Raw genomic sequence first — 288,358 nt, 5'->3', positions numbered from 1 at the left:
GGTGGAGTAGCATTGTATATTAATGATGAGGTAGACTATAAAGAAGTTAGAAGAAACAGAATCTGTTTAGGTCAAAATTACTTTGGGGAAGAAAGCTACCAGAAGCTCCCTTAGGATTGTGCATGGGGTATGCTACAGATCCCTGGATCTGATTTAGATATGGCTAGAGACCTCTTTAATAATTTTAATTAAATAAATACTATTGGGAATTGTGGGATTATGGGAGACTTCCCAAATATAGATTGGAGGACAAGTGTTACTAATAATGGTAGGGTCCAGATTTTCCTGGATGTAATAGCTAACAGATTTTTTCATGAAATAATCACCAAACCAAGAAGAGGTGATGCCATTTTAGATATAGTACTGCTGAGTAATGATGACGTCATAGAAGAACTGGTTGCAGGTTTGAATGATCATGAGCTAATTCAGTTTAAACTAAATGGAAGGTTAAACAAAAATAGATCTACAACTAGGGTCCTTAATTTCAAAAGGGCAAACTTTGAAAAAATTAAGTGAATTAGTTTGCGAAGTGAACTGGACTGAAGAACTCAAGGGTCTGAATGTGGAGAAGGCTTGGAATTACTTTAAGTCAAAGTTGCAGAAGGGTTGCATACCAAACTGGATAAGCAACATCTCAAACAGTTTATTAAGATAAAGCAGAAGGCCTACAAGGAATGGAAGATGGGATGGATCAGCAAGCAAAGCTACCTCTTGGAGGGCAGAAAGTGTAGGGAAAATGGGAGAACTTCCGAAAGCCATGCAGAGTTGGACTTTGCAAAGGAAATTAAATCTGATAGTAAAAGGTTCCATAGTCATATCAATAAAAAGAAAACAAGGAAAGAAGTAGGACTGCTAAACACTGAGGATAGAGTGGAGATTAAAGACATATTTAAATGAATATTTTGCCTCAGGGTAGTGGCAGGATGGCTAATGGAAAGGCACGGGAACTAGGGGTTTGGGGGGTGCTGCAGTATCCCCAGGTTTTACATGGGGCTCTGCTCCTGGCCCCATGCCTGGGCTCCGCTCCTGGCCCTGCACATGGGGTCCTGGCTACCGGCCCTGCACCCCAACCTCGGCCCCTTTACCCCTGTCCACTGGAGCCACGGGCCCTGCCCCAGCTCTAGGGGCTGGTGGGGGGGTGCGGAAAGGGGCAAGAGAGGGCACAGCACCCCCACTATAACAAGTGTTCCAGCACCACTATGGAAATGAGGATATGGAAGTGGAAATTATCACATCAAAGTTGGAAGTCAAACTCAAACAGTTTAATGGGACCAAATCAGGAGGCCCAGATAACCTCTATCCAAGAATACTAAAAGAACTGGCACATGAAATTGCAAGCACAATAGCAAGGATTTTTAATGAATCTGTAAACTTGGGGCTTGTACCCTAAAACTGCAGAATTGCTAATATGGTACCTATTTTTAAGGAAAGGGGAAAAAAGTAATCCAGGAAACTACAGGCCTGTTAGTTTGACCTCAGTTGTATGCAAAGTCTTGGAACAAATTTTGAGAGAAAAAGTAGTTAAGGACATAAAGGTAAATGGTAGTTGGGATAAAATACAACATGGTTTTACAAAAGGTACATCATGCCCAACTAACCTGCTCTCCTTCTTTGAGAAGATAACATATTTTTTAGACAAAAGCAATGCAGTAGATCTAATCTACCTGGATTTCAATAAGGCATTTTATACATTTCCACATGGGAAATGATTATTTAAATTGGAGAAGATGAGGTTTAATATGAGAATTGAAAGGTGGATAAGGAACTGCTTAAAGGGGAGACTACAACGGGTCATATTGAAAGGTAAACTATCAGGAGGGCGGTTACTAGTGGAGTTCCTCAGGGACTGGTCTTGGGGCCAATCTCATTTAACATTTTCATTAACGACCTTGGCACACACAGTGGGAGTATGCTAATAAAATTTATGGATGACAAAGTCGTGAGGTATTGCCAATATGGAGGAGAACTAGAATATCATCAAGAAGATTTGGAGGACCTTGAAAACTGAAGTAATAGAAATGGGATGAAATTTAATAGTGCAAAGTGCGAAGTCATGCATTTAGGGATTAACAACAAGAATTTTTGCTATAAGCTTGGAATTTATCATTTGGAAGCGACAGAGGAGGAGAAAAACCTGGGTGTATTGGTTGATCACAGAAGGGCTATGAGCACCCTATGTGATTTGGCCATGAAAAAAGCTAATGCAATCCTGGTATGCATCAGGCAAGGTATTTCTAGTAGAGATAGGAAAGTGTTAGTACCATTATACACGGCATTGGTGAGACCTCATCTGGAATACTGTGCGCAATTCTGGTCTTCCTTGTTTAAGAAAGATGAATTCAAATTCTGGTCTTCCATGTTTAAGAAAGATGAATTCAAACTGGAACAGGTGCAGAGAAGGGCTACTAGAAGGATCAGAGGAATGGAAAACCTACCTTACAAAAGGAGACACAAAGAGCTTGGCTTGCTTAGCCTAACCAAACAAAGGCTGAGAGGAGATATGATTGTTTTCTATAAATACATCAGAGGGATAAATACCAGGGAGGGAGAGGAGTTATTTAAGTTAGGCACCAATGTTGACACAAGAACAAATGGCTATAAACAGGCCATCAACAAATTTAGGCTTGAAATTAGACAAAAGTTTCTAACCATCAAAAGAGTAAAGTTCTGGAACACTCTTCCAAGAGGAACAGGCATGGCAAAAAAAAAACAACAAAAAAAACCTAACTGGCTTCAAGACTGAGCTTCATAAGTTTATGGAGGGGATGGTATGTTGAGACTGCCTACAATGGCATGTGGCCCATCTGCAACTGCTAGTAGGAAAATATCTCCAATAGCTCATGATGGGATACTAGATGGGGAGTGCTCTGAGTTATTACAGAGAATTCATTCCCAGGTGTGTGGCTGGTGGGTCTTGCCAACATGCTCAGGGTCCAAATGATTGCAAATTTGGGGTCAGATTGGCAGAGACCCTTCCTTTGCAGTATAGGGCATGAGTCACTTGCAGATTTAAACTAGAGTAAGTGGTGGATTTTCTGTCACTTGAAGTCTTAAAATCATGATTTGAGGACTTCAGTAACTCAGCCAGAGGTTATGAGTCTATAACAGGAGTGGGTGGGTGAGGTTCTGTGGCCTGCAACATGCAGGAGGTTGGACAAAGTGAGCATGATGGTCTCTTCTGGAGTTAAAGTCTGTGAGACTCATATGATGAGTAGAAAACAACAGCTTGTACCATAAATAATGAATTATCAATTTTTCAAGTAACAAATTTGTTTGTCATTGAGCACATCCGCTGCAGTATTTATACAACCTGCACAAATTTGTATTTATTCATTATAGGATCATACGAGGGGGTATAACTAATAATAATGGAAGGTCAATGTAGGCTAAATATTGGTGATAGTGAGGAAACCCCTAACAAATCAAATCCATTAAACTGTGGAGTAATCATTTAAGTGGGGCAGAAAAAACCCCATCAACCAGGACATTTAAAATTAACTAGAAAAGATACCGTAGGGAGCAAATCTGCTTTGTCAAGGAAATAGACCAGGGGTTGATCCAAGGCTCATTTAAGTCAATGGAAAGATTCCCATTGACTTTTGTTGCTTTTGTATTAAGCCCTATCTGACCAAATGAGACTTCATCCAATTCAGTAAAGCACCTAAGTACATTCTTTACTTTAAACATGAGTAATTTTCCTCCTGTTTAGCAAAACACTGAGGGTCAGATCCTCCAAAGTATGTAGGTACCTAACTGCCTTTGAAGCCCAATGGGAGTTAGGCACCTAAATACCATGGAGGATCTGGGCCTCAATCAGTGGAACTGCCGCACATTTCAATGCTGTGCTGAATCTCAGCCTAAACTTCTATGATTCCTTTTTTCTATTTTTATGGTAAATGTTCAAGTGACAAAACCAACTTTCTTTCAACTGAAATCTTGAAATACAATAAAAAGGAAACCAAGAGAAACAAGAGGATTAATTTCTAAATTGTAATCATTAATAAGAAAGGAAGGACAATCCTGTGGTTATGTCACAGGGCTGGTAATCAGGAAGGATAGATTTTATACCCCTCTCCACCAGTGACTTTCTGTATGACTTTAGGTACGTCACTTAGCCTCCTTGTGCTCAGTGTCCTCTTTTGTAGAATGGGGACATTGATTTTTATCTGTCGCCCAGAGATATTTTGGAGCTTAATTCCATAAGACATGTGAAGTGCTTTGTCAACTTTAGAAATAAAGGTGCAACAGAAATTCCGGTTATTACTGTTGAGATAAAGTGGGTGAGCTAATATTTTTTATTGGACCAACTTCTCTTGGTGTAAGAGACAAGCTTTCGAGCTCTTCTTCAGGTCTGCGTAAGCTCAAAAGCTTGTCGTCTCTCTCACCAACAGAAGTTGGTCCAAAAAAGACATTAGCTCAACCACCTTGTCTCTCTAAAGTCCTGGGACCAACATGGCTACCACAATAGGCGCTTACAATTATTACTGTTAACGAACCAGAATGCCAATGAAGGAAAGAGATTTTCAGAAGCGCAGGAGAAAGTCTTAGTGCAATTTAGGGTATGTCTACACTGCAGTCAGAGGTGTGACAGCAGCATGTGTAGACACTACTGAGCTGGCTTTAATCTAGCTATCGTGAGGACCAATAGCAGTGAAGCCGCAGCAGCACAGGCTACACAAGCCCATCCAGGACCCTGGGTACTTACTTGTGCAGCTAGCTCACACTGAAGGCTGTCTTGCCGTGTCTTCACTGCCATTGATACCTGTACTAGCTAGTCTGAAGCTAGCTCAGTAGTGTCTACACAAGCTGTAATCGCACACCCCAAATGAGGTGTAGCCAGACCCTGAAAATAATACATTTGTGCTGCCCAACTGAATGCCTAACAGTGCGTGCATACAGATGCACGTGTGCACACACACACATTTCCTCTGCAAGAAGAGACAAGAGGGGCTAAAGGGGAAAAGCCCACATCAGTAGGGGCTAACTGGGAAGAAAAGAGGACCTCTTATGCTAGCCCGTTGAAAGAGAGCCTAGCTAGAGCTAGCACCTACCCCAGGACTACCTGAAAAAAGGCCTGACTTGGTCTGAAGGATAACTAGAGACTGCGAGATGCCAGAGCCTCTCTAAGGGCAGGTAGGCCTGATATAGGACTGTTTTATGTGTGCTTGTTCCCTGGAACTATTGTGGTTTCCTTTGGGGATCTGTGGAGGAGTGCACCTGGGAAGAGGCTGGTGAATCATGGTAGAAAGTAGCCCAGGGATAAAAAATGTGTCTGAATAGCAGACCCTAGCTGTTTATTACAGGGTCCCTGTTCTGGAACCCAGAGTAGAGGGCGCCCCTACCAGCTCACTAATGAAGATGGCAGGAAGGCCCTCAAAACAAGACCTGGCAAGCACTATTAAGTCTGAAGTCAGGCTAAAGACCTGGCCTGACGCTACTGGACTACAGCCACACAGGACCACAGCCACACAGGACCTGGTTTAACCCCTGAAGGTGTGGGACCGCAGGTAACCTAAGCAGGGTGCTGAGTCATGAGAAGTAGACCACAGCAGAACTGGAACTGCTGTCAGCTGGAGTTGTGCTTGAGGAAGAGACCCTGATATGTCATGTCATGTCACACTGGCTGATGAGTTACTTTATCACAGGCTCCAATTCAACAAAGCACTTAAGCAAGTGAATATCTTTAAGCCTGCGCTTAAATGTCTTGACTTCAATGGAACTTGTGCACATGCTGAAAGTTAAGCATGTGCTTAAGTGCTTTGCTGAATCAGGACCTTACATATTGCTCATAAGAGAACATGTTAAAAGCTTCTTGCTAAAGCTGTGCAGAAATTTTCTCAAGCACAACCGAAGACTCCTAGAACATGCCTCAAAACTCATGACTTGTCTTATCCCTGGGTAAGTTGCAAGCCTCAGTTTAAACTCGTGTGCAGTTCACCCGTGCTGGGGGAGATTAAACTGATGCATCAGTACAAAAATCCCTAATGCAGACAAGCCCTCAGACCAGGGATCGGCCGCCTTTGGCACACGGCCCATCAGGGAAATCCGCTGGCGGGCTGGGACGGTTTGTTTACCTGCAGTGTCCGCAGGTTCAGCCGATCACAGCTCCCACTGGCCGCGGTTCACCATTCCAGGCCAATGGGGGCTGCGGGAAGCGGCGCGGGCCGAGGGACGTGCCTCAGATCATGTTTGAAAGTTCACCAACATTCACTGCCTTTAAGAAAAACCGGTCCCAATTCTGATCAAGATTTCCCTTTGAAATCACACTAAACTGAGTGTTACATATTAGAGCTGGTTTAAAAAATGGGAGTTGGTCAACTTTTGAACATTTTTAACAAACATGGCAAAAAAAAGGAATATTTCATCCTCTTCATTTTTGAGCAACATTTGAAAGCTTTCAACCACCTTTGTTAAATATGAAGTTGGTGTGAAACACAGATGAAATTCAATAGCTTTGATTGAATTTTACATTGAAATTTTGGAGCTGGGGGTGTCAAATGAAAGTGAAAACAAAACATAGGGACAAGGGGGCAATCAAAGAGACAGGGACTTGAGAGGAAAGGAAATATCCCTATTAGCACCTATGAAGTCAAACTGCGGAATTTTGTTTATAGTTCTGCTTCTAACAATTCCTTCCCCCTCCTCATTATGGATCTGCAAAAAAAAAAAAATTGCAATGAAATGTCAAAACCTCCAGAATTTGAGGATTTTGCATTTTGTTTTCTCTAAACTGGACCAATTCCGTGAAACAAAACGTGCAAATGTTGCCATTTTTCACACAAGTGAGTGTTTTTCAGCTAAAATGGTCGTAATTTAACAGATGCCTCAACATTTCAGAAACGTTGAATTTGGAAATTTTGTTTCAATGAAGATCTGGATATTTGAAATGCAAAATTTGGCGTACTTTGATATAAAAACTGCTAATTTCTTTCTCTCTCTTTTACACACACACACACACACACACACACACTGTTTGGCTGCATATTGGCCTGGAACAAAAAAACTCTGACAATGTTTTCACATCTCCTTTTAGGAAAATATTCACTATTTTCACACAGTCAAATTCTTCAGTGACATAATGGTCTTTGTAACCAAGAAGAAGATTAGCATCACATTTTAATGACACTAAGACCAAATTTAATCATTTAAAATGGAGGACAAATTCTCAATATCACCTTTAAGAAAATCCTCCCTTTGGCTTCAAAGCCCCTAGCACACCTAATCCATGTCTATATAGTCTATATTTGTACAGCACCTAGTACAGTGGGGTCCTGGTCCATCACCGGGGCTCATAGGTGCTACCACAATACAAATAACAGTAATGGCAAAGTCAAATGTTTTCTCATCTCCAGTTTTCTCTCCAAGCCAGATGGTGAAAATATGAGATTGTCAGGCTTTATAAAGGCAAATTTAACAGTGTTGTTTCAAATAGCTTTGACTAGGAGAAATAAATCAAATCTGCAGCTTTCTGTTCAAGAATATGTTTTTTGTTATCTGAATGAATATGTTTTAGTGAATTAGACATGGATAAGTTATTTCTATTATAAATGCTGTTGTATGATTCATATCATTCCATATTGGTTTTGTTTACTTAATTTGTTCTTTTCTATATGCAGTCACAACTGATTGTGGAGGGCTGGTAGTTTGGTTTCGTCCATCTTCTAACACTATAATACAATAGGACACAACAATGGAAACCTCTAACCCAGAGATTGGCAATCTTTGGCACGTGGCCTGCAGGGAAATCTGCTGGCGGGCCAGGGCGGTTTGTTTACCTGCAGCGTCCGCAGGTCCGGCCAATCGCAGCTCCCACAGGCCGTGGTTTGCTGTTCCAGGCCAATGGGGGCTGCGGGAAATGGCGGCCAGCACATCTCTCGGCCCATACCGCTTACCGCAGCCCACATTGGCCTGGAACTGCGAACCGCAGCCTGTGGGAGCTGTGATCGGCCAAACCTGCGGACGCTGCAGGTAAACAAACCATCCAGGGCCGCCAGCAGATTTCCCTGATGGGCCATGTGTCAAAGGTTGCCAATCCCTGTTCTAGCCTGTGAGACATAGTCTTCAAGGGAATAGACAGAAGCCTGTTGGAGGCAAATGCTTGTATTTCAAATGAAAATAATTATACTTGCATTTAACAAAGAGCAGGGTTTGGTCAAAGATTGTGATGACCCCAGGCCTATGAATACTTTTGCACATGAAGTTAAATCTCATTTAAGTCAAAGGCAAAAGTCCCATTGCTTTCATTAAGCCAGGCTTTTCACCTATGGACTTCATGCTCTGCTTAGAACTCATTTTCTGCACCATAAGCATTCACACTAAACTAGCACTTCACTAGGAGTAGCAGTAGCAGGAATTATATCCTCTGTAAAGCAGCCCCAGTTTTATCTCACATCTCCTTGATATTTCTTCTAGCATAGGGCAGTGGTCCACATGCACATCATCCCCTGAGCCACATAAATCCCAAGGCACATGGAAGTTGTTAGTGTCATTACCTCACATAAGTGCATCCTCCCATTATTCGTGACAATGTAAAAACTGTTGTATTCTTGTTTTAAATAACACATTCTGATTCTTGGAATTCCACTGTTCCCTGCAATTTGCGTATTAACCTGAAATAGGACATTTTGAATCACACATAGCTATGGATATTTATGAAATTAAATGTTTCTCTTTTTTGTTTTAAGCTTACTTTTCTGTTTAGGTGGAGATAAATTCTAATGAGCGGAGTCTCACTCCATTTTGCCTAATTGCCACATATATGGCAATAGTGTCCCTGGGCATTACATCAGAGGAACATGCCCAGGGCCTCTCCTGATTTCCTAGAGGGCACGTTCTCTTCATCTGACTGTCTCAGCCGGAGAAGTCTGAAAGGGATGTGTGGTGTAAACCACGTCTCTTGGGATGACAGAGATGGCTGGCTGGCAACAATGTAATAGCAGATTAACAGTCAACGGGGAGAGTCAGGGTTGAGCACCTTCACCTGAGCTAGAGGACTAGCCGACCCAGCCTTCAGTCAGATTAAAGAGCTCAGCTGGGTTGTACTAGGACTGCTTGATTGGCCAGCCTGTCTGCTTAACTGAGGGCAGCCGGCAGGCCTGCTATTAAGATCAGCAGCAGGGGCCTGGCTACTTAATGCTTTGGCCTGCAGCTGTGGTTGGCCTTGTGTTTTCCTTGCCCCTATCCTGCATCAGTGCCTGCCTTGCTCTAGCTTCGACCCTTGACTAAGGTTCCTAGCACCCTCACCCCAGTTCTAGCCACTGAGCTGGGCTGCTGGCCTGACAGGAAAGGGGAGTTTCAAGCTTCAAGGAGATGTGGTTGTGAACCTTGGGGATGGTCAGGTGAAGTAGGGGAGATTGGGTGAGAGGATTTAGTTGGGAGATAAAGAGGGGTTTGGTGTGGGGGATTGAGTTATATGCCCGATGGGGTTGTCTGGGAAGGTCTGAGACTGCAGGGAAAGGTTTGAGGAGAGGATGACGGGTTGGAGTAATGCATGGGGATTGGGGCATGAAGGGGTTCTGAGCCAGGGGGGGTGCATTGGTTGGACTCGGAAGGCCTCTGTGCATGAAAGGGTTAAATAAAGATGTGATGGGGAAAATGAGATTGTGAGTATGGAGAATTAATGCAATCTTAAAACCCCCCTGCCCCAAGCGGAGTTTGACCCCACAAATGAAGATATGCCAGAGACTCCACAGCCCCTTAAGACTTTGCTATTGATTTTTATGTTGAAGGGGAGCAGATACTATGATGATGGGTGGCAGTATAAAACACTAAGACAGCTACATGTGAAATGGTGTCTGTGACTGAGGGAAGACAGAAGGGTAAGAGCTAGATCCTGAGGGTAGGGAAAGGGTATGGAGGGAAGACTTGACTGGGAGTAAACATTAAAGAACTTGCAGAGGGATAACTACGCTTTCCTCCTCTCCTGCCTTTTATTGTAAAGCGTCCCAGCTTTTCATTAGGAAAAGGGGCAGGTATGGTGAGAAGGAAGGGTGGGCCTCTTTTTCTGCCCACTGCCCTACCAATCACGCTCCCCCTCCACCAAAACCCTTCCCCCCGATGCCTCTGTTCAGGGGCCAAGTGTTTAGTCAACCTGCAGGGAGAGGGCATTAGGGCAGGAAGCTGTGGGGAGCCAGGGAACCAGCAGCCCCACCATTTCTGGGTAATGGGATGGATTGAACCCTCAGCAAATTCACGGATGACACTAAGTTGGGGGAAGGGGTAGATACCCTGGAGGGTAGGGATAGGGTCCAGAGTGACCTAGACAAATTGGAAAAATCTGATGAAGTTCAACAAGGACAAGTGCAGAGTCCCGCATTTAGGACAGAAGAATCCCATGCACTGCTACAGGCTGGGGACCAACTGGCTAACCGGCAGCTCTGCAGAAAAAGACCTGGGGATTACAGTGGACGAGAAGCTGGATATGAGTCAACAGTGAGCCCTTGATTCCAAGAAGGCCAATGGCATATTGAGCTGCATTAGTAGGAGCATTACCAGCAGATCGAGGGAAGTGATTATTCCCCTCTATTTGGCATTGGTAAGGCCAAATCTGGAGTAGTGCATCCAGTTTTGGCCCCCCACTATAGAAAGGATGTGGACAAATTGGAGAGAGTCCAGCAAAGGGAAACGAAAATGATTAGGGGGTTGGGACACATGACTTACGAGGAGAGGCTGAGGGAAACGGAAATGATTAAGGGGCTGGGGAACATGACGAGAGGCTGAGGGAGCTGGGCTTATTTAGTCTGCAAAAGAGATGAATGAAGGGGGATTTGATAGCAGCCTTCAACTACCTGAAGGGGGGTTCCAAAGAGGATGGAGCTAGGCTGTTCTCAGTGGTGGTAGATGACAGAACAAGGAGCAATGGTCTAAAGTGGCAGTGGAGGAGGTCTAGGTTGGATATTAGAAAACACTATTTCACTAGGAGGGTGGTGAAGCACTGGAATGGGTTACCTGGGGAGGTGGTGGAATCTCCATCCTTATTGGTTTTTAAGGCCCGGCTTGACAAAGACCTGGCTGGGATGATTTAGTTGGGGTTGGTCCTGCTTTGAGCAGGGGGTTGGACTAGATGACCTCCTGAGGTCTCTTCCAATCCTAATCTTCTATGATTCTATGATTCTTTTGGGCACCAGTTGCCACTGCAAAAAGACTGACCAGGAAGCCTAATGGAATGCCAAACTATATTACACTGTTAAGCCACGAGGTAGTTCAGTGTGCATAATACTTTATTTGAATGAACCACAACCATACCACTCTGAGCATGAAAGGATCTTATGATGAGCACATGTGGTGTATATAAGCCACTCTGGGGCCAGTCCATCTCCGGTACAGGAGCATGACAGGGGAAATCTAGACTGCGTGGGGTTTGGCCATTACAGTCTGAACATAACCCAGAAGGGTTTGGGGTTTTTTTTGTACTTAGGTACTGATATGGAAGATGTTGGGGCCCTGGGGTGTGGCAGAGAGGAAGTTATTCTAGGTGTAGGTACAGTGCGAAATAAGGCACGGAGGGACAAAAGAAACAGAGAAATAAAACAGCCACTTTAAACATAGTGTAAGGAGCAGAAAGAGATGCAGAAAAGGAGGGTAGAGATACAGCAACCCCCCCCCCCACACACACACAACTTGTATAAACAGTATAAAGACTGCCCAGGCAAAATGGCTTATCCAGACACTCTTGAAATTTCATATCCTTTACCAATTTCAATTCCAATTTCATGTACTCTACTACAGATGTGTTCCTTTGGGCCAGACACAAAACAGGTACAAACTCTCAAAATATGATACATAAGACTGTCACTACTTCATGGCTGGAGAAAAAATGCAGTACGTTTTATAGCATAATGTCCAAAAGTACCACAATGGCAAAAGTAAAGATTTTGCAGCATGATGATGAGAGAGAAGCCCTTTTCACTAGGCTTTTAGGGAAGGAATGGTAACGCAGCTAATAAGTCAAATGTACCTGAAGCAAGTTGCTAAGAAACAGTAGCTATTAGCCATTCCGGGGCTGTTGCTGGGATTTATAGCTAATTCTTTTAACAACTGGAATTCTAAAAGTGTGAAACTGAAAGGCACAAGGGTTGGGGTGTGTGTGTGTGTGTGTCTGTGTTTTAAAATTTCAATTTAGCCCATACAATAGTACATTCCCAAACGAATGTCAGTAATACAGCGCTTACAAAGGCTACAGAATTTAAAGTTTGAATTATTTGTGCCTGTCTAGACACAGTCTGCCTCACATCATTGCCACTCAGAATTTCCTGGTCATTTCATGTGGGAATAGGGAGACTGATTTTTTAATTCCTTCCACACCTGCATAGAATAAACAATCCATTTTAGGTAGTATTGTGGTCTCCATCAACATAGCATCTGAGCACCTTTAATGGTCTGGTCCCCTCTCAAAACACCACTGGGAGGCAGAGAAGTACTATTGTCCCCATTTTACAGATGAGAAACGGAGGAATGGAAAGGCTAAGCACCAGATTTTTAGTGGGATTTTCCAAAGTGCCTAGGCACCTAACTCCCAAGAGGAGTTTAGTACCTACATACCTTTGAGGATCTGGGCCTTGGGCATTTTGAAAATCCCAGTAGGTGCCTATCTACATCTTTAGGCATCTAAATACCTTTAAAATCTTTCCCTAAATGACTTGCCCAGGGTCACATAGGAAATATGTGGTGGAACAGAGTATTGAACCCAACTCTCTCAAGTCCCAGGGTCCAGCCCTAAGTATTGGATCATCTTTCCTCTCCCTGGAAATCACTGTGGACAAAGTTGATCTACTGAGGCTTACACAAAAATTTTGTGACTACCATTGGAAGGCAGGAAAAAATGTTTGATGCCTGATGTGTCAAAACCACAAAAATTAAAGCATTTCTGAGGGAGACACTCTAATAGGAACCCTGGTGTGAATCAGCTGTAACACCTGTTTTCAATTACAACAGCTTAAATGATTGTTTAATCTTTCACCAAAAAATTAACCTATCCTTGACAAAAAGCTACATTAGAAGAGTCAACCTAAAATAATAACCCCAAGAATTCCTATACATTTTTAGAAAGAAAAGGAGGACTTGTGGCACCTTAGAGACTAACAATTTATTTGAGCATAAGTTTTTGTGAGCTACAGCTCACTTCATCATATGCATGCATCCGATGAAGTGAGCTGTAGCTCACGAAAGCTTATGCTCAAATAAATTGTTAGTCTCTAAGGTGCCACAAGTCCTCCTTTTCTTTTTGCAGATACAGACTAACGCGGCTGCTACTCTGAAACCTATACATTTTTAAAATGCAATAACGAATTGAGTCTTCCCTCTTGTCTTCAAATGTCAGGGGGAAATTGTATATGGCAACTGTAAAATGAACTATTGACTATTCACTTTCTATCAAAGACAATATTTTCTATTTGTCACAGAAGATCTAGGAACCATACCTCCAAACAGGGACTCTTGTCAAATTGTAGGGAAAGGGTCTGCATGATCTTTATTTAAAAGGTAACTGGGAGCAGAAAGAAGCTATTGATTCTTATCACACTTTGCAAATATTATCTATTATTCCAGCATACTTTAAGTTAAAGCATTTAAAGGGTTTTATATTGATTTAAGTCAGGAGGCAAAAAATGAAATTAAAAATAAGAGGTTTAGGATCAACTGTCTTTCTGAATCTAACAAGGTAGGGGTGTGTGTGTGTGTGTGTATGTGATCAAAGTCACAAGTGAACATTAAGTAAATTTCAGTTTTATATAAGTCCCTGATTCTGCACATGTACTTGTCTAATTTTTAGCATATGAATAGTTCCACTGAAGTCACTTGGACTACTCACCTGTTTAAAGCAGTGCTCAAAGCAGTCTGAAAGAAGAGTGTCAGGTGGAGGTTTTCGCAGAAATGAAAATATATCTAACTTCTCCCCATCCCCACTTGCTCACCCTCCCCAGTCTCCACATTAATTCTGCCCCAATAACTATTCTTATCCTTCCCAAGCTTATCTCTGCTTCTCCTGCAACTCCAGGGGTTCTTCATTCCCCTCTTTCAGGGCTTGGCAGGGTGGCTGCAGCAAGGTCCCCTTTGCCCTTTCCCAGGCTGGGTGTTGCAAGGAGGTGGGGGAGGACCAGAGGAGCTGTCCCCATTGCTTACAAGGAGGAGGGAATAGAGCCCCCCTCTCTGCTACACCCCAGGAGGTGGGGAAGTGTGTAAAACTGACAATCAGAGGGGGATTTCCCTCCCAGCCAGGGCTGGCATGTGAGTCCAATAGTAACCCCTCTGGAGTTGTAACAATTTGTCTGCTGGGTGAGACTCTTGCAACCAGATGCACTTTGAACCAGGACTTAAAGTTAAAGATGGGTGTAGGTGTTTACAGGACCAGAGCCTAAACTACTGACACTAAACTGGGAGGAGAGGTAGATACGCTGGAGGGGAGGGATAGGATACAGAGGGACCTAGACAAATTAGAGGATTGGGCCAAAAGAAATCTGATAAGGTTCAACAAGGACAAGTGCAGAGTCCTGCACTTAGGACGGAAGAACCCCATGCACTGCTACAGACTAGGGACCGAATGGCTCGGCAGCAGTTCTGCAGAAAAGGACCTGGTGTTACAGTGGACGAGAAGCTGGATATGAGTCAACAGTGTGCCTTTGTTGCCAAGAAGGCCAATGGCATTTTGGGCTGTATAAGTAGGGGCATTGCCAGCAGATCGAGGGATGTGATTGTTCCCCTCTATTCAACATTGGTGAGGCCTCATCTGGAGTACTGTGTCCAGTTTTGGGCCCCACACTACAAGAAGGATGTGGAAAAATTGGAAAACGTCCAGCGGAGGGCAACAAAAATGATTAGGGGACTGGAACACATGACTTATGAGGAGAGGCTGAGGGAACTGGGATTGTTTAGTCTGTGGAAGAGAAGAATGAGGGGGGATTTGATAGCTGCTTTCAACTACCTGAAAGGGGGTTCCAAAGAGGATGGATCTAGACTGTTCTCAGTGGTAGCTGATGACAGAACAAGGAGTAATGGTCTCAAGTTGCAGTGGGGGAGGTTTAGGTTGGATATTAGGAAAAACTTTTTCACTAGGAGGGTGGTGAAACACTGAAATGCGTTACCTAGGGAGGTGGTGGAATCTCCTTCCTTAGATATTTTTAAGGTCAGGTTTAACAAAGCTCTGGCTGGGATGATTTAGTTGGGGATTGGTCCTGCTTTGAGCAGGAGGTTGGACTAGATGACCTCCTGAGGTCCCTTCCAACCCTGATATTCTAAGATTCTATGATTCTACTGCACTTTAGGAAAAAGTCAGCTTGTTTATTTATTGCTTAGCATTCTAATTTGTTGTAGACAACAATCTGCCTAATTTCAAAGAACGACACAGAAGGTGAAATTCTTATAAGTGTATTCAAGTCTTGTGAAGCTAATTTATTTTTTAAGTATATTTACTTAGGAGACTTTCCTTTACTAAATTTTCCAACTTGGAAAATCATCAGCAAATTCCTGTGGAAATGATTTTTTTATTTTGATTTTTATTATAGGTTAAAAATCATTGAATCTATTACTTTAACTGAATAGAAATGTTTTCTTTATTCTAATGAGAGTGCAAGTATGAACTGAAAAGTACAGCTAAACTTTAAAAACCACATGCAGTGATTTGTAACCGGAAATTAATGAGAACATTGGCTTGAAAGTAAATTTATATAAGTTTGTGGGGATATGTTTGGTTTGGGGTTTGTTTATTTGTTTACTATTTCAGAGACATTTAAAATGTAATGAATTCAGTGGCTGAAAATGACTCTTTTATGCCAGCTAAGTATCATTCAGACTTTAATACCTAAACGTGATTGAAGAGAACTAAATAGTCACACAAGTGGGGATGACCGTAAGAAGATCCTCTTACATTATGTACATTTTAAAAAGGCCCATGGCTTAGGTTCACTTCATGGTTTCAAATCCAAGCAGGCATGTTTAATTTACTTCAGTAGGGACAGACGTTCGGCAGTTGAGCATGGCTCTGCAAACTTCACTGTGACATGAGGATGATATTTTGCATTTCTACTGAGGTTCTAAATTCCAGTTTATTCTCAATAGGTACCTGTACTGCCCTTTTCACCATAGCAGCTGAGTACCTGCCAGTAATGCATTAAGTGACATGACAAAAGTCTGTCATGTGTGGTTCATTCTCTCTCATCCACTCCCCAGGGGAAGAATTGTGTATGCAGTGAGTTTTTTAGTTTGGTAGGGGGAGGGTTGTTTATGTTAAATGTACACACAGCTGTGTGGTTATGTTAGAGAAAGCATGTTAAAGAAATGTGCCTTGCCTGTGGAGGGGAAGGTGGTGAGGTCTGTGATGGCCCTTAGATCCTAGGGAAGTTTGTTCCACAGTTTGAGACCAGCCTCCAAGAAAGTTCTGTTTCCTGCACAAATGAGTTTTATCCTTGTGGTAGAAAGTTTCATGGTTCCTGAGCAGTGGAGTTGTTAAGCTTTAGAGGATCTTTTAGATATGCTGGGCCATTGACACTGAATTAATTTAATCTCACAATAATTTCATGAGAGAGGAAAATATTATTCTCATTGTACAGACGGTAAAATGGATGTACAGAGATTAAGAGATCTGCCCAGCAAGTCTCTGGGAGGTCTGAGAATAGAGCCCTCATTACCCAACCCCCACTCCTCCTTTGCCCTAGCTATTGCACTCTTGAGAAAGTTTGCCCCATTCAGGTTGTGCATCATCTTTGAATGATTCTGTCTTGCTGACCATCACAGCCTGCGAACTGTGAGACCAGATCCCTCAGCAGCAGCTCTGCCACAGAAGAAGTCAATATGGTGAAAAGACAAGGCGCTAGCTAGTACGATAGGCTTGTTCACTAGGTTTCCAACTTGCAGTCCCAGCTAGGCAATACTATTTTTCAGAGATAAATGATTGGACGATATCCCCAGAGAGGATGGAAGAAGCCGAAGAACTTTCACTGTCAAAAATCATGGCAGGTGTAGGCATGTGCCAGCTGTTCTGGAAATGCACAACTATCTCGGTCCCCGTTCATCTGCTGGGATCACAGTGGGACACGGCTTGAAAGGCAGAAAGAAAGGTAAAATGAAGAAAGGAAGCATCTGATACACCACTTGATTTTAATTAAATCCTGCCTGCAGCCAAAAGAAAACTCTCTTCTTTTCTCACATACACCTGGGACACACGGAAGGATGACAGGGTCTCTGTTCCAACAGTTCCTGCTCCCCACCCTCACAAAGGCATGAAACTGAGTCATATACAAACCTCATACAATCCACTTTGCTCACTGTTCCGAAGGAAGTTCAGCAGCGTCTTCAAAGTCACTGCCAATATGCCCGGAGGGAAGAATCTCCTCTGCCCTCCAGTGTAGTGATCTAATAGATCTGCAAGAGGGGGAAGGCCCTTTGCTTTCTGTTTGTTGAAAACTTCCAGATACACTTAAAGAGAAATCTGTGTGCTTTTAACTTTCTCAGAGGACTGAAGAGTTTTGGGTTTCCAGTGACACCATGTAACTACCTTCCTTTGGGAACAGGGCAGAAACACAGATAGCAGGTGGCATACACAGTACACAAGGTAGCATCAGCCATGCTCTCCCGAGATTGAATGTTGGAAGAAGACAACCAAGCACCTGTCTCCAGTCCTCTGCTGCCCGGTCGCAATGGCAAATCCCCATCCACCAGCTGGGTGTAAGATGGGAACAGCTGGACTCCCCTCCACCCCCTTGCCCTTAACTAGTCAGCTTCAGCTGTCAACCTCGAAGCCGCCTCTGAAGACTGGAATTGTGGATGTGACAAGAAAGCTAAGCAGCTCAGTGCCATTGTCCTGCACAGCATGAGAGAATGCATACTTCATGAGATCTGCCAAAAGAACTTCTGCTGGATAGCTTTGGTTTTATTCTTCTCCTCATAAAAGGTATTCACTAATGACTGGTCTTTTGAGGTTTTTGGCACAGTGAGAAAGGAGGTCAGCAAGTTAACAAATTAGACATGTTCCACCTGGACAAGCCAACAAAAAGTTAATTTTAGTGGGTCACATTGTAACCAACACTCCATCTCTTGATATGTACCGAAATGATGGAAAGCGCCACTCAGATTCATAAAATATTTTACAGGAGAGTAAAACAGATGTAATAGGCCTATTTCTCATTAGAAAGGTCAATGCCATGAACATCTGATGCTGTACAACTGTCTGTTTCAATTTAGCAGGTCAAGCTTGACTAATCTAATCCCCTGATTGGTCTGAATTCACTTCTACTGAAAAAAGAAATTTTCCTACAAATTGTCAGGATTATGTGCTCTCGTCCTATATTTTTGCAAGACATCACCAGCATGGTGATCAAACCAAATTTGCCCGTTCTGCAAGACCAAGTAAAAGTTTCACATTACAAATTAATATTCAGAGTCTATAAACAATAACATCTAAATCTTATTAGGAATCAGATTATACATTTTTCTTAGCCAAAGAATAGAGGCAGACAAAAGGCTTGGGAAGAAAAGCAGATCTAAGTTCATAGATTTGGAGCACCCTTTAAAAATATACCTTGTCAGATGCAAGATCAGCATGCAACATTTGGATGGAGGGAATTTTGGTTTTTGTAATTTCTGAAATAAAACGTGGGATTTTTAAAAGATAATTCAAGCAAAAATGAAATAAAATATCAGATTGTATCTTTTTGGGTACGTTCAGCTTTTCCTTTCCTTTCAGTCCTCAGGAAGAAGTCTGCAATTTGTGAACATTATAGATTTATTACATTCTCTCTACATTAGTGGGTCCTACAGTAATTACCAGCCTGTTCCCACATCTAATGGGACCCAGCAGTGTATCCCTTTTCTTGAAAGGCTTGCCTCCTGGGGTAACAGGAGAGAAGAAAATGAGAGTGACCTTGCGGTATGTGCATGCAGCCAGCACACCAGATTGCATCAATGGCTGGTGGTGTCAAAGTATTACTACAACCAAGTGGGCACTCCTGGAAAACAGCCAAATATGGAACAGGCTAAGAGATAAAAGCAAAAATACAAGGAAAATGCATCCTTTCTTTGTGTATTGTCCAGCCAAGCTTAATTTTATGTTTGCTAACAATGCAACATTGTTAATTTTAAGGGCCTTGTGTAAACACTATTAATTTTTTGTTAATCTACCAATAGAAACACCATTCATTTCTCTGTGAAACCCAGACAGCAATATGATTTAGAAGATAATTTGCTTCTCTGTAGTTAAAACTGAAGCTCAGTGGTACATAACCAGTGCCTGGCATGTCCTCAACATCTTGTATAAACTGATGTTTGATTGTTGGGGTAATTATTAGGAAGGTGATCTTGATGATGGAACTGCGGAGCAAAGTTCCAGTGCTCTTCAAATATGAGAGGTACCCTGAAAGCATGTAACTTGGGCCTCTTTTGTGTCAGTCCACATAATCTCCCTATAGTTAGTGCAAGATCCTTCTCCTCAGTCCACTTCAGATTTCTGGTATCTCACAGTCTCATTCATTCTGACTCAATTCACATCTCAGCTGAAAATACTTTTGTCCTTGCCCAAGCCTCTACGTTTATTTTCCCCTCCGCTAGCATTCATTATTTCTCTCTTTAATCATACTAGTTATTTCTAGGAATAGTAAAGTATTGTAGGGTACAGTTTCCATCACAAAGACTCAATCCTATCCAGTTTAATTTTGTGTGTTAGGTATAATTCCAATAAAACTACCATTTTAAGAAAAAAAAACCCCTTACTATAGTGGATTACTTCGCTAGAAGTAAAAGTCTATTCTGAGAAGTCACTTGTCTGTCCCCATAGTTCTGAATGCAGCATAAGCTGCTTTTAGTAAAATGAGAGCACCCCAGAACCTTGTCGGGAGGCTCTACAGCTTCCGAGACTGTTAAGGAGGAAATGTGAAGTAATAACTTTTAAAAGTGAGTGGAAAAAGGTTAGAAAGAGACCAGTGACCAAACACTTTGCATTTCTACATTCTGTCTTGGCTCTCAATGTACTTTATAGATGCTAATTAAATTAGCATAACTGCACCAGTGTGTGACAGATTTTGCAATGAGGAAACCGAAGCACAGAGAAGTTAAATGACTTGCCTGAGGCCATACTGGAAGTTGGCTCAGAGCTGGGAATTGAGAATGCTTAAGTCCCTGGAATTTAGCCACAGTGCTTCTTTCCCCCACCTCCCTAGCCAAAGACCTATATTATATATTAATCCTTGTTATTGACATGTTACATTTTCAGATTTTCATATGTCCATTAAAGAGGTTAGGGTTAAGAACCTTTTACAAGCTACGTATTATTAAATGGGTGTCCCACTGTGTGACTTAGAATTAAAACCATGCTGTAGGAAAGAGGAGATCCAGTTCAAATTCTGCATGCATGCACATGCGCGCACACACACACAGTAACTACCCTACGATTAATGGATGATTTGCAAACAGTGGCAGTGTAGAACATTTTTCTTAATTAAAGGAAATTACTTTCCAGGCAATCCATTTTATTCACAGCTTCCAATTTTTATTCCTGTTCTCCCCCCACTGAGTCAGAGATATCGTAGCTACTTCCCTACAGTATACTTAAGAGAAAATAACTGTGATCGTGCTGAGATGCTGGTGTGGTAGCTGTTGGTAAATGCTGACGGTTATAGATGCACATCATCTATGAAATGACATTTAAATTAGATTTGCGTCAATTTCCCTTATATTTGACATATTAATTATGACTCGCATTGCGAATGGAACAATCTGCCGAGGATCCCCTATTCACAAGCAATTCTACATCGTTACAGCATCAGGTAGAGAATTTCTGAAATGCACCTTTCTCACTAATGTACAGGTGATCACAATCAAGAAAAGACCTGGCCATATGCTGGTTAATTGAAAAGGAAAGTCCATGTGGCAGACCCTCAGCTGGTGCAAATCAGCACAGCTCCACTGGCCTGATACCTGATCTGGATCAGATTTGTTGCTCTCATTTCCTTTAAGCAGAGAAGTTGATAGTCGTCTGAAGGCAGGCACTAGCATGTCTGTGTTGGTGCTCTCCCATCAGCTTAATTAGTCCCCCTCCGTGAGAGGTGGAAGCTTAGGTCGCTGTAACTAAGCTTAGGTTGCTCAAGGGTCTTTCACAAAAAGACGTGAGGCAAGTTAGATCGACCTAAGGGGTAGTGTAGACCTGCCCTAAGTATCTACATGGGAAATAAATATTAGATAATGGTCTCCTCTGCCTAGCGGAGAAAGATATAACACAACCCAAAGGCTGAAAGATGAAGCTAGACAAATTCAGGCTAGAAATAAGGTGAACTTTTAACATTGAGGGTAATTTACCATTGGAACAATTTGCCAAGAGTTGTGGTGGATTCTCCATTACTGGCAATATTTCAATCAAGATTCTACCTTTTTCTAAAAAAAGATAGACTGTAGGAATTATTTTGGGGAAGTTCTATGGCCTGTGTTACAGAGGCGGTCAACATATATGGTAAGAGTGGTCCCTTCTGGCCTTGGAATCCGTGAAATCATGGTGGCAGCTGTTCCTAATCTGTGGGGCACTCCTCCTGGGAGCCATCTCCAATTCTGCCCTCATCTGAGCTGAGAAAGGGGAGGTAAGAAGTCCCAGGTTTTTTTGTACCTCAGAAGTGGCAACCCTACTTGTAGCAGGCCAAAATTGCACCTGTACAATGAATTGTGGGCATATTTGCACAATTATCCAAGCCTGCAGTCAGGGAGAGGGGCTAGTACTCAGATTTTTGCCCACAATTCAACAGTGCCCTGCAAAAAGGGAAGATGGACTTGCAAAAATGTGGCCTGTGGCATTGTTTCTTAGTAGCTTAATAGGTTCCATTCTTGGCTCGGAGTCTGATCCTTAGCTGCTACTGGCACTTTCAAAGACATGTGTCACCTACCCACTTTGTACCAGGGTGCTGGTGGTAGCAACCTGTGCAGCTGCTGTCTAAAATGGCTTGGACCTGAAGTCCCTTCTGCCAGATCTAGTGGTGGTTCATATGGAAGTTAAAAGATCCTTAGCACAATTTGTAAAGAATGCTGGATAATCCTAGTGTAGATGGGCTGATAGTCCCTCTTTCTCTCCCTGGACCACTGCAGCCCAGCTGGCATTAATGCTCAGAGCAGTCTGGCACCTAATGGCTGCCCCAGGCTTGTGCAATCCCCTATCTATCCGTATATAATGTAATGCTCCATAAAGCACTTTGGAACATCTTTGATTCTGTGAAAAGCAGTGTGAAAACCCAAGCTGCTCTTGGTGTGCTGAGAGTCTGACTCACTTGAAGGATCTGTGTACAAACCAGTCATGCTTCCTCTCAATGGCAACTACCATTTTATCAATAATACCTGGAGGACATGGCACAGACAAGGCTGTAAACCTGGTTTTCGAGTTTATTTAACATGCAAATGGATAGTTAATCACAGAATTTGTCTTATGGAACGCTATGGAACGTTGCTTCACTAAATTGCATCTCCTGGAAGCCAGGATGCTATTCTAGGATATTTTTCTTTAAAATACAGCCCTACATTTTCCAAAGTAACTAATTTTGGATGCCTCTGTTTTGGGAGCCCAACAAGACACCTTCAGGGGTCGTGATTTTTTAGGAATTCCTGATCACACCCCCACCCCCCTGAAAACCAGGTCTCTTTCAGACCCCCAACACGGAGGCACCCAAAAATCACTCTTCTCCTCTGACCATCTGTACCACGACAGTTTGTTTTAGAAGAAAAATAGTGAACATATATAAACACACGGGTCTGAATTCAGTCCGTGCCCTCCACTATGAATTTGGCTCAGCTAAATTATTAATAATAATGTTCCTTCAATGAGTCCAGTTTGACCCTAGAAGTGAGTAGCTCCTGTGCAGCATTTTCATAACAAAACCTGAAACGCACGAGGATAGTCTAAAGATTCTGTTCAAGGAAGTCTGGGTCTGCTCGCCTCTAACTAGGGAAGCCCACCCCAAATGGAAGATAAGGGGAAGAAAGGTCTAAAGGCTTCCTTCACAGGGCTTTCTCCCCAGTAGCTTTTTCCCAGGGATGCGGGGTTTGCTCCCGCTCCCTCCCCCTCCATGGAAAAAGCCAGAGGACCGGTGCCCAAAACCTTGAAGATGCCCTGGGATCTGCATGGAGTCTGATGGGACCAATAAGAGTCCAGAGCCATCCACATGCAGATTCTGTGCTCCACCCTCTCCCTGACAGTAGCTGGCCAGGCTTTCCAGTAATAGCTGATGCCAGGACCTCCATCTAAAATGGCGGGGGAGAGGGGGGGTTCCTAAATACAGAGTATGGGTCATGTAAGTATAATAGAGCCTTGGCCTGTATTATCTTCTGGAGGACTATCTGCTGGGTGCCAGGATAGCCCTGCCCCACCCACTCTCCCTGGACCTGCAGAGAGCTCAGTCTGCAGCAAGGGGAAGGGGTTAGTGTTATGGAGGCAGCTGGCCCCCCCTCCTTCACAGAACAGGAAGCTCTCACATGGAGGTTGCCCTTCACAAATTGATTTTGGGGGATGCACTTGGGCCCTCAGCTCTCCTCTAGACACCAGGACTTCCTGTGTCACATACACTGCAGAAGGAGAAGTGACCCAGTTCAAGTCTATTTGGCCTTAACCCCCTTACAGAGGTAATGGATGACTGCTTCTCCCTCCCGCTATATCCTGTGGTTAGCTTTACAATTGCCTCATTCTTTTAACAAAGGGGGTTCCTTCCTTTACTATAGTGTTGTAGCACCTAGGAACTGCAGCCAGGGACCAGGACTCCATTGTGTTAGGCGCTGTACAAACACAGAACAAATTTTGATCAGAAAGTGGCCCTTTTCCCTGCCCCTTTCTGGTGGTCCAAACAACCCCCTTAAGTTTGTGGGCTGAAAACACAAGGAGAGCGCTCATGTCTTGCTCTTCCTCACCACTTGAATTCAGTTGGTTTGCATCTGATGTGCATTGCTGAGGCATTATACCTTGGTCAATTCGAAATGCCTTTCTTCCTAGTTCCAAATGCAGGTTTGGAGTTGCTAATATTTTTGTAATATTTCTTTTGAAAGCACAGCAAAGATTTGTCACAAAAGGAAGGGAAGGAGATGACCCCTCCGATTGTTATGCCTTGCCAGATATTGTCTAAGGTTTAGGTAAAGAATATGGAATAAAACTTCTAAAATTCTGAATTGTTCCAACACTGCAGAAAATCACTGATACAAATTCATCCCTATTATAGTTTTCCTAAATCAAATAAAAATATATGGGGAATGACCTTAGTGCATTATTTTTCCTTATACCGGTTTGAATAAATGAAGCTGTGGCATGAAAAAAAGTTGCAAAACCAGTCCTGGAAGCTATGAAACATAACTACTCTACATTCTAGAGCTGTTATTTAGGTCTGGGGGTCCTTCTATTAATGACTCATATCCCCAGGTATCTAGTTTCTGTGCAACTACCCTGAAGGGGCCCAAAATTGCATGTAAAAGCTGTGTGAAAGGGACTATTACACCGTCATCATGACATATTGCAAAAACAAACCATTATTTACTCTGTTCAAAATGGCCTAGAGTCACAGCGAACTGCATGATTGGGTATCACCACAGCAAACAGGGCTTTGCTTCGTAAATACCAAAAGAGATTGGGCTGATTTAAGGTTTTTATTGCCTGCAGGTGTGCTTCCCTGTATGGCTCATTGCTTTTGGGGTGTTTGCATCTAATTTGCGCATCACCCTTTCCACAAGGGCTCAGCTCCTCCTCTGGTTATCCCATAGTCTGAAACAACAAGTGTAACAACTAGTGCTGAATTCTGCATTGCAAGCTGTGCTCAACTGTCACTATTGTAGCTATGTCTTTTATAAAATCACTTTATTTACCCCTCCTGTGTGGTGTTTGTTTCATCCATGCACAGCTGCTTTGGAGGGGAAGTGTAGGCTAGTGGTTAGAGCCCAGCTCTCCAATTTGGAGTTCGTAGGCTCAATCCTCAGCTGCAACTACCAGCAAAGTGTTTTAGCTGAGGGGCATTGCTGCAAAAGAACTCCTTGCAGCTCCACGATCTGGTAGCATGTTCTACACCAGTCTCAACGTAATTTAGAGAAGCCTCAAAGCTACTCTAAATGAGGCTTGCAAGCTATGATCCCAGAGGGTTGATACACCAACAAGAGATTGCTGGTGAGTACAGCCATTCTGGCCACACCTCCTTCCTCCTAGTCACATGCCCTTCAGTTGGGACTGAGAGCAAGCAACATAAGAGTCAGCTACACTGGCTGTGGGCTGGCTCTGCACCACCTATAGATTCCCTTAGAGAAGCACACAGGTGCCAGCATGAGGCCAAAAGTTCTGGCCCCAAGATCCTATCCCCAGCTCTGCTACTGATTTGCTAGGCAAGTCACAATCTTTCTGTGCTTATATTTAAGCATCTATAATTATTTACCTACTTCACTGGAATGCTTCATGGCTTTATTAAGGTTTGCAGAGCTCCAGGAGACAGCCAGCTGACTTTCATTTCGAGTGGCTTGTCTTTATTTGGATGGAATTATATAAACTTTTTCTTTTGCTCAGCCAATCTGTGTTCAGGTTCGACCTGTTAACCTTTAATACTACCAAATTTCAGTCAACTGAGACTCATTAATTTTATATTTCAAGCTTGACAATAAATCTGTATAGACACTTAAAATTTAGCAGGTGTTTTTTTCCAGATAGGACAGATTTTAACTAGTCAAATCTTTATGAGATGCTGCCCTGAACCAGACAGGTAATCACAAACTGCAATAATTGTGACAGCTCTTTCGCTTCATTGTAAGTTTCTCTATTTTACCAAGCAGTTAACTAACCAGCAGTGGAATGTAACATTGCTCATGTAATCTTCCCAATGAATGGGCACAATGAAGGATTTAAATTTTCATTTCAATTAGTATTTGCCCAGTGAATTTTGAATGTCAAATATAAAATCTTTACAGTCCTTTTGTGACTGGAGTGGGGTCATTGGTGCAAGTTAAAATAATGGATCCACAATATCCAAACTGCAGTTTCAAGTTTTAGCCTCTCTCTTCCTAATGTTAGTTCAGTTCTTTCTTCCAGAAAAATAAACACCTGGTAATGTGTGGAGGTTTTGGATTTAGCAATGAGATAAGATATTGCTGGATCAGTAAACAGGAACTCAAAGGAGACAACGTGCAAGACCTGACTTATATAGCTGTTCACTCACTCTGTAACAACCACTGGACTTTCCAGAATGTTAAGTATGTTGTGTCAACCTATAAATACAGTGACGAGGCTCAGTTCCTAGATGGAAATTTTGGTGAAACACCATTATTATTAACACGTGTTAAGGTAGGGGCTGGAGGGCCGGGTCCTATTGTAGTAGGAGCTGTAAAATATTATTTTTCTGGTAGTGCCTATCTTGTGCTAAGCACTTTCTTCACAGAACAGAAGGAAGAATTCCCTGCACCACAATGCCCACAATCTAGAGATCATTACAATGTGTGGATATTCTGGTGCCTAAAATAGTGACATCGTGTATAAATAGATGGAAGAATTACACGCCATCCCCTTTCCTTTGAATATTCCAGAGACTGTCTATTTTAAGACAAAACATCTTGCACACTTGTGCCTCTAGGAATATATGAGATTGCAAGGCTCCTATACTGAAGAGGTCTATGTTTAGAAAGAAGGCAAAAAGTGTCCTGGCACCAGAAGATGGCAGTGCGAGGGGGTAGGAAAGGATGTTTGTTTTTCTTATGAGGGCAGAAGGGGCATGAAGGCAACTGGATGGATGAGGGACTGAGTTAAGAGGATCAAAGGAAGAGGAATATTGTGAGGGGTGAGGAAAGGAAACTTGCAGGGAGAGTGAGGCTGACCGTGAAGACCTGTGACTGAGGGGAATGCTGGGGGGATAGAGAACAGCCAATCAGCAGACAGAAAATATTGGGGTGCAGGCTGGGAGGGCATGAGTGGGGTGCAGAGAGTCCTGGCTGAGTCTCCCCTCTTCTCCTGCTGTTGCTCATCTCCTGTCTGGGGCCAGTCAGGTCCTGGTGACAGGGTCTGCTCCCAGCAGCTCATACTTTGCCCCCCTCAGTTCATGGAGCTGGGGAAATGGGGGAAAGTCTTGCATCCCGGTGCCTCTTCAAGGCTGGGTTGCCTCCAGAATGGGCTCCCAGATGGGAGGAATTGGGCAGGATTGCAGCTGGGCCTCAGCCCTGCCTCACTGATCCTGCTGTCCAAACTGGGGGCAGATGCCCTCGACAGTGACGGACGCTATGGCAGAGACAAGTTCTCTGGAGCTCTTCCCACCAGCATTCCCTCTGACTTTCCTGGGCTCAACTATTGCCAGCTGCTCTTGCTTGCTTGCTCTGATGGACACTGAGAGATCAGGGAGAAGGTGCCATTTGTATTTAACATAAAGGCAATGTAGAACTTAGTGTCAGCTGCGTTCTGCTGGAACTGTATCCCATGCTTCCTTATAGTCCCTTATAATGGCTTCATAGAGATATTGAATAAAATGGAGGAAAGGACTAAGCCTCGTGGAAGAGTCTGGAGGGTATTTTCCATAACAACCCTCTGGATTCAGGTATAGAGAAAGGAGTGGAGCCATTTCTAGATGTTTCCATCCACCCCTGTGTTGACCTGAATTTATTGGCTAGTTTATTATGGCTCACCACTGATCTGATCAGAAGATATTTAGGTTCTTTTCCCGATTCAGGCTACAGGGTTAGAGAACACAGAGAGTTCAAAGTCAAAGTGAGAGGACTCCCGGGTTGTGTGGCAAGGACGCCTACACAGAGGACAATACCAAATTGATAAGATCTTTATTAATATAAATGAAAGAACGATAAATGCTATTAAACACAGAGTCACAAAGAAGTAATACAATTCTATGACTCCTGGTAGTAACATCTCTATTCTAAAAGACTACTTAAGATAGCATACTCACACTCTTCCCTGAAGACCTGGTAGTAGGAGACAGAGGACCAGCCTCGTCTCGGGCAGACCTGAGGAATTGATGGTTCAGGCTTCCCAAATTGGTGTGGATTAGGTTCAAATGCTGAGTAGCTAGGCTGTGTTGAGAAGCTGAGCTGATCACTTGATAGAAGATAGGAAAAAGCGACCACGCTGCATGGCTGCTTGCCCTTTTATAGGGTCCTGACACTGCCTAAATCCAGGCCCAATCTACCATGCCCAGATCTTTTTTCCTCACCCAAATAAATCTTCGGGTGCACTTAATCTGTAGGTTAACATGTTATGACATATGTTCATATGTATTAATATCAATTATCTGATCCCCGAAACCATTACCCTTGGCCTGACTTATGATTTCCATGTTCTGCAGTATACCCTGAGGTTACCGGTCTGTTCCAGACCTATGATAAACATATTCATTTCTTTGTTCGGTTTCCCCCATTCAGTTCCCCAAAGTCGAGAGGGATAACCGGTAGGCCATTTATGCCAAAGGTTACAAACACACATACTGACTTGCCCTAGCTAATCATACAGGATACAGGCCTGTAGGTTGCTTGCGTTACAGCCAACTATCATGATTAACCATGAATAACTATTATGAATAGCATATACTGGAATTCAGCATAAACAAAACCCAAGAAAATAAGCTGATTCAATAATAATAGGATATGATAAAATAATATGAATCAAGACAATGAAGAAAACACATTATGCAACATAGCAAGCTAACAAACTGGCCTTATGGGCTACAATAGGTGAGAGAGCAGTATTTGATGATCAGCAGTAATGAATGCTTCAGAGAGATGTAGCAAAATGGATATAGATGACCCTTGTCTACAGACAGGAGCACATCATCCGTCAGTGCTGTCTCTGTACTACTGTGGCAGGAAACCTGACTGAGAGGGATCCAGGATATTGGCAGCTGGTATACAAAGGAGGAAACAGGCCTTCAATAGCTTCTTCGCTGGCTTACTCAGAAATAGGAAGATGGGCACTGGGAGGTAGTGTTCAGGATTAGCTGCATCAGTCAGTGGTTTCCATAATTCCAGTTGGACCATCTGGTAAGTGGTAGGTTTCCTTCTTCAAGTGCTGACAGTCTCTGGTAGCAGGGCTTCCAGGTGTTTGTGAGACTTCTTCACCAGCCAAGGGCACTGATCAGTGGCCTGGATTTTCTCCATATGAAAAAACTTTTTTTCATAACAGGAAATACATTTAGAACTGAATTATACTTCTGCCTAGCAGAGCTGTGGGGGAGGAAGAGCACCGCATGAAAGAGTGCACGGAGGTGCTGTGGAGATGTGATGAATGAGTCTAGCCACTCCTTAGAACAGCTCTAGATTGAGCTCCCTTGAGCATTCTCTGTTCCAGCTCACACCTGCCTTTCTGAAGACACCAACTCCCCAAGCAGGACTACTCACCTTTCTCTATGCTCTGCAGCACAGGAAGCCAAATGATGGCTACCGGCTGCATAGATTTGTTAGAAGTGGGGGGGTAGGTGCTTTCTGTGGCCCTATCCCCAATCCCCATATTAGAAGCAAGCAGAAAACTGGGCTTTTCATTTTATAACATCCTGAATATGAAAACTCAAAGTTGTCACAGCAAAAACACAATCGAACTTCTCACATCAACTAATTGGTTGGTATTAGAGGCTGTGGCATTTATTACTGTACCTGCCAAGCCTTAAAGGTCTAGTTTTGTCATACAAATCTCTAACTTTATAGCGTCTCTCAAAGTTTGTCAGGATAGAGTTTATTTGCAGTCTGCTTGCATGAATATTTAACAACATGAATTAAAATAGATCTATCCAGGAACTTGACTGCAAACCATATGGTCCTCTTTCTCAGCACCCAATGCAATGTTTGGAATGTGAGTCAATGAATATGCAATGAAAAGGGAGGGGGGTTATTTTACAGCTCATTGTCAGTTAAAGTGCTAGGTCCAGATCATTTCTCTGTCGCTTTCATTCTACTCAATTCCTTTTTATATATTAAAATAAAAAGTACAGCCTCTAATCTAGAACGTCATTAAACGCTAGCAAGAATCCATGAACTTGGGATGGGGGGGGAGGGTAAAATATGCAAAATAGATTCTAAAACAAAGTCAGTACAGTGTCTATCACTTAGCACACCCATGCCATATCCAGAAGCTCTACGTACTGTGTATGGCTTTATAGCATAGAAGTCAGGGTTACATTATACTGAATAATATTGCTCATTGTTCCATTGCCAGTATAAGAACTCTCTCTGAATCTCATGGATTACTCATGTTATCATATCTGAGTCATAGATCTGCAGGCCAGAAGGGACCATCATGATCATCCTGACTGACTTCCTGCATATCATAGACTAAAGAACCTCACCCAGTAATTTCTGCAGCATGCCCAGAACGTCTGATCAAGCTACAGCATATCTTTTAGAGAGATTTCCCCTACTAAAGCTTTCACGATAGCCATTGCTGCTTCCTCACTATTCCCGCAGCACACGTTAAAGCCTACCTGTTACCGGAGGTCTGCAGCTCCCGGTAGCTACACAGTGGTTTGTTGTATCTTCATATATGACCTGCAGCATTTTATTCTACTTGTCTATGCATCAGATCAGGCTGTTAGGGATATAAAAAGTTATTTTTTAATGTTGTGACACTAAGCAGGCTAATGAGAACATTGCAATAGGAACTTATCAGCTCTAGTGTTTGATGCGTCATGGTGAAACAGCCATCTTATCTGTCCACTGTATTATCTTACAGAGTCAGCAACTGTCACTCTGCTAAGAGTGCCAACAACATTACAACTTATTAGCATGTTTCTCCCATAATACCGTTTATGGGTGGGAAAATCCATTGTCTTATCCTCCTTCAGAACCCTCCTTTAGCCTCACCACTGTTGTGATGCCTACTCGACATTGCCATCTGACAGTCCAGGGGGGAGGGTTGTCATCTGAAACTAGTGATTATGCAAAAACTTGTTCACTTTATTTTTTCATGCTTCCTCTCCCATTTGTCCATTTCATCCACCTGTTGCATCTCATCACACATCCACCTGGTGCTCGTCCTACTATTCATAAATGACAAGGATGATAGCACTGGAGACCTTAATAGATAAGAGGCAAAGCAGGAAGAAATTTGAAGTAATTCAGAAAAAAAGAATCTGAAAGGATTAAGGGGCGGTAGGGATCAGATTTGTGATTAAAAAATTAAAGTTATAATCATATAAATAAATACACACACTTACCCAAAACAAAAACTAATAGAAAATAGAACTGCCTACAGCTACTTACTCACCCCAAACACAGAGTGATCAGAGGAATTGTTTGGGGTGCATGAAGAAGATATATCTAGGACTAAGTAGATAAAATTAACCAAGGAAAAATTAAGGAGACATTTCCTGGCAATGAGGGCTCTTAGGCTTTTGAATAATCTTTTGAAGGAAGAGGTTGTTTGACTTCCTTAAAACTTGATAGAGCAAGTCACTGGATAATGACTATGTGTTCAGGCATAGGGGACAATCCTGTGCTGGCAGAGTGATGAAGTGGTTGCCCTTCTATGTCTTTTCTGTAGCTAACTTTCTGATGAGGAACTTGGAGGAGGAGAGAGTGGGTCTTCGAGGATCAGGTCAGGACTCGGAGAGTAGGAGGAGGTAATTCCTCTTTCGGTATGCACCATCAGTATTATGGTTGTTACTTTTTAAATCCTATTGAAACAAGTATCCTATTATAACATTTTGTTCTTAGTGAGCATACCCACATCGGAATCTGCACCCCATCAAAGATTTCTTGTCAATGAAGTGTTACCTCTCATCCCAGCAACCATGAAAACCATGGTAACAAATGCTCACCAAGCTCAAGAATTCTCTGGAATCCTTTATCAGTAGGGTGAGGAATTGAGCTTCTTCTTGCAAATACCCATAAAACGATGCTGTGCATTAGTTACCAAACATTTATTTGTACCCTGAAGCCATGGCATTATCTTTCTGAGCTGCGTCTAAATAAGTACAGAGCTAAATTAACAGGAACAAGGCTGGAAACAGTTCAGAGATTGATCTCAAGGACTCAATACTTACAGTAAAACAGTGGAAGACAAGTGTCGATGCCTGAATTCTTCTTAAATAACAGCATACATAGATGTACAGACTATTTACTGATGTCCGGCTCACTGATGGGTGACCTCACAAAGGCCAAATAGAGTTTGAAACACACCTGACCGCTGGGCTTGGAATTTATAGCAGCCTCCTCTTTGCACTTTCTGCAGTTCAGCTGTATGGGGTCAATCAGTGCTGTCTGTTTCCCTCTTTATCTATAGTTTCTTTTATGAATAAGGGAGCTTATAGCAAACTCTGTAAGAAAACAGGGCGTAGCTGCATTTTAGTGAATGGAGGTTGGGGTTAAGAAAGTTTTCTTCTATTCCCAACTCTGCCACTGACTCTGTGGGAACTTGGGCAATTCACCTCACCTTTCTGGGATTCTGTTTCCCCATTTGTGCAATAGGGCTTGCCCTTTTTTATTAAAGTGACCAGAGATCTATAGGAAAGTTCACTATGAAAAGGCTGCATGTTAATGTTCTACTCACTTGTATTATGGTCCCATTATTGAAAATAATGGAAGAAATAAAATCAATTTATCTTGGTAGAGATTGAACAACAATGAGAAATATCAAGGGTTAAAGACAGAATAGAAAAAACTATACATCACATTATTTATATTAGGGATCTTTGTGGACTAGAATTCCAAGTGTCAAACTTTAGGGAACAGAATCCAGCTTTCTGAATTCCAGGATGATATATAGGATCCTTGGCAGCATCCTTGTTCCTTAATTATTGCAAATATTGTGCAGGTGGCCACATACCTTGCACCAACCTGGGAAGTTCTTGTACCACCGGCAGCACCAGAAATCAGATTTTCCCCAAGCTTACACCTTGTAGAGTCACTTATAGCTCTGCAGAGTGGGTGTAAAAGGCTACTTGATCAGAATGATGATAATAATGTCCAGCTCTTCTATGGTAATTTTCATCTGTAGGTCTCAAAGTGCTTTACAAAGGAGGGCATTCATTATCCCCATTTTACAGATGGAGAAATGAAGGCACAGAGAAGTGAAATGACTTACCCCAAGTTATCTAACAGAGCTGGGACTAGAACCCAAGTCTCCAAAGGGTATGTGTACATTGTGGGGGAGGGGGGAACCCACAACTGGCAGGGTCAGCTGACTCAGGCTCGTAGAGCTGAAAAATTGCTGTGCAGACATTTAGGCTCGGGCTGGCACCTGGGCTCTGAGGCTCTCTCCCCTCATGGGGTCCCAGAGCCCGAGCCCAGATGTCTACACAGCAATTTTTAGCCTTGCAGCCCAAGCCCTGAAGCCTGAGTCAATTGACCCTGGGCCGGCCACACATTTTTTAATTCCCTTGGAGACTTTCCTATGCTCCCAGATAGCTTTAGAAAAAGCACAAATGTACGTGGCGTGCACTTGAAAGTGAGAGCAGACTTTCCAGAACTTAGCATTTGTCTTAGTATTGCAGCAGCTATAGGAGCACAAAAATCTGGCTTCTTTATTCCAACTGCTAATCAATCAAGTAAAGCTAAGTTTCTCATCATATATATTTATGTTCATAGCAACCACAATGTGCTTGACAGCCATGTTAAGAAAAAAAAGAAAGAAAGAAAGAGAGAGAGAAAATATTTTCAAGCTGTGAAAAATCACTAACTGATCCTGCATTGTAAGCTCCTTGGGGCAGGTACTGTGTGTTTTATTTTCAACAGTTAGATGGCTACAGCTTGAAGGAATAGGGAGTATTTTTGTGGTTTAATTTGTGGACACAGATGTTTGCCTTGGAATATTTTATGAAGGGGTTGCAAAGGTGAAAGACAAAATTAAGGACAATTGCCCATGATTAATGCCTTATGGTGCTGGATAAGTGTGCTTATGGCTCTAACCTGAGTAATCTTTATGCCTGTGCACTCGTGCCTTTCATTAAAAGAACTCCACATATTCTTTTAATGAACACTGTCTCCCTGCACCCCTTGCATTATTTTTTTGCTGATGGAGAAACTAGAACACAAAGCGACAGTCACAACTGATTTATGCTGTCCTCTGCTGAACTAAATGAGGGCACAGGGCCTTTTGCCAACAGCATTCCATCAAGGAACAGCCACAATTTCTCCCTCACCCCCAAAGTGAGTGAAACCATCCGGGAGCTCAAATACCACAGATACGGGCGTGGTATAAAACAAGAGAAATAAAGTGGCCAAGTCAGCCAGGGTATGTGCTGATTTAGCACCAGCTTTGCTGACTGGCGTTTTCAGGATCCACCGTGGAACTTAATGCCGCCCATGCCGTAAACTCCAACAGGGGGCTCCAAAGGAAACACCCCTACCCCCTTCCTCAGGATGAATCCCCCTACACTGCAAAGGCCCTTAATGACGCAGTAGGTACAGTTTCTATCAAGCTATTTCTATCTAGGAGCTATTGCTAAATAAACATTGGACATGTGCATCTCCAAGCATAAATCCAACCCAGAGAAGTTATGTGATTTGTCCAAGTTCACAACCTCGTTTAGTGGCAGAGCCAGATGACCCCAAAGCTCTAGACTTGGGTTTTTACCATTAGCAGAAGTTCCCTCCTGTACTGATGCTGATATAGAACGATGTCAGGTAGTTTGTCCTGGTTCAGGATTGTTTGTTTTTTGTTTGTTTTTAACATGAAGTTGCGACGGGAGGACAAATTCTAAGTAGGGGGGTCACACAAGCAGCCATTTAAAGTCATCGCTCTGGGCAATAGGTTTGACCCTTTAAGCTGGAACATTAGAGTGAAATCGGGTTGCTCTCCAAGTTACTAGAAGTTTAGAAGCAGCTTTTAAAATAAAACCTCATTCTGAGTAGTGAACCAGGGGAAGCCAAATGTGATTAATCTCGCTTTATTTGGGGGGGCGGGTTTGGACAGGAATTGCTTTGCTGTTTGCTATAGATTTTGACACGCAGCCAAATGTAGGCTTCAAAAAAAATAGCGCTGCATCTTAAGCCCAAATAGTCCTCAGCAGCGACAATTAACCCTCAGACAGCCAGAGTCAAGCCATACTTGTAGCCCAGGGTTCTTGGCCCTCAGGGACATTGATTGCAAGAATCAATTTTGCATATAAATTACAAAAAAACGTAACCCTTAACGTAGGAGATTCGGTCATAAGGACAGAACAAAAGAACTCTGCTATGTAAAGAGATTGGAATGAGTTTCGCGAAAAGTTTAGTAACTTGGGCTGGGTTTTCAAATGGTGGAGAGGTGCCCAGCTCCCAGGGATTTTTCAGTCAGACAAAGAAGCCTTTTGGAAGAGTCTCTTTGATTTTGAAGGGAAGTCACGGGCATCTTTGAACATCTTTTGAGAATACAACTTAAAGAAATGACTATACCTCTCCATATGTGGATCCTCAATCTCTGTGTGACTCTGGGAAGAAGGATAAAGGAGTTTGAGGTGCAAGTCATGTTCTCATCCATCCTCCCTGTTGAAGGAAAAGGCGCAGGTAGGGACCGTCTAATTATTGAGGTAAATGCGTGGTTACACAGGTGGTATCGGAGAGAGGGCTTTGGATTCTTCAACCATGGGATGTTGTTCAAGGAAGAAGGATTGCTAGGAAGAGATGGGATCCACAGAAGGAAGAGCATCTTCGCAGGCAGGCTTGCTAACCTAGTGAGGAGGGCTTTAAAATAGGTTCTCTGGGGGATGGAGACCTAAACCCTGAGGTAAGTGGGGAAGCAAGATACCGGGAGTAAATACAAGGAGGAGGGTGCAACAGGGGAGGCCTCCTGATTCATACTGAGAAAGTAAGGCAATAGGCTAGTTACCCTAGGTGCCTGTACACTAATGCAAGAAGCCTGGGAAACAAGCAGGAAGAATTGGAAGCCCTGGCACAGTCAAGGAATTATGATGTGATCGGAATAACAGAGACTTGATGGGGTAACTCACATGACTGGAACACTATCATGGATGGATATAAACTGTTCAGGAAGGACAGGTGGGGGAGAAAAGGTGGAGGAGTTGCACTGTATGTAAGAGAGCAGTATGATTGCTCAGAACTCTAGTATGAAACTGGAGAAAAGCCTTTTGAGAGTCTTTGGATTAAATTTAGAGACGAGAGCAACAAGACAGATGTCATGCCGTCTCCTATAAACCACTAGACCAGGAGGATGAGGTAGACAAGGCTTTCTTCGGACAACTAACAGAAGTTTCCAGATCACAAGCTCTGGTTCTCATGGGGGCTTCAATCACCCTGACATCTGTTGGGAGAGCAATACAGCAGTGTACAGACAATTCAGGAAGTTTTTGGAGAGTGTTCGGGACAACTTCCTGGTGTAAGTGCTGGAGGAACCAACCAGGGGCCGTGTTCCTCTTGACCTGCTGCTCACAAACAGGGAAGAATTGGTAGGGGAAGTAGAAGTGGGTGACAACCTGGGCAGCAGTGACCATGAGATGGTCGAGTTCAGGATCCTGACAAAAGGAAGCAAGAAGAGCAGCAGAATACGGACCCTGGACTTCAGAAAAGCAGACTTTGACTCCCTCAGGGAACTGATGGGCAGAATCCCCTGGGAGGCTAGTATGAGGGGGAAAGGAGTCCAGGAGAGCTGGCTGTATTTTAAGGAAGCCTTACTGAAGGCGCAGGAACAAACCATCCTGATGTGCGGAAAGAATAGCAAATATAGTAGGTAACCAGCTTGGCTTAACAGAGAACTCTTCGGTGACCTTAAATACAAAAAAGAAGCTTACAAGAAGTGGAAACTTGGACAGATGACCAGGGAGGAATATAAAAATATTGCTTGAGCATGCAGGGATGTAATCAGGCAGGCCAAAGCACAATTGGTGTTGCAGCTAGAAAGGGATGTGAAGGGTAACAAGAAGGGTTTCTACTAGTATGTTAGCAACAAGAAGGTCAGGGAAAGTGTGGGACCTTTACTGAATGGGGGAGACAACCTAGTGACAGATGATGTGGAAAAAGCTGAAGTACTCAATGGTTTTTTTGCCTCGGTCTTCACAGACAAGGTGAGCTCCCAGACTGCTGCACTGGGGAGCACAGTATGGGGAGGATGTGAGCAGCCCTCAGTAGTGAAAGAACAGGTGAAGGTCTATTTAGAAAAGCTGGACATGCACAAGTCTATGGGTCCAGATGCAGTGCAGCCAAGGGTGCTAAGGGAGTTGGCTGATGTGATTGCAGAGCCATTGGCCATTATCTTTGAAAACTCGGAGTGATCGGTGGAGGTCCCAGATGATTGGAAAAAGGCATATAGTGACCATCTTTTAAAAAGGGAGGAAGGAGAATCTGGACTTTGCAGGTTTCATCTGGCCCTGAGGTCACATTTTGGCTAATGGCTACACCGGGCACAGTCAGTGAAGATGGAGAAACTGAGTTTGTCTTTATCCCCGTAATCATAATCAGGTCGGATGAGCAGAGCTGTACAAGCCATGGCAATGACAGAGCCCAGTTCTGCAAGGTGCAGAGTGTCTCCTGGGAAATGCTGCTCAGCACTCGCAACTCCCACTGAAGGAGGCCCTTGGCAACTTGCACAATTGAGGACACAAATTGCTTCCTGATGGCTGATATTGTATCACATGGTGTTGCACTCCTGCACCCACCAAGTCACTGCATTTGTAACACTGACAGACCCCAGTCGTCGGCAGGCGGGATCAAACCTGGGACCTTTGAAGTTTAGTGCACGAGCGAAAAGTCACATGGCCCTTAGCTAAGGCTGTAGAGCAGACTCATTAATCTCTCTCTAAGTGGTCTTGGTGCCACTAGAGAGGGCAGAGCACCACACCCAGGAAGTGTGTGGGTTACATACTTCCCCTAATTGAGGAAGCATGTGCTGAGCTTCAGAGACTTCCCAGTTGGTATCCCAGATGAGCCCCCATTTGTAATACTGACAGAGCCCAGTTGTCAGCAGGTGGGATCGAACCTGGGACCTTTGGAGCTAACTGCATGAGCCTCTACTGCATGAGCTAAAAGCCATGTGCCTGTTAGCCGGGGCGGCTCTACCAACTTTGCTGCCCCAAGTAGTCGCCACCAAATTGCCACCACCAAAAGAGCGGCGGAGCTGCCGCCGAATTGCCATGGCAGGGCACAGACTGCTGCCCCATTCTCAATGCTGCCCCAAGCACCTGCTTGGAAAGCTAGTGCCTGGAGCCGGCCCTGCTGTTTGCTAACGCTGTAGCAGACTCATTAATCTCTAAGTGGTCTTAGTGCCACTAGTGGGGACAGAACACCACACCCAGGAGGTGTATGGGTTACACATTCTTCTGTGACATGCACTTGAGAGAGGTACTTTTCATTTCACACAGACATAATCAGATGGCACAGGTGTCACTGATCTCCCGATCGATACCTCTCAATCTATGGCTGACAGCTGACTTGGGCTGAGTGTAATGATACATTTGGGCCCAATACATTCCTGGTGCAATTCCACTGGAGGCAAGGTATCCATTTGGCCCTGTGTCCTCATATAATCAAAGGACACCAGCAATTTGTTCACCTGTCACATGCAAAAGCAGCAGCTTTTCCACAATTAATTTGCAGTTTTCATACTGGTAGTAAGATTGGTGGGAAATCAGCTCATATTCAGCCTTCTTCCCCACTAAATGCCCTCCTTTTCATGTACATGCCAGTGTTTCTTAGCCCAAAGAAAGAATTGCCATCAGAACTACAAAACAGCAATCTGACTGCTCCTTCCCAAACTGGTGCTGCCACTAAGCCTTGCTAGGTTTCCCTCTGCTTCTCCCAAAACCTCTTCTTCCCTCTGACAAGACCTTTGGCCAAGCTCCAATTGTTTCTCACCACAGCAGCTATAGCCTCCTCTGAATTCTCCACCTATCTCCTCACCCTCATCAATCCTCCCAAAATACCTACAACTAAAATCCTCTTATTGACCCCCTACTCTGTCCATATCCAGCTCTCTTCAGGATCCTTTATTGGCTGCCCTTTACTGCATCAAATTAACTATCTTCATCTCTTCCTTCAAGAACCTGCATGATTTTGCACCTACCTGCTACCCTGTTCTTGGGTCCTACTCATACACTTAGAGGTCAAAAGGAACCATTGTGGTCATCTAGTCTGACCTCCTGTACGTTGCAGGCCACAGCATTTTGCCCACCCACTCCTGTAATCCCCCTCCTTACCCATTTCACTGTGCCCAAGCTGCTTGACTTGACACCCCTGGATATAATTTCCCCACTTTCCTCTCTACGGCTTCTTCCATGCTAGGCTTATTCCTGGAACTCACTCCTAGACTCAGTCCTCCAAGCTTCCACCTTCTCTGTTAAAGGCCTTCTTACACGCTTCTTCAGACAAGCTGACAGACATTGGTCCCTGACCTTAGGCAAGAGCTCATAACTCCCTTCTAAACAATTATGAGATATACTTAATTATAAGAGGTAATGGGCAGGGCAGGGGAGGAGAAGGACTCAAAAGATCTCTGCTGTATTTCATACCACTATTCCCCGTCCCCATTTTGTGTGTTGTCTAACTACTTACATCCAAATCCTACATCTTTCAAACAAAGAATCAAAATCACAAGTTTGCCTGTGTATGGACCTTCTCTCACTAGGATAGTATGAGGCCTTGCTCTTAGACTAAGGCCTTTGGCTAAGCAGCAGGGGCAGCCATAAACTGGGAAGCGTATGGTCACATCCTCACATCCCAAACCAGTCACACTGAAATAAGGTGGTATTGGGCTGTTGGGCACTATCAGGACATGATCATCTTCCTATCACCACCAGATAAAGAAACAGTAAAATGATTGGTTAAGGTATAGCTGAGAATATTACTGGGGTCAAACAGGAAGTGGGGGGAAGGGGAAATTGGAATCATGCTTGCTAAGCGGGGGAACGGGAATGGGGAACAGGGACACAGACAGGGCTCCGTGGTGTCAGAGCTGGGAAGGGAACACTGGGGAACAGACTATCAGCGTATAGAGATAAGCCCGACTGGTGTGAAGGGCTTCGGAATATGCTTGCTTGGAAACTAACCCCAATAAACATCACATTGTCTGTGCTTCGGACTTCTGGTCTTTTGCTGCTTGCTGTCTGCGTGACAAGAACCAGGGAAGTGGGAGGGTTGAGGGAAAGCCCTATAACATACACTAGAAGGGCTACAACAGTGCTGTTGCATCGGTGTAACTGCGCCGCTGTAGCCCGTCTGGTGAAGATACGCTCTGCCGACAGGCGAGACCCCCTCCCCTAGTTCTTGTTACACAGACAGAAAGCAGAAGACCAGAAGTCCAAAATGCAGGCAATGCAATGTTTGTTGGGGTTAGTTTCAAGCAAGCATGTCCATAACTCTGACGCTGCAGAGCTTTGTTTCCCGGTGTCCCATCTGCCCCCCTCCTTAGCAGCCATAATTATACCTGAAATGCACGCCCCCAGTCCTACCACAGACATTTTTTTGTTTCTGTTTTTGGGGGTTGTGAGTCTGGGGTCTTCGTCCCACCTCTTTTGTATCCCATGGGAGGGGTAAGGAGTGAGGTTGTGCTACGGTCAGGGACAGGCATTTCTTTGGCCTTCTAGTGTTTTAAACCTTTTCCCCAATCCCTCCTTGCCGCTACCGACTGATTGCTTGATCTTGCCTTGAGATAGGAGTGGAGGCCGTCTTAACATGTGCACTCATATATTACACTCCCATCATGCCCAGTAACACTTGAACTGTTCTTATCTGTTCCCATTATACTAACAAACCCATCTGGCTAGGCAGAAGCAACATATACAATGTCTTTGTCCTGTGTTCACACGTATGAATAAGGATCCCTTTGTTCACACATACTAGTCAGAATATAAGTATGTCAAGAATCAAACGGGCAAACAAGACCCAAAACTCTATCTCAGGCGAAAGTAAAGGCCTGAATCCTACATTGTCACTAGCACTCCTAACAAGCGCTCTCCTGTCAGCATAATTACTCCACCTCCATGAGAGGCAAGAAGCTATGTTGGCAGGAGAGCGTGTCCCTCTGACATAGGGCCAGTGTGGACAGTGCTTAGGTCACTGTAACTTGCGTTGCTCGGGGCGGGGGATGTCTTTTTCAGATCCCTGAGTGACGTAAGTTAGATCGACTTAAAGCAGTAGTGTAGACCTGCCCTAACACTTAGGTTTGCTATATTTGAAACATTGGCGTTAGTCCCACTTTTGCCTGAAGTGATCTTGTACAGATGTATTTGTAAAATGTGGGTCAGAGCAGATATTTGACTTTTTTGTTGGGTTTGGCTATGGGTATGAGGCCTTGGTCAGAAATAGGGGCTATGAAAAGCACACGCGTATGAATGGCAGTCAGTAGAGGCCAGACCAGAAATCATGGGCTCCTACCTCACTGTATGCTTGGAAGGTCCTCAGGATGGGGATCATGATGGTAAAGCCCCTAAGCCATGATGGGTTTTATACAAATAACAATTCCTAAATGTAGAAGATATCAATGGTGAGTCAAGACAACTGAAAGGATTGTAGAGATTGGTCACAGTTTCAGCATTGTACAATCAACCCTCTCTAGCACACAGCATAACGAACAACCACTTTATTAAAAATTAAATAGAAACAGTAAGTGATTTCTATGCCATTTTACAAACACGCATTAAACACACTGACAAACTGTACAGTGATATAACTCTCCAGCTGTCTGCGTACTAAGTGAAAATAGTGTTAATAGCAAAAATAAGTTCTCTTCTCTGGAACGAGAAGACAGTGATGCAAAAGAAATGGAGCAAATGAGTGAAAATGCAAGATAGGAAGATGACTTCAGCTTCCAAGTTTTTGGGCACAGGAAAGGTGTCATCTTCTGAACCTTAATATGTTGTGGCTGCCAATGCTGCTAATAACTCGAGTCCCCTGTATAAGCTCAGGGTGGACATTTTTAGGGTCAAAAAGTCTCTCAGGTGTCCCTGGTTGTGACAGCTCTTAATTATCCAACATGAGCATAATTGTAATACAGGTACTCTCAAGCTCCCATGAGTAAATTCCAAAAGACAGGACAAAAGTTTAACAGAAGCTGGATCATTTATACCACTGTTATGTCATTTCCCAGTAATTGTAATAATTCTGGGCAGGGGTAAAAGGTGGGAATTAACACACACATACGAAAATAGTGACAAGATGCATCTGAAAAGGAATGAAATAGGATGGAAATAACAGTTAATTAGTCTTAGCTAAGAGAGTTGCCCACTAGTACCTTCTAAAATAAAGCAATCTATTTATGAGTGTCATGACTGGGGCTTGGGTGGTCATGACTAGGGGTCAGGGGCAGCATTGGCAGACTAGCTCTGGGGTCAGAACCAGAGTTATAGTCTAAGAGCAATAGACTGGCTTTACGACTGGGCTCAGGATCGTAGTACCAAGGTCAGGGGGCAGGAATGGAGCAGGGCTCCAGGGGCAAAGCCAGGGTCCATAGCCACGCTCAGAGTTCAAACACCGAAGCCTAGGATCAAAACTGATGTCAGAGCTCAAGTACCAAAACCAGGGGTCAAAATCTAGAGTTAGCATCCCAGTATCAGGGCCGGGGTCAAAGCTGGTGTCAGAGTCCAAGTGCTGAACCCAAGGGCCAAAGCCAGAGTCTAAGTCAAGCCAAGGGTTGGGATCAGGTTGGAGTTAAAGGGCAGAAGGTGGGGGTCCGAGCCAAAGTCAGCAGCCTAAGGGCAAGCCAAGCAGCAGATCCATCACTACAGCTGGCAGGAGAGTCCACTTCATTGCATGTGCACTTCCTGGAACTCCTCCTGGTCTTAATAGGGCACCTGGACCAATCAGCAGCCACAGTGGATGATGTCAATCTGGCCTTCCAAGAGGATACTTTCTGTGATGTTTAGCTCCACAGGGGCTACATGGTAATGAGTGCAGCCTTACTATGGCAGCTGGGTAGCAGTGTGGAGGTCTCAGCTGTCCCGCAAACCCAAGTTCTCATCCTGTGCCAACGGAACCTCACAATGAGAAGCAACTGTGGACCAGTAGGTAAAGCACTAGAGAACAACAATTATGTTTTCCAATAACGTTCAAGGTTTTGTTCCACATTTTTGAAAATGGAATTATGTTGAAACATCCATTTGCATTGAAAGGGATCAGAGACTCCACCTTGAAATTCAGATAACTTCATCAAACTCTATCTGTAGCCATGAAACATTTCAGCTTTGAAAAAAAAGCACATTAGATTAAAAACGTTTCAACCAGCTCTCTAAGGCACAAGATTGGGAAGCAGGAAGCCTAAATTTTATTCCCACCTCTTCTTTGAACTTGTGTGAACCTGGGCAAGTCACTTTACTTCAGTGGGCTGCAGTCTCTTTGTTTGTAAGATTGGGATGATGACACTCATCTACTTCAGTGAAGCATCTTCAGATCTATAGAAAAAAGTGCCACCTATCTGGGAAGTATGTGATTGCAGAGCCACTGGCCATTATTTCTGAAAATTCGTGGAGATTGGGAGAGGTACCGGATATTTGGAAAAAGGCAAATATAGTGCCAATCTTTAAAAAAGGGAAGAGAGAATCTGGGGAACTACAGACCGGTTAGCCTCACTTCAGTCCCTGGAAAAATCATGGAGCAGGTCCTCGAGGAATCCATTTTGAAGCACTTGGAGGAGAGAAACGGGATCAGGAACACTCAACATGGATTCACCAAGGGCAAGTCATGCCTGACCAACCTGATTGACTTCTATGATGAGATAACTGGCTCTGTGGATATAGGGAAAGCAGTGGATGTGATATTTCGTGACTTTAGCAAAGCTTTTGATACCGTCTCCCACAGTATTCTTGCCAGCAAGTTAAAGAAGTATGGATTGGATGAATGGACTATAAGGTGGATAGAAAGCTGCCAAGATTGTTGGGCTCAATAGGTAGTGATCAACAGCTTGATATCTAGTTGGCAGCCGATATCAAACAGAGTGCCCCAGGGGTCGGTCCTGGGACCAGTTTTATTCAACATCTTTATTAAAGATCTGGATGATGGGATGAATTGCACCCTTGGCAAGTTCGCAGATGACACTAAGCAGGGGGGAGAGGTAGATACATTGGAGGGTAGGCATAGAGTCCAGAGTGACCTAGACAAATTGGAGGATTGGGCCAAAAGAAATCTGGTGAGGTTCAACAAGGACAAGTGCAGAGTTCTGCACTTAGGAAGGAAGAATCCCATGCACCGCTACAGGCTGGGGACCAACTGGCTAAGCAGCAGTTCTGCAGAAAAGGACCTGGGGATTACAGTGGATGAGAAGCTGGATATGAGTCAGCAGTGTTCCCTTGTTGCCAAGAAGGCTAACGACATACTGGGCTGTATTAGCAGGAGCATGGCCAGCAGATTGAGGGAAGCGATTATTGCCCTCTATTCAGCACTGGTGAGGTCACACCTGGAGTATTGTTTCCAGTTTTGGTCCCCCCACTACAGAAGGGATGTGGACAAATTGGAGAGAGGCCAGCAGAGGGCAATGAAAATGATTAGGGGGATGGGGCACATGACTTATGAGGAGAGGCTGAGGGAGCTGGGCTTATTTAGTCTGCAGAAGAAAAGAGTGAGGGGGGATTTGATAGCTGTTTTCAACTACCTACAGGGGGGTTCCAAAGAGGATGGAGCTAGGCTGTTCTCAGTGGTAGCAGATGACAGAACAAGCAGCAATGGTCTCAAGTTGCATTGGTTGGATATTAGGAAACACTATTTCACTAGGAGGGTGGTGAAGCATTGGAATGGGTTATCTAGGGAGGTGGCGGAATCTCCATCCTTAGAGGTTTTTAAGGCTCGGCTTGACAAAGCCTTGGCTGGGATGATTTAGTTGGGGATTGGTCCTGCTTTGAGCAGGGGGTTGGACTAGATGACCTCCTGAGGTCTCTTCCAACCCTAATCTTCTATGATTCTATGTTTCTATTGTATGTTCCTCTATTGCCCACAGCTAATTCCTGTTACTGTTGTACCCATCCATTCATATTATGGCGAAGATAAGCCCCTCAATCTAGTATTGGTATTACAGTCACAAATCCCCATTTTCTTCTCAAAGGCACAGTTCTGTGTGGCAGTATGTCAATGTGCTGGAAGTCAGTATTCAAGCAACCTTTCACAGAAGAAAGCTAGTGGAAGTGAAGGAAGTTTCTCATGCCAGATCATTTTTAATAATGGAAGATAATTATCTTAATCTTGCCTAAAAGCTCCAGTGGCAGGGAGGTCTCTTGTCAGAACTAGACTTTAACAGAATTACAGTAGAACCTCAGAGTTACGAACAGCTGGGGAATGGAGGTTTTTCGTAACTCTGAAATGTTTGTAACTCTGAACAAAACGTATGGTGGGTCTTTCAAAAGTTAACAACTGAACATTGACTTAATAGAGCTTTGAAACTTTACTATGCAGAAGAAAAATGCTACTTTTATCATTTAATTTAAATGAAACAAGCACAGAAACAGTTTCCTTACTTTGTCAAATCTTTTTTTAAACTTTCCCTTCTTTTTTTTAGTAGTTTACGTTTAACACAGAACTGTATTTGCTTTTTTTTTTTTTATCTGCTGCTGCCTGATTGCATACTTCTGGTTCCAAATGAGGTGTGTGGCTCACCAGTCAGTTCATACCTCTGGTGTTGTTACCCTGAGGTTCTACTGTAAATTGACTGGTTGAGGAAAAGGTTGTCTTGATTCTCTGGTTCCACAGAATAAACCTGTAAAGATGCTTTTTTTATCTTCTGTCTTCATGGGTATATTACCTGCCAATAAAAAGCTTTCGAGGCATGAATCAACACATGCCTTTTTCCGCATTAAGAAGGCTGCTAATCAGAGAATTATATATGCGCTCTCGCTCGCTCTCTAACATCTGTGCTCTCCATCAGTTTCCTTGAACATCAAAACTTTGAAAGGGACCTTATTCAAGTGAGGCTTATCAACAATAGCTAGTTTAATTCTAGGCTGCTACTCTGAAACCATGTTAGTTTGTATCCGCAAAAAGAAAAGGAGTACTTGTGGCACCTTAGAGACTAACAAATTTATTTGAGCATAAGCTACAGCTCACTTTAATTCTGACAGTCATATAAAGGAAAACCACATTGTTTAACCTATAAATATTTCAAAGCGTTGTTTAAAGTGATCAAGTACATTATGGCATGAAGAATCATTGCTTTGTATAAAACGGGTTTATCTAAAGTGTTGCCCTAATAATTTGTAGATAATTTCTTTCTTTTGTAAAAGTAAAGGAGAGGGAGAAAAAAATAAGACCTGATCCTGTGGAAGAACTGACACCTCTAATTATATTATCAGGAAAGAAATCTATGGTTGGTGTTTAAATTCTCCCCCCCCCCCCCCCGCCCCACCCAAGACTAACATCTTATATGCATTGTTGAAGACATCAGAGAACATGTAGTACAAGTCAAAATGTTGCATATAGGACATGTGCAATCAAAGAATCCTCCTTCAGACAATGATTATCCTCAGTCCTGGGATGCCTTTCAATGCATTTTAGAGACACCCATTAAGACATCAAAGAATGAGACGGAATAAGGCTTGACAGCCCTAAGAAAGCATTAGTGGGTTTTTTTTTAGTGTTTCTGTCAACAGTTGAGAAATATCACATACATTATTAAAAAATGAGAAAATTTTGCAGGGTATACAAAGAAGATTTAAGTCTCTTTAATTTGTCTGGAATGGAGCTCTTACATCCTCCAGATGTCTATTCAGCAGTGAATCTCTTACTATCATCTGATATCTAAATAACATATTTCAGACAGTCTGAATAAAACAGATAAGTTTAAATAGTGCCAATTCCTTGGGTTTGCACCCTGCCTACATAATAAATTTTTCTCCTCAGGACACAGGGCCTGATTTGCAAAGTCGGCCATGCCCAATTGCAAGCATATATTAGCATGTGCGTGGGTTGCACCTGCAAAAACCCAAAGTGCTCATACAAATCAGTCATAGATATTAAGGTCAGAAGGGACCATTATGATCATCTAGTCTGACCTCCTGCACAATGCAGGCCACAGAATCTCACTCACCCAGTCCTGCGATAAACCTCCCACCTATGTCTGAGCCATTGAAGTCCTCAAATCATGGTTTAAAGACTTCAAGGTGCAGAGAATCCTCCAGCAAGTGACCCATGCCCCATGCTACAGAGGAAGGCAAAAAACCTCCAGGGCCTCTTCCAATCTGCCCTGGAGGAAAATTCCTTCCTGACCCCAAATATGGTGATCAGCTGAACCCTGAGCATATGGGCAAGATTCACCAGCCAGATACCCAGGAAAGAATTCTCTGTAGTAACTCAGATCTCACCCCATCTAACATTCCATCACAGGCCATTGGGCCTATTTACCATGAATATTTAAAGATCAATTAATTGCCAAAATCATATTATCCCATCATACCATCTCCTCCATAAACTTATTGAGTTTAATCTTAAAGCCAGATAGGTCTTTTGCCCCCACTGCTTCCCTTGGAAGGCTATTCCAAAATTTCACTCCTCTGATCCGAGGAATGGAAAATCTGTCTAATTTCAAGTCTAAACTTCCCAATGACCAGTTTATATCCATTTGTTCTTGTTTCTACATTGGTATTTATCCCTCTGATATATTTATAGAGGGCAATCATATCTCCCCTCAACCTTCTTTTGGTTAGGCTAAACAAGCCAAGCTCCTTGAGTCTCCTTTCATAAGACAGATTTTCCATTCCTTGGATCATGCTAGTAGCCCTTCTCTGTACCTGTTCCAGTTTGAATTCATCCTTCTTAAACATGGGAGACCAGAACTGCACACAGTATTCCAGGTGAGGTCTCACCAGTGCCTTGTATAACGGTACTAACACCTCCTTATCTCTACTGGAAATACATCGCCTAATGCATCCCAAGACCACATTAGCTTTTTTCATGGCCATATCACATTGGTGGCTCATAGTCATCCTGTGATCAACCAATACTCCAAGGTCCTTCTCCTCCTCCGTTACTTCTAATGGATGCGTCCCCAGCTTATAACTAAAATTCTTGTTATTAATCCCTAAATGCATGACCTTACACTTCTCACTATTAAATTTCATCCTATTACTATTACTCCAGTTTACAAGGTCATCCAGATCTTCCTGTATGATATCCTGGTCTTTCTCTAAATTGGTAATACCTCCCAGCTTTGTATTATCCGCAAACTTTATTAGAACACTCCCACTTTTTGTGCCGAGGTCAGTAATAAAAAGATTAAATAAGGTTGGTCCCCAAACTGATCCCTGAGGAACTCCACTGGTAACCTCCCTCCAGCTTGACAGTTCACCTTTCAGTATGACCCACTGTAGTCTCCCTGTTAACCAATTCCTTATCCACCTTTCAATTTTCATCTTGATCCCCATCTTTTCCAATTTAACTAATAATTCCCCATGTGGCAAGTATCAAACACCATACTGAAATCTAGGTAAATTAGATCCACTGCGTTTCCTTTGTCTAAAAAATCTGATACTTTCTCAAAGAAGGAGATCAGGTTGGTTTGGCACGATCTACCTTTTGTAAAACCATGTTGTATTTTGTCCCATTTACCATTGACCTCAATGTCCTTAGCTACTTTTTCCTTCAAAATTTTTTCCAAGACCTTGCATACTACAGATGTCAAACTAACGGGCCTTTAGTTACCCGGATCACTTTTTTTCCTTTCTTAAAAATAGGAACTATGTTAGCAATTCTCCAATCATATGGTACAACCCCTGAATTTACAGATTCATTAAAAATTCTTGCTAATGGGCTTGCAATTTCATGTGCCAATTCATTTAATATTCTTGGATGAAGATTATCTGGGCCCCCGCGATTTAGTCCCATTAAGCTGTTCGAGTTTCGCTTCTACCTCAGATATGGTAATATCTACCTCCATATCTTCATTCCCATTTGTCATGCTACCATTATCCCTAAGATCCTCATTAGCCTTATTAAAGACTGAGGCAAAGTATTTGTTTAGATTTTGGGCCATGCCTAGATTATCCTTGACCTCCACTCCATCCTCAGTGTTTAGCGGTCCCACTTCTTCTTTCTTTGTTTTCTTCTTCTTTATATGGCTATAGAACCTTTTACTATTGGTTTCAATTCCCTTTGCAAGGTCCAAGTCTACTTGACTTTTAGCCTGTCTCACTTTATCCCTACATGTTCTGACCGCAATAAGGTAGCTTTCCTTGCTGATCCCTCCCATCTTCCACTCCCTGTATGCTTTCTGCTTTTTCTTAATCACCTCTCTGAGATGCTTACTCATCCAGCTTGGTCTACAACTCCTGCCTATGAATTTTTTCCCTTTTCTTGGGATGCAGGTTTCCGATAGCTTCTGCGGCTTTGACTTAAAGTAATCCCAGGCCTCTTCTGCCTTCAGATCCATAAATTCTTCAGTCCAGTCCACTTCCCTAACTAACTTCCTTAATTTCTGAAAGTCAGCCCTTTTGAAATCAAAAACCCTAGTCACAGATTTATTTTTGTTTGTCCTTCTGTTCAGTTTGAACTGAATTAGCTCAGGATCACTTGAACCAAGATTGTCCCCTACAACCATTTCTTCTATGAGGTCCTCACTACTCACCAAAACCAAATCTAAAATGGCATCCCCTCTAGTCGGTTCAGCAACTACTTGATGAAGGAATCCATCAGCTGTCACATCTAGGAAAATCTGAGCCCTATTATTATTATTACTAGCACTCGTCCTCCAGTCTATATCTGAGAAGTTAAAGTCTCCCATGATCATGCAGTTTCCATTAGTATTTACTTCATTAAAAACATTAAAGAGGGCTCTATCCATATCCAGATTAGATCCCGGCGGTCTATAGCACACACCAAGCACTATCACAGGGGAGGCTCTAGTAGTTTTCTTCCCCAGTGTGATTTTTGCCCAGACGGACTCTGTCTTATCCATTCCACCGCTTCTTATTTCTTTACATTCTACCTCATCATTGATATACAATGCTACTCCACCACCTTTACCTTTATTTCTGTCTTTCCTAAACAGCACATACCCTTCAATACCTGTAGTCCAGTCATGACTACTATTCCACCATGTTTCTGTTATCCCTATAATATCTGGTTTCACTTCCTGCACCAGTAGCTCTAGTTCCTCCATTTTGTTACCTGGGCTCCTCACATTGGTGTACAGACATCTTCGTTTTTGCTGTTTGGCCTCGCTCACATTCTGTACCCGATTGGGCACAGACACTCTACCGCCAGTATCTCCTATTAGACTGGTACCCACACTGCCCTTCCTCCTCATGTCCATTCTCCTACCCACGGCTGTCTCCTTTCTTACTTCGTTTTCTTCCCTCTCAAGGCTAAAATCCGGCGTGGAGATTACCTGGACATCTCCCAACCATCTCCCCCAAATTCCTAGTTTAAAGCTCTCAATCAGTTGTGCCAGCCTCCATCCTAGAAGTCTATTTCCTTCCCTGCTGAGATGAAGTCCAGCCCGAGAGAATGGTCCTCTGTCCATGAACGCCTCCCAGTGGCCATACATCCCAAAGCCCTCCTTATAGCAGTCATTTGCATATGCATAGTTAAATGCCTAACAGGCAATGTCCATGTGCCAGTTCCTGCTCTGAGTGCACGTGGGTGGATATTGTCCCACATAACTCCAAGCAATGCACTGGACATGGAGCCCAATTCTCATTTACACTAAGTCCACTTCACATTTCATTACTGAGGTAAAGCGACCTTAAAGCGAATGTAATTATCATTTATGCCCATTTTAAGGCCTCTTTAAATAGCCACAGAGATATAAAGTGGCCTGGGGTGTCAATAAAAATCAGGCACCTATTCTGTCATTAGTCCTCTTTGTTTGCAGTGTTTCTATAGCTATCTTGGTCCCAGGGTGCTAGAAACAAGGTGTGTGAGGTAATATCTCTTATGGGACCAACTTCTGTTGGAGAAAGAGACAAGCTTTCTCCCTACACAGAGCTCTTCTTCAGGTCTGGGAAAGTTGTCCCTTCCACTAATGGAAGTTGGCCCAATAAAAGACCTAACCTCTCCCACCTTGTCTCTCTATACATAGATATATAGAGAAAGCATATAGCAATAAAACTGCTCTGTCCAAATCAAGCCGAAGAACAAAAACTATCTCTAAGATCTATCCCTTTTTCTCCCTACTGGCTTCCAAAGTCTTGGACTCCTCTCATCCTAACATCTGCAATGTCCTCTTCTCTGGTCTCCCCATTTCTCATATTGCACCCCTGAAATCTATCCAAAATAGTCTCACTAGAGCAATCTTCCTCACCCACTGTTCTGACCTTATCACCCCTCCTACAGACCTTGCCTTGGCCGCCTGTCTCCTTGCACAGCACTATCAAGTTCTGCATCCTCACCTTCAAGACTCTCCAAAGCAGTGTACATCAGGGTACATCTCGTCTCTAGGTGCCCCTCCGGAGACCAGTTCAGCACATGCCCTCCACATGAGCCCTACCATTTCAGCTCACTCTGATGCTCCCCTTGCTACCTTAACCTTCCCTACTTTTTCCTCATGATGCCCTATATACCTACAGCACCATCTATGACCATGTGCATTATGTAAACTCTGAGGAGTTTACATAATGCTCCATTCTGTACACAGATTTTCATATTATAACTTTCAAAACAGGACACAAAGAGGAACTAGCAAGATACTTTTATGCAACTAATTTCACTTCATGATGTTTCATTGCTGTAACACTCACCCAACCTACCTCTTCATCCCCGCTGATTATCTGCCATCCCTTGCTGTGCTGTCTGCCTCACAGTGAAAGTACCTTAGGGCATAAATTTGATTTTTTTTTGTTCATCAAGCACGTGCAGACCTGTGACATTATATGAAGGGCATATATACTGTTTTAAGTGACCACCCAAGGGACTGACAAATCACTTGCTTAAGTGAAGTAATTTTAGTAATGGTGGAGCGGAAGTCTGCTCAAAATATTTGAGCATATGTTGGGTGCCCTCTTAAGACAGTGAGATGACTAATATAGCTTGTTTCTTATACAGATTTCAGTGTAGTATATTAATAAAAGAGTTAATATTGAGGCTTCCCCTTTTGTACCAAGATAATTTGTTACACTAGAGAATAATCTCTGATTGGAACCATAGTGATTGACAAGAGTCTAATTTTGCTGACTTCTTACAGTACACATGCAGTTCTGAACCTGACAAATATTAATAACATTCACCCATCTCGTCCTCTGCTGGATACTGCTAACCAAATAAATCCTACTTCTTGATTCATGTGAATGATGCCCATGGTACCTGTTCATTAATTATAGTAACCGCTTCTGTATGGCTGCCAATTACAGTGGAGTAGTCCAGTTTCCTGACAGACAAATACTCTTCAGAAAGTTCCCAAGGAGTGGTATTTGATATAGTTCATTTGCTTATTCAGGTATCTCCAAGGTGGAGAAAGTCGAAATATATTTGAAGTGATATACTCTTCTGCTAACAATTTTATGATCTCCTAAAAATGGAGGAAAATGAATTGCAAAAATCACAGATAAAACCCAAGTGGAAATCATTGAAGACATTCAGTCTAGCTATGATATTTTCCTTTCAGCATAGCTTGGCTCTTGTTGCCTGAGGCTGTCCTGGAATGATATGTTACAGATGTGTGAATCTACTGAGCTGTACGGGAGCCTGACTCTCTGCAGTGAGTTCGTTTTCATAAGGCTGCTGGGATAGCAGCAATTTTCACTTCCCTGTTATTTACTGTAAGATTGTGGAGACTAAGCCAAAAAAGAGTTGCCCATAATAGGAAGGGAATAGGGAAGTCAAGGAAATCCAGTGAACATCAGACCTTTAGGGTTTGAGACAACTTAATATGCCACAGATTAGATCTTATTAGCTATGACGTTCTGTCAAATGAAAAAATCAATAAGTCACTAGCTGCCTTTTTCAATCTGTCAGCATTTCATTTCACATTAAGCGTTCATCCTTGGTTGTAGAACACTTGTTCCCAAACCAAACACAGGTTTCTTAAGGAAGTGACAAAAATCAGAAGTGTAGAGAAAGACACTCGCAGACCTTTTCGTTAGCTCTCATCAGCTCTGCATATCGGTCTCCGAAAAGGAGATACCACCCCACTAAACCTTGCATATGAACATACAAGAGACAAAATGTACTACACAGCCACCCAAAATTATGTAAATGATCAGATTTCTTTTTAAAATAATGAATGATGTTTTTCCCTCTATTTTCTCTTCTAAACATCCAAAACACAATGCTGCTAAATCCATTCCTGTTTCTACTCAGTTTCTATTTCAGCTGGGCAAGGCAGATGACATAGGAACATTAACCAAAGGACAGGATAAAGGGAGCAGAGTTTATTCTGAAAACAGCTTAGAATTAGTGTGGGCACAGAAAGACTTGCTGGAGCAAACTATCTGAATAGCAATATTCAAAAATATTTGTGGCTTGTAATAGATAATTGATCTACTAATGTTTGCAGTTTTCCAGATCCACTGTAATAGAGATCTGATCTGAATATTTCTAAGGGGTAAATTCTCCCACAGATCTACCATACAACGCCCAGAGAAGCAGGTTAAATGAAATATTATCTTTGCTGCAATATGTAAATAGCAATCCTCAAGGGTTTTCCATACTTCAAATGACTTTCAGTTCCATGCTACCTTTGTATTGAGCCTACAGGATCTCCAAAGGACAAAGATGGGAGGCATAGCTTCTGGTTTGGCTAACACATGCATTTTGAAGACAAAGCATCATTAATTGAATTTTCTGCCCTGAGAATTAATTGAATGAAAATCCATCTAGATGAAATTAAGTTATTCCTGCCTTTGGGTTGAGTAATTGATGCTCAGCAGCTTCCCTAGATGTGAAACCACTAGAGAGATAGATTGATAATAGACATCTTTTCCAAAGCTAGTAATATAAAAGTCCCAGTGCAAATGTTAGTGCTTAAGAATATGATTTAGAAGAGGGGCATTCTTTGGTGGATTTAAGTTACCTACTAAACACGGGGGGGGAAAAACAAATCTGTGGTCACATCAGGCATCACAGCTGCCATTATGCTGCAAGCCAGTGCCACTCAGAAGCCACAGCAACAGCATCAACAGACCTCCAAGCTGTTGAATGTCCATTAGCGACATGTCTGCAGTATGAGATCTATGACACATAGTTGAGAAGTTGGATTCTACCCAGTAGGGAGGGCTGTTGTAGACATACACTCTAGTCAGATCATTACATTATAGACAAACTAGATTGGAGCTCATTCTTCTGTACCACAGGCCACAAGACAGTTGTAAAGTCATGAGCCTGAGAAAGGAGCATATGTCATTGTTTCTGTGTTCCTTGCCAGCCCAGTGCTTTTTGGCTGGTTTAACGGCTGCTGCCCGACTTGCCTCTTGAAGCTCTATTGTTAATTGAAATGAAGCAGGTACTACAGCTTAAAGACTTAGGCTAGAGCCACAAAGCAATTTAGGCACCTAACTTTCACTTTAGGTGCCTAAGTCCAAAATTTAGATCCTCAAAACCCTCGCTCAGCCACCACCTAGCCCTCTAGATGCCTAAAGTCCCTATGTTCCTGCATTTCTGCCAGTAGCAAAACCACCTAAATCTTGACAGGTTTCAGAGTAGCAGCCGTGTTAGTCTGTATCTGCAAAAAGAAAAGGAGGACTTGTGGCACCTTAGAGACTAACCAATTTATTTGAGTATAAGCTTTCGTGAGCTACAGCTCACTTCATCAGATGCATGCAGTGGAAAATACAGGGGGGAGATTTTATATACAGAGAGAACATGAAACAATGGGTGTTACCGTACACACTGTAACGAGAGTGATCAGATAAGGTGAGCTATTACCAGCAGGAGAGAAAAAAAACCTTTTGTAGTGATAATCAAGGTGGGCCATTTCCAGGAGTTGTCAAGAACGTGTGAGGAACAGTGGGGGACGGGGGGAGGGAAATAGTTTTACTTTGTGTAATGACACATCCACTCCCAGTCTTTATTCAAGCCTAATTTAATGGTGTCCAGTTTGCAAATTAATTCCAATTCAGCAGTCCCTCGTTGGAGTCTGTTTCTGAACCTTTTTTGTTGTAATATTGCCACTTTTAGGTCTGTAATTGAGTGACCAGAGAGATTGAAGTGTTCTCCAGCTGGTTTTTGAATGTTATAATTCTTGACGTATGATTTGTGTCCATTTATTCTTTTATGTTGAGACTGTCCGGTTTGGCCAATGTACATGGCAGAGGGGCATTGCTGGCACATATCACATTGGTAGATGTGCAGGTGAACGAGCCTCTGATAGTGTGGCTGATGTGATTAGGCCCTATGATGGTGTCCCCTGAATAGATATGTGGACAGAGTTGGAAATGGGCTTTGTTGCTAGGATAGGTTCCTGGGTTAGTGTTTTTGTTGTGTGGTGTGTGGTTGCTGGTGAGTATTTGCTCCAGGTTGCGGGGCTGTCTGTACGCAAGGACTGGCCTGTCTCCCAAGATCTGTGAGAGTGATGGGTCGTCCCTCAGGATAGGTTGTAGATCCTTGATGATGCGCTGGAGAGGTTTTAGTTGGGGGCTGAAGGTGATGGCTAGTGGCTTTCTGTTATTTTCTTTGTTGGGCCTGTCCTGTAGTAGGTAACTTCTGGGTACTCTTCTGGCTCTGTCAAACTGTTTCTTCACTTCAGCAGGTGGGTATTGTAGTTGTAAGAATGCTTGATAGAGATCTTGTAGGTGTTTGTCTCTGTCTGAGAGGTTGGAGCAAATGCGGTTGTATCATAGAGCTTGGCTGTAGACAATGGATCGTGTGGTGTGGTCTGGATGAAAGCTGGAGGCATGTAGGTAAGTATAGCGGTCAGTAGGTTTCTGGTATAGGGTGGTGTTTATGTGGCCATTGCTTATTAGCACTGTAGTGTCCAGGAAGTGGATCTCTTGTGTGCACTAGTTCAGGCTGAGGTTGATGGTGGGATGGAAATTGTTGAAATCATGGTGGAATTCCTCAAGGGCTTCTTTTCCATGGGTCCAGATGATGAAGAGGTCATCAATGTAGCACAAGTAGAGTAGGGGCATTAGGAGATGAGAGCTGAGGAAGCGTTGTTCTAAGTCAGCCATAAAAATGTTGGCATACTGTGGGGCCATGCGGGTACCCATAGCAGTGCCACTGATTTGAAGGTATACATTGTCCCCAAATGTGAAATAGTTATGGGTGAGGACAAAGTCACAAAGTTCAGCAACCAGGTTTGCCGTGACATTATTGGGGATATTGTTCCTGACGGCTTGTAGTCCATCTTGCAGCCATACGCAGGTTATGCACAGTGTGTACCATTGGCAGTGCCAAGGGGGAGTGGCACTGACCACCCTACTGCCCACTCAAGTTTGACTCCATGGTACCTCTGTCATGATGGAAGGGCCACAGAGACAGACCTGAGTGGGCAGTGAAGCAGCCAGCACTGCTCCTCCTGGCCACCTGCCATGGGCCATTTCCTGTACCAAGGCTCGCCTCCGGGGGCCTACCCGGCTTTGCCCCACATCCTGCAGCCCACATCTCCTCTCACAGTTGAGGAGAGACCTTGCAGAGGGAGGACACAGGCCAGGCTGGAAAGCAGGAACTCAGCATGTCACAAGCTCAGTGCTGGGGCCAGCAGCTGCAGCGGGGTTGGCTTCAGAGGATAGATGGTGCGAACCACTGGAAAAAATTCTGGCCTTGTTCTCAGAGGCCACCTTAGTCTCCTCCTGCATGAAAACACAACACACAAGTCATTTTGGAAAACCCTGTTCTCTGCATTTAAATTCCTGGGACTGCTTTGAAAGTCTCAACCAAGGTTTTCATCTAAGCATCCTTAGCAGTGCAGGGGACACACACACAATTAAAGGAACTGTGCTACATAGGCTGCATTTGTTCATCAGTGCTGGCCATGGCACATCAGCTGCTCCTTTATGTTTTTGTTTTCCTGTCTGCGTATTATTTATTAGCTATGTTGTGTATTTATTAGAATGTGTTGCTTTGTCACTCATGCTAGCGCCCTCGATTATTTAATTCAAACAGCAGTTTCCTCTCATACACAGCCACTTCCATTGACCACTCCAGTTCAGCTTGATTGGAATAGAAAGATAAGCATGAGCAGATTAGTCCAGCTGTACCTGGCATTGAAAGGGAAAGGGGGACTTGCTTGGTCTGTTTTTTTACCTTTTAAAAAATAGTTCATTAGTCTTATCTGTGCCGCACGATGTCATAATCTCACAAGATGACTCAGTTCAAAACGTTTCGAATCCAGCCACTTTTCCCCGGAGTCACAGTGACAATGCATTAAAAATTCAGCTACCTCCTCTTTAGTGAGCAATTATCTCATTCATTGGGTTGATTCACTGATATCTTAATGGCAGCATCCCCCGTTGTGTTTTTTTAATGTTTAAAATATGAAATAAATGAACCCTGTCAGGCTGAAAATTCTGGGTAGGTTTTAGCTGCTGTTTTCAATAAATAATGATGAGATGTTTCAATTTACCCATCAGCTGGTGTCTCACGTGAGGAGATTGTCATCTCTCTTCAGGCTTAAAAACCCATTTCTAACCAGCTTGGTAATGCCACTAAATATTGTTTTGTAGATTTTGAAACCACTCTTATTTTTCAACTAACTTCAGCAAACAAGGTAGCTGTTTATGTGCCAATGAACTCTCACCTAGAAAACAGAGATGGAGGGCCAGATCCTCAACAGTGTGAATCAGCACAGCTCCCCCAAAGTGAACATAGCTAAATCCATTTACACCAGTTGAGGATCAGCCCAGTCATATGTGTTCTTAAAAATTGCAAAAACCCACTACCTTTGCTGCTGCTGGAACTAGGGTGGAAGAGGGGGGGAATAAGGAGGAAACGCCCATCTTTCTATGTGATTTTTTTCCCCATAAACAGAGACCACTGCATGCTCATTATGGACTAGATGCCAGCACCCTTAATTCATGCGAGGTGGCACCTTACTTCAGGCATAGTTCCATTGACTTCTTTGGGACTATTTGTGAAATAATGTAGAAAGAGTGTCAGAATCTGGCTCTGTGAAAGGAGAGTGAGCCTATAAAAATCAATCTCGCAGTAGTGAAGCACTGAAATTCTATAATTTGTGTTGTTTTTTCTATCCCCAGCTTCAGCAAGGAACTTACAATCTTTAGTACCAGGCCAACCCCATAGGACCACCAGGCTTACAGCCGTGAGAGTGGGCCCTTTCTCAGGCAAGTATTTTTATACAGAATCAGATCTGTTGAGTAGAAATGTAGTTTAATAGAGTGTGTCCCTTTTTAAAGGCAAACTGTTCCGCGGAGGGGGGAAGAGAGAGAGAGAAGCATACATTTGTGGAAGCAATATAAATCCTTACAGATAAATGGCTGCACATATTCGTACTCACTGATCTGAACAGTAATTGCTCTTCCAGAACATTACGTTTCAATTTTGCAACAACCCATTCAGTTGGCTTTTATAATTTTATGAAAATAAATAAGATTCTAGCTTCCAATTCAGCAAAAGAGAATTTTTTTCCAGAGTACCTTTTCCTCAATGAAATTGTTCTGTACAATGACTTACCCCTAAAAGCAGGATCAGGTGTGTCTACATTTCAATCTGGAGATGCAATTCCCAGCTCGAGGAAAAGTATATTTAGAATTTTTAAAAGCTTCCTTGAGTACCTGCACATCCAAGACTCTGGGCATGTACTCGGGGGGGCTAACCCCTCCCACCACTCATGCTGCAACAGCTATATTATAACTTAGTGCACTAGCTCCATCAGAGTATGTCTCCTTCAGTTAGTACTCACACCCCCAGCTCGAAAAGCTGACACACCCTTAGATACATGGGCATTTTAATATGGCTAAATGTAAATGTATACAGCTTGGAACAAAGAATATAGGCCATACTTGCACAATGGAGGACTCCATCTTGGGAAGCAGTGACTCTGAGGCCATGTCTACACTAGTGAGCGTACAGCGGCACAGCTGTACCGATGCAGCTGCGCCACTGTAAGGTCGCTTGTGTAGTCACTCTATGCTGACTGGAGAGAGCTCTTCCATTGACATAATAAAACCACCTCCACGAGAGACGGTAGCTATGTCAGTGAGAGAAGCCCTCCCGCCAACATAGCGCTGTCCACACTGGCGTGTCTGTCGGTGTAACTTATGTCGCTCGGGCATGTTCTTTCCACACCCGTGAACAAGATAAATTATACTGACAAAAGTGGTAATGTAGACAAGCCCTGAAAAAGTGGATAGTCAGCTGAACATGAGTTCTCAGTGTGATGCTCTGGCCAAAAGGGCTAATGTTATTCTTGGATGCACGAACAGGGGATTCTCAAGTAAGAATATAGAGGTTATTTTACCTCAGAATTTGGCACTGGTGAGACTGCTGCTTAAATACTGTGTCCAGTTCTGGTGTCCACAATTCAAGAAGGATGTTGAGAAAGTGGACAGGGTTCAGAGAAGAGCCACAAGAATGATTAAGGGATTAGAAAACATACCTTACAGGATAGAGTCAAGGAGTTCGATCTATTTAGCATAACAAAGGAAAAGGTTAAGGCGTGACTTGATTATAGTCTATAAGTACCTGCATGGGGAACAAATATTTAATAATGGGCTCTTCAATCTAGCAGAGAAAGGTAGAGCATGATCCAATAGCTGGAAGTTGAAGCTAGACAAATTCAGACTAGAAATAAGACATACATTTTTAACAGAGAAAGTAATTAAACATTGGAACAAATTACCCAGGGGTGGTTGTGGATTCGCAATCACTGACAATTTGTAAATCAAGTTTGGATGGGTTTTTTTAAATGATCTACTCTGGGAATTGTTTTAGGGAAGTTCTATGTCCTGTGTTATAGAACAGGTCAGACTAGATGATCACCGTGGTACCGTGGAATGTATGACTGTATCACAGTCTATTAAGCAATGTGGTTGATCATATTCCAGTCAGGCATCTGTCAATTAAAAGACTGTGAGCAAAGGGTAGTGATGATCAGATGAACTAAGTCAAGGGAGGTCTCTAGTGGGGTTCCCAAAGGATCAAGGTTGAGTGTTATGTTTATTTACTAATGATCTGGAAGAATGGAGGTGAATGGCATGTTGTTTCTATTTACAGAGGTTGCAAACCAATCAGTATAGATGCTAGAAATACAGGCAACCTGAAAAAGGCAACCTGGAAAAAATTCAGACTAATAGTATATCTAGGAGGAAATAATGTGAAACACAGAGAGTCACTGAAAGGGAAAGCAGGAATGAGAGAAACTTGATGTGATGTGGCAAATTAAATATGACCTTGCAATGCAACACAGCACAAGAGAAGCCAATATGGTTTGGGGCAGCATTCAAAGAAGTAATCTCTTCCTACACCATGAAGTTGATTGTTTCAGAGCCATATACGTGAAGAGAGACAATCTCTAGAATAGTGTATATTCAGTTCTGGGTACTAGAAAGGTGTCAACAAATTCGAGAGAATAGCAACAAAAATGAGGGTCTGCAGTGCTTTAAAGATTAATGGAGTTAAATCGCTTGGCTACCTACACCACCACCTACAAGTATTTGTACAGTGTAAGCATCAGAGAGGGATTTATTACAGTGGTCTTAGGCAAAATACAGGGGACTGACAGGATAAAATTAAGCAAAGGAAAATGTAGCAGAATATAAGGAAAAATCTTCTGAAAACGAGAGCTATTCGAAGGAGGAAGTGGTGAAAGCTCCTCTGTTAATCACTAAAAATTAGACTTGGTCTGGAGCAGAGAGAGGGGACAAATTAGATGACTTAATGTCTTTCCAGCCAATAACAGGGGGATTGTACAACCCCAATAGCCATATACAATTTTTATACATAGACAAGGCCTTAGAGTAGGGTGACCAGACGTCCATTTTTAAAGGGACAGTCCCATATTTAAGCCCTCCTGCAGGTGTCCCGACTTTTTTTTAAAAATGGGCAAATTGTCCCGTATTTTCTGTCCCCTCTCTCCATTAGTACTGGCAGGTCCTGCTGCTGGCCAGATCCCTGCTCACCAGCCGACCTGCCCACCAGTGGCGAGTGGGAGGGTCCAGTGGCCGATGATGGGGGTGGGTATGCAAAGCTGGTGGCGGGGCAAAGTGGCAGCACACAGGGCTGGCCGTTTCCCCTGCTGGTCAGTCAGCACAGCCCCTGCTGCATGCCAGCTCTCAGCCAGCAGGGCCTCACCCTCTGTCCTGTTTCCAGCCAGCACCGGCTGTGCGCTATGAGCTGCGGCAAATGGTGAGTGCGGGCAGGTGCCAGGCAGCGGCCGGTTATGTGTTGCCTCTGCTGCCCACCCGTCAGCCCTTGACGTGCTCCCCCTCTCACTGTCCTCTCCCTGCTTTGCCCCTTCCCCCCCCCCCCAGCCCCACTGCTCCCCCATATCCTCCCCAGCAGGGCTCATCCCACTCCCAGCATTGTGCAGAGAACCAGCCCCTGGTCGGAGCGCTCATCTCACCAACACTCTGGCCAGCAGGCTCCTTCCTTCCCTCACTGCCTCTGGCTGGGCTGGCACCGCAGGAAAGCCCAAGACCCTCTGGCCTAGGTCACTGACCAGGAGGAGCCAAGCCTTTCGTCTGCCAAAGACCTGTACAGCGCTGGCACAGGGAAGCCTCTCCACCCCTCAGCTAAGCTCTGGAGTGGTAGGAGGGAGGAAGGGAGTTCTAGCTTGTTCGCATCCCCCCCCAATATCAGAGGGATAAATACTGGAATTATTTAAGCTCAGTACCAATGTGGACACAAGAACAAATGGATATAAACTGGCCACCAGGAAGTTTACACTTGAAATTAGACGAAGGTTTCTAACCATCAGAGGAGTGAAGTTTTGGAATAGCCTTCCAAGGGAAGCAGTGGGGGCAAAAGATTTATCTGGCTTTAAGATTAAACTCGATAAGTTTATGGAGGAGATGGTATGATGGGATAACATGATTCTGGTAATTAAATATTCATGGTAAATAGGCCCAATGGCCTGTGATGGGATATTAGATGGGGTGGGATCTGAGTTAACCGGGAAAGAATTTTCTGTAGTATCTGGCTAGTGAATCTTGCCCATATGCTCAGGGTTTAGCTGATCACCATATTTGGGGTCGGGAAGGAATTTTCCTCCAGGGCAGATTGGAAGAGGCCCTGGAGTTTTTTTGCCTTCCTCTGTAGCATGGGGCACAGGTCACTTGCTGGAGGATTCTCTGCTCCTTGAAGTCTTTAAACCACGACTTGAGGACTTCAATAGCTCAGACATAGGTGAGGTTTTTTTGCAGGCATGGTGGGTGAAATTCTGTGGCCTGCATTGTGCAGGAGGTCAGACTAGATGATCATAATGGTCCCTTCTGACCTAAATATCTATGAATCTGTAGGCTCCATACCAGCCCCCCGGGCAGGAGCTTAGCACCCTGTTCACCCCCCTAACCCCACACTCTGGGTCCTGCCCCCAGGGACAGGTTCCCTCTCTGGCCAGGTTTGCTGAAGCCCCTGGAGTCAGGTTCCCTGGGCTCGGGTGCACAATGCATCCTTAGGGCTTAACCCCCTCCTGCCCGTGCTGTAGCTGGGGGACAGGAGGCAGCTGGGTTACTTCGGTGGCCAGAAGCAGCCTGGAGGTGTTAGCTGCCTTTCGACACTGTGCGGGCAGGAATGTACAAGCTGCTTCCAGTCACAGGGGGGTGGGGGTGGGGGTGGGGGAAGATATGAGCTCTGCAAAGGCACGGGCCAGGTTATCCCTTCTCCCACCTCCCCTGTAGCTGGAAGCAGCTCCCATCCCTTCCCTCCCACATAGTGCAGAAAGGCTGCTGTTGGCCACATTCTGGTGTGAACCCTGGCAGAAATCTGGGGAGGGGGTGTCCTGTGACCCTGTGTGGCCCCCCCACCCCCCGTGTTGCCTCAGGAAGACGCAGCACCAGGTACCAGGAGAGGTGGGTCCGTCCTAGGGGCCCAGCCAGGCATAGAGGGTGGAAAGCACCGGACAGTGAGGGTCCGGTCATCCCTCCGTGTGACAGAGGTGTATAGGAGTGTTTATCACCTCTCCCCGTGTTAACCCTAAAGCCTTAAAGTTAAATAAAAAGAATCCAACTATGCAGTATTTCTTTTTAACAGGGGCTCAGTCAACTTGATGTTAATTTGAACGTTTATACTGCATCGTTCTGATTGATTGCCATTGAACTTGCTTGAATACGAGTTATTTTACCAGGTGTCCCATATTCAGCATAGGGACATATGGTCACCCTACCTTACAGAAAGTAATGTAGGGAAGGAAGAGAAATAAAGGTCAGAAAGCAGTGGCCCTTGAATGATCAGCATATCTTTCCCAGTGAGTGATGCTGAATAGTAAATAATTTATAATAACTGAGGCCCTGATCCTGTAAGATATTTAGGCATCTCCCATTGATTTAGGCATCTAAATACTTTTGAGGATCTGGGTCTGAAAGTCCAGTAACTACCTAAAGGCCAGATTCTACTTTTGATCTTTGGGCATGCTTCTCATTGACATCAATGGGAGACCACTTGTGGATTGAGGGGAGTATGGAATACTAAATTTGTACACTAGGCTGTACTTCAGAATGGAATAAGTTTGACACTCCTGTTTTAGAACTATTTCTGTGCAAGGCCTTTGACCTCTCCAGGGCAGGGAACCAGCTTTAAGGACTGCAGGAAAGTCTCATTCATCCTTTTATTCTGAACTGCCCATCTTCACAAAGGTTCAGTCTCCAATGATTCACCCCTTTTGCCTCTGCTCTTCCTCATGCACTCAGCCCAACGAACCTTTGAATCAGTTAGCATAACCTCCATGCCTCGCATTAGCTAAGCCTCCCCAGAGGACAGGGAGAGAATCACTTTGGCAATGATCCCAGTTCCTGGGGGGTCCATAGAATCAGGCCTCTCTCAAGCTAGCATTTCCCCCATTGTCTTCCCCAGATGAAGAGATGCAGGTTAACTTAGCATTCAAAAGCACTGCATCTTAGCATCTTAACTCTTGTCAGGTGACATTTCCATTCTTCGCTGTCTCTGATCCATAGACTCTGCTAATGTTATATTATGGTAATTTCCCTCATTTATGTCCATTCTGTTCCATTAACAATATATCATATTGCATCATGTTATATTTCTGCCATTCTGCATTCTGATCGAGGCCAGCAAGCATAAGTAGCTGTTTGTAAGAGTGCAAAGAATGGATTGCATGGGTATCTTTCATACAAATCTCCTCAGGTCTCTGTTTCATCCATGTGGTTTTTAAAAAAATCTTAGATTATATCAAAGGCTTCATCAGGTTTCTATTGTCCTGTATATACTAGATAATCTGAATGGTTTCAAAAGAAACCTGCTACCTGCTGATAGTCATGGTAGCTGCCAGTTACCAGATGTCTGGCTTTTGTTGTCTATAACTTGTATTATTTTTGCACAAAAATGAAAATGGTTTTGATCCTGCAGAACAGAATGATTCCTGCACCAATTTGTCCCAACTGGCGTCTTTTTAGATTGAAATTTTATTTTGTTTGACTGACTGGCTCCATTTAATTTAAATGTGTATTTATACCAGAAATTCGAATACTACTCCCTGCTTTGCATTTCAAAAGGAATCTTAGTGTTTATGAAATTGCTTTTGAGTTGCAATTACAGTTATTTATCTCTGGGATACACAACATGTAATTGGGTCAACATGGTTAATGAGCTAGTTAGTGTTATTGTTAATGAGGTACTAGTGTTAGTTTCAATGTTTTATCCCCAGCAGGTGGCAAACACAATATGTTAAAATAGATAATTATGTTAACGTTACAAATATCCACAGACCTTACAAATATTAAGCAAGGAGGTTAACAACGATGTGTAGTGAACTTTGTGTACTTAAGGGTTCTAGGTTTAATTTTAAAAGATCAGCATGGGATTTACTATTTCATTATTAATTTAAAATGTTTCCAAACACAAGAGGAGTTTCCCCCAACCCCATCTTCCTAGGCTTGTTTGCTCTCTCTCTTTTTCATGCCTGCCATCTGCAGAGCAACATTCTGTAGATGCAGCTGTAGGTCCACAAGCTGTTTCAAGGCCTCCTTTATGACATTGTGGCTATCCTCCATTTCACCTTTAAAATCCATATTTAGGGCACTGTGTTATGATGTGTTCAGTGATTTGGATGTGCTCACCACAGTTACACGAAGGGGAGTCATTGATTTTCCACTTGTGCATCAAATAACTGCATCTTCCATGGTTTGTTCAGATGTGGTTCAGTGTGGTCCAAAGCCCGTGTGGCCAGTCAAAATCTGGAGGACAGCTAGTTGGGTCCATGATAACATGCTTGTTTGGAATGGTGGATGAGGTCCAGACACTTTGCCATTGCCTGGCTAGATCCAGAGACATTAGGTTGGTTGCAGATGGTCCATAGTGGTTTTTGTGATTTCAGGTGCTATTGGGAAATATTGTCCGTAACCTGCCAGGTGGGATGTTCCGGGTAGTCTTCAGCATGTTTAAGTTCTTGTGCTGTGGTGTGATGGGGCGAGATATGTTCTTTGCTGGAGCTGGAGGAGTGTGGGTGGTGTGCCTGGCTGGCTGAGGGACCTACAGGATCTCAGACAGAGCAGTGCTGGCAGATCCTGAGGGGAACACAAAGGAGCTCCGGGATGGCTGTTGGGACTCAACCAAGACAAGGCACTGAGGGAAGGGCAAAGAATGAGCTGGGCCTGCAGGGAAGTAGCCCAGGGAATTGTAGCAGCAACGCAGCTTACAGGGACCGGGAGGACAGCTGCTATTTTTAGGGTCCCTGGGCTGAGACCTGGAGTAAAGGGCGGGCCTGGGTCCCCCCCACCAGCCATGGGGAAAGTGTCTTGGCCTTTCATATACCCCAGAGGGGGAACTGAACACTTAGTGGCCCTGCTGAAGATTTGGGGCCAGAAAGACCCAGAGAGTCTCCAGTCACCAGAGCCAGGACTGCTTGAAGAGCAGGGATAATTCAAGGGAGCCCAGAAGGGGCTGAGACAGTTCGAACCAGGGTACTGTGATAGGCCCTGCTGGACTCATTGAGGAGTGAGCCCGGGGATAGGGCTGCAGATAAAGGGACCTTACAGAGGGTGCTGAGATAGGCCCCCTGTTGGGCTTATATCCCAGAAGGGGGTTGATTTTTATCTCACAAACACACTGAGTGGGACTTGACAGGAGGACTAACTGAAGACCCACCACAAACTTAGAGAGTGCAATGCCTTAACCGATACCTAATACAGAAAGCTGGGCAGCGATTTTTAGAGTTCCCAGGCTGATTTGCATGGTCTGATTGAGCTACATATCCACAAGTTGGGTATGGCAGCTTCTTGTCCTCACTGGTGCATGGTACTGTGCAACTGAGTACACAAGGGCCAAGGCCGACGTTCGTAGCACCGGCACAGTTTATCCCCAGCTTGTTCCCACTCACTTGTGGAAAAGGTTGCAGCAAGTCTTCGCTTTGAAGTCTACTTTCTTGAAATGGCTGTAAAAGGGGAGTGTACTGTCGTGAATGACACAGAGATACGTTAGCTTGGCACCGCAAATATGGAAATAAACTATTGGGTTTGAGTTGCCATGTTTTAGCAACATTCCAGCAGCCCAAACCCCTCTGTTTCCATGGGGGTAAAACTGGCATTGCAAGGGAAAAACTCTGTGTGTGGTCAGTGTTCAAAGTCCTGAATTCTGGTTGACACAAAGTCCTCTGACACCGTAATGGCAGTGCCTTAAAGAGAGTGTAAATGAGATAAGGGGCCTTCGTGTCAATGAGAACCAGGGCCAATATGCCTTATCCTTCAAAGTGATGAATGCCTCCGGCAAGGTGGCAAATGCCAAGGAGAGATTAATGTGTTCATCCCCTTGATGGTAGCCCCTCTAGGTCAGCATCAGTGGGTGCAGCATGGGAGAAGCTGCACTGTCTGGGCTGTATTTAATCTGTGGATAAACAGAAGGCTTCAGTCTGAGGCTGTCAATCTGTCACCTTTCATGAGCACTAAATTCACTGGAAAAGAAAAGGAAATAAACTGTAATACCCTGCAAGATTGCAGCCCCTGTCCATTTTCCTACTGTCCTTTCTCTTGCACTAACTCCATTCTTTTGCATTTCCTCATTCACAGGGTTAGCACTGATTTACCAATACTCATGCCAGCTACAGTCCCTGCACTTCTTCTCAGCAGCCACATCAAAGCCACTGTATTATCTTCCACTTTCCTCTTCTCCTGAAGCATTAGCACCTGGCAAAAAAAGCCATTTCAAATGTGACCTCTCTGCCTAGATACAATTTAAAATTAAATTACTACCCTTAAAATCAGTAGTGTTTGTGTGGTGTAAGTGCTGAATCAAGTTTGCAGCACTGTATTTTTCATCAGCAATGAAGACAGAGCAGTTTCACCATCATTTTGTTTTTTAATTACTTGCCTCTGGAAACTATTTGTCACTAAAATAATGAGTGATCTGAGAAAACAAACTGAGATCTGCATAATCATTTCTATAATATGAGAACTAGAGAAATTCTAAATGAAATTAAAAAGGCAGCAAGAGTTAAAAGAACACTTTTACCCAACATACAGTTAACCTGTGGACCACACAGCCACAGCATAGGTGTGGCAGGCCTGGCACTGCACCACCCCTTTGGCGTGGTGGGTGATGGGGTGTCAGAACCTCACCACTCCCAAGTTCACATGCTCACCTCTGTGGGCAGCCCTATGCAACTTAATAGCCTACCTCCACGCAATCACCCCTTGGTCAGGGTAGTGTGTCCTAATGTCTAGAGTCCCCACATCAGAGCAGTGCAGCCCAATGGCCAGAGTCCATACAATCCCCCTTGCAAGCAGGGTAGTTCAGCCTAGCAGCCAGAGTCTGGGTAACTCACCCCAAATGTCCAGGGTCCATATGATTTCCATGCCTGGGGTAGAGGGACCCAGGCCCGCCTTCTTCACCAGGTCCCAACCCAGGGTCCTGGTAGTAGCAAGTTCCCCTTGCCACCAGCTCAGCAGGGATCTGCCTGAAACACAGCAAGCCTCTGTGCAGCTTTAACACCATTTTCCTTTAAAGTTCCCCTGGGTTGCTTCCTACCATAACCTCCAGATCCTCTGGTCTGTTCCCCTTCTGTGATTTATCCCATCTGAGCATCAGAGCACATCCAGGCTTGGCTGGCCTCCAGATCCTGGAGCACAGCCTGTCCCTCCTCAGGAGCTGATAGCATGCCTCCTTCCCCTCTGGTGGTCAGCCCAGACTGAGCAGCTCTGCAGGCTTTTATACCTGTTCTCCAGTTGGAGCATGCCCAGCAGAGCCCCAGGAGCCTGGCTTCCTCTGCTAGGAAGGAAGGGTTATCCCCTGCAGTAGCAGTGCGGAGCCGCTCTGCCCCGTCACAGTAGTATTGAAGGATGCATCTTTACATTTGGAAAAAATTATTTGGCCCTACTTATTTATATGGAAATAAATAATATGTGGAATTATTAATGAAGGATATGGAATATAAAGATCTTTCAAGTTACATATTGCAGGCCATAGGATAATCACAGCCATGTTCTGGAAGAAATTTCCTCCATTGTAGAGTATTGCATTATGGGTGTATTATAATATCCTTTGAAGCCTCCAGTATTGGAAACAAAATCATCCGATGAAGTGAGCTGTAGCTCACGAAAGCTCATGCTCAAATAAACTGGTTAGTCTCTAAGGTGCCACAAGTACTCCTTTTCTTTTTACGAATACAGACTAACACGGCTGTTACTCTGAAACCTGATCTCTTCCAGTATGCTATTCCTGTGTGCTGGCTCTGCTTGGCATGTTTTCATTAGAGATGCACCTAAAACAAAACATTATCGTTCACCGATACTGAACTTTGGGGAACTTCATATTCAGGCCTGAACTTTGTCTCTCAGACCATTAGCTACACTGTCATTTCAATCCACTTTACTTTTGGATCTGCTTGCATATAAAGTATTCTATATAGCTCAATGCATCCTTTCAAACACAAGGTTCAATTCCCCACAAGGCACACATGTGATTCCTATTATTATTGCTAATGAGACTTGCAGTCATTGACAGGAGAATAACTCCATGGGAATAGTGCATATTTTCTTATGATTTCATGCTCATTTCCTGCAAAATGTAGATATCAAACATTCAACACAAAGTTGTCCATGTGCAGTATACGTTTGTTAGTTTTAGTCCAAAAAAAGGAAAAGTCAATATTGAGTTTTTTCATACCTTGCAGGTGGCTGGATACACTGGGACATACCTTTCTATAAAAGTCCCTAATTTTGTCTGCAAAGCTTGCATGCCCAACCATTGTATCTACACACAAAAATACCCCAGAGATGTACACACAATTGCACATGCAAGTGAGTACTTAGGAACTAAATTACCCATTTTGGCTCATTCCAATGTCCCTTTGTGCGGTCAAAGGTGGGATTTTGTGGTGCATCAGGTATATGCACAAAAATGAGTCCTAGCCTCTGAACATTTAGTACGCTCTTTGTTGGTTTGTTTAGCAATAAGTGTCAGAATGGCGTTCCAGACATACATCGACTGCTGCATTCCCACAGAAAGTCAGTGCGACTACTTTGTAAAGGCATGGCTGTTGGGACACATTGAGAGTATCATCATGAGGCTCACAGAAACAGCTAGGTTGAGTAGCAAAATATAAACCCTGCTAGGTAACAAGAGGTAAAATTCCAAATCTGCAGTGAGTAATTTGCAGTGAGCTTATGGGGGACTGAGGAATGGAACAGTCAAGTTCTAGCATAGTTCTGACACTTCCTTATTACCTCCCTGGCTTTGTTCTCATGCCTTTTTAATGTGGAAGTCAATGTGTGGATTCTATGAATACTTCATCTCGAAAAACTGACGAATCGCATGGGACCTTATCAGTGGGTAGGCAGAATTTTACATAAACTCATGTGGCAGTAATTACACACAGAACTCAAACACAAGCATAGAGATTAATAGGCTTTTCAGACTTACAAAACCTTTAAGTGAAGGTTGTTTATTATGAGTAGTAATTTTGTATAGGGCCATAAAATGCACGGTGCTTCATTGACAGAGAGTAAGGGCTTTTTAGCGTATGATAGATAACATAAACAAAGACAAGATGTGACAATAATTCAGGTTATAAAATGTCAGGTTAAATGCATATTTAGGAACCTTAATATAAAGTGTTACCAGAAAGACAGAACCCAAAGTCAATGGCTAGAATTTTTCTATATTTTTTATTCAGAAAAGATAGTTGTCATTATTATTCTCTATGTATTTATTATGAGAGCTGGTCAGAAAATAGGAAGGTGGGAGTTCTGTGAATAATTTCAATTTTGTTGGCAAAAAATCAGTACCAATTTTTTTTTTTACCACAACAGCAAAAAAACCCAAAATATTTCAATTCAGAAATGTTGTTAAGGTGCCTCTTTGGATTTGGAGTTCAGTTACTTCCTGTCTCCTTTCTTTTCTATGGGTCACTCTCCCTGATGGGATTATATTTTCCATGATGCATAGAGATGGTCCGTCTTGGAGAGTGGAAACCAGGGTGCATCATGGGAGATGTAGTCCTGCCAGGGAGCACAGGCCATAGAGGAGAATGGGGACATGAGGCAACTGAACTACAACTCCAATGAGGCATTGCAGCAGCATGATAAATCAAAATATTTTCATTTTATGGTATTTTTCAATGAAAAAAACAATTTTTCTTACAGAAAGTAGATACTTTTTGTGGGGGAAAAATAATTTTGTCAAAAATCCAATTGTCCATCAAAACAAGTTTTGATGCAACATTTTCACCCAGCCCCAATAATTTATCTTAAACATTTATTTTACAGTAACTCCTCAAAGCCCTAGTAAGGATCAGGATCCCATTGTGCTGGGCCCTGTACACACTCAGAGACAATACTCCTCTGAAGCACTTACAATCCAAAAAACAGATGAACAGAGGAAGGATTGAGAAGTATAACATAAGCAAATGAACCAGGTGATGGCAGACACAGTTTTGTTTGTTGCATGTTTTATTGTTGTTGGGTTCTTTTTGTTAATGTGCTTTTTGGTATGTTACCAAGAATAGCAATTTAAAAAGTGGCACAGGCAAGAGAGAAGCACTGCTATGTAGTAACCCCTCTCACGTTGCGTAGTTTCATGAACATTTAATACTTTAAAAGTTAAGGAAAGTTTAAAAAATGAGTTAATGGATCCCCATCTGCAAATCTTACTCAGCAGGGCACTGAAGTAAATGAGCCTGAGTCTGATTTCTTCTGCACTGGTTTAAATCAGAAGTAGCTCCACTGAAGTCAATAGACTTTCACTGGTATAAAACTGATGTGAGTGAGATCAGAATCAGGCCCAGTGACTTCACTGGAGCAGCTACTCACCTGGTGTAGTTCCTATGTAGAATTTTTTAATGCATTTAAATACAAATACTTACTTAAATACTTACAAAGAGCTAAATTCTGTCCATACTGGCTGAAGCACAGTGTGGCAATGGAGTGGTGCTAACTACACAGTAGGTACCAGACTGTTCTTGCCAGTACAGGGTAGCATGGCTCGGGGAAATCTAAGAGAAACGCTGGCAGGGCACACACTAAGGGAAGCACCGCATGTGAGCTGGGGGCCTGACCATGGCCTATTCCACATCCACAGTTGAGTACGAGGGGTGCAGTCGCTGAGCTAGTTTTCTCGTGCTACCGAGTGTCAGCTGGGTATCCCACACTGCTGCTAGGTGGATGCATTACGGAAAGAGGAGAGACTCCCTAGCCCAGGCAGCACCACAGGAGCTGGAATGAAACAAGCAAGCACTGCAACAGGTGGTATCACAATCTGCTGGCAGATGTTCCTTGGCGAACATGTCTGGCTTTTTCTCAGAAAGCAGCACGAAAGTTCTACCCAGCGGGAGAATAAATAGCCACCATAGCTAACAAAAAAACTGATTGTATGCGCTTACTCCATTTTAAACATGCCCTAAGCCTCTTTAAAATTCACCATAATTTCAAAGCATGCAATGTCAATGGGATAGAGAATTCTTCCTCACTCCCTGTCCTAAACTGCCGTGTGCTGTTGAACAGCTATTGTATTGCAACCCCAGAGGTAGGTGCATTTCAGTGACAGGTGGAGCAATTCCTACAAGGATAGAGCAAAGGGCCAGTTCTGCCCTCGCATATGCATGACTTCAATGACGGTTGTGCGGTTGTGTCTTTGGTCATAGCTGGGCTTATGTCAGCACTATTTGAAACTGAGCCTCACACAAGCAAATTTTGCAATGATGCGTTTTTATTAGTTTTATCCTTTGAGGTACAGCTCAGTTTATGAATATTTGATAAAACTTGGTCTCTATCCCAATACAAGAGTTGTATGAAGTGGTTATCCACTAAAGCACATTATTTCCTTATATTTAAAATCTAAGCAAACAAGGTGGGGAGAGACTTGAGATGCAGAGCTGGTGGCTGGGGTGGCTACTCTTCATTTTATAACAATACTTTCAAATGATTTGGAACCATCAAGTTGTGTGCACGGGAAGTCTTTGTAAGCATGGCACTGTTACAACTGTTCCCTCATCCTTCCCTTCTACTGACTGGTACCCTCATTTGTCTTGTCTTTTAAATTAGGTTGCAAGCTCCTCAGGCCAAAGATTGTCTGACCCTAGATATTTACACACTGCCCAGCACAAAGGAGTCTTCAATCCTCATTAAGTCTTTTGGGTGCTATTGGAATACAAATCCTAAATAACAGTTGGAGTAGGAAGAGAACCTGAGACATAAGCCTTTGTATCAAAGGCCTGGGCTGAGGTAGTGGTCAAAGCTTTGCTAATATAAAACAAAGCCAGCAAGAGACAGGCTGTAAGCAGGAGTCAAGCTCTACCTGCATACACACTCACAGAACCTGGCAAGAACAGGGCTGGTATTGCAAAAAACCCACACATTCCTGAGAAGTACTAAGCACAGGACACTCGTGTAAACATATTCCAAAAGGGTGGTACCAGAGCACCCCAACACCAAGTATGGTATAAGCACCCCCCCACACACACAAAGATAACAGGAACACACTGACCCATCTTAAAGATAAGGTCAGGATGACAGCATGATGGATAGAGATGTTTTGATCGAACCAACATGTAGAAGGTGATGGTGGCACCTAGACACATCAGAGGGGCAACACATAACTTTTCTGGATCTGTGTATAAAGATGTATCTCAAAGGGAGTGTCTTTGGTCAGCCGAGGGGGGAATGGAAAGTCCTGCCATTCACTGAGGTGCATCCATTGTCACGGGCATACATGTGTAAGTGTAACTGTAGACATTGATCCTGGGAGCTAGGACCACGCTTCATCGACAATAAACATGACCAAGTGCCTTTGTACCTTACCAGATCTTGTGGTCTTTGGGTGGTTCATTTGAGGTCTGCTGTGCCGGCTGTCTGCACACACACATGCAGCCAAACATCTGACAACAACAGTAATAAAAATAAGAATAGATTAGAGACAAGAAACACGGAGGGGGGGGGTAAGAAGAGATGGGAGCAGAATTGGGAAAGCAAGGGATAGATGAGTAAAGGAAGAGAGAGATAAGGAGGATGGAGAGGAAAAGAGTGGTGGGAGAAGACAAGCAGAGAAAAAAAACTAGTGGAAGGTGAAAGGAGATAAAAGGGATTATGAAATGGAATAATGAATAAAGAATGAGCAAAGATTCTGCTTTAAGGTTAGTAATATATATGTTTCTGATTCTTAAATATATCAGCTATTCTAAGTACCTCGCTGGAGGTGGGGGGAAGCAAATGGGCTTCAATGTTTATGAAAATTAGCTGTAATCCTTATGCTCCTGGCAAGCTGCCAATGTGGCCCTCAGGACTGCAGAGGCTATGCACCACTTAAATGAGACACATACATTGAAGTGCTTAGCTACCAAGGTGATAGGTGCTTTAGCTCTTGCAGTGACAGAGCAAGTTTTCCTAGGCATTTTTATGCCAAGGCAGGCCAGTCATAAATAATTGACTCTAATTAGCGCTCCCTCAAACCGTAATGCTCTTTACCTGCATCTGAGTGGCATTAAAAAATGTGTGACATTTTTTACTACCTTTGAAAAGCATAGACAGAGACATTAAGCGGATTCTAACACCCAAGTGACCTACTGCTCAGTATAAGTAATGGGCAAATACATCAGCACCCATAGCAAATGGAAAGTAATTTTTTTTTTATCCTGATGGCCGGATTATCATTAAAGCTCTGTGGTGGTCAATGACATACTTCACTGTAGCAAAGAGTTTTCAGAAGTAATTGTGTGTAACATAAATGACCTGCTTCCCACAGGCACCTGGGTATGCTAAATTACTGTTATGACAAAGGTGTTTAGGAGATTACACTTATTATTTATTGTCTTAGAATAGTGTAGAAGGGGCCCCCATTGGGGAGCAATGGCCCCATTATGCTAGGCACAGACAAGTAATAAGAAGATAGTCCCTGCTTCAGAGAACTCAGTCTAGAGCAGACCCAAGAGATGGATAAAGTGGATTGGGGGTGTAACGATGCTGGTTCTGGCGGGACCCAACTGAGATTGCCAATTCAGGACAAATTGCTTAAAGCAGGGCAGTTACAGCCCAAGGCTGGGATTTCTGTGCACACCAAGGCAAACCAAACCAGCCAGACAGAGAGGACTTTAGTTTTACCCCACTGGTTAACCACAAGTCAAACAAGCAATTCCCTTAGACACCCCAATTTCCCAGTATCACCACCAGTGCCACTCGTTATGGGGACAAATGGTTATGAAAACCAATACCCTAGTGAAAGAAAAAAAAGGTTCTCCCAATCCCAAAGGACCAAGCCCCAGACCAAGGTCAATATACAAGTTAGATCTTCCCACAAATCACACTGTTGCCAACCCTTTAGAATCTAAAATCTAAAGGTTTATTCATAAAAAAGATATAGATGAGACCTAGAATTGGTTAAATAGAATCAATTACATACCATTATGGCAAAGTTCTTGGTTCAGACTTGTAGCAGTGATGGAATAAACTGCAGGTTCAAATCAAATCTCTGGAGTACATCCACACCTGGGATCGGTCATCAGTCCTTTGTTAGAGCTTCCTTTTGTAGCAAAGTCCCTCCAGAGGTAAGAAGCAGGAATGAAGACAAGATGGAGGAGCTGCAGCAGCTTTTTATATTCTCTTGCCATGTGGTCTTTCTTTCTTTGTTCCAAAGACAAGCTGTCCATCACATGGCATGGAAAAACCGCAGAGTTCTGTCCATAGGCATGTCCCTGCATGCCTTGCTGAGTCACAAACCGTGTCTTCCTTCTCTCAACGGGTCAACTGTATATCTGATGGTCCTTAATGGGCCATCCAGCAGCCTAGGCAGAGCTGACACCAATTTGTCTGGAGTGTCACCCAGAAGCATAGTATAAGTTTGAAGTACAGACAGTATAGAGCCAATATTCATAACTTTAACTACAAAAATGATACACACATATAGACAGCATAATCATAACCAGCAAACCATAACGTTGTCTGAGACACCTTATTTGACCCCCTTTATACAAGATTTAGTGCCATTACAGGACCTTGGTTGCAACCATGTTCTATATGGTCCCAGTTCAAGTCAATAACATGACAGGGGGTAGAGGGGAAAGGAGCACAAGCTGTTTTGTTCAATATCTTCATTAATGATCTGGATGATGGGATGGACTGTACCCTCAGCAACTTTGCAGATGACACTAAACTGGGATGAGTGATAGATACACTGCAGGGTAGGGATAGGATACAGAGGGACCTAGACAAATTAGGGGATTGGGCCAAATGAAATCTGATGAGGTTCAACAAGGACAAGTGCAGAGTCCTGCACTTAGGACGGAAGAATCCCATGCACTAGGGACTGAGCGGCTAGGCAGCAGTTCTACAGAAAAGGACCTGGGGTTACAGTGGACGAGAAGCTGGATATGAGTCAACAGTGTGCCCTTGTTGCCAAGAAGGCTAACGGCATTTTGGGCTGTATAAGTAGAGGCATTGTCAGCAGATCGAGGGACGTGATCATTCCCCTCTATTCGGCCTCATCTGTACCTCCTCTTAGCTGAGACAACAGTGACTGAACCAGGGACCTCCAGAGGGAAAAGCCGGAGCTGCTACAGCTTGAGCTGAAGGTCTCTAAGTCCCTCTGTAATAGTCTCACATCCCCTGTGGACTGGACACAGAGGGACCTGTTACATAAACTTACTAGTGGATTACACAACTTGAGGAGAACACTCGTTACCACACTTTAAACGATGGGGTAGGTTTGGCTTTTATTCCCTTCCGCTTGACAATATTGTAATTGCTTCCTTTCTCCCCCACCTCCAGGAAGGGAGATCCAAGATTTCAGATGTGGCTGTTGTTTTGGTTTTCTCCTCAGTAGTTTCCCCAGAGCTTGCCTGGTTTCTCTGGGTTCCTACACTTGCATCATTAATATCTTCAGAAAAGAAGAAAAAAACATCTCCTTTTTAAGCCATTTTTGCATAGTGGGGTAAATATAACTAGAATATAGAGAAACAACAAACTGCTGTGAGAAAGAGAGCTGCAGTAGCAGTAAGTCAACACTGCATCAAAATGCCACCCGAATGGGAGTGAGTTGTTTGTGCTATGAATTTTCTCGCTATCAGAATGCGAGTCCTTTGTGCCAGTAACTCCTGATTCACTGTGGAAAGTTCATGTTTGACATCTTTAGAATTTTTCACATTTGTACTGAGTATACTCAATATGAGGGTCTAGACGGCTCAGGGAACTTTGGTGAAAAGAGCTCACGTTGATTGATTTATCTAGTTTTAACTACAATTATTTAAAACAACAATGCAGGAAATAGCCACCCAAAATAAAGTGATTTCCTCCCCAAAGAATATAATAGAATGGTTTCAATCGCGCTCATGTTGGTAGTCACCCAAAATTGTTCCCATCTGATACTTATCTGCTTACATGTGTTGGTGGGATTTCAGTCCAAGTGCCGGAGGGCATGTGCTCACATCATAAGCCTACCACTACAATTAGCACTAACTGGCTGTCTCATGGAAATGCCAAAGATTTGAATGCACCATAGGAAAAAAAATATTCTCTCCTTCTGAGAGGTGGTCCATCCAGGTCAGGGTTCAGCCATATTGTTGGGGCAGGGTGGAGAAATTTACACTAACCATACTGTACCTGTTCCTGAGGATGCTGGAAAACTGCCAGTCTGACTCCTTCGGTGAGGGCCAAATCCACAAAAATGTAAAACCAAACCAACAAATGAAGCCTTCACGAACCTCTTTATTTGCTGGACTTTCACAGATCAGCTGTGCCTCCTAACGTCTTATCCTATTCCCAACAAAGTCAGTGGCAAAACTTCAGTTGACTTCAATGGGAGCAGCACCAAGCCCTTGTTTTTCAACATCTGCCTCACCTCCTCTATTAGTTTTAGCTCATTGAAGATCACAGCGACGATCACAGCACCCCGCATCTCAGCATAGCTATTTCACCACCATTTGGGAACGTATTCTCTAGGAACAAACAGGAAGCTTTGGGCTGTGCCTACGGGCCCATTGAGGCCGTGTCTGTAAAGAGTGCATTGAAATAATTAGATAATCAAAAGACATGTAAAGCAGTGGGGGACGGGCACCTGGGGGAATCGCGCTGGAGAATGAAGATGAAAGATTTTGAACTTATGAGTCTCCCAGGCTGCAACAACAACAACAAAAACCCTCACTGCCAAAAAAGCCACAGCTGTGCACGACATGGACAGATAAACAAATGTGATTGTGATGAGTGGAATGACAGTTCTCTGTCCAGAATGCATTATCCCAAGGTGCTCCTGGGCATCTGTTACATAATTTAGCTATTTTTTAATTAGTTCTTTTGCAGCAGTTGACAGTAATAATTCCAAGCAAACTGAAACTTGGCATCATACAAGCCAAGCCAAAGAGTAAATTCTGGGCCCGATGCTGATCATAAGTTATGTAGCTCTCTGTGCACTGGGCTGATGAATTTAAATCCAGTCTTTCCTAAGACTAAATTGTGGGGAGAAAGGGGAATCAGAGCTGTTTGAAAATAGTTTTGGTTTTCTTTCCACATGGAAAAAATGTAAACTTTTCAGCAAAATATTTTGACTGTACTCTGAAATATTTTGATTCACGCTGGTTCCATGTTTCCTGATGGGAGTTTCAGAGTAACAGCCGTGTTAGTCTGTATTCGCAAAAAGAAAAGGAGTACTTGTGGCACCTTAGAGACTAACCAATTTATTTGAGCATAAGCTTTCGTGAGCTACAGCTCACTTCATCGGATGCATACTGTGGAAAGTGTAGAAGATCTTTTTATACACACAAAGCATGAAAAAATACCACCCCCCACCCCACTCTCCTGCTGGTAATAGCTTATCTAAAGTGATCACTCTCCTTACAATGTGTATGATAATCAAGTTGGGCCATTTCCAGCACAAATCCAGGTTTTCTCCCCCCCTGGAGAAAACCTGGATTTGTGCTGGAAATGGCCCAACTTGATTATCATACACATTGTAAGGAGAGTGATCACTTTAGATAAGCTATTACCAGCAGGAGAGTGGGGTGGGGGGTGGTATTTTTTCATGCTTTGTGTGTATAAAAAGATCTTCTACACTTTCCACAGTATGCATCCGATGAAGTGAGCTGTAGCTCACGAAAGCTTATGCTCAAATAAATTGGTTAGTCTCTAAGGTGCCACAAGTACTTCTTTTCTTTTTGCTGATGGGAGTTGTAGCTCTCCTCTATCGGCTAAGTTTTCTGGCCAGATTTTACCTCCCCTGATGCATTGCTTCCCCCTCTTGGTAAGGGGAAGGATTGTATCATAGGAGTCCCTGACCTTGATGTATCATGGGAGATGTAGTTTTGCAAGAAAGACCAGCCTATGTGGAGAAAACTACAACTACCATGAGGCATAGTGGCTCCACTTTTAATCAAAATATTTTGGTTTTCAGCCAAAAGATTTAGTTTTTTTGATGAAATATCAAAATTTTCTGCAGAAGGCCAACACTTTTCATGCATATATTTGTTTAACTGAAAATCCACTTTCCATCAAAAACCAGTTTCAATGGAAAACTTTCCACCAGCCCTAGGGGAAATGCATCCATTGTGTAGGGGAGGTTTGTGGAGATGCTGAGACAGCAAAGAACTCAGGTAAACAAGATCCATCCTTATCTTCTGACAATTGTCCTCATATCCTTCCTTCATCTGTTCTCTTCCCTTCACTGGATAACAGTAACTATCTTACATGGTTGCAGGTGGGAGCAAGGCAAGAAGAAATTTAGGTGCCACAGTAATGCAAATAATTCATAATTTAAAATAAAAACAGTGTGGGTATTCTACAGTGCCCATCATGTCTTATTAGTTAAGCTCTATTTTGGAGTTTTCAAGCGGCATGATAGATAGACAGATAAGTAAGGCTAAAATTTTGTAATGGTAATTTTTAGTAAAAATCACAGTCGGGTCACGGGCAATAAATAAAATTCACGGAAGCCTGTGACCTGTAGTAATTTTTACTAAAAATAGCCCTGGCAAAATGGGGAGGTCCAGCATCCACCTGTTGCCTCTCACAGTGGCTGGGAGCTGCGGGATCCTCTGCCACAGCGGCTGGGAGCTGTGGGGCCCCCCTGCCTGTGGAGCTCCAGGGGCCCCCACCACCAGTGCCCAGGGTCCAAGCCCAAGTTAAGCTGTCACCTAGAGTTCGAGCCCAATTGCTTTGCAAGGTAGACACAGCCCTATTTGACTTGTGTCCTGGGAGTCAGCCAGAAGTATCCCACAATCCCATGGGCTGACTTCCTTTGTCCTCTATCCCAACAATCTCCAATCAACTTAACTGAAAACGGAAGCCGCCCCTACCCCGCTGGTGTACAGCAGCTGCTCTGTGAATCAGTGTTAACCCATTGTCTTCTGATCACCAAGCTGCAAACTCCCCATCAGAGAGCCTCCTGAGTTTGCAATGGAGACTGAACAGAGCAAGCTTTTTGCAAAGCGTGCTGCTTCATGGTCACGGGAGCATAGTCAAATTTTAATGAATCTCTGATGTGAGGCCAGTAAAACTGTGGACTTTAACAAAAGTACCAGGAATGACTACAGGTGCCAGCAGACATCTGAAAAGCTGGCAGCTTTGCAAATTTTCCAGACCAGTGACCAGTGCAGAGAGCATATTAAGAAAATGAAGAGTGAGTACTGGAAAACCAGGGACTAAAACCACACCTCAGGCAACTCTCCAACCTCATTCTCATTTTATGAGTTTGACCGGGTGCTGGGCACTGCACCCAGCACGGAGCCAACTATGGTGCATGATGACCTGGTCAGCCAAGACGGTGTGCTGCTGGCCCCTGAATCCAGCCTGGGGGCTGATGTGAGCCAGAGCAGGAGCTGAGTAGGGAGCATAAAGTGACTCTGTTTTTGACACCAGTCCCAGAGCAGGCTATGGAACAGGAGCAACCGCAAATTCTAGCTCCCTACCTGGAAAAGCTGTTTGATCCCTGCCCTGAGGAACACCCCACTGCCAAGCCTGCAGCAAACCCGGTGGAGACAGAAGCCGCCCCAGAGCCCAGTAAGTTTCTGACTCCAATTTAAAAATTTATTACTACAGTAATAGTAGGGATTTCCGCTCAAAGAACCAGTGCAAAAGTTATGAGAAGCCCCAGCTACCAGCGTGTGTGTATCTGCTAATGGCAGATTGCATTACGGCACTTTGGCATCCCCTGCTTCTCACCACCACGTGGTGTACAAAATGCTGACTGAGAACTGCAAACAGTAAGAAACAGCTTTGAAGAGTATTTTTACTGTAATGTCACAGATGTTTGCGATTGTCATTCATGTTGTCCTTTAAGTAATAATGGCTTAAATTGTGCTGCTCTGTAACCACTCAATAGGCTATGGAGCCGCCTGGAAACAGGGAAGTCAGTGTGAGTGTTTGGGAAACTGTGTTCTATTTCCAAATCTAGTCCATTTCAGTTAGAGACAGTCCATAGGTGACAACATCATTTCTCCCAAGTACGAATGGGGGGTCAGCATTTGTCCAGAAATGTGCCGGGGGACAGGAGAGAGGCAAGAGGCTGAGTGTTTGCATGCCGCAATAACAGGGTAAGCCATGTGTGAGCTAGTGCAGCATCCTGTTAATTCTCTCACGGATTCTGACCCAGTCTTGGTTGCTGATGGCTGCAAACTTTTTCCTGAATAACGAACTCCACATAGCTAGTCACACTGTGTGGAAGGGCATATTTTCCAGGGCAAGCTTGGTAGTTGACGAGGCCACTCCACTCACAGATGTGCTGTTCAGGCACTGCCTACACGGCAGGTATCCTACCAGCAGCTTGGAATAACATCTCCCTTTGTCAGTAGGGCGCTGTGACGGGTGTACTGGCCCCACACTGGACAAGGAGGGGTTAACACCACACTGTGGGCTGAGGAAGCCACACCCCCTCGCCTCTGCTGGGCATGCTCCAGTTGGAACAGCAGTATAAAAGGGAGTAGCACAGCTCCATCTGGGCTGATGGCCCAAGAGGGAGGATGTATGCTGCAGGCTCCTGCCTGGGAGTGTGAGACCGAGCCCACTAGGATCTAGATAGACAGTCAGCTACCTGTGGACACCCAGAAGACAGTGAACTGCTGGGAGCTTCACTGGACAGATCCAGAGACCCAGGAGACTCAGACTGTGCCACTGGAAGACATGGTAGGAAGTGGCCTGGGGGAACTAGACATTGATCTGGGTGTAGAACTGAGCAGTAAGTCAGTGTGTTTCCATTGGATCCCTGCTGACCTAGTGGCAAATGCCCTTGCACCTGACTGGGCCCTGGGCTGGGACCCAGTGAAGTAGGGAGGGCCATAGTCTCCCTATGCTGGTCACACACACACCCTGGGTGGTGACCCACCACCTCTGGCCACTAGGCTGCACTGCCCTGCTAAGGAGGGCAGCCATATTGACTTGTGTCACCTAATGGCCAAGCCCTGCAAGAGAGGGCAGTTATATTGACCTTGGCCACTGGGCCATACCACCCTGTGAGAAAGGGCAACTATATTGTCTCAGATCACTAGGCCAGACCACCCTGAGGCCAGGAGGACTGAGCCATGAGTCTACAATGCCCTTGCCTGGCCCCAAAAGAGGAATGGGTGTTAGGATATAGATATTCAGGCCTGTCTGTAAAGGCCTATACTCTAAGAATTTAGGTGTATTCTTATCACTTGGCTAGTTATAGAGGTATAAAAGAGAGAATCAAAATCACTGTCTGCTGGTGTAAGGGCCTTCTCTTACTGTGACAGTCTGAGGCCCTGTTCTTTGGCTAAGGCCTTTGGCTAAGCAGCAGAGGCAGCCATAAGCTGGGAAGTGACCGGTCACATCCTCACATTCCAAACTAGTCACATTGAAAGAAAGTGCTATTGGGCTGTTAGGAATACAATCCTGTCCTGAATACAATCCTGTCCTGATAATGCCTATCACCTCCAGAGAAAGGGAAGTGCCTAGAAAATGTAAAAGGAAACAGCATCCTGTCTGGCAAGAACTCACTTATCAATACTGGGATGTGAAATCCTCACTTCTGTATTGTTTTGTCATTATAGTTCCCACTTTGCTATTGTTTGTCTGTATAATCTCTGTCTGGTTCTGTGATTGTTCCTGTCTGCTGTATAATTAATTTTGCTGGGTGTAAACTAATTAAGGTGGTGGGATATAATTGGTTACATAATCATGTTACAATATGTTAGGATTGGTTAGTTAAATTTCAGGAAAATGATTGGTTAAGGTATAGCTAAGCAGAACTCAAGTTTTACTATATAATCTGTAGTCAATGAGGAAGTGGGTGGGCGTGGGTGGGAGGGGGTGGCTGTGGGTGGGAGATGGGAACAGGGGTAAGGAAATTGGAATCATGTTTTGCTAAAGGGGGAGATGGGAACAGGGAATGGGAGTGGGGAAACTGGAATCCTGTTTTGCTAAGGGCAGGAATGGGAACAGGGACACAGGTGTAAGGCTCTGTGGTGTCAGAGCTGGGAAGGAGGATACTAAGGAAGGAAACTGGAATCATGCTTGCTGGAAGTTCACCCCAATAAACATCGAATTGTTTGCACCTTTGGACTTCGGGTATTGTTGCTCTCTGTTCATGCGAGAAGGACCAGGGAAGTGAGTGGGTGAAGGAATAAGCCCCCTAACAGGTGTACTTGCCCTGTGACACACACCACAAGAACAGTTCTGTCCTCCAAAATGTGAAAGGCCTGAAATGATGGAAAAAACCTTATGTAGCACCAGCGCTAGCCACCCTCCCCACATAACAAATAGTTACACAATTTTCATAAAACAGAAAAAGCTTGAAAATGTAACTACCATTGTCTCTGTACTTCTGTGACCACCATTAACCAGGCTGTGTCCAGACAGAGTACGTGGCCTGAAGCATCCTCTTCACCATATATATTTCAGTATTGAAATGTTATATACAAATGTTACCTTTCAATACTGAACCAATATATATGGTGAAGAGGATGCTTCAGTCCACATGCTCTGTCTGGACACAGCCTGGTTAATGGTGGTCACAGAAGTACAGAGACAATGGTACAGTTACATTTTCAAGCTTTTTCTGTGTCCTCGAGATTCCAGAACTAATTCTGTGCTCCATGCCTGAGCAGCTTTAGACAATAACCCTCTGTTTCTTAGCCTAATTTCAGGCTCCTCCATCTTTGCTGTCTGCTGTACATCAAGAATTCGATCCCTGGTCCAATGTACCTTTACGGACCATTCCAAAGGAAGCATTTCTGTGATGAAGTTATGGCCTGAGCTCATGAGAGGGTAGACCAGCAGGTCCAAGAGCTGGGGGTTGCAAGACTGGAACAATGGCATGCTGTGAGTCAGGAGGAAAAGGTGGGGCTCACAGAACAGCTGCAAGGCAGAGTTTCAGTGAGGGAGCAGGCTCTTGCAAAGCAGTTTTTGGAACAGGAACTGCAGCTAAAGGAGGAGGACAGAGAACTGTTTGAGCACCTCATCTCCACCTGGAAAAACACCGGCTCCTGCTGCCTCCCCCTCCCACACCCCAGCCTGATCCCCCTGCAACATACCCTCAGTTCAGAAGTAGCTTAGACAGCTCCATGTTGGGGCAGCCCATGCATTCTGGCCCCATGAGCAGCTTGGCAGGGCAACTAAACCCCTTCCTTCAGCAGCCTTCCTTCTTGAACCGCCTCCTGGGGATACTTCCCTCCCTGGCACCAAGTGTGCTCAAAATTAGGAAAGAGGGGTAAGGAGAACATGGGGACATATAGCTTTGGGGGGATGGGCCAGGTTTGCCATATTTCCTGTGGTTTTTTGGGGGTTTTTTTTGGTAAATATTCTTCTATTACCCATGTTGGGGTTCTATAACGGCAGCTGGCCCGCCCAACACTGGGTGACTGTTGCACTGTTTTAATACATTTTTACAAATAAAGCCTGTCATGTCATCAAGAAAGTTTATTGCTATCACTCTATTACATGGTACAATCATGCTTTGAGATAATAAAGCTGAAACCATAATCAGGAACAATTGTGCATTACTAAGCAAACACTATTCTGCTATTTCCTTAGGTACAGAAATTCACACTTCAATGAATTCCATATATAAATCACCCCCGATTAATTATTCATCATGTCATTCATAAGTATATTGCATGGCAGTCAAGCCTACATCCCTCCTAAGCATTGAACTTCCCCCCTGAGAATTAACTAGCCCCTTTTTCCCCCCGCAACTACATTCTTAGTGGTATTATTCCCCCTCTTCCATTGGACCATGAAGTCCATAATGAAAGAACACAAAGCATTCCTGACTTCTGTTGCCTGGCTGCATCCACTCCAGCAGTGTTAGCTGCATTTTCCTGCTGAGGGCACTGATTCAGTGGTCCCTGGGTGCCGTAGGTCCATTCAGGGGGAAGTGGCTCGCCTCTGGCTTCACAGAGATTGTGAAGAGCACAGCAAGCCACAGTAATGCGGCCAGCATGGATGGCCCTGGCATCTAAATGGGTCTGTAGACATCTCCAATGGGATTTCAGTCTGCCAAAAGCACATTCAACAACCATTCTACACCTCCTGGGAGTGTAATTAAACCGTCTTTTGCCAGGGCCTTTGAAATCAGGGTCTGGTTTCATAAGCCAAGGCGAAAGGGGACATGTAGGGTCCCCCAGAATAACGTTGGGGACAATAACACCGTTTATGAAAATGTCATTTAGTGGGAATAGTTTCCAGCCTGTCCACGAATATAGATGCCTGAGAGATGAAAAACTCTGGCATCATGAACTTTCCCAGTGCAGCCGCCACTGACATTCATAAATTGGCTTCTGTGGTCCACAAGGGCCTGCATAACAATGGAGTAGTACCCTTTGCAGATTATGTACTCATGGTCCTTGAGGAGGACAACCTAGGGGCACATGAGCCCCATCAATAGCCCCAATGCAATGTGGAAACCCCAGCCTCTCAAATCTAGCAATTACCTCCATTATATCTTTAATGGGCACCACACACCCAATTGCCTCAGCAACCTCTGCCACCACTTTTCTCACACTCAGTCTTCCAACACTGAAGATTAGCAACTACCTGTAGTAGTCTGGGGTAGCCAGCTTCTAGACAGTAGAGTAACTTTCTTCTGGACCAGCGAGGGTGCCCTCATGCATGTTTTTATGCTGGAGGGTCAGAGCAAGGTACGCACAAAGCTCCAGATATGGAGCTTTCTTCATGCAAAAGTTCTGGACCTTCTGCTGGGCATCCCAGGTCTGCATGGTGACGTGGTCCCACCCAGTCTCATGGCCCTGCACCAGCAACACCAGCCTACATCAGGGGCATCAGCAGCTATGCCAGTTGTACTGAGCAGTATCTGTCAGTGCGAGTCTGCCATGCCAGGGTACTCCTCCGCCTCCTCCTCTATGAAATCTATGGGTCAGAAAACGCTGCCAAAATGTCCACCAACACCTACCACATGCATTACCCATTTCCTGATACAGGAGTGAAAGCACAAGCAAGAGAACTACTTCAAAAGGTGCCTCCTCCATGTTGCTGGCTCTAGCAGCTGGGCTCACAAAGACCAAATTGTCTCCACAGCAGGCTGCATGGGCGGGTTGCTCTAATTTCCTATAATGCGCAGGGAGGGCAGTAAAGTTTTCCCACAGTGCACCATGGACAAAGGGCTACAGCAGCCCCTTTTCATGAGGACACTAGGGACTGTGTTTATGGTTGCTTTGACTCAGGTCTGTGTGCTGCAGTGTGGATGCCAGAGCCCCAGGTTCAAGCCCAAGTTAAAAACATCCTAACTTGGCATTAAGAAACAGTGTAGACACTCAATCCCAGGGTTCTCTAACATGGATCATCTGATTCAAGTCCCATGAACCCCCTGGACTTACAGTGCCATGTAGACATACCATAAAAGACCAGGAAATAGTGTGTGTTTTTCATGTGCTACATAATTAAAAACAAAGGAGGAGGAGAGAGGAAGAGAAGTCAGTGTTTTAAAATGGAGGAACTGATGGAATTGTTGTCAGGGGAAATTTTCAAGCCAGAGTTCAATGCTAAATGGAAGGATGTAACCCTTTATGCATCTCTTTTGCATTGGCAAAATCCTACAAATTGGTATTTGCATGTTCTGACTGAGAATGGCATAACTGGAGGCCTCTATGTGAAAAAGTAGACTTTGCTCCATGCCATGGGTCTATATGGGGATTGCACATGGCGTAGCAGCTGTACAGGGCTGTGAAAATGTGGCTGTGTATTTTTAAGGTCCTAAATATTACAAATGAAGAGCACAATGACAATAAAAGTAACTAGAGCTAGAGCTTATTTCAGTGTGGATTCAATGAGTTTCTGCTTCAGGGACACTAAGTTATATGTTCCCTGCCTGCCACAGAAGTAGATTTCACGGGCGTTCTCCAGGGGACATATAGGAAGATGGTGTGGGGAATGAGCGTATCACCCACAAATGGTAACATGGAACACAGCATGGCCAACTGGCCTGGCCGTGCATTGCCAAGACCATGTGTGAGATACAGGGAGAGGGAAGCAGCAAGCCAGGTCTGCTCTTCATCTCTAATTCAAAAGAACAGGAGTACTTATTTTGTTGTATAAGGATGTTGATCAGGTGGTTTCACAGTTTCTTTGAGAGTGTGTGGCACAATCTCTCAGCATAGTCTGTGTGATATGTAGATTGTAATGGATTTTTTACCTTTAGTCCTTTTGGTATGATGTCCATCTGTTTGCAATTTTGTTGTATAGGATGTTGATCAGGTGGTTTCACAGGGTTTTTTTTGCTTTTTGCGGATACAGACTAACACGGCTGCTACTCTGAAACATCTCTACAACTGGCAGTCCAGGGTGTTGGTAAGTTGCCATCATGACCTGGTGCTAAACCGCAGATAGGTGCTAAGGATTTTTTCACTGAGCCATGCTAAGCTTCCGTGCTTGGCCTGTTCATGCACTGTATGAAGACTGGGCCCCAAGATGAAGTCCTTGACCATATCCCTGTCAGTTGTACAAGAGTAAAAAAACCACAGGACTGCACTGGTAGCCACCCTGAATGTATGTTTTTCATCTTGAAAGGCACTTGATTGCCTGATAATCTGGGATGTGCTATCATTATGAACCATGGGGTTTTCATTAGTCTTGGAGGAATGAACCCAAAATTGAGATGACCCATTTCTCTCATTCGTATTTTAAAAAGCTACCCTGAATAATTTAAGCATTGGTCTTAAAAAATCTGAAGTACTTTTGGAAAGAAAGCAGAAATGTTCCCCCATACACTTCCTGCAAATACAGGTATATAGTTCGTATTTGAATCTAAATACGTACAGTTGCTTCATATGACATAAGGGCATTTTACAGTCAAAAACAAGGATGACAATTGGAAAGAAGTTGCAGATAGTCAGTAGGATGAGGTGTAGATGTTTCCCTACCAGCTTCACTGGCTTGATAGGTGTCTTGATACGTTATTAATATTAGAGCTGGGCAGAAAAATTCAAAGAAAACATTTTTCATTTCACTGGAATTTGCCAGTTTGCCAAAATTGAAACTTTGCACAAAAAGGGGTTTTCTTCAGTGGTGTTCCAATGGAACCGAGCTTTTGCAATTTGCCAGTTTACCTGCCCAGCTCCTTGGGAGCCCACTTACTGCTGGAGAGCCCAGGTGTCCAGAGACCACAGCTCTAGGGTAGTCCTCCAGATGGACTGCTTGAGAATGGGCATCCTCAAGACTTCTGGACCAGCTGGCTCCCCAGGCTGCCTGACTCCTGGGAGTCAGCTTCTCAGGGACTCAGCAACACACAGAGACAGCTGGCCTGGCAGTCAAAGTCCTGTGGAATATCCAGCTCCCAAAGTCCCAGGCTTTAGGCTGCTGTAGAACCAGGATTTTCAGGCCCCCATCAGCCCACCAGGCAGAATTCTGTTTCAAAATGAAAGATTTCAATTTTGGAAAATTTAATTTTTTTAGATTTCTGTTACATGGAGAATTTTGATTTTTTTTTCATTCCAAATCAGAATAAAACCAAATTTTGAATCTCAAAATCTTTCACAAAATGGAATTACTGTTGTCTGCCCTGCCTCAGTTAATATGTAACATGCAATAACATGTATTTTAAAAAAAACTACAAGCTTAATGCACACAGTAGTCCAAAGGGTCCAATTCTACTTGCCTTGCATAAATGAACTGCCCCACTGAGTTGTTTCAATGTTAACCACCTGGTATTTCCTTATTAAAATGTACTAAGGAATAGTCTTCCTAAGAAATTATTAATTATTATTATTTAGTAGTTATACTATGGGAGTGCCCAGCGGCCCCAGTCAGGATTAGGATCCCCATTTGCTTTGTGCCATATAAATACATAGATAGGCAGTCCCTGCCATGAAAAGCTTACAGCATAAGAAAGCAAGCAAAATAAGATGGGTGGGTGAAGATGGGGGAGGATCAATTATACATAATTTGTTCATACATTGTCAATATTGCATACATATATTATCACCAGTGGAGAAAGCCAAAAAGTGAATGGTATGGTCAGAGCAACAGGAGGATGATCTCAATGGCTACATTGTAGGGAGGGGGAGGTGCAAGTGGGTGTCAGGCAAGCCAGAGAGGAGGAGGTTGCAGGGTTCTCACCTGTTTGGTTTTTAACCTGCCTGGCCAGTTTTTGTATGGCCCTGCTGGTTGCCAGTAAATAGATTTAATGTGCCTCCTTTTTCTGACTGGGAACCAATGTTCCCTGTGGCCATGCAGCAATCTTTTAACTTCCATGCACATCATATGGCTGGGAGCACAGCCGGCACGCAGGTCCTGCTCTGCATGCGGGGCCTCCAATCTGCTGAAACTGCAGCAGTTCCTCTCAGCCCCAGGCACCGGGAAGTGGGACATACCCTAGGCTCTCCAGCAGGGAGAGGTAAGGAGAGAGATGGGGGAAGCAGGGGATCCTGGGAGGGGACAGTAGGGGGCTTCCTCAAGGGCTGAGATGTGGGATGCAGGCCGTTGGGGTTGTGGCAATCCTAGGATGTTGTGGTAAATGAGACAGGAGGTGATGGCGAGAGAGTTTGAGCTGTTTGGACAGAAAGAAAACGTCTGATTTTTTTTTAATTTGTTAGAAATGTAATGGAGGAAGAAGCTGGAGGAGCTGGATGCCAGATGCTCTCTGAGGTCACAGCAAGGAGGAGTCAAAGATGATTCCCAGTTAGGCAGGCCACTCGTCCAGTTTTAAGCCGGACAGTCCTGCTTTTCTAAGGTGTTGGATGGGGGATGCCATTTTGAAAAGCACACCACCGTGCCCCCCATGGCATGATCTCACACTCATGCTAGTGGGAGATGGGGTGAGATGGGATGGTCTTCAAAACAGTGTCCCCTGTGCAGCATGACCTTACACATTCATGCCAGCAGGGGCAGGCTCACATAGATATGGATGGGCCCATACCATTCCCAGAAGTACTAGAATGTCCAATATTTTGGGAATGCATGAATGGCCACTGTACTCCCAGTTTACAGGCCTGAGAATGGTGGTGTGTCAACAGGGACCGAGAATGTGGGAGGGTTTCAGGAGTAAGATTAGAGGTTCCTTTTTCTCCATGTTATGTTTCAGATGAGTGTGAGCTACCCAGGAGAGATCATCGAGACAGGCTGAAATGTGGGATTTGGGGCACAAAAGATCTTGGGTAAAATTAATCCCAGGTGAAATTCACCAGTTCTGCCAGTCCATTAGAATATGATATCTCCATTTTCCAGTCCTGTTCTGTAAGATCATCTTGGTTTTAATTAAAAATGCCTGTAGCACACCTTTCATCTCTGTAGCCGGAGAGATATTCTTAATGGACAAACTTTAAGCTTCAAAATAGCCTCTCCTATTAAATCTAATTTAAATGCATAAGTTAAAATTCCTAAATAGACATATTACTGAGATTTAAAAAGACACTTAATGTGTGTTAAATACAATAAATTCCAGGGGATGAATAGTAATATATGTTTTAGGAATCATGGTGTAATAGATGATGATACAAAACCTATTACTGATCTAATAATTAGCAGGCAATTACTGTTGCTGAATGTTAATGAAATATGTCAGGAAGCAAGGTTTATAGTATACATTTAGACATAAGCAGCCAGTGATTTTTTTCATGTGCGCCCAACTTGAGACATCTTAACAGAGCCAGATTTTGAGAAAATGCAGAGCACGTGCTCTCACCAAATCATGCCCATTGGAGGCATCTCAAGAATGGAAAAACCCAATGTCACTAGTCATTTTTTTTAAAATGTAGGTCAATAGAACAATAAGTGTGTGTGTTGAATAGGAAGTGGAGCTTTTTTGTACCAGAATACTAGTTATTGTATATTGAGTAACTGGTGGTCAATCATGCTATCTTGTAAGGTGAATGATTTAGATAAATATTTGTCAGCATTTCATAGAATCATAAAATATCAGGGTTGGAAGGGACCTCAGAAGGTCATCTAGTCCAACCCCCTGCTCAAAGCAGGACCAATCCCCAACTAAATCATCCCAGCCAGGGCTTTGTCAAGCCTGACCTTAAAAACTTCAAAGGAAGGAGATTCCACCACCTCCCTAGGTAACACATTCCAGTGCTTCATCACCCTCCTAGTGAAAAAGTTTTTCCTAATATCCAACCTAAACCTCCCTCACTGCAACTTGAGACCATTACTCCTTGTTCTGTCATCTGCTACTACTGAGAACGGTCTAGATCCATCGTCTTTGGAACCCCCTTTCAGGTAGTTGAAAGCAGCTATCAAATCCCCCCTCATTCTTCTCTTCCGCAGGCTAAACAATCCCAGTTCCCTCAGCCTCTCTTCATAAGTCATGTGTTCCAGTCCCCTAATCATTGTTGTTGCCCTCCGCTGGATGCTTTCCAATTTTTTCACATCCTTCTTGTAGTGTGGGGCTCAAAACTGGACACAGAACTCCAGTTTGATTGGAGACAACCAAACTTGCTTGGTAGAGATCAGTCTAAACTAAATCTCCAATACCAAATGTTACCCAACTGTGCCACCTAGCCTTTCAGTTGTATATTTCTTTTAATAAACTAGATTATTTCTTTGTGTGTCAATTTGCTGACTGTGAGGCCCAAATCCTTAAAGATATTTAGACACCTATGGGAGTTATGCACCTGAATACCCATGTGGATCTGGGACTACATTACTAAACTGTTTTCTTCACCTATTGCAACACAATTGGACTGAAGTGCAACTGCTGAGATACAAGGTGCTAAAATGTCCAAGCGCATACAGATAATTTGAGGGGTTAGAAACAAATGAAAGCTAACACTAACATAAGAACAGCCATACTGGCTCAGACAAAAGGTCCATCTAGCTCAGTATCCTGTCTTCCAATAATGGCCAATACCAGGTGCTCCAAAGGGAATGAACAAAACAGGTAATCATCAAGTGATCCATCCCCTGTCACCCATTCCCAGCTTCTGGCAAATAGAGGCTAGGGACACCATCCCTGTCCATGCTGGCTCATAGCCATTGATGGACCTATCCTCCATGAATTTATCTAGTTCTTTTTTGAGCCCTGTTATAGTCTTGGCCTTCACAACATCCACTGGCAAGGTGTTCCACAGGTTGACTGTGCATTGTGAAAAAATACTTCCTTTTGTTTCTTTTAAACCTGCTGTCTATTAATTTCATTTGGTGGCCCCTAGTTCTTGTGTTAGGAGGAGGAGTAAATAACATTTCCTTATTTATTTTCTCCACACCAATCATGATTTTATAGACCTCTATTATATCCCCCCTTAGTTGTCTCTTTTCCAAGCTGAAAAGTCCCAGTCTTTTAGTCTCTCCTCATATGGCAGCCATTCCATACCCCTAATCATTTGTATGCCCTTTTCTGAACCTTTTCCAAGTCCAATACATCTTTTTTGAGATGGGGTGACCACATCTGCACCCAGTATTCAAGATGTGGGCATACCATGGATTTATATAGAGGCAATATGATATTTTCTGTCTTATTATCTATCCCTTTCTTAATGATTCCCAACATTCTGTTCGCTTTTTTGACTGCCGCTGCACACTGAGTGGATGTTTTCAGAGACCATCCCCAATGACTCCAACATCTCTTTCTTCAGTGGTAACAGCTAATTTAGACCCCCATCATTTTATATGTATAGTTGGGATTATGTTTTCCAGTGTGCATTACTTTTCATTTATCAACAATGAATTTCATTTGCCACTTTGTTGCCCAGTTACCTAGTTTTGAGAGATCCTTTTGTAGCTCTTCGAAGTCTGCCAGGAACTTAACTATCTTGAGTAGTTTTGTATCATCTGCAAATTTTGCTACCTCACTGTTTATGAATGTTAAATAACAAAATACTCCACCATCTTTTTAAAGTCTTCCCTATGTTAGAAAGAGTATTCATATTCTAACAATGGGTGTCAACAACAGGTGAACACAGTGTAACTATAAACATAGACAGTGACAAACCACATTCAGCATTGGTGCAGACACAAGGATTAAAAACCTGCTAAAACAGATTGGTATTATTGCAACTGGGGTCCTTTTTGGCCATGGAGGAGGAGCCAGAATTTACCCCCTAAATCAAGTATATGAACAAAACGAGCTTAAAGGGCACCTGAGAGATCTCCAAAGATATTGAGCATTAGTATTATTAACAGGTAGATAGCTGATGATAGGCCTTGGATCAATGCCAGTTCAAACTGTCACTTTTTGGTAATGTGATGGCTACATCGTAAGGTGACTGCTCTGTATTAAATTATTTCATTTGCAGGTTCAAGCTGATGATTGTGCAACATCTTGTATTCCTGGAACTTTACAGATCCGTTCCTCATTACCAGCTTTTCTTTTTAAAAAAAGAACAGCATGTTGTACTTTGGAGAAGATGTATTACAAGTAAAGATCGTTAATAATTAATTTTGCTTTGCTGTCCAATGTTCTTGTGGGCGCATCCCAACAATGTAGCCAAGGGAGTACTAAATAGGAAGTCTTTAGTCAAGATTTGCTGCAAGTGTAAGTGAACTAGTTGCCAGAACTTTTATTTTTAATTTCAGGACAAAATGAAGATGTAGCAGTGAGTCCATTTGTATCAGCAACCTTCCCACCAGATTGGAGAGTAGGTTGTTCCATTTTGCACTGGGTATGGAGCCTCCTAGAACTTTTCCACTGGATCTTCCTCCAGGGAGGTAGGGGGCCCTTTGTGAGCATTAATACAAATCAACTCCCCTTTAAAAGTCATGAGGTCCACATTTGTGTAAAACATAATGTGCTGACTTTGTATCTCTCACTATGGTGTATATTTTAGAAATAAAACCTTTGATTTCTGTGTCTTTTTATAATTTTGAAAATATTTTTTCTCCTGTGGTCTCCGTCACAGAGATTCCTAGTTTCTATGCAAAACCACACCCTGCCTAATGTGCAGAGGGTGAGTACAACATGGAGCTCATTGCAAAATAAAGGCTAATGATATTGTAGCATTGGGACTATTGGAAACCCAGAAGACATACAACTCTGTGCAAGCAATCCATACTGATGAGAATGTTCACCCAAAATTTGTCAAATGCTTTCATATAATAATTGAAGGAAGCTGCAATCTGCTTGGTAAAATTCAATAAGCAGAAGAAGGGGTCCGATGAATTATTCGTTGTGATTTATTCACTATGCGCTTGGTAAGAGGGTGCTTGTTTTCACAGTTTGCATTGGGTTACTTCCCTACATATTTCGTGTATTTGGATGCCCTTTGATTGGCAGGGGGATGTGGATCATTGTCAGAGAGATTGTGAAAGGAAGAAGGTTTTATAGATTCTGTATTTAATCTTTGAGTGGCTACTATTCCACAAGAAGGATCTGTCGTATGTCAGACAAAGGAAGTAATTGCCCCCACTCTACTCAGCATTGGTGAGGACTCAGCCAGAGTATTCTTTCTGGTTTGGGGCACCACACACTTTAGGTAGACAAATTGGAGAAAGTCAAAAGGAAAAAAACAAAAATGAAAAAAGGTTTGGAAAACCTGACGTATGTGGAAAGGTTAAAAAAACCTGCATATGTTTAGTCTTTAGAAAAGAAGACTGAGGGGGGACCAGTAACAGTCTTCAAGTATGTTAAGGGCTGTTATAAAGAGGATGGAGATCAATTGTTCTCCATGGCTACTGAAGGTAGAACAAAAAGTAGATGAAATAATCTGCAGCAAGGGAAATGTATAACTATAAGGATGGTTGTAGTGGAATAGATTATCAAGAGAGATTGTGGAATCCCTGTCATTGGAGGTTTTAAGAATAGGTTAGACAAACACCTGTCATGGATGGTCTGGGTATACCGGGTCCTGCCTCAGCACAGGAAGATGGACTAGACGACCTCTTGAGGTCCCTTCCACCCTACATTTCTATGATTCTATTATACAATCTGTGAAAGCCACCCTGAACCTGGGCAGAGCAAGGGAAGTGGGATACTTTTTCAGACAGAAACAATAATTCCGAAGCACTTTCATTTTCATCATCTTATTGGATATTAGTAAGCAGAGAGGTCCAGTTTAATAGTAGAAATTGTCCACATTTACGGGAATGTTAACATCACAATATCAAAAAGCACTGGTATATAGTTAATGAAATGGTGGGTGCACTAAAATTTACTTAGATACTAAAGGCTTGTGATCCTAGTAAAAGGTTTGCTGCCTTGCAAACAATTATGGAAGGAAACCTTTAAGTATTGTTGCCTCTGATTTTGTTTAATTTATTTTATAATCAGTTATTTCTCCAGAATAGGAAGGTGTTTTCAAAAGTTAGGAGGGTGGAAGATGACAATAGTGACTGAGAAACGTAGACAGAACATGGTAGTATCTTAACTACAAGATTATCCTTCATCTATGAATAGTATGGAAATATGTATTAACTGCTGGTGACTGAGGGTTTCTTCAGTGTCATCTCACTACCCAGCTATGCTGCTTCCTGTTCGTTTTTGTTTTTAAAGGCTCCAACTATTCCTCACCTTCCCATTCTCAAAAAACTATTTCCTGAAATTCAATAGTTCCACCATCCTCACGGTGATTAATTTGCATAGGGGGAAAGTCAGGGAAATCACTCCCTCCCTCAAAATTATAAGTTTCCCTGGCTCTGAATCTTCAGGCAGGGAATACATTTTCATCCTCCACTATATATTTTCTGTGGTGTCCATGATCATTTGATAAATATACTGCACACACATTACTTACCTTGGTCTGTAGTTTTGAGAGCTTTGTAAAGTTTCCCTTCTTGCTGGGAATTTCAGAAAGAATTCAGTGCTCACAATGGATGTCAATTTCAAATATATTTGTATATTTATATATATCTATAAACATATTTGCTAAACAGCTTGTCCAAAAATGAAGACATTGGAATTTGCTCTCAGGGCTTGTCTTCACCGCGGGGGATATTGACGCAGCTCCAGTCAATGCAGCAGGTGTCAATTTAGTGGGCCTAGTGAAGACCCGCTAAATCAATGGCAGAGCTCTCTCTGGTCAATCCCAGAACTCCACCTCTCTGAGAAGAGTAAGGGAAGTCGACCGGAGAGTGTCTCCCATCGATGCAGTGCAGTGAAGACGCCAGGGTAAGTTGACCTAAGCTACATCAACTCCAGCTACGTTCTTCACGTAGCTGCAGTAGCGTAATTTAGGGCGACTTCCCCGGTAGTGAAGACACGCCCTCAGTGTGTGGCTGCTTACATAGTTTAGACATGGCACTGGAATTCCTCAAGTACTTTTCCTTGCCATTTAATGTCATTGAAATTTCAAACCCAAACAGTTGTATGTAACTTTTTATGATTACTTAGTCATTTCACCCACGCAACTGAGCCTTTAGGACTATTTCAGTTGTGACGCTGGAGCCCAGGTGCCAACTCATGCCAAGGCCCAGGGCCTCACTGAACACTGACAGATGCGTAATTGGAAACCAGTCTGGCTTACTTATGGGTTAGTATAGTTAAAATAGATATTAGGATCATAAGAATGTGTTTAGACTTTATGGAATCCATGTATTAATCTTACTTATAATATCTGTATCCCATGACACCAGTTATACTGAGTGTTTAACTGAGGTAAAGTGCTCATGCTGCACAGAAGACGGCCCATTAAAAGCATTGTGTAGCATCCGAGGATGTTACAAGGAGGGAGACCTTGTTGATTGCATTCCTAACTCCCTCTATGAAGGGGAAACCCACACATGAACTCATCCCATCATCCTGCAATCTGTGTGAAGGGGATAAACAATCCCTGACAAGGTCTACGCTGTTTGCACTCTGAGGGGCAAAGATTCCTAAACATAAGCAAGAGATCGCCACGCTGCTTGGCATGGGTCAGCCCTAAAGGATTATAGAGCTGCTTATTATAGAAGTTTATATTATCTTTTTAAATCTAAGATTGTAACTCTGTGTGTGTGTGTATGTTTCCTGTTTTAACCTTCTAAGTAACTCTTATTTCTTTTCTTTGTTAATAAATCTGGAGTTAGTTTATTACAGTATTGGCTACGGGCATTGTCTTTGGGGTTTGAGATCTGAGTACAACTGACCTGGGGTAAGTGACTGGTCCTTTGGGACTGGGAGTTACCTGAATATTGTTGTGATTTTTGGTGTAAAGTGACCATCTATCACATAGTCCAGCTTGCCTGGGTGACAAGACAGATGGGAATGCACAAGGGGACTATCTGTGACTCCAGGGTAAGACTGTAATAGTGCTTTAGGAGTTCACACCTGTTACTGGGCTGGTGAATGATGACTATAGAACATATCTCCAGTTGTGGGTGTCTGCCCTGCTTTTTGACAGTCTGCCATGAGGTTGGCACTCACGGTCGTGAGCCATTCCAGACAGCATGACAACAATATTCACTGGAGAGTCAGAGAAAGTTTTCAAGTGGCTACCATCCTCAGTGCTGACCCTCTCCACTGATTCCTGCTGTTGCAGTTTCTCTCAGAAAATAATGAATTCACAACCTGCTGCTCTCATTTCCTTTAGGTGGGGAGGAAAGGAATTACATGTAACTCACTGCCAGGAGAAACACGTGGTGATAGTAAAGTCAATGTTATATAAGGAGACCTGATATGAAGCTGTTCTAGTCTGTGGCTAATCTTGCTATAAATATCCCCTTTAAATTACACATTTCAGGCTAATAGCTCAAATGCTTGATTGCTCAGGTTAGCTGGCTGATGACAGTGTTGCTCCTAAGTAGCTAGAAAAGTTAGCTCTTGAGGAAATGACAGCTGCTCTTCTGGAAATAATCAGGTTTACTGTACACGTGTCCCAAATGCTAAATTCGTCAAGAAGCCTGTAGCAATATTTAAAATGTCCTACTTTCGCAATCCTAAGTTTCTCCTTACTATTAACTAATGAACCCAGGCGGCGCAAAAAGGGAGTGGGAGTGTCATGATAGTTAGTTCTCTTTTCAGGTCATCTGAGAGAGAGAAAAGGTCTTAGGGTAAAGGCATACAACTAGCTCACAGGATATGTGGGTTCACTTTCCAGCTCTATCACCAACTTCTTGTGTATCACCGCACAAGTCCCCTCGTCTCTCTGTATCTGACTTCCCCACCTGTGAAACAGAGGTATTTTCTTCTCCCACGCCCTTGTCTGTCCTGTTTGTCTAGAATGTAAGTTCTGTGCAGCAGGGACAGTCTCTTAGTATGTGCTTGTAGAAAACCAGCCCAGTGGAACCTTGAACTCGGTGGGGATCTCAGGGTGCTATATACAATAGCTGTCCTGTTGCCTGACTGAATGTATTGATTTAATGCCATGACTGCAAATCATGTAACTTTTGGGCTATCTCCATTGCAGGTCCTTTAAAGGGAATTTCCCTCTGTTGGAGGACAACTAGTCCTAGGTATATATTATCTCTTAAACACATTCCATCCTCAGTTACTCCTGTGCCATTCCACATTGACATGAGTGGGATAGCACGGGTGTTGCTGAGGGCAGAGTTTGTGTGGCCATAGCCCTAAATCAAGATGCCATTACATCAGTGGTGGATTAAAGATTTTGCCGTCCTTAGGCCCTGAAATAATTGCTGCCCCGCCCTAGCCCCAGCTCACCTTACCTCACCTCTGCTCCGCCTCTGCCTCCTCCCCTGAGCGCGCCGCCGGGTCCTGCTTCTCCCCGCTCCCTGCCAGTGCTTGTGCGCGAAACAGCTTCGCGAAGGAGGGGGGAAGTGGGGGTAATGCGGCGCACTCAGGAGAGGAGGCGGGGCTGGGGCAGGGATTTGGAGAAGGGGACCAATAGGGGCAGGGAGGGGGCAGGGAATGGGGGTGGGGAAGGGGTGGGGCCGGGGGCGGAGGGCATGAACTGGCGCCGGGGGAAGCAGCCTCTGGCTGCTATTATAAATTTGCCGCCCCTGCAAATTTGCAGCCCTACGCCTAGGCCTTGTCGGCCTAGGCGTTAATACGCCACTGCATTACATAGAATAAGCTAAATTTACCCTTACATGTGCATCCACAGTTCCTGTTGACTTCAGTGAGATCCGTGTGTGTGTGTGTACACCTTGGGACAGAATTTAGCCCAATCTCATCACTAACACAGCAGGTTACAGATAGCTACAGATACCTAGTGATGTGTTAACGACCTAGTAAACAACAAACCTGCCAACTATAACAAATCCAGGGCTGCACACGTACAGATTTCTAATTAGAGCAGGGACTTTGCCTTTATATGTGTCTGTAGAACATCACACACACCTTTGCTGCTAACCATTATAAATTATAATAAAGGAAACTTCAGAGCCCTCATTTAAGCTGCGCATACACACCATCCCAGAGGAAACCAGGGAAACATTCAGCTCCAGAAACTCTGTCCATCATCTGCCAAGGCAAGTTAGTCTCCAGAGAGAGGGGACCAAAAACAAACAAACAGATCCTTGTTTTTAAAGGACTTTGCTTCTTTTCTACTGCTGCAGGTGGGTTCTTCCATATTGCCTCCTTGATGCTTTACAGATACATACTCTCCTTGGTAACTAAAAAGCACTGAAAAGCTCAGCATTATGTAAGGCTCCTCCTTGACATCTTATCACCTCTGGGCTTTGAGATACTGTCTTCTCTGTTCTCCTCCGACATCATTGATGGTTCCCTCGCCATCTTTCTTGATGTGTCTTCCTTTCTTACTGTCTACGGCTGGTTCCTCAGGCTTCTGTCCTTGGCCCTTTGCTCTTCTCAATGTACACCCTGACTCTGGGCAGTTTCATCTGCTTATGCAGCTCTGGCTATCATCTCTATGCTGATAAATCTCACAAATCTGTCTCTCTATCATTGACTTGTCTCCTTCCATCCAATCCCACATCTCCACCTGTCTCTCTGACGTCTCCTCTTGGATGTCTCATCATCAGCTTACATTAATACAGCCAAAATTGTATTCTTATCTTCCCTTCCAAATCTTTTCCACACCCCACATCTTCTTTATCACTGTCAAAAACACCAGCACCGTCCCTATCTCTTGGGACCCAACAATAGACTTGGAATATAAAAGTGCCAGATCTTATTATTATTTCTCATCATTGCAGTAATCAGAGGTAGAATAACAGGAGGTGGGGTTGTGGGTTAGAAGTGATTTACTTCCACAAAATCATTTAGGAAAACATATGCAGCAATTACCCTCACTATGCCAGGTGCTCGCCCTGGCATTCTGTTCCTCTCTATCATCTGCGTTAAACTTTCTGTGCTCAGTCCCCATATTAAAAAAGATAATAATTCAAAACACAGCCAGCATCTGCTAATATTAACCCACAATGCACCACTTTGAAAAAGTGGGCCAGATCCTCGGCTGGTATCAATTTTCATAGCTCCATTGACTTCAGTGAAGCTTTGACAATTTACATAATCTGAAGATCTCCTCCTTGGAGTTTATAGTCTTCCTAAACCATTGGTTTAAATCCCACCAGGGTGAGCTCCAGCCTCCATCCTTCCAAAGAAGCATGAACTGAACTCCATATATTTTACTGTGTGATTGTTCTTTTAGATACAAATAAATAATGAGAACTTAGAAAGCAAGGTCCTTTCTGCTATGTGCGAGCATTAAAGATATTACAAATCTTTTGCAAAAGTAGGAGTTTGCCCCAATTCCCGAGACCAAAATTTCCCCTCTGCTTCACTTTTGTGCAATCTGCCACTTAGCTATACACCCAGAGGTAGCTGCATTTCATTGGTACTTTCTATATCTATATCTATATATATATAGCATGGGAATTGCTTGGGGATCCATCTAAAAGAAAAGAGTTCAGTAAATACCAAACAACGGTAAATTGACTCCCATGAAATCATTCCAGTTTTAAATTGCAGACTCTGGCCAATGATATTTAAGTAAGAGAGAAGAAGAGTTTTACCTCAAAGATCTCCCATGTCACTCTTTAAATTTGACTAAAAAAATATTTTAATGACTGCACAACAGAATTAGTTTCTTCTCCAAATCTCCTGACATTCCCTCAGCTCTTTCTTTTTCTTGTGGCTCTAATTCTGCAAGATTTAAAATTCTGCTTGTCTGTGAAAGTGAGCTGTGTCAACCATTTGAGACCATATACATTGTTTCCACTTGTTAGTGATGCTCCCTGTTTCACTGGCTAATTTGGGATTAGATTTGGCCCACGTCAGATTATGGTTTTGGCTAGTTGTAGGGAAAGCTGGCAGCAGATAGGCTTTGAGCTTTTTCAGCTCTCTATCATTTCTGGAGTAGAATATTTTCTTCAGGCTTTGGCTGATACTGTGGGCATTAATTGAATAATTGTTAATTCTCCACTGAGGGCCATCTGCTGAAGACTAGGCTAGCTAATTCCTAACTGTAAACCCTGTGCAACAGCTCCATCTAGCAGTACAGTTAGTAAATGCTACATGGCTGGATTTATTGTTTGTAAGAACCAAGAAGAGTCTAGTATGAAGACAGCAGGATACTTTCTAGGTGCTGTTGACAAGACATTACACACCACAGTATTTCATTTACAGTTGTACAAAGCTTCCATGCAATGTGTCATAATATAACAGCATGTCTCAATTTTCAAACTGAAACCATCCAATCTGTAAATTCAAAACTTGCCCAAGCATTTGCCATTTGGTTTATTTGCGTATGGTTCTTCAAAGCCTACTAGATTCAAATAAAATACCTTAACCTCTAACATTTCACCATACCTCAGCAACATGCAAGCAGCCTCCATCAGACACAAATTGTATCAGTCACACCAGGTAAAATAGTACAAGAGATACTGTTGTTGTAGAACCACAGTAAGTATTTGCCTGTGGCATAAACTTGTTCTCAAATACAAACTTTCTACAGCTGGAATGTTAAAAAAAAACCTCCTCACAGATCTGGCTTTTTTGGATAAGTGAAAGAGCAAATGTGAGGAGGGAGTAATCTTGAGAATTACAGATAAGCTAAAGAGAGGAGAAAAGGAGACCATTTTCTTGGAGGGTGGGGGCAGTGGAGGTATTTTTAGCAGATTTATGCTGGGTATTTCAACAGGAGTTAGGTGCCTAACTCGTTTGGGCTCCTCTGAAAGTCCCTCCCTTAGAGAGTGCTTTGAAAAGTATGTACAGTTCTCTGGAGAACCCCTTCCCCTCTTGAAGGGTGCAGGTGCTGCTGTGCGAATCCTCGTCAGGCTAAGGCCAGGAGAAAGGCATAGTGCCAGGAGGCTGTGAAGAATCTCAGAGACCCTCCCAAAGGCATCCCTTACTTCAGTGGATCCTCATGGCTTGGGGGGCTCAATCTTCTGCTTTTTCCAAGGGCAGTGGAGGGGCAAACCTGCCCCGACAAAGAATTTGGAGGGAATTCCATGAAAGGCCCCTCACGGACTTCCCTTCCCCTTGGCTTCCTCCCATGGGTTCTGGCCCAATATCTTACATTCATACAGTGCCTTTATATAACACAGCACATAGGTCTGTATCAGCAGAGGTCATTTTTGGGGGTGTTTATTTGTCTCTGTTCTTTGCACTTTCCATAAGTTGCTTTCTAACAACACCTCGCCCAAGAGGTGGCATAAACAGGACTAAACACTTTCAGTGAAAATCCAGCCTTCATCCCTTTAAACAGCTGTATGAAAAGCTTGGCTGGGGGCTGCCTTTGCTCCTTGGGAACAGGAGAGATGTACAGGACAACACGTCAAGCTGAACAACGTTTTTAATTTGCTAACCTTATCCATTATAAATAAAACATTTCTGAGAAGCCTGCCGGCTGTCAGACACCGCTCCATTAAATATGGGAAGAAATGCCGCAGGCGGTCATGGAGCCAAATATTATGACTGGATTTTAAAAATTGAGCTACCTAATTTCATGACCACTAACAAGGTTTGCAGCTCTGCAAGATCACTTAATAAAGCTAATCCAATCTCATGTCTGAGTGTGTAAATCAATCACCTACAATCAGGAAGGAATCTATCCCTATACCCCCTCCCTCCTCCGATACAACAGTGCAGTTGGCTAGATGCATTCTGAGTGGGAGGGGTTATATTTCTCTAAATCATCAGGAATTGCCTTCTCCTGGAAGGCAGATGGGCTAAAGATTTGGTATGCAAAATCTTGCAGTTGATATTTTCAAAGTAGGGCAGGGGATGTAGCCACATGTCTTCTGTTCGGGCTAATGTGTAATGTTTGGCTACACACCCTGCACTGCTTTGAAAACCACAGCCCGTGCTCCTAAATCCTTAGAGTGTGGCAAGTAACATGGAGAGCAATGCAAGCTACTTCTGTCCACTCTCCAACTTTCTTTAAGAGAAGAAAACATGTTTGGAGAGAGGCTGAGGACGCTTGTTTCTGGTTTTGTGAAACATCAGCAGTTGTGGTTTGTTTTGCAGAATCAAACCTGAGGTCTCCCACTGCTTCTTGTCTTTCTGTTCTAACTGGTTGGAAAAAAATTATGGATTCTTCAAAATAAATTATTTAGCAAAAAATGGCAAAATGAATCAAATAATTTAATTTAACATATAATATTCTACCAGCTCTTGGGGCCAGATTGTAACCTTACCATCAGCCTGAGGAAGAGGCAGCATATTGCCACTGCATTGTCGCACAAGCAAGACAAGAAGCAGAGTCACATTTTGGAAATTGCTTCTCCCGTGCGCCAGGCAGGAATTAAACATCTCCAAGGATGAAGTAGCTATTTAGTTACATGAATAGCACTCTTATTTCAGTGCTGCTACAGAGACTTTCAGGGCAGGGTTTGTCTTAATGCCAAACTTAATGCTTAATGTTGTTGGCATTACCAGAATAGAAATAATAGTAATAATTAATAGTAATGTTCAATACAAAGTGTCTATCAATTTGCCACAAAGAACATACAGGTGATTAAGCACTGGAAGGCAATGAGCATGGCAACAGATTCAGATTATGGCCTGATCTACCCCTAAATCACAGATCAACCTAACTATATCGCTCAGGGCTGTGAAAAATTTTGCGCCATAGCTGTGCTGCTGTAGCCACTGTAGTGTCAACATGTCCTCAGATAACAGCAATTAAGGGTTTTGCAGAGGTATAACCCAGAGAGGATTTTTAAATTCTATTCTCCTTGCTCTGCACAGTCTCCCTCATGGGCGGCGGGTATAATAGGCCAGGGAGTGAAGGCTCTGCCTTCCCTGGCTGGAGCTGCTGCCGCAGGATGCTGGGCTGGGGCTGCTCAGGCCAGCCAGCCTGGGGCTGGAGTCAGCCAGCCCACCCAGCTGGGGTTGATGAGGCTGTCCAGCCCGGGGCTGGAGTTGGCCAGCCGGAATGGCTGGGGCTGCTCAGGCCAGAGCTTAGGTTGGTCGGCCGGCGGGGGCCAGCGTGGGACTGGCGCTAGTCCGGGGCTTCTCTGGTCGTGGGGTTGTAGAGTGGGGCAAGAGGGCTCAGGGCTTCTGCCATGGAGGGCCTCCCTCCTTTTAGTTGCCCTCTGCTCTCCAACTCTCCTTCTGTTTTATTCCTTCCCTCTTCCCCCTTGTAGACTATGGGACATGAGGATCCACCCTGCTGTGTCCTCTGCTGCCCTCCATTGTCCTACCTCATTCTGTTCTCTCTTGTCTCTTGAGATTCTCAGCTCCTCAAGGTTCTATCAGCCAGATTTTAAAGGAGACATCACCCTACAAGGTGACTGGAGGAAAGAGGCTGTATGAGTACTGGGAGGAAGGATGGTCCAGTGATTAGGGCAGGATGTGGGAGACCCAGATTCAACTCCTTGCTCCCCTGCAGACACACTATGTGACCATGGACAAGTCACTTCAGCACAAATCCTTAAAGGTACTTCGATGCCTAGCTCCCACTGAGTTAGGTACCTAAATACCTTTGAGGATCTGGGCCTCCGTTTCTCATGGTGGGGTTTTCAAAAATGCCTAGGCACCTAACTCCTATTTCAGTGCCAATGGGAATTGAGCATCTAAGCACTTCTGAAAATCTCACTATCTGTGCCTCAGTTCCCCTCACTGAAAATAGAGATAATACATCCCTACCTCATTGTAGGGTGTTATGAGGATAATCACATTAATGACTGAGAGGCACTCGGAGACTATGATAATGGGCGGGGCATACAAGTACCTTAGATAGATATGAAGTGCCTATACCCTCCTCCACTCTGTGCTGCAGCTCCAGAAGGATCCCTAGAAAGGAATGAGGAGGTTTGGTGCAGTAGGAATATTGCTCTGGATCAAACATAGGTCTTCAAAAGAAATGGGTAGGGATCAACCAACCTTCCCCTTTCTTCTGTCAGAAACGGCTCATACATCACACTGGGGCTTGTGTTGACAATTCCTCCTGCTTGTTGCTCATGTTACAGTGGCACACTCACAATGCTGGAGATAAGGTTGCGTTAGCGTATCCATTAAAAACTCTTCCTGTCTTCTCCCTCTTTGTGTGTGAAAGGTTTAACAGCTGGATGTGAAATGTTTGCTCTGGGCTGATGACGTCTACGTTGGGACCCAGGTCTTTATTTTTACAAGTATTTTTGAAAATATCTATTTGGCCATATTCTCCACGTTCATTTTTTAAAAAAAAAAACACCCATAGAAGCTTCCCACGTAGCTTTTGCATTTTGTTTTATTTTTGGCACTGGGGCAACTCAAAATCTGATTATTTAAATCCAGCAATCAATTTGGGGATTTTTTTGAGGGTTGATGTCTTGGTGTGGAGGGTATGGGGAGAAATTGGATAGTTGAGATAATGAGCTCTAAACAGAAAAATGGCAAAAACTAGATAAGATTAATGGTCCAGTGCCCTGCCTCTGACCGTGGTCAGTACTAGATATTTCAGACGAAGTTGCAAGAAAACCCATAATGCACAATTATGAAATAAACTGCTCCTAGGTGAAGTTTCTTACTAACCCCAAGCAGTAAGTGATTGACTCTATCCCCTGAAGAAAGGGGGTTTAGATCCTTTATACATTAATATTTAGCCTGTCTAATATAACTCTGGGTGTTCTCATTATCTGTGTAAATGCTTGACCCTTGTTTCCAACCTTCTGAGCTCTTAGATACAATGTGAGTTGTAGTACGAATATCCTGTCCATTTGGGGCACATCCTCTGCCTAGTCCCTGTGCCAGCTAACCAGGCCAACATACTCAGGAGCGATGTGGGAAGGCAGGAAGTAGGAATCTTCTTCCCCAGCTGCAAAATTGCAGCAGGATCCACTCCCACTGAGATTACTCCAACCCTGTGAAAGTGAAATCACACTCTGACTTTAGGCATAATCATAGGAAGTTCCCAGAAGGTCACTTCCATTCAGCTGACCACTCCAAAGTCTAGAAGCTTAATTGAAATTTATCTCCACAGTTTGGGTTTGCCAGACTGTTCTGGAAATCTCATAAGAACAGACTTTCTTCCTCAGGAAATCTACAGTATTTCTTGCTTTCAGCTGGGCTGGAGATACCAGGAGAACAACCTCTCTGATTGGGCATAAGGCTAACCATGTGAACTACAAATAACCATTTTTGGGGAACCCACCATCCTATGTCAGGGTCCCTTTCCATGGCCGTTGAAGTCAATGGGAGTCTTTCCACAGGCTTGTTCGGGAGTTGGATTATACCATAATTTAGCAATCCACTGACTAGTCTGTTGGCTGTGGAACCAGGAGAGGAATAAGTAGCTCACTGTTCAATCTGCCCCGCCTATCTTCACACTCCCTCTGATTAATGACAGCACTAGTGTGGACAGTACAAAACTCGTGTCTCTTGGGGGGGGGCTTTTTCACACCCCTGCGTGGTGTAAGTTATATCGACTTAGGCTATAGTGTAGACCTGTCCTAAATTTGCTATGCCTGGATATTAACGCTCCCATGGACCTGTTCTCTAGCAACATGATGTGTGCTACGTGGATACTGCTCTCTCTTCGATGGTGCTGTATGTGTATGTTTTAAGTCCTTTAGGATAAAAGAAACTATATTCACAACAATTATATTGTTATTATTAATTACTACATGAAAAATATCATGGAATCAGCTGTGAATTGCCTTGGACTCTTGCTGAGGAAGAAAAAATCTTCCTTTTCCTAGGCAGAAAAAGTGTCTTTCCCAAAAGATATTAGCCTCGCTGTACTAAATTATATGGGCCAGAACCTCAACACTTCAATGTACCTACACTGATTTACCCCAGGTGAGGCTCTGACCCCTACATTCCCATTCCCCTGAGTGAGTAATTTTTTGTGACAAGGGCTATAAAATATGATTAGTCTTTACATCATCATCTTCATTATCAATCATCTTTATAGGAAGGGTGAGCAAATGGATTTTTGTGCCTGGGCTGGTAAATTTCTAGGAAGAGTTTGCAATGGCTCATTAGCCATGACAAGAGGCATGATTCTTCTCTCTCTACACTGGCTTCAATCAGGAGTAACTCCCCTGAACTCAGTAGAGACACCCTGGTGTAAAACCAATATAAGAGGAGATCCAGGCCTAAAGATATCATGTTATTGGATCACAAAAGTCAATAGGTATTTGTTATGATCGCATTTGCACCAGCATAAATCTGAAACAGCTCCAATAAAATCAATGGGCCTGATTCTTCACTGCCTAGCACTTTGTGTATTAATTTATACCAGGGCAAAGCGGGTGTAAAATGATACCACTGACTTGCACCGCTGTAAATGATGCCCCAAGACAGTAGAGAACACGCTCAAATGAAAATTGCAATTGGTATGAGCTCAGAATCAGTTCTGCTGCTTACATCTCTTCAATGGCGAGACACTACCTGTTATAAACAAGGGCAATGGCTTAACAAATTATACAGGTTATCAAAACGCTGGAGTATAATGAAAACTGTACAAGACAATGTGCTTAATAAGTAACCTCCTGACTTAAATAGCCCTAAATACGTTGAGCTCAGTTCTGATCTCATTCAAACCCATGTAAAATCAGGAGCAACTCATTTGAAGATAATGAGGTTACACTGGTGTAAAACCAACTTAATTGAAATCACAATTGGACCTATTCAACACAATCCTGCTTCACCCTTATTAGAAACCACTTTCCTGAAACATCTGATTGTTGCTGCTCCTCTGAGTGGTTGCTTACAACCTGCTTTGCTCTGATATGATGTGACAACAATGCCGTTTCCCAGAGTAAAATAAAAATCCATAGTGTCAAGTTTGCAGACATTTTGTTTCACTGTAACAGTCTGAAGTCATTTTACCAGCTAGAAAAATATGCCTTATATTTTGGCAAAGTGACAAATATACAATATGTTGTTGCAGGTAATCATCTATTAGAATTTGACTGCAGAACTTTCCCTTTGGAATGATTTGCAGGCAGTTGGATGGACGTTACTAAAGTTTGAATGCAAAAATGAATGAGACTGGCTAGGAACAGAGAAATTAAGTAACCGTTCCTGGTGTGCAGATAAACTTTAGATTTAATTTTCAGAGGTACCAATCTTACAGTGCCTACAGACTTCACCTGGCCCTCTGGGGTCAGCACCTCTTGAAATCAGGCCCTCAGGACAGAAATCATGAGTGGGCCTTAGGCACTGCAGAGGTCACCCAGAGGAAGGCGTCTACCTCCATTCCAGCTTCACAGCCATGAACCCTCTCCTGGAGTTAGGCACCTAATCAGGTCAGTCCTTTTATAAGAAGAACAAGGAGGAGGGAAGGTATAAATAATGAAATATTCATTCGAGCAGGGAGGTTGGAAGCTGTGTCTTCTGCATCCCTGTTGAGTGCTCTGACCCCTAGACTAGAGAGTCAGTATAGCTCATGCTAGTTGGCCCAAAGACTATTTAAGTATTTATACAACGTGGAACAGTCTCAACAGGAGAAATTCTTGCCCTGTAATGCCCCACAGGTGAAGGGTGAGGGCACTTTCTTGGGAGATAGGAGACTTAAGTTCAAATCCCAGCCCCACATCAGGTAGAATGAGGGATTTGAACCTAGGGCTTCTACCGGCTGGGTAAGGTCTCTAACCAGTGGGCAAAAGAGAATACGTCTGCCATCACTTTGTGTAGGTTTAGATGTGCTCTGATCGTGTCTACTGGATCAGGGTGAAGAATGCCTAGTTTGTGAATCCCACTGGGGCTTAGTTGTGAATCAGGCACAGAGCTGCTGGGTGGTATAGGACTTAAGCAGCTTATGCCCAGCTGCTGAAATTTAGGCACCTTGGGGACTTTAACAGTAGAAATGTAGCCACCTGCAGACTTAGGCGGCAGCTGAACAGGGGTTTTGCAAATGTCAGTGGTGTCTAAATGTTGGACATAGGCACCCAACTGCCACTATAAGCACCAAAGTCCCCCATAGAAATCTCGCCCTAAATGTCTCAGATACAATTAACAAGACAATAAAAAGTGTGCAAAATTATTACAGTACTCATATTTAAATCAGGTGATCTGCATAAAAGCTGGCTGATTGTGAATGTGTGAACATCTGTTCAGGAAAACATATTGTTCTGAATTAAGATTTTTTATGGAAAATGTTCATTCACTCAGTTTAATTGATTTCTCCTCCTGAGAACACCACTTCCTTTTCTTACCTCTACAGATCAACTGTAGTGCCGTTTAGTGGCTACTACATGGTGGGAAAGGGTGGGGGACCCAGATCATATTGCAGGGGAGACAAGATAACAAAGAGCACTAGGAGGGGGAACTCAGTGCCGAGGAATGGACAAAAATTCTGAGTCCCCCCCATCATGTGATTAGTTTTAAAAGCACAAGTTTGTTTAAAAAATACTTTGGGGTCTTTCTATTTGCTTCATATTTTTGAACCTTTAGGGTGCCCCAGGTTCACATTTTTATGCTTTCCTCTGCAACCATGAGGGTTATAAACTTAATTTAAAAAAAACCCCAAAGCTGAGATTCTCACATATTCACATGGCTCCTAGAGCTGGGGCTTGAAGGAAAACACCAATCATCACAAGACTCATGATAAAACCATGAGAATGGGCCCCCTTCTTGCTCCCTCTTAACTTCTGGTTCCACTGTCCAGTCCCAATTTTATTTTATTTTTTTGGTGTTGCGTCTATAACACAAACCTAGATGAATATAGAAAAATCTGATGTCTCCATAGTAAACCTGTCCAGATGGCAAACAAAGGTATGTTTCAGTTTAGACCGGTGGAAATAATATTACCTGAAGTTTGAAAGGTGCTGGTGAGGTGAGAACAAAATAAATGGAGCTTCATAAACTCATTAGACAGGAGAGTGCTGTCAATTTCAACTAGCCACTTTAAAACAATACATATTTGTATTGTATTTGTATTTATTAAATTCTCCCTCACCCTCCCTAAAAAATAGTATCCGGTCTACAAACTACTAGCAATGTAATACACATTTATGTGCTGAGCAGTCTCTCACATTCATTTTGTACTTCACTCTCACCGAACCAAAGACGCTATCTAAATCATTCCACCAGACTTGCCTACTACTGGCTAGTTTCTTACACAGTTGTGTTGTGTACTTGCAGCTATAAATGAAGCTTTTCCAGTTAGACTCAAGTAATATGCTCCTCAAACCCAAGACAAATCGATTACATCTGTGGTGCTGGGGTTTGTCACCGTGCTCTAAAGCAATTCCAAACAGTTCTGTTTTACTGTAACGCTTGCTGAGGAAAGGCTTTGAAGAGAGGTTTAGGTTACTGAGCGTACTCAATGAAACACTATTACAGTCACCACAGAAGCTTAAAACCTCCTTTTCCAGTTTCCTTTTCAACCACAGCAGCAGCAGCAATCATATTTCAGTCATAAAGATTCAGCTGGCGATCCTGCCCTTCTCTTCACCCTGCTGCTCCAAGGGCCATCACTCAAGAGGACAGGCTTTCAATCCTTCACCTACTGTACATTTTCAGAGAGTAAGAGTTACAACAGTTACTGACAGGGAAAACATCCTGTTATACAGATTGCTTTAATTTTATCTCGTGCTCCCCTCACCTCCGCGTGTCTCTTCCCTGGTATCAGAGGGCCCTACTCTGATCTGTTTTGAAACAGTTATGGTTGATACACACATAACATACCTGGCACAAAGCCACAAAGCAAGGCAATGAAAAGTAAACCACCTAAAAATAACAGGAGTACTTGTGGTACCTTACCGACTAACACATTTATTAGAGCATAAGCTTTCATGGGCTACAGCCCACTTCATCGGATGCATAGAATGGAACATAGAGTAAGAAGATACATACATACATACAAAGAATATGAAAAGGTGGAGTAAGAGGCTAATTAATTAAGTGCACCTAAAAATGCACTTCTTCCATCCAAATACTGCTCCAACTAAAATAGACTATCGGCAGAGAGCAGGAGCAGTGGGGCAGTAGAGCAGCGAGGGGGAGGGGCACCTAAATTCAAGTCGCGGGATGTGCGCGGCTCTGCTAATCAACTGCACTGCACTTGATTGGCTCTTGTGCGGCTGTGCAGCTTAGAGGGAACACTGGTCGCAACCCCATTTTAATGGAGTTGCCAGGGCTGGCTTAGACTTGCTGGGGCCTGCGGCCAAAGCCTGAGCCCCACTGTCCAGGACTGAAGCCGAAGCCTGAAGGATTCAACCCTGGGCAGTGGGGCTCAGGTTACAAGCCCCCTGCCTGGGGCTGAAGCCCTTGGGCTTTGGCTTTGCCCCCACACACACACACCTGGAACGGTGGGGTTCAGGGTTTGGCTTTGTCTCCCTCACCTGGGATGGTGGGGCTCAGGCTTCGCTCCCCCATCCTGGGGTCATGTAGTGATTTTTGTTCTCAGAAGGGGGTCATGGTGCAATGAAGTTTGAGACCCCTTGATCTAAGGTACCTATATGTCGCCCCTACCCATTGCAGTATTCAAGCACATCACAGTCTTTAATGGAGTTATCTTCACAACCACCCTGTAAGGCAAGGAGGTGTCATTATCCATATATATAGATGGAGAATTGAGGCAGAGAGGCGCTAAGTGATTTGTCCAAGGGCATACAGGAAGTCTGTAGCAAATCGGGGAACTGAACCCAACTGTCTAAAGTCAGCGGCTAAGACCCTTACCACTAAACCAATCATCCTTTAGTGGAGCTTTCAGACACCCTTTTAATAAACTGCCTAATACTATGCCAAACATTCCTACCCAAAAGTGTTGGGAAGGGATGGTGTGGTAAAGGGCAAGTTTGGGGTGTTTGGGAATGAACTTGGTAAAGAGGATGCTGGGAAGCTGGTGTCCCTAGGGGGCAGGCAACAGTTATGGTATTTGGCCGCTGGCACTGTGTAGAGGATACCCTGTTAGCTGGCTCCGTTTCCTTGTTTTTGTGTCAAGTGTGTGTTATGTGTGAAACAATCTTTACCTGTTTCACATCAGCCTTTTTTGTGTATGAATTTATCCCGCAACTCGCTGTCGCAGCCAGGCATTCTGCACCAGCGGAGGCTGGGTTGTACAGTGTTTTGAATTTATAATTTAATGGGGGTTTGGCTGTTTGTAGTGCACACAAAAAAACCTGTTGATTTCCCCAGCACCGCAAGGAAGTGGGGACGCCACTCTCTACAACACCTACCCTCTTCTGGATATCGTAAATCACCCTCTCTTTGTTTATGACGTGTCTGAGGAGAAAAAAAATTTCCTGGAGAGGCCTAGCTTTAGTTCTACAGCCCCCACGAGGCAGTCAACATTTAACTTGGGACAAAGTCTGATATCATTGCTCACAGAGAATAGCACCTTACTCTTCAAGACATCTCAGACTTCAGGGGACCCCCTTGCAGATAAAGGTAGTATTCAGTATGAGTACGGGTATATAGGGCCCAGTTCAGCAAAGCACTTATGCACATAGTTAACTTTAAGGTCATGCTTCAGTCCCATTGACTTAAGCATGTGCTTACCTCCCATAGTGCTTTGATGAATATGAATGGTGGGAGGGGGTGAGCTTAGCCTGGCTGGTCAGGTGACTACTGCCTCAGTTTCTGCTTCTCAGCTCCTCAGAGAATGCACATAGACTCACATAGTTAAAGTACGTTCCCTTCTTGGGGTCTGGTTTATTAACAAAACAGAACAGTTCAGCTCAGTACAAATCTTCCCACACACTTTTCAGTTCCTTCTCAAACCCAAGTCCCACAGCCTGGCCTTTTCTAAAGCTGCTTCCTACTGAGGTGGCTACTCCTGCTCTGTGAATGTATTTTCCACCTGGCTAGTACAAACAGTCCCATTCAAGGTCCTTCCCCTGAACCTGGCTCTTCCCTCTCCAGATCAGCTGCCTTCAGGTTGCTGTCATGTGACACTTGGTCATCTGACATAGGAGCTGACCCGAGCTTTGCAACCGTACAGTGGCACACCCCCAAGACCAGCACAGTGGTATGGTTGGACTGAAGGATTTTGCTAGCCTTTATAATTTTTTTCAATTTTCCTGTGGAATGAAATGTTATAGGGCTGTTCTGTGTAAACATTAACACTTTTTTCACAAAGTGGTATTCGTTAAAGAATTCTGCATAAGCAATGGTCTTTTAAAATCTATGTCTCAAACGTTGTTCATTACATAGGAACTTGAGGGGGATGAGACAGAAAAGATTTATATTTTTATATAAACTAGTAAATAGCTCTGTGTGTGTACAATACATTTCCATTAAAGAGTTCTGCGATGGAGAAACAGTTATTTAAATGAAACAGTGAATAGTTCTGTGTATAATACACATTTCCATTAAAGATTTCTGCATCACAGAAGCAGGATTTTTTTAAACTCAAAGAGTAAACATTTTGATGTACATATTACATTTCCATTATGGATTTCTGGAAGGTACAGATTTTTTGAAGACTCTAGTGATTTTTTTCCTGTATAAAAGCTGCATCAACATTGATGAATTTTGTCTAAAGTATAGTTTATTTGTGACAGTCCATATTTGCTACAGCTTTAGTAAAGCTGAATTCTATGGTGTCTGAGTTACTGAGTTTTGTCAGTGTGTGAGATACCGGGCCAAATTACCTATTGGTATAAAGAGGCAAAATGCGTTGAAGTCAACATAGCTGTACCAATCTGGCCTGCTATTTGAATTACTGATTCAAATTCTGCTTCAGGTTATGCTGATGTAAACCCAGAGCAACTGCATTGTTGTCACTGGAGTTACTATCAATCTACACTGGTGCTTGTGAGAATATGGCCCATTCTATCCTGCAGTGCAGTATTTCTGGGAGACTTGGGAATATTTTTAAGATAGGAGCTGGTCTGGTGGCTTTCCACCGAAGAGGGAGTTGCCATATTGCTATTTATAAGTGGTGGTCTCTTCAGTTTAGAGACAGTGCTTAGAGAACATAGCAGTTTTCAGATGTGGTGGCAGAGGTGAGCCCATATGGAGTCCCATTAACTTTATGGGCACAGGGATGATCTTGTGCATAATTAATTACAGGATCAAGGCCTTTGCTTAAAATACATGAAACCTCGTGTCCTGTTAGTGTCACCATTGTTTTTCCCCTCTTCCCCTTTGTACTTGTCACATCTTGTCTCTATCTAGTGCCTGAACTAAGGGTCTTTCCAGTGGTTTGAATGAGTTTTGGATCTAACTATAGGGCCCCGATCCTGCAACCACTTACGTATATGCTTAGTATTACTGCCATGGGGTTCTGACGCGGATTGGGACCTTGGAATGCCATTGTAATACAAATAGTGTATAATAGCTATTATTACTGTGTATGAGAAATATAGTCAGTGAAATGTTTAAAGGGTTGTACAGTTGTTGTATTTGCTTTACTTCAGTTTTTTTATACCTTGTGCAGCTGATGCAGGCTCTCTTCTGCTTATGCAAATTGTATTTGTTTAACTAACTGTCAGTGGTACCTAGAGCATAAGATGGGTGCCCTTGGAGGTTTTACAACCTTAAATATATTCTCTGTCTCCAAGGTGGACTCACAGCTGGACTCATGATACTAAGGCATCTGGCTGTATAAGGTCAAGCTAGATTTTCAGAACTCTCTAACACACTTCTAAATAGAAACCCCTTGGGCTAGGTGTGGTACAGAAAAATGGCCACTGCCCCAGAGAGTTTACAATTAAAGCAGCTCACTTGTAGGGGCGCCCCACAGGATTGTGGGTACAGAATGTCAGGTACATGAGTACAGAATTTCAGCAAATTTTGTAATTCCTCTCCTGCCAAATGCATTAATTGAAGCCCTGCTAACTCTTGTAGCAGGGCTTGTCTGTTGAGAAGAGAAGCAGTCTGGTTTTGCTCAGTGTCACTTTTTCACATTAAATGAATAATTGAACATAGCACAATGGTGACTGACTAATGCATTTGCATGCACCGCTCTAACAATGGCCTGGTTCTTAGAGGCACAGTGTGGGAACAAGAGCAAGCGGAAAGAACAGGAGCATAGGTGTCAGACGGGTAGTGATAGATTCATTACTGTGCTGTCTTGCCTGGCTTCCTTTACCGAGACTGAGGAATTTAACTTCATATGTTCTTGATTTGAATCAGTCATAGACTGTAGCTTCATATTACAATGGAACAAAATTCCCACCAATTGAGTTTGTAATGATGATCGAAGGGGAAATATAGTAGGGAGACTGTTAGATCATTTTTGTTCATATCAATCTAAATACTTCCTTTAAAAAGCCACAATCCTCGAATGACAAAAAATATATACTGAAAATGAAGGGTATGTCTACACTGCAGCATAAGCCCAGAGTTCAAACTCAAGCTTAAGCCTAAACCTCCTTTCATCTACACACAAATTGGGCTAACCCAGAGCTTAGACCCAGGATCCCAGGACTCCATGGGGTGGAGGCTCGAGCCTGAGTCAAGCTGAGACCCAGAGTTCAATCCCAATTGCTTTGCAATATAGATGGAGCCCCACTTGACTCATACTCTGAAAGGCCACAATCCCACTGGCCGACTTTCTTTGTCTTCTGGACACTCAAGTTTGGTGGAGAGTCAAGTTTTCCAAGCCTGCAGCATGAACAAAGGGCTAGAACAGCCATATTTTGGGAGGGCACTTGGAAGTCTAGGATATAGAGGTTGGGTTCAGGCCCATATAATGCAGTGTAGATGCTGGAGCCCAAACTGAGACCCAGGGTTCAACACTTCCTAACCTAGGTTACAAATGAGTGTACATGCTCAGGCTTTAGGTTAAAAATTCCAGAGTCTTCTAATTTGAGTTCTACTAACCCAGGGATTACATTTCAGTGTAGATTAAATGAGAGTAAATTCATCCTCATCATCATATCCACTCATTCTACTCCACACCTGAACATAGGCATTATATGAACAACACACCCTCATATCTCAATGTCTGTACTTTGACCCGTTAACCTTTTTCCCCCAATCGGGGATATTGCGGATTATGTATTCCTTACGCCATCCGATCCTAAACATAACTTTGCACCTCTTAATAATCTGTACCTTATTCTGTGATAACCAGAAATTTCTACGCTTAAACGCTGTATCATTTTTTTATTTTAACATCATCTTAATAAAATTATTAAATATGAACAGATTAAACAGAAAATTAAGGTTTTTTGAGATGCAGTGATCAGTACTGTACTCAGTACTCAAGGTGTGGGAGTACCATGGATTTATATCGCGGCATTATGATATTTTCTGTTTTATTATCTATCCCTTTCCTATTGGTTTCTAACATTTCGTTAGCAGGGTTTTTTTGGCTGCCACTTCACACTGAGCAGAAGTTTCAGAGGACCATCCATGGTGACTCCAAGATCTCCTTCTTGAGTGGTAACACTTGATCTAGACTCCATCATTTTGTATGTATAGTTGGGATTATTTTTTCCAATGTGCATAAATTGGCACTTGGCAGATGAAATTCAACATTGATATTTTGTTGCCCAGTCACCAAGTTTTGTGCGATCCCTCTGTAAATCCAAAGCAGACTGCAAGGAGTTAACTATTTTGAATAATTTTGTATCATCAACATGCTTTGCCACCTCAGTGTTCACCCTCTTTTCCAGATTACTAATGAATATGTTGAATAACACATGTCACAGCACAGACCTTTGGGGCACCCCACTATTTACCTCTCTCCATTGTGAAATATGACCATTTATTCCTACCCTTTCTTTCCTACCTTTTAACCAGTTACTGATCCAGGAGAGGACCTTCCCTCTTATCCCATGACTGCTTACTTTGCTTACGAGTCTTTTGTGAGGGACCTATTCAAAGGCTTTCTGAAAATCCAAATACACTATATCAACTGGATCATCCTTGTCCACATGCTTGTTGACTCCCTCAAAGAATAGACCGATGAGACAAGCTTTCCCTTTACAAAAGCCATGTTGACTCTTCATCACATATCAATGCATCTGATAATTCTGTTCTTTACTACAGTTTCAAGCAATTTGCCTGATGCTGAAGTTAGGCTTACAGCCTATAATTGCCAGGATCAGCTCTGGAGCTTTTTTTAAGAATCAGCATTAATCTCCAGTCTGGTTCAGAGTCTGATTTAAGGAATAGATGACATACCACAGTTAGTAGTTCTGCAATTTCATATTTGAGTTCCTTCAGGACTCTTGGGTGAATACCATCTGGTCCTGGTGAGTTAGTATTGTTTAATTAATCAGTTTGTTCCAAAGTCTCCTCTATTGACACCTCAATCTGGGACAGGTCCTCAGATTTGTCACCTAAAAAGAACAGCTCAGATGTGGAGATCTCCCCCATATCCTCCACAGTGAAGAGCGATGCTAAGGCCTCTCTGCACCTACAGTTTACGTGGACCTAATTATGGCAGTGTACACACTATAGTTTTGTGTACTATAGCCAGTGTACTTTAGCCTTGTCCCGCCCATTTAAATGACCTGCTACACCAACAAAATAACTACACCTCCACGAGTGGCCTAGGGCTTGTGTCAGTGTAGTTAGGGCAACACAGTGTCTGTGTAGACACTGAGTTATTTACATCAGCTGTTGGCATTGAAATTGACAAGAAAGCCGGGCAGCTAGAGCCTGGCTGCCCTGGCTTCCTGCTCCCAGCCGGGCTGCACCCGCCTGGCTCCCAGCTTAGGGAACCCAGAAGCCTGGGTGGCTGCCTCCCGCACCACTCCTGGCTCAAACTCCTTTTGCTGCCAGTACTCAGAGCCGCAGGAATCTAGGTAAGCTCCTTGGGGGGTTACACATGATTACTGGAAACTAACACTGCAAGCCTTAGATGCGATACATTTTCACTGTTGTACTATGGAGAATCAAAGGTAAAAGAACAAAACCTTTGTATCACAACTTCCTCAGTTGTGCAAATGAGACTGACATTCAGATTCATTTTCTGATGTATGTGCAAAAGGTAGCAGGAGCAGGTTGTCAGTGTTTTATTAGAAAATTTATTTTCTCCGTTTTTTTAATCTCTCTGTAAAAGAATTTCTCTGGGCTGAAATTCAGACTATGAGCCTAGGATTAGTTTCATTAGTATACACAATAAAATGTTGTGTGTTAGCCTTTGGAAAAGTGCAAGATGATGACAATGAAAACAGAAGCAACACAAAACATACATGGTTTCAAGTTAGTTATAATCGCTGCTTAATTTGTAATGAAAGAGGTGCCGGGGCTCAAGCAAGTTTTTTACTTTCATAACTGGCGTGGCAAGCCCAGCAGTACCAAGCTAAGGAAGTGGAAATATGTTCCATTTGCAAATCTAGTCCATTTCAGTTAGATCTAGTCCATGCAGTCCATAGGTGACAAAACCATTTGTGCCAAATTCAAGTGGGGTTTGAAATTTTGTCCAGAAATGTACCGAAGGGGAAAGCGGTAAGGAGGATGGCTGTGAAGTTCTGTGTGTTTGCATGAAGCCATAATAGCTAAGCCATGTGAAAGCTAACACATCATTCTATTGATTCCCTCATGAATTCTGACCAATCCTGGGTGCCAATAGCTGCAAAATTTTCCTAAAGCAGGAACCACAGATAGGTGGTCACCTTTCAAGGGTGTATTTTCCAGTGCCACCTAGGTAACTGACCAGCCCATGCCACTCATAGATGTGCTGTTCGGTCATTGTACAGTTGGTTACTTTGGCTGCATACACTGCAGGTTTCCTACTTGCAGCTTGGAACAACATCTCCCTTTTCCAGTTGGGCACGACCAGGACTGTTATGTCTTCCAAAATGTGGAAGGCCTGAAATGATAGAGAAACTTTTGTAGCATGGCCATGAGCTGTTCCTTTTCCCCCAACCCAAGTAGTTCGGCAATTTTTAGAAAAAATACAGCTTTGAATTTTTAACTTACCATTCATTTTCTCTGCACTTTTCGTTGCGATTAACCAGGCTGTGTCCAGGGAGCTTCTGGGGTCTGAAGCATCCCTCCCACAGTAGACTGCAGTTCATTTTGGAAAAGTAACATTTTATGTCCTTGAAATTCTACAAGGCTTTTTTCTGCGCTCCTGCTCTGAGCTATTTGAGACAATAACCTTCCAGCCTCTACAGGCTGCAGTACGTCCACAGCTCACCCACAAACAGTCAGACCACCAGACTGTCCCAGACTGTTCCAGAGGAAGTGTTTCCATGATGAAGGTATGGTTGACATTGTGGGCAGGACCAACCATAAGCATCAACTTCTCCTGGCACCAGTGGGTGCTCAAACCCCTCCGGCCCCGGCCCCACCCCGACTCCACCCTTGCCCCACCCCCTCTCGCCCCTGCCCCACCCCCATTCCAACCCCTTCTCCAATGTCCCCGCCCCAACTCCACCCCCTCCCTGGCCCTATTGGACTCCTTCCCCAAATCCCCGCCCCGCCTCTTCCCCACCTCCACCCCTGAGCGCACCACGTTCCCACTCCTCCCCCCACCCTCCCACAGCTTGTAACGCTGCGAAACAGCTGTTTCATGGTGGCAAGCCCTGGGAGGAGAAGCGGGGACGCGGCGCACTCAGGGGAGGAGGCAGAGGGGAACTGAGGAGGGAGGGAAGGGGCGGGGAGCTTGGCTGCCGGTGGGTGCAGAGCACCCACCAATTTTTCCCAGTGGATGCTCCAGCCCCGGAGCACCCACGGAGTCAGTGCCTATGGGGCCAACCAGCAGGTCTAGTAGCAAAAACAGAGAGCCTTATGGCGAGAGAAAAGGTATGGCGAGAGGCAAGAGGAAAGGCGTAGGCCGGTTGTCCTCGAACTGTGCAGGATTTCAGTATGAGAGCAGGCACTTTCTCAGGAACTGCAGCTAAGGGAGGAGGACAGAGCTCAGCAAAAAACAACTGTTGGAGCATCTTATATCACTAATGGCCACAAAAGAACCAGCTTCTGCAGCATCACCCACATCACAGCCTGAGTTCCCTCCACTGTGCTGCAGTCCAGAAACAGCCTGGAAAACTCCATGCCTGGGGAGTCCACGCAATTGGGCCCGATGAGCAGCTGGGGAAGGCAACTTTGCCCCATAGAGCCCTCCTATTGACCCTCCTCCCCTGTGGATGCCTCCAGCCCCCTCCCCCAGCGCCAAGTGCACAGCATATAGGGAAAGAAGGGAAAGGACAACGGGGGAGTGGGGAGGGGTGTCAGGGGCCATGCAATGGTAGGGGATTCTGTCGTATTCATGGTTTCACTGTTTGCAGCACTTTGGTTTTGTTGTTGTTGTTAAGGTTCTGTTGTTCCTGGTGTGTGGGTGTGATAATGGCAGCTGGCGTGGCAGGCAAAAGTTTAATGTTTATAAAATAATGCTTTTTTTTTTTAATCAAGGAAGTTTATTGCTATCACTGCATCACATCATCGAATATCTATTTAAAATAATGAAGGTGAACACATGATCAGGGACAATTAGGAATTAGTATGCAAACGCTATTCCTCAATACAGGTATCTACATCAAGCCACACTTCAGTCACTTCTTTACCTCAATCCACACTGTGCATCAACCCCCACACTATTTGATCAGTGGTTGTGTCCTTCATAAGAACATTGCATGGCAATCAACCCTTCATTTCTGCCCCAAGCAGTGAAACACCCCACCATCAATGAGCCTCCTCCCCGCCCCCCACACGAGCATATTCATAAAAGATACTATTCTCCCTCTTCCATGGGAGTATGCAAGTATGTTATGTGGGAGCAAAAAGCAGCCCTGACTTCTGTTGCCTGGTGCATCCAGCTCCAGCCATGGTAGGTGCACTTTCTGGCTGAGTGTACCGATTCAGTGGTACCTCGCTGCCATGGGTTCATTCAGGGGGAAATGGCTCACCTCTGGCTTCACAAAGATTGTGAAGAGCACAGGAATGCAGACAGCATTGATGTCACTGGCATTCCAACGAGTCTGTGAGCATCTCCAACAGGTTTCAATTGCCCAAAGCACATTCAGCAACCATTCTACACCTGCTGAGAATCTAATTCAGGGGTCTCAAACTCAAATGACCACGAGGGCCACATGAGGACTAGTACTTTGGCCCGAGAGCCGCACCACTGACCACACACCCCCGCTGCCCTGGCCCCGGCCCCACTCCACCCCTTCCGTGAGGCCCCGCCCCTGCCCCGCCTCTTCCACCCCTTCTCTGCCCCCATTCCAACCCCTTCCCTGAAATCCCCACCCCAACTCTGCCCCCTCCCTGCCCCCAGGGGGTGCAGGAGGGATGCGTGGTGCATCAGGGGGCTCAGGGCAGGGGGTCGGGGTGCAGGGTGGGGCAGCGGGTCGGGGTGCGGCAGGCGGCTCAGGGCAGGGGGGTTGGGGTGCAGGAGGGCTGTGGGGTGCAGCAGGGGGCTCATGGCAGGGGGTCAGGTGTGGGGTGTGGCAGGGGGCTCAGGGCAGGGGGTTGGGATGCAGGAGGAGTGCATCAGGGGGCTTAGGGCAGGGGGTCAGGATGCAGGAGGGGTGTGGGGTGCAGCAGGGGGCTCAGGGCAGGGGGTTCGGCTGCAGGAGGGGTTCGGAGGGTGGGTCTGGCCCGGCGTCTGGCTCCAGGAAGTGGCCAGGACCTGAGGGAGAGGGGGGCCAGGGCAACACACAGACCCCTATGTTCCCCCTCCCCCAGGTCCCGGCCACTTCCCGGAGCGGCGCAGGGGCAGGGCAGGCAGGCAGGGAGCCTGCCCTGCCCCCGGTGCATGCCGGGCTGGAGCTTCTCTCAGTAAATGCTCAGGGGGTCGGGTTGCTGCGGGGAGCTGGCGGCCTGCGGGCCGCGTGTTTGAGACCCCTGATCTAATTAAACTGCCTTTTGCCAGGGCCTTTGAAATCAGGGTACAGTTTCATAAGCCAAGGCAAAAGGGGTTATGCAGGGTCCCCCAGAATAACAGGGGGGACAGTAATGCCATTTAACTGTCATTTGGTGGGAATAGCGTCCCAGTCTGTCCACTAATATAGACTCCCTAGTGGTGGAAAACCCTGGCTTCATGAACTTCCCCCACTTCATGAACTTAACCCACACTGACGTTCATAAATTGCCCTCTCTGGTCCACAAGGGCCTGCATAACAAAGGAGTAGTACCCTTTGCAGATTATGTTCTCATGTGGTCCTTGAGGAGGGCATCCTAGGGGCACATGAGTCCCATCAACAGCCCAGGTGCAGTTAGGAAACTGCATTCTCTCAAATCCAGCAATTACCTCCAGAATATCTTTTATGCCCACCACCGTGAAATAAACTACACACCTGCTTGCCTCAGACCTCCACCACCATTTTACCCACAATTGACTTTTCAGCACCAAACTAGTTGGCAATGGACCTGTAGCAGTCTGGGATAGCCAGCTGCCAGACTGATATAGCAACCCGCTTCTAGACCAGCAGGGGTGACCTCCTATATGTGTGTCTTTATGCTGGAGTGTTGGGACAAGCTACTCAGAAAGCTTCAGAAATGTAGCTTTCTTCATACGAAAGTTCTGGTCACACTGCTAGTCATCGCAGGTCTGCATGACAAAGTGGCCCCACCAGTGGCCCTGCGCCAGAAGTGTCAATCTATTTAGGGGGCATCCGCAGCTGTACTGGGTGTCATGAGCAGCATCAGCCCATTCACGTCTGGCATGTCTGTGTCCTCCTCCTCCTGCTCCATCATAAGCTCTGTCAGGTGCCTGAAGTGGGTCAGAAAACAAGGCTGAAATGTCCACCAGCGTTTCACGGAAGCTCTGTCCATTTCCTGAGACAGGAGCGAAAGCAACAAGAGAAGTTCTTGAAAAGATGCCTCCTCCATGTTGCTGGCTTCTGTAGCTGGGAGCGCACAGATCAAAATGAGTGCTCAGCCGGCTCTGTTGGCAGGCTGTTCACGCTCCCTGTAATGTGTAGGGTGGACAGTCAAGTTTTCCCACAGTGCACCATGGTCAAAGCACCGGACTGGCCATATTCTGGAAGGGTGCTAAGGAGTCTGGGATATGGTTGGTTTGACTTGGGTCTCCATGCTTCAGTGTGGATGCCAGAGCCCTAGGTTCTGGCCTGGGTTAGAAAATTCTTAACGTGGGGTTAACAATCAGTGTAGATGCTCAAAGACTTCAGTTCTCTAATCTAGGGTCAGCTGACTTGAGTTCCACCAATCCTAGGCTTACATTGCAGTGTAGACACACCCTGTATGTCTTGCTTGGCCTGGGGCCTAATGTAATCTAAAGCCAGTTACACACTTCAGCTAAACAAATTTTTAGAGACAAACATTTGACTCTGAAAAGTTTAAATGGCACCTTCTTCGTCAACATAGCGGCTCTTTGTGTGTTTCAGAATCCTTTCTGCTGACATTAGTGGCAAAAATTAGCTGAATTCTGTTCTCTCTCATGCATCATCAGCAGAATTGTTTACTAAATTCCAATAACAGCGACAATCAGAAAGAGACCTGCCCCTACACAAGGCCCGTTAGCCTAGGGGAAGGTACACTTAACTACAACCCAAGAGTTCTAACCCCAGCTCTTCTTAATCTTTCTGGGTACTTCACAATCATGATTAATTCAAGCTCTTACCCCTACCGTAGACAAGGCAACTATTGTTTAACAGAGAAGGTCATTTAGGTCACATCTACACTACAGCAGCACACCTACGGCACCATAGTTCTGCTGCATAGCCCTATAGTGTAAATGCATCCTACAGTGACAGGGAGGGGGTTGTCTGTCTCCGTGGGTAAGTGGCGGTAGCTAGGTTGACAGAAACATTCTTCCATCAGACTAGCCACGTCTACACTGGGGGTTAGGTTGGCATAGCTACAGCACTCGGGGTGTGAATCTTTAACACCCCTGAGCATTGTAGCTATGTCAATCAAACTTTTAAGCATAGACCAGGCCTGGGAGGTTGGACAAGTTAACTGTAGGCAGAGTTGGGAATAGAACTGAAGTTGCTAATACAATAGACCCAGGTCTCATCCACATCGCCAAATGGACTTTTAGACGAAAAAGGCCAAATTAAGGTTTTGTCTAACCCATGCTGAACCCTGTGTCTTTGTCTGCTTCTAATGGCTAAGGCCCAAATTTTCAAAGGCATGTGGGTGCCTAAAGATGCAGATGGGGGCTAGGATTTACAAAAGCACCTAAACAGGTTAGGTGCCTAACTCCCACTGTATGCTCTAGGAATTATTTTGGGGAAGTTCTATGGCCTGTGTTATGCAGGAGGTCGGACTAGATGATCATAATGATCTCTTCTGGCCTGTGAATCTATGAAAATATACACCACATATAGAGGTTTAGAAATATGCTACTATCTCCATGCAATGTGCCTTGGGCCAGATTTTAAAGTTATTTAGGTGCCTAGTGGGATTTTCAAAAGCACCTAAAGATCTAGCCTCACTGAAATCAATGGGAGTTAGGCTCCTAATGGAATTTTCAGAAGCACCATCTGCATCTTTAAGTGCCTACATACCTTTACAAATCTGGCCCCTTGTCCTTTAGCTCAAGTGGTAAAAATTCATGCTTTTGGCTCCAGAGACCCCAGGTTTTATCCCTGTAGATAACCCAAATAGGGTTGTGGTTATCCTTGGCTATGACTGTCTCTAACCAGGAGACCATAGTCTGCTCTAAGAGCCAAGAATCCAGGAATCCATCATTCCAGTGCTTGTTCACAAATAGCTCTGTCAGCCAGTGGCAATGTATAGGCTTTGCCTGACTGTGTGAACTCCCTCTGGGAAGCTCTCCCACAGACCAGGGTTCAGTGTGTGATGCTTGCCCTACTGCACCTCTGTAGATTAAAAAAACCTCATTAGCCAATGCTGCATGAGGACTAAATTTACCCAATTTGTTTAAAGCCAGTTATGTGGGGGTGGGATAGCTCAGTGGTTTGAGCTATTGGCCTGCTGAAACCCAGGGTTGAGAGTTCAGTCCTTGAGGGGGCCATTTAGGGATCTGGGGCAAAAATTAGGGATTGGTCCTGCTTTGAGCAGGGGGTTAGACTAGATGACCTCCTGAGGTCCCTTCCAACCCTGATATTCTATGATATGCAGATCATGAAAATTAGTATATTGAATAATTTGCATAAAATGTCATACATACAGCTGCACCAAACTGGTTAGTTACATTGATAATTGTAATATTGGAACTGCTGCTAGCCTGTTTACAAATAATTTAAGGATCCAGTAGAAACAGAGCTGTCTAGAGAATTAGATGTTACTCCATAGGCTAAAAGACTGAACATCTCAAAGTGTAGCACCTAGGCGAGGCTGAAGTTCTGTGGGAGCTAGTGTGTTCCTGCTGTCTGGAAGTGCGTTTGGCAGAAAAAGAAAACACTTGTTCAGCTGGGTCTGCAGGTGGGTCTGATTAAATCTGGGAGTGGTCTGAAATATGGCTTTGTCTGAAAATAACAGAAGCCTGGCATGCAATAGGGCAGTGGATCTCAACCTTTTGCCTACCACGACCTCACGTTACAGTAGCAAAAGGGTTCAAGAGACTCCTCCCATCTAGCCATTGAGAAAGGGAGGATGGTCGTCATCCCCTGGATCTCAGCCCTTAGGTAACTCCAACTAGTACAGAACACCATAATGCGTCCTCTCAGCAACAGGGCCCACTGCGAGCACATTGTCTTTGTCACTGTTCCGGGCAACTGCACTTGTATTCCCCAACCGTGGAGGAGGTGGTGATGGCTTGCTTATAAGGTTTAGCCCCATGGTTAGGGTATTCAGCTGGGAAGTGGGAGACCCCAGTCCAATTCTCCCCTCCTTCCCTTCCCCCACCCTACCCCATCTGATGTGGAGAAGCGACTCTCACTTTGATCTCCCACATTGCAGGAGACTGCCCTACCCACGGCATGGAACATTCCAATAAGGGTCTCTCTCAGTCTCTCCTTTTGCAGCTGTTCCACTGTGTATAAATAATTAAATAGGATGAGAGGAAAAAGAAACCACACATGGCAGGTGTCAGTCACATTGCTTAAAGCACTACTGGAAGGTGCTCAGATACTACAGTGATGAAGAGGGGACACGATCCCACATAGAGTAGAAAAGCCTTTTTCTTCTCTCTTGCTAGCCAAGTTTATAACAATTTCTGTAATTTCCTAATTCCTGCTGGTCTAGAAATACTATTGGAACATAGAGCTTTGTGCAGTATTTCAGTTTATGTTTTTCTGCTAAAATCTTGAAATGTAGAGAGTTGGGTAAATGATGATAGGAAGAAACCTGATAATCAAACTTTTTCTAGGTCCCCTGACCGCTTCTAAAAAAAAAAGTTTGCTTTGATTATGGACAGACATTCAGCTTGGCTCATATGTTGTCCTGGTTTGTTCATTTCTACCAACTTTTCAGTGAGCCCCTGTCGAAGAAAAGTAAGCAGGATTTCTTGTGTCTTTTTATAACCTGGGAAGGCATCCTTAGGAGACCCATTTGTCAGCATTTGATTAATGATGTGGATTGGAACTGAAAGCTCATACCACTAATTTCACAATAATTTCATACAGAAAGACACTGTGGGGAGCTATGAATTCACTTTCTAAAAGCTGTTTTTACATAAATACAATCCATTCCAAATTGATTATATCATAACAGTGATATAATTTTCTAATAAAAAGGTGAATGATTTAAAATGATTACTGATCTGCTATAAAGAAGACTGGAAGTTTTAATGAGTTGCTTCTGTAAAATAGTTTACCATTTCCCCACTTGTATATTTGTGAATAAAGCACTGTTGCAATGTCTCCTGACTGTACTGTCAAAATCTGATCAATGTCATATATTTTTAGCTGTTGTTTTACTTGCATTCAAAGATGCTGTTCTTTCTAGATAAATCAATAAATAGGGCATGTTCTACTGATCTCTAAGTAATTTTTCATCAAAGAAAAGCAGGAGGAGAAATGCACAAATATTTGTTTTCTGCCTTTAGCAACACTGCAAAGACAAGTTAAGCAGAGGGATCTGCAATGTAGACAAGGCCTGAACTGCCCTTACAACTCTAATGCAGCTCCCTCCAGCCCTAAACTGATCGGGTTGAGGAGGAGTCATTGGAAAATAATAGCTAAGCCATTAAAAAAAAACGGAGGAGACCATAGAGTGATACCAGAAGGAGAATAGGAAGCTTGTCAGTGATGGGGAGCCAAGAAGAGGGGGAATTAAGGGAGCGAGGAAGAAAGAGGGTAGTATTTAGAGGAGAGAAGGGCAGAAAAGAAAAGTTAATGAGGGCTGCAATTCACACTGAAAAAGATGGCGGGGAAAGGTACGGGCACTGTTCATATAGAAGCAAGAAAAAATGTCAACCAAACAAAGAGAAAGGAACAATCACATAGAACACTGAATAAGATTTGTCCCAAAGAACAAAAAAAATGCACAACACATACAATATCCCTGTGATAGGGTCTTCAGGTGGCCAGGCAGCCTAGTGGCTAGATCACTGGTCTTTGAGTCTGTAAGGCCAGAAGTGCTGGTAGTGGGACCTAGACCCTCCCTCTCTACCAGGTCCCAACCCAGGGCACTGTGTATATCAACCCCTAAACAGGGGAGATGGGGTCTCCCTCCTGGCAGGGAGTCAAGATCCACTTCCCTGGGCTGCTTCCTACCAGGCTCTTCAATTTGGGGTATGAATACTTGCCCGTGGGACTCTATGTTTCACTGATACAAATGTTCACAGAGAGCAAATTTCGATCACTTGAATATTTGCAGAAAGCACACACAAAATAGGTGGAAATGTGGCTGAAATAAATTCATTTCAAAATTTCTATCAATGTTATCAGAATTTTGTTTGCATTATTTTGCCAGTTCTGTCTTATGCAGATGGGAGACATTAGAATTCAGTAACAGATAATGAAATAACAGATTGGTGTTGATTTTGGAAAAAAAAAAGTCAGTGGATTGCAACTTTCATCTCTTGGTTTTAAGAGCCACTCTGCCATCTTCTGTTTGATTCCTTTTGTTCTTGTGCTTGGTCATGGTTTTTCTTATTACTTTTCTTCACTGCATATGAACAAGTTCAGTTTTCTTCAATGCCTATCATGGCAATGTCTTCAAAGGTAGTTTGTGTTTAAGACTGTGACATTTTCTGCCGTAAAAAATCTCCAGTTCTGGTACTAGCCTTAAGAACATGTCAGAATTCAGGAGAGTCAAGTAAATTAAACATATCATCAATCTTTCTATCTTGCTTATGTGTTTCTAGCCATCTACTTGCCTTGGCCCATAGCTCTCAACCTGCCAAGCCCTGAGGGACATAAAAATGTATTCATGCAAAAAAACTTGAAACGTTGTGGGATTCATTCTTTTCATGTTAATCATTCTTTTTATAGCCTCAGTGTCATTATTCTTTTTTTCTCATGTAGGTAATTTTCAACAGTAAGAGAGGAAGACACCAAATTTGTGTGGGACATAAGTAGCTTTGGGATTAAAAAACTGGCACGCCACAAAATGCAGGGTGCTTTTGAATTATGCTTTGGTATCTTCTTGTTTAGAAGTAACACATCTAATACATCTAATTAGGCTCCCTATAGCAGCCATATTGTATACAGTTCAATTCTGTAACCAATACAGCCACTCCACAGTTGGAACTCTACTGATGTCAATAAGATTGACAGGTTAAAGAATATTTAGATAAGTTCGATGAATTCAAGTTGGCAGGGCCTGATGAAATTCATCCTAGAGTACTTCAGGAATTAGCTGGAGCAAACTTGGAACCACTAACAATTATCTTGCAGAATATGTGGAGGACAGGAGGTCCCAGAGGACTGGAGAAGGGAAAACATAGTACCTGTCTTTGAAAAAGGGAACAAAGAGGACCTGGCGAATTATAGCCCTGTCAGTCTAACTTCGATACCTGGAAAGATACTGGAACAAATTATTAAACGATCAATTTATAAGTACCTAGCGGATAATAGGGTTATAATGAATAGCCAGCTGGAATTTGTCAAGAATAAATTGTGCCAGACCAACCAAATTTCCTTCATTGACAGGATTACTGGCCTAATGGATTGGGGGGTAAGAAGTAGAGGATATATCTTTGTTTTTAGTAAGACTTTTGACACAGTCCCACATGACGTTCTCATAAGCAAACTAGGGAAATGTGGTCTAGATTAAATTACTTTGAGGTGTGTTCATAACTGGTTGAAAGACCGCACTCAAAGGGCAGTTATCAATAGTACCCTGTGAAACTGGGAGGGCATATCTGGTGGGGCCCAACAGGGGTCAGTCCTGGGTCCAGTACTATTCAATATTTTCACTAATGACTTGGACAATGGAGTGAAGAGTATGCTTTTAAAATATGCAGGTGACACCAAGCTTCGAAGGGTTGCAAGGACAGAATTAGAATTCAAAATGACCTTGACAAGTTGGAGAATTGGTCTGAAATAAAAAAGATGAATTTCAGTAAAGACAAGTGCAAAGTACTTCACTTAGGAAGGAAAACTCAAATGCACAACTACAAAATGGAAAATAATTAGCTAGGTGGTAGTACTGCTGAAAAGGATCGGGGGTTATAACAGATCACAAATTGAATAATGTGATGCAGTTGTGAAAAAGGCTAATACCATTCTGGGGTGTATTAACAAGAGTGGTGTACGTAGGATGTCCTGTATACATGGGAAGTAATTGTCCCACTCAACTTTGCATTAGTGAGGCCTCAGCTGGAGTACTGTGTCCAGTTCTTGGTGTCACATTTTAAGGAAAATGTGGACACATTGGAAATAATCCAGAGGAAAGCAACAAAAACAATAACAGGTTTAGAAAACATGACCTATAAGGAAAGGTTAAAAAAACTGGATATGTTTACTCTGTGAAAAGAAGACTGATGGGGGACCTGATGGCAGTCTTCAAATACGTTAAGGACTGTTATAAAGAGGCAGGTGATCAATTGTTCTCCTTGTCCACTGAAGATAGGACAAGAAGTAATCGGCTTAGTCTGCAGCAAGGGAGATTTAGGTCAGATATTAGGAAAACTTTTCTAACTATAAAGGTAGTTAAACACTGGAATAGGCTTCCAAGGGAGGTTGTGGAATCTCCATCATTGGAGGTTTTTAAGAACAGATTGGACAAACACCTGTCAGGGATGGGCTAGGTTTACTTGGTCCAGTCTCAGCACAGGGAGCTGGACCTGATGACTTCTTGAGGTCCCTCCGATCCCTACCTTTCTATGATTCTAAGATTTCTGCACATGGAGCAGCTAAATCTTGTTGATGCAGCTACTTCATGAAGCTAGATGGTATTTGGTATTGTTATATTTCCATCCTAATGTTGGTGCTTTACTTCATTCATTGCATTCTTTATAAACAATATAGCATGACCTTACTATCGCACCAGCCTTTGATTACACATTTGTTTGCTACGTAGCCAAATGTAGGTTATGTCAAAGGTGCTTATAGTGTGATATTTGGTGGAAATAACAGCAAGAATGCAAAACTCAAACTGGTCTATTTGCACTGAAGGATCATTATAAAAACATAACCTAGACTTTTACTGTTTTGTTAGGCTATTTGTCTCTTGTATGTGGTGGTATGTCTTACATACCAACAGTGGGGCACTGGTAATTAGCGGAAAATGAGTCTGTATTAATTTAGATTGCATTGAAATGTAATTGGGGTTATTTAGATGAAAGAAATGAGATACTAGTGACTCATTATGAAATATACATGAAGGGTCTGATTCCTTTAAAAAATAGTTACATATTTATAATTCCTTTTTGCGAAAGGATTTTCATGCTGGGGTCACGCTGGGTTTGATAGTCCCAATGCACAAGATGGGAAGTATGAAAGTCCAGCACAGTGGAGTATCTGGGGAGATCATGTACTGCACTTTTTGATCCGGCAAAGAGGAGCTACCATCCTTATTATTCATAAAACCAGAAGAGCGACATGGTTTGAATCTTCCATATTTCAATCTTTAGCCTGATTATTCTCCCTGTCCCTGATTTTATACAGTAGCTAATGGGTTGGAGAAATGGCTCGAGCACAGGTTACCCATCTCCATATAAAGATTACAATGACTCTTTCCAAAGGCAGCAATCAAAACATACTTGCAGTAATCCTTATAATAATATGCTGTGTTTGTGTATCTGGATAACACTGCCCTCTAAGGAATGAAACATCAGAGATCCTTCCAGTATGTTATATTGCCCTCTACCAAATGCAGCCTGATGACGTTAATAACACCTGGCAATTGGAGAGAGCTTTATATTGCCAAAGCTCTGTGCCTACATTAACTAATTGCCACAACACATCTGGAGGGTAGATAACTATTACCCCCATTTTACATGAAAGGGAAACTGAAGCAGGAAATGATCTGCTTTCACTGTTCTCCCTGCTAGTTGCAGACCCTGCCTTGGCCATTTTTGCAAAGGCCTTTTTTGCAGGCCCTCCTCCAAGCATGACCACTGTGCGCAGACCACTATGCACATGGGTGAACCAGATGATTCCATAGGACATACTGCAAATTAACAGATTCATTTATATAAAAAGTGTGTGCTCCCACAAGCCCCTTGTGCCCAGGTCCATGCATGGCTGCCAACATATTTTTTTTAATATTTTGCATGGGACAATTATTCAGATAAGTGGGGGGCCTACACATCTCCATCCTAGGAGGCTTGTGCATGTATTCTGGTGCATTTGGAGACTCATTGCAGATGTGTCTACCCTGCCATCCGAGGTGCAATTGCAGCTCGGGTAAACAAACCCATTCTAGCTTCACCTGCATTAGCACATCTAAAAACAGCAGTGTAGCTGCAGTGGCAGAGGCTTCAGTAGGTAGCCAGGGTCCCGGCAACCTTGACCAGCCTGTGCTAAGACCCTTGTCACCACATCTCCACCACTGTTTTTAGCCATGCTAACACAGGTATGTCTACCCAAGCTGCAATCACACCTTGGATTATAGTGTATACATAGCCTTAGATGCCAACACTTTATTGCATTAACTATTTTAATTACAATCCCTTTAATTACAATTTAATTACTTTAATTAACAACATTTCAAGATCTCTGGAACAGGGGCTGTCTTCTTTGTTATTTATCTGATAACAATGGGGAACTGAACTTTGTTTAAGGTTCCTAGGCACTACAATAGTTATATATATAAAACTAGTCATCCCCATACCCTGTGTGGTACTATGTAGACCTATGGAATAAGCAGTACATGACTTGATTAATGCCAGAGAAGGCATCAGCATAAATCTGGGATTGGAATGCTGGGATCCCTTTCTCTTGGGTCAGTACTTAAACCACTAGACTATGCTCCATCTCATACTATTCATGGCTAGAGTTTGCAATCATTGCTCAGTAGAGGGGCAAGCAGTTGGCTTGGAGTGAGTTTGAAGTGGCTTTAGTGCTGTTAGTGGTAGCCACTACTTTCACCTGGAGCTCCAAACTGCTTTTGGATCCTCCTTCAATCTGAAGGTCCTTTTGCCCTGTGTTTCATGGATGCCAAAGGCCCATCCTGGGTGGTTGAGATGGAGGCATGGAAAAATCAAGGACAAACTTTCAACCCTAGCACTACCCTTGAACATGTAAGTCAGTCTTTACAAAAAGAAAGGTGACATCAGTCCTAACATTTCGAGCTCTCCCAAACAAAAGTTCTTAGCGGCGGTCTTCGTGGATCCCAACACACAGGTAAGGCCCTTCAGTGTTATCAGATGGAGTGGCAGGAGATTCCTTTGCTCTAAAACTTGTTCCTTGTTAGAAGGAATTTTTTCACTGAATGTCATATGCCAAGAGCTACCTGACCCACAACTCATCTGTGGTAAGCTGAGCTGTGCGAAGCTCAGCAATTTTTCTTGTCGGGGGCTGCTGCAAACAGTTCCCTACGTTTCATTCAGGAAAGGTTCACTCATATCCCCAGAACTTTCCTTCAAGATTTGGGTAGGAAGGAACCTAAAATCTCAAAGCAAAAAGTAATGAAAACCAACAAACTGATCAAACGGATTGTTTTAATGTTGCTGAGGTTTAATGGTGTTGTAAATGGTGTGATAGGGTGTCTAGAGCCTTCAATAGATGTCTGTTTAGTTACTGAAATCAAATAAATAAAATAAATATCTAACCAGAAGCCAGGTATAGCATGGACATCAGTAGTGCCAGCTTCCCCCCAAACTGTCCTGCCAATGCACTTACACCTACAGGAACCACCTCTCAGGTGAGTTTCACTCTCGTTCCTGCTGAACCCCTACACAATTATGAATTTTACATAAATAATGGGAAAATACAAAACGGAGCCAGTTGGCTGGAAAAATTTGCGCAAACTGGCAAACTCTGAGGTGAGTTTTGAGTTCCTAATAAGAGCTGAAATCAGGTGAGTTTGGTGTGGGTTTGGAGTTTTTGTTATTGTTTTCCCACCATCTTGGTAACAAGTAAAACTTTGAGTTGTTATCTACTAAGTGAGTATCTCTTGTGTAAGTTTGAAGTTATTCCAGAAGCTACGTGCCCAATATGGAGTTTTTATCAGATTGAACTCATTAGAGTGTAGCCAAATTGTCACGACAATCACTAAGACGCAATTTCCAATCCTGAGACTCAATTGCACATCACTTTTAATCCATCAGTATGACAAGCCTGTTACAGCCTGAGTTACAGCAATGCCAAGGTCTGGCTGCTGCCTAGCTCCTTTGACAACCCTTTGAAAATTTTCTTCATCTCTCTATGTAATTTTGTTAAATACAAACTTCCAGTGTTGTCTTTACTCAGTACTTTAACAACATCCTGATTTTGCTGTAGGTTTTCCTGGTAAGGAACCAATATGCAGATGTCATACATGTAGCATTCTGCCACAGGCTAACAAAGGAATAAAGAACAAGGAGAAGTAAACACATTTGTGGTGGTGATTACCTTTAAAAATGTTTTTCATGTTCATCAGGGTGCCAGACTAACATCTAGAAGCCTGGAGCCTTCTATGTATATGATCGGTCAATGGTACTGCGCTCAACATGAGGCTACCCCTTAAAACCATTTAGGGTATGTCTACACTACAATTAAACACCTGCAGCTGGCCCATGTCAGCTGACTTGAGCTTGCAGGGCTCAGGCTGCAGGATGGTAAAATTGCAGTGTAGACATTTGGGCACGGGCTGACACCCAGGCTTTGGGACCCTCCCACCCCATGGGGGCGCAGAGCTCGAGCTCCAGCCTGAGCCCAAATGCCTACACTGCAAATTTACAGGCCCGAGCCCCACCAGCCCAGAGACAGAAGCCATTACAGCCTGCAGTGTTAGGGCGCCTAGAACCTTGGAGAGGTGTCTTTTTAGTTATTATTTAAATCAAAATAAATATCTGTCCAGAAATCAGCCACTGCATGGACATCAGCATAGACATAAGCTTCCCCCAAACCTGCCCTGCCAATACGCTTAAACCTACAGGAACCACTCCTAGGTCTCCATGCCCCTCCCATCCTTTTCTTCTGAGCTGGGGCTTCCAACAAGGGTTGCAATTAGTGCCAGTAGTGATGGTGGTTCTGAGATGTGGGCACTTGCCCACTGAAAAGCAGACAGAGATTGCTGACGATACTGTATGTAATTCCTGAGCGTTCTGTCCTGTATTTAGTCAACTTGCCAAAGTAAAAAATTTATTTATTTTATTCAAATTGAAAATAATCATATGACACCTATCTAAGGCTCTAGCCTCATTAACAGCATAATAGAGCCATGGTGGCAATAAGTAATCATTTCAGCAAGAACTCTTTTCTACCCCTTTGTTATTATGAGACACGGACCCTCAGCCCTCTCCAATCTCCCTATCATGAAATAACTGTTTCTCAAAAGAAGGAGATTGTTAATGTGAAGAGCTGGCACTATCCCTAAAGTGTGTTTGTGTGCCTATGTGCAGAACACTTGTTAAAACACTAGGGGAAGGTCTGATAGATAATGGAGTTGGAAATGATCATGCTACCCATAGTTTCATTTTTAAGATTGTGCAGCTTTTCTTTTTGCTGCAGTCTGAAAAAGGAAGAAGGGACGGGGTGGAGTGACACGACTAGCCAAATTTTTGCTTCCCTTTCTCTTTATTTTAGATCTCAAATGATCATATTTTAACTCTATAATTTTTTCTACATAAAATTAACACAATTCAAAACAAAAAAAAAACCCATGGACATCTGTAATCTCTGGCTCTTGCTCTCACCAGCAGCTAGAAGGGCATGTCTATGCATCAAAAAGAAAAAACTCCCAGTTCTAGCAGGAATGAACTTTACACAGCTTTCTAATAACCAACATCAACAGCACTCCATTAGGAATGGTCTCAGCAAGCACCAAAACTTAGAAGTACATTTAGTAAGGGTTGATGAATAAATAAATAAACATGTTGATCTTAGATTCCATTAATGGCTGTACTATCATCTCAGCAGGGGACGAATCACTCACAGTTTTATCAGATTCTTAGGCTGTATAAAGTCCACCAGCTGGTCTGGATTGGAAAACAAATCCGAGTTAGGCTAATTACCCCTTGCATGGCAGAGGGAGAGGAGTCTGAAATTTGCCCGAAGGTGTTAAAAGTCAAGAAGTGTAGTTATTGTAACTATTATAATTTGTATTAATATAGCCTGGCACACCCCAACTGAGCGCAGAGTCCCATTGTGCTTGGTGCTGTGCATATACATAAAAAGAGTCAGTCCTTGCTCCAAAGAGTTTACAGCCCAAATAGGCAAGACAGACACAGGAAGGATTGATGTTTCTGTCCACAAAGACGGGGAACTGAAGCACAGAGAGATTAGGTGACTTATCCAAGGTCTCACAGGAAGTCTGTGGTAAGGTCTGGAAATGAACCTAGATTTCTGAGTAGAGCTGGGGAAATAATGGATTTTTCAGTTTTCTACCAAGTTGAAAAAATAGGGAGGAAAATTGTTTCAGGTCAAATAGAATATGGGGTTGGGGCTTTTTTTCAAAATTATAAACAAATCAAAAAGTCAAAAAGTGTTTCAGGCTGAACGAAACGTTTTGTTTTGATTCACCCAAGAATTCTGAAGGAACTCAAATATGAAATTGCAGAAATAGATCCAGCCACTGAAATCAACTTCTGTATCAGATTACTGGAAAGTAGTTAATATAACACCAATTTTTCGAAAGGGCTCCAAAGGCGATTCTGTCAATTACAGGCTGGTAAGCCTAACTTCAGTACCAGGCAAGTTGGTGGAACCTATTGAATGTGAAGAATGGAATTAGCAGACACATAGATAAACATGGTTTGTTGGGAAAGAGTCAACATGGCTTTGTAAAGGGAAGTCATGCCTCACCAATCTACTAGAATTCTTTGAGGAAGTCAACAAGCATGTAGATGAGGGCGCTCCAATCGATATAGGGTACTAGGATTTTTCAGAAAGCCTTGACAAGGTTCCTCACCAAAGGTGCTTAAGGAAACTAAGTAGCCAAGCAATAAGAGGGAAGGTCCTCTCATGGATCAGTAACTGGTTAAAAGACAGGAAACAAAGGGTAGGAATAAATGGTCAGTTTTCACAATGGAGATAAGTACAGTGGAATCTCTCAAGGATCACTCAACATATTAATTAATGATCTGGAAAAGGGGATGAACAGTGAAATGACAAAGCTTGCAGATGATAGAAAATTATTCAAGAAAGTTAAGTCAAAAGCTGACTGTGAAAAGTTACAAAGGGATCTAAACTGGGTGACTGGGCAACAAATGGCAGATGAAATTCAACATTAATAAATGCAAAATAATGCACATTCGAAAAAATAATCCCAACTGTACTTATACAATGACAGTTCTAAATTACCTCCCAAGAAAGAGATCTTGGAATCACTGTGGATAGTTCTCTGAAAACTTCCACTTAATGCACACCAGCAGCTAACAGAATGCTAGGAACTATTGGGAAAGGGATAGAAAATAAGACAGAAAATATTGTAATGCCACTATGTAAATCCATGGTGCGCCCACATCTTGAATACTGTGTCCAGTTCCGGTCACCCCATCTCAAAAAGAATATAGTGTAACGGGAAAAGCTTCAGAGAAGGGCAACAAAGATGATCAAGGGTATGGAATGGCTTCCATATGAGGAGAGACTAAAAAGATTAGGGCTGTTCTGCTTAGAAAAGAGACAGCTAAGTGGGGGATATGACAGAGGTCTATAAAATCATGAATTGGTGGAAAAAGTGAATAAACACAAGACAAAAACCAGGAGTCACCCAATGAAATTAATAGACTGCAAGTTTTCTGATAAAAAAAATTCGGCAAAACCTACACAAATTCACAAAATATTGCAGTGTACCCAAATTTGCATTTTTTTGCCAAAAAAAGTTTCAGCCAAAATACTTTGTCTGGCTCCCCTCCTAAGTCCCAACTCAGGGCCATACCCATAATATCAGCCTTCCTTGAGTGTAAAATGGATTAAGGAATGTCCTGGAAAACAGCAACACTCTTCTCCCAGTAAAGAGCATGTAGGTGCATCTAGCTTGTGTGGTCAAGGCCAAACACTTCACTACCTAGCTTTGAAGTGTTTCTTACAAGTGCTTTTCAGAGTTTTGTCCCAACTACACAAGCCCCACAGCCTTGTTCCTGGGATCAGTTTTCAACAACTGATCCTGAAAAGAATTTCTTCACATGCCTCGAATCGTAGCCTTGGACAGGGACTTGTTTTCCTCGTCTGTAAAATGTAACAATTGCCTTCAGCAGTGTAAGGACTATTGTTTGTAACACAGGCCAAGGGAATACATGATGGTGTGGCAGAGACATGGGAGATGTGTCAATCACAGACACATCTGAGAGTAGCCAAGCTACCCTTGTAAAGCTAGCTTGGCTCTCATTATTTTAAGTGCCAGCATGGGGAGGGGAAGAGCCCTCATGACCTCTAGGAATGATTACCTCTCTTGCTGAGAAGCCACTGCTGTAGTCCCTTTGATGTGTTGTTGCAACAATGCTGCTAAGATCCTCTTCTCTATTATCCTTTTATGGAGCCCACGGTTGGGCTCTTCAGCTCTCAGCAATTGTGAAATATTTGTCAGATGAGCACCAGGCTGCCCAATGTCACCAGTATATTTTAGGGATACAAATCTGGAGCTACAGGATCCAGGAGGTTTTGGTGATCTTCCTCCTACCTCCATTGCCATTCAGCAACATGCACACACTCTCTCTCACACACACACACACACACACACATGCTGTGCTGGGGTTCTCGGACTCTAAGGAAGCTGCTGTGATAGATGAATTCACCTATACTTATGCAAATCTAAAGAATTACCATTTGATAGCACTTGCCAGCCAATGTGTTTATGTAGCACACTTTGTGATGAGTTCATATTAACTCTTAGCTCTCCTGGTAACACCATGCACACTAGAGAGACAGAACACACTGAATATATTCATTTTCAATACATCAACTAGACTCTGGCGCCCAACACAGCTTCCACCTTCATCCTACAACCAAAAGGACATTTCTCCCACCTCCATCACGCCCTTACTGAGTCCTGGAACCTCACCTCTTCTCTCTGCCCAGCTGCCCTTCTCTGTCTCCATGCAATGAGTTGCTCTGGGCTGTTTTTTCCCCTGTCACTGCAATCCACCTCCCGCTACTGGGCCTTGTACTGAGGTAAATGTCATGCCAGAGTGCAGGCTCTGAAAGCAAGGAAAGTTCTTCGCGAGCAGGGGCCACTTGCTCCATCCTAGAGACCTAGTTTGCCCCTGTCTCCCAGAAGACAGAAGCCTCCCTGCTCCTCAGTACCCCCCCCCCAAACATCTAGGAAAATAGCCAGTCTCCTGATGGCTTACCTAGGGCTAGTTAGGGTGTGTTGACACAGGGAAATCGGCCAGCAGAACACATAACATGTCCACAATTTGCATGAACACAATTCCACTCTAACTGGGCTGATAAAAGTGACTTTTACTCCAGAACAGTGCATCCACACAGGGAGATATTCTGGAAATGACTATTCTGGTCAATTTCCACATGTAGATGAGCCCCAACAATGCTTTTTTCCAGTACAAAGAAGGAGGACCTTCTTTGTGGCACCTTAGAGACTAACAAATTTATTTGAGCGTAAACTTTTGTTAGTCTCTAAGGTGCCACAAGTCCTCCTTTTCTTTTTGAGGATGCAGACTAACACGGCTGCTACTCTGAAACCTTTTTTCCAGTGTAGATTATATTGCTTTGAAAGCAGGATAAACTACACCAGGAAAGGGCACTCTTATTCCAGAATAAGACTATCCACATGGGGAGGTGTAACAGTACAACCACAGTGGTATAAATATCCTGGTCTTGCTCTGCTGGTAAACTTGTGTAGACAAGCCCTTAGCTCTCTAAGGGTTAAATGCTTCAGACCTGATTCTCCCTCACCCTGCTCTTTATTATGTCATGTGCACTGGTCGTGTTTCACACCCACTTGGCAGTAGTGTAAATGACTGCATGGGGTGCAGGCTTCCTGTTTCCCTTTAAAAGAAAAACAGGCCTGAACTCAGTCCTTCGTTCCCATGGCTGGCAGGGCAGAGTGTAAGCACAGGCAGATGGTTACAACAGCAATGGATAGTGAGATGTTTCAGTTACATGCACATCTCCTTGGTTCCTTGCAGCAGGGCAATACAGTATGTTGGCTTGGAGGAGTGAAGTCCAGCCAAAGGCAAGTAGTCAAGTGTGGAGGTTGGTGCTGAAAGCAAAATGGTTCTTGAGAAGAGAGAGCAAGGCTGTGCAGTGCATATGGTCACAGGGAGATATTGCCAGCGTAGGGGCATGGGAAAAGCTGCAGGATCACTTGTGGAAGAGAGTAACCAGGGGTGAGCTGAGTTGGTGTTTCAGTTTCTTCTGGACTTGCTTGAGCATCCTGATAGGAGATTACATGCTTTGCAGCAGGAGAGTCTCCCAATATGAGGTACACTGTTCTCCTGAACTAAACTCTTTTCTGCTCAAGGTGGTGGGTAATGAACCCCCTAGTGGCTATAGAAGGGGTTGGTATAACCATAGGTAGAAGTGGTCAAAAATATTTTGTGCAATCTGGAATTTAGGACGAGAGGTGCTGTCTGTGTCAGTCTGAGCCCAGGAGGAGCTCCTGAGTTGTGATCCTGGGCTCTAGTACTGAATCAGTGTGTGGCCTGGGACAAATCATATAACTTCCCTGTTTCCTCCTTCTCGTCTGTAGCATGGGAATAATACTTAGCTAATTTACGGAGGTTGGAAGAATTGTAAAATGATTAGAAGAGGAAAATTGCTATATGTAACTGCTAAGTCTTGCTAATATTGTTGCCTGTTCTGGCCAAAGCAGTGAGCCAAAATGTGGGCTTTGCACCCCATTAGGATGAGAAATTGGTGACATGAGCCAGGTTTGTTCCTGTAATCTTGTTTATTTACAAAAAAATGTACAAAAACTACCGCTTCCCTGAATATCAGAGAAACAAACAGCAGCAGGCAAAAAGAAAAGGAGGACTTGTGGCACCTTAGAGACTAACCAATTTATTTGAGCATAAGCTTTCGTGAGCTACAGCTCACTTCATCGGATGCATCAGGCAGTTTCCTCACTCAAGACATCCCCACATCTGAGCTCTGTGCCCCAGAAGCCCGGTCCCTCTCCTTCCTCTCAGGGTCACAACAGCTATTTCTCCTGGCTTTTCAGCCTCCAACACATAGAGTCTGTCTGCAACTGTTACCTTCGCCCCTATGTTTGTAACCAGGGAAACTCCCTTGTCAGCATGGCCTCGCTCTGACCTGCCATGTGGCCTGTTGCTTTGGGCAGTCCCTGCCCTTCATTGTCTGCAATTGCTTTCACTACATAAACAGGTTGGATTTCTCCTTCGGTTGAACCTTAAACGGAGTGACTGTAATGCAGTCTCTGATTGTCTTTGGAACTAAGACCACCCCCGCACTGGCAGCCATTAGCACCTTTCAGCATAACCGTATTAAGGGTCTCAAAATACATGGGCAGCAGAGGTTCTTAAATATTGCAGTGGGGACACTGAGGCACTGAGGTTGACTGACTTTCCCAGTGAGTTAGTGGCAGAGTCCACAATAGAATCTAGAAGCCCTAAACTCCAGTCATCTGCTTTCACCACTAGCCCACACAACAAATTGTGTGGGGTGCTTAAAAATAGGTATTAACATGGGTTCCCTCTGAAATATGAAGTATGTGCCTTTTTTTTCTTTTCTGGAGCCATTGAACAGAAGTGAGGCCTCCTGTTACCCTAGGACTGAGCCATATCGTGCCTTAGCTTTTGCAGCTGCCCTCAGTTTCAATATAACTAAAATGAGAAGTGACAAGGATTCAGTTTCTCTCTTGCTATTTGGCTCTAATGTAGTCAATCTAATTCTCATGTGCACTCAAACAAGCCTGAAACTAACTTTCTGACTCTCTGTAAGCCTCATTTAATTACGTTATCTAAATATAATTAATAGGCACCTTTTAATACCACAATGTACTTGGGCATAGTGGAGCAGAAATATTTTTGTGAGAGAGGAGTGAGAGCATATTGTAATATCTGATTTCTGAAAGGATTTTATTGACTTGGAGGTGGCCTGTGTCATGTGGTTTGCTACCCCTAACCACCTTGTAATTGAAGCAATATATCTGAATGTCTTTAATTCACACTGTTTAAACCAGTACATGAACAAATGAATTTGAAACCTAATATAGCAGAATTGTCTTTAATGAAGGGGAGCAGCAGACAGCCTATTAAAGGATGGATAGTCTTGTGGTCTTGCTGGACTGAGACTCAGAATATCTGGGTCAGCCACTGACTTCCTGTGGGACACTGGGCATGTCATTTAATCTCTCTGTGCATCTGTAAAATGTTTTGCCCGTCTGGATTAAAAGGTGATCAGGGCAGGGACTGTTTCTTAGGCTACATCTAGACTAGCACTTTTGTTGGTATAACTTATGTTGCTCAGGGGTGTGAAAAAACACACCCCTAAGCGACATAAGTTACACTGACAGAAGTGTCAATGTGGACGGCGGTATGTCAACAAGAAATGCTCTCACACCAACAGAGCTACCGCTGCTTGTTGGAGGTGGTTTAATTATGTCAACGGGAAAGCTCTGTAGAGTGTCTACACAGGAGATCTTACAGTGTCGCAGCTGCATCAGTACAGCTGTGCCACTGTAAGGGCTCTAGTGTAGACATGATCTAAGTATGTGCACTTATAACTCCTACCACACTGCGACCCTGATCATTCCTCTAGGTGCTATGTGTATACAAATAAATACTAATAATACCTAATAAATACTAATAACAAATAATAAACTAGAATAAAACAATAATTAATTCTACCATTAATAATGATTATGATTACTAATAAATTAATATAATAACTAAACAAAGTGTCTGTCCCAATTAGGGAAATGTCTAATAAAAAACAACCAGAGATTGGTCCAGGTCATGATTCCAATAATTCCCCCCTTCTCCAAACTTGTCTTTACAAAAAAAAATAAAAACCAAATAACCACCTTCTGTTCCTTTCTGAGATCTTCCATTCATCTCTCTAGCTCAGGGGTGGGCAAAGTTTTTGGCCTGAGGGCCACATCTGGGAATAGAAATTGTATGGTGGGCCATGAATGCTCACAAAATTGGCGTTGAGGTGCAGGCTCTGGTTGGGGGTGTGGCTGGAGATGAGAGGTCTGGGATGCAGGAGGGTGCTCTGGGCTGGGATTGAGCAGTTTGGAGAGCAGGAGGGGGATCAGGGCTAGGGCAGGGGCAAGGCTCAGAGCAGCGCTTACCCCAAGTGGCTCCCAGAAGCAGCAGCATGTCCCTTAGAATCACAGAATATCAGGGTTGGAAGGGACTTCAGGACATCATCTAGTCCAACCCCCTGCTCAAAGCAGGACCAATCCCCAGTTTTTGCCCCAGATCCCTAAATGGCCCCCTCAAGGATTGAACTCACAACCCTGGGTTTAGCAGGCCAATGCTCAAACCACTGAGCTATCCCAATCCCCTTCTGTGCTCAGTGTAGGGGTCCCACTATGTTTTCTTAGCTATAATATCTGTTTATTACCAACAAAAATCCAGCTAATCCCAGCCCCTATTGCAGTGGTGCCCAAGGCCCTGTGAGAGCCCAAGAGTGCCCCACACACACACCTGTCGGCCCCAGAGCCCCCAAGCCTGCCAACTCCTTCTCTCGCTAGCCCCTTGCTCCCTCCTTCCATGGTGGCGCAGCCCCCAGTGCGGCTCCCTGCTTGAAAGACGGCACCGCTGGCTCCCTAGGCCATACTTTGGCACCACCACACCAAGTCCCTTCTCAGGGTCCTATGCGGAGGTGCGGCCAGCTGGCTCTGCACGCTGCCACATCCGCAGGCACCGCCCCTGCAGCTCCCATTGGTGCACCAGAGGGGGCCACTGAGCGCGTAGGAGCCGGAGCTGGGTTCCGGAAGCTGCATGGAGCCCCCAACTCAGCACCCCGGAAGCACCCTCCGGCTCCTACGTGCTCCAATGGCCCCCTCTGGTGCTCCAATGCTGGCCGTAGTTTGCCAACCTCTGCTCTAGATCCTCCTGCCAAGCTCCTTCAATTTCCCCTCTATCTACGTCTTATCTACACTGAAAGACTTCAGTTACTGGTGGCCAGCCACCAACCTAGCTGACTTGGGGTAAACCCCTAGTGTAGATAGCTAGGGCAGCTGTAACCCACAATGTGCACCAGCGTAGCTAATGCGAGCCTCAAGTATGGTTACGTTTAACTGGTGCAAATCCTGGCTTACAGTGACTTTGCTGGTCCACAAACAGCAGTTTGTACTGGTGCAGTTACACTGGCAGCTAGGCACCAAACTGGGGCAAATCCCCAGAGTAGACAAGACCCTGGATCTTCCAGTCCTCCCAGATGTCATCTCTTCTGCTCCTACCTAGACTTCTATATTGGGGTTGGGAGGAAATCACCAGAACTCTTCAAATATTTGCTGAACATACACTTAATTACACCTTCACATTTCTCATGAGTCAAGGTTGCAACATCGGGCCCTTCTTTCATAGCCATTCACCTGCTTCAAGTTTATTGAAATTGTGTCAAGGCAACAGACACTTTTTTAATTAAAAAAGGCTCTTGCACATTTTAATTTCATCATTATTTATTTGCTAAGTGAGAATTTGCAGTAATTAACATGCTACTTCTGCACAGCGGCTGGGGGCTGGTAAAGCATTCCCTTTATTCTTGGCTCTAATAAATCTTCCAAAAAATACATTGATTGCGTTAGCCACCAAATTGCAGAGCCAGGCTATTACAATAAGAATGAGTGCAATTATGCTCTTTAAACATTGCCTCCTAGCTCACTCAGCAGAACTGTCCTGAATGTAGCCGCTTGCTTTCTTCCCTTTATTAATACTCGGAATTTATTATTTATGTGTGAAGCGATAAGCGTCCTCTCCCTACAAGAGCAGCAGAAATGTATTCTATATTTGGCCAGCAGAATACGATAGTTTGACGTTCTATTGGCACTGGACCCAGTTCAGAACAAGTTGTAATAATAAAATATTTGAGGGGACAATGCAAATATTTTCCCACTGAGTGGAGCACTGAATGCATTGAGCTCCTGATTCACAAGGAGATTGTGGCTGAATTTCACCACGGGTGAGCTAGCTGGAAGCTGCCGGGCAGATTCATGAGAAAACCTTTGTTAGCCAGGGTCCAAGCCTTTCTACAGAGGAGGTAGAGCACACAATTGGTAGGCAAGATGTTGTGATATTTTCCTTACAGAGTCCAGACTGTATGAGCCTCATGACCCCACGTGCCCTAAAGAGCAAGAGAGTGCAGAGAGCTACCCAGGGATCTTTGCTATGAACAAGGGGACACAAAACTCTCTTAAAGGGGCCATAGCTCCTTGGGAGCTCCTGCTTCTTTTCCAATGACGAATCACAGGCCCTGCTGCTCCAGGAGTAAAATCCTGGCCCTTTGGAAATCAGTGGGAGTTTTGCTGTTAATTTCAATAGCTGCAGGATTTCACCTTGGGTTTTTCTAACTCCTGCCCTGGGCTAAGCAGTTAGGGTCAGATTTTCCAAAGTGCTCTCAGCACTCAGCAATTTCTATTGCTCTCAAGGGGAGATGGGTCAGGGATGCTCCACTCTTCTCAAGGGGAACTGTATTCTTGCCAGCAAGTTAAAGAAGTATGGACTGGATGAATGGACTATAAGGTGGATAGAAAGCTGGCTAGATCATTGGGCTCAACAGGTAGTGATCAACAGCTCGATGTCTAGTTGGCAGCCGGTATCAAGCGGAGTGCCCCAGGGGTCGGTTTTGTTCAACATCTTTATTAACGATCTGGATGATGGGCTGGATTGCACCCTCAGCAAGTTCGCAGATGACACGAAGCTGGGTGGAGAGGTAGATACGCAGGAGGGTAGGGATAGGGTCCAGAGTGACCTAGACAAATTGAAGGATTGGGCCAAAAGAAATCTGATGAGGTTCAACAAGGTCAAGTGTAGAGTCCTGCACTTAGGAAGGAAGAATCCCATGCACTGCTACAGGCTGGGGACCGACTGGCTAAGCAGCAGTTCTGCAGAAAAGGACCTGGGGATTACAGTGGACGAGAAGCTTGATATGAGTCAACAGTATGCCTTTGTTGCCAAGAAGGCTAACGGCATATTGGGCTGCATTAGTAGGAGCATTGCCAGCAGATTGAGGGAAGTGATTATTCCTCTCTATTCGGCACTGGTGAGGCCACATCTGGAGTATTGTGTCCAGTTTGGGGCCCCCTCACTACAGAAAGGATGTGGACAAATTGGAGAGAGTCCAGCAGAGGGTGATGAAAATTATTAGGCGAGTGGGGCACATGACTTATGAGGAGAGGCTGAGGGAACTGGGCTTGTTTAGTCTGAGGAAGAGAAGGGTGAGGGGAGATTTGACAGCAGCCTTCAACTACCTGATGGTGGATTCCAAAGAGGATGGAGCTAGGCTGTTCTCAGTGGTGGCAGATGACAGAACAAGGAGCAATGGTCTCAGGTTGCAGTGGGGGAGGTTTAGGTTGGATATTAGGAAAAACTTTTTCACCAGGAGGGTGATGAAGCACTGGAATGGGTTACCTAGGGAGGTGGTGGAAACTCCATCCTTAGAGGTTTTTAAGGCCCGGCTTCACAAAGCCCTGGCTGGGATGATTTAGTTGGGATTGGTCCTGTTTTGAGCAGGAGTTGGACTAGATGACCCCGTGAGGTCTCTTCCAACCATAATCTTCTATGATTCTATGCTGGATGCTGAGAACCTTTGAGAATCTGGCCCTTATGGAAGAGAACGCCGACCACACTACAGCTCCCAAGCTCACAAGTGCTTTGATAAAGCCCACAGGAAAAATAGCTTTTACTTGTGTCCTTTCCTGCAGGAAGTCATCTGCTTCTTTTGGGGAAGCTTTCACTGTGAAGAGCACTGTATTGTGTCCTATGACACAGGAGAACTGTAGGTGAGACAAGAGAGAAAACTAAAGACTGAATTTCAGTGGAGTGACTCGGTAACATCAAGTGGGAGGAAGCAGTGGAAGGAGAGCATCCTAGGAAGACTTGCAAAGGGCAGGCAGAGGAGGCTTGGGCGTGACTGAATTGATGAATTGCCATCCAGTCAAAAATGCCCTAAAACAGACATGAGCCAGCAGCCAGCAAACTAGGCCCTAAAAGTGAATCAGTATTAAGACAGGAGGAGGAAACAGGATAAAGTTGCAGAAGTGGATCCTTTTTTGATTTTCCAAAAGAGAAAAGAAAAATTTCCAGCACTTTAAAACAAAAGATCAGTGAAGAAACCAGTGTTAACTTCATAGAGATGCTCGGGGTAATTTACTGACATTATAAAGCACTGAAACAAATGCAACCAATTGCGGCAAAGTTAAAACAGTCATCTAAACACCTCTTTTTATCTGAAAGAGATTGCTTTGTGCTGTAGGATTTACATAGTCCAATAGTTTGCAGGAAATACACAACTTGTGTGTGTATAAAATTAAGCCTTACATTAAGGCTGAAGAATCAAAAATCACAATAAGTCAGGAAATGTAAAAGTTACGGTTCTAACAACATTACCTCCACAGTAATAAACACAGCCCTACAATGAACCGATGTCCCCACACAACGTAGCCAGTTGGAACCATAACTTTTTGCCTAATTTGTTTGCAATTTTAACTTTGAAAACTGAAATGCATTAAAACGGGGTGCAGTTGGAGGGGTGTTTACTAATGTTTTTCCAACACAGCAGACACATGTCCTGAATGAATACTACAAACATCAAGTTGACAAGCTCATGCATCTTTGCTGTTGTCCTGTTTAGGGGGCTGGCAGTGAGACTGTGATTAGAATTGTTTTCAAAATGGGAAACTTTTTTTTTTTTCACTTTTCCCAGGAATTTTTCTCAAACTTGTGGCTCTCCCCCTTCCCTGAACAAAAAAACCCCCAAAACATCACCTGAAGGCAGAGACCAAACACGTTATAATTGTATATTTCCCAAGCTTCAGCTTGACGCTCATTCCGCTGAAAATTGGGGAGGGAAAAGGAGAAGTTCATTAGAAAGTCTGAATATCCGTAACTCCAAGGGAGCTCACAGGCTCTGCTATAATTAAACAATGTACTGAGTAGCTGTGTGGGCTTTAATCAGGTTTGTGACGAACTCAGGGTGAGTTTGCCACAGTAAAAGGTTATGTTTGCATCATTAAAAATCTGGATTCGGGCTTTGTCCTTGATGTGTTCTTGCTCCAGTTTCTTTCATCAGTTCCCGCTTCAAGATAGTAACAGAACATTGCCCATAAAGGATGCCAAGAACTTAGGTACTTTTTAAAAAGTTGCCAATTAACTATCCATGTCATGCCCCGCTCTCTTTTGATATGTTAAGTGTAAAACGTAAAAAAAGTACCAACCTGCCAACAGTGTTTCAGCCAGTTTCATTCAGTTCCTGAGAGAGAATCTCATAATGTTATGACTCTCTCCAGCGCTATAATCTAAAAAGACACCAAGTAGAGATTGATGTGTCTGTGGGGCAGCAATCATATGGCTCTGTGTGTGGAAAACACACAAGCCTCTGTACTGCAGACTTCCTGGCTTATGAGCCCTTTTGCTGTTTTAAGCAGATTAGTGGGAATGAGAAGAGCCTCAGCCATCAAGACCACAAGCCCGAGAGATAAAGGAGCCCTGTTACCTTTCTCATAGAGGAAACTGGGAAGCTCATGGTTTGATCCACAGTTGGGGTAAATTATGATAGCGTATTTGAAGTCATATGGAGCTATCATAATTTATCCCACCTGAAGATCTGCCCCATAGTCCTTGTGCAGGTGATGCCGTGGATTGAAGTTCTTGGCATTTTTCTGGGTGACAAAGACAAGAGTACCTCTATGGGACATATTCTTGCTAACTGGATACTGGGAGCAAGCCTTTTTAGGCCTCTCCTTGGTCCTGTAAGGAAGCACGTTGAGGTTGAAGTTCCATGTAAAAAGTAGTCCTATTATAGTGGGACAAAATAGTTATCCAGTTGGTCTTAGTTGATCCTCTTTTCCTTTGGTTTTCTTGTTGGAGTTTGTGTATACATCTGGTACCTGTAGTCAGTCTGTGCACATCGCTTCGACCGCAGAGTAACTCCTTATCTGAGTGATGAACACACCCAAATGCTGCTCCAGCCTGGGCATTTTTAGGAAGGGAAATATTTTTTAATCCATAACAATGCATCATATGCAAAGGAGAAGCAAACGTCCCTATTGAAAATAATCACTTTGAATCCTATCATGAATTTCTTATGTACCCATGATTCCTACTGCGTTTGATGGGACTTTTCCAAGATTCGTGTCCCCTTTTAATTACAAAATTATCATTTCTATTTAATAATAATCATTTGTGTTGTCATAGCACCAAGACCCCATTGTGCTAGGCACTGTGCAAACAGAACATAAACATGGCCCCTGCCCCCAAAGAGCTTACAGTCTCAGTACAAGACAAGAGACAGCAGGTGAATACAGACAGGGGAGCAATGAGACAATGATAGTCAGCATGAGAGGCAGCTGCCTAACTGTTGTCAAGTTTTTTGTAGGCATCACAGCAAAAGAGGGTTATAAGGGGAGATTTGAAGGACAACGAGGTAGTTTTGCAAACATTTATCCCCCAGGTTTTGTGGGGGTTCCCAAGGAAAGCCTCTTACACCAGCCATAATTCATTTCTATACAAATAATACACTACAGGACAAACCCTCTGAAACTGCAGGCGACACTGAGCTGCCACAATATCTGCTCACTTTTACACTGACAAGGTTTCCTATAACAAAGGGATTATAAAAGCCTTAGACCCAGGCAATATGGGTGCTTGTCTGGAGATGCCAGGTATCTGCTTAACACACATAGTATTGTAAGTGTGCTGTATGCAGTGCTGTGTAGTGGAATATCAGTGCCAAATATAATACAGGTCTCACCCCCAAAGGGCTTGCAGTTGAATGACCAACACTTTGGAGCTACAAACTTTAAAGTCTCCCTCCCGGACTCAGTTTTATCTCTCTCAGCATGCGGAATGAATTGATCTAAAGTGCTGTCACACATTCCTGTGTGTATGTAGTCTTTGCCTTCAATATTCTTCCTTTATCATACACCACTTAAGGCATAAAATGCAATATTAATGCCAAGTAATCTTACATAGCTGTCTGGCATTTCTTTCAGAGTACAATCAAGAAGCAGAGAATTTTAGAAGATCACTAGCTCCAGCGTTCAAAGCACCCAGCACCCAGTGAATACTTTGGTCCAAGTTTCGGAATGAAAAACAGACTAGAGTTGAGACATCAGTGAAAGCAGGTGAAAGTGTACCAGGTACCACAAAGGACTCCAGTGTTCCTGAAGCACAGACAGCGGTGCTGCAGAATTAAAGGAAAAGGATGGCTCAGCTTTCCATGGGTAACGGTAAAGAAGGTTATGGGGATGGAACAAAATTTGTCAATGACAGAGTCAGCACGGATGGAAAAAAATAAAAGCAGAAAGCTTTGAGGCACTGAAAAAGAGCTGTAGTGTGTCTGAACAGTGACTCAAAGGCAGAATGTTCCTGGAGCGAAGACGCTCTGGCAGCTTTTGGGCTAGACGGGAGTTGAAAGCTGTACATGGAAACTGAATGCGCTGACCTTGGCTTACTGTACTTCCATTGGCAAATAGGGACGTCTCCTTTCCTACGGAGTGATCATGTAATTGAAGGTGCTAAAAGGAACACAGGTGGGAAACAGCTAAGAATTCAGTCTTTGAGAAATGGAAAATAATGTAGCTGCTTTTTAAAAAACTCTCGTATAGGCAATAGGCACCATAGAATAACCTGAGCAACATTTCAGAGTGCATTACAAACACTGAGTGAGCCCTACAGCAGTTAACAATCCATACATTCGTACAGTGTAAGGCCAGAAGGGACCATTAGATTGTCTAGTCTGATCTCTTGTTTATTATAGGCTGTTCCATTTCATCCAGCTACCCCCGTATACAGTCCAATAACTTGTGTGGGACAAAAGCCTAGGTTCCAGGAAGGCATCCACTCTTGATTTGAACATGGAGATTAGATCGCTTCCCTTACTAGTTTGTTCCAATGATTAATCATCCTCTCTGTTAAACATTTGTGCCTTATTTCTAATTTGAATTCATCCAGCATCAGCTTCCAGCCATTGTTTGTTGCATGCCATTCTCTGCTAGATTAAAGAGTCTTTTAGCACTCAGTATCTTCTCCTCAGGAAGGTATTTATACACCCCAAACAAGTCATCTCGCAATCCTTTTGATAAGATAAACAGATCAGGCTCCTTAAGTCTCACTGTCTGGCATTTTCTCTGCCCTCCAATCATTCTTCTGGCTCTTTTCTGCTCCTTCTCCAATTTTTCAACATCCGTTTAAAAATATGGGCACCAGAACTGTACATGGTATTCCATTATCCATCTCCCCAAATAGTGGACAATGGTAAAATCACCTCTCTGCTCCTACTCACTATTCCCGTTTATAGATTCAAGGTTCGCAATTAGCCCTTTTTTGCCACAGCATCACACTGGGAGCTCAGGTTGAGTTGTTTGTCCACGGTGAGCTCTAGATTCTTTTCAGAGTTACTGTTTTCTACAATACAGTTCCCCCATTCTGTAGGTATGGTCTGCATTCCTGGGTCCCAGGTGTACAACTTTGCATTTGGCTGTATTAAATGCATTTTGGTTGGCTGAGCCCAGCTTACTAAGTGATTGAGTTAGCTGTGTATGACTACCCCCAGCCTCATCTTTATTTACCATTTTGCCAATCTTTGAGTCATCCTCAACTTTTATCAGCAGTGATTTTATGTTTACTTCCACGACATGGGTGACAATGTTGAATAGCATTAGGCCGAGTACCAATCCCTGTGGAATCCCACCCCCATTTGATGATGGTTCCCCATTGGCCACTACTTTTTGTGTTAGCCAGTTCTTAATCCATTTAATGTATTCTTTATTGAGAGTGGTAGTTATTTTTTTAATTAGAACGTCATGTGGCACTTGCAAAATCTAAGTATATTACAGCTACACAATTAGCTTTATCAACCAAATTTATAATTTCAAAGAATGAAATCAAGTTTATTTGATAAGACCTATTTTCCATAAAACTATGTTGGTGGACATTAATTGTATCCCTGTCCTTTAATTCTTTATCAACTGAAGCTTATGTCAGCTTTTGCATTATTTTCCCTGGGACTGATGTCAGGTTAACCAGCCTATATTTAACCAGGTCATCTCACTTGCCCTTTTAAAATAATGGCACAACATTAGCACCCTTCCAGTCTTCAGGAATTTTCCTGGCACTCCAAGTTTTAAAATTAACATCAGTCATCCAGAGGTGTCCTCAGCAGCTCTTTTTTATCCATAATAGATACTGTTTAACATCCTCTTTGATTAATAATGGACTGGAAGGTACTTCAACATCCTTATGTTATACAAGTACTTCATCTTGCTTCTTTCCAAATACACAACAGAAATATTTAGTGTACACCTTGGCTTTTTTCTGCATTATTAATAGTTTTACCATCTCCATCTAGTAAAGGGCTTCTGTTGTTCCTAATATATTTTAAAAACTCCTTTCTATTATCCTTAGCCCTGCCGGTCATAGATTTTTTCCCATCTTTAGCTTCCCTTATCAATTTTCTTCACTTCAAAACTAATCATTTATATTTGCTGTCTAATTCCCCTTTTCTCAATTTGTTATATATTGATTTTTTTATTTCTAATTGCTGCCCTCCTTGCAGCACTGAAACAGGATGGGCTCTTAGCCAGTTACACTTTTTTGATGGTGAAATCGTGACTTTTCAGCCATTTAATAAAATGTTCTTTAAAAACTCCCAATTTTTATTCAAATTTTTTGTCTAAATTGTTCCTCCCAGTCAATTTCACTCATAGTTTTCCTCAGCTTTGCATAATTAGCCCTTTCAAACCACCAATTATATTTATTGGGTTGGGACCTGTCCTCTGTTTGACCATATTGAAGGCAATCAGATCATGATCAGATCTAAGCAACCACCAACTTCCAGCTCAATGATCAATTCAGCTTCATCCATCATAATGAGGTCCAAAATAGTTACCTAATGTTGGGTGAAACACCTTTTGTGTTAGAAAATTATCATCTATAATTTTTAGAAACTCTAATGATGTTTTTCTGTTGGCTGCATGAGACTTCCAGCATACGTCCCCAAACCTGAAGTCTCCCATAACAACACAATTTTTCTTTCCACATATTACAGACCGGTGCCTAAGGAGTAACAATATTTTTCCCATTCTAGAAATGGAGAAACTGAGGCAGAAAGAGCAGATCACAGAATGAGACTGTTGGAAAGTTGGGAACAAAACCCAGGAGTTGTCTACACTAACCACAAGATGTTATCTGTGCAGTATAGTCCTTTTCTGTTCTTATGGATGTTTTGTCAAGAGCATTCTGAAATAACAGACACCATGTGTCATAAATATAAAGGGAAGGGTAAACACCTTTAAAATCCCTCCTGGCCAGAGGAAAAACCCTTTCACCTGTAAAGGGTTAAGAAACTAGGATAACCTCACTGGCACCTGACCAAAATGACCAATGAGGAGACAAGATACTTTCAAAGCTGGAGATGGGGGAGAAACAAAGGTTCTCTCTGTCTGTGTGTTGTTTTTTGCCAGGAACAGAAAAGGAATGGAGTCTTAGAACTTAGTAAGTAATCTAGTTAGATATGCGTTAGATTCTGTTTTGTTTAAATGGCTGATAAAATAAGTTGTGCTGAATGGGATGTATATTCCTGTTTTTGTGTCTTTTTGTAACTTAAGGTTTTGCCTAGAGGGATTCTCTATGTTTTGAATCTGATTACCCTGTAAGGTATTTACCATCCTGATTTTACAGAGGTGATTTTTTAACTTTTTCTTCAATTAAAATTCTTCTTTTAAGAACCTGATTGCTTTTTTCATTGTTCTTGAGATCCAAGGGTTTGGGTCTGTGTTCACCTATGCAAATTAGTGAGGATTTTTATCAAGCCTTCCCCAGGAAAGGGGGTGTAGGGCTTAGGAGGATTTTGGGGGGAAAGACGTTTCCAAGCGGGCTCTTTCCCTGTTATATATTTGTTAGACGCTTGGTGGTGGCAGCAATAAAGTCCAAGGGCAAAAGGTAAAATAGTTTGTACCTTGGGAAAGTTTTAACCTAAGCTGGTAAAAATAAGCTTAGGGGGGTTTTCATGCAGGTCCCCACATCTGTACCCTAGAGTTCAGAGTGGGGAAGGAACCTTGACACCATGTGTTATTTCTACACAGAAATAAGAAGCCGGAATTCAGACATTTGCTTGAGTCTTCAGGAAGCAATATAAAAAAAGGAAGGGAGGTTAAGGAAAGGTTAAGGAGCATCAGGAGATGTCGCCTCTGTTCCTAGCTCTACCACACTTCCTGTGTGTCCTTGCACAAGTCACTTAGGCTAACATTGCAAGTACTCAACAACCCTGAAAATCAGACCCTCTATTTAGGTACCTAAGAGATAACTGGATTTAGATGGCTGGCTAGGCATCCGTGTTTAAAACGTTGGCCTTAGTCTCTCTTTGCCTCCATTTTCTCTTCTTTGAAATAGGTGTGTTAGGAGGCTAAATTCATCAGGCTAGACCATGACCCCCAGTGTGAGACTGGAGGGCTCAACCACCATTGTGATGCCATCTTCCCCTTCCCCCAGGACCCACTGGAGTCTTCTTTACTTTGTCTGGGGTCTGTGGTAGAGGCGGGAGGGTGGAATGTATATCCCCTAGTCCCACTGACCTTACAGAGAAAATATAACAGCCAGAGGTGATGTATGTGGGGGGGTCCCGGATTTCTGCCTTCCATTTAGCAACAACTTTGGCTCGGGCCAGCCCTGCACGGCAGGGCTCAGGGAGAGAGTGCCATCTCCACTGCCTTGACTCACCACAGGCCCGAGCCTGAGGCAGACTGTGCGGGGCTGGCCCAAGCCACCGGCTGTCATCACTCGCCCCCTCGAATGTTCCGTGCCCCACAGCTTGAAAACCGCTGTTCTAGATCCAGAGGCGACATGTGGGCGGTCACATGCCTCCCCAGACCCTTTAAACTGTGCCCCTCACGATCAACAGTTATGTGTCGCCTCTGAGAATAGCCCCTAACTGCATTATCTTTCCTGCATAATCCTCCTTCCCCTGAGCCCCATGGTCCCTGTAGGCCACTCCCCCGTCCGGACAATCTGGAGGAATCCTTAGAAATTTCCTCCCCAAAAGTCCCCTCCTGTCGCTTTTCACATGGGAGAGAACAACATGGCTCATTGTTTGTGAGGTGCTATAGAAGAGCAAAGGCAAAAATGTCTGAGTCAAAGAAAGATGATGAGAGGCCTACCCCAGAGGTACTCTTTGCTAATAAATGTGTGGCATGATCAGGGACTGAAGTGTTGAAACAAACTGATCATTTAAATTGCAATCACTGGAACCAGATGGTATTTATCTAACAATTGATGAAGGATCTGAAGAATTGAGTGTCTGAGCTGCTGATGGGAAAAAATGTAATCTCTTATTAAAATTAGCAACTGTACCAGAGTACTGGAGGAGAGCCAATGTCTCAACTCATGCTCCCAAAGATACACCTACGACTGTTGGTAAAGGAGCAGGTGCTTGCTTGTAAGCTATGCATCTTTCCTTCCTGCTCCCACACAGGCCCCTAATGTGAGCTCTTCCCATGGCCAACTATATCTCCTGGGTTGGGATTTCTCTTCCATTCAGTTCAGCTGTAGAATCTTCTGCTTATGCGCAAAAGACATTCACCCAACTTCGAGCTGCATGTCACCTTCGGATCCACAGGGGAAAGGAAAGCAACTAAAGGAAAAGAAGATAAAGCAAGAAATAACTATTGGAGAGACAGAAGGGAGCTAATTAACCCAGCAGGCCACAGCTGACAGGAATCAAGTGGCTTGATAGAATGAGGGAGCCCAGCCGTGGAGGAATGAGCTGGGCTGGGCAACTCTGCAGCCACTTTCTGGGAAACAGAAGGGGCGTTAGAAGGCTGGCAAACCCAGAGAGGAGGAGTACCAGATGGTAAGGAAAGGGCTCAGGGGAAGGCAGTAAGGTCTAAAAGGGAATAGATCTTGACTGCTGACTGGAGGGTCCCTGAGCTGGAACCTGGAGTAGAGGGGGGGCCTGGGTTCCCCTGCCAACCACTGGGGAAGTGCACTATGATGCAGTGAATGGGAAGACTGCCCAGGATTGCTGAAGAAATCCTTTAGTACCTCGGAAGGGGAAACCTGTGTAGTGACCTGGCCAGAGGACTGGGTCACAAAGAGACAACAGCAGCCTGTGTAGCAAGAGAGGGGCCACAGACCCAGAGAGAGAGGCGGAGGACAGCACGCAACTGTGGGAAGGGGCATCGACCTGGTGAACTGTTCTCCAGAGTGATCAGGAAGAAGCGCTGTTGTGATGGGGTTTTCACCCCACACAGGAGTGGAAGGGGTTAATGGAGGCCAAATGAGTCAATTAACCTGGTAGACTGAACACTGAGGGGAAAGCCTTAAGTAAAGGAACAGGCTCACCTATGCAGGAACAAGCAGGGTCTGTATAAAGCCAGGTAGCTGGCTGCAGACAGGGGCTGCAGGAAGGCAGGGAAGTAGGCTGCAGCCAGTCCCTGAGAGGAGAGAGTTGGGAGGCTGACAAACCCAGATAGAGGGGAAGCCAGATGAGTATGAAGAAAGTAGGAAGAAGGCCAGGGAAAGAGTAGCAAGTGGTAGGACTGTTCAGAGATGTTGGTTGCTTGTTATAGGGTCTATGCTGGAACCCAGCATAGAGGTTGGACCTGGGTTCCCCTACCAGCCACTGGGAAATGGCTCAGGGTATTAGAGGTGCTAGCCAGACAGTGGGTCTGGAAGGATTTTGTATTCCCCAGAAGGAGAGGACCTTCCTGGAAGGCCAAACCATGAAGAGGAGACTGCAGATCCGGGAATGAGCAGGGGCCATAGAGCGATGCAAGACAGGAAGAATACACCACCAGAGGGAAAAAGCAACCCTGGAGGAGCTAATTCCCAGGACAACCAGCAGGAGGCCTCGCTAGCAGTGAGTGACCCCCGTGACAGCCATCCTAGCAGTAAGCGGAGAATCCAATCACAGTTGGGAGAGAATGTGGGCCTGATGGTCACCTCTGATACAAGGGGAGTTTGAAAGACTGTGCAGGTGATTACCTCTGATACAAAGGCAGGGAGGGTGAGAGAAAAACAGCTGCCCTGACACAAGGGGAGTACAAAAGGCTATAGAAGAGACACTTGGGGCGAAGGGACCATGGAGCTGCCATGTGCGGAGGCTTTCTTTGCAGAAGGCAGGTGTACCCTCTCAAGCTGGACCACAGAGTTGCTGCTTCCCATGAAGGGGGCTGATGAGCAACAAAGGGGGACACAGGCCCTAATGAGACAGGTCTTAGCAAAACGGAGTCAACAGTGGGAGGCACAGAACTATATGATACAGCTGGTTGAAGAATATTTGCTTGAAATCCTCCAGGAGGTGAGCAGGGGCCAGAGAGGCCAGAAGCTCGAGCAGGGCAGTGTTACGCCTGAGGTCAGAAGGGACACTTTAAGAGAGACTGCTCCTATTGGGAAGATAAGAAGCTTAGCTCCAAAAGGAAAGCAAGAAGGAGAGCCCCAGGTGTCCGACCTGTGAAGAAGACAGGAAGGGGAAGGTGCTTGTTTCACCTGTAGCAAACTAGGACATGTAAGGAGGCAGTACCTCACAGACAGAACAGTAACCTGGGGAAGGGAAGGGTCCCAACAAGGGACTAGAAAAGACACCCAAGCCAGGACAAGGTCAAGGGGTCAAGAGAAGGCCAGAAGGAAGTTTCAGATGCCCAGAGAATGTGCACTCAGGTGGTGGAGAAGGCCAAAGGGGCCGAAAGGGAGAAGAGAAAAGAGAGATTAGAGAGAAGGAAGAGTCCCTCAGAGGTCAAGTTGAAGGATATGGGAACTAATGTGGAGACTAATCGAGGGAGCTGGGAACTCAGACCCTGGGAGCAGGGGTGCTGGGAGAGCCTACTGAGGAAGGGCCAGGGCTACAGGAGAAACTGAAAGCCACTGACTTGGCCTTGCAAGTATTGCGAGAAGATGCAGAATTCCAGATAGGAAAAATTCAGGGATGCCATGGAAGAGAAATGCAAGTGGCTTCTCATGGTGGGGGACCTGGAGCACGAGCCAGACAACTTCTGGACCCATCTATGAGCGCTCCAGGGAAGAAGATACCTGCCCACCCCAGGGTTGCAGTTTTGAGGTGGAAGCTATGTGATGGGGGTGTTTATCCCACACTTGCCCTGAAAGGGCTAAAGCAGATTGAGAAGGGGGCTAATTAACCAGGCAGGCCACAGATGACAGGAATCAGGTGGGTTGAGTAATCCCTTGACAGAGTGAGGGAGCCCAGCTGGGGAGGAATGAGCTGGGCTGGGATTTATAAAGACAGGAAATGGGATGCTCAGGGTGGCTGGGAAACTCCACAGCCACTCCCTGGGAGAAGGGAGGAATGTTTGGGGGCCGCGTAGAAAAGAAGCCTAGAGTCCCTCCCCTGAGAGGAGGGAGTTAGGAGGCTGGCAAACCCAGCGAGGGGGCAGTGCCAGATGGTAAGGAAAGGGCTCCGGGAAAGGTGGTAAGGTCTAAAAGGGAACAGACCTTGATTGCTGACTAGGGGATCCCTGAGCTGGAGCCCAGGGTAGAGGGCAGGTGTAGGTTCCCCTGCCAGCCACTGAGAGAGTGGCACTATGAGGCAGTGAATGGAAAGACTGGCCAGGATTGCTGGAGAAATGCTTTGGTACCCGGAAGGGGAAAATGTGTGTAGTGACCTGGCCGAAGGGCTGAGTCACAAAGAGGCAGTCCCAGCCCGTGGAGCAAGAGGGGGCTGCAGACCCACAGAGAGAGGCAGAGTATGGTGTTCAACCATGGGAAGGAGCGTTGACCTGACAAGCTCTTCCCCAGAGTGACCAGGCAGAGGCGCCATCCTAGCAGTGAGTGGAGCACCCTGTCACATCATGTCTCCGCCAAAGGAATGCTGCCAGCCACTGCTGTAATCAGGAGAAGGATCTAGGGGTATGTCCACACTGCACACTCCTTACTGCAGCATGCAATGTACATCCATTGAACAAATCCCTAGCACGAGTATCAATAGCAGTGTAGACGGTGAGTCACTGCTTAGGTGAGTAAAGACAAATCTGAACCCTTATGGTATATAACCTATACAACTCTCTACATGCCCACGTATTGCCTCCCCCATCTACACTACTATTTTGAGCAGTGTAGTGTCCTGCTGCCTTTCCCTGCTTTAGTAAATCCTCCAGCAGTGGGGAAAGGTTCTGTGGGGGGAGGCAGTGGGGAAAGGCTCCAGCAACTCCCTGCTGTCAGAGCCTTTTCTTGCTGCCTCCTTGCTGCCAGAGCCTTTCACTGGCATGTGTAGCTACACACCACAGTCTGGATGCAGCTTGTTTTTCATGGCAGCGTGTGGCTACACATACCCTACACGTTGCCACCAGTCATGCATGGTGTAGACAAATCTTAGCTGTGACTCTACCTGGCTCAATGAGAACATCTGCTCAGTGTGCAGCTGTGGTCAAAAAAGCAAAGATACTCTGGTGCATTAAGTGAGGGATAAAGAATAATATATGATTGATATAAACAGAGAGTACGCTCTCAGCTTGAATACTGAGTTCTGCTCTGATTATCCCATCTCAGCAGAAAAGATCCAAAGACAGACAATCAAAATAATTAGAGGCATAGAAAGGCTTCCATAGGAGGAAAGATTTTTAAAAGATTAGGACAACTTAGGTGAGTGAAGAGGTAAATAAACATATATAAAATAAAATGACACTATGAGTTGGTTGCTCCTGTGAATTTTCTCATGACACAAGAATGAGGACAGTTAGCTTCAGTAGAAGGCAACACCTTTATAAGAGACACCAGGAACTTACTTTTAAACATTACATAATTAACCACTGGAAGTTCTTCCTTAGGGTTATACTTTCTTAGCATTTCAGCACTCTAAGAGCCTGATCTCGTTCCCATTGAAATCAATGGCAAAACTCCGACTGACTCCCGCAAAAAATAGAACTGAGCCCAAAGGAAGCAGGCGCTAACCAGAACAGTGCACACCTGCATCTTTTGTTCTATTGAAGCAGGAGCCCAGTCCTGGAGCATTCGTCTTTCTCTGCTCCCATAGAACAAAGGGGAGCTGCGGAAAGGAATGGAGAAATAATGAATGAAGGATTATGTGCTTAATTGTCAACTGAGATGGAAGATTAAAGGAGGAAGAAAGAATTACTTATGTGAAGGCCTGTTGGGACCTGTTCTTCAGAACTCATGTCAGAGTGACTGTGTTTTAACCCTCTGTGTTCTGCATGCGATTTCCCTATATGCACAGTTTTCATTCTCTTTGAAATCATTTCCTTTGATTAATGCGGTCATTAAAGACTTAGAAAGATGGTTGTGCCTCCATTGCCCTTATAGGGGAGGATTCTGGTGCTAACTCTGATCATATGCCTTTGCTTCTTACTGTTGATTTCAGAATTCACCAGGCCCATTTAAACAGTACACACAGTTCCCAATTAAAATCAACTTTCATTAAATTCTTTAGGCGACACAGGCTTGAAAAACAATCTCTGTGATTATACCTCCAGCTAAGGAAGTGAATTGGGTGGTTCTGACCTTAAATCTCATTAGCTGACTGCTGCTTAGATGACCATTTATTTTCAGAGGGATGGGAGATGCATTATGCAACTGGATGATGGGAAACAGTTCCCAGTTAAATGAAATGATGAGTGAACCTCAGCCCAGCAGGCAAATATTGGATAGGAACACAAGTTCAACTGCTTATCAGAATTATCCAAACCATTTGGGGCTGCAGCTTTCAGGCAGAAACCTGGTGAGATCCCTATTCTTTCATGAGCTATCCTATATTTCCTGCTTCCAGTTGGGCCAGAAACAACCCAAGAGCAGTCCTGCTTTGTGGCAGATTTGGCATTTCCACTTCAGTTTGGGAACTAGAAGAGCAGAGGCAGCCAGAGAAATGAAAGCTAATTGCCAGGAATTCATAGCGATGTCACTCTTTGATCCTTTGGTTTCAGTCCTTGCTATCCTTACAAAGCAGAACTCCCCATCCATTTGCTTGTTCCCTCTCTAATAGGGAACGTGAGCTGGGTTTAAACCCTTGTGAGCCAAATTAGCTTGACCCCACTAAGGAAGTGTTGTTGCAACAGTAATGTTTTTGGTATTAAACAGGCACCACAGGCTCCGATACGCAGTGTGTGCTTTTGGGGCAGTGCTACCCTGGGTGGTACTATCGCGAGCTACCACCCTAAAGAATCCCCGCTAACCTTAACGATATTGTAATGGAGTTTTGGCTGGCTAGCTGCCTCCCATCTCTGGGGAGAGGGCAGGGCCTGGTGCAGAAAGCCATTCAACTCAGGACTCAAGAGCATTGAGAGAAAGTAGCTGCCTTTCACCCGTAAGGTACTACGCATGCACAGGGAATTCAAGCTATTGGTTATCCATCGTTAGTTCTCTTAGCCCTTCTTTCAGCACACCTCGGACCAAAAAGCAAAAAAAGCTCATTTTTATGAGCCTGTCTGCATTACCCCATCTCATGATTTTGAGTCTTGCGAGACCTCGTGTTTTTCTTAAAGCACCTGTTCCCGTGGTCACGTGCTTACACAAGAATCTCAGCTGTCAAGGTTTTTCACACATGAGTGAGAGGGAGACTGTCCTCCCCCATCCCCTGGACACCCACTAACCTAGTTGGTATGGTGCTGTTATGGGAGACCCTGGTTCAAGGCCCCACTCTGCTTGATGGATAGTGCCCAAGCAACCAAGCTATAGAGTTAGTCTCTCTCCGACATACACCTATTTATATGCAGTGGAACAGCTCCATCATGAGAGATTTACTCCACAGCCTGATAGGGCACTCACTTGTGTCTCCCACATCCCATGTGAGTCCTCTGCCCTCCTGCCCGTTTTGGGGAGGGTCTCTCACCAGAAATTCCCCCCTGGACCTGAGAAATCTTTCCCATCAAAAGCAGTTCCAAACGGATACATTCTCGTGAAAAGTTTCAGTTTTGAGGAAAAAACTTTTAGTCAAAAAATTTCCATCTGGCTCTAATTCTGACTGAGTCCAGAGGGCCTGAGGGAGGGTCTGTCGGAAGGGGTGAGGGCAAGACTGAGTCTGGGGAGATTCTGACAGGAGAGGTCTGGCTGAGGGCTGTGTTTCCCAGCAGAGCACTGCTGTGTGCATAAAAAGGAATGCATATGATTTTTGTGTATATCGGTGTTTGGTTGCATGTGTTATTGCAAATTTTAATGTCTAGGCCATTGATATCAATATCTTTTACTTCTTTCATTTATTGCCATAAATTAATTTGAGGCTAACTATCTCCTCTCAACCTACAACCGTACGCTTGCAAAGAGAAGTCGAGGGTTCCAATTATATTGTTTGGACGCTGCTTTCTTGCAAAGCTGGGCAAATACTGTTTAAAAAAGGCTGACAAATATTCAGAAGAAGCTTCTAAAGAATTTGCTTCAGCCGTGTTTGTGTCCCTTTTCTGTTTGCTTTCTATAAATATTTGAGCAGGTGAATTTAGCGTTAGGCATATTTACAGAAACAGATCGTTTTAGGCAACTGTTACTGGAGAATATTCATGGGAAGCACATTTTCACTTTGTAATCACAATTGTTCAACCCAGACACCTGGTTCTAAAACTTTACTTCTCCAGACAAAGACCAGAAACAATGCCAAGTGACCTATGCCTCCAAATTATTTTAATCAACACAGCTCAAATACGCACAACACACTGTTTATAGAATATCAGGGCTGGAAGGGACCTCAGGAGGTCATCTAGTCCAACCCTCTGCTTAAAGCAGGACTAATCCCCAATTTTTGCCCCAGATCCCTCAATGGCCCCCTTAAGGATTGAACTGCCAACCCTGGGTTTAGCAGGCCAATGCTCAAACCATTGAGCGATCCCTCCCCTACATGCTGCAAATTATTTGCTGAAATTACCTGGCAATTTAAGTGTGAAGTAACTAAGTGTAGGCAGCTGTGCTGTTGCCTCAGCCCAGGACGGAGTGATGTGGCTCGCTCAGAGTCTGAGTCAGGCCCTTTTCTCGGAGCTTCAGCTTTATTTCTTCCATAAAAAACTAGTACAGCCCATCAATCGTTCCTTAGCTGTAACCCAAGGCCTGTCTGTTCCTTACAGCTTTCCACTGTACAAGCCACCTGTCTCAGAGACAACCACAAATAGTGCTTTTCCCACCTGGCCCAGCAACTTCCTGCCAGAGCTTCCCTGCTCTGGGCAGCTCTTTTCTAGTGGTCTTCAGGCTGCTTGCCTAGGAGTCCCCCTGCTCCAGAAGCGAGCAAGTCTGCTTGTTCTCCTGCAGGAGTTTTTCTGATCCCTGCAGCTCTTCCCCCACAGCTCTTCATTTTCTGCTTCTATAATCACCTGATTCCCAGCTGATCAGTCTCGGCTGGGAAGTAGCCAATAAGTCACAGAGGAGGATGGGGTCCCAACTCTCCTTAAAGAGTCAGTCACCCTGTGACACTAATACATTTTGAAAACTGAAAGCTGGTTATGGAGAATCAAGAGACAGAAAAATGGAGTCAAATTAATTGACTCCGTTATTCACTGGGAATTATTTACTCAACTCTGCCATGTTGCTACACTGCAGAATGCATTTAATAAAACAGGAGTGCCTCAGATTTCTCACTGGTGAGAAGCCTTTTTCTTTTAAAGTGTAAATCTTCAAATAGTAAAACAGAATATTTTATTTCCTCTGCAGAGAAGTAACGCAAACGAACTAATCGGGCGCATATCCTAGCGTATCCCCTGAGCAATGAGAAGTGCTGTAATAACAAAATGGAAATGGAAAATGAATTCCTAAAGATGGATGGAGGGCAAATTTATTCAAGAAAATGTCCGCTCTGAAGCTTTAGATAGAATTCAAATTTATTAAACAGGAAGGGGCTTATTTCTAGAGCTGAGCAAATAATAATCATAAATAATATACTAAATGAATGTCTCCCAGTCGCTCACTTTAAATTCATTAGAAGCAAGAGAAAGACAAAGGGAAGTGTAGGTCCTCTACTTAGCAGGGAAACAGAGCTAATACCTGATGACATCAAGACGGTGAAGGATTTTAGTGCCTATTTTACTTCAGTCTTCACTAAAAAGCTTAATGGTGACACAGTTATTATTAACAAGGAGGAAGGAATGCAAACCAAAACCGGGAAAGAACAAGCTGAGGAATACTTAGACAAGTTAGATGTATTCAAGTCAGCAGGACCTGATGAAATTCATCAGTCGTTCTCCATGTCTACTGAAGGGAGGGCAAGAAGTAATAGGCTTAGCTGCAGCAAGGAAGATTTAGGTTAGATATTAGAAAAACATTTCTAGGGGCTTGTCTACACTTACCAGGGGACCGACGAGCGGTGATCAATGCTAAATTGACCGCAGATTGCTCTCCCGTCGACTCCTGTACTCCACCGGATCAAGAAGAGTAGGGGGAGTCGACGGGAGAGCGTCTCCTGTCGACATCACGTAGTGTGGACCCCGCAGTAAGTAGGTCTAAGCTACGTCGACTTGAGTTACACTATTCACATAACTCAAATTGCGTAGCTTAGATCGAATTTCCCCTGTAGTGTAGACAAAGCCACAATAGGCTTCCAAGGGAGGTTGTGGAATCCCCATCTTTGGAGGTTTTTAAGAACAGGTTGGACACACACCTGTCAAGGATGTTCTAAGTTTACTTGGGCCTGCTTCAGTGCAGAGGGCCGGACTTGATGACCTCTCGAGGTCCCTTCCAGCCCTACAAGTCTATGATTCATTAAATATTTATGAATTAATGTTTTTATTATTTGACTGAGTCTCTAAATGATCAAATAATATCATCAAATAAATTATTCAAAAAATGTCTCCATCTCTAGTCAGGTCTGCTACAAATAATTTTCTTGACCTGCTCTGTTGCTGTATATCATATACATATTCTATACTGCCCTCCAGAGATTATTCTGCTGACTTCATGGGCGGAAAACTCTACTGGTATGCATCCTAAAGAAAACACCCTGTCCCGTGTGGGGAAACATAGATATGAATTCCCCATTAAAGGTCCACTTGTTGCAGCTAATTGAACAAAATACTTCTGGAGAGAGTAGCACATGTGGCAACCTATGACTGGGTTCAACTTTGGAAGTTCAAGTGAACTTCCTGTAAGAATGCAAGAGCAATTATCGATGTAATGCTTGCTGTCTTTATGCTAGATGTTTCAGACTGCTGCTGACAGGAAAAAAATACATTAGAAGATTTCATACATACAACTATACCAAATCTGGCCTGCTGCAGAATTGGAGTCCTAGTTGAAGATCCTGCCAGGGACATGGAATGCTGCCGAAAGGTAAGAATGATTTCTATCTAGGTTCACACTTGAAGACCATCACCATGTATCTGAGTGCCTGACGATAGCACAGCTTCAGTCATAGCATGGATAGAGCCTTACTCAAATTGCGCTTCCTTCTTCCCAGTTTACCCATATGTCTTGATGTATAAAGCAGAAGCTTCACGCATTCTGGTATCACTTTGAGGCCATTATGTGTCCAATGAGTGTGCTTACCAATATACCAGTGAGGTGCTCCCACACAAATACTTTCTCCTACAGCCTGTGGTAAACTATGTGTACTAAAAGCAGAACATAAAGATTTCCATATCAGAGTTCACACCAATGGTCCATCTAGTCCAGGGTCTTGTCTCTGACAGCAGCCACTACCAGACTCTTCAAAGGAAGGTACAAGAAACCCCCAAGTGGTCAAATATGGAAGAACCAGCCTACAAGGGAAGCATATTCCTAACCCCTGCCACTAATGGTTGGTTTATTCCCTGAAGCATGACAGTTTATAGACCTTTTATAAAGATATATGTGTTATTCTATCTGATGTAATTTTGAATGTTCTTATTATTCATCGTCAGTGTCTAATTCTCTTTTTTAGTTACTTGATCGCAATAAGGAGTGAGACCTGGTAATACTACTCTTTGCTGGGTACACACAAACAAATCATTGTAACTACACCCATTGAGGAAGACAATGGCACATGACAAATAACTGTATATTAAATGCACTGGAACTGTTTATACTATCCTGAAATGGATGGAGTATTTTGCAAGTATAGCATAGTGTTTGACTTGTGCAATTTGAAATGGATTTGGATAGAGGGGGGGTTAGTCCTTCCAGGATGTTCCTGGAGTATCCACTCCCTGGAGTTCTGCTCTTTTAAATACCAGACTCTTGCTGCAATCTGTTCCAGGAGCTCCAGGGATAACTCATCTCTGGCAGGGACAGTTCATTTGTATCTAGGTAGGAGGCTGAATCAGCAACCTACTCTCCTTTTACTTTGCCAGCACATTTTTAACAAGGGGATCCCTCCAACATATTGTGGGTTCAAATGGCACTAATGACAGCGTTCTACACTATGGCAGCAGTCTACACCACTGCTGAAACTGCTAGCACCTGCTCTAAATGCTCTAAGCACTGAAGTCAACGGAGCTAATCACATGCTTAATGTTAAGCATAGGTATGCTTAGATGCATTATTAGATCAGGCCAGAGTGCTTAGCACCCTACAGGACTAAGCTTCTAAGTTCTCTTGACAAGCACTCTACCAGTAACGTAGATAGATACCCCTGGGTGGGAAGGACCTTTAACAATCCTTAGCAGAGCTCTTTAAGCTGAGCTAGAAGAGGCAAAGTGACCAACTGCAGAAGGCTTCGTACCCTGTCATTCACTCTAGTAGCATTCTCTCCCTACCAAGGATTTGGTGAAGTCTGATTCTCTGCAAGCCCCTTTCCCATAGCACATGAAACAAATGTGGAGATGTGGAGAAGATTAGGAAAGTAGTAAGAGCTCTAATAATAACAGGAAAAAGAGGTGGCATTGGTTTTGCTTTGTCAGTCACCGTTATCTTTAATAACTTTAAAGACTCTTTGGGGATATAAAATAAGAGTAAAATACAGTATTATCCTATTCGGAAATTGTGATTCTAGTGTATATCATTCTAACTACCACCACCGTAAACAAAAGCTTAAATAACCTTATAAAACTGAAATGTTGTCAGCAGTGTGATAATACTTAGCTAATGAAGAGTTCCCAGGATAACAGCTTGCTATTCAGGCAGACCTAAGTGAATATATTCCATGATATATGGCAGTGGATGTTTGGGAATCAGATTTGCATAATTTACAAAGTGAATTCCTGAGGCACCGACACATTATAATCTGCCCTCCAGGGAAACCTGAGAAGTTACCTGTTGTATCATGGAGGGAACCTGATTAATGGGCTGTATGTGGCTCATGCTATAATGAATCCATGTTCTGCAAACAGACATACAGATAGCTTGAGCTAGAACCCTGGTCCTTCAGCTCTAAATATATAGGCCTCTACCACCTGAATAAGGAGAGTTTTGCTGCCAATGATAATGAGTCCTCTCTTCTTTCTGTGGAGCAACTACTGAAGGACAATGTTACACTCTCACTCATACACCTAAAAGCCAATGCGATGCCTCTTCCTTAGAATTATTACTTATGAATATAGCACCAGGAGTGTCCATGGCACCTTCCATCACATAAGGGACGGAGTCCCTGTGCTTAAGGTTTTACAGTCTTCTAGAATATGTGTGGCATGGTATGGCCTAGGGAGAGAGGCCACTAGACAAGGAGGGTGGAAATGATAGGGAGGTTTACACAATAAAAAGGCCATGTGGTTACCTGCTGTACGCAGGAGGAGTTCCTTTATTAATATGGTTGATTTTTGTTAAGTTGGTAAGAGAGTGTGGTCAGGGCTGGAGAAGTGGGAGTTTTAGGAGGGAGTAAAAGGGGAGGCGGGTTGCATGGTGTATATGATCAGGGAGTTCACTCTAGACATAGGGAGAAGAATGGAACAAAGCACCGAGGTACTTGGTGGAGAAGGATAAGAGTGGAAAGTTTAAAGAAGTAGGCAGAGCACAAAGCCCAAATGGCGAAATGGGAGGTGAGGAGATGTGGGCGGGGCAGAGCTCTATAGAGCTTTGAGGTGAGGGTCAGAAGTTTGGGATTTTTGGATGCAGATGGGAAGCCAGTGAAGAAATCTTCAAAAGGGGTGTGTGATGTGGCAGCTGACCCTCACTGGCAGAAAAGGGGTTAAAAGCAGCCCTAGGGAGGCTGCGCCGGAGGCAGCCAATTAGAAGGGGGCTGAGAGGAGTAGCCAATCATGGCCCGGGAGGCCAATATAACAAGGGCTGCAGGCAGAGTAGAGTTCAGTAGCTGACTGGAGCTTGAGGGGAGGAGACCAGGGTCCTAGCAGAAGGAAGAAGCCCCAGTACCTGGGACAATTCAGTGCTGCAAGCAGGGACAGGGCAGGGGAGTTAGAGAAAGCTTCAGGTGGGCTGCTAGGGCCTGCAGGCTGAGGCCCTGAAATAAGGGCAGAAAAGGGTGCTGGAGCCACATGGGAAGTGGCTCTGGGACAAAGGAATGTAATTGCCACTGAGGTAGTGGCTGGAAAAGAGATTGCAGGTCCCCCAGAAAAGGAGAACACAGAGTGTGGCACAGCTGGAGGGCAATGTCATGAAGAGGATGCCACAGTCCTGGGAGTGACATGGGTCCAGGAGCAGAGGTGACAGTGGGTGAGACACCACCAGTAGAGGGCACAGAGCTAATTCCCAAGACAGCCAGTAAGAGGCGCCGCAGTGGTGAGTCACACCCCATCACAGGATGACATTGTGAGAGAGGAGGAGGAGGAGTTCGCAGGCAACGTTTTGGATGGACTGGAAGGGCAGGAAGTGGCTGTCAAGTTCCAGGCAGGAGCACCTCATCTAGATATCTGCCTAGTTTTACAACAGGCTGCATAAAAAGCACTAGTGGAGTTAGTACAAACTAAAATTTCATACAGACCATGACTTTACTGCTCTATATACTATCCACTGAAATGTAAGTACAATATTTATATTCCAATTGATTTATAATTATATGGTAAAAATGAGAAAGTAAGCAATTTTCCAGCAACAGTGTGCTGTGACTCTTTCGTATTGTTATGTCTGATTTTGTAAGCAAGTTGTTTTTAAGTGAGGTGAAACTTGGGGTATGCAAGACAACTCAGACTCCTGAAAGGGGTACAGTAGTCTGGAAAGGTTGAGAGCCACTACCCTAGAAGACCTCTTGAGGAGCTTTCTAGCCCTACATTTCTATGATTATGTGACAGAGCCTGAGAATCTCAGTTTTCATTTAAAAGAAAAAGGCCCCTCTGGTTAGGGAGAAAAGCTTGAAAATGTGAAGCAAATCCACCCTGAAGTAGAACTGGTCGGGAATTTTCTGACATGTTTTTTCATTGGAAAATGCCAATTCATCAAAACCTACCCTGTTCATGGTAAAGGGTTGGTTTTGCCAAATTTCCCATTTTGGAAAAAAAAATGAAGAAAGTTTCAAAATTGCCAAAATGTCCCATTTTGACATTTTCTAAACAAAGTTTTGGTTTTTATTCAAAAGACTTCTCATTTGAAATTCTAGCTAAATTGTTCTAAAAAAAGGTTTTTTTTTAAAAAAAGGGCTAAACTGAAATGAAACTTTTCAGAATTATCACACAAAAAAAGTTTTTGTTTGACCCAATCAAAAACATTTTGGATTATGGGTTTGTGAAAATGATTGAAATCTCAAAAATCCTTAAGGGACAGGAAAACTGTTTCCTGTCCAGCTCTACCTCAGAGGCTCAGAAAGCAGAAGGCAAATAAAAAGAATATTTTTATGTTAAAAATACTCACGATTTAAAGGCAATCTCATTATTTTTAAACATTTGGGGTTGGTAGTAATGGGGGTGGTCAGGTGGTAAAGTCATGGGAAAGATGGGTTCTCCCAGGGGGACAGTCAGAAAGAAGAAGAGGGGGCTAATGGCAGAACTTGGGGAGTCACTGGCCCAAGGGTAGGAGAAGGAAGGAGAAAAGCTATTGCAGAGGCAATGTAGTGTATTGGCTTTGTTGGTGTGATGCTGCCCTCTAGTGGCTGTCTGGCAGGGAAGCGTTCCAACTGTGGAAGACCTCTTTTAGCCCAAGTGGTACAAGCCTATGCTTTTGGAGCTGAAGGATCTGGATATGTGAGAGAGCAGAGGAGAGAGATTCACCCTGACATTGTGGCTGTTGTTTGCTGCACTTGGATTCATTACAGACTGGTGCCGACTGAGAGCAGGAAGTGAGGATAGAGGCAAGGAGGGGGATGGAGCTCACCACTGGTAGTGTCATCCCTGCCTCTGAAAATGTTGGCAATGTCTTGAGCCCAGAGGAAGGCAGGGGAAGAAGGGGGGGGCGGGGGATGAAGGGAAGAAAAGTGAAGAGGTGATGGGCGAAGAAGCCAATTAGGGAAGAGAGAGGAAGTTCTTTGGCAAGGGTGATGCCCAAACTGAAAGAAAAGAGAGAACAAATGTGTGGTGGAGGAAGTCCACATGGTCCCTGGACTTTCTTCAGAGGTGTCTGGTGCCCAGGAAGCAGATGGGTATGGATTGACAAGATGCGTGGTGTGGTGACAGAGAGAGAAGGGAAGTGTGATGTTCTAGGTCTTGAACCTAGGCCTGGGACTCCCTAGAAAGCTGCTGCATCCTGGACCCCACCCAACATCTGCTGAAACCTGGTGGGCTGAGAAGCTAGTAGGACTATAGCCTCAGCCAAGGCACCACCCACAAGAACCCTGATTGGAGGATCGCCCGGCTTCACCAATTGGTCCAACCACACTACGCAGGAAGTCTGTCTGAGCAACCAGGTGATTTCCTGTTGTGGCTGCACTGGATCCTGCTTGTGTCAACTCTGTTTCTGATTCCTCCTCCGCTCCTGGCTCCTGCCACACCTGCCTTTGCTCCGGTTCCCACCGTGCTCCTGCTCCAGGCCTGATCCTTGCCTGTCCGCCAATCATCAATTACCAGTCCTGGCTTTGACCCCAGCATCCAACTTCTGACCCTGACTCTGACTTGACCATTGTCTCTGGCATATGGAACCTGACCGCGGCACAGACTCTCAGCTTTGATTCCCGGTCCTGGCTCTGGTAATTGGCAGTTGACTCTGGCGCTGACCCTTGGCTTGGTTTCCCAACCTGGATGCCTGCTCCACCCACTAGACTTGACTCTCCTCTGACAACTAGGCCAGACTGTCTACATCCTGGGCCACAATAAGTAGCACTGACGGTGGAGATAGCAGAATAACTGGAATGAAGGAAGAACCATGCGGGAAGGTGGGGCAGACACAAAATGAACACAGCTCCACCCCCTAGAAGAGTTTGTCATCTTTTGAATAAATTGAAAATTCCCTCTCGTCAAAAAGCCTTCTAATAAGGGAATGCACCAGCTGAAGTAATAAACTGTTTTTCTCCATTGGTGGAGACCTCCCAGTACTGCTATTTATCATCTCACAGCAGTATCCGTGGAAACCACACTTCCGTGGAAGCTGTGAAGAGACACAAGGTGGTGATAACTCAAACTCTGCTTGTTAATGGTAGGAATAAAGGCAGTCCTCCTTAAAAGGTCCAGCTACTGCATGCTTAAATCTGGCTTTCAGTAAGCTAAGCACTGATTCCAAAGCAAGTAAGTACATGCAAGCTCTTAAGCTTCTTATTATATTTCCAGCATGCTTTCTCCTTGGCTCTTGGGCAATACAGAAGTGCATTCAGAGAAGGCCTAGCTTTCAGAGATACACCATTATTAACAGTTTGTAACCTCCAGGCTTGACCATTGCCAAGCTCTTTGGTTGGGAGTGAATCCACAGGCACTACAGTAACTCCTGCAGGTGCAGAACGTGGCAACCCAGCTGCTGGCAGACACAGGTAATCAAGTTTATTTCTGTACTCTTGTGCTCCAGCTGCTACACTGGTTACTTACCAAATCTGGATCAAGCTGGACCTTCAGTGAAATCCTGACCCCACTGAAGATAATAGACCAAGCTTTACGCCCCTTTCTGCTGGGTTAGCCAATGGCGCTAGTCCACAGCATACAAGAATAGCGTGTAACCCCTTTCATCCAAGTCAATATTAACCAGAATAAAAATGCATTCACACCCTGCTAGCAAAAAGGAGGTGACACTTTCAGCTTACCCTGTGTTCTGTATCGTCCTGCATACAGAACATGAGATAGTAGGTTATGTGCCTTTTTAACATCATTATAAATCTAATGAAGTAAGAAGAATATCAGTAAAGTAGTTGTGTGCAGGGCCTAGCCCAAAGGGCCCCCAATCCCTGACTGCATGCTCTAGCACAACTCGCATAATAAACTAAAGTTTGTGGTGCTGTTATAGATATGTTGGCCCCAGGATACTGGAGTGTTTGCCCCCGGTGATACAGTCTTTTATCATTTTTCGGTGTGAGTTCATTCGAGAGCGTAGTGATTGTCTGGTTTCACCCACATAGTGGTTGCTGGGGCATTTAGTACACTGGCTGAGGTACACCACATGGTGTGATAGGATCATGAAAGGTGGGTTTTGGGAGATATTGATCATCGTAGCAATGGAGATACATCTGCAGGTTTTTCATCTGTTCTGGCAGGCTATAATGCTGCTTTTAGTTGGTGGGTCCTGGTCTGTGGGGAGCTTGCTTCTGATGATGAGCTTGGCAATACTGGGGGGTTGTTTGAAGCCCAGAAAAGGGGCTTCAGGAAAGATTTCTTTCAGGATGTGGTCCCCATCAGTGGTGGGTTGTAATTGTTTGATCATGTCCCCTATTGGTTCCAGGGTGGGATGGTAGGTGACAAGTAGGGGTGTGTAGTCAGAGGGTTTGGGGGTTTTTTCCATATTGAACCAGGTTCTCTCTGGGTATTTCAGTGTCCCATTCCATGATGTGATCTATTTCTCTAGTGGAGTGTCCTTGTTAGAGGAAGATGGTTTTAAATGTATAAGGCAGTATTTCTCAACCCATGGGTCATGACCCAAAAGTGGGTCACAAGAATGTATGAAATAGTTGCAGCCACCCGAGCTCCGCCGCCGGGGGCTGAATTCGCGGAGGTCATGTAAAATCATGGACTCTTGACATCAATGACCCACTTGTAGCCTTACTGATTAGCCAATTGAGTGCAACGCGGGAAGAGTTATGGGAAAAGAATATTCCATGTAGAACTCCAGTGAAGAGTGTGCATATTAATCACTAAGTGAGCCTTTAGTCAGTGAAAGGGATACATTTTTAAACTGTTTTGTTGTAACTGCAAGTACCAGTGATAGTAGGAATTCGGCACAACCTCAGAAGAAAAGTAATCGTAGGTACAACCCTGCTTACTTAAAATTTGGGTTTTCATTTATGGAGGAGCGAAATGGTGAACACAGGCCACACTATGTCATCTACAGTGAACTGCTGGCAAATGAAAGCATAAAACCATCAAAGTTACATACATATTTGGAGACAAAGCATTCTAGCTAAAAAAAATCAAAAGGCTTGTCTTTATAAATGAAAAAGCAAAGCTTTGGAAATGTCACAAAAACACTTGAACATGTATCTATTGAACATGTATTGTCTGGGAGCAAGCATTGCATGCCTCTTACCTTGGCCTTTTCTACACTACAGAGTTAAGTCGACTTAAGTTATGTTGATGACCATATGCTGTTTAATTACATCTGTAGTGCACATCCACACTATGCTCCTTGTGTTGGCGAAGTGTGTCCATAGTCAGCGCTCTTACATCAACAGAGGGTAGTTATCCCACTGAGCGACTTGCCACCCTCTGCCGCTAGGAGATCTGGGAACAGATCCCAGTGCATCATGAGGGCATGCTCACAGTCCCATGATGCATTTATTTCCATCCCATCATTCCATGGGATTCCGATTTTGTTTCATGCCATTTTTTAACAGCCCCTGTAAACTGCGCTCGCCATCTCTGCCTGAAAGCATGGATCCTGAACTGCTGACCAGTTTGGCGATAAGCGTTATGAACACAACGCAGCTGGTCCTGCAGTATTTCAGGAGCTGGGAAACAGCTGTGTGCAATGGAAAGAAACAATTTAAAATTGTTGCTGGCATTCACAGAGCAGCTGCACATGGTGGACTGTCGGTGCTGGGCTCAGGAAACAAGCACTCAGTGGTGGGATCACATCATGATGCATATATTGGATGACAAGCAGTGGCTGCAGAACTTTTGGATGCACAAAGGCACCTTCCTGAAACTGTGTGCAGAACTCGCCCCTGCCCTGTGGTGCCAGGGAACCAGAATGAGAGCTGCCCTCACAGTGGAAAAGCAAGTGGCGATCACTGTGTGGAAGCTGGCAAACCCAGATTGCTACCGCTCAGTGGTGAATCAGTTTGGAGTTAGAAAGTCCACCATGGGGGTTGCAGTGATGCAAGTGTGCAGGGCCATTAATCACCTCCTGCTACTAAGGATTGTGACTGAGTAATGTGCAGGAAATAGTAGATGGCTTTGCAGCAATGGGATTCCCTGTCTGCCGGGGTGGCGATAGTTGGCACACATCCCAGTTTTGGCCCCAGACCACTTTGCAATGGAGTATATCAACTGAAAGGGCTACTTCTCCATGATCTTGCAGGCGCTGGTGGATCACCAGGACCATTTCACTGATATCAATGCGGGTCAGTCAGGGAAAATTCATGATGCACGCATCTTTAGGAACATTGGACTATATGGGAAGCGGTGCACTGGGACTTTCTTTCCAGACCAGATGATACCATGGGGGATGTGCAAATGCCCATAGTGATCCTGGGAGACCCTGCCTACCCCTTGTTCCCATGGCTCATGGAAGCTTACACTGGGAATCAACAAGAGGCTCAGCAGATGCCAAGTGACTGTTGAATGTGACTTTCACTGGCGCTGCCTTTTTGGCAGGTTAGTCTTCAATGAGGAAAATATTCTGATGATCATAGCAGCCTGCTGTGCTCTGCATAACATTTGCAAAGTGAAGGGGGAAAAGTTTTCCCAGGGGTGGAGCGCTGAGGTGGATTGTCTGGCTACTGATTTTTGAGCAACCAGATACCAGGGCAATTAGACGAGCTCAGCGGGGGGCAATTCAAATCAGGGAGGCTCTGAAGGAGCATTTTGACAATGAGCATCAGTAATGTGTTTTTATGTGATACATTCGGTCAGGCAATGTTTACATGTTGCCTTATATGATCCCCTGTAATGCTTGCTTCCTGAACTTTAATTGTAGTGAGCAAATGTTCCTACCTATAGCCACTGTTTTTGAATTTTAGTAGCAACTACCAAGTGCATGACACCCACTCATTTTGTTTCAAAGATCAGACATTAATTCAAGGATAAGACTATATTTTATTTTATTTATTTATTTATTTATTTTGCAAACAGGGACGTGGCAATGTGGAGTAATCTCTCAGATCAGGCTCTCACAGCTGTGTATAACTCCAGCTTTCATCAGGAAACCAGTCTAGGGATGGATTGCAAGGGGTACTGTGACAGAATGGGAACATGCAAGGAATATAGTGGAGGAGTTCGGGAATGACCTGGAACAGTGTTCTGTACTGGCTGCAAGGGGAGTCGTGCGCAGATGTGCTCAGACTGCAGGCTATGAGGGACTTAAGCATCTTTTTCTGGCCCTTCCCACTACCTTTATCATCCACTCCTGCCCATCTTTCACCCGCTCCTGCCCATGTCTCCTTTCCAGGCTATCCAGCCTGAGTTTTTAATTAACTGCCTCCCTCCGTGCTCTTGGTTCGCTATGTGCTGCATCTTTTGACTGCAGCACCTCTCTAAACATGCTCCTTACTCCATCTAGTTCCCGTCCTTATCTGATGGAGGTGATCCGCTGGTGTGTAGGAGTTGTCCTCAAGGGCACATCTGCAGAAGCCAAAGAAACCATGAACAGAAATGGTATTATGAGTGCACTCAAAGCTGTGAATCACAAAAGTCACATACACCTCTTTCTGGCTGTCCCTTTGCTAGCACACAGCTCAGCGAGAGTCCCAAATGCAGTGGGTTTGGAGGGCGGGAGAGAGCGTTGGGAAGGGGGAATGGGCGAGAAAGGACAAAAGGGTCTGGGTGGTTTGTGAAGAGGGTTATTACATGTATGTAGGGAGAGTATTTTGAATATTGGCACCCTTTTCCATAAGCTGGGGTAATCAAACCCAATATCTCCCTCCTGAGGGTAGCCCAGGATGCAAGAGTGCATCTTCTGCATGAGATGCAGTTTGAGTGCAGCTTCAGACCAGGTCCGTATGCTGCTCGCCTGTGTGACGCTTTGGTCCCTGCAGAAATAACTGCCAGTTGATGTGGCAAAGTTTCCTACTGCGGGGAGGAGAAACAAGACAGCTCTGCCAAGGAATCTTCAGCAGAGGATTGCAGATTACCTACGCAAAAGTGTTCCTAGAGATCTCTGTGGAGGATTCCCGGGACATCCCATTGTACATTAACAAACTTTTCCACCAGTCCTGAACTGCGTAGCTGCATAAGCTCTGTTGGTATTTTCTCTCTCTTATCCCTCCTCTATCACATAACAAAGTAAATGAGAGCTCAATCTCCTATCACTGTGCAGTATCAAAGCAAAATGTATGCTTACCAGATCTTGCCTCTCCGGCTTCATGAGCACCAGAGCTGGAGTGCTGGGACTAGCTAGCCCCCGCTGGAGTCAAAAATAAGCCCTGACTCGCCATGCCACTGGACGACCCCATCGAATGTCCCACATCCTCCTCCCATTCCACTTCCTCATCCACCATTTAATCCTCGGGGTTGACACCACAGGCCACTGCCTCCAATTCCCCCCAAGATATCCACGGGGCTCTTGGTGGTGATGGTGGAGTCATCACCGAGGATGGAGTGCAGCTCCCCATAGAAGCAGCATGTCTTCAGCGCTGCATCAGAGCAATGGTTGCCCTCCCTTGTCTTCTGGTATGCCTGCCTCAGCTCCTTGATCTTAGCATGGTACTGCTGCATGTCCCTTTCACATCCCTTCTCCTGCATGCCACGAGCAATCTGCCCATAGATATCAAAGTTCCTATGGCTAGAGCGAAGCTGTGATTGCACAGCCTCCTCTCCTAGGGTGACCAGATGTCCTGATTTTATAGGGACAGTCCCAATTTTGGGGTCTTTTTCTTATATGGGCTCCTATTACCCCCAATCCCCTGTCCCGATTTTTCATACTTGCTCTCTGGTCACCCTATCCTCTCCCCACAGACCCAGCAGATCCAACAGCTCCAGTGTACTCCATGCGGGAGCGTGTCTGTTGTGGAAAGCCAGCATGGTCAGCTGGGAAGATGCTGTGTGAATAGTCCATGCTGCAACAGGAAGTGGAATTTCAAAAATACCAGGGCCTTTAAACAGGGGAGGGGCACATGCCTATGTACCTGCAGGGCAGTGGAGTTCAAACTGTTGATGGGCATTGTGGGACACCACCTGGAGGCCACTTAAGGCAACATAAGCAAGTACACCGTCTACACTGGCACTACATCACTCTAACTATGTCGCAAAAAAGCTCTCTGCCACTCGTTGAGGTGGTTTTATTTTGTCAGCATAGCAGGGGATTTAAATTGGCGGGAGGAGCATTGTTGTGTGTACACCTCCGCTGTTTGGTCAATGAAAGCTGACTGTTGTCGCCAACCTGAGAAGTGTAGACAAGGCCCTTGTTGCACACCGCATTGTGAAATGTAGAAAAGCTCATGCCATTGCTGAGAAGTTAATTTTACCCCCAGCTATTGTGCACTGAATTGTTGGGCGAGTCCGCTACAAAACAATTAAAAACAATCCCTCTCTCCAGCAATACAATACAGAGAAGAATCTGCAATATCTCAGAAGACTGCAAACAACTGATTGTCTTTTAGTAAGCAACTGTTTTGCTTTACAATCAGATGAATCTACAGATGTATCAAACTGCACTATCTAGATGGCTTTATGTGAGGCATCTATGGGAAAGTGATTTTCAAGAACAGTACTTGTTTACTGAGGATTTGCCTATTTCTGATGATGATACATTTATTGCACTGGGTAATTACTTGGAGTCGGTGGTATAGCCAATGATTTTAGTTTATTGTTCCTTTATTGTGTGATGTTACAATTAACTAACATGTCGTATATAATCATTTGTATGCTAAATAGAGTTAAATTGTAGGATTATAAAAGTATAAGACTGATCAGTATGTAGAGGGAATAATCATGTATTGGGTATCTAAGTAAGTAGGGCTGAAACTCAAGGCCTACAGGCTGAGGCCTGTAAGATTTTAGCTTAGCCATACTAGGCCTGGGAACTAAGAAATGCTGATATAAGTAAGTGACCAAAGAATAACCCGATGCCCTAAGACTACGGAAAAAGATGTACCAATGGGTGATATTGCAAAAATTTAAGTCATTTTTGCTTACAAGATACCCAGTAGTCACATTTTTCTAACGCATGCCCTAACCTCAGGATGGACAATGTGCATAAATGCTAATGAGGTATAGTCAGAATCACATTATAAAAAGGGGGTGCCCAGAACAGGAAAATTGAGCTCCCTATGCGGAAACTCCATCAGGAACCATCCCTCTACTGATGATCAATCCATGAGAGACTCATCAGACCTTAACACAATTGTTAAGGATGTGGGTATAACTATATTTGTAACTTCTGCATAGGTCTGTATCGAATTTCTATAGAATTCCACCACCATTTGAGTAATCATAACTTTAATTGTAACTCTAATAAAACTTGTAAAATAGACTGTGTACTTGTGATAGTATGTGTGGTCACTACCCTTGGGCTTTAACGTGTTCCTAGAGGCTCTAAATTTGAAGCAAGTAGCAGAGGTATCTTTCACTCTGATAAGCTTCAGAGTAGCAGCCGTGTTAGTCTGTATCCGCAAAAAGAACAGGAGTTCTTGTGGCACCTTAGAGACTTACAAATTTCTGGTGCCACAAGCACTTCTGATAAGCTTGAAACTAGCCACCGGAGCTGAACCCACAGTGGTGTAATACCACATTACAAAATTCACTTTAAATAAAATAAAAGGCTACAGTGGGCTTGAGCTGGTTGAAGTGTGTTTGTGTTACAATTAATGGACCCCCTTCAATGACAGGGAAACATTCAGGAGTTGTTCAAAGAATCCTTTTGAAAGCACCCAGTGCAACATGGAACCACTGGTTACTGCACAGGGAGTCATTAGCAAGTAAAGGCATGGTATCTGAGCTTCACGAAACTCTTAAAAATGCTGTCAAAATTGTGAATTACATTTAAAAAATGCCAAGAATTCATGATGCTTTCAGGTTTTCTGTCGGGAAATGGGCAATACACATGTATATCAGCTTTACCATGCTAAGGTTCCTTGGCTGTTCTGTGGCAAACTGTTGTCTCATGTATACAAATGAAGGAGAAGAAGGAGAAGAAGAAGAAGGCGGCGGCTCAGGCTCGTGTTGCATATCTGGCAGATACATTCAATCATCTGAATTATTTGAATTTGTTTGTAGTGATTGCAAATCACTCTGAGCAAACTGACAAAACTGCTGCATTAAAAAAAACCTTTGTGGAACAAACATGTTTCAAATGAAAGGATGGACATGTTTTGTAATGTCTCTAGAAGGGTGACCAGATGTCCTGATTTTATAGGGACAGTCTTGATTTTGGGGTCTTTTTCTTATATAGACTCCTATTACTCCCCACCCCCTTCCCGATTTTTCACATTTGCTCTCTGGTCACCCTAGTCTCTAGAAACAAAATAGTGGAAAGATTCCGCTAGCCAGGAAACACTGAAGAAAACTATCCGTAATCATTTAACTAAATTGCACACAAGATGCTGCGATTACTTTCCAGATGAGCAACCCAAGGGTGAAGAATGGATACAGGATCCATTTGGACCTGTGTTGGAAAGCGGGAGTCTACCTGTGGAGGAAGAATCTCAGCTGGTCAAGTTACCGCGCAATCACAGTCTACCAAGAAAAGATACTGAAATGAGCCTTCTCTGGTTTTGGTGCAGCGCCGCTGCTGAAGAATATCCTATTCTTGATTGCCATGCTATTGGAGTCATTTTGCCATTCAGTACAACATCCTTGTGCAAAACTGGATTCTCTGCCTTGACTCTACTGAAGAATAAAAGCAGGAACAGACTGGATGTTGAACACGACCTTCGGATTGCTCTGACTGCAATTATACCAAACTTTGATAAACTCATCAAAGAGAAGCAAGCTCAAGTTTCTCATGAAGTGGAACCTAGGATTTATTATACTGTTGTTAATATGTTCCTGTTGATGTTGATTTCTGCCTTTAACTTTCTGACTGTTGAGCTGCTTTAATTTATTGTAGTTATTAATTATTATATGTAATGGGTAATAAGTATTTGGGGACCAAAATACTGGTGTGTTTTCTACTTAAGCTATTTACTGGGTCGGGACTGGCCAGGACCCATTTGTAAACACTGATGGTCCAAAAAAGGTTGAGGACCACAGGTATAAGGCACAAATCCTGGATTTTTTTCCTCCACAAGGACTGATAGGTCAAATATGGAGTGACTGTTCATTCCTCCAAGGAAATCCGCACAACACCTTCAAATGATGAGCCTGGGAGCTTAAATTCATAACTTTGCTAGATAATAAAAATCCTGGTCTTAATGAAGACACTGAATTTATGGTTTATTACAAAAATTTCTAACCCACTAATCCCCCCACACACACACTTTTTTTTTTTTGTCCTATTACTGCAAAGGAGTTATCTGGCCACTACACCTGGAATGGTTTTGTACAATAGGTCTTAATTACTTACGCTAAACAATTTCTTCCACCTTGTATTTAGCTGTGATGCTCTGAGTACCTTTCCCAGACCTGAAGAAGAGCTCTGTGTAGCTGAAAAGCTTGTCTCTCTCATCCACTAAAACAGGGGTGGCCAACCTGTGGATCCAGAGCCACCTGCGGCTCTTCAGAAGTTAATATGCGGCTTCCTGTAAAGGCACCAACTCCGGAGCTGTAGCTACAGGTGCCAGCGTTCCAATGTGCTGGGGGGAGAGGGGCTCACTGCTCAACCCCTGGCTCTGCCACAGGCCCTGCCCCCACTCCACCCCTGCCCTCCCCTGAGCCTGCCGTGCCCTCACTCCTATCCCTCCCCCCTCCCCGAGCCTCCTGCACGTCACAAAACAGCTGATTGGGAGGTGTGGGGAGGGAGGAAGAGGCGCTGATCGGTGGGGCTGCTGGTGGGTGGGAGGGAGCTGATGGGGGGCCTGCTGATGTATTACTGTGGCTCTTTGGCAATGTACATTGGTAAATTCCGGCTCCTTCTCAGGCTCAGGTTGGCCACCCCTGCAGTAAAAGATATTGTCACAACCTCAGGGGTCCCCCTGGGAAGGCAGATCAGCATTGTATGTGACTAGCCCTGTTGCAAACATCGCATAGCATTTTGGGGCAGGTCAAAGGTGTGTGAGTGGAGAGTGGAAGTTTTCTTTGCAGAATACGAGAAGCCAGGGGGGAGAGGAAGAAGAGCAGAGAACGGGTTAACTCTACACTTCAGCCAGCTCCATGTGAAGATAAGACGCTGGCCCCAGCCCAAGCTCATGGGCTCGACGAGAAATCAGCAGCTGCCCAGCCGTGAGAAGAGAAGAACCAAGTTGAGCAGGGCTGCAGAGATAGCAGCAAGAACAGTGAGAGCAAATAAGGCCGCGACAGCGAAGGCCAATAGAAGAAAAAACAAAGTCTCCAGAGCCGGGATGTTTTGGGAAACCGAGGAGGCCACAGCAAGCCGGTTTGGACTGGCCCAAAGAGCACAAGAAGCAGAGGTCCCTGAGTGGAATACCACCCACCCCCCACAAGGAGTCCAGGACTTAAAACCCTCCTGAGAGCTGGAACAATTTGGAGATCAACAGCGGATCCTTGGATGACCTGGGCCCAGGACAGCACTCCCATCCACCTTCCCCCCCCCCCACCCCTTTCTTCTGATGTTACACCCAGTCTTGGCCAGTCTGGGTCGTGCGTGTGTGAGTATGAAAGTGGGTTAGGGCTTGGGGCATTAACGCTTTCTTTCTTCCCCTGAGTGACGTGGGAGCATTCCCAACACACTCGGCTGTTATTTTATTATTTCATTAATAAAACTTTAAAATTTAGACACTTGGTATGCCTCGTCATCTCCTCCCCAAAAAAGATCCTGTGGCCCCAGTGATCAACTGTGGCCCCAGGCAGATTGGTAACAAAAATCTGTCACAATGTTACCTCACCCACCTTGTCTCTCTCATAAACTAAAAAGATTTCACTGGAACTCTTATGATGACCTGGGTAACTGATTGGTGGCTTCCCCAGTTGTGAATAACATACACATCCCAAGCTCATGCCAATGAAACCTTCATCCCACACCACACCGTCATGCCTTATTCTTCTGTATGCTACTATGTGATGTTACTGAAAGTTGTTCCAATGACTTCACGGTATAAAAGAATGATGCCTTTGAGATATTTGTCCAAAAGGAGCTACTATCCAAAGGAGGTCTCCTTATTTTCTTTACTCTTGCCGAAGTATGCAAGCGTTAGCAGCCTCATAAAGATGGACTTGTTGAAAGCATGTTTTCTCAGTTTCATACATCACATTTTTGAAAATGTGAAAAAGTTATATAATAAGACTATTTAATTACTGCATGTATCTGTGTGGCATACTTGAGGAAAAGCATTTTCACACATGGGTGTAGTTTTAACAAAGAAAACAGAGTTAAATTTATACACTAATAAGGTCACAGAGCAGCTTCAAACCCCTTTCCTAGAGATAGCATAGTCACAGTTTTGGATAGCACTTCACCGATGATCACACTGCTCTCGCTTTTTCACTTTAATACTAAAACTTGCAATTCTCTTTCCAAACATTAACTAATTGACTTCAAATGATAACTAAGGGTGCTTCCATTTTCCCTGTTTAAGGTCCATTCCTGCCCTCCATTGCATGTATGTTGGACTACGTAGGCAGTTGTGATCCAATAAACCAAGCACCAAACTTGAGATTAGGAAGGCTGGGTTCTAGTTTGAACTCTGCCATTGATTAGCCGTGTGACTTGATTTATGACAAATATTCAAAAGTAGCCATTGCTTTGTGACGTCCTTCATTCTTGAGAGCTCAGCATCAGAAACAATGTGTTTCAGATTTTTTAGTTCAGCCAGCAAACCAAAATATCAATTATTCACTCAGCTCTAATGGAGATAGTAGTACTTGCTCACCCAGCTTTTAAATTAGTTTGAGAGCTATCTAAAATGCTGCAGTATGTAAGTGCAAAGTATCATAATTGTTTTTCAGATGTGTGTCTCTTTCTGCCCGTGCATTAGAGAGCTCATTTAAGCATTTCCTTAAGGAAAAAACCCCATTGCATTTAACAGACAAACTTTTTAATAGATTTTCTGAATCATTCTATAGACATTATTATTATTCTTGTTATAGAATTCCATAGGATGCTTTTAAAAATACATACAGAAAGGATATTGTATTTAATATGTAGAGTTTTTGGCGTAATTTCTACATAACCCTGTTGTGGTGGCGGTTTATTAATTGTAGACAGCAGCACTAAGGGGCCCAAATTAGGGATGAGAGACACATGGTAAGTACTGTACAAATAGACAGTCCCCGTTCCAGAGTTTACATGAGATGAGACGACAAATGGATGTAACAAACAGAAGAAACACAAAGAGACAAGGAGACAATTACAAAGAAAGTATGAAGCAGTGAACACAATACAGCAGCTGCCTAACCATTGTTGAGGGTTTTTTGTAGACAGTAAAGCCGAGGGCGTTGAAGGAGGACAATGAGGTGGCTGTGCAGATGTTTACAGGGACCTCTTTCCTTCCGTAGGAGATGGCAAAGGGATGGTATTTGGTGAAACATATGACAAATAGGCAATCAAGACTAGCATCGGTGTGAGTGGAAGTGGGAATTGACATCCCGATAGCGTATAAGAGACGATAAGTAGGGTTGGAATAGACCAGGAAGGATGTCAACCCTATTGCATTTTATAGGTCTCTTCCATTCAGCTTTGTTTTCCAACATACGGCTACATTGTACATTTGTCCCGCACAGCTGGATCAAGCTTTGGGCTGAGCATACTTATCAGTTATACACTTTTTCCACTGCAATACATTGTTCACATTTTACATATGCAAGACCATATAGTACCTCTGGTTTCCACAGGTGCATTCCCTTGTGGGGGTGAGTCTCTCTATAGGAGATTCCTCTGAAACCAATGGGAATTACTCAAATAGAACAGCAGAATTCAGTCTACTGCTGTCATCAGCCCAATGATGTTAATGGGAGTTGAACTGAGGTACAATATTGCCCTAGAGCTGCTAACCTCTTGGAGAATTATTGTGTATCAATTTGGGATTAAAACCCTTAGAAAGAGACCTCACAAAGTGACCAGCTCACTTTTCAAGCTTGAAGTGTGAGAAATTTCAAAACCACAGTTCTTGAGTTATATATAGTATCAATCTATCTTATGTGCACCCTTACCCTTAGTCTCCCAGGTTTCCAGAGAAGAAATACATTGCACGCCCCATTTTGAATGTTTATTTGGTCTTGTGTATTCGTGTCATTTGTATAGTAGGGAAGTTGTTTCCCGTAATAGAGGGAATTTAATATGGTAGAAGATGGCTGCTTTGGGTAAATGGTACCAAGTGAATGCTGGAAATTGAGTCAACAGTGTGCCCTTGTTGCCAAGAAGGCCAATGACATTTTGGGATGTATACGCAGGGGCATTGCCAGCAGATCGAGAGACGTGATCGTTCCCCTCTATTCGACATTGGTGAGGCCTCATCTGGAGTACTGTGTCCAGTTTTGGGCCCACACTACAAGACGGATGTGGACAAATTGGAAAACATCCAGCGGAGGGCAACAAAAATGATTAGGGGACTGGAACTCATGACTTATGAGGAGAGGCTGAGGGAACTGGGATTGTTTAGTCTGCGGAAGAGAAGAATGAGGGGGGATTTGATAGCTGCTTTCAACTACCTGAAAGGGGGTTCCAAAGAGGATGGATCTAGACTGTTCTCAGTGGTAGCTGATGACAGAACAAGGAGCAATGGTCTCAAGTTGCAGTGGGGGAGGTTTAGGTTGGATATTAGGAAAAACTTTTTCACTAGGAGGGTGGTGAAACACTGGAATGCGTTACCTAGGGAGGTGGTGGAATCTCCTTCTTTAGATATTTTTAAGGTCAGGCTTGACAAAGCCCTGGCTGGGATGATTTAGTTGGGGATTGGTCCTGCTTTGAGCAGGGGGTTGGACTAGATGACCTCCTGAGGTCCCTTCCAACCCTGATATTCTATGATTCTATGAGATCAATGACAGAGCTATGTAAAAAAATCATAACAAATTTCACAAGAAAATGGTTTTTGAAAGCTTTCATGCTTGACAGTTTCTTCTAAACAAACTTTTCATCTTAAGGTCCCTATTTCCCAAAGCAGATAAGCAGCTATTCCTTGCTTAAAGCGTAAGTGGTATTTTATGCAACTCTCAATTCTTTCCTGTATTTTGAACAGCGTCTGAGCAGTGTAGCAATGCAAGGATGCTGGCTTCGGTGTGTGCTCTGAGTCCCAGACGAAAAGACAGGATCTCCTGACTTTCTATTGCTGTGACTCCAGTGACTGGGCATTTCTTAAATTAAAGCACCAAGACTCAACAATGAAGATCATAGAGTAGCTAATGAGCTTTACTGATCATGTCTGCAAGATCATTCATATTGCCCTCTCTAAACTCCCCAAATCCTATCTGAGCATGCATTGGACTCAGTATAAACACCAGGAACTATTCTTTGCAGGTAGCCTCTTTGGTAGTTGGAAAGTCCAGCCAGGAACCTGGAACTCACACAGAACTAGGTGGTCTCATGGTTATCATAGTGACTGGGACTCAGGAGACCTGGACTTGATTTCTAGCTGCACTTCTGACTTCCCCTGTGACCTTGGGTAAATCATTTAAGGTTGTATTATGCACCGTAACTCACACATGTGATTCCACCAACTTGAGCAAGTGTTCACCACCTTTGAGCAAGGATTGCATGGTCTATACTTCAATCTCTGTGCTTGAGTTCCCCATCTATAAAATGGGGTAATAATAATACTTGCCTACTTCACCCATGTGATGTGAAGTTAAATTGATAAATATCGTGGAAGTGTTCAGGCCTATGCTGACGAGGATTAAATATGTATAAAACACATGCAGCAACCTGTGGTAATTTACCTATCTTCTCCTAGTATAGTAAGTTATTATTAGCATACTAAGAAACAATGAAAATGGTTATAAGATACTTCTGAAGCCAAAGTTCACAGGATGTGGGGAGGGTGGGTCATGGGAAAGAGAATCAGAGAAGTAATGGATTGGATTACTTTTTAAAAAATGAATAGTAGATGGGGAATCAAAAGCAAGAAAAGAACAACCACCAGATAAAAAGAAGGAGAGGAAAAGTCCTGAAGTGCAGCCACTATCCATACATCAACGATGAAAGTGCCAGCCTGGAACAGATTTTAAGTGAAGTCTCCTGAGTCCCATATAAAAGAGTGTTCTGTTATGCTGCAAAACCCTGTCACAGCAGGGAAAGCCCCCAGTGTATAATGTGCCCTTCACACACAGTGACAAACCACACTGCAAGGCATCCCAGGCTTAATTAAAATAGTAAATAGCCAAAAAACATAAGTGGAGGGTGCTTTTGCTACTTGCAGATAGTTATGAGGGAAGATGGAGAAAATCACCACTTACACCTGAGCGCAAAGTGAATGTCACTTGTTTTTCTCAGATGTGGTCAGGTGATGCTGTAACACCTTAGCTCTGCTTGATACCTTGTGATGCTATTCAGAGCCATTTGTGCAGCAAGGGACAATCTCATCAAGTCACTGTGGCCAATATTCCCAACTAAGGTGCCAAATAAGTCTCCATTTGGGCACCTACACATATAATGGCCTGAGTATCAGAGGGGCTGAGTGATCGGAGCTCTGGCCATTTTTCGTTAGATGCCAAAAGTTGCAAAACATAGGTGGTTTGATGCAGGTCCTGCGGTAGTTTGTTTCAGTGCAGACAGTAGGACGTTTGGAGGTGTGGGTTCATCTGTGTGCTTTAGCCACAAGATCATCCTCTTTCTTCTGGTGGCAGGTAGGAGGTTGGAACAAATAAAGATCATGGGTTTGTTTTGTCAGGTTGAGCATGCATGTGTCTTGCTCTGAATATTTTCATCCCCACTCCCTTTTAGGATGATAACGCTAGGCACAATGGCAGAAGTAGATGGCATAGGTGCAGAGGCCAATGATGGCCAAAAGAAGAGGGTGGAAGGAGGCATATAGGGTTGCAGGGGTCTGCTCCATGCATAGAGTGTGAGTGAAAGGAGATACAGGACATGACAAGAAGAGGGGGATGGATAGTTGCAAAGGAAACATGGGAAATACATTTAGGTCAAAAGTTTAGGCCTTTGCATGGACATTCCAGAAGGAAGGGATGCAGACAGCAGAAACAGAGGCCAGCCTCCCAAAAGGAGCAAGGTGAAGTTAGGGCCATTGTCTTCCACACTGGTCAGATGGCTATTAAACGGAACATACGCTTGCCACATCCTCCAGTGTGGGGTAGCTTCACACCATTCAATCTTCAAGGCTCTGCCTGAATGGTGCAACCAGTAACATCTTTTATTTGTAAAGCTTGCTGTGAGAGATCCTCTCTAGAGCTAAATCAGGTTAACTTCTCCTTTACACTTGCAGAAAGAGATTTATAACCATCTCATGGGTGACAAAGAAATAAGTTTCTCCTTCACTATTTTTGCCTGCTCAATTAATTTGACAAAATCCTCCTGAGGCCACATTATTAAGATCAATACAACATTCAAAACAAGTAACTGCAAACTACCAAAGTGAATTAGAATTCATAACCCTAGAATGGATGCAATATCTGAAGCACAGGAACCGTTCCAAAGCAAGTCCTTTCCTAAAGTTCTTAGAAGACAACTACAAAGCCAAAGTAGGATCATATTTAATGCCTTCTCATAACTGCTACAGCCACAAAGTGGGAAAGTGTCCGTGGTACAATTGACTACAATTGCAGGCAAGTTTTCAGTCCTATTGGGTTCCGGGCAGGCAAGTTTATAGCGGTAGGACTGTAGGAAGGAAAGTTTCCCTGTATATAGAGATCAAGCTAGAAGAGATAGTCTGTGGAAAATCTTTTATGTAACAGTTCACTAAATGTAGCTTTTCTGAAGCATTCATCATGGTAGTATCAAAAGTCCAATTGCAAGAGGAAAGGTATTAAATGAAGAGCAATTGTGTTTTGGATATTATTTACATTTTATAACTCTGGGATATAAAACAAACAAACAAAAGCATATCCCACTCTAAACAAACTCCTAGACTGAAGGCTAAGGTATTTATTACCCAAGATCTGGTTATAGTAACTTACTGCTGCTTTCAGATCTCACCATCGGTATGCCCACAACAAACATGTCCACATAAGCAACTCATTTCATGCATTGAGGAAAAAATTCAGATTCTAAGAAACTGACATACTTTACTATACCAGTAACTTGACAATGTCCCCCATTAAAGTCAGTAATAATAACCTTATCCTGGGAGCTAACCAACAGCTAGATCTTCAGCCTCAGAGAGAGTGTTTAGCCCAGGATTTGGATGTTACCTTATAAACAAGAACCACCCTTAGGTTGTCAGCTAATTTACTTCTGAAGGTCCCTGGGTAGCACTGATTATTTAGACACTAGAGCATCCTGTGCTAATATGTATACTGTTTCCTTCACTCTATAGCAGGAGGTGCTGGGGAAGGTCTCAGGCAGAAGCTCCACAATGAGGCAGACACAGAGGGAGTTAATATCAGTTAGGGATAATACTGTTTGTCTTGTGCTGTGTAACAGTGTGTGCTGAGTCAGGAACTAACTCAGCACCCACCAGTATATATTAATTGGGACCTAGCTGGAAGACAGGTAGTTGATAGAGGGGGTCAATTAGCTGAGTAGAGCTATAGCTGTAGGGCTCAGTGAAGGGGAAGCAATCTCAGCAGATGGGATTATATAAACTGACAAGAAGGAGCCTGAAGGAAGGCAGAGGATGAAATGCCTGCAGCTGGTATTGGGGAGCCCTTTCACCAGAGGCAAATATGGAAGCTGGCTGTAGAATGTAAGTACATGAAAATAACACTATAGGCTGTGGCCTGCTGAATGAATATAGCGTGACTAGATGTCCCAATTTTATAGGGACAGTCCTGATTTTTGAGCCTTTTTCTTATATAGGCTCCTATACCCTCTGCCTGATTTTTCACATTTTCTGTCTGGTCACCCTAAATGAATATACTAAAATGTGGTAGTAAAGGAGACTTGGGGTGGGTGTGGTCTGTGATTAAGGCCTGAAAGGACTCTCACAGCTAATAAAGTTTCTTGGTTGGGGTAGAAGGAAACAGATTTCTCTGCTTCTTTTGCACCGGTATCCTGCATCTATCTTGGATCAAATAAACCCTATGGCCAGAAGCTCCAGAGGTGAAACAGCTCTCTACTCCCATCTAGAGGTGACAAAAAGAAACATTATGCCAGAGTTGTATTTGCCCAGGCTACCTACCCACCATTCCTTTAGTGACCCTTGGGAGTCACCATGCTGGTTCTGACTATGGATTTTGGGAGGTAGTAGGTGTGGTGGAGAAGCCTTTTCCAAACATTTGGCTCTTTGCTCAAGCATCTAACATGTTTTTGGCTCCCCTCCTGTCAGGCATTAATAGGGAGAGACCACACAGACTAAGAACTTTGCAGCAAGAGGCAATGCAGAGGATAGCTGCAGAGCTCAGTGGACTCTAATGGGACCCTGCCTACCCAGCACTTTAAAGCTAAATAACTAAGTTGGGATGTGTGATAGGGCCAAGCACCTCCCTTGGGAATGGAGATAGGCCTACAGAGAGGCACTTGGTTTACTGCTGGCTGATCGATGAGTGGGTTAGGTGATGTGACAAAGGGGCATTCCCACCAGTTGGTGGGAAGGGACTTGGATGGACCATTGATCCCCAAAGTTACTGGGATGTGGGGGTTATTTTACTCTTTGTGTGTGTGTGTGTGTATGTATGTATATATATATATATGCATGCACACTGTTTTTTGTTTTGGTTTTTGTTTTTTTCCCCCCAAGATTATGACTCTTCCCCTTCCCCTAACAAAGATCTCCCTGCTCGTGTACGGTCTGAGTGCTGGGCTGGGGGAGGACGGTGAAGAGTTCTACCTGTAAATGGCACCCCAAGAAGCCATGTTTAATTTTCCAGTGTTTCTGGATGGGGCGAACGTCAGTTTAGTTATTTGTCCCAACGGATCCTAAACAGGGGGTGGCAGTTTCCTTGGAGAGATGGTGGGGGAGAGAAGAGAGGAACTCCAGGCTGAGGAGTGTCCCAGGGGTTCCTAGCTGCTCCTGGGCTTGCTCCAGCCCCTGGGGTCCCACATCCTGTTCCCCCAACCTGATCCTAAGCTCTACAGTGGCTGCTCCAGCCCTTCTTGGCCTGCTCTTGCCTCTGCTCCACCAGGGTTTGTGTGGGCACTCAGGTGCACACCCTGGTTTTGGTGCCCCAACCCTAGATATATTGAACCTGGCCCTCTGTGCTGTCTTGAGGGTTATGTCAGCATGAAATGTTTTCAGCTAAGCTGTAAGATTGGACTGGATTTCATGACTCAAAAATACTTGGGCATACTAGTGGTTTTGAATTTTCAGCATCAGTTTCTTGGCTTCCCCCAGCGCACTCCTTTACCCTCACTCCTCCCGGGCAACAGTATCCCAGGCTCTGTTCTCCCAGGGGTGGGGTCACTGTTTGTGTGATGTGGGGCACAGCATTTGGACACAATCCCATGGTCCCAGTTTCCCACCCAGTGCAAGTCTAGAAGGAGAGAGCAGGCTGCCAGGGGGAACTGATCCCTGCACTGCTGCAGAGCCTGGCACAAGGACCAAGAACAAGTGTTTGTGTCACCTCTGTCCTGGGGTTGGCAGGCTTGGACTGAACTTCTGGAGCAACTTAGAGCAGCCTGTGGGGTGTCCTAACTTGTGTCCCCTACTGCCTTAACCCAGCTCTTGTGGCAGCAGGGAATTGCCAAGGCAAGACACAAGACTGCCCTGATATGTCATCTCCTCATTGACATGTCCCCTTTGTGCTGGCCTGACCCAGAATACACTTTGCCCCGGGGGTTCCTGTAGGCATTGTAGAGCTAGAAGAGCTCTGCACTTGTCAGAGTGCCTGCTAGGCCAAGACAGTTCCCTGTTAGGGTAGAGCAGACACCTTTTCTAGATGGCTGGATCACAGAGGGGAAATCCCTTCTTTAGAGAGCCTTCCACATGACAGGGTGGAGCACTAGCTCTTTGGCACCTAGACCCACCTATGGTCTAATCTTTTGCTTGCAATAATTTGATTTTTTTCCAAATCAGCTCTTGGAGTACTGCTGGATAATGGCTTCCTAGCTGTTCACAGAATAGTCATGTGTGATTTGCCTTAACAGCACATTTCAAAGTCCTTCATCTAGCCAGAAAGTACAGGAGGGGAAAAAAATTACTCCCCTATGCTAGGTGCAAGAATTGTAGAACAATAGCTGTCAAAAATGCAAAAGGTATTGTGAGGTGCCATCAAAATAAGCACAGTGTCAGAGCTCCTGTGCTAAAACTGGAAAACAAAATGCTCGTTAGAAAGACATACACACATCCTGTCAAATCCTTGAACAAGCTAAAATGTGCCAACATCTGCAGCTGTAAAGAGAGTGCATTATAAAGTGAGAATGTAGGAAACTAATAGGAGAAATGAGCATGCAATTGGGACTTGAACTGCTGAGTCATAATCTTGTTTCAGCTGCTGAGTAGCCTTAGGAAATCAGTTTGCTTCTCAGATCTTGTTATCTGAAAATGGGGATATAGTATTTACCTACAGACCTACCTTGCAGGAGTGTGGTAAGGATTAGTTAAGGCTTTGGAAATGTAAATTGCTAAGTACGTAAATGAACTGGCAAATGTCTGTGTTCCACTGCTCCCTGCTAGATAGAACTGCAGAGCATTTCAGAATCCCACAGGCCTTTTAAAACTGGTGGAGAGTCTCCATTAGCTCAGGTTTTTGGGGCCTCTACTTTGATGCAGAAGAATGCAAATTCTGCTCCTACTTCTGTCACAAAGCTCTGAGTGTCTGAGGCGTGTGGCATTGTGATAATCATGAAGTCCTGGGTGGCTGCAGATTTGTGACGTTTATTATAATTTACATGTGACTGTTAGACACAAGGTGGGTGACCAACTTCTGTTGGTGAAGAAGGCAGAGCTCCGTCATTAGTGACCAACAGTGGTGTTCAGTGGGTGGCCATTTGGTGGCTTAGGTTGTTCACAAGATCCAATTTGACACTTATTGGAGGTGTCCGCAGACACACCAGAAATGGACTGGTAATCTAAACTGAACTACTCCTCTAACTCCTAAAGGTGGGGCCTCCAGATTAGGATTGAAGCACGGTGATGAGAGAGTTGGAGGGACACCTGCACTATTGCTACCAGTGCTATGAGTAAATGGAGAACTTCATTTTCTACTACTGCTAATTAACCTCTCATGAACTGTACATTCCTCTGGAAAAATACCTTTTTAAATGTGCAATTGTTTTGCACGGCTGCTCTCCAATGGGCTCAAAATGAACCTAAAACGCATATTGCACATAGTTTGAGACACTCCCGTCAGGAGACGGGGAGAATACACCAGAGCTTTCTCTAGCATCTTTCATCCTCCAGGTATCTGAAATCACTTTAGAAAGCAATGAGTTCAACACTAGTAATTTTAAAAGTGCCCAGATAGCTGACACAGAAATTCATGTAATAATAGAGTGCTTGAATGGAAACATTTTACAAACCGGTGAGTGGGGGAGATTTTAGCTCCCAGCCATCCTCCTGTTCCGGAAGTGAAACCTGGCTGCTTTCCTCTCTAAGAGATCATTTACATGTTCAGGGCCAGCATGGCAAAGAGGCTAGAAGCCGCCTTCTTATTTTAAGTAAGAACTATGTTTCTTCTTCACAGCCCTGAGTCAGCAGCCTAGCCTAGTCGGCAGCTGACATCAAAGGAACCCAAGCAGGTGCTCAAATGCTCTGCTGGGTTATGACCTACATGCATAGTTTCCCTCAGATCCAGGGGTGTGGGGCCCCCTCACCTGCAGGCTCCCTGGGGCACTGCAGCATTGGAACTAGGTGCTGCTGCTCAGGAGTTGATCGTTCACTGACCGAGTCGCAGTCAGCAGGGTTTGTTAAGCACAGCTTGTAGTTGCACTACCACTAGTTTCAGAACACTGCAGCAAGACCTAATACGGCTAGGGCCTCTGATGCCCCTTTAGAGGCTGTTCATCGTCATGCAGGTCCCTTTCCAGTGACAGAGTGCAGATGTGAAGTATTTTTCTTTTATTGCCCTCTTTTCGTTACGTGTTAGCTTTCCCTGTTAGCTCTGAATGAGCTTCTTCATATTGAGTCAAGAAGGATAAATCATCCCAGTGGAGAGAAGAGCCACTCTGCAGTTATTCTTTCCCTTCCCCTCCTTCCCATCTTTAACAAATGTTTCATTTGTTCATCAAACTAAGCCCACTGAATCTTTGTTAGCAGCAGGTGCAATAGTTCAAGCATATGCTAACAGCCGATAACTCCCATTATGCCTCACACATGGGACAGAAAATATTAATTTTACAATTGCAGGCAAAGAGGAACTAATTGGAATTAAAGCAGAGGGAGAAGGCAACCAGCTTTTACAGTATCTTAGGTATCAAAATGGGGTCGGGGGGGAGACAATAGGATCCGGATATAATAAAAAAGTGGGGCTGGAAGGGACATCAAGCAGTCACCTAGTCCATCCCAGTGCTCTGAGGATTAAGTATAGCTGTATAAATAGGATATAGTCTTTCATTTTTTTTAGGATTTTTGTAATTAGTAGTGGGTGCTAAGCTGGGTAGGAAGGTAGGGTTTCTGGCCATTAAGAGTAGAGCAAGTCCTGACTCATTAAACAGGATAAAGTATGTTTCCTCCCCTCCTCCAGTTGGTGTTTCTGCCAGCTGCTTCATGATACTGATCCCTTCAGACCAAGAATGGTGGTGAATACTTGCCTTCCTGTACTGAGGGAGTATACTCATTCCGAGTGTTCACCTACTGTAGAACACAGGGACCTGCACACAGGAGTAAAGTTCATCCCACCGTTTTGGTACCATCTTCATGGTCCCAGAGATCATGAGTTCAAATCCTACACCTGGACCCAGAAATGTATCCATGGGTGGCATTGCCATGTTGAATTGCTAATGGTAACTTCCCTTAAAATGAGAGGTTAAACCTCTCACCCCATCCTCGGGCAACTCCACTGGTTCACTATGCATTTCATGATCCAGTTTAACATTGCTCCTTTATTTCCAATACTCTCCATGGACTTTATATTTCTTTGTTTATAAAGTGCATCAATAACCAGCCTGATCCAGCCTCTCTCATGGCCCTTGCCACTCTCGCTCTACTCCCTCACCTCACCAAAGCCTAGCCCACTATGTCCTATCACACAAACTAGCCACTTTTGCTTATGCTTATATTTCTCTGCTTCATTGACTTTCCATCTCATCTTCAGTAGAAGAGTATCTTTCACCACCATGCCTATACCTCTTAATTTCATTTACATTCTGCTAGTATCCATTATTTAACATTGTGAAATACAGAATTAAATATAACAATACAATTTGTATGAAAGAGATTATTCAGAGACACTTGTTGGGGGAGGCAGCGTTGCCTAATGGATAGAGCACAGCACTGGGACTCAGGAGATCAGGATTCCTTTCCCAGCTCTGCCATTGGATGAGTTAGCTTACCTCTGCCTCAGTTTCCCTATCTGTAAAGTGGGGATAGTGATGCTGACCTCCTTTAAAAAGTGCTCTGAGATCTTCCAGTGAAGAGTGCTGTACAATAACTAGGTATTATATAAATCCATGTCTTTTGCTGGACCATGCTATTTTTGGAAGAGCACAGGGGTTAATGCCATTGTCCTGCTCAACATTCCTTCTTTCAGTAACAATTCCGTTTTAATACCTTAGGTCCAAATTCAGAACTGTTACATAGGAGTAAATCTGGAGTCACTCCATTAAACTGAATAGTGTTAAAATCCAGATTTTCCCTTGTGTAACTGAGATCAAAATCTGACTTTGAGCTATTCTGCTTGCATGGGGTCTGATCCTGCAAAGACAACAGAAGCTGAGAGCATTCGACACCTCATACTACTGGGCTTATAATAGCTGTTGCATTTGCTTGGAGGCTGTCCAGTTTTACTAACCCTGTCCTAAATTCTTAAGCCAGCCCTCTGCACAGGGACCAGAATTTGTTTGGCATGTGTGCAGACTTGTAATGAAGGTGTGACAGGCAGGAGTGCTGATAAGAGTTCTCTATTTACTGCCCCCAGCCACTTGACCTGGGTCAGGGTTACAAAAGGTTGGCACCCCTCTCACATGACAGAGATCAGTATCCATTCACTCCAGTGGCTGCTGTCAGGTTAGGCAGCCAGTGTGGTGAGGCCACCGCCTATCCTCCAGGCCCAATATTGTCTCCCTGCTTCCTTGTGCTCCCCGTACATATGCCTGTATCTATCAGTTGTCTCTTGCCTGATGCTTAGATTGTAATCTCACTGGGGCAGGGACTATCATTTTGTTTGGTGTTTTTGTATTTGTATAGTTCCTAGCACAACAGGGTCCTGGTCCAGGAACAGGGCTCCCACGTGCTACTGCAATATATTTAAGGAAAAAAAAAAGTGGAAGCTGCCCAGCCTTCAGTTGCCCTACATGATTCAGCCTTGCCATACAGATGCCCGGATCAGATTGTAACCTCATTACCAAATCATGCAACAGCCTTGCAGTATCCTGGGAATGCTGACAGAAGGGCTGTTAAAGGGAACTCAAACCTGTGTGCTAGTGGTGGGGTGTATAACCCCTTTAATGGCTGCTACTATGTGGTTAAATGGGCAGAACAGTTATTTCCCTAGCTGGGAGACACAGTGCTGCTCCTAGAAAGAGAGCTTCCAGAGAGGAGAATTCCAGAGGTGAGGAGGAGGTCCAAGGGAGGAGACCTCCCCCCCCAAAGCTGGAAGAGGCTCACTCTGAAAGTGGCTGCATGCTTCCACCAAACCTGAGGGGGTTCAGTGTCAGGCTGAAGGCAGGAAGTGGGCCAGGAAAACAGCAGTGAGTCTGTGGAAGCAGACTCTAGCTGTTTAATTACAGGGTCCCTGGGCTGGAACCCAGAGGAGAGGGATAGTCTAATTCCCCACAGGGAAGCAAAAACACATGACTCTGATGGGGATGAGAACTATCGAGCCCAGCTTGGGGATGAAGGCCAGGGACAGTCATTAGATTTCTGCTTTTTTGGACTCTTACCCTGGAAGCAGTGGGACCATAAGCAATTGGGCCAGAGGGCTGAGTCATGAAAAGACTTGGTGTGACCATTAACAGGGAGGGCCAAATCCAAAGAAGTTACACCATGCTTGGCCAGGAGGGGGCATGCTGGTATTATCTGTGAAGTACATGTCACCCACACAAGTTAAACAAGCTTAAGGAGGCAGAGTAACTGATATGAGGAAGGCAAATCACACCCAGTCAGAGGATAGTGAGCGAATTCTTGGGACTCCTATAGTGGGTTGTTTTTAACTGAGGTTAAAAGGAGCGATTGCCTGTCTCCCATGGGAGCCCAGCAAGCACAGAGCAGAAGCCTCAAAGCAGAACATGACCAATGTGGAACAGGGACCCTATAGTCTCACCTCATGTGAGGAGCCCCTCTGAACTCAGTGGGCTCCTCATGTCAGAGCTAAAGGTTTGGGCTCTCGCTCTGCAAACGTACAGCTTGCTCTGTGATTCAAAGTTGCTGATGTCTTGACAAAGATGCAGGCAAGAGAGTTATTAGGTTTGTTAGAGCCAATAATGTGCTAGATACTCTCCAAAGAGAAAAGAAGACCCAGTCCCCCTCACCAACACCCTGAGATCAGAGCCTAAAGCCAGTCTAACTCTTGACACTAATTGCTCAGAGTTCTAGTTTGCATTCGCCATCTCCCACTCTCTCATGCGCACAGAGAATGGCAACATGAAGAGCTGTCTATGCTGGGGGTTAGGCTGGCATAGCTATGACTCTCAGAGGTGTGGCTTTTTCACATCTCTGGCAGACAGACGTAGCTCTGCCGATGTAAAATGTCAGTGTAGACCAGCCTGTAGATGTGTGAGCAGGCATGCAGAGGCTTGAGAGAGACTTACCAGCACAGGACTAGGCCACATACTGCTCAGCATTGAACAAATGACCTAGGACACAGTGATAATCTCATGTATCAATACCACCTGTTACTGACCCCATTCCGCTAAGTCATACAAAAGGCCCTGAAAGGTGCTCTTAGGCCAGGTCTACACTAGGAAACTAGGTCCTTATAACTACGGTATGTCACTCAGGTGTGTGAGAAATCCACACCCTTGAGCAACACAGCTGAACTGACCTAACTCAGTGTAGACAGCGCTAGGTCAAGGGGAGAATTGCCCAGTCGACCTAGCTACCGCCTCTCAGAGGTGGATTACCTACACTGATGGGAGGCAGTATCTTCTCTGAACGCTGTGGCGCTTAAGTATAGACAAGCCCTTATTTTAAACATTGCAGACTCTGTCAGCCAAAGACTGCTAAACTGGGTCTACAAAAAAAAGCCAAGTGTCCCTGTTCTTAAGAATGGCCACATTGGGTAGACCAATGTACCATCTAGCCCAGTATTCTGTTCATTCCCTTTGAAACATCTGGCACAGGTCACTGTTGGAAAACAGAATAGACAATCATCAAGTGATCCATCCCCCTGTTGTCCACTCCCAGCTTCTGGCAGCTAGGGACACCCAGAGCATGGGGTTGCATCCCTGACCATCTTGGCTAACATTGAACCATCTTTTGCACCCAAATTCCAGCTTGCATGCACAAGTGAGGATTTTGTGTGACCAAATGGGAGCAAACAGACGTGATTGGTTTTTTGTTGTTTTTTTCCAGGAGAAGGCTCCTCAGAAAATGTGCTCCTTAGTCTCTGACCTTCCTGTAGCAAGTAGATGTGAGGTTCTCCGTATTCTAATGTATTTTCTTCCTCCCACATGCTTAGGAAAGAATAAGGTGATGTTCCTTTTTTGGCATAATCATATTATGTTTCTAGTTATAGTCTGCAAAACATAATAAACCAATGTAATTTATAAACCAATACCATGTGCCCAGCATTCTTCGTCCAGAGATTGGAAACAGATTTACAAAGATGGATAAGCAGGGATGTCTCTGTTCTCCCAATGGAGAAAATGAGGCACAGAGAGTTAAATGACTTGCTAACTTTTTGTACTGCAAGTCAGTGGCCAAGCCAGCAGTTGAACCCAAATCTGCCACTGCTATTAGGTGCTCAAAGGACCTTGGATCTTATGTTTAAAGAACATGCATCATTATCATAATTATATTAAACGCAGGAAATACTTAATCAGGATCCAATTAGCCTAATAGCAAACTGCAATACTGCTGCCTAACTGGGATGGTAGTAACTAAAATTTCACTTAATATGGATGCATTTAGGTAATATTAAAGGGAATTCACCTATATATTATGTGCAACACTCTGAGTTCCCATCTGTTAACACAGAAACTGCCAAGTAAAGATCAAAAGAAATACTGATTAAATGTAGTCAATGGCGTTGGTTTTTGTATGTAAGTTCTACACAGTATTTCGTATTAGCTATTAGGGTTTTTTTGAAATGCCTCCTTTTCTGGCAAGTTGATTGGCTGTCCACTCAGATGTTCTAAATAAGGATTCTGCCATAGTCCAATAGTTAATGGAGTGACTGTTGCTATGTATTTGAAGAGATCACAACACCATCATGTACTAGGTGAGGAGCCAGATGAAAGAGGCAGGGGCACCCTGGGAAGCATCAGCTGGAGCATGCAGCACGGGGCCTTCCATTGTTGTGATGGCAGGTGGATCAGGCTGGAGGTGGCTGAGTGGATTCTCTACTATGGGGGATGCTGCCATAAAGTAGCACTGAGCTTGTGAAATAAAAACATCAGCAGGAGTCTCAGGCATAGGTGTAGATTCAGGTTAGTGTTGTCAGCGAGTTAAACATGGCCAGAGACTGCAATGTGTGGTGGTGATGATGATGCCATGAGTTATCGGCATTACTGAGCTAAAGAAATCCCACACAACTGTCCCCATTAAATCACTACTAGCAGCACTGGGCTTGGGTCTTCAGGATTAGCACAGCTAGATCTGCTAGAGACAAAGGAAAGGAGGCCATAACTGAAAAGGCTAAAATTCACCAGGAAATGAAACCTTTGTTTTCTTGCTTTGCTGTGCCTGCATGAACCGAGATACCCTTGCTGGTTAGCCAGCAAGGGTAACATGTCCCTCTAACTTGCGATATGGACTTACTAAAGAGCAGATTACTACATAACTCCCAGCACTGCTGCACTAGAGTCTCATGGAATGGTCAGGCTTCCTCTGACACCAAAGATGCTGTCAGTGCAGTAGCCTGAAAGCACATGGATGATACCAACAAAGGAAACCTGTTTCTAATGCACCTAAAAAGTTAGTGTTTCTCAGAGGATCATCCCCACTGCGCAACCTTGCATTCAAAGGGAATTGTTGCAATCAGTAACATGGTTTAAAAATACAACGCACTGGTGCTGACCCTGCAATAAAAGCTGGTCATACCTCTAACTGATGTAGCCAAAGCCCCCAAAAAGATTTTATTAAATGTCTGTTTTGATAATTCATCTTTAGCTTAGGGCTTTATCATTATTAATTTGTATTATTTGTGGCACCTACACACCCTAGTCATGGACCAGGATCCCATTGCGCTAGGTGCTGTACAAACAGAACAAAAAAAAAAGTCCTTGCCTCAGAGCCTACAATCCTAACCAGTCACCAAAAGGGAGTCAGACAGCTTTAAAATGAAGATGGGTTCTGGACAGGTCACATGACTAGTTAGATACCCAGCCTTTCACCTCCACAGCACCACCTCAGATTGGTAGTGACTGGAAGTTGACACGCATTGAGCATTTGGTTAAGACTTTGTTGGCCTCAGACCAATTCTCAGACAAGTAGCCACAGTCTCAGAAGTGGCAAATTACTGGCCCTTCCATGGGTTTCGGGGGATAGTGTTTGGAAACTTGTATTGCTGTTCTGTGCCTAAATGGAGGAATTCATTCTCCACAGGTGTCAGTCTTACACCTGTCACTGGCATGCAATTCAGTAAAAAGAGCTTATATAAAGGGCACCAAAACATTTCATAATATTAACTACTCTTCTTGAAAGAGTATCTTTCAAGAAAAGCCCAGTCTTACAAGTTGGAGAGTGACTTAGGATCAGTCATTCTCAAAGCTTCAGCTGAGCTTGTAAAAGGTTCTTAGGATCATAGCAGTTAAAGATAAGAAATATTCATTTACATCAAGTCCCTCCCCTAGCAAGGGGAGAATATAGTCCCCAGGAAATGATAAGTCACTAAAAGACTGAATAAAGGATATTTCTCCTGGGTCCTTAATGCTTTTTCTTTTTCTCATTGGATACTTTTTATAAGATATGAAAAGAGAATGGGAATTTCTAGGTCTTTCTGTAAATGAAAGGTTGAAGCACCTTGCTCCTGTAAAATTAAAATCTACCACTTGGGAAACCCAATTACAGCTGTGTAAACTACCAGGCTCTCCTTTATGGCAGAGTTTTGTTGTATAAACAGTATTATAGTTCTAATATTTCCTGCTTTTATCATGGGGGGGGGGGGGAATAGCCTTTGGCCTTAACTAAACAGAGGGATTTGGCCGTGGTATAACTCCACCACTGTAGTTTCAAACAAGGGTAAGCCATCCTGGTGCAAGATCCATGTTACACTGGCACAGAATATCTATCCTGGGGTATTGCAATGAGTGTAGAGCCACACCAGAGCAAACAAAGCCCTATGTAGACACAACTTTTGTGAGAGGGTGAAGGATTATTTAAAGAAAAGAAGATGTTGCTCCAAGAGGTTTTAGCATCTTACAAAGGATGTACATTATTTTGTAGTTCTTCCATTTGCCAAAAACTGATCAGGAGAGAGCAGAAAACAAAGCCAGCTGCTGTGAAGGGTGGTCTGGAATACTCAGGAGAATATTTAAAAAGAGAACAACAAAAGGTAAGCCCTGTGAGACTCAAAGGTACAGAAATCAATTCTGCCTTTAAATGGTAAGTGGGTTTGGTTTGGTTTTTAATTCAGGGAGGTAAAATGTCATGCTACCAAGCTGACATTGGTCTCTTCTGACCTCATTGGAAAGAAGTGGCAATACTGGTGGATCCCATCAGTCTGAAGTAAGATCAAAGCTGTGTAGAGAGATGTACTGTAAAATGTTGGGTACCAGATCTAAAGGAGCTATGCATACTTGCACCAGCTGAGTATCTGGCCCATTTCATACACACACCCTTAATATCTTACATAATCAAAGAACAGTTTCCCCAGATGTTTTAATAGAGTGCTTGTCGGTTCATTTTTAGGCCCTGTCCACAATGGAAGCAGAACCCCCAGTTTGGGGAATATACCTCTGGTCTGGACCCAGCGTACAGTGCACTCTGGAGGGTTGGTTGGTGGTTTTTAATAACCATCCTGTAAGATTAAGTCTCATAGCAACACACCCCTAACTAACAAGACAAGTACAGTTGTTCTGCAAGCCATATTCTAGCTATGGATGGATGAGCCTAAACCAAAGCCCTAAGTGGTGATCTGAATAAGAGTTCACAGCACCAACCCATCTCTATAATGGGCCAAATCAAGCACCCTGGAATATGGGAAACTTCAGACTTGGATCCAGATTTCTATCCCCCATTTTTAAGTGTTTAGATATAGTTTTGGAGTAGGCCCATCATAGAGATATGGTATAAATGGAGTCACTCCAATGAAGGCACAGCAGCTACACTGATGTAAGACCAATTGAAGAATAGAATTAGGCCCAGAAAGTTCACATCTGGGTTTCTTGATCCATAGTTCAGACCTGAGCTTTATGGGAGGGTGCCATCTCTACTTACAACAGCAGTGTCTAGCTGTAACCGTATTAGAACAGTTTCAAGCAAGGTTACCAGCGCTTTGGTGTGGACGTTACATTTAATAATAGATATTGTCTGCTTTTTAGAAATTGTTTTCCTCTTAGAAGATAAATCGATAACTGCATAAAACTCACTCCCATTTCTCGTTTGTATTGGTGGTTGGCTGTTTTTAGAGAATGAAGACTCTCTCCCATGCAAAAAATGTAATTGTATAAGGAAGATTTATGTTTCATACACAGATATGCAGAAGCCATTCCAAAGAGACTTTTTTTTATAGATCACAATGCAACTATAGTAATCATGCAGGGAAGTTAATGGCACCCCGCTGAATTCTGCAAAGACATTACAAAGAAGAGTCCAATAACCTGAGTGAGAAATTAATCTTACAGTAGAATTATTTAAGCCTTCTAATCTGTTGAGAGAGGATTTACTGGCGCAATACTAAGCAAAGCTGTGGTACTTATACTAACAAATTATAAGTGCATTTATCTGCTTTAGAAAATGTTCATCACCAAAATTTGTATGACTGTTTGGTTGGTTGGGTTCTTTCCCCATATGAAGTTTTATGGGTAGAAATAATTATTCTCACTGTCACTTGTTAACCCCCGCTGCCCCTCACACTCACTCACTCTGTAACAAAGCCCTTCTCTAAAGGTAAGCATCCAACATAAATTCCCACTCTTGGGTCACAGTTTCCAGCAAATGTTGTAGGAGCACTTTACAACAACTTGACTTATGAACCCCAGGGGAGAAGAGCATAACTGGGGTCAATCAATTCTGACGCCTGGAGCTGGCAACAAAAATTTCCCCTGAATGCAGAACTCCAGGTCCAGCATAAAATATACTTGTGCGAAAGTTCATGAATAAAAACATGTCTGGTTTATAAACGTTAAAGGTCAAAGCCTTATTTTTCTTCCTCACGTTTATTGCAAAACTGGAACATCATTACTCACAAAGGGAGTTAAAAAAGAGGCAATTACATTTTTATCTTAACTCTGTACGAAGTCAATTAATATATTGTGTCAGTTTCAAGAAATATTCAAACAGTTTATTTAGCTGCGGTTTTTGCCTGAAAAGCTGATAACTCACATCAGCAACTGAAGGTCCTGATCTGTCAAAGCACTTAAGTGGGTGCTTAACTTTGGCTTCAAAGGGACTACTCACCTGTTTAAATGTGTGTAAGTCCGTTGCTGGACTGGGACCTGAGTCTCCACGTGCTCTTCTTGTCAAGCTTCAGGCAGAGTGCTCATTACATCCTGACGTTGCTTTGCCACGTTTGTGCTGTGATATTACAGCAGTTTAGAACTGTTCAGAAAAAATTCAAAGCTTTTTTTGGTCAGAATGTGCTAATACGTCAATCTAAACATCCTGTGGGACTGTGTCCCCAGCCCTCTTAAAGGGCCAGTTCACCCTGTGTCAAGCAAGAAACCTGAACATTTCAAGACAAGAGCAAGCAAGCCAAGCAGAGTGACAGTGTGATATGCATGACCATGTAATGCAATATCTGTGATGCCACTGGATTCAATAACGTGAACTTGTGGTGGGGTTGACAGTGGGATTTCGGCACTGTTAATGTCCTCATTCTGGGGCAGCTGAGAGTTTTTTCACTATCAAGAGATGCATTTCACCACATTAACACACACAACTTACATTTATAGTGTGAGAGGCTTTTTGCACAGCCCCAACAGTTATGCAGTTGCAATGTTTGCTCTTTTGTTAAGGCCCTATCTGGAAAACACATTGACTGGTATGGGATACCTCAAGGGAGGAAAGCTATGTGTATACAGGGGTGGCAGGCTTGTATAATTTTTGGTGGTGCCTAGAATGGGTCCAAGACCCACCCCCTGCACGCGCACGCATGCACACACACGCTTGCCTAAAGCTCTGGGAGGGAGTTTGGGTGTGGGAGGTGTGCAGGTTCTGGGAGGGAGTTTGGGCACTCGGTGCGGGCTCTGGGCTGGGGCTGGGGCAGGGGGAGAGGGTGAGGGATGCGGCGCTTACCTCAGGCAGCTCCAGAAGGCAACCCGCATATCTCTCTGGCAGCAGCTCCTAGGCCAGGGGATCTCTGCACGCTGCTGCCCACAGGCATCACCCCCACTGGCCACAGTTCCTGGCCAACGGGAGCTGTGGAGTTGGCGGTCGGGGCGGGGGCAGCGCGCACACACACACACACACACACACACACACACACACACACACACACACACACACACACACACACACACACACACACACACACACACACACACACACACACACACACACACACACACACACCCCCCTACCCCTACCCCTTCCAGGGGCTGTAGTGCCATTCCAGCCGCTTCCGGGAGCAGCGCAGAGCAAGGCCTAGCTCCATTGCGCTGCCGGTGGTGGCCGGGTTCCCCCAGGGCCCTTTTTAAATTGCCTGGGGGTGGCAGGCAGGGCCGGGAGATGCTCCAGGAAAGGTGCGCAGATGGGGCAGGAGGAGAGACCCGGTCGCAAACATTGGTGGAGCCGGGCCCTGAATATTCCTGGAGCATAGGCACCACAGGCCCATATAATTCGCCACCCCTGTGTATATAAACAGTTCCAGGATTAGGGCCTTAGTTCTGCATTCAATTTCTGTGCTTAGGAACAGACTTACTTTGACTATTTCAAGTAGCATTATATACATTGAAGATACCAGCAGTACACACACCCCTTTCGATTTAGCATAGCTAGTTATTGCTGAGTGATTGGATGTTCTAAATCAGGAAAGGTAGGTATAGGGTTCCAAGTCAAACTGAGTATATCACCACTGATTAAATATACCTTTCATGAGCAAATACCTGCTAACTACTGAAGTATTAAACAAATACATTTTTAAAATAGTCTTTCCTTTGTATTTTTAGTCTGAAAATCAGAAAAAGGAGACTGTGCAACAGTCAATGGCAATATATAAGGTCAGAAGAAAACTTTGACATAGCAGCAATCTGCTTTTTGAAACAGCACCTCTTCCATATCTCTGGGCCCTGATTTAGACTGTATAGTCAAGCCATTTATAAACCAATATTTATTTCTTTATCACAGTTATTGGGATTATGGAATTAATTGTTCTGGGAATATTGGATACTCATTAAATAGTATAATGAAAATATACTACACAGGGCCACAATTATGTTTATTACACTTATTATAACAGTAGGATAATGTCCTCAAAGTTATGATCTGTCTTGGATGGTATAGACCCAACAAATCCTGCATCTTGGCAGGGGGTTAGCCTAGATGACCCTTGCATTCCCGTCTAGCCCTATGGTTCTATGATAGCCTTATGCTTACTTGTGACCAGCAAAGACAAATGTGGCAAACCAAGTTCTGCTCTCATTTATACAAAGAGTGGAATTTGGCTCTCTATCTCTGCTTGTCATTTGGAGTATACTGAGGGAAAACTCTGGTACTGGAAATTAGTTTCAGTGCCCACTCTTTCCCTGAGCATCATTACTGGATCAGACACAATTGTCTGCTTTTTTTTTAATTATTTTCATACTCCCTGAAGTGACAGGTGTCTCACCACAGTAACTGAGAGCAGAGTACAATGCAGTAAAAATTACTGCACAGATAACTATGCAAACTGGAAAAAGAGAATGCTAAAGGAAACATCACAAAGCACCATTCAGTTCAGCAAATAGCAATACATGTTCAGTGTTGTAGTGTTTATGTTGGCAAGCACTTTGCTTAATGGAAACGGAGAGACCCATTAGTTAATAACAACATCTGCGTTTTATAGAGCACTTTTTATCAGTAGATCTCAAAGCACTTTACAAAGGAGGTCAGTATCATTATCTTTATTGTACGGATGGGGAAATTAAGGCATAGAAAGGGGAAATGACTTGCCCCAGGTCACCCAGCAGGCCAGAATTAGTCAAGCATCCGACTCTTCCGATTCCCTGGTCAATGCTTTAGCTACTACACTACACTAAACATCTTGATAAGTTGATACCTAACCCAGAACAAATGTTTTTGTTCTACTTATAAGGGATTCACTACTCAGGTAAGCGGAAGGGTACGTACACATAAAGTTACATACACATTGTCAAGGATTTCCTTATAAAATAGTGAGATGTGGGATTCTTTCGTCTCAGACAGGGCCAGATCTTAAAGTGTTTACTCGGTGCTTTCCCACTGTCCTGACAGCTTGCACGAGTGAGTAAAAACTGAGTATTTGACCCATATGTTTTATCTTCCAGTACATAACACAGCGCTAATGTGGATTGGGGCTTACTATGTCATGCAATATGTTTACTTGAGTAATACTCTCTACCCACCAAAGCCATAATTTGTTGTCAGCTGGCATTGAACTATGGACCTCCAACACCAAAGCCTCTTGAGCCAAAGGAGTAACTCCATTAGCCGACAGCTGTTGTAGACTCAGCTAATACAGCCATTCGTGAGGGACAAATACCACCACACTGTCCTACACTTGAATATGCCAATAAAAGCTACATTAACTCCATGTGTTTTCTCAGGCTGGCTGAGGTTTAATACAGGCCAAAAAAGAGATCAAATGTTAGATTTCTTCATTGCTCATTTCACTTTTAGACTTTGATATACTGTCCCCAAAATCATGTCATTAATGATAATTCCAAATTAGCTGGATTGCAGAGCCCTCATCCTTCTGCATCACCAACATGTGTCAGAATTATTACCAAGCTGCTTTAACTAGAGAGGAATAGAGTCTGAGGTTGATAACACAGGGAGAGATTATTCCTCTTTGAGATGTGAACATTTATCATCTTCAGGATAGCTGTACGTCCAGTTGTTCTTTCCAGTCCTTCAGAGAGCTTGACACTGAAGTATAAAATAGTCTAGATGTTAGGAATAATCTAAGAGAAGCTAGTATTTTCCCCTGATAATATACTCACTTGCTCTTTGGAGTAGTTATTTGTGAAAGAAACTGTGGATCACTATTGTAGCTGAAAATATTGAGAGCCATGTCTATTTTGCAAGTTATATTGTTTCAATTATTTTAATGACCTTACACTGTTGCTAGATCTGATATCTTCACTCTGTCTCCAAAATTTGCCACTGTGAAAATTAGTTTGTGTATTCCACCGGGGGATGCCTGAGTGACCTGTGAATGAGTTCCCAAAGTACTTTTGATTACTTTCCACACTCAGCAATTATAATTTCCCAAATGACTGAAGCCTCTGATGAGATAAAATGCAACAAGTCTTTGTCTTCTTTGGTTATAAATGCCATGTTAACGTGGATAGCTATGCAGATGGTTACTTTTAGACCATCCAAGGATGTGTCATGTTGTCTGATTTAAGGTGAAGCCAATATCATTCGGTCTCTGCAGTCAGGAGGAAACACATATCACTTAATTACTTTGTTAGAGGCTAGGGTGCAGGTGTTAGTGCAGTAAGCTCATTTTATGACTTCTTGGACACAGCTGCTAAGGTGAGGAGGAGGAGGTGTTGCAGAGATCCTATTCCTCTCAGGTGACTTGTTTGTTCAAACAGTAGCTCTGGATTTAATATTATGAGGCAGGAAAGCCAAGCCTCAGGGGCACAGTTAAAGGCCCTTCCTTCCTGCATTCTCTAGGGGTACTAAAGTAACCACACGGGAGTCTATCCCTCAGGCCCATATAGACATCTCCACTTGTTGTTGACAACAGCCTACTCAGATCTTACTGGCAGCTAAGGTTTCTTATACACTGAGGAAACTAAAAGGCAGACATAAATCAGAATAGGAGCTATGGTAATGGTGTTAGCTATGCAATTGCAGGCCACTACCTGCCTTATCGGTCGTTGACCACTAAGTAATGGTGCTGACATGGAGTGCCTACCCTACAGTTTCAGAGTAGCAGCCGTGTTAGTCTGTATCCGCAAAAAGAACAGGAGTATTTGTGGCATCCTACAGTGGTAATAAACTCCTCTCTTAGATCCCAGGAGTGACCACCTGCACTTAACAGTGTCTGTGACACCTTTATTTAAAGGAAGATCTTTATATTCCCATTGATCTGGGCAATTATCGTTCTACTGCTGATATAATAGGGAAAGGTTATTGCAAGAATGTCCCATTAGCTTTATAACTATCTTCACCCTCATTTTGACACATTGTGGTTTGAATTCAGGTCTAGGCACACTATTGGGATTGCAGATTCTTCTATTACCCTAAGAAGTCCTTCATTGCTTTTCCACCTTGATAGTCCAGTTCACACATTTTCCATAAGCCTAAAAATCATTCATACCCATTACAGACCAGAGAAAGGAAGCATCTGATCCTTATCTAACCATTTCCTTGAGGTCTGGAATTCCCTACCTTGTAGGATTAGATCCAGAGAATGAAATCCTGATTCCACTGACACCAATGAAAGTTTTGCCATTAACTCCAATTTCACCCAGAGTGTTTTTATGTTTAAAATAATGTCCTCACAAGCATTTTAAAATGGTGTAAAATCTCTTATGGAAGATGCTACAGTTCAATTATTAAATTAGTCCTGTAATTTTTATTAGTTTAGTTGACTATACAGTGGATTGAGATGCTTTCCATGATGCGCAATACAAAGGTGCCCTGCATTGTACAGTATATCATAAACATTTACACATTAAGTGGTAAGCTATAATATCAGATGTCACCAATACATGTCACAAGATGGTTATAAAGTGGCCAAACCAAAAGTGGCAGAAAATGAAATAAATTGTGGGAAAGCTCTGCTCCCTACAATGAACATTCTGTATTTTACATCTGAATAAATAAATTAAAAAAAAAGCTCAAATAATGAGCTCAAGCTGAGCATAAACCCACCCTCAGAAAATAAAATCAGGAAGCTACACTCAGCTGTGCCCATGGAGACGGAAGGAATGTGTGCCATTTGTTTTTTTTTTAAAACGCATCCTTTATTCACACTGTTATCTTTAGATATTACAACATATCATCTTTCCCTGTGGGCAGAGCAGAAATGACGATATCCAATGGCCATAGCATGAGGAGAACATGGTGGTTTAGTTGTTAAGGTTTTTTTTTAATCATAGATCAACAGAAAAGTTGGCAGTACAGGGGCGGTGGTTTTTTATACAAGCAGTAAAAGAAAGGGTAACGGCACACAGCAGAGTGGATGCAATCGAGGCAATAGGTTACACCAAGATGCCTATCATTACAGCTGGTCAGAAAATTGGAGACGATGGAGGTTCCCATGGAAAAAAAACTTTTTTTTGGCCAAAAAATTGAAACGTTTTGATTCTGAAATGGTGCTGTGGTGCTGCATGGGAGTTGTAGTGTAGGTGCCTCGTGCTCTTATCCTCCCCTATACGCCAGAATGCAGCACATCATAGCAGTCTCATGGCCACGATGCATGATGGGAGATGTAGGCCAGTCAGAAGCCTGTCCTATGGGAGCACAATGTTTCATATTCCATCTGAAGACCAGAAGGGCCAGGTGGCAGGGCATTTTTCTCTCAAAAATCAGAATTTTTCACACAAAGCACACACATCTTTTGAAAATATTTGTTTAGTCAAACACAGAATTTTCCATCAAAAAACTGTTTCAATAGAGAATGTGCTACCAGCCCTACTTATAATTACAAAATGTATGTCCATTATTTTTTCTTAGTTCTTCCTACATGATCCATCTTTACTCAAAAACTTCAGCTGTTTAATCAAATACAAGCAAAAGGTCTTTTCATTTAATTTAATTTATTTTCTTGTCAACCAGATTTTTATACCCAATATTTCTTTTTTTCAACCAAGTTCATTGACTGCAGACACAAGGCTTTTAAACAAGTATATACCTGTGGGAAATCGGGGTATTTCTCTAACACCATCACTGGGGATATTCAAGACTGCCAAGTGTCTGACAGGATGTTGGAAAAAGGGATGTTACATTTTTAAATCTGATTCTCCAGATTTTTGCAGCTAAAGCTGGAACATTAACATTATTTAATGTTTCTATTTTTCTATGCAGGGTTTTGTTTGTTTAAGCACTCCCTTAAAAAGGGAGAAAAGGAAAAGAAATCAATAGAAGCATAAACTCTTTCATTCCATTTTAGTCTCCCCTCCACACCCACTCTCACTTCCTGTCAGCTTCCCTTTAGCCCATGCCATAGGGCTCTGAGAAGCATTATATATCTTTGCAGTCATGCCGCTGAGGCTCTCCATGCTTTGCTGCCTCGAGAAGGAAGCTGCTAAAGTTAGAGCTTGACCCAGTGTATTCTTTGGCCTGCTCTGTCAGTGTGCAATACCAATCATAGAAGTTACCAATGGAAAAGACCCATTTAGGCATAGCTTCCCTCCTTTAAGAGATGTAGCAGATGTCTGAGGTTTCAGATAGAAATACTGATTTTTGACATGCTAAATTGGAGAAGTTCCAGAGTCTCCTATCACCGTGTGTAACCCACACCCACTCAATGTGCCACTCTGGCCAAGGCCCGAGACACTGTAGAGAGGCTGCTGAGCCTCCTGCAACCTTAGCTAATAGAGGTGGCTGGTTTAGTTCAAGCAGTAGAGTTTCAGCGTGTTAAGATTCCCAGGTTCAATCCCTGCAGATATTGATCAAATCAGGGACACAGCATTGCATTGCTGAGAGCTGCCATCATGTTTCTATGCAACTACGACAGATTCTGCAATAAGAGCTCTGTAAGGCACAGGCCAGAGTTCTGGAGCTCCACATACCACTGAGCTTCCCAGCAACACAAGATCAATGTAGACATTTCTACACCACATAAAGGGATGCAACTTGCCCACCTCTCTGTACACAGCCATCTCTGCTGCCTGGGTGAGACCGTGTCCCACTCGATCCTCTCTAACCGGTTGGGGTGATTAGTCTGCACAAGGATTGCTGCTGCCTAGCCTCTGAGTGGTGGATGCAAAGAAAAGAGAACTTTTTGTGCTTTCCGCCCTACAGCAGTGTCATCGGCCCTATGGGAGGATATGTTACTATTTATGTATGTAACTGGGGATGGGGGTTTCACTTTTAAAAATCCAGCATTACAGATGGCAACATTTCTCCAGACAGGGAGGCCTCCTCCCCATCAGATCAGGTACAAGAAAATAATCGCCATGAGTTGCTGTTAGTGGGAGATTGTTAGCTACAGTATGTATTTTTTAGTTTCCATCCTCTGCTCTGGTGATTTGAAAGGGGAAGAAATTACACCAGTATTGGCCAAAATATTTATGAAGAGGCTTCATATTGCAATAAAGAAAATAAATATTTAGCAAATGCTTGCTGCTGTTTACCAACTTTTCCAGAGTTTGCTGAAGCATTTACTCTGCAATTAGAGGCATAATTTGCAGCTCATGTAGACATACCCACACTAACTTTAATCTAACCAGTTTGCTAAAAATAGCAGTGGAAACTTGGCATCACAGGCTATTCAAACTCACCTGGAATCAGGGCTGGATTTCCAATTAGGCACATGCCTAGGGGTGCCGGCGTGGTAGGGGTGCCTAAAAGTTACAGTTAATACATGCACAGTTACCCTGTGGGTGGCCGGACTCCTGGTGTGGATTGGTGGCTGCCTAGCGTGTGGGGCTGGAGCAGAGTGAGCATCCGAATCAGCCCGCCTGGGGGGGGCGCAGTGAGCCGCGGACGGGCACGGCGACTGCTGAAGGTGCTGGGAGCGTCCCAGCCCCATCCCAATCTCGGTCGCTCTGCTGCCTCTGCCCCATGTCAGGGAGGGGAGTGGCCGGTACCCCATTCACTTGCCCAGGCAGAGCCGGAGCGCGCTGCCACCCTGGGCTGTGGGAGGGATGGAAGACACCCAGGGACCGCTTGCCATGGGGAGAGGTACAGTCCCACCCTTTGTGGCTCACCTGAGGTGGATGGGCTGTGCCCCAGCTTGGGCTGGGAGCAGTGTGTGTGGCGAAGGATCTCATGCCTTCCCGGGGAGGCTGTGTTTATATCTCTTTTCATTTCATACGGACAACACGAAGGTCAGCTCTAGGCGGGGTGGGGAGGAGGCGCGGAAGATGCTGTGCCTAGGGGCGCATAAGGTGTAAATCCAGCCCTGCCTGGAACCTCTGCGTATGTACTTAGATTGCTAGCACCCGCTAAAGCATGCACGGCCATACCCTCACTGTTATTTGTAGTGAGCTAGGCAGATGAAAGGTAGTGCAGGAATGTCTACACGCTGCAAATTATACCTCTGGTTGCAATATAGACGTACCTATTGAATAATACTTTGACTTTATCTAATGCCTTTCACTCAGACATTGCAAAGAACTTTGCACGCAGTAATAAATGAAGCAGGGACCTTGTCTCGTTTCCAGCCCTGTAGATAGGAGTAGAAGGATGCTTTGGTGGCTAAGGCACTGGTCTAGCCCTCAGAAGGTTGGGCTCTAGTCCTGGTTCTACCATCCACATCTTCGTGGCCTTGGGCAAGTCATTTAATTTCTCTGGTCCATGAATCCAAAGCTGATGTAAAGTTGGTGGAGGTGGCTCTATCTCTTCCCAGGCCAGTTCCATACCTGCGGGCACTGCACTATCAGAGGTGGGACAGGTAGAGTGAGGCTCAACTATGCCCAATTCTCTGCTACTGGAAAGTTTTCTGCCGGCAGCATGATTTAAAGCTGTTCCTTTGGAGCTTTAACTTACTCCTCGACTGGACAGCAAAGAATCAGGGAGCTTTGACTGGCTCCCTATCACCTCCCCTGCTCTGCCCCCGGTGCAGTGGGGAACTGTGCCCTCTGTTGCCCATCTGTACAATGGGGATGATAATACTTCCTTTATGTCTTGTCTGTTTAGAATGGAAACTCTTCAGGGCAGAGATTGTCTCACACTGTGTTTGTACAGCCCCTAGCACAATGGGGCCCAACCTCTGTTGATGTCTCCAGGTGTTATAATATTATAATAATTATAATGAAAGACATTTATTGAAATGGACTGTGGGGGTGTGAAGAGTGCAAATACAAGTAAGGACCCCAAAACATCTTTTGTTCTAACTAAAAAAATGCCCAATCCAGCAAATTAAAGGCCTGATCCAAAAACCATTAACTTTAATGGAACCTTTCCATTTACTTCACTGGCCTTTGGATCAAGTCCTAAGAGGCTGATACAGCTTTCACTGAAGTCAATGGGAATCTTTCTGTTTACTTCGATGGGCTTCAGATCAGAGCCTGGAGGAAATTAATTCATGTAAACAACGAGTACATAAAATATCAAACCTGCTCTCAGACAGAGAACTCCTAGGTAAGAGTCTAGCCTGCAGTGAATTTCAAGAGCAAAAGTAACAGAACATCCCAAGAAAGCGTGTTTATAAACAGCACTTTCTTCTCTGCTCTCCCCTCACCTCAGCAAGTGACCTCAATGACATGAGCCTGTCCTTTATATCAATCATTAAAGTGTTCTCATTACAACAGAAACAAATATTGGACTTTCTCAAGTTTAAAATACAGACCTAAGCCTTTAAGGGTTAAAGTCTGATGCTCCTCAGAGATGCCAGCCCCTATTCCAACCAGCCTCAAAGACAGCCCAGAGTATTTCCACCAGGAACTGTGGAAATACTGGGAAAGAATCAGAGTACATACTCCTACAACATGCTGACTGCATAACTTGATATGTAGGTCTCACATACGCCCTCACCCATCTCACAGCATAGAAAAATCCTAGCGAATTTAACAGGAAATGATAACTTATGTACATGATTTTTTTTTCACCATCCCTATAGTATTTTGTAGAGAATTACAGCCTTTCCATAGAATCCTAGAGGATGTTTCAAAAAGCCTATAAAATATATTAGTCTCTATGCCATTCTATAGGATTTTAGGGTAATTTCTATAGAAACCTATTACATTCTTATAGACCTCTACTGGTTTCAACCCTGTTTGAAAGCTACAGAGCTTTCCTGTAAGAAGGGCCAGACACAGCAAAGAAGATGTTAAAAAAGCCAGCAAGGCTGCTGCAATGATCTTATCGGTGTTAGCCAGTTGTTTAGAACTACATGCTGGCTGAAGAGTACAAAGACGGCCAGTCCCAAGTCCCTGTTAATCCTCTCCCAGGGACATCTGTGCCTGTCACTTGCCACTTGCTCACCTCAGCATGTCCTGGAATTCTCAGAATAATCTCACAACATTATTGCTGAGGTTTCAGCGTTCTGTATTCAATGAGCACGGCCTGGTCCCATAAACTAGTTCCAGGAAAGGAGAGGAAACAAACAAAGAAGACCATGTAGAAATGCAAAACCTGACTATAGCCATATGAAATTTAGTAGCTACCTCTCTGAGTTAGAACCCTCATGGTAACTAATATCTCATATGTAGAGCAACCATCCTGAACCTTGGTTATTCTGCCCACTTGTAAATGCATCTAAAATGATTTAAAATAAAATACCCCGGTATTTGACATCCCTGCTGAGAGACATAGATAATGGTGCAGGACCTATTTATTCATTTCTTTCATGGAAACAGCATTTTGTGTAAACTCAGCATCACAACTCACCATTTTTGATGTAAAATATTAGGTTATTATTAGTCTGCATATTCATATAGCACCATAAATTTATTTATGTTCATAAACATAAGACAATAGCCAGTTTCTCTAGGACAGAAAAAATATGGATTTGGGTAGGTGTCCATATAAAAGATTATTAAGGACTAGTTCTCCATGTTCCAGTCCCAGGTAACCTCACAAAGGTAATCTGATGGGTTTTGCTTTAGTTTTGTTAGGTGTCCTCCTTTAAGATCCAGTTCTTCATCTGGACATGGGCATGAATCCCTTTGTAACCAGTGCACATGCATCTCATTGAATTAGATTTCTCGCACTCTCAGGGGACCCATATGGGGCACTGAGTGTCCTAATGACAATATACATTAACATTGATGACAGTTGTCATTAATAATAGACCAGATCAAACACACACAAATAAAAACCCCCAATTTCCACACAATACCTCTAACCACCCCTTCCTCAAATGCATGAGAGAAAAGAGAGAAGCTTTAGTCATCATTTGGAATTTTGAAGTTAATGGCAAAATCTGCATTACCTGCAAACTAGAAAACTTTGGACAATTAATTGACTATCAACTGACACTCAAGAGTACATAATAATAATACTGTGTACTTCTATAACACCTTCCATCCAGAGATCTCAATAGGGCTGTGGGAAGAGAGCTACATAGTGCCTCCTGTCATGGTGTCCCTATGCCTCAGGGTTGCCTTAATCGAACCCTGCTGTGGTCAGATACATTAGCATTTGCTTCTCACCAGCAATACATCCATGTCTGTCCCTTGTGCATATCCTACCTGCAATATCACCATCAATATCATATTCAGATACCTTTTTAGAACTGTTTCTAAATTGGAAGCTCTATTTTAAAGGAGCCAATTAAGTGTCAAAGTAATCAACTTTTATCAGCAAGCTTCAGTGCAGCTGTTGATTAGCTGTTTTCCAATTAACCTTTTCACCTCCCCCCAAGTTAGAAAGTAAATTTATTTACACTGATAACAAGGCACAAATATACACCTTCCATTAGACCCAGATTGGCAATACCCTTTGCTAAATTCATATTGTTTTGGCTCCTAATCCAATCACTACCTCCCAGTCACAGCCCATCATATACTATCAACAGATACACATGATTTCCATGTAAGAGACCAATATTTTCTTGCACCAGATGATGTGCAATCCTGTGATGTTAACTCTCATCTAAGGCCAGATCACAACAGAAGACGGTGAGCCTAATTCTCCACTACCTTGCTATATCAGAATGGCAATGTTTTACACCCACTCGGAATCGAGTTTCCAGTACACTTAGATCTGAAAGATTTCCAAATCTGTTACTTGTAATGCTGTAGATCTGTGGCAGACTCTTTTAAGAAGCAGCTACGTAAACATGGACATTGTAATACTGCCATCACTTTTAACTTTGTCTAGCATTCAGTGTTCGTTGACTGTAATCATGTCTGTGCACTGACAAGTCTGATGGATAGTATGGGCTGAGATCACACAGAGGAGTGGGAAGGGGGAATCTTGTGCCAAGATTGTGTGGAGTTTATTTAACTATTCAAGCCATCTGTAAAAACAAGTTATCACATCCATAAATAAAATGGCCAGGTTGAGGATTTGGGATGGCAACTGTCTTTCGGGGGGATGCAATGTGATGGCCTCCCTTTGAATTAGCCTTCCAAGAGCTAATCACATTCCAAGGGGGGGGGGGGAAGTGTAAACTCCTTGGCACCTGCACTCACAGGCAAACACCACTGCTTCCACTAGGGGGTGTGCTAAAAATATCTATTTCCTTGGCCTCGAGATCTCATCATCTTGCTTGGCCTGGATATTTGGTAGAGATTGTTTTTCCTAGTTGACAGGACAAACCCTCCTCTCCACTGTGTTTGTTCATCTCTTGCACTCCCTCACCTTCCATCCCCACCCCAGATTTCATATAAACAGCCTGGTTTCTTAAAAACTCCAGCAGAATTTGTTCTAGCCTGAAAATATCCCAAGCTGAAGAAATAAATACATTTACCAGCACAAGAGCTACTTTATAATAGTTTGCTGTGAGCAACTGAATTCCAGTGTTTAAGAAATGGCTCCAAGGGACTATTGTAGAGCAAAGTTTCCCAGACTGTGGTTTGGGAACCCCTGCAGGCTGTCTGGAAGTCCACAGAGAGCTAGTTGGTGATTTGGTGCTGGCTCTCCTCGTTTCCAGCTGTTTCTACAGGTGTCCAGGCTTTTCATTGCAAGAAGGAGCCTGACCACCTATAAAAGCAGCTGGAGACAGAGGCAGCCTAACCTACTAGGGGTTACTGTTAAATAACAAGAGGAGGGGAAATAGGAAAATCCATCAGAGACTGGAGCTACCATTAAGTCTGGAGCTGCCAGACAGCACTTGAAAGGCACGTCCAAGGTAGAAGGAGAGAAAGGAACAAGGCAATACGCCTAGGGGAGCAGAGAGAGGTGGGCAATATGTAGGACTGTGAGCTCTAAGCAATCAAAAATTTTGAGTTTGGTCCCCCAAAATCTTGAGATCAGCTTAAAAAATCATGAGATATTAAAATAATAAATGTGGACTTCTACTTATTTCTTTCCTGGTGTTCAAGCCTTCAGGGCTCATATTTTCTCTGCGGCCATTAGAGCTAGAAATGTGCTTTGTTTTTCAAATGAAAGCTGAGATTGTCATGGAATCAGAGGACTCCAGGAGCTGGGGCATAAAGAAAAACAGCATGTCTCAAGAGACTCGCAACAAAAATTGAGAGAGCTGGCGTCACTGAGTATGCCCGGAGAGGAAGAGAAGCAGACTGCAGGGAAGCACATCAAGAGACTGAAGAAAGAAAGAACCAGATGGCCCAGAAGCATGAGCAGGACAGCAGGAGGAAGGAGAGGAACAGAACAGGTGGGTGGGGAGAGATGAAATGAACAGCAGAAGTAGACAGTGTGTTTGATTTTTTTTTTTAGAGACGAGACAACACTGCATTAAAGGCAGTTAAAACGGCATTACTAAGGTTATTTTTTTCACATAAGCAATTACTGTAGTTGCCATAGGGACGTTATGGAATTGTGAAAGGGAGGGGAGACTCTTACTAGGCAATCTTTCTCTTTTAAGGTGATGGGGAAGGATTAGAGCAAAACTGCAATAAACTACAAAAATCAAATAAAAGTGAAAAGCTGGAGGTTCTAAGGAGAAGGTAGTGCACTTTTACAAGAAGAGGGGAAGACATCAAACAGTTGGAAGTGATACTTGTCAGAGTTCAGGGCAGCTGCCCCTATATTCCCCTTCTGTGGTCCAGAAAGAGCACCCACTCTCAGGCTTATGGCTCCCCAGATGTCGCCTCTCTTGGCCGGAGACACACGTCTCTCTCCCTCTTGACCAGGGTATTTCCAGGCTGCCCAGTTCCCTGCCGGCACTGTGTTATTCCTAAGCCATACAGAGTGCCTAAGCAGGCCAATGACTGTGCTGTGCTTTCCCTTCTAAGGCTATAAATAGCATAATTACCCACGGTTAAGTTAGCACACACTCTTTGTAAGCAAGCACAGTTATTCTTAAGATAAAAGCATTACAGAGAAAATATATTAAGAACAATAAAAGAAGCTACATGCATGCTAAGGTTACCAGAGATCATCCCTGACTCCAACAAGAATTCTGGCAGGTGAACAGTCCTTCAAACCCCACCAACAGGTTTTTCTGAGGTCACAAGTTCATAACCACCTTGGCTCAGAACAAGCACCGACAGGAATCTGTGAGTCACGTGTTTATCCAGTTTGGGCTTTTGCGCTTGTCTTTATGTAACAAGTGATCAATCAGCTGACAATGGATGCCTCCTCTGGGTGATGCTTCAAAAAGATGGCTGTGGAGGTGGGATGTTGCCTTCCTCTCCTCCCAAGTATTTCCCAGGAATCCCACTTAACTTTGTTTGTCCAGCACGTTGTGTCAGAATCCTTTGAAGCTCATAACACTTTCCAAAGTTTACATTGGCTACATCTCCTAGAGAAGTTACCTACAGTCTCACAATAATACATACATATTTGCATTTTTAAAGCAGTGACCTCCTAAAATACAAAAACTGAATTCAATAAACTTTAACTTAATTCAATAAGATTTGTCCAGGAAATTGCCATATCTGTCACGATAGTAAGAAGGAGAAGAATGGTAGCAGGGAGGTGTCTAAGAACTACTCACTTCCCCTTGGAAATTCAGGGGAAATCTATGTGCAGACTAGGCGGAGAGACAATTTCAAGTGCATACATTATTCTTCCTTCTCCTTGCCACAATCTGTTTTGCAGTGCTGTTCTTTGCTATTAAATTGGTGCCACACATGTGTCACATGCTGGGTTGCAGAAGTGGCTGCATTTTGGGGATGGCTGAAATTGTCCCTTCGTCTCTTTTCTGTTTCAGTTTGTGAAGCACTCAGGGGCTGTATATATAATCAGCCTTGCCTAATTGCAATTGCTATTATCCCACCAAATCTTCCTGGTTCTCTTATGTTATCTTGATACGCCTACCCCCATTCTCTACTCCACTATGAGCAGATCAGAGTAGTGTCAATCCCAAGAATAACCCTTGTTGCTTTGGGGCTACACATGGAAAGACAATTAAGAATGGAATATTTTGTCTATTTCTAACTGGATCCCTCAAGATATCTCATCAGTCCAGCACATGGCCATTTGATTTGTTTGGAAAGCATTCCTTTGAAAGCTACCTGAAGGACTCTCCCTTTTGCCTCTGCTCCACACCCACATTCCAGAGGGGCCTCAGATATAGCCTGGAGCCATGGTAGCAGATGCTTTACCCAAACATAAAAAGGAGCTCTGACTTCTGTGTGATGGGGCTGCCTCTGGGCTAGCCTCACACAGTGAATGTTCTAACAGCTGCACGGAGAGCACAATGATGAGGCAGATTCTAGTGTTGCACTGAATACTTTTCGACAAGGGAAGTGCTATACTTCAGCTAGCCAGACAGCAACATGCCTGTAATCCTCAGCAGAGAGCGAATTACAGACACACAAATTCCAGGCATGACTAAACTGCCTCGCAAACCCCATTGCTCTGAGAGCTGAAACAATTAGTATACTGTTGATTCATCAGCTTAAAGCCACTGAGGTGGCGAATGGCAGCTGGAGTGTCAAGTACAAGGCACTATTTCACCACCATTCAGAGACAGACAAAATCTTGGGCTCTTGTCTGGGTCTGTGGCAATGCTTTCCTGCCCACGTGGAACGGAGGAGCTCTCCACTTTCTTGCCTTGGGCTTCAGTGGAGCCTCTGATGGCAACCGACTTGGAGGAAGCTTTCCCTCGTATATGCCCACCAAAAGCCCCACTCCTTATGCAATGCAGTGATTAAGGGGCTGGAGGGATTGGTTTATAAGGAAAGATTATAAGAATTTAATATGCATTAGCTGTAGCTGGCAGGCTTGTAATACACACCTGATGAAATAGTGTTGAACTGATCCAGTTATTTATATTCACGGCAACCCATTCAACACCTCCAGTCTAGCAGCTCTGGGTGATATAGTAGTTTCTCCCCGTCTTCGGTTGCTTTTGACATACCACATAACTCTGCCTGTTCAAGTGTGCTTGAGCCAGCATAACTAAAGCACTCAGATATGACAGTGATGAATGCTATAGAAATGCCTGTAGGTAAATCCTGTGTTATGCAGACAAATGATCACAGTGGTCCTTTCTGGCTTAAAGTCTATGAACTTCTTAAAAAAACTGGTTTCAGAGTAGCAACCGTGTTAGTCTGTATTCGCAAAAAGACAAGGAGGACTTGTGGCACCTTAGAGACTAACCAATTTATTTGAGCATAAGCTTTCGTGAGCTACAGCTCACTTCATCGGATGCATCTGATGAAGTGAACTGTAACTCACGAAAGCTTATGCTCAAATAAATTGGTTAGTCTCTAAGGTGCCACAAGTACTCCTTGTCTTTTTTAAAATAACTGCTATTTCTATACCAGGTATAGTCAGGATAACATCATGGCCCAGTGACACGAGCTAGGCTGGGAAAATTGAATGAGGCCATTTTCTGTACAGAGAACGGAGTTTGTGGGAATTCATCCTCCTTTCTTGGAAGTTCTTATTCTTAAAGCTTTATAATGTTTGCCCTTCCTGGGTATAATGTGAGTTGTTAGTGACCATCTCTATCAGATTACAAGAAGTTTGCAAATTAAGTGCCTTAATCATTTATGCCAGTTTAAACATACCAATATCCCTATAATGTATTAGCGGGTCTGCTCACTCGCCTACCTGGAACAAAGCAAATGGAAAAAACTAGGCTATTAGGAAAAAATTCCTAATGTGAGACAAATGAGGCTGTTACAGACTCCCAAGGAAAGTGGTGAGAGACCCATTTCTCAAATCACCCAAAACAGGACAAAACGCTAGAAAATATATTGTGGGGAATAGGGCTGGTTGAAAATTTTTCATGGAGGCTGTTTTACAACCGAAAGTTGGATCTTTGATTTAGTGAAATATTTTGTGAGAAGTATCTGCTCTCTATAAAACCTTTGGGGTTTTGCCAAAATATTTCAGCTGAAAACTGACAGATTTTGGCCAAAGATTAAAAGTCTTTCAGCTTTTGAGTTTTCAGGGGAAAACCCAAAAATTTCCATGAAAAATTTCAGCGAAAATGAAAGCCTTTTTTTTTTTTCATTAAAGCTCCAAAGGGGGGAAAAAATCAGACCAGAGAACAATAATGCATTGGCAGATGAGGGGCAATATGACCCAGTAAGTCTTATTTCTGTGATCCTATGATGCACTTCTCACTGGTGCATACAGCATGCAGCCAAAGCTCATGATGTTCTTCTAGGTCTTGGCCTGGAGCTGGAGTTGGAGAATTCTGGACAGTAAGTTCTGAAGGTTTCATACAGATGGGATACTGACATTTCATACTAGATCTGGTCCTGAATTTCACAGGTTTGTCTACAGCAGCGCTGTCCAATACGTTCGCCACTAGCCACGTGTGGCTAATAAGCTATTGAACTGTGGCTAATGCATGTGGCTTTTTTTTATAATGTGGCTAATAAGAAAAATTCAAAACCACAAGTGTGGCTAGCAGTGTGGCTAGCATTGAATTTCTATTGGACACCACTGGTCTACAGGATCCATCTCTATAATATCTAAAAAGAAAAGGAGTACTTGTGGCACCTTAGAGACTAACCAATTTATTTGAGCATAAGCTTTCGTGAGCTACAGCTCACTTCATCGGATGCATACTGTGGAAAGTATAGAAAATCTTTTTATACACACAAAGCATGAAAAAATGAGTGTTTACCACTATAAAAGGTTTTCTCTCCCCCCACCCCACTCTCCTGCTGGTAATAGCTTATCTAAAGTACTCCTTTTCTTTTTGCGAATACAGACTAACATGGCTGTTACTCTGAAACCTATAGTATCTAAGCATGGCCAGATATGCAATCCAGGTGGCTTAATTTGTTTCCTATCAGCCTCTGAAAAAAAGCTACTTTTCTTATGTCACCCAGTGGGAAAAATGAAGCAGCAGGGACTGGCTATTTAGATCCCTAAAGATATGGTGCTCCCCTTTCAAACATTTGCCAGCCATTTTAGTAAAAGAGATGCACATCATGCTTTCAGGCTGGTGGGGAGTCCATGCCCCTTTTTAATTCACTGTTCATGAACATTTGCATGAACTAGCTTGTATTTGCAGACAAACAAGGGTATCTATTATTTTGTGTGTCACTCTCAGTCATCCACACAGGGAGCAGAAGCAACAGCAAGTGAGTTAGGTCATTATGACAGGGTGGAGTTCCCCTTAAGGGCTGGAGGCCAGTGGCCAGCCAGCCCTGATTCCTGAAGGAAGTGATCCAACCCACCTGAGCCACATTAACAGCCTGGATGGGGCCTGGTGGAGGACAGCTCATTCCCCTATAAAAGGCAGCAGGAGGTTACAGTGAAGATTACGAAGCCATAAGGACAGCCATACTGGGTCAGATCAAATGTCCATCTAGCCCACTAACCTGTCTTCCAACAGTGGCCAATACCAGGTTCCCCAGACGGAATGAACAGAACAGGTAATCATCAAGTGATCCATTCCTTGTCGTCCATTCCCAGCTTCTGGCAAACAGAGGCTAGGGACACCATCCCTGCCCATCCTGGCTAATAGCCATTGATGGACCGATCCTCTATGACTTATCTAGTTCTTTTTTGAACCCTGTTATAGTCTTGGCCTTCACAACATTCTCTGGCAAAGAGTTCCACCAGGTTTACTGTGTATCGTGTGAGGAACTACTTCCTGTGGTAGAGATTATGGAAAGGATCCTTCAGGGAAGATCCTGAGACCAAGGGAGTTGCCCTAGGTAGGAGGACTCGGAGTAGCTTGCTAAAGTAGGAGGAAGATGCTGACACCATGGGAGTTTTGAAGTCAGAGCCTGAAGGCTCGGTAAAGCCTGAGAGATGGTGAACTGAAACCCTGCTGTCGGAAGGAGGCTGGGGCCCCCTGCCAAGGGGAGGGAGTAACACTGAACTGCAAATGGGCCCTGGATGGATGGTAAAGACTAAATAAATTGGATCATCAAAAGGGAGTGTTTTAACTACCTTTTGGACTGTGGATGTGGTGTTACTGGACAACCAAGAGGGGAGACATAGGAAGGGTGCTGCAGAGTGACCTCTGGCCACAAGAGGGTGCTTGGGTGGCAACTAATTCTGTTAGTCACATTCTGTTAATAGTCAATGTTTACAGCTCCCTCTTCCTATAGGTTGGTGAATGTATAAGTAGTTCCTCAAACAAACAATCAACTATGGATACATTAGTTGGAAAACAAACAAAAACAGGTCAGAATGAATAATTTGGCCAGCTCCAATCCCACACGATAACTTGCACCCTAGATGCTAAACCAAATTCAGGGATAAAGAGGATGGCAGACTGAATTATGAGATGATTTGTGTCACTCCCTAAGTAGTCTGTTCTGCATCAGGAGACTGTGTGTAAACACTGCTGACTACTTGCTCTTGCATATTTGTCTCCTCGATGGCAGAGTGCCTGAACAAAGGAAAACCCATGGCAGAGAACAATATTGTGCACAAAGGGAAGTATTGCATTGTTTATGTTCTACCCATTAAGAGACTCAAGTAGTGTTAAAAATATTGTTGAAATAGTTCAAATGCAAGAGGCTCAGGTGAAAGGCATGGTTTGTTGCTTCCTCTGAAGCTAAGAAGGTGGAGCAGCTTTTCCTTGTGCAAGTAAATGGTTGGTTGGTTGTAGCATGAACACCTCTCAGGTGTTCCACTTGCAAAGAACATTCCATGATATTATGTTTGACTGTTCTGGGAGCCCATTTACAGTGTTTTTTCAGAAAGCAAAATCCCTTTCACGTGTCAGACCCTGATATGAAGTCAGCTGACTTAAAATGTTATCAACATTTTATCTGTATTTCTCCTATAAAATCAGCTGTCAAGCTCTGATGTTTCACATTTTATTTAAAAAAATGTAATTTAGGCACTTGTGCCCTACAACAGGGAATTAGCATCTTGAGGGATATCGCGCTATTTCATTGCCAGAAGAAACCATCTGGCTCCAAGGCATATTCCCAATCTAAATGCTGTCAGAGAGTAGTGTGTCTGCTGGCTGCAGCACTGAATATATATGGAGAGGGTGTTTGGCCAAATTCTGCTCTAATTACAACTAGAATTACTCCCCTATGTCAGTGGAGTGACTCTGGCTTTATACCAGAATATTTTAGATCAAGTGGCCAGCAGTCGTCTCTCATTGCTAAGAGGGGCCCCCACCATGAACATGAGAGCTCCCAACTTGGGCTCTGAACAAAAGCAGTAGTCAAGATGAGCTTCACAAAACTCTGTACTAACTTCCAAAGACCCTTTGGGATCTCTGCCCCTAAAGAGTGAGGCCCAAGCCCCTGGGATTTCTTCCCTTTTCTGAATAAAGTAAAGTTCAGCCCTTTGGTCTGTATTTGGCTTATAGCCTGTCTTTGGAATTCCTTCCCTTCTTAAGGTTGAACTGAAAAAGTCGGGGGGGGGGGGGGGGGAGCAGGACCAGGAGTGGGAAATCAAACACAGTTTCTGAACCTTACTCCCTGAAGGGAAAATGAAAAAGTCTTTAACCAGAATGGTTTTACAATGAAATCTGTAATGTTTCCAAGTCCTTGATGATCAATGCCACACTGGGCTACTCAGACATTTCTAGCACTCTCCTGCTGTTGGCTTATTTCCTTTGATATACTCTAGAAAGGCTAATGGACTCCAGCTGTTTCGTTGCCCTTCCTGGTCTGAAGTTCTAGGGCTTCCTGACCTTATCACCCTCCTTGGAATGCAGGAAGATGGTGCACCCGGTCACTGCACTGCAACTGAGAGGTGAATTTGGCCCATTGTTTTTTAACTCATGCTATTCCCTTTAAGAAGAAGGGACAGAAGGCTGGAATCAGAAAGTGCTGGGTGGTTCTATGACTGTGGGACTCGGACAGAGGGGAATAGTAACTGAGTTTGGGCAGCCAGGGAGGTACAGGGAAGTCTGAAGAAAGTATGGAGGAAACATTAGCAGGAAGCAGGGTAAAGTGTTGGTGTGAAGAACAATGTCAGGGAAGAAAGGGAGAACAGAGAAAGAATACAACTAAGAGAACCACCTGACCATGTGAGTGCCTTCTGGCATAGGACAGGTTTGAAATCATGCCCAATAAGGTGTAAACAAGATAACTTTTTTTTCTCCAGTGAGCAAATTCTAATCTCTAAGGACCCTTCACATAGTTTGCTGGGAAATCTTCCATCAGGGTGTCAGCTAGAGATTCTCTGGAATTGGGGTGACTCTCAGGGGAGCTGCCAGAGACACAGGGTCAGTCATTTGGAGGTTCTGTGCCATCTCTGGGAACCTCTGCCCATTCAGTCCTGGCTCCCAGGAAGTGTTGGCCCATTGGAGCCAGGCTGTCAGGGATTCATTGATTATAACTGTTTCCAGACTACTTCCCCACAAAGTGCGGGACTAGCGTGCCGCCTGCAGTAGTTAATATATCCTTAGGCCATTTGCCCCTTCAGTTCATGGTGGGGGTCAAAGAAGCCAAGCTAGTTCCTCCACAGCCTCCAACTCTGCTGAGCTGAACCCTCATCAAGGGGCATCAGCGGTGCCTGGGGAGAGGAGAACATTCTGCAGTGACGTAATTCCCCTTTCCACCAGCACAGGTTCCTTCCACATGAATGCAGGGCAGGGGAAGCTTAAACAGTATCTAACCAGCTCTGCTGAAAGGGTGAACAGGCTCATGGAGTCACACACTCAAACAGAGGCTTTTACGTCATTCATTGTGAGCTTCAAGGTCACCACTACCAGCATCAGGGGATGCTGGTGTCATCCATGCTTAGTCACATCTTGGTGCATATGATGTCTTGCTTGGGATACTGAGAACCGTGAGCCACTATGTTACCCCTTTCAGCCTCAGCAAGTGAGAGCTTTGCAGCTGCTAAGCTATATGTCATCTCCCTGACACACTAGCTCATCCTCCTTGCCAGCAGACTCTTCGGGACGCTGTCGTACAAACTTTGCCTTCCAGGTGACAGTGAACCCAATTCCCAACTTCCCCAGAGACATCTCTCTGCAGTATCCAGTCCCTCTAACTCAGTGGTTCTCAACCTGCAGCCCAGTCAGCACAGAGATATGGCCCATGTGACATCAGTAGGGTCATTCAGGTATTATTGGATGCGGCCCACATAACACATTGTGGGCCCCACATGCGGTCCACAATGGTAAATAGGTTGAGAACCACTGCTCTAACTGGACATTCAACAGACATTAAGTTCTCTGCCTCCAAAGAGACAAAATGCACACTAGCCTGTTAGTTTAGCTGAAGGCTTACGAGTCACTGTAATACAAAGCACTGAGATGGTTTTGTAATAAAACAAAACAAGAATAGAAATTTAAGTGATAGTAAGAATAAAAGAAACAGGTAAGGTTACAAGTAAAACAAAATCAAACCCACTTTCTAGTGACTAAACCTTAATTTCAGCAAGTTACTATCTTTGGCTGAACAGGTTCTCACCTAGTCAATTTCTAGCTACTCTTGCCTTCCAAGCCAAAAGAATCCACCTTTCATAGGCTCAGAGGGTGCTGAACCCGAAGTGCCTCCAGTGATGGATAACCAAAATGGTTTTTTGCTTGTCTTGATATTCCCCAAAGTTTGTTGTTTCTGTCTCAAGAGCCAGGTTGGCTTTCTCGGTACAGATTCCATCCCTCGTCATGATCATAGAATCATAGACTATCAGGGTTGGAAGGGACCTCAAGAGGTCATCTAGTCCAACCCCCTGCTCAAAGCAGGACCAATCCCCAATTTTTGCCCCAGATCCCTAAATGGCCCCCTCAAGGATTGAGCTCACAACCGTGGGTTTAGCAGGCCAATGCTCAAACCACTGAGCTATCCCTCCCCCCAATTAATGGTTAGATGCTCTTCTCCCCTGCTTGTTAGCTTGATGTCTTTGTTCATCTTTATATGTAAATATACTTACATTGTCCTCAAACAAGTAAATACATGTTCTTTTGTTTAGGGCAGGCTGGGCTTATGCGCTGTCTGCCAAACGCAGCTTGAGAACAGATTTCCAGCACGCATATATAACTCTCTGTATACACTATGTACATACACCACATAATTATTTTTGGGACCAGTGTGTTACTAGTTTGCATATCATACTTTACATGACACCTTTTAGATACAGATTACGACAACAGTGTATTGAGGCAATGAGTGTGTCAGGCCTGATGTGAGTCACAGTAGGGTATGCCCTCTGCCAGTTGGTATTGAGGGGCTCCAAGGGTCACAATGTGACTGGCAGAACACAGCCACGATGGTAGTCACATACTTTAACCACTGTGAATATTTCATAGCCTGAAATGAAAGGGATTAGTGTATTATGGATGAAGCACTGTTATTTCCCACCACACTGTTCCTGTTTGGAATTAATATCCCTGGGATAGGAACATTTCCAGGGATTGTTGACACTTCATATAAAGACTAGGAAAATTAATTCCAACAAATTCATAGATTCTAAGGCCAGAAGAGACCACTGTGATCATCTAGTCTGACCTCCTGAGTTACACATGACATAGAACTTCCCCAAAGTAATTCCTAGAGAATATCTCTTTGGAATGTCTGTATGTTTGGATGTTTGTCTATCTTCATTTAAAAATTGTCAGGGATAGCGAATCCACCCTGACTGTTGGTAAATTGTTCCAATGGCTAAATTAAAATGTATGCCTTATCTCCAATCTCACTTTGTCTAGTTTCAACTTCTAACCGTTGGATCATGTTTTTTCTTTCTCTGCTAGATTAAAGAGCCCATTAGTAAATATTTGTTTCCTGTGTAGGTATGTATGGACTGTAATCAGATCATCCCATAACCTTCTCTTTATTAAGCTAAATAGATGGAGCTCCTTGAGTCTACCATTATAAGGCTGGTTTTCTAACCTTTAATCATTCTCATGGCTCTTCACAGAACCCTCTCCAATTTATCAGCATTCTTTTTGCATTCTGGCCCCCAGAACTGGACACAGGATTCCAACAGTGGTTGCACCAGGACTAAATACAGAGATAAAATAACCTCTTTATTCCTACTCAAGATTCCCCTGTTTATACATCCTAGGATCGCATTAGCTCTTTTGGCCACAGTGTCACAGTGGGAGCTCATGTTTCGCTGATTATCTACCATGGCCTCCAATCTTTTCAGAGTCACTGCTTCCCAGGATAGAATCTCCTATCATTTAAGTATGAGCTGCATTCACATTTAGCTATATTAAAATGCATATTGTTTGCTTCTGCCCAGTTTATCAAACAATATAGATCACTCTGAATCGGTGACCTGTCCCCTTCATTATTTACCAATTCCTCAATCTTTGTGTCATCTGCAAACTTTGTCAGTGATGATTTTATGTTTTCGTCCATGTCATTAATGAAAATATTAAATAGCATAGGAGCAAGAATCAATCCCTGCAGAACCCCCCTGGAAACATCCATTCAATGGGTGCCATGTTAATTTTTAGATTGTTCTATTTTTTAATCAAAATGTCATGTCAAATTACAGAAGTCTATTACATCAACACTATTACCTTTATCAACCAAACTTGTTATCTCTTTAAAAAAAATCAAGTTAATTTGACATGATCTATTTTCCATAAATTCATGTTGATTTGCATTAATTACATTATCCTCCTTTAGTTCTTTATTAATTGAGTCCCGTATCAGCTGCTTCATTATCTTGCCCAGGATCAAGGTCAGACTTACAGGTCTGTAATTACCCAGGTCATCCCATTTACCCTTTTTAAAAATTGGCACAACATTAACTGTCATCAAGTCTTCTGGAACTTCCTCAGTATTCCAAGACTTATTGAAAATCAACATTAATGGTCCAGTGAGATCCTCATCCAGCTCTTTTAAAACTCTTGGATGCAAGATCATCTAGTCTGAGCTCCTGTATAACACAGGCCATAAAATTTCACCCAGATGCCCCTCTTTTCAGCCCAAAAACTTATGTTCGACTAAAAGCATATCTTCAAGAAAGGCACCCAGCCTTGATTTCAAGACTTCAAATATGCAGAATCCACCACTTCCCTCAGTAGTTTGTTCCAATAGTTAACCACCCTCGCGGTTAAACTTTTAAAAAAAAGACAATTTTTGACCAGCTCTCTTTAGGGGATTATGCAAATTATGACCAAGTGCTGGAGTCTGTGGAGAGTTGCACTATGATAGTAACTTACTTGACTTGCGAACATGATTGAGAATGAGAAACTTATATAAATTCAAAAAGGAAAAATATAATACAATAGCAGCACAGGTTTAGTTTCCACTACAGAGAGATGCATTTTCCCCAGTGAAAGGCAACAGGGTACAGCTGGACTGATATTCTTCTCCACTCTGCACGCTATTTAAACAGCAAGCTCATGTTTTGGTTAATATCCCTTTAAACAGGAGATTAGAATGTTAGAAACGGATTGTTACATGCCATTTGGGAGTGGGGCTGTTGGACAGAGCTAAGGAAAGTGTCATGTGATTGGGATGTGGGTGGTCATGCCTAGCGGTTGGCACAGGAGTCAGGCCTAGTGGTTACAACAGGAATCAGAACCCAGGTGAGAGTCAGAGGCCAAAGGTCACAGTCGGAGTCGGGAGCCAGAAGCCAAAGCCAAGGGTCCCAGCCAAAGTCAGTGGTCAGGATCTGAGCCAAAGGTCAGAATCGGGTTATTTGCAGCGAGACAAGTCTGGGGACAGGGCAGGAGCTATCACAGCCATGCACAAATGCTTTGACTGCTGGGATTAAGAGACAGTTTGCTGACTCTGCCAACCAATTAGGCATCATAGCCAAGCAGGCAGCCTACTTCAGGCCAGCTGCGCTCATTAGGTTGCCCAGAGAGATTGGCTCTCCTGAAGGGTTATTTTCCTGGCAGAGCAGTCTCAAGAAGGTTGTCTTCAGGAGGAGATCCCCTGAGGAGACAGGCAAACAGAATCAGGGAAGATAAACTAACAGGAAGCTGGGTAAACATGTGAGACAAACAGGAAAAGGGATGTGAACATGACTTGGAGAAAGAAAAAGAGCTAAAACTGCAAAATTGGGGAGAAAATGAAAGTAGCAAAAAAAAAAAAAAAAAGGTAAGAAACCTGCCTAAATCAGGGTGACCATATTTCACTAAAGTGAAAATGGGACACTGGGTAAGCAGCGACACCAGGCAACTTGCGCCCCCCTGAGTCACTTGGCATCATTGCTCGCCTGAGCCCCACCCTGCATCGCTGCTCGCCCAAGCCCCACCTTGCGTCACTGCTCGCCCAAGCCCTGCTGTGCGGTGCCGACAGTTCAAGCCCCCCCCCGGCTGACAACCCAAACCACCTGGTGTTGCCACTTGCCCGAGCTGACATCATGACTTTTCTGGCAAAACTGGGCATTTGTCCCATTTGCTCTTGCCTGAACATTCCTCCGTGTTCCCCGTAGGGAAACAGCAAATGGGACAAATGCTCAGTTTTGCCAAAAAAGTTGTGACATCCAGGACAGAGCTTAAAAAGAGGACTGTCCTGGCCAAAACAGGTATGGTTCCCGTAGCTTGGATGGAAATGAAACCAGCCTCCTGGTTACTGTCTCTCTGCACTAATGAAAGGCTTTGAGATATTTGTATTACTCCTGGTCTGTTTTTAGCTTAAATTAAAGCGGCTCAGGCTCCTTTGGTAGCTGGTTAGACTTCTCTCCTTCCAAAACTCACAGGGGAAACAGCACAATAATACAACCTGAAGTTGAAAGAAAGCAGAACTGCCAGCTTCTTCCATTAATGTGTGTTTGAAACCACTCCACCCTTCTATGCTCACACATAGGAAACATCACAAGTTTTATCTCCCAAAGTCTTTCCTCCTTATACGTTTTCCCTCACAAAGGAGAGAATGGAGTCCAAAGATAAAGTTACTTATTTCTCCAGTTCATAGATGACTATCTGTAAGGCCATAGTGAATCAGTCCTGAGTCAGTTAAAGGGTCTAAGGGTGATTACATTAATTCTGGTAATTTTAAGTGACAAGGTGCATGGATTCCAGCTTACAGCTGCAACTATCTGAATAGGACTCCAGGTCATCTAAGGTGAGGGACATTTGCAAATCTCATAATCCTCTGCTTGTAAATACATATGATCTAGCTACAGCAGGTGAATAATAGGATATCAAGTGTTCCCCTCTAAGCAAGATCAGTTTCAGCTTCTGAAAAACCCAGACATACTCTGTTTTATGAAGATGATATAATCAGTTGGGCTGCTGTCCATATGTGATCACGGGTAGAGGTACAGCATCCAGCTTTGTGGAGGTCACTGACTATGGCCCAAGCACCGAAATGTTGTTCTACAGGGCCACGGTCGTGTATTTTTTGTTGTTGAACCAGGACTCACCTCCATGAATACCCAGACAGAAGACCCCCCCCCATAAAGCACTGCTGTAGCTTTGAAAATATACACCTCTGGTTCCATATACATAAAGTATATACCACAGACACCAAATGAAGCATACAATAAAATATTCAAAGGAGAATCTTCAATTTAGGTGGGATTCATTAATATATTAGAAGAAATGTTATACTGGTGTGAGCAGGTGCCTTTCTCAACCAACTCTACAACCCCAGTCCATACAGTATGTAATGTTCAAATTCATCCCTATCCTGCTATTTAATTTTATTAACAAAGACTGATAGCAACAATAAGATAAAGATCAGTTCATGCCTTCTACCCAGGCTGGACTGCCCCCAGGGTTCCTCCCTATAACTGCTGAGCCCACACCTTAGAACATCTCTCTCCCATAGTGCCATACTCAGTAGCGTAACGAGCCAAGAAGTCAAAATAACTTTTTTAAAACCCTTTCCCAGTAGGATCAACACGTGCTCAAACAGCAGAGAGCTTCAAGCAAATACTGCTATGTTCGAATTACAGAATTCTAAAACCAATTGTAATACTACTAATTGACATTTATAAATGAGGAGATTTCAGCAGGGATCTGGGCCAAGAGGTATTTTTTAAAAAATGACTGATGATCTTGTAAATCAGGTACACTTGAAAAGTAACCTAAAGAACTCTAAAGTTTGTGTTGAGATGGTTCTTGCTGAGGTGTATTGAAGGGTGGAGGGAGGAGATTTGAGTGGGAAGAGTAAGAAAAGTTACCTATTGTAGTACAGGTTTTTTATAAAGTTACTTCTGATCTGTTATAAGTAATGACATAATTTATCTGCATGGCTTAAAAAGTGTTTGTAGCAAAAGAATTATTTTTAAAGTACAGTAATTACAGTGGTAGCCCTTAAACTTGACAATGGACTTAAATGCAAAATATTAGCAGCTGGATAACTTTGGCATTGGGAGTGTTTGCTATAGTGAGAATATGGATGCCCAAGGGAATGTGAAATGATCATTATTTTATTATTATTTGTATTATTGGAGTGCTTAGGAGTCCCGTTCATAGACAAGGACCCCATTCTGCTAGGTGCTGTACAAACACAGATCAAAAAGACAGTCCCTTCTCACAGAGAACTTGCAATCTATGTATAAGACAAGAAACAATGGAGGGAGACAACAAACAGACCAACTAGGGAGTACAACGAATGAGAGAGTACTGGTCAGTGTGATAGTATGGTCTCAGCACACCATCAGCCTAATCATTGTCAAACTGTTAGTAAGTTTCCGTTTTAAGGATTGATTTGGAGGAAGAGAATGAGTTAGTTTTGCAGATGTTTATGGGGAGCTCCTCCCAAGTGTCTGGGTCAGCATGGGAGGAAGCACAAAGGTGGTTGTTTAAAAATTTAACAACTGCATGATGGGGGCTGACATCATGGGCCAATCAGAGGTGGGAGTCAACCTTTTGATACTGAATGAGAGATGACAGGTAGGGTGGGGATAGGTCCTGAAGGGCCTTGAAAGTGAGGACAAGTAACCAGGGCCATGCAAAGCAGGGTTCATACAGCCCCAGTGGAACAAGGCCAGGACCCATAAAGGGCCCTGTTTTTATACTACTTGCTCTTTTCTTCGGGTCATCGGTCCCTAGCCTTCTCTGTAACTGCTCCCTTCACTTGACCTCAATTGACCTTATCTGTATTCCTGAACTCTGGGTCATTAGTTTTACTTGAATAAGTCTGAGTTTCACAGCCATATTATGACCTTTCACCCGATTTCTCTCAAAATTTTAGTTACACCTTTTACTTGCTACCACAGTCATTCCAAACCTAGTAATTCATTGGTTGGAGAATTCTTACAGGCAACCATCATTTTCTCCATGAATACCTACAAACACAAGAGCAGTGCTCAAAAGCACAAGCTGCAGCAGGCCTATGAAAAAGAAGATCAGAAGACTGGGCTTGGTCTGCAAAGTTTCTTGAAAGATGTGAAGTTTGGCAACTGTAGCAGGGCAGTTACCCTGCTCTGGTAGAGGAAGGCTGGGCTGATTGGGGAGGAAGCCACAGCTGGGGCCAGGCCCCATCAGGCCACACCTGGCCTTATTATAAGGGCACAGGGAGGAACTGGGTTAGAGTCTCTCTCCAGCCTTGGAGGGAGAAGGACCTCGCTGTGTGGGAGCTCAGGGTACCAGAAGTAGAACAGTGCTGCAGAAGGGCAAGAGGAGCTGGGGAGCTCCAGCCTGGCAAACCCCCAGGCTGAGGCCTTGCTAAAGGCCAAAGCAGGTACTGGGGTTACAGAGGTGCAGCCTGGGGTTAGGCAGAGGCAGCTGGTCCAACCTCCTTGCCAGTGATGAGTGACCATGACAGACTGCAGTTTGCCCCAGTGGAGTGGGGGCTAGATGATGACTGGCAGTAGCCACTGAGGCAAGGTGGGTATAGTGGGTTGGGGGTTCCCCTGGGAGGGGAGACCCAGAGTGTGGGGACTGCCAGGGGGCAGCACTCCAAGGTAAAGAGCACTGGGGTCTGGGAGGAACACAGGGGGCCTGAGGCAGGTGAGACACTCCCAGAAGGAGGCGCTCCGAGGCTGGAAAAGAGCTAATTCCCAGATGACCAGCAGGAGGCGCTGCACTGGTGAGTCTGTGAACTGCTACAGCCATGTACATAGTGAACAGTCTGATGATGGTTCTGCTACTGGCACTTCTGAGCTGTCCTTAGCTAGTGAAGACATTCATTTGGGCTTGTTGGGTGCTGGAGTCTGATTCTAACACAGAACTTGAAACTGAATTGTTGGGTCCTGGAGTCTCTGATTCTTGGACAGAAAGTTTCCCGTTGGTTGCTAATGCAATTGTTATGGATGAGGGCACTGAAACTGGTTTGATTATTGGAAGTGTGGGGTGGGATTTTTGCCACAAGTGAGAGATTTTGTGGGGGTTTTTTTGTTTTGTTTTTTTGGGGGGTTTGTTTGTTTGGGGTTTTTTTTGGTAGAAAATGGTCCTGTTGTTAATTTAGAACAAGGCTTTTGACCTAGCAAACACAAAGAAAGGCAAGTATTAAAGCACGGTTCTTTGTCAAAACTCCTAGGGGGGAGTTACTCCAGCAGTCTTCGTAGAAGCAGTCTGACTCTTGCCTCCTTGTTCTGTTTCATTTATTTGCTTTTCCAGTCAAATTCCTCATCTTCTCTGCAAATCATAAAACTGGGTTCAGAAACTCTCCATTTTAATGCATGAGTATGCCAATGTGACCGTTCAAAAGAACATGCGGAGGCAAACACTCGCTAGATTGAACTTGCAGAATGAATGGAAAAGGGTCACACAATTGACAAAAATGTGCAAACCTACTATCAGATGCAGAAGGACATATGGCACAATATTTTGTATTGTCTCTTGGATATTTTGCTGTAAAGTGAGAGGTGTTTAGATTTGAAAGATTCAGACAAGCAATTAGTCTTTGTAAAGGTAATTTTGGGGGGTTATCTGAATTGCTTACCAAGGTATGATAGGGTGTTGCGAGAGCATGTGGAAGCAATTAAGGCTGGCACCACAAAGGGTGATGTTCTTATAAAATCAAATTCAAAGTGAATTTATCAGTAGGATTGAAAGAAAATTTTGAGAGACTATTTTTGACAAGATTAGGAAAGCTAAATTCTTCTGTTTGCACTGCAGACATGTCCCCAATGGAACAATTGTCTCCACTGTTAAGGTATACTAACATTTCACTGATATCCACACCAAAATAAGAGCGGGCATTAAGCAGATTATTTTAGAGAAGCTTGAAAAAAGACAGCTTAGATACGGCTGATTGAAGGGGACAAAACTATGACAATGGGGCAACACGCACAGAAAGGTGTTCAAAATCAAATTCAGCAGGTAAATCAGAATGCATCTTTCATCCCATGTGCTGTCCGATCAGTTAATCTTGTTGGAGAAACTGCTGCAATGGTTATTCACAAATTTGTTCTTTTTTTTTTTATTATTATTATTATTATTCAAAGATTGTAAATCCTGTTTTTGGCTTTCTGCTAGGTTTTGGGATGTGTAGAGAAAGCATTATAAGATAAATATGAACTTTAAAGAATTAGAGTTAATTACCTGAAGATTGGTTAATGAAATGTGTTGATAAGAAAGCCCCTGACTAGAAAGTAGAAGGAAGGCCTTGAAAATAACTTATAAAGCCAGAAGGAATAAAGTAGGGAGAATATCTCATTGAAAGAATAACTAAATGAGAAGGAAATTTCTAAAAAGAAGGCCTCTGACCAGTACAGATTACTACAGATTGTTTTAAATAAAATAAAGAGAATATATCTTAAAATAAGCCAACATGGCCCTTACCAAACTACACACCAGTCTTAAAGCCTATGTGAAGCCAGGTGCAATGGAAAAGCTGTGGAGGAGGAAAAAAGGAAGTTGTAAATCTTAAAAAAGGAAAGGCTTTGGGAAGAAAGGAGGTTGTAAATCTTATCTGAATTAAGACTGGATATATGGGTGAACTGTCTCAAACTGGTTTTTAGCTAAAGTCAGTACTTGGCAATGACGTTACCTGTTTGTTAAGGGGTACAAAAAATAAACTCTTAAAGGGTTCATTGCCAATACTTGTCTGACACAGTGTAAGTATCTTGATCATTTAAATGCCTATAAATGTTTTGTTACTCTATTGGGTGCAGTAAATTGCTTATTATTTAGGTTTTTAGGAATATTTAGAGGAATGGTAAAAATACCATTTGGCCTTTGGATTTAATGAAGGAATTTAGATTAAATTAGTGTTTGGTGGTTTCTCATCAATATTAATTTCAAATATTAATAATTCCAACAAGCATATTAGCATTACATTAAAATGCCAAATCATGACAAGATGGTTAGCAAGGTTTGTGGCAATCCATCCATTTCAAAATCAGGTTGAGTGTGTTCTTGACGCTTTCGATAAGATCAACACTTCACACACTCTCATGCCAGAATTAAGTCGGAAGTTGATAGCTTGCAAACGAACATTTCAGTGCTTTCGTTCCTTGCTTTGGCTGAGACATGGTATACTCTCTGTCCAAAAATTAACATTGTGAGCAAAAAATTGCCGAGTCCAGACCGTGATATTAAAACATTTACTGTGGTTTGCTTGGTGAGCTTTGAGATGCTTTGTTGGAATTATGGTCTTCTGGGTTCATTTCATGTAAGGAAGCTGCTACTTCACAGAACAAGATTCATAGATTCCAAAGCCAGAAGGGACCATTGTGGTCTCCTGACCTCCTGTACAACACAGGCCACAAAACTTCCCCAAAAGGATTCCTACGACACATCTTTTAGTGAAACACACAATCTTTACTCCTGAGGGAATTCTGCGTCAAAAAATAAAAATTCTGAACACAATATTTTAAAATTCTACAAAATTCATTTGTCAATAAATAAATGTGGAGGCTCCAGCATGGCAGTGAGGTTCACAGGCCACTTGCTGCATGGAGGTGGGAGATCACCCTGCAGTCACCATCCCATTCCCCCAAGGACATGGACTCAGCAGTGAGGCTGCCCCAGAAACACGCCAGGGCCCTGCCTCTGCACCAGGTGCACCAAGTGTTGGCAGGCTCAGCCCAACAGGATCCAAGTGTGGAGGGGATTAGTGTGGGGGATCCAGGTGTGGGGTAAGAGGGTTCTGTGTGGGGCAATATGGGTGTGGGCAGCTCAGTGGGGGATCTCGATACCCAGGGGCTCATTGCAGGGTTCTGGATACAGGGGCAATAGGCCTCTGGAGGGGAGTCTAGGTGAAGGTGGTTGGGGCTCAGCAGGAGGGTCTGGGTGCTGGGGAGTGGGCCTTGGTGGGGTGGTGCCAGATGCTGCTGGTTGGGACTCAGTGGGGTGGTGGGTGCAAGGGGAGGGAGGGTTCATTGAAGTGGTTTAGTTCCAGGGGGGTGGAGCTCATCAGGGTGGGGGTTCGATGGGCCTGTTAACAGGGCAGCCCCAGCTGCTGCCAAGGGGATGCAACCTGCTGGGCTCCTGCACCCCCTGCCTGCCATCTCCTTCTCTTCCCTATCCCCTCCCCCTTCCTCTCCCCACTGTCCCCTGCCTCACTTGCTCCAAAAATCACACAATATTCAGGTGGCTTCCAGTCTCAAGAGACCAGTCACTTATCCCAGATCAATTTGTAACTTAGATCTCACACTAAAGACAACGCCTGTAGCCAATCCTGTAATAAACTGACTAAAGGTTAATTAACCAGGAAAAAGAAATGAGTTATTTACAGATTCAAGCAAGCATATACACACAAATGAATTACTATCTATGATTCCTATCGATGACAGGGATGTAGTAATCTGTCATTTCAAAATATCTTTCACGGCAGACCCAGGGGTAACCCCTGGGGATCTCTGCCTTAGTTTAGTGTCCCTGGCCCCGTGAGAGAACCATTTCTTCTTGTGAGCATCTTTATATCACCTTCTCCCAGAGTTCAACTGATGGAACGAGGGCTCCTGCATGCAACTTCTTCATGGGTGGATGCGTCAGTCAACAAAGCTTTTTGTCCTAGATGGCCCATTAAGTCTTAATAGCCCTTCTTGATGAGTAGGGGGAACCACTTTCCTGTCTGAGTTCACACGTGCAGAGCAGGCATCTTTACAATTATAAAACAAACTTATGTTACCTTGCAGCATGGAATACAGACATTACAGGTGAGATTAATGCATGCAGTAACTTATAAATATTTTTCAGACTCTAAACACTAACTGCGTTCTTATAAAACTAATATCTGTTTTGTTCAAAACTAACATACAGGTGAGCTGGTTTGGTTTCCAGCTATGACTTGGTCATAGCTAACGCCTACAGCCTTGGCCAGAGCTCACACTTGGTTTACCAGCATCACGCTGTGATCAAGTCACCCCTTAATCATCTCTTTGTTAAGCTAAATACATTGACCCCCTTGAGTCTCTAACTATCAGGCACATTTTCTAATCCTTTAATCATTCTCGTGATTCTTTTGTGAACTTTGTCCTATTTTTCAACATCCTTTTTGAATTTTGGACACCAAAACTGGACACAGTATTCCAGCAGCTGCTGCACCAGTGCCAAATGCAAACGTAAACTAACCTCTCTACCCTACACAAGATTCCTGTATTTATGCATCCAAGGATTGCTTTAGCCTTTTGGCCACAGAGTTGTACTGAGAGCTCATGTTCAGCTGATTACCTACCACAACCCCCAAATCTTTTTCAGAGTCACTGCTTCCTAGGATAGAGTCCCCCATCCCGTAAGTATAGCCTACATTCTTTGTTCCCAGTGGTGTCCATTTGCATTTAGCCATATTAAGATGTCTATTGTTTGCTTGCACTCAACTTACTAGGCAGGTCATTCTGTATCAGTGACCTGATCTCTTCATTCTTTACCACTACCCCAATTTTTGTATCATCTGAAAACTTTATCAGTGATTTTACATGTTCTTCAAGGTCATTAATAAAAATGTTACATAGCATAGAACCAAGAACACATCCTTGCAGGACCCCACTAGAAACACACCTGTTTGATGATTCCCCATTTACAATTACATTTTGAGACCTACTAATTAGCCATCTTATAATCCATTTAATATATGCCTTGTTAATTTTATATCTTACTAGGTTTTTTTAAATCAAACTATCATGCAGTACCAAGTCAAATACAGAAGTCTAAGTATATGGCATCAAATTTGCAATGTCATAAAGATATCATAAACCCACATTGACTGGCATTAATTATATTACCCTCCTTTTCATTAATCAAGTCTCATAGCAGCTGCTCCATTATTTTGCCCAGGATCAATGTCAGACTAACAGGCCTATAATTGCCCAGGTCATCCCATTTAGCCTTTTTAAATATTGGCACAACATTATCTTTCTTCTAGTCTACTGGAACTTTCCTGGTGTTCACAGGACCATTAATCTTGATTTTCAATAAGTCTTGGAACTCCTCAGACAGCTCTTTTAAAGTTCTTGGATGCAAGTTATCCAGACCTGCTGATTTTAAAATGTCTAACTTTAGTTGCTGCTATTTAACGTCCTCCTGCGATACTAGTGGAATTGAAAGAGCATTATGACATGACTACATCATCTGTTTGTTTTCCCCAAATACAGAACAGAAATATTTATTGAACGTTTCTGTCTATTCTGCATTATTATTGATAATTCTATCTTTTCATCTAGTAATGGACCAATACCATAGTCAGGATGCTTTTTGTTAGTAATATACTTTTAAAACTCTTTCGTATTGTCCTTAAATCTATTAGCCATAGACTTCATTGTGTCCCTTTGCTTCCTTTATCAATTTTCTACAATTCATAGCTTCTGAATTATATTAATTACTGTCAACTTCCCCTTTCTTCCATTTGTTGTATTTTTTTTTTATAGCTGCCTTCACTTCCCTTCTAAACCAGATTGGTGTGGGTTTTTTTGTTTTTAAATCAATATGGCCTTCCTCAATTGTGGGATCATGGTTTTTGGGCAGCTAGTAAAGTTTTCTTAAACAATTCCCCATTACCATTCATATTTTTCTGATTAATTTCTTCCTCCCAGTTGGTATGGCTCATACTTGTTTTCAAACGTTTAGCAATATCCATGCAGTTCAAAGAGAAATTATCTCAAAGGAGGAGAGTAATGCCAGGTAAACTTGCAAAAGATGGAAGGTCATCTGATCTTGAAAGTTCTTGAATGAAAGGTTTTCAACTCCATCATAGACACAATATTAACACAGTTGGAGAATACAATTCATAAGTATGATGGAGTCAGAAAAAGGTTTGCTTTTTTCATAGGCAAGAAACTTAAAAGTATCAGGAGTGAAGACTAAAGAAGCACACACAACTCACCAAGCAGCTATCCTGAAGATGTAAACTCTGGAGCGTTGAGAACAAGACTGAGCTTTTCACCAGTCTTCGCAAGCAAATTGTTAAGGATGACTTGGAAATGAAGGCACCCGTTGATCTCCTTAGCTACATTCACAAAAGGCCTTTAGATGCAAGAAACAGCACTGGATAATTTTGCAGTCTTCCTGTTACCGTAGCTGCTAATGAAAGGTGTTTCAGCAAGCTAAAACTAAGCAAGAGTATCCATGGGGCAGAAAAGGTTAAATGATCTGGCGGTTATTTCTACAGAGAACTGGGAAGCAAGGCAGATAGACTGGGATGAGTTAATTAATTAGATTACTCAGAGAAGGCTAGGAAGGTCCCTTTGTTAAAGTTCTTAGTGGTGATTGCATTTTGGGATTTTTTTTTTTTTTTTTTGAGAATGGGGGCAGATTTGAGATTTGGGAACCCTCTCCTGGAGTCAAGCACTTAAATTGTTTTTTGCAAGAAATGCTGGAAGAGAAACCTCCTTTATAACTTTAGCCCAGTGGCTGAAGCACTCACCCAGGATATGGGAGACCTCAGTTCAATTCCTCACCTCTGCCTAATGAGAGAAGGGATTTGAACAAAGGTCTCCTATCTCTTGGGACAGTGCTCTAGCCACTGGACTCGTCTGATATGGGACTCTTGCCTGTTGAAGGTGTTTCACTCTGGATTATGTGTTCTGTTCTCCAGCTAAGATTTGCATTGCATGGTTCCCTTTAATGGCTGACAACCACTTGAATTGTTTGAACAAATGTGAGAGACAGATAAACTGCACAGCCACCAACACTTGTATGCTAATTGTCTATTATTGCATTAGAAAATATAACAAAAGCAAATGTAATAATAAGATTTACTTTTTTTTCTTTTTTTTTTTTCTTTGCTGTATTCAATAATATGCCTTAAATAGGGTGGATTTACTGAGGCTCTTGTACCAGGAATAAACAAAAAACACTGTTTGTGGTAGGGGAAAAACTGAAGAAGGTGCAGATACTGGACCAACAAAAGTGCAGGAAAAATTCTTGTTCTTTCCACTCATGCAGAAAGAACAATTGGTACTCCTCCGGTTCTAATAATGAGTAAACATCCTAATGCGGGTCAAAGCCCCAGAATGAAGAAGAAAAATAATAATGGAAGAACTTTTTGTTTAATGTGAGATTAATATACTACCCTAGCCCTGAACCTGCAAACGTGTATACACATTAGGCTCTGTCTACACTAGCACTTTTGTCAGCAAAACATTTGTCGGTCAGGGGTGTGGAAAAAAAACAACCCCTGACCAATGTAAGTTTTGCTGACAAAAGCACCAGTATGGACAGTGCTATGTCGGCAGAAGACATTCTCCCACCGACATATTTACCACTGCTCATTAGGGGTGATTAATAGAACAGCTCCACGGGAGATTTCCTTGGAGGAATGCCACTGGAAAATACCAGAATATTAGCCAGGGGCTTTCATTTACTTCTGGGAGAAAATTGTTTGAGAGTTGTGAAACTTGTTGGAGTGTTCAAGGAAAACGGCCACAAGTATGTTTAGAAAGAAAGATGAAGCACAGCTTACATGAAAGGCTGAAAATACTATTATGAGCTGGGTGAAGCCTTGTTATAGGTTGAGTTAAAAACTTGTTCAAACTGATATGTGAATGTGCCCTTCATTTAAGGTAGTAAGAGACAGTTAAGGGCCCATACCACAAATGGGGGGCCGGGGGAAAAGAGAGAACACACAGCCAGACACCAATGACAGCCAAGAACAGAGCAAGAGGCAGAAGTAGATGACAAGAAAGCCAAAGGGTGAGTAGTGTGACACCGGGAAAAGCAAGAGAGAGCAGGTTTTGGAGTTTGTTGACTAAAGAGGCTTGAGTCTGTATAAGCTCCAAAACTGTTCCTTTTGTTCTTAGTTCCTTCTGTGCTCCCAGAAGCAGGACTTTATACATTCCTTGTAAATAACAGATGCATCAAAGAGAATACCAGACTTCATCAATTTCTGCTTTGACCTGGACATCCCCAGGATCCTGACATTTTACTAGTTGCTCAGGCCAAAAAGGGGCAATATCACTCTGCAAGTGCAGTTAGTGCTGTTACTGTTGCAGGAGTGAACCCCATTATGGTTGAACACAAAAGCAGCGGAATGATACCCAGACCTTAATGCAGTATCTCAGCACACAGACCAGCATCGGAAGGGACTCAGACTTTCTGGACACAGACTGGAAAAGCTTGTGATAAGTATTCCCCCTGTGAAAAAAGAAGGTGGGGGGGATACGCGGGGGAAACCACACACTCACAGCTATTCTGGATGCCCCAGGAACACGCACCACAGACAGACACACCCACCCCCCGGCGCGCTCCCGGGACACACGAGTCCGGGCACAGCCAGGCAGGCACCCAGCGCCGCACCCTAAGGACATGCGGACTCCGGTCCCAGGCAGCCCCCCTAGGGCCGCTCTCCAGCCAGCCACCCACATGCTCAGGCGCCCGAACCTCTTCTGTGGCCGCTCCCCGCGCCTTTCTCTGCGCCAGCCCCGATGCCTCGGCCCCTAGCTGCAGAGCCGCCGCCGCCTGCGGGGCCGCCCTGACCTGACCCAGGCCGGCGGCGGAGGCGGAGGAAGGGGGATCCAGCCCGGCCCCGTCGCCGTCACAATAAGCGCTGGGCCGCCCCAACAATCAGCGCCTGCTCCTGCTCGGGGGCCGCGGGGGAGGGCGCTTTCCTCCTCTCCCAGGCCTGCCCCGGCACCGGCTCCACCGTCCAATCGCTCGGCGGGGAGAGCGGGGCGGGGCGGGGCTGCAGCTGCCTTCGCCGCCGCCTGCGGCTCTTTCTGGAGTGGGAAGCGATGGAACAAAAGAAGCGCTGAGCGCGGCGGCGGCAGCAGCGCCCAGGCCGCGCCCGGTGCCCCGCGTCACTCGGTGTCCCCGGCAGCGGCATGGAGGGGACGCTGCCCCTCTAGGCTCCGCGGCGGCGGCAGCAGGACCCGGACCTAGCCGAGCCCCCCCGCCCCCGCTCCCGGCCATGCCGAGCGGCAGTGCCGCCGCCGCCGCCTGCCCCCAGGAGGAGCCCGCCGAGGCCCAGCGTCTGCCCCCGCCGCCGCTGCTGCTGCTCCAGCAGCCGGACACTCTGCTCCTGCGGGAGTGCCTGGCCGGGCTGGGCCTCCACGATCGCGGCCTAGCGGGCAGCGGGGAGGCGGCCGCCCGGCAGCAGGCCCGGGAGCGGCTGGCGGGGCTGCCCCCGCTGCCTGAGCCGGGGCCCGACGGGGCGGAGGAGGTCGAGGACGAAGGGGACCTGGAGCTGGAGGAGGAGCTGCTGGCGGCGGAGGAGGAGGAGGAGGAGGACCCGGCCTCGCTGCTGCTCTCCTCGTCCTCCTCTTCCTCGCCCTCGCAGCTGCCGCCGGGGGGGCCGCCGCCGCCTCACCCGCTGCTGCCCGGGCTCGGCTCCGTGCTGCTGTCCCCCGCCGCCGCCTTCGATGCCCAGGAGACGGCGGTGGCCGGGGTGCTGTACGGGGCGGACGATCCCCAGGGCATGATGGCGGCGATGCTGTCCCACGCCTACGGTGGCGGCCTAGGCGGGGGGCCGGCGGCGGCCCCGGCTCTGAACGGGGAGCAGGCGGCGCTGCTGCGGAGGAAGAGCGTCAACACCACCGAGTGCGTCCCGGTGCCCAGCTCCGAGCATGTGGCCGAGATCGTCGGCCGTCAGGGTGAGTCCCGCCCGCGCAAGGGGCAGTCGTGCCCGAGGAGAGCGGGGACGGGGCCTGGGCGAGGCCAGCAGGAGAGAGGCGGGCGAGGGGTGAGGCCTTCCCGCTTGGTAGGATTGCGGGGGCGGAGGGGGCCGCCGGCTAGGGGGGAGGCCGCCGGCCCGGCTGTGCGAGAGAAGGCCCGGCTAAGCCTCGGCCGTGAGGCGGTGGCCCGACAGGGGCAGGGAGGCCCCGGTGAGGTGCCTGGGACGGAGACGTTGGGGAGGGCTCGGGCAGGCTCCCTGCGGGTGGGGTAATCCCGGGCCATCCCCCTGAGGGTGTTCGCCATGGGTGGGGGTGTGGGCAGCCTGTCAGGGGGCCGTGGGAGGATGTTACAAAGGGGGGGGCCGGGGACTCTGGGTCTGCGGTTGGAGGGCGGGAGGGGGCGCCCCAGCCAGGTGGGTGCCGATTTGAGGATCTGCTGGGAGGTGGGGGGCTTTCCACGGAAGATGGCTGGCGACCAGCCCCTGGAGAGGGGGCGTGTGTTGGTGTGAACCTTGGCCAGGAGACTTGATATCCCCAGAGGAGAAGCAGGGTGAGGGTTGAGCCTTGCCAGGAGAATAGGCAATAACATGGCAGATGGGTGAGCTGAGCAGGGGCTGGGACTGGGCCACAGTTCTGGCTGGGAGTTGGGTGGGATGAGCTCTGTGAGGGGTGAGCAGTAGGTTGGTAGGCAAGTTCTGCCAGGGCAATGGGCAGTAGTGCCTGGGGTGGGGAAGCTTGCAGAATGCCAGAGCCACTGCAATCAGCTATCACTGGGTCAGGCAAGGTGGTGGTGAGTATTTATACTAAAAGGGATAGGACTCTGGGGAAGTGAAATTTGCCAGTCAAGTGGCCTGAAGCCTAGGTGCACCAGTGGAGCAGGATGGCAGAACTGAGCTGGCACAGGACAGCTCTGCTAAAATGGGAAACTGGAGTCTGCTTAACAGACTAACTAGACATGGAGAGGTATAGTATAGCTTATCTCAGGGGAGAGGAGATGGACAACTGCTGGAGCATAAACCAGCGCAAGCCACTGTAGGGAGACAGCGGTAGTGTTGTGAAGGGATAGGGCTGTAATCTCTTCTTCTGGGCAGGCTGTTAGAATCAAAGACTGCTTGGTTAAACTTGATAAGGTTTTTTTCAGTTTTAGTAGCTGCAGCTATTCAGGTTTGCATAATGGCATGAAAGAGCTGAATGGATGCCTCTCTTCATTCTCAGTCAGAGGGATAAATTCTCCAACCAGTCCCTTAAACTAACTCCCCCAATCTGTCTTTTTGTCTGGGGATACAATAACCGGGGCTTGGGGCTGGTGGGAACGGGCCCTTGCGTGTAATAGAACATGAGACTGGAATGGCCTGGGAAGCCTGCATAAAGAGCTGAGTGCAAGAATAGTTCAGGCTCCTACATTTAGTGGTGATTACTTGTTTGTGTGAGTGAAACGTTAAACCATACATTTCAGTATAATCTGCTTGAGTAAAAATAGTTTGTTTTGCTTTCAGTGTGGTGGGGGTTTTTAAAAATACAATTTGTGGTAAAATTGAGTTTGAAATTTACTAACTTTTGGCCAGTTTCTGCAAACACATGCATGTGAGTAGTCCCATTGGCTTCTGTGGGTATGTGAATGACGATAGTCACTTGTCTGAATGTTTGCAGAATTGCATGCTTAGTCCTTTATTATGACAAACTTCCATTCATGCTCATTCAGACAAATAAGATGAGACTTCCACCATGAGCAAACTTAATGGGGGGAATAAATGTGTTATTTCCCTTGTTGCTATTTTTAACTGTTGTGTGTTTGACTAAGTGTTCTTGCCCTCACACTCCAGTTTTTGCTTCCTGTTGATCTTACTGCAAAGTCACATGTTTGTTTTTCAAATCATGCTTTTGTGATAAGGTCATGCTTGTGATGTCACAGATTCAGTATTGTCACTTTCTTGTGGTATCAGGGTGAGAGAAAGATGGGGGTGTTGGTAAGATCATTTCATACACAAGTGTTTCTGGTAAGAAAATTAAAAGCATTTTTTTAATTTGTAAAGGGGGATGGCCTAAATGATCAAACACGGGTGCCTAAACAAAAGCACTCTGTTTACATTTGCTGTTTGAGTCAAAGGGTGAGTTAAAATAATACAAAATAAGTGGAGCTAAAAAGATGCATTCTAAACACCGTTCATTCACTGGGTTTACTTTCCCCCATCCTTTGTCTGTTACCTGTTTGGACTGTAAGCTTCTCAGGTCAAGGATTTTCTCTTTATTTGTTCATGAAAAGCCTATACACAAATACCTTTTTTATTTAATCATTTCTGTTGTATAAGTAGTTGAAGTGTTCATTTAACAAACTTCAAAATCAAATGTTTACGGATTATTAGAGTAGGAATATGTCCCTTGATTCCCCGTGCAACAGGGTCGAATACACAGATCTGAGACCCTTTCTTTGTAAGCGTGTCCAAGAGAGCAACAAGTAATTTCAGTATTCAGAAGTGAAAATGCTTTTCCAGGAAATAAACACTAGTGACTGAAGACTTGGTCACGCATAATTGAAAAATGTTGTTTTCTGTATTTTTCTTCCTCTTTCAGAGAATCATAAAAATTAGATGTGAGAGACTCATTAGGCCATCCAGTCTATTCTTCACCAGTTTAGGATTGTTCCTTGTAGTGTATTCTTCAGTACTTTTTTTTGTTTTAAATGACTCTCACAATGGAGTTTGCATGAAAACAGGATCTTTGTTCCTGAAGTGTTCATCTGCTCTGCCTCCTTTTGCTCCTCAGCTGACATCATACTTTTTAGTTTGTGATAACACTTAGTTGCAGTGGAGAAGATCATGCCAAAAACAGAATGATGGCTTCAGAAAAGGACAAGTAGCAGAAGAGAGAACTCAGGATTTTCATTACTATTTTTTGTTACCAAAAAACACTGGCGTAAAAGCATTGGTTTTCTTAAAAATGTATTGGCAACTCATTAAAGGAAGTCTATACTTCAGATAGCTAAACAAATAGTTGGTATAGAAGTGGTATACTTATCAAAGGAATCTTCAAAGTTTGTATTTAGAAATACCTGTCTATTGAATAGAACCGTTCTCACACACAGACACAGTCTAGCCATGTATTGATAGAGCAGTGATCCCAAACTTGATTTGTTCATGTACTGCCTTCTTAAAAAAGTGTGTTGAGGTGAATGGATAGACCATCAAGCTCACGCACAACAGTTTGGGAACCGCTGTACTAGAGAATTTTGATGCTAAATTCTGCCTGCCTTGCTGTCCATTCCAGTAAGGACATTGCAGCTACACTGTAGAATGTGGTTATCCCATCATATCTCCTGAACATCATCTGGCTGCATTCTGGTTTTGAACTAATACAGCTTCTATAACACTGTGCATGGGTCTCCTGTTTCTATAATATTTTTGTTTAATAAAAAATATTTGTATGCAGTGCTGATGCAATTTAAAGGTGACCTGTGAATGAGCTTACAACAATTGGATTTGTGTCCTTTTGCATTTTTTGTTGTTCTGTTATGTACAAAGAGAACCCGGAAGGTGTTCTCTTAATATGTTCCCTGATGGTTTAATTGCTGAAATATCAGGAATGTCAAATCTGGTGTGGGTTTTCCTGGAGGACTCACAGGGGTCTGAAGAGCATGTTTATTGTGTGTATTTGAAAAGAAGAGTTAGGGTGATTGGAACTTAACAAAAAAGTTCTTTAGCCAAGCTGAATTTTTAACAGGGGGCGGGGGAATGGACTGCTACCATTCTTTATATACCATAACAAAGCAAAAAAGGTGTAAGCTGACTTCTATTTGCCAGTTATATTTAAACTTACAAAATACTTAGCATTTTTAATATATAAATACAACTTATGCAGTACTTCAAAATATTGATACAGCACTTATCTTTCTGGATTGCTACTCCCACTTTGGGGACTTGTGCTGGGAACTGACATAGATACTGGAGCAGTTGGAGGCCATGTCCCTGTTAGGAGCAGCGTAGCGGCATCCGTACGGCTCCATAGCTATGCTGCTGTAACTCTGTAGCGCTGATAAGGAACTACAGCGATAGGAGGGATTTTTTCATCACTGTAAGAACTCCACTTTCCTGAGCAACGGGAGCCAAGTTAACTGAAGCATTCTTCTGTCAACTTTGCTTGCCCTACACCAGGGGTTAGGCTGGCATAGCAGTGGCACTCGGGGTGTGCATTCACACCTCTGAATGCTGTAGCTATGTTGACCTAATTTTAAAGTGTAGTCCAAGCTGAAGGAGCTGTGTTGTGTGGATATATTCAGCAAGTTTACACTAGCGAGGATGCATAGTGTGGACATCCTGCACTAGTGCAAATTACAGAAGTTCTGTTGATGTGTAAATTGCAAATGTGCACTTCTCGTGTAGACAACGCTTCACTGAGGGTTGCTACTTCAGGCCTGGCCTATACTTAAAACCTGTCAAGATAGCTACTGTGCTTGGGGCTTGAAAAATCAACACCGCTGAGCACCATAGTTTAAACCAATCTAATCCCTGGTGTGGATGCAGCTGGGTTGGTGGAAGAACATTTAAGTCGACCTAGCTCCCATAGCTCAGGGAGCTGGTGTTTGTACAGTGACAGAAGAACCCCTCCAGTTGTTGTAGTTTGTATCTGCACAACAGGGTTATAGCAGCATAGCTATGGCACCATACTGTGCCTCTCTAGCACCCGTAGTTTAGATGTGGCCTTAGTGACATGGCTGTATACGTTTCAGTCCTAGTCTTCCTGCTGCGAGCATTCATGTCCCATTAGAAAACACTTGGAGGAAGGTATAAACCATTTGTTCCAATGAATTCATGCATTTTTTCCAAAACAATTCATGCAGAATTTTCCTTATAAATTCTAAAACCCGTAAGTTTTCCACATATGTAGAGAGGCCTTTTGAGCACTGGCAGAAAGGAAAGGGGGATAGCAAGCTGCTGACTGGCTTGACAAAGGTTGGGTTAAATAACTTGAACAAGGTCACATAAGTCTGTAGCCAAACTCAGAAAACCATTGACTTGGGCTGCCTTCTTGGGCCCCCAACATTGCTAATAGAAGTGGGAATTTAAAAAACAAAAACAGGACAAAAATGTAGTTTAGGAGGCAGTGGTTGAAGGAGATTGGATGAAGCTTTCCAGAGGTTCCAGACATACAGGAGTTTGAGGAGGAAAAATAAGCCACAGAAGTTTTGTCTACAGTAGATTTATTTATCTCCTAAAACTTCCTACTGTTGCTACCATGGATACACTTCCCCTGATAGAAAGCTGTAGTGAAGACAAAGTAAATAACATAACTGCTACTGCTTTAAAAACAAACTGTTGCCACTGTTAGAGTGGGAACCATTTTTACCACCTGCAGTAGTTAACATATTGTAATGTTTTTTCACAGTCATCTAGACCTTCCCATCCAACTCTCACCTGAAGAGTACAGATTTTCCTTGCCAAAGATCTTGTGGATTTTCATGTGTGAACATCTATATAAGTCCAGACTAATGTACTTCTAAACCACATGGGACTAACTGGTCCTGGGGGAAACTATTTCATAAGCTGCATCAGCAGAACTACCAGATCTTGAAAGTTTCCCCACATGATACATATGGACTTTACAATCTGAGCAAGACCCTGACCCCAGATGCAGTGTTCCAGCAGGATCGGCAAGGTGTCTCTCTTTTTAAAACCTATTTTGTAAGAATTGAGATGAAAGGTCAAGGGCCAGTTCCCAGGTGCAAATGAAAAAGAGGATGATTGGGGGGGGCGGGGGATTCCATAAACCTTTTAAACTGGCATGGGGTTGTAAACTTATCAGCAACTTAAAAAAAAAAATCTTGTTGGGTCTTGGAAGCTTCAGGTTTTTTTTTTTAAAAAAAAAAGTAACTTAAAAGTCCAGGACATTAAAAATTCAACTTCATTTCAAGTTTCAGATATTTCTTTAAAGGGAAGCTCTCCCCAAATATCCTCTGTCTATCCAGGTATTTAATCGTCCATATTTTTCCATGCATATACTTTTCCTGAATTCATAATACATTACACCTTCATACTTTAATCTTCTAGGATAATGGTACAAACCATATGCTACTACTGTTTCATATGAGGCTCTGTGTCCTAGGCAGCAAACCTGCCAGGAACCTCTGCTGCCCTCAAACGCAAGAGAGCAGTATCCCTTTTTTGGCACTGACAACTTGGAAGTTATGCACTATAGGGGTTGGAATTGAAAACATATCAGTACTGTCATGGCTGTTGGGAGGACAGCTGACAGTTTTGACAGTTGGGCCTTCTGACCTAAAGGGATACATGGGAGGTGTCTCGGTTTTCTTGCTTGGGCAATCGGGTGCATATTGAGACTGTCTTCTTCCCACAGTTGGCCTCCAAAAACTGACCTGCTTCATTAGGCAGTTCAGGTTAACTTCCATTGTTTCCTACCTTTTCCCTCCAGATTAAATTAACACTCTTGGCTTAAAGGTGCCTACTTTCATATGGTTATTGGAATGATTCACAGAAAATACCTCCATTTTTATGTGGAAGATGATCTTTATAAATAGATTGCAAGTTCTTTGGGGCAGAGACTATCTTTGTTCTGTTGGTGCTAGGCGCTGTACAGTGGGGTCCTGGTCTGCGAGTAGGGCTCCTTGGTGCTACAGTAATACAAATAATAAAAGGTGTTGCTCTCTGGCTTTTCTTTTGGGCCAAAGGTGTTTTCAGAGTGCCTCACACTGGTTGCCACTTGTCTCTGCTATTAGCATATTCTTCTCTCAAGACTTGCAGACTGTTGCAGTCTGCAGATTTATAACGTATTGATAGTTGAATGGGGCCCTGTATCTACCCAAATAACTTTTCAGAAGGGCTAGCATGGACCACCCTAGGGCCAAGACATTTCTTCCAGAATAAAGCTTGTTAAGTGTCCTGAATGTATTTCCTCTGAGAGCTTAATCTAAAATCAGTGAGCTCTTACCTCAGACTAATGGAGTAGATGGCCCTTCCTCATGTGAGACACCTTTATTAAATCTTATTTCAAGTTAGCAGGGTGAGTTAGCAATAAATTTCACTCCAAATATGGATGACATTGGAGCTATGTTGATTATTCTTCAGTTTGTCTCCAAGCTGCCACTATGTGTTGAAGTGCGTGTTTCAGTATTCCATCCCAACTATTGTAATTTTAACAGATGTTTCTTGGTTGAGGATCCCGTCACCGGAGGCTGACCATTTAGGGTTGGTGGAATGTGTGGGAGGCTAAGTTCCGTATAAGTGTCCAGGAGCTGAAAGTTATAAAGTGAACTCTAAAATCTCTGCCACTGATCAATGGCTGCATTGTTCAAATGCTAACAAATAGAACTACCACTGTATATTACATGAACAAAAAAGAAGGTGCAACTCTGACAGGAGACACTGGCTTTATGGGATTGCTGACATCCCCTATTTCTCAGTCTGGAAGGCAAAGAGAACACAGTAGCCATTCATAGGCTTCAGGAACATCACAGTTGATGGATTAAACAGATGGGCCTACTGTTCAAGAAGTAGGGCCGTGCATCCATAGCCCTCTTTGTGATGAGCCTCAATGCATGTCCTTAGTTGATTCTGTTTGTTCCACCACTGGTCATAAAGATAGACTGAGCCTGAGTTATACTGGTTACTGCAACATGGACCAAATGTAATTATTACAGATATTTTTGTGGAGCCTCAGTATTACTTACCATTATCTTCAGACCTGCTGTCTTGCCTTCCATCCCAGTCTGGAATTGCTTTGTCTTGCTGTTTGAATCATGGGACATGTAATTACTTTTGACCTGACATGTCTTATAAAAGTGCAGAAAATTCTGCTGCAGTCTAGAAAATAATCTTCATTGAAGTTTTTACACTTAGAAATGGAAAAGGCTTTTTCTAAATAGCCCGTATCTACATTCTATCTCCATATCCTGTATTATGGACAACTTAGTGGATTTGAAAGTCTCACCCTTGAGGTAAGACTACAAAAGGCTATCTATCACTTCAGCATATCGTCTGCCAGTGGACAGCTCTGTTTTCAGGCATCTTTGGTGGTGGGATGACTGTAGAGATCTAGTCTTCCCATTGGTCAAAGAATCTGTTATACAATGGGACCGCAGCTGGTGCCAACAAGGTTGATGGGTGCCAGTTCAGGTGTTTACCTTGTAGGTGAATATTTATCATTCTACCTCTATTTTCATTTGCACTTACACCTGAGAAGAATGAGTTGCAGACTTTCCTCATCCCCGATTTATCCCAGGTGTGGTGTTTGAATTCTGTTTAGGCACTTGTTCTTCTGACAGCACTCCTTTTGAGGTGGGCAGGTACTATTACCCCCATTTTACTGAAGAACTGAAGCACAGGTTAAATGACTTGTTCAAGGTCACACAGTCTGTGGCAGAGCTGAGGAGTCCAAGTTCAATTCATAGTCCCAGGCTAGTGCCTCAATGACCATCCTTGTTTTATGAAGTATTACCTGAATCAGACCATTAATCTTGTGGAGTTTCCAAAATTTCATTCTCACATAAAGGAAATGACTCTACGTATGCCCCAGATGTCAAAAGGTTTTTGAGTTTTTATTTGACTAAGTCAGTGAGGAAATCCACAAGCCTCTGTCTCTGTCTAAAGGGCATAGCAGTTTTCTTTACACTTCATTCAGTCAGTGCCTGTATAGGACTAGACTATGCTTTGGGCTTGGGTGTCTACCTCATGACGTTCGAATTTACGCTTCTAGGGCAAGGCAGTATTGAATGCCCACCTCATAACATGTCTATCATAGCAGTCTGCTGGGCTGTTACCTGTTTTGTACACAGACTTACACAGCATTACTCTCCTGACATGAGAGCCCACTTTCAGAGAGCAGTTCTATTATCTTTGTGTAAACTAGAACTTGTCAGCACACTTTCCTGAATTGCTAGAATTGTACTCTGTGCTCGACTTCTTATGGGGAAAATAGTCTCCTTCAAAGAATCTGTTACTCGTAATTAGTGGCTCTCGGAGTATTGCCTCTGTCTAGTCCCATCATGTCGTCTGTATTCTTTAGTCTTGCTAGAGTGGTTGGGGCAACACAACCATTACATAATCTTACCCCAGCTGCTCAGTGCTATGAGAGGGCACTTGTGCAGACACCACAGGTTTGACAGGAGTAGAGCTGGGGCCATATCCCACCACTGTGAACCCACAGAAGCAAAATTCTTTAAGAACCCCAGTTACCATGGTAAATCACATTTAATTTGAGTGATTTCTCCATTGTCCCGTCTCTCCCCCCGCCCCCGGGCCAAATTTTTTACTTGGATGTTTTGCAAGGAGCCTTCATAAGTCCATTTTAAGAGTTGAAGGATTCCTGATCCTACAAAAACCTGAGTGCTTTCAGTTGTCATCACAACCAGTCGGGAGTTCAGCACTGTAGATCCCTTATTTATTTGTAAGCCCCAACTAAGGCCAGGACTCCTGGTAGTAGGTACTATACGCACATAAAGAAAAGCCCTGTCCCAAAGAGCTTACAATCTAAAATCTTGGATAAAACCCTTTGGCCGCATGCATTTTTGGCTCGTACTGAAAGTAGTCAAATATAAAGCCAAAGGCCAAAAGAGCGCACATTGATGCGTTTATAAAAAGGAAACAACTAAGCATGACTAAATTTATAATGAAAGTGTTGTAAATAGCTATGTAAAGAATGAGTCAGTATAGAAATGTTCCACAGGTCAGTAAAAAGACTCCAGATAATGCAGTGTAATTAAACACTTAATTCTGATTGCAGTGGTAACTTAATGAGCGGAGGGACCAGAATGTCCTCTTTATCAAGTTATTTTAACTTTAACATGCGAGACCCATACATTGTCTGTCTTTCTCCCACTTGGAACAGTCCCTCCAGAGCGCCACTTACACTTCTGTACCATTCAATAACTTACTTTTCTCTAGTGTTGCTTGCCTTTATGGTAGAGCCCTGTGTTGGGATTGGGGTCCCGCAGAACCCGCTGCCATAGTAGTGGGAGCAGGATAAAAATTCAGGGAACAATGTGGGAACAGGTGGGAGTGGATATTGCAGGACAGGATGGAAGCAGGATTAAAAAATAATTCCCCGCAGGGCTCTGCTTTGTGGTACTATTGTATTTGCAACTAGAAGTAAAAGAGGAGGCATCTCCTGTTTCCGTAGCCACCTCTCTCAAAAACAGGCTGAACCTAATTTCACGTCAAACTTGGTGGCAAAGGGATCCATCTGTTTACCTTGATGTCGCACATTTTTAAAAATAAATTACTCAAGAACTGCTTCCATGAGTCGTGAATACCCCTATTGCAACAAGCTTAGATCCATCTAGAAGAGCACTGCCGATTGGGGCTGCGTGAGTCACGGCTGTGAGCTCAAACATTCAGAGGAAAGTTATGAAAGAGACTGCCGACATGGGTGATGGTGTGAAGCTGACAAAGTTAAAAGGACTGGCCATTAGTCTGCAGCATCATCGTCTTAAGTCACTACCTACTAGGAATCAACAGTAAAGATGATAGCATAAAGGAAAACAAGATAGGTAGACATGTGATCCTTCAAATTTGTCAACGTCTGCACCATCTTTAAAGCATCACAGGTGAGAGGAGGCCTGAGAGTTCGTCTGTTTTTCCTTCTTCTTTTGGGTATCATCTGATTCATATGGAATGAAGTGCAATTGCCATGGATCATTGAGGTTTAGAGGCTGACAATGCAGTCCAATCAAGGGGCAGCCTGGTACAGAAAGATGTCGCTGTCTGGGACACAGGAGACAACCTGGGATCTGTTCTCAGCTCTGACACAAACTGCTGTGAACTTGAGCAAGTTACTTCACTCTCTGTGCCTCTCTCCCTTCCTGCCTTTTGTCTTGCCTGATTAGGATTGAGATTTTCAGTAACCTTACTGTGCGATTGTACAGTCCCTAAGGGTACAATGGAAGCCCCAATTTTTGAGGTCTGTAGGTGCTACTGTAATCAAAGTTCACTCTGTGCTGCTTATCCTTACTTAAAAATTTGTTTAAAAGTAGCTGCTTACAACCAGTTCCAAGCCTGCTCTCTGTGTGCTTAAGTCTTCTACGGCAATGAAACCCAAAGTCCAGCTGCCTAGATCCTGGAACAAATGCATCAGCCATCCTGACTCCCCTCTCTCTCAGCTGCTTAGACATGTTTCCCTCCAGAGTCCACATGGCTGTAGGAGCTCTGGTTTTCTGGTAACACCCCAGCACAGCGTGGCAGGAGAGTAAAGCAAGAAACCACTTGGGAAAATAATTTAATATACGTACAAACTCTTTACTCTTTAAGAGTATGGCAAAACAACACCACTCCTGAATGCAGTCCTTTGTGACATTACTGCCTCTGTGAGTCCTTTAAACCATGCAACTCTTCCAGCCTTCTTGCCCAGTCCGTGGCCTTCTGACAGTGAAATGGCCTGCTTTGCATAGAGAACACTCCTGTCTCTGACTCCTTTCTGTGCTGCTGCTTGGGGAATTTCCATGTTGCAACCCCCTCAGATTTGGGGCAGAGTTCTTCAGCGTCCATGGCCCTGCTGCCATACTCACTGTTCCACCGAGGTAGAGCCATTCAAGGTTGATGGCCCTTGAATGTGCTGTAACAGTTTCCCAGGCACATTGGGTAGGAAGTTCCTGCTGCACAAGGAATGCTCACAGCCACCATAAAGTTACATTGAAAATGGAAGTTGAGATACAACATGGCTTTCACAGAGCCAAAATGGAATTTCAGTTGACACAGATACATCCACCAAACTGTCACAGTAGCTGTTTCTTTAAATGGGAAATATTTAGCATAGAAGAACCTCAGTAGTCTGGGGGGAGGGGAAGGAGGAAGAGGGTCTCATTCTGTTTTTTCTCACTCCAAAAAAAAATTTTAAAAATGGAGACTTAAGCTACGTCTACGCTACAGACCTTACAGAAGCACAACTGTACCAATCGAGCTGTGCCACTGTAAGGTCTCATGTGTAGCCGCTCTATACCGGTGGGCGGGAGAGAGCTCTCCCACTGGCATAATTAAACCACTCCCAATGAGCGGTGGTAACTATATTGGTGGGAAACGCTCTCCCACCGACATCGTGCTGACCACACCGGTGCTTTTGTTGGTCGGGGTGGTTTGTTTTTGTTTTTTTTCATACCCCAGACCAACAAAAGTTTTGCCAACAAAAGCGCTAGTTTAGAGATAACCTTAAGTTGCAGATCTCTCAAGACCTCTAGACAGACTTATGTGCAGGTCTGGGGAAGAGCCAGTGGTTCTGGTACATGCAGACACAAATAATATAGGGAAAGGTACGAGAGTGGTCCTGGTGGCCAAATTTAGGCTGCTGTGTAAGATTAAAGTCCAGGACCCACATGGCAGCATTCTTTGAAATGCTTCCAGTTCCCTGCACTTGGCTAGTTACGCAAGCAGAACTTCAGGGTCTCAGTGCATGGAAGAGATGATGATGTAGGGAAGGAGGGTTTTAGGTTTATTAAGAACTGGAGAACCTTTTGGCAAAGAGGGAATCTATTCAGGAAGGATGGGCTCCGCCAAAGCCAAAATGGAACCAGATTGCTGGCGTGTAAAATTAAAAAGGTAGAGAATTTTTTTTTATTTTTTATTTTTTTTTTTAAACTAAGCGAAAGCCAACAGGTGCAGAGGAGCACACTGTTTGGTTAGAGACATCCCTTAGGATAGACATTGATAAAGTACAGGTCGGAATTGAGGAGAACCAGTCAAATGAAAGAGTCCCATTCAATTAAATCACACAAAGACCCACAACTTAATGTTGACAAATTGTATAAATACTTGTATACAAACACTAGAAGTCTAAATACTAAAATGGGTGAATTGTAGTAAGTGCCTGGTGTTAAATGCAAATATTGATATAGGCATCACGGAAACTTGATGGAATGATAATCAGTGGGACATGGTAGTACCAGGGTACAAAATATATAGCAATGACAGAGTAGGTTGTGCAGGGTATGGGGGGAAGGAGCAATGGAGTCACTATATACGTGAAAGAAAGCATAGAATCAAATACAGTAAAAATTTTGACTCAAACTACTATACAATCTCTATGGATAGAAATTCCATGCATGAATAATAAGAGTATAGCAGTAGGAATATACTGCCAACCACTTGACCAGGTTGGTGGTGATGGTTGTGAAATGCTCAGGGAGATTAGAGAGTTATAAAAATAGAAAATTCAATAATGTGGGATTTCAGCTATCCCTTTATTGACTGGGTACATGTCACCTAAGGATGGGATGCTGAGATGAAAATTTCTAGATAACATTAATGACTGCTTCTTGGAGCAGATAATCCTGGAACCTACAAGGAGAGAGACAAATTCTTGATTTAGGTCTACGTGGCACACAAGATCTGGTCCAAGAGGTGAATATAGCTGAACCGCTCAATAATAGCGACTGTAACATAATTAAATTTAACATAGGGTTTTGGGGGGGGGGGCGGATGGAGGAGAAATACTGAATGCCACCACCAGTGTTCTCTCTAATTTTTCCCACCCATGTGCAGAATGAATTTTGTTATGTGCACCAATATGGGACCTTAGGCCACCATAGTAGCATTTAACTTCAAAAGGAGAACTACACAAAGATGAGGAAGCTAGACAAATGGAAATTAAAAGGAACAGTCACGAGTGAAATGCCTGCAAGCTGCATGGAAACATTTTTTAAAACACCATAATAGAGGTTCAAATGTATACCCCAATTTAAAAATAAAAAGAGTAAGAGGACCAAAAAAGCTAAACAACAGAGTAAAGGCATGTCTACACATGCAAGCGCATCTCTGGTGAAGACGCTCCATGTTGGCGTGAGAAGCTTTCCCTAAGTGTAAAAGTATAATTAAGCAGACCAAAAAAGAATCTGAAGAGCAACTAGTAAAAGCAACAAAAGCTAATGGTAGAAAATTGAAGTACACCTCTATCCTGATATAATGCAGTCTGATATAACGCGAATTCGGATATAATGCGGTAAAGCAGCGCTCCGGGGAGCGGGGCTGCTTTACCTCATTATATCCAAATTAGTGTTACCGCATTAGCACAAGGTGATTGGCACGGCAAGGCTGGGAGGGGGAAGAAGCAGAGCCACAGCGGCGCGCTCAGGGGAGGAGGCAGAGCGGAGGTGAGCTGGAGCAGGGAATGGTTCCTCTCCATATCCCGATATAACACAGTCTCACCTATAAGACGGTAAGATTTTTTTGGTTCCCGAGGACCACGTTATATCGGGGTAGAGGTGTACATCAGAAGCAGGAAGCCTGCCAAACAATCACTGGATGATTGAAGTGCTAAATGAGCACTCCAGGAAGACACAGCCATTGCAAAGAATTCACTTAGCTTTTCTGCATTGGTCTTCATTGCACATGATGTGAGGGAGATTCCCACACCTGAGCCATTCTTTTGAGGTGATAGATCTGAGGAACTGTCCCAGATTGAGGTGTCAGTAGAGGCTTGGGAACAAATTGATAAATTCAAGGGTACTAAGTCACCAGGACCAGATGGTATTCACCCAAGAGTTCTGAAGGTCTGCAGTTTTAAATCTGAGTTCCTACAAACAGTGGTATGTAACCTATTGCTTAAAATCAGCTTCTGTACCAAATGACTGGCGGATAGCTAATGTAACACTGATTTTTAAAAAGACTCCAGAGGCAATCCTGGCAATTACAGGACTAACTTCAGTACCAGGCAAATTGACTGAAACTATAGTAAAGAACAGAATTATCAGATACAGAGCAACACAATATGTTGGGGAAGAGTCTGCTTTTGTAGACTGAAGTCATACCTCGCTAATCTATTAGAATTTTTTGAGGGAGTCAAAAGCATGTGGACAAGGGTGATCTGGTCAATCAGTGTACTTGGGTTTGAATAATAAGAGTATTTGGATTTTCAGAAGCCTTTCACAAGGTCCTTCACCAAAGTCTTTTTAAGCAAAGTAAGCAGTCATGGGATAAGAGGAGAGATCCTCTCATGGATCAGTAGCTGGTTAAAAGACAAGAAACAATGGGTAGGAATAAATGTTCAGTTTTCAGAATGGAGAGAGGTAAATAGCAGGGTCCCCTAGGGATCTGTAGTGAGACCAATGCTATTCAGCATATTCATCAGTGATCTAGTAAAAGATGTAAACGGGGGTGGCAAAGTTTGCAGAGGATTCAAAATTACTCAAGAAAGTTAAAGCCAAAACCAACTGTGACGCAGTACAAAGCGATTTCACACAACTGGGTCACTGGGCAACAAAATGGCAGATGAAATTAATTGTTGATAAATGCAAAGTAATGCACACTGGAAAAAATGCCAACTATACAAATACAATGATAGCTTCTAAATTAGCTATTACCACCCAAGAAAGATCTTTGAATCACCCTGGATAGTTTTCTGAAAACATCCACTCAATGTGCAGCATCAGTCAAAAAAGAGGACAATATTGGGAACCAATAGGAAAGGGGGATAGACAGAGAAAATATCATAAAGACGCTATATAAAACCATGATACACCCACACCTTGAATACTGTTTGCATTTCTAGTCTCCCCATCTCAGAAAAGATATATTAAAATTGGGAATGCTACAAGAAGGGCAACAAGAATGATTAGGGGTATGGGACAGCTTCTGTATGAGAAGAGATTAAAAATACTAGGACTGTTCAGTTTTATAGACTTCTGTCAAATCCCCCATTGCGGGTGGGGTGGGGGTGGTCCATGAATGGTCTGGAGAAAGTGAATAAAGTGGGTTTTTTTAACCCCTTCACATAACACAAGAACCAAGGGTAACCCAATTAAATTAATAGGCATCAGGTTTAAAACAAACCTACGAAAGTACTTCTTCACACAATGCACGGTCAACCCGTGGAACTCCTTGCTAGAGGATGTTGTGAAGGCCAAAAGTATAACTGAGTTCAGAAAAGAATTAGATAATTTCATGGAGGATAGGTCCATCAATGGCTATTAGCCAGGATGGGCAGGGATGTAACCCATGTTCTGGGTTTCCCTAAGCCTCTGGCTGCCGGATGCTGGGATTGGACGACAGGGGATGGATCACTTGATGATTGCCCTGTTCTGTTTATTCCCTCTGAAGCAGCTGGCATTTGCCACTGTTGGGCTAGATGGACCATTGGTCTGGCCCAGTGTGGCCACATTCCTGGGTAGTGACTGCTTGTTAACCGCCCATCATTGGGGATGTTCTGAGGCCCTTTGGAAGGAGAGGAGGATTACTTAACAGTAGGTGTTCTTTGACTATATTGCCTCTGCAGATCCATGCCCGATTCCCAGTTCTGAAGAATCACTTCGGAAGAGTCACTTCAGTTTTAGTGGAAGGAAATAATTGAGGGAGATTGGGACTGAGGTTCCTTCCTTAATGTTTATGGGTGCGTCTACGCTACAGCAGCATAACAGTGGCACTGCAGTGCTATAGTGTAGACCAGTGGTCACCAGCCGGTCAATCGCAATTAACTGGTCAATCGTGGAGACTCTCCTAGTCAATCGCGCTCTCCGGCCGCTAAAAGTCTGGTGGTGCGGAGGGTCTGCTGCTAAGGCAGGCTCCTTGCCTGCCCCAGCCCCAAGCTGCTCCCGGAAGCGGCCATCACGCCCCTTGGGGATGGGGGGCAGGAGTCTCTGTGAGCTGCTCCTGCCTGCAAGCACCACCCACGCAGCTCCCATGGGTAACTCTGGCCAATGGGAGCTGCAGGGGCAGTGCCTGCAGAGGGGCAGCATATGGAGCCATGTGCGCCCCCCCCGCCCCCCCCCCCCCCAGCTTGTTGGCCCCTTCCAAGAGCGGTGTGGGGCCGGGGTAGGCAGGGATCCTGCCTTAGCCCTGCTACACTGCCAACCGGGAGCCACCTGAGGTAAATGCAGCTTGGCAGGACCCCATACCCCAACCCCTTCCCAGAACCAGCACCCCAGCCCCTCCTGCACCCCAACCGCCTGGCTCAGCCAGGAACCCCTTTCCACAATGCAAACCCCTCAGCCCAAAGCGCCCCCCCCCCCCCAACCCCGACTCAGCCTGCTGAAAGTGAGTGCGGGTGGAGGAGAGAGAGTGACGAGGGGGGGGGCAGGGGATGGAGTGAGCAGGGTGGGGCCTCAGAGAAGGGGTGAGGGAGATCCTGGGTTGCCCTTAAGTTCAAAAAGTGATCTTGTGCGTAAAAAGGTGGCAAACCACTGGTGTAGACACTTCCTACATTGAAGGAAGCTGTTTTTCCATCAGGAGTTAATCCACCTTTTCAGTAGGCCAGGGGTTCTCAAACTGGGGGTCAGGATCCCTCAGGGGGTCGTGAGGTTTACATGGGAGGTCGCAACCTGTCAGCTTCCACCCCCAAACCCCGCTTTGCCTCCAGCATTTATAATGGTGTTAAATATATAAAAAAGTGTTTTTAATTTATAAGGGGGGGTTGCACTCAGCGGCTTGCTATGTGAAAGGGGTCACCAGTACACAAATTTGAGAACCACTGCAATAGGCTGTAGCTAGGTCAACCTAGCTATGTCTACACCAGGGTTTAGGTTGACCCAATTACAGCACTGAGGGCACATCATTTTTCACAGCTGTGAGCAACATAGCTAAGACTCTCTCATTTTTTACTGTAGACCAGGCCTCGGTGTTGGGCTGCACGAGAAGGGGCTCCAGTAGTCGTTGCTTTTCTAGATGGTTTTTATCAAGTTGGTTTGAGGTTTCCCCTTCCAAAGCTTGGCGCATGAAACTTGTTATCTTTGCAGTTTGTCTCTTCTGGTTTATGGTGTCGAAGTCCATAAGGACATGATTATTATTGCCTATTAACAGAAGATTAGAACTGTATAGGGCAGTGGTGCCCAAACTTTTCCTGCCCTGCCCCTCCTTACCAGTAATTGAATGTGTCCATGTCCCCTCTCCATTGGTACACAGTTGGCTCAGCAGAGGAGCTTGGGCTGGGGGTGGAGAGGGAATGAGCTGGGGCTGGGGGCAAAGCAGAGGACAGAACTGGGCTAGATGGTGCTCCCTCCCTGCCCCCCAGGGGGGCTGGCCTTGGCCCTGATGTGCACCTCCCCCCCCAATGTTCCTTTGCACCTGCTTACAGGAGTGGGGGGGCACACCCCATAGTTTGGTTACCACTGGTATAGAACATTAGTGTTACCATTTCTGCTCTTACATTTAGGAACATCAGTGTTTGCTCCTCAACTAGTTGGTGTTGGTTTTTTGTTTTTTGTTGGGTTTTTTTTTTTGGGGGGGGGGGGGGTTGTGTGTGTGTGTGTTTTAAATACTTGAAGCCAAAAGTTGAAACTTAGTAGATCTTTTAAAATTTGTTTGGCTGTCCTATGCTCCTCATAGGCATCACTCTAGCTATAGTATAGTTGAGAGCTCTCCACTGCACACCCATATTTTGAGATTCAGGTTTGAACAAATAAAAAGCTCAGTAAAATTGCTAGGTACATACATCAGTTCTGAATCTGGAGTTGCTCTATCTACAGTGGAAGAACCTGGTAGAAACAAACACAGAACATCTTGGAAGGAGCGATCACTATAAAATTCTTGCCCTTTTCAGAAGGCTTAATAATTGATTGCATGGGGGTAAATAAGGACATTCTTAGTGTAATTCTGACAGGCTTATTTATCACAAATCCTCTTCCCTCCCCCTTTATGAACTGAACCCTCATCCTAAATGCCCTGGGTTGTGGGGTTTTTTTGTGTTTAAAATGTACATATATTTACAAAACATGGAAAAACTAACTAGATCAGGCAGCTAGCTAAGGCCTTTTTCCTGGGCAATATTGTCCTGGAATATTACCCCTCCGGTGCCTCTGTGTATTGTATAAGGCTGAGCATGCCATCAGCACTCGTATGATTAATATTTGTCTAATGCAGTATGCTACCTCGCTTGAAGCCATTCGGGTTAGCCATGTTTCTGACACTATATATAATTTTTTTCTTCTTAAACTCATGATTTGTAAGAGCCACCCAGCCTTAGCTGATAAGCTAACACACATGCCAAATCTGTTTTTAGGCTTTAAGAACGTTTATGTTGCCAAAGACCTATTTTGTCCTTCAGATATTTATTTGAGTCTAAACACGCGCTTACTTGAGAGATAAGAAGTGCTCTAAAGGAACAAATTGCGTTTCTTGGGGAAGTATAATATTTACAGCTTATAAAATTTCTGGTCAGACAAGTCTGTCTTTTAAGAAAAATGGGGAGGAGGTTTGAGAAATATGAGCCAAACCAAGTGTTCTCATTTTCCTTGGAATATCAACTTTAGAACTTCAGGCTTAACATCCTTTTTTGGATATGAACAGCACAAACCAACCGGCAAATAGTTAAGGCCCCACTCCTTCAAAGACTTAGGTGTTGTCTACGCTTGTTAAATATGACAGCATAAAGGAGGGGAGCAAATCTTAGCGCTTGTCTGTGCTTTATAGCAGTGCACATACTGGGGTGTGATTTTTAAAGTGCATCAATGTGTTGACCATGCTAGTGCACACTAAAAGTTTTCTAGCACAGGTTAACATAACGTAACAGCACTGTGTTACAGTGCACTACAGAACATTTAGTGCACACCAGCAGGTCTAAATGGACCAATTAATGTGCAGCATGTTTGTGCACTTTAGAAATCATACCCTTGTAATGCGCATTATCCCACCATTTAGACAAGCCTTCAATTACACATATATAAAAGGTCTTATACAGTAACTCCTCACTTAATGCAACTTTACGCAAAACAGTGTTAAGCGAATTGAATTGGGGGAGGGGGGTAGGTTCCAGGGAAATTTTTTTCGCCAGACAAAAGACATTATATACATATATAGTATAAGTTTTAAACAATTTTAAACAAACGGTTTAATATTGTACACAGCAGTGAATGATTGTGAAGCTTGGTTGAGGTGGTGGAGTAAGAGAGTGGAATATTTCCCAGGGAATGCCTTGCTGCTAAATGATGAACTAGTACTCAGCTGGGCCCTCAAGGGTTAACATGCTGAGGTTAATGTAGCCTCACACTCTACAAGGCAACATGGACTGAGGCAGGAGGGAGGAAACACAATAGATGCAGGGTAGTAGCTGCAAACACTTCCCTGCGAAAACTGAACGTGATGAGGAGCCCACGCTATCCAGCTGGGGCGCACCACTCCCTCCTCCTGACAGAACATGCACAAGTGCTGACTTTCCAAAGTGCTGGGGGGTGCGTGCATGAGTGTGTGTGTGTGGGTGTGTGAGAGAGAGAGACACGTGCCTTGCCCCTTTAAGTATGCTGACCTCACTTCAAGTATGTTGCCCTTTTAAGCAGATCAGACAAGAAGCAACAGCTTCCAGCAAGCACCCTCCTTTCTGTCCCTGAGCCCTGTCCCCCTCCTCCACTTTGTGGAGAGGGAGTATGGGGGTCGGGGGGGCAGGAGCAGGGGGACATCCTGTTATCAGCACCCCTCTCTCCCCCTCTCCCAGCAAGCAGGAAGCTCCGGGACAGCTCCAAGGCAAAGGGCAGGGCAGAGGCAGTAGGGGGGAGGGCCACCTGAACTGGTGCTGGGCAGCTGCCAAGCCACATCCCCTAAATTCCCTGTAAGGTAGCTAATGGGGGAGGGGAGAGAAGGGGACTGCTCCCTCCCCCCCCACTTCTAATCCCCACAAGGAGGGGCTGCTTTTCCAGAGAATCCTCCAAGCTGTGGACAAAGCAGGCAGCTGCCAAACAACTATAAGGGACCATTGTGCAACTTTAAACAAGTGTGTTCCCTAATAGATCAGCAACATAACGTTAACCGGGACAACGTTAAGTGAGGCGTTTCTGTACTGGTATAACTTTATTCATGTTCAGCAAAGCAAAATAAACTATACCAATATAAAACCCCCTTATCTGATATAACCGCATCTGCAAGAGGCTTTTAGTGGCATAACTATGTCTGTTTAACCACCCCCCACCCAAAAAAAAAAAAAACTTCACCCCTTGCCAACAGCTATGCCAGTCTACACTTAGTTTTATTGTGCCTTACTCAGTGGTAAAATTAAGTACAGTTGTAGGCCCATTTCAAATCAACGGAACTACTCAAGTTACAGATATATTTACACTGCAGTATCAATACAAGTGGTTTTTTGGTCGATATAGTTAGTGGTGGATGCTAGGTCAATGGAAGAATTCTTCCATCAACCTAGCTGTGTCTACAACATGGGTTAGGTCAACCTTACTACAGTGCTCAGGATGAGAAATTTCTCATGGCCCTGGTGATGCAATTAAGTTAATCTATTTAAGTGTAGACTAGGCCTCAGTCTAAAAGAATACAGTACTCCTTGGCTGTCAGACTTCACTGTTCATGTCTGTTTACATTTGTTACTGGGCTATTCTACATTGTCTTGCATCAGAATAGCTATTCAAGTCCAGAATTAGGAGACACTGGGGGGGAGGGGCCTCTTCTTCATATGCATGCGTTTTTGTCTCTGACTTAACAGGCTGAGAAACCTCTTGATTTGTACAGTAGCCATATGACTCTTAATAGCTTAATGATTCCATGTCAGACTGAAGGCATTGTGTTCAGATGCAGTATGCTGTACAAGGAAATGCTTTGCATCATCGCCTCTGCAGTGATTAATAGAGGAGGGTAGGGAACCAGAACAGCCAAGTAAAAACAAATAGAAAAATCGTTCTAAAAGAACTATATAATGAGGTTTAGTGACCTAGTTATGACACGATTGCCTTTTACAATAGTCTATTATTGGTGTCTTCCAGCTTTCCTAGCAAACTAAACTGAGTTGGTATTGATTGATGCATTCATAGGTCTCTGGTGTTATACATGATGAATAGGGCCCTACCAAATTCACAGCCATGAACGTACCACAGACCATGAAATCCGATCTCCCCCATGAAATCTGATTATCATAGGGGAAGGACATGGTCGGGGGGTCCTGGCCCTAGCTAGGGAAAGACGGGACTTCCTCTTCCCCTGCAGGGGCCATTCAAGGAGCCAGGTGAGACCCACCTCTGGGAACCTAGAACTAGATAAATTCATGGAGGATAGGTCCATCAGTGGCTGTTAGCCAGGATGGGCAGAGGTAGAGTCCCTAGCCTTTGTTTGCCAGAAGCTGTGAATGGGCAACGGGATGGATCACTTTGATGATTGCCTATTCTGTTCATTCCCTCTGGGGCACCTGGCATTGGACGCTGTCAGAAGACAGGATATTGGGCTAGATGGACCTTTGGTCTGACCCAGTATGGCCGTTCTTATGTTCTGACTTCACCTGGCTGCAAGAAGCTCTGTGGCTGCTGGCTGGGACAGCTTCTGATCCAGGTGGGAGGCTTCTGGGAAAAAAAACTCGGACATATGGTAACCCACCCCACCCATGCTCTGTGAACCTCACTTCTGTGCTGCTGCTGGCGATGGCACTGGCTTTAGAGGTTGGTTCACCTTGGGGGTGATGAAGCACTGGAACGGGTTACCTAGGGAGGTGGTGGAATCTCCATCCTTAGAGGTTTTTAAGGCCCGGCTTGACAAAGCTCTGGCTGGGATGATTTAGTTGGGGTTGGTCCTGCTTTGAGCAGGGGGTTGGACTAGATGACCTCCTGAGGCTAACCAGCAGCCAGTGCTCTCCAGCTGCCCAGCTCTGAAGGCAGTGCCCCTGCCAGCAGCAGTGCAGAAGTGAGGGTGACAATCCCAAGACCCCTCTACAGTAACCTTGCAACCCCCATGACCCTCTTTTGGGTCAGGACCCCCTCCCCCCATTAGACCACCATGAAATCATAAAATTGATTTTTTTTAAAATCCTACGACTGTGAAATTGACCAAAATGGACTATGAATTTGGTAGGTCCTAATGATGATTTCCTTCAGTGGCAGTTCTTTCTATCCTTCAGATAAAGTTTGAGAGTATACCTTGGATTCGGTGGAAACCACTTTCTTGTGAAGCCAATTTTTAAATGTCTGAGGCAGATCTGGGGCTTTGCTTTTTCTAGGCTGATGAGTCATATCTTAAAGAAAGCCATGCTCCTCTTGGTCAGTGCACCATTCTGAATGCTGACATGTGAAACAAACAGTCTTATCAATGTGAATTGTACTGGGACTGAAGTTTATTAAAAGCACTGTTTTTATGAGTTTTCTGCTGACATTACAAGTCCCTGCAGGTTGCAGGGACTGGGTGTTGGAGACAGAAGACTAGCTACCAGGGAAACTTGTTTAGAATGTGTAACTTATTCAGATTGGTGAAGCACTATGGAAACTAGTATTCAGTAGGCTCAAAAATGCCATTTTAAATCACGCTTTGTGCCAGATAGCCATAACACTTTAGAGCAGTTCTTTAAATGTTCATGTTTCATACCCTCTCTGAAATAAAGGACATAGTATCAGTTATCCAAGTTGAACGAAGGAAATTAAAGTAATTTTTGCATGTGTCTGTGGGGGGGCGGGGATAGTTGGTGCACATGAGGAGGGTAGGACTTCAATTTTGGGGGCATTCAGATAAACAAGACTTTACTGCATTGACTAGCTTAGCAGCAGCATGTTGGGCTCACGGTGAGCTAGTTTATCCCCAGAGGCAAATTTCATGTTGCTTTGTCAACTTCGTGTTTGTGGTGGCATCAAAAACCAAGGGCAGACTGGGCACTTATTCAGAGTAGGAAGCCCACAACACAATCTAGGGTGTACAGGGAGAAGAGGAAATTACCTAAATTAGGAGCTATCCTGTACTTTTAATGTTGTTAGCAGAGAAATTGAATCTTTCTCCAAAAGCTGATAGCTACAACCTCCCATACTGCTTGTGCCATCTGACTTTTTCTTAGTCCCCCCCACTCAATTGCTGGTGTGGCAGTTGTCCTGCTAGGTGGATATGAATATTAGGAGACTCCACTCCCAAATCACTTGCATAAAATCTTTCTTTACAGAGTAAATGAAAGGGACACATCGTCACTTTTTGGGGTGACTTTTTTTTACCAAATTAGTTAAATTTCCCTTTCTGCAAGCATCCTTGTACATAGCATAGCCTGGAATATTTGATAGAAAAGCCTTCATGTTTTTAAAGAGCCTTTTATGAGGTTTTCTGGCTTCCTGCTGACGCAAAGGGGCCTGCTCAGCAAAGGACAGCAGTCAGGCACAGGCGCTGTGCCACCCACACCATTTGTACCTGTTTCTTCTTCTCACCTGCCTGCTTTCTGGCCTTGACAGCAGCATTGCAATGTAGGGCTTCTTAGGGTACATCTACGTGGGGATAAAAGCTTCGGGGCATGAGCAGCTGGCTCGGGATTCGGGGCTAAAAACTGCTAGGTCGATGTTCTGGCTTGGGCTGGAGCCCAAGCTCTGGGACCCTCCACCCTTGTAGGCAGCCTGAGCCCAAACATCTGCACACCAGTTTTTCTGGCGCAAGGCCCACAAGCCCAAAGCCAGCTGGCCTGACTTCCCCTGAGCTTCTAAACTCCTCGAAAGGATCAGCAGAGGAGCCCCAAGAGGTAATGATTCCCCACTCCACCCCCAACACATGCACATGCGTGCACACGATTCTAATCATCAGAAGTGTTACTTGAAACCGTAGTAGGTAATGTTTTGAGACCAAAATGTTTGGGGATAATTGATAATTTCCTTTGCCAAAGTGCCCTTTGAATTGTGTTTCTCTTTCTCCCCCCCACCATTCCCCCCATGGCTGTTAAGCGGCTAATGTTAAAGTTGGCACCCTTTGGGTATGTTTACGCTGCAGCTGGAAGCAAGCTTCCCAACCCAGGTAGACAGACTTATACTAGTGGGGCTGAAACTAACACAGTGTGACCATTGTGGCTTGGGCTTTCAAGCCTAGCGAGTCGGAGCTGCAGCCTGAGTAGCGGTGTCCACACTGCTATTTTTATCGCACTAACACAAGCTCTGCTAGCTCGAGTCTGTCTGCCTGGGCTAGGAGGCTTGCTCCCAGCTGCAGTGTAGGCATATCTTGTAAATTTAGGCAATGTAGGCATAACTTTTGCAGATCACTGACAGAGTCTGTTGGCTACTTTTGGGTCCTGGTGATGTGCAGCGGGAGTTCTTATTGTTTGTGTGCACAACATGCTAAAAATCCTCACGTATTTTAGGAAGAGGCCTGCCTGCCATTTTGTCCTTAAACTTTGAATTATACAAGTGTAAAGCTTCTTTAACTATTCGTTTCTACTCCTTCAGCATTCATTATGTAAATACAGCCTGAAAATCCCAGCAAGCACCTAATGTACAAAGATTATACCAAATTAAGTATGAGGAGAAAACTGGCAGACTGTTACTCAACAGGCTGGGAGGGAAGTCTCCACTTATGAAATGAGGCAAGAGTAAAGTATAAATTATACCAGTGCTCATTGGTAACGATGACACTTCTTGGTAAATGTCATGTTTTGAGGATGTTGATTAAAGTACCTATAGCTTATAGTACATGTGTGCATTGTCTGTTCCCTAACTCCTGTCAATGTTTGACTTCTCTTTACTGAACGCTTCTGATGGGGAGAAGCAAGGGAAGTCAGTGGAACGTGTGTTAATGCATGCTGGTGTGCCTTGTTTATTTGTTTTTTCGAGGGTTTAGCTTAATTGTGCAGGTGTTTAGCATGCATCTTGACATGATTGAGGAAGTATACCCCACAAAGCCAGAAACACACAGAATTCTAGTTACATTTACAGGCACTGTGGAAATTAAGTGCCACGTGGTGGTTGTGGAGCCATGTATACCTCACATTTGCTCTGTAATGTGAGGGCATTTATCCAAAGTGTGCGTGTATATATGTGTGTGTATAATAAATTATATAGACATATAAACAACTCATGGAGCACGAGTGTAGACAAGGCTACGGATATGTAGGCCTAATTGACACTGCATTGAAAGGCTGCCTGCACCTTGCCTGGTGTTCCCACTGTTACTACAACTCGTGGAGGTCTACCAGTCCTAATGTTGAAGGTTCATCACAAAGTAACTGATGTAGACAGAGCTGAAAAGAGTTGAGTTGAATTGAACAGTTGAGTAGCAACATTTCTACTCCTCTCCCCCCTCCCTGCCCACCTTGTCACAGGTAAACCCTTAGCATGCACCTAAGCAACTGAATGTCCTTTCATCTTAAACGTTGACACCGATTAGAAGATTGCTTTTGTCAGTAGAACTGACATTCCATAAAATTCATGATGGTGCCGTAAACACCATGCTCCAGGATATGAGAACTTCAATTGCATCACTTACAACTCTGATATCTCAGTGAGTTTAATTTCACTTTTTTCCTCTGGGAAACCTTGGAAAGGTGCGGTCTTTAATAATGCGTTTTTAAAAAAACGGAAAAAGCCCCACAGAAATAACGCTTCATCGAATAGACCAAGCACTAGGAAGAGTTGCCTTCAGAATAGGTTGTAGTATTAAGGCATAATGTAAAAACACTTTATTCAATTGATTTTTCTTAATCACTTTAAAATGTTACTGCACAATGTGTTAGTCTCACCCTTGTGGTCACCACAGATCAACATGGACATAATTGAGAGAGAAGTTTTTGCTGCTTTCACTGACATGACTTGTGAGAAGAACAGGTGGCTTCAGGTTTCACCCTTGAAGCTTGCAAGCAGTTTAAAACAGGAGACTGTTTTCTTGTGGTTTTCTAAAATCCCTCTTTACTAAATGTGTGTTTCTTTCCTCTAAACAGGTTGCAAAATAAAAGCATTAAGAGCCAAGACGAATACTTACATTAAGACCCCTGTTCGAGGAGAAGAACCCATTTTTGTCGTCACTGGACGAAAAGAGGATGTAGCCATGGCCAAAAGGGAAATTCTCTCAGCAGCTGAACACTTCTCCATGATCAGAGCATCACGCAACAAAAATGGTCCTGCTCTGGGTGGGTTGCCATGTACTCCCAACCTGCCAGGTCAGACTACAGTCCAAGTGAGGGTGCCTTACCGTGTAGTTGGGCTGGTGGTTGGACCCAAAGGAGCTACAATCAAAAGAATTCAGCAGCAGACACACACGTACATTGTCACTCCCAGCAGAGACAAGGAGCCAGTCTTTGAGGTTACAGGGATGCCTGAAAATGTAGACCGTGCACGTGAAGAAATAGAAATGCATATTGCCATGCGCACTGGAAACTACATAGAGCTGAATGAAGAAAATGATTTCCATTACAATGGTACAGATGTGAGCTTTGAAGGCGGCACTCTTGGATCTGCTTGGCTTACTTCCAATCCTGTCCCTCCTAGCCGCACCAGAATGATTTCTAATTATAGAAATGACAGCTCCAGCTCCTTAGGAAGTGGCTCCACTGATTCCTATTTTGGAAGCAATAGATTGGCTGACTTCAGCCCAACAAGTCCATTCAGCACAGGAAACTTTTGGTTTGGAGAAACGTTGCCTTCAATGGGCACAGAAGATCTTGCAGTTGACTCTCCTGCATATGACTCCTTACCAACGCCTTCCCAAACCATCTGGGCCCCTTTTGAACCAGTAAACCCGCTATCTGGCTTTGGTAGCGACCCTGCTGGTAACATGAAGGCTCAGCGTCGAGGAAGTCAGCCATCCACTCCTCGTCTGTCACCTACATTTCCTGAAACTTTGGAACATCCGCTTGCTAGGAGAGTAAGAAGTGACCCACCCAGTACATGCAACCAGGTTGGCCTTCCAATATACATCCCTGCTTTTTCTAATGGTACCAACAGCTACTCCTCTTCCAACGGCGGTTCCACATCCAGTTCACCACCCGAGTCTAGACGAAAGCATGACTGTGTGATATGCTTTGAGAATGAAGTTATTGCTGCCCTAGTTCCTTGTGGCCACAATCTCTTCTGTATGGAATGTGCCAACAAGATCTGTGAAAAAGAAACGCCATCATGTCCAGTTTGCCAGACAGCTGTTACTCAGGCAATCCAAATTCACTCTTAAATATATATAGATATTATATATGGACTTTTTAAACTCTTAAAGGCATGGGTGTAATGGTACTCCCCCCAGTAAACTTCCTAATTAATTCTGACTGTTATTGGGTTTTCTTGGGATTAGGCTAAAGTTGTTAGTAAATTTATACTTTCTAAAAGGCTGCTACGGTAACACTAAATCTAATGGTCTCTGTCCGGTTTGGTTTAAACAGATGGCACATTTATCAGAGATACATCTGGTATAAGGTTAAGGAACAGTAGGGGGGAAACTTTAGATCAATTTCACAACCAAGAAAACAAATGAATTTTACAGGTTTTCCTAGTGATCTGTATTAGAGTTGGTAATATCTAAGTTCTGGAGGCAATGAACCCCATAGCCTAAACAGAGAATTAGTCTGCTCTGGAGGGTTCATGGTATTATTGATGTATCAAAAAACACTTCCAATGCTGCCTTCTTTACACTGCCAGTTTTGAAATAGGTTTTGGGTTTTGTTTAGTTTTATTTTACAACAACTTACGCCTAATTCTTCAGTATTGCAAATAACCTGTTAATGCACAGTTTGATTTTTTTGGGGAATGGGTAAGGTTGTTGGCAGTTTTAAATAGATCACTGTTAATTGGGGGCGGGGCGGGAGGGAAACTGCCAAATTGACCTTCATCTCACCCAGTTTGTGAACAATGGTATGTTCAGAGGATCAGGAATGATTTGGTCTCCTTCATTGTGAATTCCTACCCACTGCTTTTCTTAATGGAATGTGGAGTAGCCTGGCTGTGGCTTGATCCCATTTCAATAAGAGCTTTGGGGTGCACATACTTTGGCTAATAGTGAGGATGCTAACATTCCATTCACTAGTCTGATCAACGTGTTCTTAAATTACATTTTAGAGATTATATAGTTCAAAATGTGAAGCATTTTTATGTTCAATCCATACTTGTCTTGCACATTATATAAATATATATATATAATATATATATATATATATATTTATTTTATTTTAGTAATGTAAAGGAAAAAGGGGGAGGCATGTATGTGCTCTTGTATAATTCCTGAAAGCAGCTGTGACCATGGCCCTTCAATTATTTTACGTCATTTCAAAACTGTTTCTAATCACAACAAAAAATGTCTTTCAAATGTGCTGCTTACATTTCAACCTGTGGATGTCTCTAGCATCTTCATCCTCAGTATGTTCCAAAATCTGTGCTGGCATCTGAAAAAAACGAACACCCCCCCCCCCCCACACACACACACACACAAAGTGGCGTTGTAGTAGAATTTCTATTATTTTTTTAAGCGTTCTTTTCCCAAGACACAAAAAAGCTTTTTTTCCTCAGTATAGCAAAACAAATTCTATGTATTGAACTAGTAAATATACAGAAATTTTATTTTTTATTTCCACTTGAAGAGTTACATTTCGTATAAAAGTTTACAAATAATGGTTTTTATTTTACGATTTTTTCAGTATAAGAGTTGCCTTGATGGCATATTATGTAATGCATAACTTTAATGCTAATTGCTTGTAGAATAGTTAAATGTCAGTATTGAAACCTAATCTTTAGCTGCAGTCTTGTAGATATGAACAAATGTTCACCAAGCATGTATTTTGTATTTTATTGCATTGTACACTGCAACTAATAAGCCAAGGAATCGACAGATATTAGGTGCGTGTACCATTTCTATAAACCACAAACTAACAATGACAAACTATCAATATAGTTTAGTATTTGCTAATTTTACTACACTCTTTTTGTTATGTATATGTAGGGAGGTCATAGGGATTATAAATTCAATTTGAGTAAAGTTTAAAAACCATATATTTTATGATAAAGGGCCTTTAACTTATGATGGCCAAAGCACTGATATTATATATTTGCTGTAAAGAGAATTATAAGAGTTTTATTTTTCTGATATTAAAAGTTACTTAATAAAGACTTGTTTCCATTAACTTGAATGTTTTCTGATCTTGCTGTCTTCATGGTTCTCATTTCAAACCACTTCTGTGAAACTATAATCTGATAGCTCCCTTTCACGCCCTTAAAACTTGGGGGTTTTATTGCTGAAGAGCTTTGCAAGTGAATAGTTTTTAATTTTACACATAATCTTTTAAAAGTAGCAATGACTGACCAAATTTCAGAAAAGTTAGATGTAGAACTAGTAATATCTGAGAGCACGTCGTCAAAATAATTTAGAAATTTTCTGTTCCAAGCACATCTAAGATAAATGTATTTCCCTACTTAGATACACACACATACAGCAGCAGAAGAGAATTATCACGTATTTGTTTGAAGTAGTGTTTTACTTTAATTATTTCAGCCGTGTCAGTTCCTCGTTGATTTCAAGTTGCAGGTATAATTTTTTTGCCTTTCCCATTTAATTGAAAATTGTAAACAATATCAGGTGCATTGCATTTGGTGTTAAACTGAATGTGAACACAGATGCATTGAGGTCTTAAGCATGGTATCTGTTCTACTTACTAAGGGTCAGATTCTGTTGCTCACCCTCATTTTGATCCATAACTTGCTCTGCAAGCTGCCCAGTTCTGATCCATTTTAGGAGTTTATAGCTCCCATTACAGTAGTATCTGAGCATCTTAAACTTTAATGCATTTATCCTCTCAACACCCCTGAGAGGTAGGGAAGTGCTATGATCCTGATTTGACACATGGGGAACGGAGGCACAGAGCAATTAAACTGTTTGCCCAGAGTCACACAGGAATCCTGAGGCAGAGTGAGTTGTTGGATCCAAGTCTCCTAAAACCCAGGCTGCTGCTCTAACCACTGGGCTACCCTTCCTCTGAATTTCAGTGAGCTATAACTTAACACAAGTAAGAGTACAGAACTCAGCCTCAAATTGCCTTCAGAAACTGTCCAGAACTAGAAGGCGTGTATGTGTTTTACGGATATGTATAATCTAACAGTGTGCAGTAAAGAGATTTCTACCACTGGGCAAGATTCTGTTGCCTCTGGTGCAGGATGCTGCAGCTCTGGTTATGAATCTGCTGCATTAGGATTAAAAGGGAAGAGTGAAGACAAATGTCCCTGTCAAGAAAAGGAGTTCTCGGTTGACCTCTCCATTTGAAGGAACTGGAACCTGCAGCACTTGGTTGTTTGAGCACCATGATGTACTTCAGTCCAAGCTGTTATGAAATGATGATGTAGCTCTTATAGTAATGAATATCCAGTAAATATTGTTGAAGTGATTGCTCTCTGCCAGCAGCAATAACAAGTGTATTGAATAAAAGTCATGCTATTTATCTTCAAGCCTCTAAACATGCTGGGCCCTGATTATTTTAGAGACAGATCTGCCACTCTCTAATCATCACCTACCTTGACATCCGTATTCCTCCGCATCTCTAGAGATGCTCAAGCCTCTTATGCAGTTGGCCCGTTGCTGTGGAACACTGAGAAGATGTTGCTGTCCACCATCAGATTGGGATTAAGGATTCCTCTTTTCTCAATTTTTTTTCTTGATAGAATCCTGAAGAGGACAAATAAAACGTGAATTCACCCTGTGCTCTCTTTTAGTGTGTCACATGGCAAGGGAATAATTTACTTTTCAGGCTTTGAGAAGATGTCACAATTAGACATGTTTTTATAATATCAAAACATACAGCTGATTTTCTAATAAAATCTGTTTCTTAACCAGCACAAGGCAGGAATTAGCTTGAAAGACTAATTTTGATTTTCTTATAATTATTGTATTACACTTTATTTTCCCTGCATCAGAAACACTTCTGATCAGTGACTAAAGTTCAGTATTTTAGCTTCTGCTAAATAAAGGTGAAACAATTTCTATGAATCTTTAATTCATTGGCAAGTCCTTGTTTGACAGTTTTAAAAATCCCGTAGTTTTTGTTTACCGATGTAATAAAATGGTTATTAAAACTGAACACTTTTTTTTAATCTACTTGTTTCAGTTCAGCTTGGGCAATAGAAAACCAAATCCATTTTTACTTTCAGATTTTGGTGTTAAATATTAAAATTGTAAACACTAAGGTAGTGTCAGCTTTTAAAAAAAGATTTTAAATGTGTCCTAAGTTCTGTATAAGTTTGTTTTCATGTCATGCAAATTTTAAGCCAAGTTAGTTGGTCATGTCATTTACGTGCCACAAATGTGCCCAGCTGCAACCTGGAATCGCGTCCGACATCATGGTGTGTCCAACGCGAGTGTGTTACTTCCGTTCCTCTGTTTGGTGGGAGGTAGAAGGGGTGAAGGATAGTTTTGTTCTAAGTTTTGATAAATGCATTCAATTTTGAACACTGCAGATAGCAATGAGAACTAACCTTTCAAAAATCTGCTGGCCTGGAAATCATTTGAGGCACAAAAAATGAATCCTGTACCCGGGAACTCAGAGCCAGAAGTTCCAGAGTTCAAACCCTGGCACAGATGCCTTGTCCATTTTAACCTCTGGTCTCTGCTTTCCTCATCTGCATAATAGATGTAATACTTGCCTCACAGGAGTGTTGAGGATTAATTTAGTGTTTTTTAAAGTGATCTAAAGTGCCATTGGTACATATATTTCAGTGCTGTCAGCAAACATCTTTTTATGAATCACCAATGGAAGACCTGAATGAGTTTCTGTACTTACGTAAAAAGAAAAGGAGGACTTGTGGCACCTTAGAGACTAACCAATTTATTTGAGCATAAGCTTTCGTGAGCTACAGCTCACTTCATCGGATGCATGAAGTGAGCTGAAGCTCACGAAAGCTTATGCTCAAATAAATTGGTTAGTCTCTAAGGTGCCACAAGTCCTCCTTTTTCTTTTTGCAAATACAGACTAACACGGCTGCCAGTCTGAAACCTGTACTTACATAAGTGATTTATAGGTAGAACTTTTATGATTGACACTTTTATTTTCCCTTCTGAAAACAGCAAAGGGAAACTTGGGGATGGGGGGCAGGGGATAGTGATTCTGATACGTCTTCATTTAGCTTTCATGAAACCATAATGTAAGCTGCTCCTTAAACATGAAGAATTATATCAGGCTACTTGGTGGTTATGGCAGAGGTAAGCAAAAGTGACGGTAAAGATTATAATTCACTTACGCAAAGAGCCAAGACTTGCTATGCAAGAACACTTCGTCTGCCTGGTATTGGGATGATCTTAACTATGGTTTCAGTTAGAACTTGGTCTGGTGGAGGTTTAGCAAATACAAGCGCTCTATGAGCGGAGCATTCCACTGGGGAGGGGGGCAACGGTGGAGCTGCTCTCAATAAATCTACATTCTTATACCATTCTTAGCCCCCTCTCTGAGCAACTTGCTCCTATATAACTTTTGGTCAAGATTTTTTAAAAAGTCTAAAATTAGGCTTCTAAATAAGTGGGCTGATCTTCCCAAAAGTGCTAAGCACTCAGCAACTCTTATTGAAGTCAAGAGGGAGCTGATTGTGCACTGAACTTCTGAAAATCGGGCTGTTTAGGCAGGAGTCTTATCTTTTAGGAACTTGTGCTTGTGACACCCTGTTGTGGCTTGTAGATAGGCTGCTGCATTCCCCACCAGGCAGCATCACCTAGGACTGAAGACAGTCACTCTGAGATCAGTTGCAATGTTAAGCCCAAGGTCTCGTGAAGACTTGGCTCACGACGGCCAGGTTTGAATCCGATAGGCTGAGGCATGGCATTGTTGCCAGACGCAGGTGGAAATGGGCATTTGTCATAGCTGAGGCCATCCTGTCATCCAATAGTTAGAAGTCCAATTGAGCCCCAAAACAGCAAGCAGCTACTGTCAGCACAGGGGGATGTTAACAAAAGGAGACAAGTTCTTTAATATATTTCCACCTTCCTTGGATTCTGCTTCCTCCAGGTGTTGACCGTGACTGGGCCCCAAGAAAGCTCTGTGGGTGTAATATAGAGCTAGGTGTCATGCAAATACTGATGACTCTGCCATTAGTGTTCTCTCACCTGATCCCCTTCATACAGATGCTGACTAATACAGAGGAGAGGATAGAGCTTGGTGGCTTACTATGACTGAGTCCAAAGATGAATATGGAAATATGGCCATTGTCTATAGACAGCAGGAGGTCATCCACCAGTGCTGTCTGTTTACCAGGCCCTGCGTATTGATAGGTGGCATTGGAGATGTTTTGGCTAAGCTTCATTTAGCTCAGGGGGTGGGGAAGATAGGAGGTTGTAGGTTGCCCATTACTGTGGTATTTATGCACTAGATATTCGGTGGTAGCTTGAGGTTGCTAGTGTTGAGAGAGAGTTTAGTACAAGCTGGACTCCTGGATGTTTGAGTGGTTAGTACATTTCACCTTTCCCAGGTGCTGCCAATCATTGCTTAGTCGTGATTCCAAATGTTCTCTCAACACCCAGGGAGCAGGTTTGGCAGGGGTAGTGGGAGGCAATTCATTACCCTGAGCTAGGCTGCTGGATCGCCTATCTCAGACACAGTGTTTGGGAGCAAATAAACCACTGGCTGATCTTTGGCAAAGAGAAAAGGAGCAACACTAAACCAAGAGTTTTAAAGTTTCCTTTAATGCCAACTCTGAGCTAATATCCTGCTAGCTTAATTTTCTGATGTATCTACTTCCACAAGGGCAATGATTCCTTTTTTAAAATCAGGTAAGTGGAAAAATTGTCCACTGTTCAAAGCATTCAGCTATGGGGCCTGTAAGTAGGAAGTAGAGTTGGCCTAAACGGGCATATTTTTCACACACAAAATTGCAAAGAATTTCAGAACTTTTCAACCAGCTCCTTGCCTCAAATAGGTTAAGAATTAAAATATCTCTGCATGGACAAAGGGGGCGGGGGAGAGGGTCTTGGTGTGAGGATGGAAAATAAAGCAGCTTAATGGACTCTGAAGCATCAGGGCAGGGTGTGAAAGTGTTACATTTGCCTTTTTCATTCCAAACAGGATAGAGCCAAGTGCTGCTGAAACGCATCTGGCAACCAACCAGTCCACAGCACACTGCCCGGCTGGGAGACAGGCAACAGTTTGCCTAAGACATGGGGGCAAACCCCTTTCTCAAAAGCCATGGGATCTTTAATGTCTACATTACTAGAACAGCTCAGCCTCCTCCTGCAAAAGACCCACTTGTAATAGAAAAAACTAAGCTATACTCATGTGTTTTCCTGAGGAGGATACAGAATTGTGTTAACCCTGCGTGGAAATGAATCTGTGGTTCCAGAATGGTTAGAGGTAGGTTCAGCCCGAGGCCTTTTTTATCCTGTTATTTAAAAACACACAACAACACAAAGCTGCTCACATTCTGAAAAACAAAAAATGGGTTTGTTCCAAAGATGCACTTAAAATGTTTTCAGTTTTTGTTTATGCTACCAGCTCTCGTTTAATGTACTAACTACCTGTGCTAGGCTGGGAATGCACCTGTCCTGGGTTCTATTCCACATCCCCTGTGAGGGGAAGAACACACCGAAGCTTCCCTGTTTTGAACATGTAGGAGTCCAAAGCAGTGTTATGCTGGGAGTGAATGTGGGTGAATTAGAACAACCTAGCTGTTTTCCCCAGGGAATGGCTTCAGAAGAACTCAAGACAGCATCAGCCATTCAACAATCACTCTGGTCAGGTAGGTGGGAGGGAGGATTTCTTGGACTGAGCTTCCATTGAGTAGATGCTGTCTGTTGCTTGCAGAGGCTAAATAAACAGCCTTAAATATGCTACACATAATAGGTCAGATATTCAACTTCTGCCAACTGTCCTAGCTCAATTGAAGGGCAAAGGAGCTCTGAAGAATTGACACTAGCTGAGGAGCTGGTCAGTTATGTAGTGTATTTCACACTATTTGTATTTCGTGGATGATTATTGCACAATCACCTAGCAGAAGGGGATGTAGTCAGTCTGAGCGGAGCTCGCTTTACCAGCTAGCCAACGGAAACCACTTGCTCCAACAGCAGCAGGTGAAAAAAGACTCCATAAGCTGCCTTTGTGCTCAAAGAGGAGGGGCTAGGGCAGAGATGAATAAAATTAGCAGGGTCAAAGATGCATAAGTAGTTTGGAGGCAGTGGGTCAATACATATCAGAGGTTTTTACCCAACAACCTCTGTAGAGAATCTTACTGGTGCATGTGAGCACCGAGCAGGCTAGAGCTGACATGGGCCATACGGTAGCTGCAGGATGCATATTAGATACATACTTCAAGGTATTCAAGAGCGAATGGTGGTTTGTGAGTGGGGGAAAAAATGAGCGAGCTGAGCCTTGGCCCTCAGCCAGAGAGGAATGAAGCTCTCTGCCTATAGCTTGGAGAGAACAGCAAGGAAGCAGCTGTAGTTCAGCATGATCTATGACTCCTGTGTTGCCCTGGGTTAGATTTCAGACCTACTGGCTCAATAATCTCAGGAGAAGGGGTCCATGATTCTGAAGACACTCGCCATCTCGCTACAATGAGGAGGCTCCTCTGAGCCTGCCGAGTAAGGGTAAGCATGTGGTTTAATGTAGATTTCCTCTTCAAGGTTTTATTGTAGGGTTATTTCTAGTTCCTCAGTAGTGTTTGAATAAACTGAAGTAAATTAGTTTACCTTATGGTACCCATGGGTGTGTTGCTTCTAATGTGAAGATAATAAAGAGACTATGAACTAATTTTCTTTGCTTTCAAGACAGACTAAGCAATAAAATGAGTCCAGACAGGCAGGAGGGTGCGGGGAATAATCTTTCCTAATGGGGCGATACAAATGGATGCCAATAGCTGCATAGAACATTACCCCTCAAGCAGCCAATGTGGACTAAACCGATGCTCGTGTGTGAGAGATGTCCATCAGAGTAAATTAGAAAGGGAGCTGGTAATTCGTGACTTCTTGTGCTGAAGTGAAAATTTTCTGTACTATGTTTGAGTCATATGCATGGCCGTGAGTTTTTAATGAAGGATTGCTGCCCATTGGGTTCAAAATAGTTAAAAAGCTGGTCTCAGGGTAGAGCCGGAGCCATGAGGGGTTTGTGTCATGTAACTGGGGCAGTATGAAAGGGTTGTTAATGGACTGGCTGAAGCCCCCCTGCATTAATGGGGGATCCAGAAAGACAATGGGAACCCCAGTGACTGAACAACTGACTCCTGCAAACAGGAAACTCCAGCAGGTAGAACATGTCAGCTCTGCAGGAGGGAGATAAGGGACCAAGAGGTGACAGGAGGCTAGAATAAGAGCTGGTTTATGCAGAGACACAGGACCTCACCTGGAACTGAGAGACAAAGGAACAGCGACAGAGAGAAGAAACCAAGATATTTCCTTCAGCAGCATGGCTCAAGAGAGCTCTGGCTTGGCCAGCATGAACTATATCTTAGCTTTTGCTTCTCTGTGCTAAGCTAAGAACTGCCTGGTGCTGTCTTCCAGCTGACTAATAAATCCTCCCCTGTTTTGAAAAGGCTGCCTGGGGTCACTACAAATACTTACTGAGGTGCATTGGTCCCTGGAGTGTGTGAAAGTCTCTGAACAGGAGACGATCCCAGTGGGACTTGCTGGGCAGCATTCATGGTGTGAAACAGGAGTGCTGGAGCCCAGAGGTTCAGTCTTGGAGGTAGTGTGGCCACGTGGTCTATCCTTAAGGAAAAGTGGGGCCCCCTTAGGTGTCTGGCACCCTGAAGGTGTTTCTCCAAGGGCCTGTTTAAAAGCTGGGATGCAGCACAGATGCAATCAATCTGCAACACCCCTATATTAAGGTTGCCCAATGCTTCCATTATGTTTCTTTTTTTCATGTGACGCTCCAACACTTCCATGGTTGGCAGCAGGCTTTTGAAATCTGGCTGGGAGAAAACCCTCAGAGATAAGAAATCCAATGAAATTTCACTGAAGTTTAGTCAAGCTATAAACTATTAAAAATCGCCATTTCCTCCCCACCCCCTTTTGCGTTGCCCAGCAAAACTTTGGCAGGAGGCCTAAACAACTCCACCTAATATTCAACACAGCATTGGGCAAGTTGCTTAATCTCTGTGATGTGGTTCCTCGTATGTAAAAGAGAGTGAGTGCTTTCTGGTCTTACAGGTGTGTGGTAAAGATAATACTTGTGAGGTGTTCTGATACTTTGGTGCTGGATGCATATAGATCAGTGAATGAAGCACAGAGAAGTTCAGTGACTTAACCAAGGTTATACAGTAAGTCTGTGGCAGACCACACAATAGGACCTAGGAGTCCTGTGTTCTAATCATTAGACAACACTGCCAATAATTCCTGGAAGTATAATACGTATTTCCAACAGAACCATATTCTGTGCTGCTAACCTGCTGGTAACTGTTCTTAGACATCGCAGTTGATCTTATTCCTTGCATATTCATCAACGGCTATCTCAGATTTGGTTTGTAACATTTCTTGTATCAAAAATAACTTTAAGCAAAGATAGTGCTAGTCAAACTCCTGTCCGGGACAGTATGGTTTTTTTAAAAAAGCAGTTATGAGCCAGTATGGGGCTTCCCGTAGTTGTTGTTGCATGGGCTTTAACACATTCCAGGGTGTGGTGTAGCCTCAGAAAGGACAATGTGCCGTGCAGAAGACTGAAACCTGGGTGTCTGCGGGGGAAGCATTTTGGAGTCAGCAGTTTCAGCAGTGACTCACCTGTGCTGCATAAGCAATTGCCCAAAGAGGCTTTTTGCTAAGGAGTTGATGCTGTATTGCAGTACCTGAAGGAGTTTCTTTCTCAACTGCCAAAATGGGCAGCAACCACCTAATGGCAACTATAAAGGAAGTAACAGGATGGTCAGGGCTGAGTAAGGTGAGTCCTCTGTGCGTCAGGCAGACAAAGAACAACTTTATGGGGGCACATAAAGGATAACTTGGGGGGGGGGGACATGGGGCAAAAGGCATTTTTAGGGAAGTTACAATGTTTTATTCGCAAAAAGAAAAAGGGGACTTGTGGCACCTTAGAGACTAACCAATTTATTTGAGCATAAGCTTTCGTGAGCTACAGCTCACTTCATCGGATGCATAAAGTGGAAAGTACAGTGAGGAGATTTTGAAAAAATACACATTGTAAGGAGAGTGATCACTTAAGATGAGCTATTACCAGCAGGAGAGTGGGGTGGGGGGAGAGAAAACCTTTTGAAGTGATAATCAAGGTGGGCCATTTCCAGCACATTTCCAGGAGTTAACAAGAATGTCTGAGGAACAGAGGGGGGGAGGAATAAACAAGGGGAAATAGTTTTACTTAATATAATGACTCAGCCACTCCCAGTCTCTATTCAAGCCTAAGTTAATTATATCCAATTTGCAAATTAATTCCAATTCAGCAGTCTCTCGTTGGAGTCTGTTTTCGAAGATTTTTTGTTGAAGGATAGTCACTTTGAGATCAGAAATCGAGTGACCAGAGAGATTGAAGTGTTCTCTGACTGGTTTATGAATGTTATAATTCTTAACATCTGATTTGTGTCCATTTATTCTTTTACGTAGAGACTATCCAGTTTGCCCAATGTACATGGCAGAGGGGCATTGCTGGCACATGATGGCATATATCACATTGGTAGATGTGCAGGTGAACGAGCCTCTGATAGTGTGGCTGATGTGATTAGGCCCTATGATGGTGTCCCCTGAATAGATATGTGGACACAGTTGGCAACGGGCTTTGTTGCAAGGATAGGTTCCTGGGTTAGTGGTTCTGTTGTGTGGTGTCTGGTTGCTGGTGAGTATTTGCTTCAGGTTGGGGGGCTGTCTGTAGGCAAGGACTGGCCTGTCTCCCAAGATTTGTGAGAGTGATGGGTCGTCCTTCAGGATAGGTTGTAGATCCTTGATGATGCGTTGGAGAGGTTTTAGTTGGGGGCTGAAGGTGACGGCTAGTGGCGTTCTGTTATTTTCTTTGTTGGGCCTGTCCTGTAGTAGGTGACTTCTGAGTACTCTTCTGGCTCTGTCAGTCTGTTTCTTCACTTCAGCAGGTGGGTATTGTAGTTGTAAGAATGCTTGATAGAGATCTTGTAGGTGTTTGTCTCTGTCTGAGGGGTTGGAGCAAATGCGGTTGTATCGTAGAGCTTGGCTGTAGGCAATGGATCGTGTGATGTGGTCTGGGTGAAAGCTGGAGGCATGTAGGTAGGAATAGCAGTCAGTAGGTTTCCGGTATAGGATGGTGTTTATGTGACCATCGTTTATTAGCACTGTAGTGTCCAGGAAGTGGATCTCTTGTGTGGACTGGACCAGGCTGAGGTTGATGGTGGGATGGAAATTGTTGAAATCATGGTAGAATTCCTCAAAGGTTTCTTTTCCATGGGTCCAGATGATGAAGATGTCATCAATATAGCACAAGTAGAGTAGGGGCATTAGGGGACGAGAGCTACCAAACCATATGCAGGCATGATTGTTGCCTCAATGTATTTTATCTGATGAACACTCCTTACTAGAAACAGCATGATTCAATGGTCAGGGCACTTGACTTGGATTGAGGAGACGTGGTTTCTATTCCTTGGCCCTTCCACTGAGCTGGGGGGTCACCTGCTGGACAAGTCACATCTCCTCCCTGTGCCCCTTTGCTCATCTGTAAAATAGGGACAATGCTTCCTCTGCAAAAATACATTGAGATCTACAGCTGAAAAACCATCAGAGCTGCATGTTGTGAATACTATTGGACTGGGGAGGGGGAGAGCTTCCAATTCAGGATGGCTGGTTGACTGACCACAGGGAAATCTTAAAGGTCCAGGTTTTCGTAAACATTCCCAAACTGTTGTATCTGCAGAACGTGGTATCCTCCTTGCGGAGGAGGATTTGTGCATGGGTATGTCTGTCTTTAAGATGCTGCTGTGTGCGGGATGGGTTGCAACAGTTATTTCATGCAAGGAGGGATGGCTATGGTGGTAACCTCCAGTATACACTAATGGCCAGTAATATTGGTGTAATCACACACACACTCTGCCTCTTGGTCTGGAAGCTCTGAACCTAGGCACACATCACCCATTTCCTGAAACACGGAAACATTCTTTGCTCCCTACGGGCAAGAGGACCACGCCTGTAAAGTTGTGCTGTAGGACTTGTCTATGCTGCGGGGGGTCTTGCATCAGTCTGGCTACACTGGTACAAAATCCCAGTACAGCTGCCTTGCAACCCAACCTGACTTCCACTGGTGCAGCTTACCCCACGTGTGCCGGTGCAAAACTCTCTCCATGTAGGGGTTAACCTCCATGAAAAGCAGCAGGCAGACAGTTCACACAGCTTTTTATGTAATGAAACCTTTATTCCACCCTTGCTGTCACCGTAGAATAAAGGTGTCTGCTCTGCTCAGAGCTAGAGAATCTGCAGAGCTTCCAAGTCAACATACTTTCGTCTGCTGGTAATCAGTCTACTCAGGCAATCAGTTCTGAGCTAGCTCCTTGTCCTCACAACTGGCAAAATGGAGCCATCTTTCACAAACGTGAGCACGCTCATACGGTACTGCAAGGCCACGGACGTTGTGCAAATCTCACAGCCGAGAAACATCAATTCAATTCACGGTTCACCCAGCTCCAGTGTAATGTCTGGCTGCAGCTTCCAAGTGGTTAATGAAGACAGCTGCTCTTCACTGTCAGGGGCTGTTTCTTTCCAGAATCTTAGCAGAACACTGGACTTCATTTTCTTATCTAAATTTTGTTCTTATCTAAAATATGTGGGGCTGGGGTCTCCTGCAAAATGGACTCCAGCTTCAGGTGAAGGACCACAAATGACACTTCACATGCGCGGGTCTCCTGTTCGTTTTAAGCATCTGCAACATTGACCCACATTTATTAAATCTCTCCTCTTTTGAATGTTTACAGGGGACCCAGTAAGGCAGTTGTAGTGTTGGCTGCAATTTCATCTGCATCTTTAGCAGTTCTGCATCCATTACATTGTTACTTTTGGTTGCAGACCTGTATGACCTGCCTATATTTAAAATGAGTCTAGGAACAGACAATAAATTCTGTCACCTCACACAGCTGATGTTTTATGCAGATTCAAGGTGGTTAATTTATACCCAGGTTGTAGTAGTGGTGTTTTGGGTTCACTGCTCTTCAACTAGTGGGTTTACAAGGAATAGGTTCCTAGAGGAGACTTGGTCTAGTGATTAGATCATAGGAGTAGAAGGACCGCTGAGTTTTGCTTCTGGCTCTGTCTTCCTGTGAGAGCAGCGGCAAATTATTGAATCCCTCTCTGTCTCAGTTTACTTATCTGTAAAATGGGAATAATAGTTAAATCTCACCTCTGGGCAATACTTAATTAATGTTTATAAACTGAGCTGGGTGGAACATTGGAAGTGGGGGTTTTTTTTGGTTAGATTGCGGGGGAGGGGGTTGTTTTTGTTTGTTTGAAATGTGCCTGCTTGAGTTCACAAAACTTCCGTGAAACTGGAGCAATATTAAAAGACCATTGGGCAAATTTCTGTGGAACATTACACATGCTATTTTTTACAACTTAGATGTTGGCAAAAGCTCAAAGCCACCTTCACTTGGAAATACAGCACAGGGCTGCGATGTAGAAGAGCCGAAGTGCCATTCCTACCTCTGAAAAACGCTGCTTGATGTTGTTTTGTACATTTATACAGCACCTCACGAGCTTCAGTTCATTAGGCTTTGCTGCCATTGCCCTCATTTCCCAGACAGGGAACGTCAAGCTCCAGGAGTCAGGTTCGGTAGCATAGCGAATTAGCTATGGGACAGGGCACCAAGAGAGGTTCAAACCCTGGCTGTGACCGGAGCTAGTCAGAAAAATTTCGACAAAACATTTTTTTTCATCTGAATTTGCTGATTAGTCAAAATTGAAACAGGCCTAGGCCTGTCAATTTCAACTAAATTCCAGTGCAAATGAGGGATGCTTCCAATGGAACCCTGCCTGGTTTGCTGCCAGCTTGCTCGCCCAGCTTCTCAGCAGCCTGCATCATGGGTTGCCAGAGCTGAGAGCCTGAAGTCCTGCAAGTCCTGGCTTACATGATCATCGCTCCTTAGCAGCCTGGGCTCCCAGCATCCCCCAGTCTGGGGTAGCCCCTCCCTAGGCAGCCTGCCCCAGAACAGGGACTCACCGTACAGCTGGATGGAGGACAATATTTCCAGTTAACCAAAGATTTCAACATTCTCAATTGGAATGAAACCAAATCTCAAACTCCTCCATGAAATGGATTTCCATTCTCCACCAAGCTCTGATTGTAACATTGGCTTGCATTATGAGCACAGGTACGTCACTCAGCCTGGGTTCCTTAGCTATCATTAGGGCAGTACTTCTCAAGCTATCTGATGTGGGGGACCGGCAATTTTTTTCCCCAATGTGCGTGCAGATCAGCAGCCGATGGCTCGCGGACTGGCACCAGTCCGCGGACCACCACTTTGAGTAGGAGAAGGGGAGCAATATGGGTTCTAACCTCGTTGTGACATTGGCTTGCAGTTTGATCATAAACACATCCCTTAACTTTAGCCTGGGCTTCCCTGTCTATAAATGAAAACAGTGATATTTCACAGCTGTGTTGTAAAGCCAGCCAGACACAGAGGTGAGAATTAGACCTCCAGATCTTTTCTCTCCCAGTTAATCTTCTAATCAATAACTTTTTGAATAATTCTTTCTCCTGTTTCTTCAACTATTACAAGTGTGAACGTGGGAGCAAAAATGTCCCCATGTCCTGCCATGAGGTAGAAATCCAAACCTTTGGGAGAGGGCAAAATCATACAAAACAGGCAACAATTGATGCATGAATTTTTGTGGACACGTCTTGCCACAATCAGCTAGCTCTATGCTGCAGTCCTCGAGTGGAAAGCAGTGCCAGATCACTACAGAGAAACCGCAGCTGTTGCCCAAAATGAGGTGCTGTGGTGGGAGCCACTGCTAGCTTGGCAGAGTATGATGGGACGGGGGGATGTTAGATAGATAAATTAAGCCCATACCTGGATGCATGGGGCCAGCTGCCAAAAAAAAAAAAAAAAGATTTAGAGTTAATTAGAATTTCCAGAAACCATAAAGATAAGCAGATTAGCCCTCAGGCACCTATAAATTATTGTATTCCTGAATAATGACAGGTTTCAGAGTAACAGCCGTGTTAGTCTGTATTCGCAAAAAGAAAAGGAGTACTTGTGGCACCTTAGAGACTAACCAATTTATTTGAGCTGAGCTTTTGTGAGCTACAGCTCACTTCATCAGATGCATCAAGGTGCCACAAGTACTCCTTTTCTTTTTGTGTATTCCTGAAGAAGCAGCAGCTTCATAATCTATCTCTGTAAATGAAGTACTACTTATTACACTTCGCATTCGCCACTGCGTACTAGCTTTTAACGTAAGCAAGTCCCCGTGAAGTCTATATTCTCATGCTGGACCTAGCCACGAGCTTGAGCATCTGAGTTTAATTAGGGCGAAATAATAGTATAGTATAGCGATCTCCAGATTTATAAGCAGGCGTGGTCATGCTGAAAGTGCTGCTCTCATTTTCTAACTTGTGAATGGCACTAGCGTTACTGTCTATTCCTCGCGTGGGTGTGGATGTTTGTGTAGTGAGCTGGGAATACGGTCACTAACAAAAGCATGGGTATGATTTAAAATTTAGGTGATCACTGTCCGGTCTCCAGTTCTGGTTTGCTAATTGGAATTAGTTCACGTGAAAGTAGCATTTGTCTGTAGGCCAGATAAAGCTGGGGCTGTGTACTAGGAGCAGGTAAAATTAGAGACGGCGGGAGAGGTGTTTTTCAAAGGGTCTAAAAATGACTTAGGAACACAAGTCTCATGGAAAATCAGTGGGATGTGTGCTCCGAAGACCTGACCTACACACAGTTTTTGTCCTAGTAGCACTGGTGGGTAGGAGGGGGTTGCTTTTTTTAACCAATATAGTTACGCAAGTACAACCTGTAACATGGCTACAATTCTATCAGAATAAATATACCTTGTACTGGTATAATGATGATGATGATAATACCTAGGGCTTATATAGCCCTTTTCATCAGTAGATCTCTAAGCACTTTACAAAGGAGGTCAGTATCATCACCCCCATTTTACAGAGGGGAAAATTGAGGCACAAGGAGAGGAAATGACTTGCCCAAGGTCACTCAGCAAGTCAGTAGCAGAGCTGAGAAAATATATTCGTATAAGCACATTTATATGGATATAACTGCATCCACACTCTGAGGCAGATTAAGATTCTTTGGGGCCTTGGGCACCAAAAACTTTTGCACAAAACCTACCCCTTGTCACACGGCCCTACTCCTCCTCTACCATCCCACCCCCCCAAAACTCCACCCCCAGCCAGGCAAGAACCTGGAGCCAGACCACGTTAAGAGCTACCCGGGGCCAACAGCACCCTGGGAAAACTTGTATATTGGTGCCCCAGCCATCATGGGCAAGGTGCCCCCATTGGCCCTGACCTTCATGTATATGGCCCCTGGCTCCAGCAAGCTCACCCCCCCACCCCCTCGCATCACCCCTGACTCCCAGGGGCTCCACCCCTCAGGGCCCTGCTGCCTCCCCCTGCCCCCTCCCCCAGTGCTTAATTTGTATTGAAAGAGGTGCCAGGGCTCAGCCCCAGCAAGCGCCAGTGAAAATTAAGCTCTGGCTAGGCAGCCAGAGAAAGATGTGAACAAAGTGAAGAGTCCTAAGGAGAGCAACAAAAAGAAGAGGGTGAGAGAACAGGCCCCACGAGGAAAAGCTGGAAGACTTGGGCATGTTTAGTCTTAAAAAAAGAAGACTGAGGGGGCAGGGGCAGCGGGTATAAGAGGCCAGGGGAGGCCAAGCCTCCCCAAACAGCCTCCCTGCCGCCTTTGGAGCACGCTGCTGCCAAAAGGGGCGGGGGGTCCCCCGGCTGTGGCCCCACCCACGCTCCACCCCGAGGCCCCGCCTTGTCCCACTTGTTCGCTTCACCCCTAGGCTCCGCCGCTGCCTGCCCCCACTCTGCCTGCGGGAGCCTCGCGGGAGCGGGTGAGGAAGCGCCCCGAGCCGTGAGTGGCTGGCTTGGCCAACAGGCGGGTGGGGAGGTCTGGGGGAGCGAGCAAAATGGGGCGAGCAGCAGGTGGAGGGGAACCAGGGGAGGGAGGCGAAGAGACGTGGGCGGGTGAGGGGGTGCAAGTGGTGGAGGGGGCAAAGAGGCACATTAGCAGCTGGCGAGCAGGAGCCGGGGAGGAGGCAAAGAGGCACGAGTGGCAGGTGGCGGGGGGGGCCCAAGGGAGGGGGCCGAGTGGGGCCAGGAGTGAGGCATGGTTGGGGCTTCTCGGGGAGAAGGCT

At 43.9% G+C, this 288,358-nt stretch overlaps 1 protein-coding gene and 2 long non-coding RNA genes across 5 annotated transcripts; 2 read left to right on the top strand and 1 right to left on the bottom strand.

Moving 5' to 3' along the window:
- Positions 1-65,126: 65,126 nt before the first annotated feature.
- On the bottom strand, positions 65,127-67,910 carry LOC122466057. The gene is made up of 2 exons (XR_006291273.1): positions 67,553-67,910; positions 65,127-66,615 (listed from the first exon to the last, which is right to left on the bottom strand). It is a non-coding gene; the product is annotated as an uncharacterized LOC122466057 (long non-coding RNA).
- An 11,961-nt stretch (positions 67,911-79,871) lies between these two features.
- Positions 79,872-216,561, top strand: LOC119566639. 3 transcript variants are annotated; one of them, XR_006291136.1, is made up of 6 exons: positions 79,872-80,198; positions 86,904-86,957; positions 149,092-149,631; positions 164,166-164,299; positions 199,797-199,905; positions 215,871-216,561. It is a non-coding gene; the product is annotated as an uncharacterized LOC119566639 (long non-coding RNA). The 3 variants fall into 3 exon arrangements; XR_006291135.1 differs by lacking the exon at positions 215,871-216,561 and adding an exon at positions 200,262-201,679; XR_006291137.1 differs by lacking the exons at positions 199,797-199,905; positions 215,871-216,561 and adding an exon at positions 176,011-177,628 and having other exon boundaries at positions 79,873-80,198.
- A 25,139-nt stretch (positions 216,562-241,700) lies between these two features.
- Positions 241,701-272,246, top strand: MEX3C (mex-3 RNA binding family member C). The gene is made up of 2 exons (XM_037902524.2): positions 241,701-242,555; positions 269,085-272,246. The coding sequence occupies exons 1-2, from the start codon at positions 241,874-241,876 to the stop codon at positions 270,308-270,310; spliced, it is 1,908 nt and encodes a 635-aa protein (XP_037758452.1). The 5' UTR covers positions 241,701-241,873; the 3' UTR covers positions 270,311-272,246.
- Positions 272,247-288,358: the final 16,112 nt, after the last annotated feature.

The sequence above is a fragment of the Chelonia mydas genome, chromosome 5 (genome assembly GCF_015237465.2).
Source record: "Chelonia mydas isolate rCheMyd1 chromosome 5, rCheMyd1.pri.v2, whole genome shotgun sequence".
Taxonomy (NCBI): Eukaryota; Metazoa; Chordata; order Testudines; family Cheloniidae; genus Chelonia; species Chelonia mydas.
Note: the sequence above shows the minus strand (reverse complement) of the source record. Positions and strands in the feature narration are given on the sequence as shown.

Coding starts and splice junctions, on each gene's coding strand:
- MEX3C (XM_037902524.2), top strand. CDS start 241,874: ATGCCGAGCGGCAGTGCCGCCGCCGCCGCCTGCCCCCAGGAGGAGCCC. Junction 242,556..269,084: donor CGAGATCGTCGGCCGTCAGG/GTGAGTCCCGCC, acceptor TCCTCTAAACAG/GTTGCAAAATAAAAGCATTA.